Genomic DNA, 288358 nt, shown 5'->3' with positions numbered 1-288358 from the left:
ATGCCAATGGTTAGGTCAAAGCGGTGCGAGTGGAATGTCAGAGCTCCATCTGTCTGCAGAAATACTATTCCAGTGCTGTTGGGTAGTCCGGTACTTGGCAGATCTATCTTGTTTGGGATGGGGAGAGTTGGCAGGGGATCTGGGGTAGAGACCGAGAAAAGTGGCACATGGGGCATGAGAAGGCGCCTTCAGTCAGGATGGGAGAGGGATCTGGTGCAGTGCTCGGATGGGCATCTAAGGTTGAGTGACCACAGCGTGTGGGCAAAAAAATAACATCTTTAGGAGGAGTCATTCGCGCAACGACCAGGGGTCTGGGCACTGGGAGCACAGATGGGTGCAGATGGGCTTGCCATTGGTACTCCTTTGGTACACCAGCTGCATGCTTGCTGCATCCGTCCTCTGCATGCCAACACTGTGACTGCCATTAAGGAGCCCTGGAGGAGTGGAGGTGTTGATCCAGAGGGCGATGGGCAGGAGGAGCAAGCAGTTGAGAAACCGGGTGACCTCAGTACAAGGCTGCTGGCTGTGGACATGGGAAACTATGCAAAAAAAAACAGAGCAAATCAAAGCAAACAGCAAATAAAAGAAATACACTGACAAGTAACGATCAAATAACAAGCATTTGCAATGCAATGGGTCTCGCATTTGCTCGAGTTAGAGCTATTAGCATTGTAAATTCCTAACTGGACTTTTCTTGCCACACAAATTGAAAATTAAAAGTAAAACAGTTGACATAAGCAAGCTAATTCAAAGCGCCATGCCCGCCATTAGTGTGAGAGTGAAGTAGAGACACAAAAGGACAAAGAAGTTTGCTCGTAGTCAAACGTATCGGCAATAGTGCAATTATCCATGTAACATGGTCGATGGCCAAGGTGGCAACAAAACTGCCTCAAGGAGGGACAAACATAAAGCATTTACCAATGATAACAAGGGATTTTTGAAAGGCACGCCCATGAACGAGTGATAGTGATGGGCATGTGGTGGGCGTGGTTAAAAGCCCACATATTGATTACAACATGTCAGAGCGCTTGTGCACTCAACCTAAAAAGTAGGAAGAGACCCCAAGTCCCCATATTGGAAAAAATCCAAACCACTAAAAGGGCTGCCTAATGAAGCCAAAACGGATTCACATCCGATTGCAACCAGTTACCTCCAGCTTGAAAAACATTAAAGCCACTCTGACACAAAATACATGGAAAAAAGTATGGAGGAAAACATACACAAATAATTAAAAAAGGTAAAGGCGTGGGGGGAATGAGAACAAAAAAAACAGATTCACACTGGGACTTTCTGTTACGTAGTGTGTGCAACAGTGACTTCTTGTGTATGGTGATGTGTGAAGTGAGGAAGTGTCAGCTCACACTTGGCTTCTGTATTGCTACAGAGGACAGTGAACAATATTTCTGTTGAGAAGTACATAGGAGCCTGCTGTTACAATACCTTGTGCCTGTCCGTCAACACTTGAACCTCCTTGGTCATATCTCCTCGTTGCCAAATTTCAGCTGCTCTGGTTATGAAAGAACTTAACACCAATTGAGCGGCTTTTGTTAGAAAATAAGCAGGCTTGTTTTCTAGGCCTTATATTTCCATCACACACACTGCAGTGCATTCAAAGTGTGTACAATGAACATGTTAACACACTGGAAGGCCAAGGAGGAGTGTGAGGAAAGACAATAGAAATGGAGAGCCCCGTTTGAGAGCTATGACCAGCAGATGACATCACAGGAGGCACTAGCTGTACCAACAGCTTCTGGATTCCAAGGCGTAATGGACGCATCCTCAGGAAAACGTCATGATAATGTGTAGTGCTGGTGCAGTAGCGTGCTCTGATGTTTACACAGCCACTTTAACCGCCAGGGCAAATTCAACAGGCACCATGGCGGTAACCACCTACAGCCAGGCGGAAGACACTGTTCCACCCACTGTATTATGAGACACCAATCCGCCACCTTTGCCGGGTCGGTACCAACGACATCAAAAGCCTGGCGTAAATACTGCACAGAAGGGAAACAACTCACCTCTGAAGACTCAAGGAAGAACCACGCCATCATGGAGTCCAAGTTGCATGTCTTCCCCATGCTCTTCTACGTTCTGCTCCACTACGAACACCAACACCGGTGAAGACGACCGCGGTGAGTACTGCCGCCTAGCATACGGGGGGAGGGGAATCGAATGACACACACACACGCAACACGCAACACCCCCAACACCATACACACAAGCAGATGCAGTAACATTACATATTCACCCCATACCCCAGAGGAATAATGCAAGGACAAAATTAATTGAATAAAGTGAGTGTAATGAGTTAAAATAGTATAAATACGTGCATCCAAATTAACAAGTATATACATATTTACAACTGTAGGGACACTGCCCAGTCCTCAATGTCCGTGGTGGGCCACAGGGCCACATCACATAGTCCAAGGCCCCACCTCACTCCTGCAACAACACAGAGAGAACTCTGCAGGGGCACCAGGTTGAAAATAGGCAGGCACCTCAAGGGGATGGGAAATGGGGGGCACCTCAGCGAGAAGATGGTACAATGCCACTGGTCCTGGATGGGGCAACATGCCCATTACTCTGTCCTGGGGAGTGCAAGGCCACAGTCTCTCAATTGGGTGACTTGCCCACATGCTCTGGAGGGGGCAACATGTCCTGTGCTTTGTCCTGGGGAGTGCAAGGCCACAGTCTCTCAAGTGGGTGTCTTGCCCACTGGCTCTGGAGGGTGCAACATACTATATGCTTGGTCCTGGGGAGTGCAAGGCCACAGTCTCTCAAGTGGATGGCTTCTCCACTGGTTCTGGACGGAGCATTGTGCCCAGTGAGCTTCATCCTGTGGAGGATGGGGGGAATGGATGACTTCTTCCACTAGTTCTGGAAGGGGCACTGAGCCCAGTGAGCTTCATCTTGTGGAGGATGGGTTGAGTGGATGGCTTCTTCCACTGGTTCTGGAGTGGACATTCTGCCCAGTGAGCTTCATCCTGTGGAGGTTGTGGTGAGTGGATGCCCCTCCTTCCTGCAGCTGGGGCTGCCTCCTTGCCCTTCCGTCCTGCAGCTGGGGCTGCCTCCTTGCCCTTCCATCCGGCATTGTGCCCAGTGAGCTTCATCCTTTGGAGGATGGGGTGAGTGGATGGCTTCTCCACTGGTTCTGGACAGGGCATTGTGCCCAGTTAGCTTCATCCTGTGGAGGATGGGGCGAATGGATGGCGTCTTCCACTGGTTCTGGAGGGGGCATTGTGCCCAGTGAGCTTCATCCTGTGGAGAATGGGGTGAGTGGATGGCTTCTCCACTGGTTCTGGAGGGGGCATTGTGCCCAGTTAGCTTCATCCTGTGGAGGATGGGGTGAGTGGATGGCTTCTTCCACTGGTTCTGGAGGGGACATTGTGCCCAGTGAGCTTCATCCTGTAGAGGATGGGATGAGTGGATGGTTTCTCCACTGGTTCTGGAGGGGGCAGTGTGCCCTGTGATGCAGATATTGGGGAGTGCAAGGTCACAGTCTCTCACCTGGGTGTCAGACCCACAGGATTTGCAGGGGCCAGGCCTTACAACAGTCCATCGATGCAGGGCTACAGTGACGGCTGCTCAATGGTGGCAGTGGTGGTGCTGCTAGTGGAGCTGGCAGTGGTGGGGGGAGGCTGCCTCAGATGGCTGGCCACTGGGGCTGCTGGCAATGGTGCTGGTGGCGGTACTGGCAGTGGTGGGGGGAAGCTCAAACCCATCCCCTGCAGCCCTGAGTGGCTGCCTACTGGGGCTGCTGCTGGTGGCGCTGCTGGCAGTGGTGGGGGGAGGCTCAAGCCCATCCCCTGCAGCCTCGGACGGCTGCACCACCATGGTTGGTGGTGGGGGCTCCGACTGAGTCCCTGCACCAGGCCCCTTGTCTCTACTGCCTTCTGTTGCAGACCCCTTCCCCTCCTTCCCACACCTGGGGCTGCCTCCTTGCCCTTCCGTCCTGCAGCTGGCAGCCCTGTCCTGCAGCTGGGGCTGCCTCCTTGCCCTTCCATCCTGCAGCTGGGGCTGCCTCCTTGCCCTTCCGTCCTGCAGCTGGGGCTGCCTCCTTGCCCTTCCGTCCTGCAGCTGGTTCTGCCTCCTTGCCCTTGCTTCCTGCAGCTGGGTCTGCCTCCGTGCCCTTCCTTGATGCACTTGGGCCTGGCACCCTGTCCGTCTGGCTGGCTGGTGGTCGGGAGCCTTTCCCACCTGGGGTAGTTGGGGACACTACTGTGCCCGTAGACTGGGTGGCTGAGGTGCTTGCCTGGGTTTTGACCGCCCTGGCCTGATGTGAGGATGGGGGTAGGGGTAGGGGTAGGGAAGAGGTCAATGGTGGAGAATAAAAGCTTCTTAGGGACATTGGGGCGAGAAGAGGGAGATGGTTTGGGAATGGAGGAAGAGGGAGTGGTTGTAGGAGGTGTCTGTCTGATGTGTTTGGGTGCAGGTACATGGGCTGGATGCTGTTGTGAGGTGGATTACTGTTGTGTGTCTGAGTGCTTGCGCTTGTGTACTTTGGGAGGAGAGGGCACAGACACAGTGGGAGAGGACACAGGGAACGTGTGCATGGATGTGGGGGTGGAGTCTGCCAGTGAGGGGCGTGTACTGTTAGGTGTGCTGGTGATGGTGGTAGTGGATGAGGATGTAGTGCATGCAGGTGTGAGTGGAGACGCAACTGGGAGGGAGGTGAACGATGAGGAGGAGGGGGCCAAAGTGGAGGCAGTGGATGTTGGTAGGTCTGCTTCTGGATGATGTTTGTGTGAGTGCCTGCGGGATGAATTGTGGTGCTTGTGTTTGCTATGTCCACTCTTGTGTATTGTCCTGGGTGCATGCTCATCTGACTGTGTGCTTGGTATAGTTTGGGGTTGAGTGGAATGGGATTGGGAAGATGAAGTTGGAGGGGAGAGGCTGGAAACAGGGACAATGGCTGCCATCAGAGAGGAGGCCAGAGCCTGGATTGATCTATGTTGGGTCTCCAAGCCAGTGTGAATGCCCTCCAGGAATGCATTTGTCTGTTGCATTTGAGCAGCCAGCCCCTTGATGGCATTCACAATGGTTGATTGCCCAACAGAGATGGATCGCAGGAGGTCAATAGCCTCCTCACTCAGGTCAGCAGGGCTAACTGGGGCAGGGCCTGAGGTGCCTGGGGTGAAGGAGATTTCCACCCTTCTGGGTGAGCGGGCACGGGAAACTCGTTGAGGGGCTTCTGGGAGGGCGGTGCTGGTACGGGGGTGGCAGCTGTACCTGTAGATGGGGTGGGCATAGAGGTGTCTGCCACCACCAGGGAGCTCCCATCGGAGGAGGTATTCCTGTCCGAACTGTCCCCTCCTGTCCCCGCCGTGGTGCTCCCCTCACCCTCCGTCCCACTGGTGCCCTCACCGCCGGTGGATTTGGCCTCCTGAGTCCTGTGTGGTTGCAGCTCCCTCCGTTGCCAGTGCCTCTGCTCCTCCACCAGATAATGCTAATGCACACAAGGGCAGGGTGACACAACAAAAAGGAGGGGAGAGACAAAGGATACACTTGGTCAATGGCACCAACAACACCACTGTTGGCGTACACGACACACTCACACACAGGGAACAGTCCTACGCACTAGGCAATGCACTACCAGTTACAATGCTAGTCACCAGCCCATGGATAGGGACACCTAACGCCAATTGCAGCATACCTGAGACCCACAGACCCCTGCCCAGTAGTAGATGCCCACTACCTTGGTTGGAGTACTTTCACATCAGAACCCTGCCCAACATGGGACCTACCCTGCAATGCCAGGCCTGGGCTAGGGGCACCCACAGGGCCCACACGCCCCACCCGGATACCACCCCACCAGTCGCAAGTTGTATATTAGGGCACTGTACTCACCCCCTTGTGGCTGCTGTAATGCCCCCAAGCACCCATCTAGCTCTGGATAGGCCACCACCACTTTGAAGGCCATCAGGGGGCTAAGAGTTCGAGGGGCACACCTTCCTCAATGGGAGGCCATCCCCAGCTGGGCCTCCGCTGTCTTCCATGCCCAGCGTCTCAGGTCCTCCCGCCCTTTGCGACAGTGGGTGCTCCACCCGCCATAGACGCCCAGGGTCCGCACGTCCTTGGCGATGGCACGCCATATACCCTTTTTTTGATGGGCGCTGATCTGCAGGGAAATAGACACAGGGAAAGGTATTAGTCCGACCGTCCTACCTGTTACACTCATGGCCCACCATGCCGCTTCCCATCCCCATTAGCACAGACATGGCTCACCATACATGCTGCATGCTGCCCAGGGCCCATCCACCCCCCCAACATGAGGCCTTCACACATAGCACTCCATGCATTCATGCCCCATGCATCGTGCTCACGGTGTACTCACCTGTTGGTCTGGAGGCCCATACAGCAGTCGGTACTGGGGTAGGACCCCATCCACCAGTCGCTCCAACTCTGCCAAGGTGAAGGCAGGGGCCCTTTCCCCAGTCACACGAGCCATGGTCAGTTCCAGACACAGGTCACAGCAGCACATGCAGTGTAGGTCCTCTCCTGTTGAAGGTCAGGAGGCAAGTGAGAAATCAGATAGAAAATGGCAGTGACGTCCGCGGTGGTGCATACCGTCACCGCCCGCTGACATCACCATTGGCCACTGTACCCCATAGGGCCCAATGTTAACCAATGAGGAGTTGCACAGCGGTTCTAGACTGCCTCCCGCAACGGCGCACAACATCAGCGGAAGTACCTCATTTCCACCTGTCTCTCCATACAGGACAGGTGGACGCCATTTCAGGAGGGGTACAGACCATGGATCCTAACTGCGTCACAGTACACAAATACGCCATTTGGACATCTCCAACAAAATACTGTTACAATCACAACATGCATTGAACTTTAGTGGTAGGAAAGTTGAGATAATGACCAGCTGCTCACTATTTTACCGGATTGTTTGCAACCGCTGCAGATGAATAGGAGATGGAGACATCCCCCTGTGTACAGACACCTGGTGGACTTGGCAACAATGGAGGACAGTCACATTATCCTCACCTATAGACTTGATAGGGCCACAGTCATGGAGCTGGGTGACCAATTGGAGCCTGACCTAATCTCTGCTATCCGTCACCCCACCGGGATCCCCCCTCTTGTGCAAGTGCTGTCAGTGCTCCATTTCCTGGCAACTGGCTCCTTCCAAGTGACAGTGGGCTTGGCAGCAGGAATGTCTCAGCCAATGTTCTCAATAGTGCTGACCAGAGTGCCCTGATTAAACACATGTGGAGCTACATCGTTTTCCCCCAGTTGGAGGATTTGGCCACAGTGAAAGCTGATTTCTATGCAATTGGACATATCCCCAACATTACTGGGGCTATTGATGGAACACATATTGCATTTGTCCCCCCCCCCCCGGCGAAATGAACAGGTGTTCAGAAATCGAAAGAGCTTTCACTACATGAATGTGCAGATGGTGTGCCTGTGTAGTACATCTCCCACGTCAATGCAAAGTATCCTGGATCTGTGCATGATGCCTTTTTCCTGAGGAATAGCAGCATCCCAAATGTGATGGCTCAATTCCAGAGGCACAGACTGTGGCTAATAGGTGAGGCCTGGTTCCCACCCAGTATATGTTGGTGTATGGGTACGGTGTGGGCCATATGGGATAGTGTGTGGCTAAATGTTGTCCCTCGATATTTGCAGGTGACTCTGGTTACTCCAACCTCTCATGGCTATTGACCCCTGTGAGGAATCCCAGGACAAGGGCAGAGGAATGTTACAATGAGGCACATGGGGAACAAGAAGAATTATAGAGGGGACCTTTGGCCTCCTGAAGGCCAGGTTTGCCTCCATCTAACAGGTCGATCCCTGTGCTACTCACCCAAGAAGGTCTGCCAGATCATCGTGGCATGCTGTATGTTGCACAACCTTGCCTTGCGTCGCCAGGTGCCTTTTCTGCAGTAGGAGGAGGCTAGAGATGGCCGTGTGGCAGCAGTGGACCCTGTGGACAATGAAGATGAGGAGGCAGAGGATGAAGATGAGGACATCAGAAGTGAAATTATTCATCAATACTTCCAATGACACACAGGTAAGACAGTGTAACTTCACATTTAATTGACAGTTTTGTGTTTGACATTGTCAATGGCAGCCTGTGATTTCCCACTTCTATTGCCACTCACTGTACTCATTGGCAACTCTTTTTGCAGATGTTGGTGCCCCACTATCGCTCCTGGTGTGTTCACTGCCGCCAACTAAAGGTCTTTCCTATGTATACATTACTGTACAGTTGAATTGCAATGTTTGAACCTGGTAAAACAAATACATATTTAAATCATTTGGCATATTCCATACTTGCATTTTGTATTAGGGTGTTTATTTCAGTGCTAAGAAGTAAAGGGGGAAGTGGAATGGGCTGGGGTGATGATGGAGGAAAGTCCAGGATAGAGTCCAGTCTATTTGTATCACAGGTGCATTGTCCAAGGGGGCCTAAGAAGGGGAGCAATGGCAGTTCAAGGTGGACAGGGTGACAGAGTGGTACACAAGGGTGACAATCAGGAGAGTATTATTTCCTTGCGGGGTCTTGGCAATAGTGTCTGGCTTCTGCCTGGATCGCAGTGTAAGTTTGCGGGGTGGTTCTCCTTCTGCCGGGGGAGGGGTGCTGGTGGCCTGTTGGTCCTGTGGCGGGGCCTCCTGTCCACTAGCGGCAGCAGAGGTGGGGGGCTGTTCATCAGTTTGGCTGGTGTCAGGGGCCCGGTGGTGTGCCACTGCCTCCCTCATAGTGTTGGTTGTGTCTGCCAGCACCCCTGCAATGGAGACCAGGGTGGTGTTGATGTCCTTCAAGTCCTCCCTGATCCCCAGGTACTGTCCCTCCTGCAGCCGCATGTTCTCCTTCAACTTGTCCGGTATCTGGCCCAGCATATCCTGGGAATGTTGGTATGCTCCCAGGATCACGGTGAGTGCCTTCTGGAGAGTCGGTTCCCTGGGCCTGTCCTCCCCCTGTAGCACAGCAGTCCTCCCAGATTCCCTGTTGTCCTGTGCCTCTGTCTCCTGAACCGTGTGCCCACTGCCACTGGCACCAGGCCCCTGATCGTCCAGTGTTTGTGGGGTGGCCTGGGGTCCCTGTACTGGTGGACACACTGCTGACTTATGTGTCCTGGGGTCAGAGGTATGGGCCCACTGGGTGGGTGCTGTGGTGGTGTTTCCTGAGGGGGGAGGCTCTGTGGTGGTGTGAGACTGTGCCTGGGTAACCGACTGTCTGGAGATCCCTGATGGGCCAGGTTGGTCATCCAGATCCAGGCGAGCAGAGCTGCTGTCATCACTGTGGGCCTCGTCTGTGGGGGGACTGGGTGTTGCTGGCACCTCTTCGCCGGTTAATATTAATACAGTACACTGTTCCACACAAAATCAAAAAATGTGAAGAAACACAACTAATCTACAGGGAAGCAGAGAAAATCTGGAGCAAAGCAGCCTCACACATCCTATAGGATGTCTGGCTTCATCAGTGGGCCAGCTCCTCATCAGACAGGCACTGCAATGTCTGATGAGCCACCCTTTCAAAAGAGAGGAGGTGGCACTTAACCGGGGAACATATTTCCAATGGTGAATGCGCCTACAAGAGACACACACTATAGATGTGTGCAGGAGAAAAGTGAAAGTGAATAAAATTGACTCTGAACCGTAACCATCACATTTATTAATTCAGAAAAGAAAGGTCCAGGCCAAGATTTAAAACAAAGACGGGGAGTGCTGGTGGAAATAATGCTCGGCCGCACTCACGCTCAACTAGGAAGATGAAAACCTCTTCAAGTTCCTATAGTATTAGGTCAACATGTTTTGCGTCTAGGTGGCCACAAAGGGTCCAGTGATGCTTCTTCAGGACCAACAAAATATAATTTATCCTGTAGAAAGTGCCTAGACTCGATTAAGGTAAATGAAATAAATGGTGACAGGTCACTTACTTATATCAACAGCTTGTCGAGGTCAGTCTTAGTCAACAAGTCGCCCTGTAGAATGAAAATCAATAATATATATGCTAATAAACAAGTTGTGCTTCAAACAATTGGTGAACAATAGTGACATTTAACTCATATCAAGTGGTCACTGTGCTCGTGAAAATTCTTTGTCAGTGACATTGGCTGGGATACCTGTGGGGATGTAATTGCAGTGTTATTGTTTCTGCGTGTGACATATTGTGCATGGGTGTGTTGCCCTATATGGTTGTTATTGCCCTGGCAGCTTTTCCGTGTGTGAGTTGTTATTTGGTGGGCTAGGTGATTCTCTCCAGTGTGCATGCAGTGGTGATAGGTGTCCATGCGGGTCTGTGAGGGGTGTCCATGGATTGGTGTTGTATGCAGGGCTTTATATTGGGATGAGTCGGTTGTGACTGTGGGGTATGTGGGAGGTGGTGGACTAATGGGAGTGAGGGTGAGGGTGGGGGTATGTGATGGCATGTATGTAGGGGGTGATAGTAATAGAGAGTTGACTTACTAGAGTCCAGTCCTCCTCCTACTCCTGCCTGGCCCTCAGGATGCATGATTGCCAAGACTTGCTCCTCCCATGTTGTAAGTTGTGGGGGAGGAGGTGGGGGTCCACTGCCAGTCCTCTGTATTGTGAGCTGGTGTCTAGCTGCAATGGAACATACCTTCCCCCTTAGGACACACAAAAGGAGGAAAAAAGAAAGAAAAGACTCCCATAGAAGACTGCAAACCAGTGGTGGATTCCTGAAGAAAGGAGGCCTGTGGAGAGAGGGGACCAAGTCCAAAAGTCACAGTGGAGTCCAGGAGGAATAGGGGCTACTAGCTACCCAGCTGTAGTTGCAGGAGTTGGTCGACGGTGATGAAGAACAGATCAGCACTGCAGCCCTGGAGCTTGAGAAGAGTTCCTGATGGATGCAGATGATGTTCCACGCTAGAAGGAAGATGCAGATGGGTGTCGGTGCAGGAATTCCACCAACAAGCCTTGGCAAAGGCAAACTCGCGATTAGTGGAAAAGAGTTGCTAATCCCAGGTGAAGCTAAAGACAGCTATGTCATCGAGATAGGCTGCACTATAGGCTTCCAAACCTTGGAGGACTGTATTCACCAGCCTCTGAAAAGTGACCAGTGCATTCTTCAAACCAAAGGGCATAGCAGTAAATTGATAATGCCCTCTAATGTTTGATAATGCAGTTTTTGGTTTGGTATCTTCTGACAATTTGATCTGCCAATATCCTGCATTCAAGTCAAAGGTGCTTCGAGACTTGGCAGAGACCAGTGTATCTATGAGCTCATCTGCCCTAGGAATAGGGTGATCATCAGTCTTTGTGACTGTGTGGAGCCCGCTGTGGTCCACACAGAACCTTGTTGCGTAGGCTCTCATTATTGTAATGAGACTATTGGATTTTGAGCAGCAGAATCGCCTGCGGTGCGGGAGACTGAGTCTGACCCACTACAGGTTACACCTGTCGCTTCAATCCGGGTTTTGCTCCGGCTAACTAGCAGTGCCTCATCTCTACCCAAGGGCAGGAATGATTGGGCAGCCGAGCGCATGACATAACTGGTTTCTCAGGGAAGCCGTGGTCACTCAGGTCTCATCCGTTTCTCTAAGTTACATTAGTCTCATATATACAATGACAAACAGAGGCAGTATATGTTTCAATAATGATTTTATTGAAGCGACTGCATCTTAGATAGCAAAGCATGGGCTTCAATAACCAGGACGATACAGCATGACAAAATTAAAATTGTGACAAGGAGAGTGAAGCATAGAAATAACACTACCATATTGTCACTACAGTCAATAGACTAATTCCTACCTATGCTATGATAGAGCACAGCATGTTAAGTTCTAATTCTGCCCTTCAGGTTCCCCTGGGAAGACATCATCCCTCATACCTGAACAAAGGCCTGAGGTCTGCATAAGCAGCTGTAGCGAAGCATTCAGCAATCAGGATACAGTCATGGTTCTCTGGCTGGAATCTCCCTCTAACGTGTAAGAGTTTTTCAGAGAGTCCCATAATCATGCCTTTGAGAGTTTTATTAAATCTTTCAACCAAACCTCTTTTGGGAAGGCCCACCCTGGAGAAGATTCCCAGGAGGGCCTTTGCCACTGCAGAAGCTGTAGTGGTCCTTAGAGGTATAGCCTCTGGATACCTGGTGGCATGGTCCACCACCACCAGTATAAATCTGTTTCCAGAAGCAGTGGGCTGGTCTAGGAGGCCAACAATATCTACCCCAACCCTCTCAAAGGGAACCCCAACCACTGGTAGTGGAATTAGGGGGGCCTTTGGGGTACCACCTGTTTTGCCACTGGCTTGACAAGTGACACAGGAGTGACAAAGCTCCTTTGCATCTTAAGACATATGGGGCCAGTAAAAGTTTGGGACAAGTCTGTCCCAAGTCTTGCTTTGTCCCAGGTGACCTGCCAGGGGTATGTCATGTTCCAGGGTCAACAACAATTCTCTATAATGCAGAGGTACTACCAACCTCCTGGTGGTACCAGGTTTGGGTTCCCTTACTTCTGAGTATAAGAGTTTGTCTTCTGAATACACCTTGTGGGTGACACTGACATCCCCTGCTGCCTGAAGGACAGCTTGCTGTCGTAACCCTTCCAGTGTGGAACAGGTTTGTTGTGCCCTACTGAACTCCTCCCTGGAAGGCCCCCTGCACCTTCAAGTTCAGCTGTGTTAGCTTTCAACTCTTCAGGTGCAGGTTCTACTAAGGGAGTGGATTCCTCCTCCTCAAAGGGGGAATCCTCACTGGAGGGGGTAGAGGGCAACTTTTTGCCCTTTCTACCCTTGGCTTTAGGAGCCTCTTGGGCCATTGTTCCAGGCTCCAAGATTCCTTTTTCTTTTTGCTTTTTGGCCTGAGCCCTGGTCAAATCAAAAATACCCTGGGATGCCCAGCATTGCTGCATGGGCCTCCAACTCCACTTAAGCCCAAGCTGAAGTCTCCAAGTCATTCCCCAAGAGACACTCTACATGTAGGTTTGTGGACACTACAACCTTCTTTGGGCCAGTAACCAACCGTCCCCCAGCTGAAATCAACAACTGCCATGGGGTGGCATACAGTGTTGTTGTGGGCATCAGTCACGTGGTACTGATGACCAAGTAGGTGTTGCTCAGGGGACATGAGTTTTTCAGTCACCATAATGACACTGGCACCTGTGTCCCTGTGTGCCTGAACACCATTTATCAAGTTCCTGGAAGTCGGAGAGAGTCGTTTTAATTGGTCGGGAGGATTACTGGCTGGAGAAAGGCAAGAAAATTAAAGTGGATGGAGTGATTTATGGAAGACTTTGGGCGTGTTTCCAAATAAAGAAGAAAATTGGGAGAATCCATCATATGGATTTGGGATTGGTGGATTGCACAGGAAAATGGTGGAGATGGATATTTTGATATAAAGTAATGTAGATGTCCCCTATCCTGTAGTCCTGATGAAGACCCGTTTTGGAGACGGGAGTTGGCCCGAGAGTGACATGGGTCGAAACATTAACGATAATGCTTTAGCCTGGATTTGGTTTACTTTGATGGAGGACGCAATTGTGGATTTAATCCTGTTTAAAATGATACTGTGATTCAACATAGTAGAAGGAATAACCAATAGGCTGCTATAGAGATTTTTAAATATTTTCTGGATTGGTGTAAAGGGAGATTATTATTCTTTTCCTTTTCTTTCTTGAATCACAAACTCTTGCTTCATTTGCACTTTGTTCTGTCCTTTTTTCTTTTTGCTATGATGGGGGATTGTATATAATGTGTATATATATGAGGAAAGTATATATTTTGTTTAAATAATAAAGAATGTTCTCCTAAGTGCTGCATATGTTGTTATGAGTGATGGGATTGTTCCTGGTTATAAATGGTCCCTAGGGGGTCCTTGTTGTTTTGTAATAAATTCTACCCAGATCCCTTGGGTTTTTCTGGGGTCTCCTCTGTGGCTAGTAAGAAACACCATTTATCAAGTGCAGCTGCCTGGTACTTACCCATCTTAAGGGGATGGGCAGCAAGGGTGGTACAATCAATGCCCCCATCTGAGACTAAAACAGCCTCAGTAGTTTCCCTAACTAAGCCAGCTCCCACCACACTTCCTAAAGTGAGCCCTTCTACACCTTGGAATGGCTATTGCTGTCTGACCCACCACTACTGCTGTTACTAGGGGCACCAGTGGTAGAGGTTGTGGTTGAAGTGGTGGGTGGTTTGGTGCTTTTCTTAGGGCAGGTGCTGTCTCCTGGCCTATGCCCTTTGTTCCTACAGACATAGCACCAAGGTTTTTTTGTTATGAGAAGAGGATTTGAACCCACCCCCAGAGGGATTTTGTGGGCCTGATGAAGACTCTTTTGTTTTGTTGTTGTCCACACCCTAGTCGTGAGACTTACCTGCTTCCTTTTTCTTGTCTTCGTCATCCCCATGTGAGTTGTTCTGCTCACTCTTGTTCTGACCCATTTGTCCGCCTTCTTTCTCAATTCCTGAGGAGAAGTCAGATCTGAGTCTACCAAGTACTGGTGCAACAAATCAGACACACAGTTATTGAGAATATGCTCTCTCAGAATTAGATTATACAAGCCCTCAAAGTCACTGACGTTGCTACCGTGAAACCAGCCTTCCAAAGCTTTTACAAAGCAGTCCACAAAATCAATCCAGTCTTGGGAGGACCCTTTCTTTCTCTCTCCGAACTTGATTCTATACTGTTCAGTAGTGAGACCAAAGCCTTCTAGCAGAGCAGACTTCAAAACTGTGTAATTATCAGCAACCTCCTCTCTGACAGTAAGGAGTCCATCTCTCCCATTGTCAGAGTAGGAGAGACAAAAAATAGCAACCCACTGTCTCTGGGGGATCTTCTGAACTTTACAGGCCCTCTCCAGAGCAGCAAACCATTTCTGGATGTCATCCCCCACCTTGTATGCGGGAACAACCTTGCTAAGATTTCTAGACTCAAAAGAGTCCTCCCTGACCCTAGGTTCCCTGAAAGCGAAGCTGCTACCACCATGGGGTGCTAACTCCAATCCCTGCCTCTCTATCTTTATTGACAGGGTGTCCCTATCTAGAGCTAGCTGTTGCTTTTGCAGCCTCAGTTTCCTGAGCTCCCTGTCTAGAGTTGAGCAGTTTGTCCCCTCAGATACTGAGGTGACATTAGAGTGTTAGCATGAGGATCTTCCCTAGGCTTACTAACCCTCTGAACTAGCCCTCTAGGTACAAAGGGGGGCATACTAACATGGCCATATTGGCACTACCTGTACAGATACCAGCTACACTAGGGGGTTTACTAGAGACCCTGTGTTCCTCTGAGGGACCTTCCTGACCCTCCTCAGCATCCAGATCCTCCCTTTCTAACCTCAGAGCTAGAGTCTACCTCCTCCTCCCACTCCTCCTGGCTACCAGCTTGAGCCTGGTCATCCTGGAGGAGAAGTCCTAGGAGCAGACTTATTAGGGTTCCTCTCTGTCTTCAGTTTCATACTCTTACACACTTCCCTCTGTTCCTGAACGGTGAGGTCCTCATAGTGAGAACCCATGGGCTGAGATGTGCTAGGTACTGAAGACATATTAGAGTGGTGTAGGGTGTGCCTAACCTCCCTAACTTCTAGTCTCTTTCAGAGAAGTTTGGAGTAAGGGCTATGCCTAGACCCCTCTCTTACCCAAACCCTAAAGACTATGGGGGGGTCATTATGACCCTGGCGGTCCGCCCTGCCACGCCGGTGGTGGCGGCCAGACCGCTGACAGCATGGCGGTGCAGGACCGCCAAATTATGACATCGCAAGTGAACTGGCTGCATTGCAGACAGTTCAACACCTGTACCGCCAGGGAGGTGGGACCACCTTCGACCCAGCACCTCACCCAGAACCGTCTGCGGTATTTTGAGTATACTTACCGCCAGGGATTCCATGGCGGCAGCCCCGCCATGAAATCCCTGGCGGTAGAGATGCTGGAGACAGGAATACTCATTCCTGTCACCACTACAAGACTCCGCAACCCCCCACCATGTAGGATCCCCTCCCCACCTCTGACCACATCAGAAGCCCCCACCCACCCAAGTAGCGGCACCTCCCCCCGATCCCTGTTCTGTACCTCCCCCCGATCCCCGTTCTGTACCTCCTTCACGATCTCCATTCTGAACCACCACCCCATCCACGCTTGCACACACCACACTTGCATAAATGCACACACACACATCCACGCTCACACATTCACACACACATGCACACATGACCACGACACCCCGCATACAGGCATCTACACAAGCACATAGACACTTGCACACACACGCACACAAACACACACAACACCCCCTCACTCGCCCCCATTCACACACACACCCCTCATTCACGCACTCAACACCACCCAACTCCCCTGTCAGTCGATCACCTTATCTGGTGGTCACGGTGGTTGTCCGGGAGGGAACAGGGTCCATGGCGCTTGCTCCGCCACCAGCACCCAGCCAAACAGAACATCGCCAGGCCATCTACAATGCAATGTAGTAATACAGTGGGCGGTGTTGTGGTGATGTGGTGGTTGCGACAGAGCAAGCTCCACTATACCGCCGACCGCCAGTAAGGCTGCTGGCGGCTTGCCCACCAAATAGTGGCAGAGAGCAGCCAGCAGCCATATTATGGTGGTCCGAAGACCGCCAACACTGGCGGTCTTGATGGACGTTACTTCGGCGGTCTAAGAAATAGACCACAGAAGTCATAATGATGACCTATGTCCTGCAACTAGGTGTTTGTGTATATCCCTAGCTAGTAAGTGGTCTTTTGTGTGGAAAGTACCAAGTAACACAGTGGTAAGGCAATTGCAAGTGCTTATCCCACTGCTGCATCACCAATGTAGGAAGCTGGCCTGGTGTGTGGTGATACCCAAGGTACTTACCCCTCATACCAGGTCCAGGTATCCCCTCTAAGTGAAGTGTAGGCAGTGTCTAGAAGCCAGGCTCTCTAGAGGTACCTGTGGATGAGCATGTCATGGCTTATCTAGGAGACATGCAAAGCTCATGCAATACCACTGCAGTCACACAGCACTAACACACATGAAAGAAAACACTCAGTTGTACAAAAATAAAGGTACTTTATTTTCTGAACAAATCACCACAAAATACTAGAAGAGCAACCCACCAATAGGAGGTAAGTAATACACTAAATATATACCTTAGTAATCAGAAACAGACATAGAAAAGGTTAGAAAAGAGTGAAAATAGCAACCGAATAGTGACCCTAGGGAGAGCACAAACCATATACTAAAAAAATGGAATGTGAATAAGGCACCCCCACCTAGGTATGTAAAATGTGTAGAGGGGAGCTGGGGGTATCAGAAAACCACAAAGGTAAGTAACATAGTACCCCCAGCGACTAGGAATGCAGGAGTAAAACACTGGATTTTCTCCAAACCACCCAAAAGGAGGAAAATAAGAAAAAGAAGACACCCAGAGAAGACTGCAAGAAAACCAGTGGTGGATTCCTGAAGAAAGAAGACCTGTGGAGAAAGGGGACCAAGTCCAAGAATTACAGTGGAGTCCAGGAAGAGTAGGAGCTATTACCCACACAGCTGTAGTTGCAGGAGTTGATCGACAGTGACGAAGAACAGGTCAGCACTGAAGCCCTGGAGCTGGAGAAGAGTTCCTGATGGATGCAGATGATGTCCCACGCTGGAAGGAAGATTGCAGATGGAATGCAGGAATTCCACCAATAAGTCTTGGCAAAGGCAAACTCGCAGTTAGTGGAAAAGAGGTGCTGCTAGGGACCAGCAAGGCCCAGGAGGACTCAACCCAGGAGGGAGAGTCACAGGGGACCCTCAGTATTGTAGAGAGTCCACAGGAGCAGAGGCAGCACCCCCAGGAGTCCCACATGACGGGGACACAGGAGTCGCAGATGAAGCCCATGCAGCACTACAAAAGAGGATCCCACGCTGCAGGAGAACCAAGCAGAAGGCTGTGCCTTGCAAGATGGAATGCTGGGGGCTAGAGCTACATGTCGCCTGAAGATCCCTTGGAGGAGATACAAACAGGCCTTGTCAGCTGCAAGAGACACGGTGCATGGGGGTACTGGCCTGCATGGGAAGGCAAAGTTTTACCTCCACCAAAGATGGACAGCTGGCACAGAGGACCAAGAGGACTACTCCAAACCCCCACCCGTGATGCAGGATCCATGCAGCTCAAGATGACACGAGATGCACGCAGTCGGTTGTTGCCTGTTGTAGGTGCCTGCGGTTTCAAGAGTGTGACTCCTTCACTCCAATAGAGATTCTATCTTCTTCTTGTGCAGGCTGAAGAGTTGCAGTCTTCTGAGAATGCACGGCTGGGGAAATGTGGCACAGCTGGCAGGAGACATGGAAACAAAGTTGGAGAAGAGTCTTCTTTGTTGTAGCAGTGCTTGTCGGTACCTGGAGGGTCCAGTCGCGGTTCCAGTGGCCAGAAGTTGAAGTGGAGGTTGCAGAGGAGTCCTGCTAGAATCTTGCAAGCTGAATCTGAGGACCCACCCAAGAGAGAGAGACCCTAAATAGCCCTGAAAGGGGGATTGGTCACCTAACCAGGTAAGAATCTATCAGGAGGGGACTCTGACACCACCTGCCTCGCTGGCCACTCAGATTCTCCCAGAGTTCCCTGCCAACCTTGGAAACAATTATTGAACATCTGCCTATAAAAAAACAATTGTTACAGTCAAATAAGTCATTGTATAAAATGCACAGATATATAAGGGAATACAATAAGAAATCAGTAGCGTAAAGAGCTGGGTGTATATTTCATAAGTGCTTGTTATCATTGCTAATAAATATTCACAATCATAACTTATGCATCATATCTATATATACGTTTACACATTCATAAATACATACTCTAATACAAATACAAAAATGCAAACAGTTTTAAAAATACATAGCAATTTCTATCAAATTTCAATCCAAAGTGATTGCAAATCTCAGATGTTCAAACTTTGTAAATTCTCAGCCAATAGATGTGAACTTCAGCCGACACGTGTTTCATCCTATTTCAGGACTTTGTCAAGGCTTCCACCCTTCCAGCCCAGGAAGACCCATTCAGTATGCAGATGAATGCAGATGTGTGAGTGTCCTGTGTTTGTGGTTGTTTGGGTGGAATGCACAAGGGAGCTGTCAACCAGCCCAGATGTGGATTGGAGGCAGGCTGTAAGGCACAGATGGATTTTAAGTGCAGAGAAATGCTTACTTTCTAAAAGTGGCATTTCTAAACTAGTAATATAAAATCCAGCTTCACCAATAAGCAGAGTTTTGTATTACCATTCTGGCCATACTAAATTTGACTTTGTTACTCCTTTCTGATCAGAATCTACCACTCAAACAGTATATGAGGGTAGCCCTAATGCTATCCTATGAAAGGAGCAGGCCTCACAGTAGTGGAGGATCAATTTAGGAGTTTTCCACTACCAGGACATATAAACCACACATGTACAAGTCCTGCCTTTCAACTACAGTGCACCCTGCCCTATGGGTTACCTAGGGCCTACCTTAGGGGTGACTAATATGTAGAAAAAAGGGGAGTTTAGGGCTTGGCAAGTACTTTTAAATACCAAGTTGACGTGGCAGTGAAACTGCACACACAGGCCTTGCAATGGCAGGCCTGAAGCATGGTTAAGGGGCTACTTATGTGGGTGGCACAGCCAGTGCTGCAGGCCCACTAGTAGCATTCAATTTACAGGCCCTGGGCACATGTAGTGCACTTTACTAGGGACTTACAAGTAAATCAAATATGCCAATAGGGTATGAACCAATGTTACCATGTTTGTAGGGAGGGAGCATATGCACTTTAGCACTGGTTAGCAGTGGTAAAGTGCACAGAGTACTAAAACCAGTAAAAACAGTGTCGGAAAAGTGGAGGGAGGCAGGCAAAATGTTGGGAGATGACTACCCTAAGGCTGTCAAGTCTAAAAGAGAGGGTGTTACCTTCCTCTCCCAAAGGAAATTCTTTGTTCTGCCTTCCTGGGATTGATCAGATCAAGCAGCAGAAGGGCAGAAACCTATCTGGGGGTAACAGCAGCAGCTGGACTGCCCAGAAAACCCCGTAAGATTGGTGGTAGCAATGCTGGAGGTCCTTTAAGGGCACTTGCAACAGTATTCAGTATTGACACTTGCAACAGTATTCAGTATTGGGGTATGATTCTGACATGCTTGATACCAAACATGCCCAGGTTCAGAGTTACCAGTATGTAGCTGGACATAGGTAGTGACCTATGTCCAGTACACTTGTAAAATGGTGTCTCCGCACTCACAAAGTCCAGGAAAATGGGTCACACAGGTACCTGCACCCTGCTGTCTGGGCTGAGAGGGCCTACCATAAGGGTGACTTATTGTGACCTAGTGTAGTGACCTGTAGTGAAAACGGGTGCATGCACCCGTTTCACACAGGCTGCAATGGCAGGCCTGCAGAACCCTTTGCATGGGCTCCCTATGGGTGTTAGAATAACTGTTGTAGCCCATAGGGATCCCCTGGAACAGCAATTCCCTTTGTACCTAGGTACCATATACTAGGGACTTACATGGGGGGACCAGTATGCCAATTGTGGGAAGAAAAAGGTACAATTTAGAGGAGAGAGCAAAACGACTGGGGTCCTGGTTAGCAGGATCCCAGTAGACACAGAAAATCATACTGACAACAGGCAGAAAATGGGGGTAACCATGCCAAGAAAGAGGGTACTTTCGTACAATTTAAACAAGTCAGTTTGAAGCTCCACAGCTGCCATGAGCGTGAGCGTGAAGGACTGACACAAAAGGAAAAAGAAGTTCACTCACAGTAAAACATGTAGGCAAATGTGCAATTATCCATGTAACAGGGTCGCTCCTCAAGGCAGTAACAAAACTGCCCAAAGGCGGGACAAGCGTAAAGCATTTACCAATGTCATCAAAGGATTTTTGAAATGCAAGCCCCTGAACGAGTGAAAATGGGTGTGCGGGAGGCGTGGGTAAAAGCCCACATAGATAACAATATGTCGGAAAGGCAGCACTTGTGTGCTGCTATGCTCAACCTACAAATGAAGCCAAAATAGATCAAAACTAAATAAAATAAAATAATAACAAGGCCAGACAAACTCCTATGTGGGTATAGATGAATCAGTGAGACACATGATGATGCACAGTCCCTTAGACCCGGAAGGGTCTGGTAACTTGGTCAAAGGACTAATGCGCTCAGAATTGCTACCACTCAAATAGGTTGTACTTGGTCTAGTTTGAACAGGCACAGTAGGGAAAACTCAAGGACTTCATTGGTAAATTATCCCAGGCCCCACAGTTGAGGCCCAGTATCACCAGCTTGACCCATGACCATCCTCCAAATGAAGAGTGGCAATTCATGACATTTGCCTTGTTAGTTAATGGCCTCCAAATTTCCACAATGTTACATGGACAATCATGTTAGGAACTGAAGATTGTTACCTCACCTAACATAAGCACATGGGAGCATTGCCATTGTTTAATTCTCATTTCTAGACTATGTTTTGCAAATGAGGTGGTACTTTCTGAAGCATATCCCCCTACATATAAACGACTGCTTCATTCAACTACTATAAAGTGTCACACTGAGGGCCTCATTATGAGGCTAGCTGTTCCAGGACTGCCAGGCTTGTGGTGATGGTCCGACTGCCAAAACTGTTGTGGTCTGAGTGCCAAATTCCAACTCTGGTGGGAAGACACACCAGGGGTTCTCGACGTGGTGTTGGCGGCTGGAGTTGTAACCAGCAACGGTGGCGCTGAGCTCAGTGCCGTTTGGCTGACTAAAACCCTACTTTCTGCCAGGCAGTGCCAGGGCCCCCCTGCCCAGCACCGTCAGAATGCGCCATGCCTGCAAAGCAAACAGTGCGCGTTCCAATCGTGCTGGAGTGCTACAATATTCGCCTTGGTTCCATAAGGGAGCCAAGACCAATGTCGTAGTGCTGTTCCCGCCGGTCAGCCCACCATGAACGCGTATTACATTGTTTTCGCCGGTGAGCCCTGGAGGAACATTGTAATACGCTCGAGGGGAATGCCACTGCCATGGTAGCGTCCTCCCCGTTGCTTTGGCAATCCTGTGGTGGGACTGCCAAACTCATAATCAGGCCCTAAGTGTCACACAAAAGGCATTTAAATGCCACACATAGGAAAACTGAAATCATGGCAATGGAACACAGGCCAACTGAATACCTGGTAACTATGCTTAAGGTAGTTTCTAGATAATTGTATTCCACAAAAGAGGTAATTTCTCATATTTATTTTGTATATTGACATAACTACTTAATCTACTAATGATAAAGTGTAATACTCAAAATGTCACACCTGGCACCTAAATATCACTCATAGCCACACTGTAAAAGGAAACTTCACAAATATGCAAACTGAAAACTTGGCAACTAGGTATCTGCCAATGAAAATGCAGGGCAGCAAGTATCTCAATGCAAAGAGAAAATGATGACTGCATCTGATTATTGGCATAGGATAACTTGCAAACATACAGATTATAAAGACACTTAGGAGCACAAAAAATACCAACATTTTGGCTAAATAAAAATCTGAATACGGGCTTGTTAAATATTGACTGGTACAGTATGAGTACATTATTGTTTTATAGTGTGGTTTACATGTATTAATGATCCCTTTCGCCCTCCTTATCTTTCACAGTCCCTTGTTCCCTGTTTCACCCTCTCTTCTTCCCATTTTGGACTATGCCTTTGGGACATGTTCAGAATATTCTATTTATGACAACTATGGCAGTTGTGCAACATTCATTATGATGATGTCTTCTGTAATTTATGAGCTCCGGAATAAAAAAATTATTTACTTCATCTGAGTGTTCCAGACTGTAATTCTTACAAGGCTGAAACATTCCTTTATCACTTTTTGAGGCCTCTTGGTGACTTCTAAAACCCAAACTCCAAGTCGACCAATATGAATAGGGTAGTAAAGAGTGAAAGCCTTTATATTCTAAGCTTTGAGACCGTTGTTGGCAATTTTAGGCTGCTAAAATAAAGCACTTGTGGCTTAATAAATGGGAGTCTCTGGTCTAAATGTTGCCTGTTGGCATGTGTGGGCATAACATGATGTGATTTTTAGCAGACTAGCTTTTATGTGCAGCATTGTTGCTTTGTTAGTTAGATTCAGAGGTGGGGTGAATCTCATATTTTCAAAATAAATAAGCAGTGGGCTGCAGGATGGATTGGTTAGATGACCAAGGTTTGGGTTGGACTGTTTACATGAGGAACACGATGATTTCCATTAGGTAGGCCTTTGTCTAAAGTGGCACAGTGGGTGAAAAACAATGGGATGGAATGGCACCCTGAGTGTTTGCCACTGGTTAAACTGTTTACAGGAAGTAATTCCATCACCTCTTGGGTGTTTGATTGTCAGCAGTATGCTTTGAAAGTTGAGACTAAGGTATGAATAATAAGGGAGCATGAGTCTCATCAAAGACCTTGGGTAAGCTAATGTGTCACAGAATTGAAACAAAGGACAGCAGCAGATGCCATCCTCTGTTTCAGTTCTCTGAGCGGGCTATTCATTATCCGCTCCTTGGCGTTCACTGTTACTGTTGTACTACAGTGTTTCAAACGTCCAGTTGAGGTACTCCCCTGGAGACCTGGATCACTTCAGGCTTATTGTACCCAACTTGAACCACTTGCTGGCATACCACATTGTGAAACATTTATTTCAGTACCTGAACACTATCAGCCCTGGGACCATTGGGAGCACCTTCACAATGATTCCACTATCCAATTGTAGGAATGGCTCAATTACCTCTTTCGGAGAGTTGTGACTATGGCTCAGGGATCAATTATTGTAAGAATCCTGATGATGATGATACCCACATCTTTCACGAGGATTGAAAAGTCGACTACATATATGGGCCCATTACAACTGTATATGAAAGAAAATGTGCCATGTTGATACACACTCCTGATCACGTATTGCCACATGTGTGTATCAAGTTTACAAGAGCACCAAGCACGTTTCTCACTATACACTTTCTGCGCCATCACGAAGGTGTTTTTGACTATTTAATTTGTATATATAACAGAGTTAAGTATTCTTTTGGTACATATAGATATTGGTTGTGATATCATTTTGGTCTAGAGACCACTGTTCCTGATACATTGAAAGTTGAGACTGGTGCAACTTTCCAAGCCTACTACTGCTAATGTTTGTGAAGTCCAAAAAGTTGTAAATTTGCACCCATTGAAGAAGTTCTTTCATGGGTGCAGATTTACTACTATTTTGTTAAACCAGTCACTATATAGTTAAGACCCAATCCAAAAAAAAGTTAAAACCTCTTAGTGAAATGTGAATGACGAGAAAAACCAACAAAGACACGGGAGACCTGACTCAGGGCCCACAGACCCAGCTATCAAACCAAGAATACATTTGAAGGGTGTCACATCCCAACACATCTGCTGTCCCACCTGCACTTGGTAGTTCTTCCTGCCAACTCCTGTCTATGGTAGTGTACAACACTGTGGCCTGGAGTCCCTTCCCTGGTATTACTTATTTCAAATGTATTTTAACTGCATGCACTATACTCGTCTCTGCTGCAGAAGGACTTGATGGTAGAGTTGTCAGATTGGAGCATTTGGGCAGGGCTCTATTTTTCTAGTCCTCGCCTATTGCAAACAAGTAAATGACAGCCCATGTACTAAACCTGAGTCACAAATAGAGGAGCGATATGCAGGCAAATTAAATGGGTAGGCCAAGCCTGAGATAAGCCATGGGTCTGACTTGGCTCCAAGAGTTTGTGCACTAGTCGAGCCATGAAAATGCGTGGCTTATATATTGTGCAGCAAACAATTAAAAAATATCATACAATCCTTTCGAAATTTAAAATGTGGAAGCATTTCACCTTAGTACATCAGATAATATCACCGTAAAGACATACATTTATTAAAAGTAATAGTTTTTAGAAACATTTATGCCTTGGTCCCACCCCCCATCCGCCCAAGTCCCCAACGGCCAAGTCCCCAACTACAATGCCATTAGTGAACTAAAAGCAATACAGTAGTCATGTAAACACTAAACATTGCCTAGATTCTTATTATAGATGGAGCAACCTTATAGTCTATTAAATTAAATATAAGAGGTGCTGTACAGTGCACATCCTGATCTCAAGAATTTACAAGTGTGCTCACATGTGGTAAAAAAAGAAAAAGGGAGCTCAGTAAAATAAAATATGTACCTTGGGTCACACAATTTGGACAAGCAGGGAACCAATTTTGAAATTCAGCCACCAGATGTGTATCTCCTCTTTCTCTCTCTCTCTCTCTGTCTCTCTCTCTCCCTCCCTCCCCACCTCCCCCCCCTTACAAAAGGTCATTCTTCACTCACAATGAGAAAAACCGACGCTGAGAATGCAGACCCGACTTAGGGCCCCCAGCACTAACTGCCATGCCAAGAATGCATTTATCAGGGGGATGTCACAACCCAAATGCCTCTACACCCAAAGCTATGTCCTTGTTTATATGAACTCCTTTGAAATGCCTACTTCCCACAAAAGAAATAAAGGATAGGCTTGGCAAGTTGAAAGACTCTGCTGCTGCAAATGAGTAGGGTTGCCACCTGACATGTTTTACTAGCTGGGACTGTATTTCCAAGTCCAGGCTAGTACAAATATTGGGAAAATCACTAAAATCTAGCATTTTTTGCCCCCTCTGAAACATAAACCTACATATCTGCCAACATTTCCAAACAGGAAAGAAGTGGACAATGAAAGGAAACAGGGAAATACATTTCCCCCATTGACTAACATTGAAATAGAGGCAATTTAGGTGGAAGACAGATAAAATGAGGCATCTTTGATATTAAAAATCAAGTCTCCTGCCTGAGTTGGGTATGTTTGCTTGTAGGAAACTGCAGGAGCGCTCATGAAAGTGGAAGGTATTCTACATCTGATGGGCCTTGTAGCTGACTGGGAAGCAAGAGAGTCAGCAACAGATTTACAATTTAAATTTCGTGAAGCCCATTTGATGACACAATGAGGTCCAGGAATCAATATGAAAAGTTTAGTAGGTTTGTTACAAATTACTAATCAATCCAATATAGGTGCATTTTAAAATCAAATTATAAAGGTGCAAAATCAGAACTGGCAGGCTGAAATGCCAGAATAAATTCAGTCTCAATAGCATAAGGCATACAGGGAATACAGTCACTGAGATACAGATGCTAACAAACAGGAAATGGCATTCCTTAAAGGAATTCAGATTATTCCTCCTAAACATGAACAAATCTAAGGTCACCTTATTCCGTTTCTAACCTAAATGGGAAATTACAACACAAAAGTCTCAGAGAATTCCGAATGAAGGAATGTCAGTGTCAGCATCATGATGACTCCAATAGAAGTATTCTAAAAAGGAGATTCTGTGTTAGCATAAAGCTACACACTTTAAGGGCAAGGGAATGTGAAGAGTTCTGCACCTCTCCAAGTCAATGTGAACACTAATTTAAAGTGGAAAGTTCCAGGATCATCCATATCTCTAAATGTGTCACCAAAAACTCATTTATTTCTCTTTCTCACAGGGGGCATCTCCACATCCATTGATTTTCCCATCCCTCAGAGTTCGAACAACCAAGTTAACCTTGGGCACCTTTGTTCCTTGATACACAATGAATAGGCGGCTTCTTTAAGTCGCCTGTTCTTGCTAAGATTTCCTTTCTCAGGCCTATCTATCTCTGATACACAATACTCCTTTCTCTAAGAATTCACAAATGTGTACCTGAAAAAGTAGAACATGCAGAACATGGAAAAATACATCTTATGTTAAAATAAAGACCTAGTCGAGCTAGCTTTAGTTAATTATTGTCAATGTGCACTTCTAATGCACAATTAGAGGTGCATGCATAATGTAAGGATAATTACAAAATGTGATTAGATGGATTCATGATTACATATGCAATGTGCTTTCAATAAATGCAACATATCGAAATACAAGTGTAAATGTTAACGAGAACTACAAATCTTCATGTTAAAGCTAAACATTAGAACACAATTGTTAGAAATGGGGACTCCAATTGGCAGTGGTTTGCACCCTGTCCAAGAAGGGACCCTCACTCTCGTCAGGGTAAGGGAGCCACACAGCTAAGATAACCCCTGCTCATCTCCTTGGTAGCTTGGCACATTGCTTATCTTAGAGGCAATGTGTAAAATATTTGTATACACACAAAGCGATACAGTGAAAACACTACAAAAGGACTCCACACCGGTTTGGAAAAATAGCCAATATTTATCCATATACAACAAGACCAAAACGACAAAAATCCAACATACACAATCAAAGATTTCAATTTTAAAAAGTTGCAAAGAGTCTTAATCCAGAGGATCAATTGTTGTCTCTTTTTAACACACAGTACCTGGGATGTGTCAAAAACAAAGACGATGCGGGCCGTAGAGGAGGTTAGGCGTTGTTTCTAACCTTGCAGGAGAGTCAATGCTTTGTTTCCTTACTGGCAGGAGAGGTGATGCATCGGTTCCTTGCTGGCAGGGGAGGTGATGCGTTGTTCTCTCCCTGCAGGAGAGGGGATGATTCGGTTTCCGGTCATGCAGCCTTGGTTCTTTGCTGGAGTGCGGGGTCAATGTGAAAATTATGCTCAGGGACGATGCATGGGAAAATCCAGATGCACTGTGATGTTAGAGCTGCAGTGGAACAGGCACTGCGTCGGTCCTACAGGCGCTGCATTGGTCCATCCACTGCAAGGCAAGTGCTGCGTCGATTCCTCAACCACAAGGCAGGCGAGGCATTGATTGTTCTGCCGCAAGCCAGGTGATGCATCGATTTTCAACCATGCTGATCCAATGCATGGATTTTCTTACTCAGGACACAAGTTTCTACTTCCAAGGGCTCAGGGACTGGATTTGGCACCACTTGGCAAGTCGGGACTCAGCATAAGAGTTCAGGCACTGACAGGTGAAGTCTTTGATGTCCCTGAGACTTCTGAACAGGAGGCAAGCTCAGTTCAGGCCCTTGGAGAACCTTGAAAAGCAGGATGTAGAAAGCAAATCCCAGTCATTTCACTTCCAAGACAGAAGCAGCAAGCAGCAGGCTAGCACAACAAAGCAACAGAAAGAGAGGCAGTTCCTCTTACAGCATCCAGCTCCTCTTCCTGGCAGAATGTCCTTAGTCCAAAAGTGTTCTGAAGTTGTGGTCACAGAGGACCAATACTTATACGCATTTCTGCCTTTAAAGTAGGCAAACTTCAAAGGCAAATCTTTGTAGTGCACAAGACCCTGCTTTCCTGCCCTCGCCCGAGAGACACCCCAAGGGGTTGGAGACTGCTTTGTGTAAGGGCAGGCACAGCCCTATTCAGGTGTAAGTGTCACCTCCTCCCTCCACTCCAGCATAAGAAGACCCATCAGGATATGCAGGGCACACCTCAGCTCCCTTTGTGTGACTGTCTAGAGTGAATTCACAAACAGCCCAACTGTCATCCTGACCCTGACGTGTATTCCACAGCCAGGCAGAGGCACAGAATGGTTAAGCAAGAAAATGCCCACTTTCTAAAAGTGGCATTTTCAAACTTACAATTTAAAAACCATCTTCACCAAAAGTTGTTTTTTTTAAATAGTGAGTTCAGAGATCCCAAACTCCTACCTCTATTTGCTCCCAAGGGGAAATTACACTAAAAAGTTATTACGAGACAAACTCCATGTTAACCTCTTAGAGAGATGGGCCTTACAATAGTGAAAAACAAATTTAGCAGTATTTCACTATTAGGACATGTAAAACACACCAGTACATGTCCTACCTTTTAAATACACTGCACCCTGCCCATGAGGCTGCCTTGGGCCTACCTTAGTGGTGACTACATGTAGTAAAAGGGAAGGTTGGGTGCTCTTGCCAGGTCAAACTGACAGTAAAAACAGCCCACACAAACACTGACACTGCAGTGGCAGGTCTGAGACATGTTTACAGGGCTAAATGTGTTGGTGGCACAATCAGTGCTGCAGGCCCACTAGTAGCATTTGATTTACAGGCCCTGGACACACATAGTGCACTTTCCTAGAACTTACTGGTAAATCAAATATGCCAACTATGGGTAAACCAATTACAATATAGTTTAGACAGAGAGAGCACTTGCACTTTAGCACTGGTCAGCAGTGGTAAAGTACCCAGAGTTCTACATCCAACAAAACTCAGCACAGGATCAAAAACAGGAGGGTTGAGGCTGAAAAGACAGGGGAAACTCTGCAGAAAGGGTCATTTCCAACAACAAGCATATATGAATCTGTTTTTTCAATAGTGAATACATCTCCAGTAATACATGTTGATGCGTTACTGTTAGAAATTGGGTCTTTCATTATCAGAGGTATGCACCCTGTCGAAGTAGGGACCACAGTCCTATTCAGGGTAAGTCAGATACACACGCTAAATTAATCTGTGCTCACCCTCTGGTAGCTTGGATCAGAGCAGTCCATCTTAATTTAAGAGGCAATGTGCAAAGTACTTGTGCAACACTTAATCCAGTAACAGAATGAAAATACCACAAAATGACACCACATCACTTTAAAAAAATAGAAAATATTTGTATAAATAAAACAAAAGGAAAATGACACAAATACAATAACTAGATCGTGAGATATGAAATTTTAAAGATTTAGGTGAAAATAGCGCTTAGAAGCTCAAAGCGCCAACTGGTTTATCTGGTTGTGCCGGATCGGGACAAAGTCAAGAGTTCAGGCCGACTGTGTTAGACAGCGTGCTGGATACAGGAACCCACTTAGGCCTGCTTAATATAGTACCTTAACACCTGGCGAGCGGATCGCACAGTGCTGCTTTGCAAGGTTTCGCAGCAGTTCCGGTGAGGACCACAGGGGGCAGAGCACCTTAGCCATACTTCCAAGGGTCCAGGACGCGGGTGGTACTACTTGACAGGTCAGACTCCCAGGTGACAGAGTTAAAGTACAGGAGCAGGTTAGTTGGAAGCCTTTTGTGTCCCTGAGACTTCAGAAAACAGGAGGCCAGTCAACTGGCCCTTGGAGTTACTCTCGGTTCTGGGTTGTAGAGTGTCAGGATACTTCAATTCGATTTCCTCAGAAGCAGAAGATAACTCCTCAGTCCCGACCCGAGCTACTCACAACAAATATTAATCCTTCGTGCTGAGTACCCCGGAGGGGGAAAGGGGAATGGGATGGTAGAGAGACTGCCACAGAGATGATGAACGCCAGTACTCAGTCTGCCTCTTCACATCTAAGATTGGATACAGCACCTGCAAGAGTCACATTCGCAATTACTAGGGACATACAACATCAGTTTTTCACTTTCTACTCTCAACACTTAATTCTCTTTAATTCTATTATTTCTTCACTCACCCTGAGTTCTCTGTAGCCTTGCTTCTCTCTATAAATGATAGCTCTTCTTAAAAAAATGCTTATTACTGATTCTGGAAGAACTTCTCAACCTTTGTTAGAGATTGGTTTTATGTTGCTATATATATATATATATAGTTGGTGATAATGCGTTCTTCAAATCAGCTGATGTTATTTAATTTCTCCTGTCTTATTGTGACTTCTGTCAATACTTGTATTTGTAAATGCTTGTTTATTAAAGTTTGTTTCTCCTTTCTTACTTCGACATTTGTTGATACTTGTATTTGTAAATGCTTGTTTATTACAGTTAGTTTCTCCTTCCTTACTTCGATATCTGTTGATAACTTGTAGTTGTAAATGCTTGTTTATTTAAGTTCGTTTCTCTTTTAAACTCTATTTTAGTTTATTACCATTGAATTTGTAAATGCTTATTTGTTAACAGTTCGTTTCTCCTTTAAACTTGGCCTTTGTTTATAACCTTGACATTTGCAGATACTTGCTCTTTTAAAGTTCGTTTTTTCTTTGACTTTAATATCTTAAACAAGAACCTTGTAAACATAAGGTTAATTCATACATTAACTCTGTAGCCTTGCCGACTTCCACGGGAACGGTCGACTATCAAACTCTTCGAATAAACCTTGACAATATTTATCCGTTTTCTGTAATATAATCTTCAAATGTAATTTTACCTCACAGGAGTTTCTGTTCTGAAGCGCGCTCTCTCTCCACACAGCTGATTCCTGTCAGACCTCAGTTGAAGTGCAAGGCTTCCAGCTGGAGAGCTCGTAACCTAGCAACCAACCGATTGCAAGACTAGAACTGTAATTAACCTTCAGGACTCACAGCGGCCATCTTGGATCTTCTCTTCTTGATTCTTCCTTTGAAATAAGCGCAAGATTACTCTGCAAACCTTCTTCCAGTTTGGGCTTTGCTGTCTCCACTGAGGATATCTCTTTGCTTTTCTCATGCACTTCTTTGATTTGACTTGGCAAGTTTGTGTGGTCATGACAGTACTCCCCCTCAAAGAACAGTTCTCCAATTTAGGTTTGCTTGGGTAGGTTCTCTGAAAGTTTCTCACTAATCTTGAAGCATGTACATACTCGTGCAGCTCCCAGGATCGTTCCTCTGGACCATAACCTTTCCAATCAATTAGATAATAAAGCTGGCCATTACGGATTTTGGAATCTAAGATTTGATTGACCTCATACTCTTCTGCAGAGCTAATCTGGATAGGAATTGGAGGGGAGTTTTGACGTAAATTTGGAGGACTGTTCTTTAACAAGGAGACATGGAAAACAGGATGTATCTTTAGATGAGCTGGCAACTGCAATTTAACTGCCACTAGATTGATCATCTTGTCAACTTTGAATGGGCCTATAAATCGTGGCTGAAATTTGCGATTTCCTTTGAGACGTAAATGACGAGCGGATAACCAAACTTTGTCTCCTTTCGAATAAATGGGGCTCTCTCTTCTTTTTCTATCAGCCTGAGTCTTATATGAGTCTTTTGCTTGAATGATGTTTTTTCTAGCCCTAACTAACGTGGTCTGCAAATCCCTCACCATCTCTTCTACTGCAGGCACTGAATCATCTTCTTTACCCAACATTACATTAGGATGTCTACCATGGTTCAGATAAAAGGGGGTGAACCCAGTGGTGGAATGAACAGCATTATTGTAAGCAAATTCAGCTGCCCACATCAACTCGGGCCATTCCTTCTCTTTATCGAATAAATTGAGTCTTAAATACTGTTCTAACTCTTGATTCACTCTCTCTGTTTGCCCATCGGTTTCAGGATGGTAACTGGTAGAGTAACGAGAATCAATTCCTAATCTTTTACTAAAGGCCTTCCAAAAGCGAGAAACAAATTGGGACCCCCTGTCTGAAACTAGAATTTTTGGGATACCATGGGCGCGTACTATGTGTTGTGTAAACAACTGTGCAACCTGTGGGGCTCGAGGGATTTCTTTCAAAGGAATGAAATGCGCCATTTTAGTGAAAGTGTCTACAAAAACTAGGATAGTGTTAAAACCTTGGCTACTAGGGAGGTCCACTATAAGATCCATAGTAACAGTATACCAGGCATGGGGTGCAGTGGGCAAAGGTCTTAACAGACCTTGTGAAGCTGTTCTATTTGATTTCCCTCTTTGACATTTGTCACAAGTTGACACATATTGTCTTATCTGAGTTTTCATTTTTGGCCACCAAAATTCTCGTTGTATTAGATTTTGAGTCTTTTGAATTCCTTTGTGTCCAGCCAATTGATCGTCATGATAAGCCTGAAGAATTGTTTCTTGCAGCTCCACAGTCAGAACATACAGTGCACCTTTAAAGTATGGCAAACCTTTTTTGATTTCTCTTCCTTGGCCTTCTTTGGACCACTTCAGCATTCCTTCGAATGTTAAGTTTTCTTGAATTTCTTTGGTTAAATTTTCATACAATATGGCAGATATGAACTTCTCTTGTGGAATAATCAATTCTTTTTCTGGAGGCTCTTTAACTGCACCGGTATCAATTCGAGATAGAGCATCTGCCTTCCCATTTACTTTTCCTGGTCTGAAAGTGATAACAAAATCAAAGTCTGCAAAATATAGGGACCAACGCAGAAGTCTAGCTGTTAGAGTTCGAGCTGATTTTAAAAACTGTAAATTTCGGTGGTCCGTGTAAACGGTCACTTTATGCTTAGCTCCCAAAATGTAATGCCTCCACTCACGAAAAGTTTCTTTGACTGCCAATAGCTCCTTATCCGCAATTGAATAATTTATCTCTGGTGGTGTTAATTTTCGAGAGAAATAGGCCACTGGATGTAATTGACCTGTATCTTTATGACGCTGGGAAAGGATACCTCCTATGGCAACATCTGAAGCATCTGCCGCCACATAATATGGCTCATCTGGATTGGGGTGGAGCAAGATTGGAGCTGAGACGAAGGAATTCTTCAAAAAATTAAAAGCATTTTCAGCTTCTTTTGTCCACTCAAACTTCACTCCTTTCTTCAACAATCGAGTAATGGGTGTAACTATTTGAGAAAAAGTGGATATGAATCTTCGATAAAAATTAGCGAACCCCAAGAAACTCTGGATCTCTTTGACATTGCAAGGAGAAGGCCAATGTTGCACTGTCTTTATCTTGGCAGGATCCATACTAACTCCTTCTGGTGACAAAATGAATTCTAAGAACTCAACTCGTTCCACATGAAATGCACACTTCTCCAATTTTACATAGAGATGGTTTTCTTGCAACTTTGTGAGGATGGATCGAACATGGGAAATGTGCTCCTGTAGATTGTCGGAAAAGATTAAAATGTCATCTATATAAACCACGGCAATCCGGTCGAGGAATTCTCGTAATATATCATTAACGAAATGCTGGAAGGCAGCGGGAGCATTGCATAACCCATAAGGCATCACTTGATATTCAAATAATCTGTATCGAGTCCGAAAAGCGGTTTTCCATTCATCCCCTGAAGCCACTCGAATCAAATGATATGCTCCTCGCAGGTCCAATTTGGTGTAGATTCTAGCATTCTTTACTTGATCTAATAAAACTGACACTAAAGGCAGTGGGTATCGATTCTTGATGGTAACCTGATTGAGGGCTCGATAATCAATGCAAGTTCGAAGCCTCCCATCCTTCTTTGGTATGAAAAATAGTGGGGATGACACTGGAGATTCAGAAGGACGAATAAAACCATGAGCAAGATATTGATCCAAATACTCCTTTAAATGTTGATTCTCTGCTTCGGTCAATGCGTATATTCTGCTACATGGCAATATCGCACCTGGCTCCAGTTCAATTTTGCAGTCGTAGGGTCGATGTGGTGGCAATTTCTCAGCCTCCTTTTCATCAAAAACGGCGACTAAATCCTCATATTCTTTTGGGATTTCTGCTGTCTTTAGTGCACAGATCATTGAAGAGTGTGATGATAAACAGGCCGCTTGGGACTTGGTGGACACTTCCACTCCATCATGAAAGCAATTCTCTTTGCAGTGAGAGGAATTCATCTTGATCGTTCTTTTGCTCCAATCAATTTGTGGATTATGTTCTGTAAGCCAGGGCAGACCCAAAATGAGTTGAAATTGTGGAGCATCTATCAAATTAAAGATTATCTGCTCCTGATGTCCACCAAAACCTTGCATCTGAATTGGTTTGGTCTCATGGGAAATGGGTCCTGAAGAAAGATTGGTTCCATCCACAGCTCTTACTACTTCCAAAGTAGATTTCTTGATAAATCGAATACCCATTTTACGAGCGTATTTGATATCACAGAAGTTGCCCGTAGCTCCAGAGTCTATCATAACTGAGATCCCTTGAATTTCCTTCTCAAGGGTCTTAACTGATACTGTTTATACCAAACGTGGCGCTGCGGTTTGTAAGGTATTCGCCACTCGTTGATCTAAAGGAGTTGTCTTGGGTTCTGCTTTCATCAGGGCAACTCCCTCTACTGATGAAGCTCGCCTTTTCCCGACTGAAGAGCTTTGGGTTTCTTGGGACAGTTTTTAACAAAATGCCCAGATGCACTGCAATATAAACATAGTTGATTCACTCTTCTTTTCTCTTTTTCTTCCTTAGATAAAGGATCTCGGATGGAACCAATTTGCATTGGTTCTTCTATCGTTATCCCTTCTCCGGCTCTCGTATGATCATTTCTTACACGATCAATTCTCAGGGGAAATGGTCGATACTCTCTTCTCTTTTCTGCTCTTCGTTCAGTTAACCGGTGGTCAATCTGTAACACAAGATCAATTAACTCCGATATTTCGGTGGGTCTATTTGGAACTTGTGCTAAGGGATCTTTCAATTCATCTCTCAGTCCACGATAAAACATGGCGGCTCTTTTTGACTCCGGCCAGGCAGTCTCTACAATGAGTTTATTGAAATGAGCCAGATAGGCTACTAGATCTTTATTACCTTGCCTGATTTCCAGTAGTTCATTGTCAGTGGCTTGAGCTGCAGTTCGCCGATCAAATATTCTTAAGAACTCTTCCTTGAAATTTTTGAAATTATATAAAACAGGATCATTTCTGGAAATTATTGGCATGGACCATGCGGCCGCATCTCCTGTCAGATAAGACAATATAAATGCCACTTTGGACTGGTCTTCGGAAAAAATGACTGGTCTACATAAAAAATGCAATGAGCATTGGGTCAGAAAAATCTGCGCCTTATTTGGATCCCCACCGAAGCGCTCGGGTTGAGCCAAAGGAATAATAGGGGAAACCGCATGAATTACTTGAGTGGATATACCTGCAGAGTCTGAAGGGCTAGGGATTTGTGAAAACACAGATTCATTTGATTTAGCGGTGTTCCCTAACTCATTTATTCGCTGTTTTATTTGGACTGTTTCTTCTATGGTGTTATTTAATTGTTTCTGTAACCCTTCCAAAACGGTGGCTAATGCTTTTATATCAATTCCTTCTGCCATTCTGCTCAGGAGGAAATCAGTTTTTTCCCTAAATTTAGGAGGATGGCACTTCAATCTGTCAGGATACTTCAATTCGATTTCCTCAGAAGCAGAAGATAACTCCTCAGTCCTGACCCGAGCTACTCACAACGAATATTAATCCTTCGTGCTGAGTACCCCAGAGGGGTAAAGGGGAATGGGATGGTAGAGAGACTGCCACAGAGATGATGAACGCCAGTACTCAGTCTGCCTCTTCACATCTAAGATTGGATTCAGCACCTGCAAGAGTCACAGTCGCAATTACTAGGGACATACAACATCAGTTTTTCACTTTCTACTCTCAACACTTAATTCTCTTTAACTCTATTATTTCTTCACTCACCCTGAGTTCTCTGTAGCCTTGCTTCTCTCTATAAATGATAGCTCTTCTTAAAAAAATGCTTATTACTGATTCTGGAAGAACTTCTCAACTTTTGTTAGAGATTGGTTTTATGTTGCTATATATATATATACATATATATATATATAGTTGGTGATAATGCGTTCTTCAAATCAGCTGATGTTATTTAATTTCTCCTGTCTTATTGTGACTTCTGTCAATACTTATATTTGTAAATGCTTGTTTATTAAAGTTCGTTTCTCCTTTCTTACTTCGACATTTGTTGATACTTGTATTTGTAAATGCTTGTTTATTACAGTTAGTTTCTCCTTCCTTACTTCGACATCTGTCGATAACTTGTAGTTGTAAATGCTTGTTTATTTAAGTTCGTTTCTCTTTTAAACTCTATTTTGGTTTATTACCATTGAATTTGTAAATGCTTATTTGTTAACAGTTCGTTTCTCCTTTAAACTTGGCCTTTGTTTATAACCTTGACATTTGCAGATACTTGCTCTTTTAAAGTTCGTTTTTTCTTTGACTTTAATATCTTAAACAAGAACCTTGTAAACATAAGGTTAATTCATACATTAACTCTGTAGCCTTGCCGACTTCCACGGGAACGGTCTACTATCAAACTCTTCGAATAAACCTTGACAATATTTATCCGTTTTCTGTAATATAATCTTCAAATGTAATTTTACCTCACAGGAGTTTCTGTTCTGAAGCGCGCTCTCTCTCCACACAGCTGATTCCTGTCAGACCTCAGTTGAAGTGCAAGGCTTCCAGCTGGAGAGTTCGTAACCTAGCAACCAACCGATTGCAAGACTAGAACTGTAACTAACCTTCAGGACTCACAGCGGCCATCTTGGATCTTCTCTTCTTTATTCTTCCTTTGAAATAAGCGCAAGATTACTCTGCAAACCTTCTTCCAGTTTGGGCTTTGCTGTCTCCACTGAGGATATCTCTTTGCTTTTCTCATGCACTTCTTTGATTTGACTTGGCAAGTTTGTGTGGTCATGACATAGAGATGCAGTCCTTCTCATTCCCAGGCAACAGGGCAGCAGGCACAGATCAGCAAAGCAGGAGTCCAGCAAAGTAGCAGTCCATCAGAGTGGCAGTCCTTTCAGCAGCACAGCAGTCCTTCTTCCTGGCAGAGTATTTGCAGGCCCCAAAGTGTACTGAAGTGGTGGTGTCTGAGGTCCAATATTTATACTTTGGTGACCTGGTTCTAGAAGGTGGGAGAAGCTTCTAGAAGAATGCCTTTGAAGTGCACAGATGCCCTTCCTCTCCTGTCCTATCTCCAAGCCGGCTGGAGTGACAATGTAGGGTCATTAAGACCTATTGTGGGTGGACAGGACAAACCTAATTAGGTGTAAGTGAAGCTGTGCTAAGCTCCGCCTCCATGAAGTCAATGGCCCATTGAGGCCCATTAAGTCACACCTAATCTCCCATTGTGTGTGGCTGTCTCGAGGGAACGCACAAGGCCCAGCTGTCACCCATCCCAGATATGTATTGGAGACAGCCAGCAGGCACACAGGGCTAAGAGGGAACTTTCTAAAAGTGGCAGTTTTAAAATTGTAATGATAAATTTGACTTTACCATTAAAGAGGATTTATCATTACAATTCTATAGCTACTGAAAATGAGAGCTCTACCTGCTTCCAAACAGGGATTACACTTAATGTATTAAGGAATCCCCAATGTTATTGTATGAGTGGTGTAGGCCTCACAGTAGTGAAAAACGAATGTGGGAGCCTTTAACTACCTTATGGATGTCTTATCTTTAAATAAAAGGGGAGTTCAAGGCTTGGCAAGGGGTTTTAAATGCTAAGTCACAAGGCGGTGAAACTGCACAAACGGACTCTGCAGTGACAGACCTGAGACATGTTTAAAGTACTACTTAAATGGGTGATACAATCAGTGCTGCAGGCCCATTAGTAGCATTTAATGTACAGGCCCAGGTCACATGTTGTGCACTTTACTAGGGACTTATAAGTAAATTAAATATGCCAATTGTGGATAAGCCAATGTTACCATGTTTTAGGGGAGTGAGCACATGCACTTTAGTACTGGTTAGCAGTGGTAAAGTTCCCAGAGTCCTAAAACCAACAAAAACAAATTCAGTAAAAAGGGGGGACGGAAGGCAAACAGTTTGGGAGTCCCTGCATAAAGGGCAATTCCCACCATTCACTTTACACCTGTGGTACAAAAAGTACTGCCCGGGGGCCACATGCGGCCCTCCTGACCTTCATATGTGGCCCCCAGCTGAATGCCTGCTGTTTACTTCAGAAAGAACTAACTTTCAAAAATACATTAAACAGACAGGAAAGTGTTTATTTACAGCCCAACTGAAGTAAAAGAAAAGAAGCAGATAAGGTGCCCTGCAAAGCTTAAGCTTAGGAACACATTAATTTTTCAATACATCCTGTGACAAACATAAAACTTAGGTGAAGTCTCTTCAAAATTCAAAAAGTGTATGTTATTAACATGCAAACGCGTTACACCTTACTACATCAGATAAGTTTACTCAGAAGTATTGTATCTAAAACTGATCCTTTAAAAAAGTAAGTGTGGAAATATTCATGTCTCCTTATACTCTAAAAACAATGCCACTAGTGAACTAAGGGGCAAGTCAGTTGCCATGTGCAACCCCCTGGGTGGTCAGAGTTGTTATTATACATGGACATCATAATAGTTTATTAAATCAAATACCAGAGGTTTGTGTAGTATATATACTTAACTCAGGTATTCAAGGTGCTTTTATAGGTCATAATGAAGAAAAAGGAGGGAAAGTGAAATTAGGCATTTGCCTAGATTAAAATAATTGGGTCAAGTGGGGAAGCTGGGAATTACCCTAGATTTTCTGACTTCACATTGTGCATTTCTGTTTCTTTTCAATTCAATAATCAAGTCACTTCCTTTTAACACTTGCCCCTCCCAAGGTAGCAGTACTAAGCAGAAAGGGGCGGTATACGGATAGCAATTTAGATATAGAATACCTATAAATAAAATCTATGACACGTCTAGAGAATAAGGGCTTAATTTAGAGGCAGTGTGGAACGAAACCCTCAAAATAACTCCATGGCTCATTGACCACATCACGTATGCGATTTGCTTCCCTTATGCTCACCTCAACCCTCACAAAGCCCAAATCCCATTGTGCTGCTATTAATATGGCCCTCAGGCACACCACAAGCCATAGCTCGTGGCCCCTCAGGAAATGTTTGCGAGTATCCATGCTTTACACTAATGTTAAGGCACACAGAATATATAATATTGGTTACACATTTATATGACTGCTGTAATGTGTAGGGGTGAAGCCAAAAATTATGCTGCTCCAAACCTAAAAGAACAAATATCAGGGAGCGTTGCTCCCCCGCCAGTAGCAGCCACTGCAAAACATTTCAAAGAAAAGGATAATAAACTATGTTTATTATCCTTTTCTTTGAAAGGGGTGGGGCCACGCGGGTGACGTGCACTGAGGGGGAGTGGGCTGGCCAAACACACATACGCACAGGGCTCTCTGCATCCCAGCAACGCAGTTGGGCTGGAGAGAGCCTACACAGGACCCCAGTCTGCCTGGGCTAATCCTGATGCTGCTTTGAGCTCGGAGCCTGTTCCTGCATGCAAGGACGACGCAGGAGAGAGGAGCGACACGCTGCGGAGGAGGTACGTTTTTTTACATTTTATTTTACAATTTAAATGTATTAATTCCCCCCTTCCCTGCGCCTCCCTGCCCCGCCCCGCTCCCAGCAATCCCAGCGAGCTGCGACTGGCAAACGTACAAAAAACCCAGTTAAAAGGTATTTAAGACCTGCCTAAACCATTTCAAAATGATTATTAGAGTGAGAGAGCGTAGCTTATATAATCTATATTAACCTCTTCGGTGCCTTGGACGAGATGATCTCGTCCAAGGCTACAGTTCCCCTGTGCCTTGGACGAGATCATCTCGTCCATGGCACAGGGGAAATTGGGGGCGCGCTAGCGCGCCCCCCGTGCACCCCCCTTCCCCCCCCAAGTCGGGGATGGAAGGGGAAGACCTTCCCCTTCCACCCCCGAGCCCCCCCTGTGACGTCAGCGCGCGCGCGCGCGCTGATGTGTCACAGGGGCCTCCCTCGTCGCGCTGGAAGCTCTGCTTCCAGCGCGATTGAAAAAGAAATGCAAAAGCATTTCTTTTTCAATCACTTGGGAGGCCCGGAGGGGCTTCAAAGGGAAGGAAAAGTATTTCCTTCCCTTTGAAGTCCCTCCGAGGGTTTCAAAAGCCGGATTGCTTGCAATCCGGCTTTTGAAACCCCACTAGACACCAGGGATTTTTTTTTTTTCTTAGAAATTGACAAAAGGGAGCGACCCCTTGGGCAAGGGTCGCTCCCAGGGGGGGCATTTTTTTGAAAAGGCCTTTTCTGCCCCCCCTGGGGGCAGAAACCTCTAGGCACCAGGGACCATTTTTTTTCTTTTTTTTTTATTGAGGTGGGGAGCGACCCCTTAGGCAAGGGTCGTTCCCCTTGGGGAAAAATTATATTTTGGCCATTTCTGCCCCCCTTGGGGGCAGATTGGCCTATTTTGATGAGGCCAATCTGCCCCCAAGGGGGGTAGAAACCACTAGACACCAGGGTTTTTTTTTTTTTTTTATTGTTATTGACAAAAGGGAGCGACCCCTTGGGCAAGGGTCGCTCCCAGGGGGGCATATTTTCGGGAAGGCCTTTTCTGCCCCCCCTGGGGGCAGATCGGCCTACTATTAGGCCGATCTGCCCCCAGGGACCATTTTTTTTTTTTTTTTTTTCATTTTTTTTTTTTTGGTGGGGAGCGACCCCTTAGGCAAGGGTCGCTCCCCTTGGGGGAAAATTATATTTTGCCCATTTCTGCCCCCCTTGGGGGCAGATTGGCCTATTTTGATGAGGCCAATCTGCCCCCAAGGGGGGTAGAAACCACTAGACACCAGGGAGTTTTTTCTTTGCGTGAATTTCACGCAAAGGGAGCGACCACTTAGGCAAGGGTCGCTCCCTGGGGGGGAGGGCAATTTATTTTAGGCCATTTCTGCCCCCTATTATTAGGCCGAACTGCCCCCGGGGGGGGGGGCAGAACACTCTAGGCGCCAGGGCAATTTTTTTTTTGTGTTTTTTTTTTTTGTTGTTTCTTTTTTTAGAGATGGGGAGCGACCCATCAGGCAAGGGTCGCTCCCCTGGGGGGGCAAATTGTATTTAGACCATTTCTGCCCCCCTGGGGGCAGATTGGCCAATTTTAGGTCAATCTGCCCCCAAGGGGGCAGAAACCACTAGGCATCGGGGATTTGTTTTTTGGCGCCAATGTCACGCAGGGGTAGGCAAGGGTCGCTCCCGGGGGGGGGGCGTGGGGGTTGGGGGGGCAAATTTATTTTAGGCCATTTCTGCCCCCCCGGGGGACAGATCGGCCTATTATTAGGCCGAACTGCCCCCGGGGGGGGGGGCAGAACACTCTAGGCGCCAGGGCAATTTTTTTTTGTGGTTTTTTTTGTTGTTGTTTCTTTTTTTAGAGATGGGGAGCGACCCATCAGGCAAGGGTCGCTCCCCTGGGGGGGGCAAATTGTATTTAGACCATTTCTGCCCCCCTGGGGGCAGATTGGCCAATTTTAGGTCAATCTGCCCCCAAGGGGGCAGAAATCACTAGGCACCGGGGATTTGTTTTTTGGCGCCAATGTCACGCAGGGGGAGCGACCCCGTAGGCAAGGGTCGCTCCCGGGGGGGGGGGGGGGTTGGAGGGGCAAATTTATTTTAGGCCATTTCTGCCCCCCCGGGGGACAGATCGGCCTATTATTAGGCCGAACTGCCCCCGGGGGGGTGGGCAGAACACTCTAGGCGCCAGGGCAATTTTTTGTTTGTGTTTTTTTTTTTTTTTTTTTCTTTTTTTAGAGATGGGGAGCGACCCATCAGGCAAGGGTCGCTCCCCTGGGGGGGCAAATTGTATTTAGACCATTTCTGCCCCCCTGGGGGCAGATTGGCCAATTTTAGGTCAATCTGCCCCCAAGGGGGCAGAAACCACTAGGCACCGGGGATTTGTTTTTTGGCGCCAATGTCACGCAGGGGGAGCGACCCCGTAGGCAAGGGTCGCTCCCGGGGGGGGGTGGGGGTTGGGGGGCAAATTTATTTTAGGCCATTTCTGCCCCCCCGGGGGACAGATCGGCCTATTATTAGGCCGAACTGCCCCCGGGGGGGTGGGCAGAACACTCTAGGCGCCAGGGCAATTTTTTTTTTTGTGTTTTTTTTCTTTTTTTTTTTTCTTTTTTTAGAGATGGGGAGCGACCCATCAGGCAAGGGTCGCTCCCCTGGGGGGGCAAATTGTATTTAGACCATTTCTGCCCCCCTGGGGGCAGATTGGCCAATTTTAGGTCAATCTGCCCCCAAGGGGGCAGAAACCACTAGGCACCGGGGATTTGTTTTTTGGCGCCAATGTCACGCAGGGGGAGCGACCCCGTAGGCAAGGGTCGCTCCCGGGGGGGGGGTGGGTGTTGGGGGGGCAAATTTATTTTAGGCCATTTCTGCCCCCCCGGGGGGCAGATCGGCCTATTATTAGGCCGATCTGCCCCCGGGGGGGGGCAGAAACCTCTAGGCGCCAGGGGAATTTTTCTTTTTTTTCTTTGTTTTTTTTTTTAGAGATGGGGAGCGACCCATCAGGCAAAAGTCGCTCCCCTGGGAGACAAATTGTATTTAGGCCATTTCTGCCCCCCTTGGGGGCAGATTGGCTGAGTTTAGGTCAACCTGCCCCCAAGGGGGCAGAAACCACTAGGCACCAGGGATTTGTTTTTTGGTGCCAATGTCACGCAGGGGGAGCGACCCCGTAGGCAAGGGTCGCTCCCGGCGGGGGAGGGTTGGGGTTGGGGGGGCAAATTTATTTTAGGGCATTTCTGCCCCCCCCCCTGGGGCCGGCTGAGCTACAGGCCAAACACCACAGGTAGGCACCTTGCAAAAAACACCTCTGTTTTCTGTGAAAAAATATGTTGTGTCCACGTTGTGTTTTGGGCCATTTCCTTTTGTGGGCGCTAGGCCTACCCACAGAAGTGATGTACCATTTTTATCGAGAGACTTAGGGGAACGCTGGATGGAAGGAAATTTGTGGCTCCTCTCAGATTCCAGAACTTTCTGTCACCGAAATGAGAGGAAAAAGTGTTTTTTGGGCCAAATTTTGATGTTTGCAAAGGATTCTGGGTAACATAACCTGGTCAGAGCCCCGCAAGTCACCCCATCTTGGATTCCCCTGGGTTTCTAGTTTTCAAAAATGCACTGGTTTGCTAGGTTTCCTCAGGTGTCGGCTGAGCTACAGGCCAAAATCCACAGGTAGGCACTGCTTTTTATAAAAAAATGTGATGTGTCCACGTTGTGTTTTGGGCCCTTTCCTTTCGTGGGCGCTAGTCCTACCCACACAAGTGAGGTATCATTTTTATCGGGAGACTTGGGGGAACGCTGGGTAGAAGGAAATTTGTGGCTCCTCTCAGATTCCAGAACTTTCTGCCACAGAAATGTGAGTAACATGTGTATTTTTAGCCAAATTTTGAGGTTTGCAAAGGATTCTGGGTAACAGAACCTGGTCCGAGCCCCGCAAGTCACCCCTCCTTGGATTCCCCTAGGTCTCTAGTTTTCAGAAATGCACAGGTTTGGTAGGTTTCCCTAGGTGCCGGCTGAGCTAGAGGCCAAAATCTACAGGTAGGCACTTCGCAAAAAACACCTCTGTTTTTTTCCAAAATTTAGGATGTGTCCACGTTGCGCTTTGGGGTGTTTCCTGTCACCGGCGCTAGGCCTACCCACGCAAGTGAGGTATCATTTTTATCGGGAGACTTGGGGGAACGCTGGGTGGAAGGAAATTTGTAGCTCCTCTCAGATTCCAGAACTTTCTGCCACAGAAATGTGAGGGACATGTGTTTTTTTAGCCAAATGTTGAGGTTTGCAAAGGATTCTGGGTAACAGAACCTGGTCCGAGCCCCGCAAGTCACCCCTCCTTGGATTCCCCTAGGTCTCTAGTTTTCAGAAATGCACAGGTTTGGTAGGTTTCCCTAGGTGGCGGCTGAGCTAGAGGCCAAAATCTACAGGTAGTCACTTTGCTAAAAACAGCTCTGTTTTCTGTGATGTGTCCACGTTGTGTTTTGGGGCATATCCTGTCGCAGGCGCTAGGCCTACCCACACAAGTGAGGTATCATTTTTATCGGGAGATGTGGGGGAACGCTGGGTGGAAGGAAATTTGTGGCTCCTCTCAGATTCCAGAACTTTCTGCCACAGAAATGTGAGGAACATGTGTTTTTTTAGCCAAATTTTGAGGTTTGCAAAGGATTCTGGGTAACAGAACCTGGTCCGAGCCACGCAAGTCACCCCTCCTTGGATTCCCCTAGGTCTCTAGTTTTCAGAAATGCACAGGTTTGGTAGGTTTCCCTAGGTGGCGGCTGAGCTAGAGGCCAAAATCTACAGGTAGTCACTTTGCTAAAAACAGCTCTGTTTTCTGTGATGTGTCCACGTTGTGTTTTGGGGCATATCCTGTCGCGGGCGCTAGGCCTACCCACACAAGTGAGGTATCATTTTTATCGGGAGACGTGGGGGAACGCTGGGTGGAAGGAAATTTGTGGCTCCTCTCAGATTCCAGAACTTTCTGCCACAGAAATGTGAGGAACATGTGTTTTTTTAGCCAAATTTTGAGGTTTGCAAAGGATTCTGGGTAACAGAACCTGGTCCGAGCCACACAAGTCACCCCTCCTTGGATTCCCCTAGGTCTCTAGTTTTCAGAAATGCACAGGTTTGGTAGGTTTCCCTAGGTGGCGGCTGAGCTAGAGGCCAAAATCTACAGGTAGTCACTTTGCTAAAAACAGCTCTGTTTTCTGTGATATGTCCACGTTGTGTTTCGGGGCATATCCTGTCGCGGGCGCTAGGCCTACCCACACAAGTGAGGTATCATTTTTATCGGGAGACGTGGGGGAACGCTGGGTGGAAGGAAATTTGTGTCTCCTCTCAGATTCCAGAACTTTCTGCCACAGAAATGTGAGGAACATGTGTTTTTTAGCCAAATTTTGAGGTTTGCAAAGGATTCTGGGTAACAGAACCTGGTCCGAGCCACACAAGTCACCCCTCCTTGGATTCCCCTAGGTCTCTAGTTTTCAGAAATGCACAGGTTTGGTAGGTTTCCCTAGGTGGCAGCTGAGCTAGAGGCCAAAATCTACAGGTAGTCACTTTGCTAAAAACAGCTCTGTTTTCTGTGATATGTCCACGTTGTGTTTTGGGGCATATCCTGTCGCGGGCGCTAGGCCTACCCACACAAGTGAGGTATCATTTTTATCGGGAGACATGGGGGAACGCTGGGTGGAAGGAAATTTGTGGCTCCTCTCAGATTCCAGAACTTTCTGCCACAGAAATGTGAGGAACATGTGTTTTTTTAGCCAAATTTTGAGGTTTGCAAAGGATTCTGGGTAACAGAACCTGGTCCGAGCCACACAAGTCACCCCTCCTTGGATTCCCCTAGGTCTCTAGTTTTCAGAAATGCACAGGTTTGGTAGGTTTCCCTAGGTGGTGGCTGAGCTAGAGGCCAAAATCTACAGGTAGTCACTTTGCTAAAAACAGCTCTGTTTTCTGTGATGTGTCCAGGTTGTGTTTTGGGCCCTTTCCTTTCGTGGGCGCTAGTCCTACCCACACAAGTGAGGTATCATTTTTATCGGGAGACTTGGGGGAACGCTGGGTAGAAGGAAATTTGTGGCTCCTCTCAGATTCCAGAACTTTCTGCCACAGAAATGTGAGTAACATGTGTATTTTTAGCCAAATTTTGAGGTTTGCAAAGGATTCTGGGTAACAGAACCTGGTCCGAGCCCCGCAAGTCACCCCTCCTTGGATTCCCCTAGGTCTCTAGTTTTCAGAAATGCACAGGTTTGGTAGGTTTCCCTAGGTGGCGGCTGAGCTAGAGGCCAAAATCTACAGGTAGTCACTTTGCTAAAAACAGCTCTGTTTTCTGTGATGTGTCCACGTTGTGTTTTGGGGCATATCCTGTCGCAGGCGCTAGGCCTACCCACACAAGTGAGGTATCATTTTTATCGGGAGACGTGGGGGAACGCTGGGTGGAAGGAAATTTGTGGCTCCTCTCAGATTCCAGAACTTTCTGCCACAGAAATGTGAGGAACATGTGTTTTTTTAGCCAAATTTTGAGGTTTGCAAAGGATTCTGGGTAACAGAACCTGGTCCGAGCCCCGCAAGTCACCCCTCCTTGGATTCCCCTAGGTCTCTAGTTTTCAGAAATGCACAGGTTTGGTAGGTTTCCCTAGGTGGCGGCTGAGCTAGAGGCCAAAATCTACAGGTAGTCACTTTGCTAAAAACAGCTCTGTTTTCTGTGATGTGTCCACGTTGTGTTTTGGGGCATATCCTGTCGCGGGCGCTAGGCCTACCCACACAAGTGAGGTATCATTTTTATCGGGAGACGTGGGGGAACGCTGGGTGGAAGGAAATTGGTGGCTCCTCTCAGATTCCAGAACTTTCTGCCACAGAAATGTGAGGAACATGTGTTTTTTTAGCCAAATTTTGAGGTTTGCAAAGGATTCTGGGTAACAGAACCTGGTCCGAGCCACACAAGTCACCCCTCCTTGGATTCCCCTAGGTCTCTAGTTTTCAGAAATGCACAGGTTTGGTAGGTTTCCCTAGGTGGCGGCTGAGCTAGAGGCCAAAATCTACAGGTAGTCACTTTGCTAAAAACAGCTCTGTTTTCTGTGATATGTCCACGTTGTGTTTTGGGGCATATCCTGTCGCGGGCGCTAGGTCTACCCACACAAGTGAGGTATCATTTTTATCGGGAGACGTGGGGGAACGCTGGGTGGAAGGAAATTTGTGGCTCCTCTCAGATTCCAGAACTTTCTGCCACAGAAATGTGAGGAACATGTGTTTTTTTAGCCAAATTTTGAGGTTTGCAAAGGATTCTGGGTAACAGAACCTGGTCCGAGCCACGCAAGTCACCCCTCCTTGGATTCCCCTAGGTCTCTAGTTTTCAGAAATGCACAGGTTTGGTAGGTTTCCCTAGGTGGCGGCTGAGCTAGAGGCCAAAATCTACAGGTAGTCACTTTGCTAAAAACAGCTCTGTTTTCTGTGATGTGTCCACGTTGTGTTTTGGGGCATATCCTGTCGCGGGCGCTAGGCCTACCCACACAAGTGAGGTATCATTTTTATCGGGAGACGTGGGGGAACGCTGGGTGGAAGGAAATTTGTGGCTCCTCTCAGATTCCAGAACTTTCTGCCACAGAAATGTGAGGAACATGTGTTTTTTTAGCCAAATTTTGAGGTTTGCAAAGGATTCTGGGTAACAGAACCTGGTCCGAGCCACACAAGTCACCCCTCCTTGGATTCCCCTAGGTCTCTAGTTTTCAGAAATGCACAGGTTTGGTAGGTTTCCCTAGGTGGCGGCTGAGCTAGAGGCCAAAATCTACAGGTAGTCACTTTGCTAAAAACAGCTCTGTTTTCTGTGATATGTCCACGTTGTGTTTCGGGGCATATCCTGTCGCGGGCGCTAGGCCTACCCACACAAGTGAGGTATCATTTTTATCGGGAGACGTGGGGGAACGCTGGGTGGAAGGAAATTTGTGTCTCCTCTCAGATTCCAGAACTTTCTGCCACAGAAATGTGAGGAACATGTGTTTTTTAGCCAAATTTGGAGGTTTGCAAAGGATTCTGGGTAACAGAACCTGGTCCGAGCCACACAAGTCACCCCTCCTTGGATTCCCCTAGGTCTCTAGTTTTCAGAAATGCACAGGTTTGGTAGGTTTCCCTAGGTGGCAGCTGAGCTAGAGGCCAAAATCTACAGGTAGTCACTTTGCTAAAAACAGCTCTGTTTTCTGTGATATGTCCACGTTGTGTTTTGGGGCATATCCTGTCGCGGGCGCTAGGCCTACCCACACAAGTGAGGTATCATTTTTATCGGGAGACATGGGGGAACGCTGGGTGGAAGGAAATTTGTGGCTCCTCTCAGATTCCAGAACTTTCTGCCACAGAAATGTGAGGAACATGTGTTTTTTTAGCCAAATTTTGAGGTTTGCAAAGGATTCTGGGTAACAGAACCTGGTCCGAGCCACACAAGTCACCCCTCCTTGGATTCCCCTAGGTCTCTAGTTTTCAGAAATGCACAGGTTTGGTAGGTTTCCCTAGGTGGTGGCTGAGCTAGAGGCCAAAATCTACAGGTAGTCACTTTGCTAAAAACAGCTCTGTTTTCTGTGATGTGTCCAGGTTGTGTTTTGGGCCCTTTCCTTTCGTGGGCGCTAGTCCTACCCACACAAGTGAGGTATCATTTTTATCGGGAGACTTGGGGGAACGCTGGGTAGAAGGAAATTTGTGGCTCCTCTCAGATTCCAGAACTTTCTGCCACAGAAATGTGAGTAACATGTGTATTTTTAGCCAAATTTTGAGGTTTGCAAAGGATTCTGGGTAACAGAACCTGGTCCGAGCCCCGCAAGTCACCCCTCCTTGGATTCCCCTAGGTCTCTAGTTTTCAGAAATGCACAGGTTTGGTAGGTTTCCCTAGGTGGCGGCTGAGCTAGAGGCCAAAATCTACAGGTAGTCACTTTGCTAAAAACAGCTCTGTTTTCTGTGATGTGTCCACGTTGTGTTTTGGGGCATATCCTGTCGCGGGCGCTAGGCCTACCCACACAAGTGAGGTATCATTTTTATCGGGAGACGTGGGGGAACGCTGGGTGGAAGGAAATTGGTGGCTCCTCTCAGATTCCAGAACTTTCTGCCACAGAAATGTGAGGAACATGTGTTTTTTTAGCCAAATTTTGAGGTTTGCAAAGGATTCTGGGTAACAGAACCTGGTCCGAGCCACACAAGTCACCCCTCCTTGGATTCCCCTAGGTCTCTAGTTTTCAGAAATGCACAGGTTTGGTAGGTTTCCCTAGGTGGCGGCTGAGCTAGAGGCCAAAATCTACAGGTAGTCACTTTGCTAAAAACAGCTCTGTTTTCTGTGATATGTCCACGTTGTGTTTTGGGGCATATCCTGTCGCGGGCGCTAGGTCTACCCACACAAGTGAGGTATCATTTTTATCGGGAGACGTGGGGGAACGCTGGGTGGAAGGAAATTTGTGGCTCCTCTCAGATTCCAGAACTTTCTGCCACAGAAATGTGAGGAACATGTGTTTTTTTAGCCAAATTTTGAGGTTTGCAAAGGATTCTGGGTAACAGAACCTGGTCCGAGCCACGCAAGTCACCCCTCCTTGGATTCCCCTAGGTCTCTAGTTTTCAGAAATGCACAGGTTTGGTAGGTTTCCCTAGGTGGCGGCTGAGCTAGAGGCCAAAATCTACAGGTAGTCACTTTGCTAAAAACAGCTCTGTTTTCTGTGATGTGTCCACGTTGTGTTTTGGGGCATATCCTGTCGCGGGCGCTAGGCCTACCCACACAAGTGAGGTATCATTTTTATCGGGAGACGTGGGGGAACGCTGGGTGGAAGGAAATTTGTGGCTCCTCTCAGATTCCAGAACTTTCTGCCACAGAAATGTGAGGAACATGTGTTTTTTTAGCCAAATTTTGAGGTTTGCAAAGGATTCTGGGTAACAGAACCTGGTCCGAGCCACACAAGTCACCCCTCCTTGGATTCCCCTAGGTCTCTAGTTTTCAGAAATGCACAGGTTTGGTAGGTTTCCCTAGGTGGCGGCTGAGCTAGAGGCCAAAATCTACAGGTAGTCACTTTGCTAAAAACAGCTCTGTTTTCTGTGATATGTCCACGTTGTGTTTCGGGGCATATCCTGTCGCGGGCGCTAGGCCTACCCACACAAGTGAGGTATCATTTTTATCGGGAGACGTGGGGGAACGCTGGGTGGAAGGAAATTTGTGTCTCCTCTCAGATTCCAGAACTTTCTGCCACAGAAATGTGAGGAACATGTGTTTTTTAGCCAAATTTGGAGGTTTGCAAAGGATTCTGGGTAACAGAACCTGGTCCGAGCCACACAAGTCACCCCTCCTTGGATTCCCCTAGGTCTCTAGTTTTCAGAAATGCACAGGTTTGGTAGGTTTCCCTAGGTGGCAGCTGAGCTAGAGGCCAAAATCTACAGGTAGTCACTTTGCTAAAAACAGCTCTGTTTTCTGTGATATGTCCACGTTGTGTTTTGGGGCATATCCTGTCGCGGGCGCTAGGCCTACCCACACAAGTGAGGTATCATTTTTATCGGGAGACATGGGGGAACGCTGGGTGGAAGGAAATTTGTGGCTCCTCTCAGATTCCAGAACTTTCTGCCACAGAAATGTGAGGAACATGTGTTTTTTTAGCCAAATTTTGAGGTTTGCAAAGGATTCTGGGTAACAGAACCTGGTCCGAGCCACACAAGTCACCCCTCCTTGGATTCCCCTAGGTCTCTAGTTTTCAGAAATGCACAGGTTTGGTAGGTTTCCCTAGGTGGTGGCTGAGCTAGAGGCCAAAATCTACAGGTAGTCACTTTGCTAAAAACAGCTCTGTTTTCTGTGATGTGTCCAGGTTGTGTTTTGGGCCCTTTCCTTTCGTGGGCGCTAGTCCTACCCACACAAGTGAGGTATCATTTTTATCGGGAGACTTGGGGGAACGCTGGGTAGAAGGAAATTTGTGGCTCCTCTCAGATTCCAGAACTTTCTGCCACAGAAATGTGAGTAACATGTGTATTTTTAGCCAAATTTTGAGGTTTGCAAAGGATTCTGGGTAACAGAACCTGGTCCGAGCCCCGCAAGTCACCCCTCCTTGGATTCCCCTAGGTCTCTAGTTTTCAGAAATGCACAGGTTTGGTAGGTTTCCCTAGGTGCCGGCTGAGCTAGAGGCCAAAATCTACAGGTAGGCACTTCGCAAAAAACACCTCTGTTTTTTTCCAAAATTTAGGATGTGTTCACGTTGCGCTTTGGGGTGTTTCCTGTCGCCGGCGCTAGGCCTACCCACGCAAGTGAGGTATCATTTTTATCGGGAGACTTGGGGGAACGCTGGGTGGAAGGAAATTTGTAGCTCCTCTCAGATTCCAGAACTTTCTGCCACAGAAATGTGAGGGACATGTGTTTTTTTAGCCAAATGTTGAGGTTTGCAAAGGATTCTGGGTAACAGAACCTGGTCCGAGCCCCGCAAGTCACCCCTCCTTGGATTCCCCTAGGTCTCTAGTTTTCAGAAATGCACAGGTTTGGTAGGTTTCCCTAGGTGGCGGCTGAGCTAGAGGCCAAAATCTACAGGTAGTCACTTTGCTAAAAACAGCTCTGTTTTCTGTGATGTGTCCACGTTGTGTTTTGGGGCATATCCTGTCGCAGGCGCTAGGCCTACCCACACAAGTGAGGTATCATTTTTATCGGGAGACGTGGGGGAACGCTGGGTGGAAGGAAATTTGTGGCTCCTCTCAGATTCCAGAACTTTCTGCCACAGAAATGTGAGGAACATGTGTTTTTTTAGCCAAATTTTGAGGTTTGCAAAGGATTCTGGGTAACAGAACCTGGTCCGAGCCCCGCAAGTCACCCCTCCTTGGATTCCCCTAGGTCTCTAGTTTTCAGAAATGCACAGGTTTGGTAGGTTTCCCTAGGTGGCGGCTGAGCTAGAGGCCAAAATCTACAGGTAGTCACTTTGCTAAAAACAGCTCTGTTTTCTGTGATGTGTCCACGTTGTGTTTTGGGGCATATCCTGTCGCGGGCGCTAGGCCTACCCACACAAGTGAGGTATCATTTTTATCGGGAGACGTGGGGGAACGCTGGGTGGAAGGAAATTTGTGGCTCCTCTCAGATTCCAGAACTTTCTGCCACAGAAATGTGAGGAACATGTGTTTTTTTAGCCAAATTTTGAGGTTTGCAAAGGATTCTGGGTAACAGAACCTGGTCCGAGCCACACAAGTCACCCCTCCTTGGATTCCCCTAGGTCTCTAGTTTTCAGAAATGCACAGGTTTGGTAGGTTTCCCTAGGTGGCGGCTGAGCTAGAGGCCAAAATCTACAGGTAGTCACTTTGCTAAAAACAGCTCTGTTTTCTGTGATATGTCCACGTTGTGTTTTGGGGCATATCCTGTCGCGGGCGCTAGGTCTACCCACACAAGTGAGGTATCATTTTTATCGGGAGACGTGGGGGAACGCTGGGTGGAAGGAAATTTGTGTCTCCTCTCAGATTCCAGAACTTTCTGCCACAGAAATGTGAGGAACATGTGTTTTTTAGCCAAATTTTGAGGTTTGCAAAGGATTCTGGGTAACAGAACCTGGTCCGAGCCACACAAGTCACCCCTCCTTGGATTCCCCTAGGTCTCTAGTTTTCAGAAATGCACAGGTTTGGTAGGTTTCCCTAGGTGGCAGCTGAGCTAGAGGCCAAAATCTACAGGTAGTCACTTTGTTAAAAACAGCTCTGTTTTCTGTGATATGTCCACGTTGTGTTTTGGGGCATATCCTGTCACGGGCGCTAGGCCTACCCACACAAGTGAGGTATCATTTTTATCGGGAGACATGGGGGAACGCTGGGTGGAAGGAAATTTGTGGCTCCTCTCAGATTCCAGAACTTTCTGCCACAGAAATGTGAGGAACATGTGTTTTTTTAGCCAAATTTTGAGGTTTGCAAAGGATTCTGGGTAACAGAACCTGGTCCGAGCCACACAAGTCACCCCTCCTTGGATTCCCCTAGGTCTCTAGTTTTCAGAAATGCACAGGTTTGGTAGGTTTCCCTAGGTGGCGGCTGAGCTAGAGGCCAAAATCTACAGGTAGTCACTTTGCTAAAAACAGCTCTGTTTTCTGTGATGTGTCCAGGTTGTGTTTTGGGGCATATCCTGTCGCGGGCGCTAGGCCTACCCACACAAGTGAGGTATCATTTTTATCGGGAGACGTGGGGGAATGCTGGGTGGAAGGAAATTTGTCGCTCCTCTCAGATTCCAGAACTTTCTGCCACAGAAATGTGAGGAACATGTGTTTTTTTAGCCAAATTTTGAGGTTTGCAAAGGATTCTGGGTAACAGAACCTGGTCCGAGCCACACAAGTCACCCCTCCTTGGATTCCCCTAGGTCTCTAGTTTTCAGAAATGCACAGGTTTGGTAGGTTTCCCTAGGTGGCGGCTGAGCTAGAGGCCAAAATCTACAGGTAGTCACTTTGCTAAAAACAGCTCTGTTTTCTGTGATGTGTCCAGGTTGTGTTTTGGGGCATATCCTGTCGCGGGCGCTAGGCCTACCCACACAAGTGAGGTATCATTTTTATCGGGAGACGTGGGGGAATGCTGGGTGGAAGGAAATTTGTCGCTCCTCTCAGATTCCAGAACTTTCTGCCACAGAAATGTGAGGAACATGTGTTTTTTTAGCCAAATTTTGAGGTTTGCAAAGGATTCTGGGTAACAGAACCTGGTCCGAGCCACACAAGTCACCCCTCCTTGGATTCCCCTAGGTCTCTAGTTTTCAGAAATGCACAGGTTTGGTAGGTTTCCCTAGGTGGCGGCTGAGCTAGAGGCCAAAATCTACAGGTAGTCACTTTGCTAAAAACAGCTCTGTTTTCTGTGATGTGTCCAGGTTGTGTTTTGGGGCATATCCTGTCGCGGGCGCTAGGCCTACCCACACAAGTGAGGTATCATTTTTATCGGGAGACGTGGGGGAATGCTGGGTGGAAGGAAATTTGTCGCTCCTCTCAGATTCCAGAACTTTCTGCCACAGAAATGTGAGGAACATGTGTTTTTTTAGCCAAATTTTGAGGTTTGCAAAGGATTCTGGGTAACAGAACCTGGTCCGAGCCACACAAGTCACCCCTCCTTGGATTCCCCTAGGTCTCTAGTTTTCAGAAATGCACAGGTTTGGTAGGTTTCCCTAGGTGGCGGCTGAGCTAGAGGCCAAAATCTACAGGTAGTCACTTTGCTAAAAACAGCTCTGTTTTCTGTGATGTGTCCAGGTTGTGTTTTGGGGCATATCCTGTCGCGGGCGCTAGGCCTACCCACACAAGTGAGGTATCATTTTTATCGGGAGACGTGGGGGAATGCTGGGTGGAAGGAAATTTGTCGCTCCTCTCAGATTCCAGAACTTTCTGCCACAGAAATGTGAGGAACATGTGTTTTTTTAGCCAAATTTTGAGGTTTGCAAAGGATTCTGGGTAACAGAACCTGGTCCGAGCCACACAAGTCACCCCTCCTTGGATTCCCCTAGGTCTCTAGTTTTCAGAAATGCACAGGTTTGGTAGGTTTCCCTAGGTGGCGGCTGAGCTAGAGGCCAAAATCTACAGGTAGTCACTTTGCTAAAAACAGCTCTGTTTTCTGTGATGTGTCCACGTTGTGTTTTGGGGCATATCCTGTCGCGGGCGCTAGGCCTACCCAAACAAGTGAGGTATCATTTTTATCGGGAGACTTGGGGGAACATAGAATAGCAAAACAAGTGTTATTGCCCCTTGTCTTTCTCTACATTTATTCCTTCCAAATATAGGGGGGTGTGTAAAAAAGACATCTATTTGAGAAATTCCATGTAATTCACGTGCTACTATGGTCACCCCGGAATTCAGAGATGTGCAAATAACCACTGCTCCTCAACACCTTATCTTGTGCCCTTTTTGGAAATGCAAAGGTTTCCTTGATAGCTATTTTTTACTCCTTACATTTCAGCAAATGAATTACTGTATACCCGGTATAGTATGAAAACGCACTGCAGGGTGCAACTCATTTATTGGCTCTGGGTTCCTCGGGTGCTTGATGAACCTACAAACCCTATATATCCCCGCAACCAGAGGAGTCCAGCAGACGTAACGGTCTATTGCTTTCGATAATCTGATATTGCAGGGAAAAGTTACAGAGTAAAAAGTAGAGAAAAATTGATGTTTTTTTCACCTCAATTTCAATATTTTTCTTTTTCAGCTGTTATTTTCTGTAGGAAACCCTTGTAGGATCTACACAAATGACCCCTTGCTGAATTCAGAATTTTGTCTACTTTTCAGAAATGTTTAGGTTTCTGGGATCCAGCATTGGTTTCATGACCATTCCTGTCACTGACTGGAAGGAGGCTGAAAGCACAAAAAAATGCACAAATGGGGTATGCCCCAGTAAAATGCCAAAATTGTGTTGAAAAATTGGGTTTTCGGATTCAAGTCTGCCTGTTCCTGAAAGCTGGGAAGCAGCTGAGTTTAGCACTGCAAACCCTTTGTTGATGCCATTTTCAGGGGAAAAACCACAAGCCTTCTTCTGCAGCCCCTTTTTCCAATTTTTTTGAAAAAAACGAAATTTTCACTGTATTTTGGCCAATTACTTGGCCTCCTTCAGGGGAACCCACAAAGTCTGGGTACCTTTAGAATCCCTAGGATGTTGGAAAAAAAGGACGCAAATTTGGCTTGGTTAGCTTATGTGGACAAAAAGTTATGAGGGCCTAAGCGCGAACTGACCCAAATAGGCAAAAAAAGGCCTGGCACAGGAGGGGGAAAAGGCCTGGCAGCGAAGGGGTTAACGTGAAATGTTTATGAATTAATGTGTGATAATGCCGCATAGAAACTGTAATAGTCAAATTTTGCTTAAACGTGCACTTGAAATGTAACCACTGGGAGTGGCCACCAATGTATACGTAGACTAATAATGATGACTAAAATGTTTATAAAATGTTATATTGAATAGGTTCTATACTAATTATTAATCATTGTGTTATTGAATTTGTGCTGAAATCCTTGTAGGCCTTAAGTTAGCATGAGCCGAAGCTTAGCTGCTTGGCTCTCATATTAAATGTATTTTTCCTATCTTGCATTGTGCTGACTCGCAAAAGGACATGACCTCTTGTTTTCTTCAAACTAGAAGCCGAATGTAACCATGCTAGATACGTTCTCACGAATTCTTCATTGCTTGTAGGGTGATATTAAACAAAATGAAACAGTGTAGATTAATGTAATGTACAAGGTCATTTAAACTGGTGAAGACAATGGAGCTACTGACCAAAAGATGTGCAAAGAATTACAGAAAGATGAAATCATTCCAGAGGTGCCACCTCTGAAGACATCGAACAGGAGAACCAATGAGAGACTTGTAAAATAATATGGGGTGAAAGATCAATGACCTAATGTATTTTCTGATAGGTTAAAGATAGTGGGGTATTACCACAGACCAATCAAATATTAAGGGAATGTACAACGGAAAAGGGATAAAAACCCATGACACGGGGAGCCATTTAGGTGGGTTAGGGAATGCTATTGATTTTATCCAGAAACTTTGTCACTCTCTTTGGTGACTTATTGGTTCGCTTAGAACCATCCTCGTCATTAGATTGCCCATTTACACTTTGCCTCCTTATGAGGGAAGTGCCCCCATTATTGCCCCGGAGCTGAGTTCTGATGATGGCGAGTTGACTGATGTCCTGAAGACGAAGACTGAGCCTGAGTGCTGACCTAAACCTTGGAGGGTAACTATGACAATACAATTGTGATTTGTCTGTCTGCTTTTTCTTTGTAGGTACCAACTGCTTACTTTTGACAGAAACCATAGCTAGATGTTTTCCAAATTGGTGTTCTAAATTGTTTTGCATGAATCCCAACATGCTAATGCTAATCAGTGGTTAGGACAGGTGTTCACTAAACTGACGCAAATAGACAAACAACAGAATCTATGCTTTGTTGAACTGACGCGTTATTGACACTCTGCTAAATTGATCTATGTTTACGCCGTGTAATGTTCTGATGTTTGTGATTCTCGCCTTAATGAAATCTTATCAAAGTTGCCATATTGTGACTATGCTATTATGTTTCTTGGTTTTGAGATTAACACATCTGCTTTTACAATTGTAAACAATAGGGAATAAAACTCATACAAATTCTACTAAACTGGTGTGGTTATTCATGACTGCAAGGTCATGGTAGTGCTTTGAATTGATTAATGACTTTGACTAAAGTGAAATGTATTGTTATGATAAATATTGATGACATTATTGACATATTGATTGACATATTGATTAGCTATCTCGTCCTAAGGTGTCTCTCAACTGGGTCAAAAGATTCATTGGCCTAAAACGAGTTCTGATGTGTAATAAATTATCATAAAGGGACGCGTTAACAAGAGCAAACAAAGAAATAATTGCTGTGTTACAAAATAATCCTGACAATTTTAAATACATTGTTTTTTCACCTAGAAGGCAGCTCTTAGGTGTCCCAGAAGAGCAAAAGGTACAATAATATGGCAGCCCTACCTGAGGAATAGCATACCAGCGAGACTGGAATTATTTTTTTCCCCTTTACTTTGTCACCGAAAATACGTAAATTAATGCATTCATAAAAATGTCATTTTTTTCCTCTATCAATGCCAATATTGACTTAAAAACTAATACAAACGTGTTTCCACATATATTCGAAATAGTAAGGAAGATGTATTCCTTAGAGCAGAAAACGTGTTTTTCTACTTATAAAAGAAAAACTGCGGTATATAATATTTTGTTTCCTAAATTTGTCTCCTACGAATGGTCGGCCGTACATGTTCAAAGATGGCCGCCGCATACTCTGAACAACTCCTTTATCTGTTGCGGACGTCTTTTATGTAGGCGGCTCCGGAAGTTCAATAGGTACTGGAAGAGAAAGGACAACCTACCACCCCCTCCCTTCTGAAAAAAAAAATAGCGTTGCCCCCGTTCTAACATGGCTACCCCTCTGATCCAGGCCACGCCTACGTCCACGCCTGAACAGCGTGTGGTCTGGAGGGTGTACGTTAAAGTAACTCCATTAAAACTTTGGGTGAAGCTGTTCGTTCACGTAGTGGGTGACTAGTGGTGGTTGGCTGTAGTAGTTGCATACGTACCCCGGGTGAGTAAATAAATTGTAGTTTGATCACGTCAAGTTTAACAGCTGCAGGCGTGCGGAGGACCATCATGTCCGTAACATCAGCAGTACTTTAAGAGCGGTTTGAAAACACGGGACATGAAATTGAACGGGGGATAAACCGTTAGGGAATAGTAACATGTAAATAAAGGTTCCTTAAGTCTATATTTTTTTTAGACCAAATCCCTAAACTTTCTAACGTGCTTGTTTACGCCATTGGTCGGTTCGCATCTACTCATAATATCCATTTAAGGATAGCCTTTCAAGTTGAAGCTACAACTGACGTGACAGAAAAAATGATAGCGGTGGTGTGTTAGAATAAACAATGAAAGTAACTCGACAATGACCAGTATCGCAGTTGCATGGTACTGTACAAAGCTGTTAATATTTTGCGTTGTATGAAAAAAGTTGGAATACGAATATTCGGTATACGTGTTAAAAAGATTTCTTTCTCTTTTCAGCCTAGCACGACACCTGTTAGCCTGTTTCCGCTATTGTGCTTTACAATCGTTCCACAATCTCATAGCTGCCAAGTTTGCAGATCGCATATGTGTGACATTTTTATGGTTTCCGTGCGTGAGTCATTGGCATTTTAGTGTGAAATGTTCGACACTTACGGACCAGTAAATCAAAGCAGTGGCCTGTAATTGGGTGTCTCTCAGTGTGGCTGATGTTTCAGCCAGACGTATCGCTCAACAATGAACATATCCCAAGTATAAGCCAGACCTTTAGGCATTGCCAGTGCTTGCTAGCAGTATTAGCAAAATGAGTAACTACAATCATTTTGTTGCGATTGATTGAAAATATTGGACTGCAAATTAAACATTATTTGGGTATTAGGAGAGGATATTTATTTTCACAGTGTCTGAATCACTCATGGTCTCCGCTTCTCACCACTTTCCTCTGCAGTCTTACACGGTTACCCACTTACATCCTTTTTTTTTTTGTACATCCTTCTGAAATCTTCCATCTTTGGCACTGCCAATATTTCAACACCTGCATACCTCCTTGACACACTTTCATGTGAAATAATTATACTTAATCAAAAATGCGACCACAGCCACCTGCAGAGATGCCACGGATTGGATGAGTATGTAGCCTGACCTAGCAAAAGGTACTTTGAGAAACTCACAGCCATCAGCCTCAAGTCCGGGGCTATCAATTGTGCCCCGTTTTGTACACACATGCATAACTTACCTAGAAGCCCAGGAGTGATTGAGGTCACAGTACATAAGTCATGTGTTGCATGGGGAAAAACACAAACATATGGATGATGCATATACTCTCAGAGAATGCAAAATAAAGTGTGAAATGTGAACATGAACAGCATCACTGACATGGATTACATTCTGAGTTTCTTTTCGCTCTGTACACTGAGAGGCTGACTGAGGACTGTATGAACATATATTCCGAACACCTTACTGACCCACGGACATGCTGTGTGAGTTTTACACTGCCATAAGTGTCGAGTCATCCATTCCCAGTCATGCTCACCTATCCCTTATCTCAAGCAACCCCGGACATAGCTTCCAAAATTCCCAGATCCACATGTGACAAGTTAGGTCAGTCCTGTGTTTTTTCTTTAGAATTCTGGGAAGTGTCTTGGTTTTATAATGGGTCAAACACAACTACATGTCCCTGAATTCTAAAGTAAACAAAAAAAAAACCAGACTGGCGTAACTAGTTAAACATGGACTTGGGCAACTTAACTGCTATATTAGAGACATTTAGACCACTTGCTTCATAGTACCCATTACACAAGAGTCAAGTATTGCACAGAAAGCTACACAAAACTCGGAAACGCAACATTAAAACCTGAAATGTAAATATGGATTCAGACTGCAAAAGAAGGTGGCTGTTCCGCAGTGCTATACTGACGACGAGCTTCCAGTGCACTGAAGCTCACTTGCTGCTCAGGTTCATCATCAGGGTCTGGGGTTCACTGATGTTTATACATAGCCATTGAGTCACTCTGCCTGGCAGGCACACATCAGCTGAGTACCAACAATCCGGTGCACAAGAGAGCTCCATTACACTAGTCAGAGTGCTAACGAGTTAAGTCACATGTGTTAGCGCGTCGGACCTTAAGAAGCAAACTTACAAGGGGATGCGTATAGGTCGATGAACCTTTTGACTCGTTTAGGATGTTCTTACCATAGCTCCAAAACAGAAACAATAATCAATTCACAATAACCAATAGTCATATCAATAATCAATGGTGTCAGTAATTGTTACGCCTCATAGCCTTCCAGCCAAGAATAACCACACCTTTAGGATAAGTTTAGTAATGTTATTTTCCCTTATATTAACAATGCTAAAGTCATGTAGATTAATCTCAAGATCAAATGAAATACATATAAGAACAATACTGGTTGACAAAAGCAATGGAAGAAACGCAATCTAACCAAACCTAAACAGTACAGATCAATAGCAAAGTCAGCTGCGATGAAGTAATCACGTACTTAGAATTCAGCGAGATAGCTCGTCAGACATTTGTCCCTGCAGTTTGTCAGTCATGTGAATAGCCTCAACTATCCCAGAATAGTATCAGCATGTGGGGCTTCATGCAAAACAATTTAGAACACAAATTTAGAAAACATCTAGCTAGGAAAACTATTAAACAGTGCAGTTGGTACCTAGAAAGAAAAGGCATAAAAATGCAATTCAGTCATATTGTCATATCTTCCTATCCACGGTATGGATCAGCAAGCAGAATCAGTCTTCGTCCTCAGGTCATCAATCAATCAGCAAATATCAGGCTCTCAGTCAGAGTATGAGCCCAATGACAGAATCTCAAATCTCTTCTTAAGTCAATATCGCATCACAAAATCAGAATAAGGTCTCCTCTCTCTTCCCTCTGTCATGTTGTTATATCAAAGTCACCCAGACTATCCCCTAATTCTCTATTGGTCAATTAATCGTACGTTATTACTCTGTCCAATAATTTTCATATACCAAATCTATGAATTCTAATATTTCATGCTGCACATGTCGTTGATTGGTCTGCTTTACGATGTTCTCATTATCCGGCTCGTCAGGTATCAAATTTGTTGCATCTTCCTCTCCAGTCAGTGTCTGCATTGTTCGCGTCCTGTGAAAGAACTTCTTACACACTAGTAGATGCATTTTAGAGACATCGTCTCCTGTTAGTCAGTTCTCAGGAAAAGCTTCTGTTAAGCATTTTATTAAACAATGAGCATTTCACAGTTAATTCACTCTGTCAGCATTTTTTATTAAACGCTAAGAAATACAGCTTCTGCATAAGGCCTGGAAAAACTAGGCCAAGACACTCGCTAAATTAAGGCCTACAATTAATAAGCTAGAATATGACATATTACTACATTAATCTAATACATTTTCAATATTTCTTAAATATTAATCATAAATTAGCACAATTCGTGAACACTGGTGGCCATTCTTCGAGGTAACATTTTTAAACATGCACATTATTTTTCTCTACGTTTTCCGTATAAGATAGTATTCAAAATACGTAAACACTCACTAATAATTTCTAATTAAGACATCTGCTTCAGCACATGCATATGGCTCAATGCGAGCAGAGAAGAATAAGGGTTGAAAGATGTCTCTTGGGAGGGTTGCCCAGTAAAGTGTATGAAACTATATAGAAGATGACAGGGAGCAGATGGGGACGAAATTGTAAATTATGGCACAGATATTCCACTAAGGCGGTGCAGGATCATCACTGCAGATGGTGCTGTTTGTTGTTTTCATCAGCCCAGTATCAGCCCCCAAACCACTGGACCCCATGCTTTGATATGCCACATAGACCACCCCCATCACACCCGCTTTCTTATTGGTTATATGTAGCCAGGGGACAGACCACAGTGCTGTCAGCTCACAGCTGCTTTGTGTGAAGAATGATTGGCCATGAGGTAATGTGTAAAATGGTTTGAAATTCGTTATCACCCAAGATGCGTGGTGTAGGAAGCTGGCCTGGTGTGTGGTGAGCACCTATGGTGTTATCACCTTATACCAGGTACAGGTATCCCCTATTAGTGAGGTGTTGGTAATGTCTAGGAAGCCAGGGCTCTCTAGAGGTAGCTGAGATGAGCAGTCAAGACTTATCTAGGAGATATACAAAGCTTACGCAATACCACTTCAGTCACACAGCACTTACACACATGAAAGAACCACACAGTGTTACAAAAATAAAGGTACTTTATTATAGTAACAAAAATACTAAAATACTGAATAGGCAGTACTCCAATAGAAGGTAAGTAAACACAATATTATATACACATTAGACGTCAGTGATTAGTGTAGAAAGCAATGGCAAATAGTAAAAACAATAGTAAATAGTGAGGGCCCTAGAGGGAGACCAAACCATATACTCAGTAAGTGGAATGTGAAAAGCAGTCTCCCACCCAAGGAAGTGGAGTCAGTGGAGGGGAGCTGGAGGAACTAGGAACCCCAAAAGGTAAGTACCAGGGTGTCCCCCAGCGACCAGGAGAGAAGAGTTGAGTACCTGGTTTTCCCCAAAGCCACAGGAGAACTTTTGAAAGGTTCTGTGCAAGACCCAGACAAGACTGGAGGAAACCAAAGGTGGATCCTGGTGGAAGAGGACCTGCAAAAGAAGGGGACCAAGTCCAGTTCGAGTTGGAGTGTCCGGCTGTGGCAGGGGCCACTGCCTACTCTTCTGTGGATGCAAGACCAGGTCGATGGTAGTTGAAGGAAGTGAGCAGTGCAGCACAGGAGCAGAAGAGGAGTTCTAGAGGTGATGCATGTGATATCCCGCGTCAGCAGTCTTGATGCAGTCAGTCAGTGGTGCTGAAAAACCACCAAAAAGCCTTGGCAAATGCAAGAGTCAGAGAAGAAGGTTTTGCAGGGCTGAAGAGGACCAGCAAGGCCCAGGGGAGTCCGAGGTGACCCTGAGCATCTGGGAGAGTTACAGGAAGAAGAGGCAACTCCCCACACTCGACCCACAAGCAGCAGGCACAGGAGTCACAGTGAGGCCCACTCACACCTGGAGAGGCGTCCTACGTCGCTGGAGCAGCAGGCAGGAGACTGTGCTTTGCAGGGAAGAGTGCTGGAGGCCGGGCTACATAGAGCCTGAAGATCCCTTGGAGGAGGAACAAACAAGCCTTGGTAACTGCAAGAGTGGCGGTGCACCGGGGAACTGTCCTGCAAGGAGAGGCAAGGGCTTACTGTCTCCTAAGTTGGAATGCTGGTAGAGAGGACCAAGGCACCACCTGTGATGCTGGATCCATGTAGGTCCGGAGGACAGAGGATCCACACAGCCGGTCGTCGTGTCAGTTGGTGCCTGCGAAGCAGGGGAGTGACTCCTTCACTCCAAGGTAGATTTCTTCTTACTTCTTGTGCATGCTAAAGACTTGCTGCCCTCAGAGGATGCACAGCCAGGGAAATGTTGTAGAGCAGAGTCGTTGCTGCATTTGCAGATTGTTGGTTCGTGGAGGGTCCAGTTGCAGTCTTGGTGGCCAGAAGATGAAGTAAACGATGCAGAGGAGTCCTGCTGGAATCCTGCATGTCAAATCTGAAGACCCACCCAAGAGGGATACCCTAATTAGCACAGGAAGGGGGATTGGTCACCTAGCAGGGTGACTATCTATCAGGAGGAGGCTGTGACGTCACCTGACTGACCTGGCCACTCAGATGCTCACAGGGGCCTCTGCCCACCTTGGATCCAAGATGGAAGAATCAAGTGGCCACCTGGAGGAGCTCTGAGCACCAATCATGGAGTGGTGATGGACAGGGGAGTGGTCACTCCCCCTTCCATTGACAGTGTCGAGCCAGAGCAGGGACCAGGGGTCCCTGGACTGGTACAAACCGGTTTATGGAAGGAGGGCACCAAATGTGCCCTTCAAAGCATACCAGTGGTGTGGGGAGGCTACCTGCCCCAAGGCATGTAACACCTATTTCCAAAGGGAGAGGGTGTTGCCTCCCTCAAAGGAAATCCTTTGTTCTGCTTTCCTCTGCTTGAGCTGGTCAAGCAGCAGGGGGGCAGACACCTGTCTGAGGGGTGGTAGCAGCACAGGCTGCCCGGATAACTCCAGAAGACTGATAGGAGCAATGCTGGTGGTCCTCAAAAGAGCCCCAGAGTGCATGGAATCATGCAGCTAATACTGGCAACAGTATTAGAGTATGATTCCAACATGTTTGATACCAAACATGCCCAGGTTCGAAGTTACCATTATGTAGGTGGACATCTGTTTCCAGAACACGGGTAAAATGGCTTCCCCGCACTTACGAAGTCCAGAGTAATGGAGTCGGAGTTCATAGGGGCACCTCTGCTCATGCAGGGGTACCCTTACACACAGGTACCTGCACCCTACCCTCTGGGCTAGGAGGGCCTGCCATAGGGGTGACTTACAGTGACCTGGTGCCATGACCTGTAGTGAAAGGGTGCAAGCACCTTTTCACGCAGGCTGCAATAGCAGGCCTGCAGACACATTTTGCATGGGCTCCCACGGGTGGCAAAATATATGCTGCAGCCCATGGGGAACCCCTAATGGCCCAATGCCCTGGGTACCTAAGTACCATATACTAGGGACTTATAGGGGAGTCTCAGTAGGCCAATTATGGGGTGTGCTAAGTCCTAAGCAACCAAATTTAGAGGGAGAAAGCACAGTCCCTGGGTTCCTGGTTAGCAGGATCCCAGTCAAAACAGTCAAAACACAATGACAGCAGGCAAAACGTGTGCGTAACAGTGCCAAAAAGGGGGTACTTTCCTACATGTGGCACTTGGCAGAGCTGCAATCTAAGTAGATTGGGTACAAGGCATCAGTTGAAGTGCTTAGAATAAATTATGGGAACTGTGATTCTGAGTGCATTGGGGGTGGGATCATTGAGTGTGGAAACGGGTTCAGAAATATGGGTTAAAAGTACAAAACAATCTTCATTTATTTTGTTGGGATTTCACTTTCAGATAAATAGCATTACACATCTTAAATGAAAAATCTGGGCAAGTCAAAATAATTAAAAGGAAATGCATCCTTTTACATTAGTAAATACTAACTAGCTAGTACAATCACTGTACATATCGGTGTGATTAACCAAATAGTCATAGAACGATGGTTGATGCATCGAAGACCAGTAACATATTTATATTACTATGAACATGGCGTTAGAGGAACAATATTGTTGCTTAGGTTAGTTGTTTTCTCTTAATGCCTGCAAAACCCGCTGATACTGTGGGATTTGTGTCAGGGCGGAAACCAGGACTTCAGACATATAATTTATATTTGCCCTGCAGTCTCAACAGTGCACCATTGTTTTATATCTGTTTTAAGTTCAGGATAACAAGTACAGATGAAATGTTATATTTTATATGGTCCCCCAAATGAATTTGTGTTATAATGTATTCACTTTTTTAAAATCATTTCTGAAATTGATTCAAATGTTTTATATATTTATACACTTGGTTTTACAGTTTAGTTCTGGAAATTGTATTTCATTTTACATTGTTGATCCCCGTCGGAGTCTTAACCAATAAAAACTTTTGACTTTGACTTTTGATATTGCTATGAGGTCTGACCTTGCGACAGAAAGGACAGTGAATATGCAAATCATTATTTGAAAATTATGTGATGCAGTATAAGGTAGTGTAATTAATGAATAAGTAAAGAGTTCGGGTGCAGGACCGAGGCTTACTAAGTCTTAGGCAATTCGGTATAAACCATCACCAGACATGAGTAAAGTCAAAACCAAAATTGTTTTTTCAAAATTAAGATTGTTTCAGAAAACAAATAGTTATTCAAATCAGCAACAACAATTAATCATATAATGCAAAAGTGAGAGGATAAACATAAAGTCTATGTCCAAAGTAATTAAATAGCCGGGTCCGAAGTATGAAGCGGACCATTGTCGAGTCTGCCTCAGTGGAAAGTATAAATCAAATAACAGACTAACACAGAGAATGGTCAGATAGAATGTGCAAAATAATCTCATTTTAAAACAATAGACTAGCAGACAGTCTAGTCAGTAAAGTGAGCAAGTGCAAAAAGGTCTGGCACATCTTCCAAAAACATGACATTTTATAGAGTCTTGGCAAAAGAAGCCACTTGAAATGGAGTTTTGACATCACAGGACTAGATGAATTAAGATACATGTAAAAGCACTAATCTGTATTCATATTCACATAAAATAAGAGGCATTTAGCAACACTTACTGTGCTGCATATTAATACACAAAATAAGAATTAAAAAGAGTAGCTGGCTGTGCATTTCATAATAAATTAATACAGTAACACATTAAAGCAATGACTGGCCTTTACAAGAGTCTGTAGCAAAATACCTTGAATTGTTTCAGAGATAAGAAAATCCCGGGCATATCTTCTTCATGAGGAAAGCAAATGAATACATCATTGATTACTTTATAAGCAGAGATCGTAACCGAAGTTGTATTTAAAATGATTTTCTGAAATGGAAAAGAAAAGTGTGGCACATGCATGTGGAAAAGCTTTTTTAAGTAAACTAAAGAGCACATTTTCATTCTGCAAATTATGAATGAAGGAGAATGCAAGTTGGCGGCGGCCTAGTCATGCCTACTAAAGCTTGGTCATGGTAACTTGCACACAACTGAATCAAGCATTATCTTCTAAATATTGAAAACTCAGTTGGCTGCTATAAAATTTGGAAAACAATGTAATGCTTCAGATAAAACAAGTGATTTCAAAAAGTACATTTTAAATAATCCACAATCAAACTACACCTAGTGCAATATTATGTTATAAGTTTCCATTAAAAGGATGCACTATAGAAATCAGCTGGTTACACCTTTTCGTTGCCGCTCAAAAAGGATAAATGTTTGTCACTTAAGCCTCAAACAGCTCCATCGATTAAAGCCATATAACAGCTCCCAAGCAGCCGTTACATTTGCTGACTAACCAGTTACACAGATTTACAGTTATTTCAGGTAGCAGGCTCCCCAGAGGGAAGGCTTGTTCCTGTTTTTGGTGTCTGCTTCTTTCTTGGCTTCACTTTACAGAAGACCCCCGACCTACCCCTGAAGCCCAGTGGTACCTCGAGGTCAACATTAACCTTTCAGAAATGGTTGTCTTTCAGCAGAAAGTAGAAGAACTGTTTTTTTTTGTAATTAAAAAAGATTAGGAGCATCATTAGCAACAGACCTCACCCAATTCAACCACTGGTACAGGGACATGCATGCAGTCCCATGGGAAAACCACTTTGCTGCTGAGGCCTATACTTTCCAAGACCCTTAAGACTGCACTGTAGGTGCTCACAAAAAGGAGCTTTCATTTTCACAGTGGGCCACAGAAATAAACAGGTTTCACATACTATATTTTGAGCAGCCTGAGGTCCTTGTCATGAGCTCCCCAGTTAATTTTGATGTACGAAGTAACTCATTATACTGACCAAATCACGATTGTGAGTTTTGTGATCAATATCGGCAGGTCAAATCTGCTGAAAATGATCTGGGGAAAAATGTCTCGTGCTTACTGAAAACATTTGCTTTTGATGCAGTAAGCACCTAAATCTGCATGCGGTGCCCTCAAATCTCATAATTGGATGGTATTTATCACACCCAATTAATTCTGACTCGACAGAGGTTGATTTTATCAGCCGCTATATAAATAACACAGCAATTATAGGGCCACTCATAATGAGAGCTTTAGTAGCCTACTGTATTGTGTGGTGCATAGTGAGGGGGTTTGTATGATAGGCTGACATCTGGTACATTATGTGACCTAGTTAGTAATATGATTCTCCCCTGTGACTGTCCCTTCCTATGGACAATGGCCCTAGGGAGGGCTGTGAGCATCCAGGAAGACTGCTGGTGCTGTGTAATGGGTAATCACATCCTTCTAGGAGAGTTTGAATGACTAGTGATCCCCACCCTAGGGTATAAAATCACAGAGAAGGGAACAGAAGGAAAATTTGGTGTTAGAAATAGGGTTTCTGAACCTAAACATTGGACAGTAGAATATATGAGATACAGCGTCTGGACGTTTTAAAGAACCCTCAAAATGTGATATTTGATCATCTGTGTAAGGGGATTGGCACTGATTTTTTTTGTTGCGGACAAACGGAGATGGGAAGCTGACTATTACATTTATACTAGTGATCCGAAGTGTAATGCTACATTGTGCATTTTAAATTGTTCTTTCTTGCGTATCTATTAAACAAATATATAAGAAAAAAAGAAATGGGGTTTCTGGTTGGCCAGAGTATGCACCTAAGTCAGGCAGAATCCACCACTGTAGTCAAGGGCAAGTAAGTTACACACCACAGATAACCTGTGCTCACCCTCTGGTGGCTTGGCACAGAGCAGGAATGCTTATCATCAGAGTCACCATGTAAAGCATTTGCGCAACACACTCACACAGTAACACAATGCATACACCACAAAAGGGATTCCACACAAGGTTATACAGTATAAAAATGTAGTATATTGTACATAACCTAGACCAAAAAGACAAGAAACACACCAGTAGTGCAAATCGATGCAGATTGTACTTGTTCTGATCACAAGACCAAAGCAACATACAACAGAATTACTTTTTAGAAAAATGCAAATTCTCTTTGGAAGCAATCATATGGATTGCAGACAACTTGTACCCGATGGTATGCAGTGGATACATATGGCCCAGGAACACCTGTGCTCCTACTAGACTTTATACAGTAATTTATTGTGCACACTGAAACAATTGCACTTATGAGAAAATTGTAGGTCGCAGGATCACCCATGCGCCTACTAAATGGGATACTGTGATCTGGTATGTAAAGATACCCCTTGTTATCCTAAACACAGCACAGGTAAAATGATACCATTTGGTTTGGTACTTGTCATGTCATCATCATAAATGCCCGTAAAGCACACAAAACTACCCTTGCATCTCTTAGATGCTTTATGGTGACCTGAAACCGGAATGCAGCACAGCATTATGGTTGCAGTTGATCCCTTTATAGATTTTACTGTAGCACAAGTCTGTTCTCTGAGTAGGAACTCTCATGGAATACTCCCGGTTCACTACGCTTCCGCCACCCTCTGGATCAGGTAGGTGAGGGAGGCCAACAAATGTGTTGAAGGCAGGCAGTGAGGGAACAGAGATTCCATGGGTCCTTCTTTAGCACGGTGCTGCCTCCCAGTGTTTGCTTCGTGGGTGTGCCGACCCAGAAGACAATCCTGGCACTCAGCAGCCGCAGTTGGGGGTCCATGCTGAGAGGGTTTCTCTCCTGGCTGCGGTGCTCCCCAGGTACTGCATTGCCAAGTCGGAGTGCGGCCCTCGCCTGTCTCAAGGAAGGGGGAAAGACACGGAACGCTCAGTGACTTGCCGCGCACCAATTATCCAGCGTGACTCACAGAGAGAACACGCCAGACCCAAGCAATCACTTAAGCCCTCAGTACTTCTCTGAAGTGCCCAGGGGGATCATGGCAGGGTTAGTCTTCGGACCTGCAGTGCACAATGTACAAAGTGTAGCAGTCACCCAGGTCAGACGTGGTTTAGAAACAGGCTGCAAAGCACAAAGAAATGCCCACTTTTTAAAAGTGGCAGTTCCAAAATAGTAATGCGAAATCCAACATCACCTGTAAGGAGGATATATAATTTTCTTTTTAACCATACCAAACATGACAAAGCTACTTCTTTCTGATCAGGAATTACGACCTAAAAGGGTATAAGGAAATTCACAATGCTAACCTGTTAGAGGAGCAGACCTCACAGTAGTGAAAAATGAACTAGGCTGTTTGTCACTACTAGGACATGCAAAACATAAAAGTACATATTGTACCTTCTACTTACATAGCAACCTGCCCTTATGGCTACCTTAGGGGTGCCCTTTCTGTAATAATAGTGAAGTTTAAGGCTTGGCAAGTAGTTTTAAGTGCCAAGTCCAAGTGCCAGTGAACTGCACGCACAGGCACTGCAGTGCCAGGTCTGAGGCAGGTTTGCAAGGCTACTTCTGTGGGTGGCACAATCAGTGCTAAGGCCCACTAGTAGCATTTAATTTACAAGACCTGGGAATATGGTGTACCACTTTACAAGGGGCTTACAAGTAAATCAGACATGTCAAACAGGTGTAAACTAATTGTACCATGTTTAGAAGAGAGAGCATGTGCACTTTACCACAGATTAGCAGCGGTAAAGTGCCCAGAGTCCTAAAGCCAACAAAAAAGAAGGTCAGAAAAATAGGAGGAGGAAGGCAAAAAGTATGGCCTAATACTGCAAAAAGGGCCAGGTTCAACAGTGGGACACTCTAAAAAGTAAACACACCTGTCCCTAATAGAAAAAAAAGAATCTGCTGTGCAGCAGATTAAACGAGCTCCAGTAACCCATAAAAAGAACCACACAACGTGCCTCTGTGTTCCAGCATATCTGTGCTGGGGTCTGCACCTATCCTGTTCAGAAAAACGTTGTCTCCCAAACTGTGATGTGTTAGTCCAAGCTTCTTGAAGTCCGGGGCTCAAGAGAGGTAAAACAGTGGGAATGAGCCAAAACTCACTAACCAGAACTGCATTGGGAATGCAAAATCACTCTGAGGGGCATTACTGGTAGTGAAGAAAACAAACATAATGTATAATTACAATGTTGCCCAGTTATCTAGGGCTCTTAGTGTAGGTGTGGGTAATTTGTCAGAGACAAGTGGTGAGAGAACACCTTTCAGTCCAAGTGCAGGATGCCAATGTATACAGAGAATTGGAATTGCACTTCATGACTGGAACTATGAGTGTTTCAGAACATTTGGGACCCATATCCTAGACCACCTGATTGTAGTAAACCCATGGAGAAAGTGTGCCACAGAGACCAGGGCACACTAGTTTATCTTAATGTCCTTTGTAATTGCAATTACTCAAGAATGATAAGCTGTAAAATGATTGGTCTGGCCCACCAGTATAAGATCTCTCATTGTACAAAAGGATTTAAATCCATTGTTCTCCTTAAACTGGGTGGAGAATTAAGGGGTAGCCCACAAAGTCAGATACGGAAGAGGTAATCAGAGTGGCCTTCTTTTCTGGGTAAAGATTTAATGAGTATTTTACTAACTCAAGGAGGTTTTAGTACCTCATTGAGGTGACACTGACTGTTCACCATTGGGTCACAGACCATGGTTTCCCACTACCGTATTGTATGCGGATGTTCATGGGACAGGATTTGGGGACAGTGCAGGCTCAGTAGCAGGTGCAGTTCTTTAGTGTTTCCACTATGTCTTCAACTTCTCATGATGCAACTGACTAACTTGGTTCTTTTGTTTGGTCAGGGCCGGCAGATCTGTGTTCTTCCTGGACAATTAGTGTCTCCGTGAGTACAGTCTGCCTTCCATGTCCCTGTCAGCTGAAATTGTGAGTGTCCTTGAGCTCTGGACTACTTCACAGTTCTCTGGACAGTGAAGCTGTTCTTACAGCAGAATACATCAGCAAGGCTTCTCCTTTTTCAAAAGCTTCTTTGCAGCTGCAGGGAAGAGTGGGGTACTGGGATTTTCAAAAATCCCAGTGGGTGGTGCAGAGCTTTAGGATGAAGTCTAGGTGAATCTAGGGAACTGGCTACAGCAGGGTCATTCTTTTCAAAGATGGGGGCCCCCAGAAGATGGCAGATTCTACTAACTAGGTAAGGTAACTTAGGTTTAAAGCCCTCTAGTTGAGAGTACTAGGAGCATTTTCGCAGGCATCAACTACTGCATTGGTGAGAGGGGCAACATGGTCAATAGGATATGGAGTGGAGTCAAGATTTTCCCAGGCAGACCGGTGACCTAAGCTATACTTTCAGCCATCCCGGTTTTTGTCAGGGGCTGATTTCTTCCGAAATTAGAATGGTTTAAAACCACTATAGGGGGGTCTCTAAAATGCAGGACCAGGGACTGTTTCAAAGCCAGGCAAGATGGAATAGTGTCAATCCTAATATCAGGGACCTTGCATCACACACATAGCTAGTGCAATGTGTGATTGAGTGAGGACAAAATTCACGCAGAACATGTACGTGTTCGTACTATTACAGCCACACAACTCTCACTCTGGGCAAAATAATTCCCTATTTTGAAGACTGAACAGATTTCGTCAAAAAGGTCAGTAACGTCAGAGTTACAGGTAAATAGCATATAGCCCTGCTGGCCAATTCATCTGGCAGCAGTGGTCAATCTTTTCACAGGCTCGTGGTTTTGCAGTAGACACTATGTGCTATGCCTAGGAATATACTTTGGGCATACCACTGGCCCAGCAATGTTTAGTATTCTGCTGTGGGACCAAGATAAAATATGTAGAATATCCAGGCCTCGAAATATCATAACAAAAAGATATCCGACCTGCATGTCTAGTTATTCTACTCAACCTAACTGTAATGTACTTGACCTGTCTCAAACTATGTTAACCTCAGCAGATATTTTATTTTACAGTCCATTTTTCTTCATTATCACATATGAGGGCACCTTCAAATATGCACAGTCAGAATTTCTGCTGTACAGAAGAATATTTTTTCTTTTTAATAGACCTAACCTTTGCTCCAAGCATTATATGAACCTAGCCTACATATTGGGTACCAATGACCCCTAACTTTCCCCTTAGTTCACCAATAACAATGTCATCAGGTTGGGGCAAGAATGTTTCTTAGTTCACGTTTAATAAATATATTTCCTAAGCATGATATGGTACGACACTGTCATTCACAATAAGCTAATTTTCCATTGAAACTGCCACTTATCTTCCCACTAGCATGACATTTTGTTGATAAGCCTATGGAACATATGATCAATAATGTGTGGAAATTAGATTTCAGCAAAAATATTTATCATTTGTACATCACCAATTAAAATGTTCAGATTTGTTTTCATCCTCTAAAAATCAGTTTCAGTCACACAGGATTGCACAAAATGTGCATTCCTAACTACTGAAATGTATTTTTAAATATTTGTACTGTTTGTTTATAAGCTCTTAAAATGTTGTTTGTTAGAAAAAAAAACTGACATCCTACAGCTTTTCATTTCACAGTAACTGCACAGCATAACTGTCAGCCAGTTCACTTTATTTTTTCTTTCTCTGAATAAGCAGCAAATTGTAAGAAGGCGTAAGCTGACATGTGACCTCTGTCTTAGAACGCAGAACACGTGACATGATAAAAACAAGATTAAAGGCCGTCTTTTTTGCTCACAAACTTTCTGAGTGAACAGAACACATGTTCTTTGCCAGCTCACCAGAAGTGGCTAGTAGGCCCTAAAAATAGCTTGCACTGATAAAATCTGATTCACTATAAAGAGTGGGCGAGTAGATATCTTGAAGCATATCTCCAGTGGCCTTGAAATGTTAAGCCCCTAGGCATTAAAACCGAAAGACAGTCTAGAATGCAAAAACCTGAGGCAGCATGTCAGGTTCATTATCCATGAAAGACTTTAGACGCGAAAACGAATTTTTGGTTTACTAGTAGATCCCCATATGCAATGTCTCTACAGAGCTCACGGTCAAAGTGACATGAGTTTTCCCAAACAGTACCTTCATGACTTTCCAAGAACAATATGAAACCTTACTCTGGAGCCACTGTGCTTGTTTTCTGAACTAATGTATAATGGTTGAATCTGGTGTTACCACTGACATGAATCCCAAGAGAAATATTCTGATATATGTACAGAAGGCAGGATGTTATTAGACCTGGATGTTCACTGTAGTGGGTCAACTGCAAACAGGCCATATGTTAATTCTGCATTCACCAGTACCCATCCATCTTACAGTCTTGGTGATGAGACACAGTGGCAACAGTCAATAGCGATGGGTTATTAACCTTTTCAAAATTTTGTAAAAGCCTCAATGAGAAATCACAAGTCTTTCTCTTATTTCCTGCACAATTTGAAGAGGTTAACCTGTCACTCATTCATTGTTGTGTGTGTCCATTACATTTGGGGTGAAGGTAGTGTTCATTGTCTGAACACTGCACTGCAATTCCTACTAAAGAACAGCTGAAGACAGTACTAGTAAATAAACATTTATTCAGCTTTTTACGTTTAACCACCATTGATCAGCAAGTGGATTTTGTGGCAAATTAGAGTATTAAGGCTGAGTAAGCTTGCCTTAAACAAAGAGAGTAAATCACAACTTCAAAAAAGAAAGAGGATTGCTATTTTACCCTCTAGTTCATCTCGTCTTGATGAATTACTTAGTGGTGCACATGCACCACTTAGACACAGACACACCTCATAGAACATAAAACTACCCCACTATGGAGAACAAGCGGCAGATAGAATTCAAACAGCAGGGTAAGAACGGAATCAATTTTATTAATGCGCAGCAGAGCTATGTGTTTCATAATATTAGCGCTGATTTGTTCTCTCAGTGGGTATGAACTATACACTGGAGCACTTTTGTGGCAGTGTTTTTATTAGACAGCTATTTTGGGCATCTTTGCATTGTGTGCTTTGGTGGAGGGGAAAAAGTCTGAGAAGAGAAGGCTTTCCCACTCTCCTTCCTCTGAGGGTGAACATGGAGGTGAACTTGAAGGGCACAAGTAAAGACGCTCAGGGTCTTGATCTTCTGCTACACTAGTCAGACTGTCAGTTGAGCAGGTTCAAGCCATGATTGATGAAGCAGTTGCAAAGGCATTAGCTGCCAAAAAAAAAAAAACAAGGGCAAGAAATCTGGGAACCACAAAAATAAGTCTCTCTATACAGATTTCTCCAGCGATTTAGTTTTGAATAAAAACTCAGTACTTCTGGAAATAAGTACATATCCAGAGAGGAATTTTCTTCTATTCTACTTCACATCCAGGACAATTTGGGGTTTATCCTCCTCTGAATTAACCAGCTCACACACACATACCCCGAACACCTTCTCACCCTGTGGGAACTCCTCATCATGCAAGACACCATCTCCATCATGAACTCTGTGCACTCAGGAATACCCACAGACCCTTGCCCCCACCACATCTTCAACCTCGGAAGCAAGACAATCGGCGATAAGCTCAGGAAGGTCCTAAATATCTCTTATCATCATGACCTCTTTCCCACGGGCCTGGAAACATGCTGAAGTGAGACCACTTATGAAAAAAACATCCTCAGACCCAGCTGAATTGAAGAACTACCGGCCCATCTCTCTGCTCCCCTATCCAGAAAAAGTCCTTGAGAAAGCAATCAACCAGCAACTCACTCAACACCAACACCTAGAAGAACAAAACCTCTTGGACCCCTCCCAAACTTCAGAGCCCAAGAAAATCATATGTGGAGTCCACCAAGGATCTCACCCCAGCCCAACCCTCTGCAGCACCTACATGACCCCCGCTTGCCGTCACCGTCAGATCATACTGACTTAACATCATCTCCTACACTGATGACGCACAATTCAACGTCTTAACGTCTGAAGATCCCTCCACCACAAAAGGTAAGCTAACATCCACAGATGCATGATGACCATAGCAAACTGGATGAAGGACAACTTTCGCAAACTCAACACTGATAAAACGGAAGTACTCAACTTTGGGAACAACACCTTGCCATGGACAGGCACATGGTGGCCCGCAGAGCTCGGCACACCCCTGCCCCAACAGACCATGTCCTCAACCTCGGCATCATCCTGGTTAGCAAGCTATCTTTGAAGAAACAAGTCGACGCAGCCTTATCCTCCTGCTTCTGCACCCTTCGCATGCTCTGCAAGATATTCAGGTGGCTCCCAGCAAACACCAGAAGGGCTGTCATGCTAGCCTTCATCACCAGCAGACTGGACTACGGAAACATGCTCTACTCAAGAATCACTTCATGCCTCCCGAAAAGACTCCAGACTGTTCCGAACTCAGCAGTAAGACTCATACTCGACCTCCCCTGAAGTACCCACAACATACCCCATCTCAAGAAAATACAGTGGCTCCAGATTCAGAAGAGATGTCAGTTCAAGATGCTGACCCCCACGTACATGCCCCTGCACAATGAAGGACCAGCATACATCAGTAAACGCCTGCTCTTCCACCAACCGAACTCTGATCAGCTCACAGATAGTCGAGCCAACAGTGGAAGATGCTTTTTCTTGCACCTCATAGCCAAGGCTTGGAACAAACTGCCCCAGCACCTCAAGATCGCACCATCACTCCAGCGATTCAGAAGAGAACTAAAGACCTGGATGTTTGAAGGATCATACCTCCACGAAGGACCACACAGCTCCAGCGCTTCTAGACCCGGACGGGTTATTTGCTACACTCTATAAAATACTTGATTAGTTGATTGAGCTCAAGAAGGTGGCTTAATTCAAACTGCCTTCTCTATTAATCAGTTATGGTCCATGTTAGAAATGGGGTCTTTGGTTGACAGTCAGGTTACCCCCTGTTTAAGCAAGGACCTTCACTCTAGTCATGGTAAAAGAGAATCACCCTCAGCTAACCCCTGCTTACCCCCTTGGTAGCTTGGCAGAGCAGTAGGCTTAACTTCAGAGTGCTAGGTGTAAAGTATTTGTACCAACACACACAGTACCTTAATGAAAACACTACAAAATGACACAACACAGGTTTAGAAAAACAGGAATTATTTATCTAAACAAAACAAAACCAAAACGACAAAAATCCACCATACACAAGTCAAGTTATCAATTAAAAATCAAAAAGAGTCTTTAAGTAGCTTTAAAAACACACTAGCGCTGCTAGAGTGAAAATGTACCTGGTGCACGTCAAAAATAACCCCGCACGGGCTGGTGTGCGTCAAAAATAACTCCGCACGGCGGTACGCGAGTCGAAAATCCAGCCGCACGATGATCCGAAATTTCCCAGCCTCCGTCAGCGATGCTGCGCGTCGTTTCTCCTGCTCTGTGCATCGATTCTTCGGTCGCGTTTTCTGCGAGCGCCGTTTCTCAGCTGCGGAGCCGGCGGCGCGTCGTTTTTCTCAGCCGCAGATCGGATTCGCGTCAATCTTTTCTCCGCACGGAGCTCTGTGTGTGGATTTTCTTGTCTTTAGGCTGCCAGCTTCTCCTTTCAGGGTCCCAGGAACTGGATGGGCACCACAGGGCAGAGTAGGTGTCTCTCCAGAGACTCCAGGTGCTGGCAGAGAGAAGTCTTTGCTGTCCCTGAGGCTTCAAACAACAGGAGGCAAGCTCTAGATCAAGCCCTTGGAGATTTCTTCTCAAGATGGAAGGCACACAAAGTCCAGTCTTTGCCCTCTTACTCTGGCAGAAGCAGCAACTGCAGGATAGCTCCACAAAGCACAGTCACAGGCAGGGCAGCTCTTCTTCCTCAGCTATTCAGCTCTTCTCCAGGCAGAGGTTCCTCTTGGTTCCAGAAGTGTTTCTAAAGTCTGTGGTTTTGGGTGCCCTTCTTATACCCAATTTCTCCTTTGAAGTAGGCCTACTTCAGAGTAAAGTCTCTTTGGAATGTGAAATCCTGCCTTGCCCAGGCCAGGCCCCAGACACTCACCAGGGGGTTGGAGACTGCATTGTGTGAGGGCAGGCACAGCCCTTTCAGGTGTGAATGACCACTCCTCCCATCCCTCCTAGCACAGATGGCTCATGAGGATATGCAGGCTACACCCCAGCTCCCTTTGTGTCACTGTCTAGTGTGAGGTGTAACCAGCCCAACTGTCAAACTGACCCTGACAGGGAATCCACAAACAGGCAGAGTCACATAAATGGTATAAGCAAGAAAAATGCTCACTTTCTAAAAGTGGTATTTTCAAACACACAATCTTAAAATCAACTTTACTAAAAGATGTATTTTTAAATTGTGAGCTCAGAGACCCCAAACTCCACATGTCCATCCGCTCCCAAAGGGAATCTATACTTTAATCAGATTTAAAAGTAGCCCCCATGTTAACCTCTGAGAGGGACAGGCCTTGCAACAGTGAAAAACGAATTTAGCAATATTTCCCTGTCAGGACATATAGTAATGTGTTTTATGTGTCCTACCTTAGCCATACACTGCACCCTGCCCTTGGGACTACCTAGGGCCTACCGTAGGGGTGTCTTACATGTAAGAAAAGGGAAGGTTTAGGCCTGGCAAGTGGGTACACTTGCCAAGTCGAATTTACAGTTAAAATTGCACACACAGACACTGCAGTGGCAGGTCTGAGACATGATTACAGAGCTACTTATGTGGGTGGCACAACCAGTGCTGCAGGCCCACTAGTAGCATTTGATTTACAGGCCCTGGGCACCTCTAGTGCACTGTACTAGGGGCTTACTAATAAATCAAATATACCAATCATGGATAAACCAATCACATACACATTTTGTAAAGGAGCACTTGAACTTTAGCACTGGTTAGCAGTGGTAAAGTGCCCAGAGTAACAAAAACAGTAAAGTCAGAGTCCAGCACATATCAACAACCTGGGGAACAGAGGCAAAAAGTTAAGGGAGACCACACCAAGGATGAAAAGTCTAACAGTCCAGCTAACAGGTTTAAAGTCATCCACCTAAACCTTAGGGCATATGGGTCAGATCTTCAATTTCTTTAGCTTACAAGGAGTACGGGTGCCCTCACCCTTGGGTGCTCAAAGAAGGCCAACTAGTGGAATTTTTACCTCTTTGATAGTATTTCTGGGGGCATCATTAAAGGAAATCCGTAGAGCAGCCACCCGGGCAACTCCTTCTACATTATGCACTACAGGGTAGTACAAGGCTCTGAGGTTGAGGAGGTTTTGGGTGCAAAAACTATTTCTTCTATAAAGTAACAGTGGCATAGGCTTAACAGAATAAAATGTATTTATCTTTGAGCATAAATGTACAGTTGTCCTGGCTTTTATTAGCTTGGTTATATCTCACTAAGTAATTAACGTAGGCAAGCGGGATGAGGGGATAATGCCTCGATTATTTACCAGTAGTTGTGTTATACAGAGTCCGTATCTCATCTTGATTAATTAGTCTGTTCCTCCTGCCCTGTTGATCTTGTCCACCTGTAATGGTGTGGGCTTGGTAAATAAACAGGAAGTAAGGAAGAGGGAGGGATTTTTATATTCCAGGGGATGTGTGAGAGATGCAGGGGCCTCACTAAGTGATTAATCCAGATGAGAGATGGACTCTGAGTAATCCAATAAGCGATAGGTAATCAAAGCATTACCTACCTCAAACTGTTGAAGAATATAATTTCCAACATCCTGCTACTAAAAATGTAGAAGGTATAAATTTAGGATATACTGACTATTAGCTGAGAACACTCATAAGAAAAGGCTCTTAGACCCCAACTGGGCTGATAACTAACATTAACCTGATTATACCCACAGCTTGCTTTTCCTATTTCCAATAAACACATCCCTGTGAACAATGCCAACATGAAGTCCAATGTGAGACAGACTCTTATGAGTGAAAAGAGAACCTAAAAACATCACAACAGTCCCCGAAATGATTTCTGGCCACCCTATCCAGTTGAGCCACCCTTGAGCATGCTCCTTTTGGGCAACCTAAATATCCTATATCTCCATTGACTTTGAGGACCCATCATGCTGCATTCTCTCATCTGTTTTCATGGCTTATTTTCTTCAAGAATGCCTTGCTGGTTCCCCTGCTACTCTCTGCTGAAGTTTGAAGAGGTATTGAACCACTACTGTTAACTTGGCCTACCATACCTTGGGAGCTGTTTTGACAAGGGACTCTCAGGGTCTCACTATAGGCTACCCTTATTCATGTTGTACAGTACCTCCATTCCTTCCTCCAGTTTTACCATTGCATCAACGGCAACTCTGTTGAATTTCGGAACCTGTCCCATATCTGTGGTGAACCATTTAGCACTGTTACTGTGCTTTCTGTAGAGTTAAATGTTTGTTCATTTGTCAGCACTCTGCATGACTGTGCTTCCAACTTCCTTCTATTCCCTTCACAGCTGAGCAGATGGAATAGCTATTTACCCCCAAATCATCATGGAGGGCAGTAATAGAATGTCATAGCACTTGTTTGACCCACTTAATGGATGTTGATCGGCGGCCCCCAGTAAGGTTTTTTTGACACCTCTTAGTTGACACCTTCAAGTCGGGGAAGTCATCACTGTTCTTCTTTTTCCATGCCATACTGTCCAAAGTGGAACAGTGCAGTGAACTCACTGGCTTCCTTAGCAAGGTTTTGTCTTTCCCTTTTAGACCTGAAAAATATTTAGTATGGCCCAGGGTCATCGTGCAGGGTTTTCCAAATGGAGTACATCACCCTGATGGCTGTTTACAGCAATCTTCACCTTCCAGCTGGTCGAAGGAACTACTCTTTTCGGCTCAATGGAATCACGGTGTTCCCCCATCCAGCTATGCCTCCCAAACAACCATTCCAACAGCCCGCAGTTGGGCTTGCCATCCTAACCAGCTACAGTCTCTCATATGTCAAATGCTCTTCCCTTAATCCCTTGGCCTGCATGCAGTGATGGACATTTAGTGATTCAGGGAGCAAGAATAAGGTCAGCAACGAGAGCCCTGTTGGGAGCTCATCAGATCTGAGGTCATGTTGACTCCCCCCAGTCACCCCTTGTAAATGCAAATTTGGAGATGTGAAAATGACTAAGTAGTCATGACACAACAAATTTCATTCGTTATGCTATGTTTAGAGTTTTATGGAATCACAAATTGATCAGGTACTTGTAACAAAGCCCACATTTTGCATAATTGTAAAATTATTGGCCTGATTTAGAATTAAGTGTGGAGGTTTGCACTATTCAGTTTTCAAATAACATTTTTCAAATAACTAAACATTAAAATTAGTCACAGTAGAGGGAAAGAACCTTTTAAGTATGTTATTACATCAATCATGTATTCATTTCATGTATCTGTTTCTATCCTGTTGCGTTTCAAAGTATGAATATTAGTTAAATCAGATTATTAGAGAAAATCATAAACATTTACAATAAAACTAGACTGAAGGAACTGAATCATTTAATTCCTTACGAAAATCAGTTTTTAATATGTATTTATCAGTTGTTAGGTTTCTGAGAGGTCAACTTCATTTATTTTATAAAACTGCCTAAAAAAGGCCTAATAATACAGTTACAACAAGTATAAATAGCTTGTGTGCAAGTGTGAATCTCAAGCCTACGCAGGAACAGAGGTGATGTTAACCTCAAGACTGTATGAGGCAGTTTGTCCCAAGAGGTAAGAGTTTAGAAGCAAATGAATCAGCATAGCCAATTAAATAAGCCTCAGTCAAAATGAGGATTGCACCTTTTAAAGGTTTTAAAAATAATAGGCAAAATGCATGGTAAACCAATATAGGGACTTAGCATAAGGCTCAATTCGATGCCATGAAGTGAAGCCTCATTGCAAAAATATTTAAAGTCCAAATCAATAAACATATTGACGAAGGTCTTCTCTTGAGGCCGGTGCAAACCAGGCTCTGGCTCACCTCCATGTTTAGGTCCTTGTATTACAAAATACTCAATAAAATCACATTGTCAGCATAAGGTAACTTGTGTCATAGCACAAATTAACAAATAGGAATAGGAAATGTAAAAAAGCCAGGGCCTTTTGAATTATTCAGCATGTTAGGGCCAAATTATGCAGTAGAGTTCAGTACATTATGCTGCAAAAACCCTCAAATTATATAGCTTAATGTGGCGCATTTATGATAGCAGTATATCACTGTTTTGCCATTTTATGTCTGGGCATTGGTGGCACCTCATTTGATCCAAATTATCACTCAACTTTAGCAATAAGCAACAAAAAGGTGACTAGTCAATCTTTGCAGAGGGCCTTCCACAGTGCTGCAGCACATCTTGCTGTGCTTTTAGTAACATTTGGACTGTTTGAGCTAGAAATGTTATTTTTTGGGTAAAATCTTCAGATTATGCAGCGGATGGCGGATTGTATGGCAGATGCTGCAGATCAATAATTATGTGAAAAACACCACAACCTCATAGTTGCATTATTCCAGTGGCCCTAAATATAGCATCATCCATCTCCTAAATGAATATTAATTCAATCCCTTCTGACCTTAGGACATTGGCTATGACAGTACAGATCTATTAAGTGTCAAGCAGTGATGTTTTCACAACGTTAATAGACCTAAAAATGTAACAAAATGCTTCCTCCAAAGTACTTTGAGAACATCATGTCAACAGAGAGCATTTCATAGTGCACATTTTTCTGTGTGCAGCATGAGGAGAAATGAAAACACATCATAGCCGCGTTAGGATTCAAGATCGAGGCTAGGCCTAGTTCATGCGAAGTTTACCCAAACACAGAAAATACAGTTTTACAAAGTGCATTGTTTTTGGTTTAGTGCAAAAATGTCCATAGCAAATAGACACTTCCCTGAATGATTAATCATCAAGATCCCACTAGTCTACCTATGAAACAGTTTCTGTCATCGTTGGCTTCTGGTGTCTCGATTCCTCCAAAAGCCTTTATGTTTTCCTTTTTATTGTAGGCCATGCTGGTACCTTCTTCGAGCACCTACAGTTTGAACTGCGTTTAAGGCAGATGACCCCAAGAAATTTAAAGAGAAGAATGGAACCAATTATGTATCAAGAAATGCTAATAAACTGAGTTAGTAGTTTCCTGAGAACACCCCCAACAGTACTCCCAAACCATTCACCATCCTTTGCAAAACCCTTTCCTGTCTTGCTAATCCACACACCAAATGATTCCCTACAATCTGTTGTTCAAGAACCTTTCCCTCATGCAAAATATTAGATTAGCAAAGTAACTGTAACTGTAAACTGTTGAGGATGAAAGTAGAACGATTTTGAACCCTCAACACATGGCAGACTACACCCTCTACATCTAAAGCTAAGCGTTTTTTGTTTTTGTGTAATCATCGCTCGCATAGCTTTAAGTGCCTCATTTATTTAAGTTGATCCGTTATCAGTGGTAGGAGCTAGTCTGTCCACCAAGGTAGACACCTTCTTAAATTTTGCATCATTCAAGGCCACACCAATAGGACGGATCAAAACATCAAATATATCCATTAACTCTTGTACAAAGACACATTTTGATCTTTTAAGCTCCTTGCCGCTCATTTTATTCATGTGATACACACGCTGAAAATCAGACGCAAGTTAGCAGCTTTCTTCCCAATTACATGGGAGGTTAAAATAATAAGTCTTACCACAAATATAATAAAGTCCTTTCCCAAGCGGTTGTTTACCAGTTAACATCATATTCAGTAGCTATATAACTTACTTTGCACTCACTCATACCAACATTATCAACTGTTTCAGTAATTTGAGATTTCTCATGAAACACGCATTACTTTCTTTTCCTGTTGCACTCTGTTTAGGATGCAATTTTGAATATTTGAATTTCTCTTCAGCTTCTTCTTCCAATACAGTTTCTCATTTCATCCCAATTTCTGTTCTCACCTTTCCCTCTTATACTGTTTTCTAAATGGATTTATCACATTGACCAATTTACTCACAAACGTCTTATTATTCTTGTCAATTTCCAGATTAGTATGCATGATGGATTTCAAATGACTATCTATAGATGTCAAATCCTATGTTTCAGGCAGAGCTTTCAAGGAGATATTGTAGTGAGGTGTTGTGTTAAAAAGTATTGTGTCCAGAAAACATTAACAGAAACATTACAGGATAGAGAATATGTTAGGGGTAATTTCAAATAGATTACAGTTTCTGACACTGAAGTTGGAAGGAATGTACAAGAAACAAAATTTTAACTCCCTATAGTAGTGTATTCTGGCAACAAATTTAAATAAACCTTCACCCTAAAATTGCATAAGAACCTATCACTATGTATTAACTTTGTCTGTTATATCATTATGTGCAGTAGTCAGTTCTTTACTCTTATTTGTAGAATAATCTTATCCAAATTGTGAGACTGAACACAACAGCAAGCCATCTAAAAATATTATCACATTTATTAGAACTATACGAAATTTTGAACAACATTTTTGTTAGTTACCATACTCCTTCTAAAAAAAAGTACAAAAAAATGTAATCACTAAATTACAGGTTTAAAAAATATATAAAATAATAAACTCCAGGACACTGAAGCATTTTTTAAGTTCAGTTAATTGACTCAATCAGTTTTTTTAAAATGAACTGAAACCATTTAATATTCGACTGAATCCCTCGGGTATAAAACAATGATTCATAGTTTCATTGTGGTTCTTTTTCAAAAAATTAATTGCCAACCTGTTATATCGTAGCTTTCCACGTGTTTACAAAATAAGATAATTGAAGAACGGAATACTTTCTGTTAGGCACTCTCACTCTTGTTGATCTGTTAACTGCTAGCTGTTCACACTCACTATATTCGGATTCTTGATCTGGTTCTTATCTCATTGTCTTTGGCCTCTGGATTTTCTTGTACGCTTTCTTTTTTTTCACAGGTTCACCTATCTCCGTGGTGCATGTTTTCGCCCTGAGGTTCACTTGTGACTACTACTGTATCTTAATCTTCACTTTCCACTTGGTCCTCGATTCTGTCTGGAACAGTTTCATGGTCATTTTCCACAACAAACTGTTTTCTTCTGGGTGTTATGGAAACTCACATTTTCACCTTAATTCTTTGAATCTGAGTTTCTTTATTTTCAATTTTATCTTCTCTCTGATCTTGTTCTTCGTCTTGATTTTGATGTTGGTCAGACCCCTGTCTGTATCCACAGAGTGAACCCAAGCTGGACACTGTGACTGAGTAGTTGTTGTCACTAACAACCTTTTCTTGTGAGATGCGTGGCTCCACTATGGCAAGCCTCTGCATATAACAGCAGTGTTAGTTGCAAAGATACCCTGGCAGGGGCCCTTCCACCTTGGCTCCAAACAGGACTTGTGAACATGCTTTTTAATCGGCAGGATGTGGCACGATTTTCCTTTTGGTGAAGGTATTGCCAAATCCACCTTATGATAGATAGAGCTCACAACATCAGTTAGACCTCTGCAGTAATATAGTACAATGTCATCATTTTAGACACAAGTGCAGCTGACGGGATTCAAGGGAATTTTATTGCCCTGCTCATTAAAACCTCTAGGGGATGTAGACCTGTCCTTCTTTGTGGGATGCAGTTGAGGCTAATAAGCCCAAGTGGAAGTGCTTCTGGCCATTTAAAAAAAACGAGGCACATACCCTTCCAAGATTGGATTTTAGAGTGCTACCTAACCCCTCGATGACTCTTGATGCTTCCAGTCGGTTACTGTAATGGAACATCTGCTGATTTTGCAGGGCTGCGCGCAGTAACATTCTAATCTCACTTTTGAAATGAGTATCTTTATGCGATTCCAAGGAAGGTGGGTAAACGGAATTTAGGGATTAGTTCTCTCATTAGTATTTTGGGTAATGTTATGCTGTCAGCTGTCCTATTTGGGTAGGCTTCACTTACATAGAGAACAGACATACAGCCACAATGATGTACATTAGCCCATCTCAACGAAGTCCAGGTGTGTTGGGTTAAATGGACCTTCGGACTTACCAGTGTGACTAATTGTCACCACAGTTCTTTTTCCAGGAGTATTCTATTTGATAGGTAGCACAGTGCTGACATAACTTGTCTGCAACAAATCTAAAGTAGGGATTTTACCAATACTTATTAAAAATCCTAGCCATAGAATTTCGACCAAGATGAGTCAGACCAAGATTTTACCTATTTATAGAGAACACTGGGTCGGGCAGAATGCACTGTTTTTCAGCTGTTACCCACAAATCAGTATTGTATTGTGTACAACCTGCAATTTCCCATTTTGTTTTCTCAACTTCTGGTGCCTCATTTTGGCACTCTCTTAACTCATTTAACGTCTGAACTATAGCCAAATGAACACAATAAACATTTTCTCTTTACATTGCTCTTGTTCATTTGAACTGTTTGTAGCAGATTAGAGTGCACAGTATTTTGCTACCTCATCAGCACAGCGATTTCCCAATGATACTGTGTCAGTTCCTGATCTGTAGGCTGCCATTTCACCTCAGAAATCTATTTAAGTTGCTGCATTGCTCTTAACAATTCCGAAATATACGTCCCTTCTTGAATAGAAGTACCAGAGGATGCCATCATTTCCTTCTGTGACCACAACTGTCCGTAATCTTGGACCACCTAAAAGCATACCGGCTGTCAGAGTAGTTTGTGCCACTAAATCCATTGGATAAGCAGATGGCTCTCATAAGAGCAGTTAATTCTTCTACTTGTATTGAAGATACATAAAACAAGTATGATGCTTCTACAATGTTCGATATTGTACAGACTGCATATGCTGCTGTCAATGTTCTATGATGGACTCTCAGACAAGAACTATACACTAGTAGATTCTGATCAACTTGTTCAAGTGTTACATCTAGTATGTCTGGTCTTGGTTTGGTTCTCAATTTGGTCACATCAATAGAATTGTGATCACTGTCCTTATCATCACTATCTACTGTTGGCAAACATGTTGCAGGATTCAGGGTATTGCATCTTCTAATTGAAACGTTATTGTTCAAAATCGTTTGCTCATATTTAGTTGGACAACTACTTGTCACATTCTGAGTTTGTGTACGAATCAGCAAAATCTCAACTGAATGAGTGACTAACACAGTAAGTGTATAACCTATCACAGTCCCTTCATTTTATTGAATTGAGAGACAAACTGCTGCTACTGATTTTAGGCAACCTGGGAGTGCTGCAGGGATTGGATCTAATTTGCTGTCACCATGTTTTTTAGTATGGACACACAACGGCACAGGACAGAACTAGTAAATATCTTTATAGTAATTTGGCATTCCTAGAGCTGGTGCGCCTCAGAGTTGGTCTCTGAGCTCAGGGAAGATACTCATGCATCTATCATCAAATGGCACGGGTCAGAATCATCATGAGAGTAAACCTAAGTAAAGGCTTTGCAATGCAGTAAAAGTTTGGAATCCCGGATCTACAGCAGGCAATCATTCTCAAAAACATTCTCACTTCTATGTTTGTATTGGGAGCATACATTTTCAGGATTGCAGAAACACGTTCTTTCAACACTTTTCTCACTCCTTTTTCAATTTAGTGACTCAAATAGATAATTTATTTAATACAATACTGAACTTTTGTTGGTGACACCTTAAATAAATAAATCATAAATCCACGATTTGTAATGCTCAGCAAATCACCCGTGAGGGTCTCAAGGCACCTTATGACTAATGTCAGCAAGATGGTTCAAGAGTGCAGTTGTATCCAAATTGCAATCTTTTGATTTGTAGGAGACCATCAGGTGATATACTGCACCAGCACGAAGGTACACAGATGCTGCAGACTTTCAAAGTCTTTATTTTGATGAATCTGAACGCAAAAAGCTATTGACTATCTTCATGAAGAAGAATAAACAAGAATGCTTGGCAAAGGCAGATGACTATGTACCATTCTGCATTCTCACAAATCTCAGACAAAATCACAGCAGGATTCAGTACCACTGGACAATATGGGACTACAGTATTTTTGATTTTTCCCAGGTCTTATACCATGCTCTATTTTCTGCTTGGGTTTTTAAGCCGCATCACAGGAGAATTACAGGAACTACATAACACTTCTCTTAGAATGCCCTGTTGCATCATTTTCTCATTTATGGGTTTCATGCCCTCCTCTGCTTCCTGTGTACGTATGTGCTGAGGAGTTCGAGGATAAACTGCCTTTGGTGTCACTGTCAGTTTCAGTGGTTTGCACTTTTAATCAAACCTATTTCTTTACTTGTAAAATTCCATAACTCCTCTCTTACTGTATGTATTTAAAGGATTTTTGACTCTTGCAATTTTATTTTAGATTCAGAATCTTTATCCTGCCTCTGAATTGCTACAGCATGTAATGCACAATAAATTATGCACTTCATTTTGCAGAGACATCCCCCATCTAATAGAGTTAGCGATCTCCTATCACAAATCATGAATTCCTTGTCATTCTCAAGCGGCCCCGTTTTTACAAGAATATTTGCTGAGATTGGATTTGTTTTTTGCTCATTGCTTATACCAACTACTTGGACTTGTTTTCAAAAGAGGGTTTGGTTTCGAACATCCCTGGAACTAATTGTGGAGCCTGATAGCACCTGAATCAATCAAAAGTGATGCTGGGAAGCCATTCACCTCACTATCTCCTTAAGAACCACTCTAGTCTACCTCTAGGACTTTGCCAAGCATGAAATCATTCCCCCCACTCTGGCACCTTCATTGCAAATTAATCACAGTGCCTACAGGAGCCACCGTCGCATTTGTATTGATTTACTTCCGATTAAGCAGCTTTTGCACAGAAGGCAGTGGGACTGTCTGAACTATCCCAGTTAGCTGCTTCTGGTTTGAATTTTGCTGCATCCGGGGAACAAAATCATTTTGAATTTGTCCTGTATTCTGCCTACATTCTTGTTTGAAGCACTTGCAGAAGTGACAAAGCGTAGTCTTCATCAGCATGTTAATGCTTGCATTCATCCCATCAGGTTTTATTAAAAGAAAACTTCACTACCTTGAGGTATAGCAGTTGAAACACCAAGACACCATTTCCTTGCACACTTCTCTCTGCATGTTCCCATTGGCACCTTCAACAGAGTCACAATCAAAACCTGAATCTAACGCCTGGTTCTTTTCACCTGCTTAGACTACACAATCATCAGTTTCTCCTTCAACTTCCTCTGCTTTGTGTCAAAGTAATCACTGCAGTACTTTGTATACTATAGTATCTTGACTGTGCTCTTTTTCTGCCCACACATTACACTCTGCTGCATAAGGGAACTAAGCTCCAGGTGTAAACCCACTACGAGCACTGATAGGAATCTGCTAATGGCCCCTTTGTCGCTTCTTTGACACCACAGTACTTTCTATAAATCTGATTTAGCCTTTCCTAACACTGATTCTTTTGGCTCCTGAGTAGCCTTCATAATTTGCAACCAATTCACTTCTTTCTCAGACACCTTCTGTTTCAAATGCACAATCACTTCTTTCTACTTTTCTATGACAGCAACAGCTGGACCATTGTTACAAACCATTAATTGAGGCTCTTCTGTAGGCCATGTTACAGCCACTTTGCGCTTGGCCCACAAACCTTCAGGGCAAATAGTCTCAAACAACACAATTCAGATCTACCTAAAGTAACTTTAAATTGTCACTGGTGCCTCTGCTTCCATATAACACTTATCTGGATCTTCTCTAAGCTTTGGTGAATTTGTCATACATGCATTGAGATTAAATCTCTGCCATGGGACATGTACATAATCACCTCAATGCACTTCTCGCAAAGGAAATAAATTCACAACCATTTCAGGCTCACTTGCACACGCTTTCTCTTCATTTTTTGCTTTGTTCATTATAGTCTTTGCTTTGCCACCGACTTTCTTACTCCATTTCTCTCTAGAGCTTTTGAAGTCTGACCCATTTTTAATACTGTTTATTAACTCTCCAATATGCGCATGCATAGTTGTCAAACCCATTTCTTTTATTTCTTTGTCATAAAGATGCATTCTATAATTTTAGAGCCACTCTTTTAGTATATAGATAAATATCAAATTCCTCTACCAATTCTTCAAACCTGGAATATGCATCACATGCACTCCTAGCTGACGCTTTGCTTACAAATTACAATTATATGTATCAATCTATATCAATGCTACCCTTTAGAATTTCTTCAAATACAGTCTTTAATGTGAGAACATCAGTTTCTCTTCTTTCTGTTTCAGGTTTAACTGTAGCCTCTTTAGTAACTGTGCCAGAAACAGTTGTATCATTTGAACTAACACAAGCAGTGATGGTTGTACTAGGACCTACTTCATTTTCAGGCGACGCAGTAGGCACTCTAAAGCTCATGTCTTCTGCTTCCATATCTTGTGGTGGTCTGGGGGACAGCAAAACCTAAGGAGGCAGTCTTGATTCTAATAAAATATCTAAAACATCTGCTTCCTTTGAGTTATTCACTGTTCCTTTTTTTTTTATTCTTTTGAATTACTTCCTTTTGTCAACAATTTTCCTATTATCTGATTCATTGACAATTGCAGGAACCACAGTCAGCATCATATCTTCTCTCTTCGGTCTTCTCTGAGCTCCTCATCCAGAGTCCATCCATTGGCTCACAGCACTTTCAACTGGTCTCTCCATTTCTTTTTCTTTTCACAGCACTCAATGCTTCGAACTGCACAGGTCTAGGTTGTGGTTTTCTTGCATAAATCAGAAGCCTCAAGGGCTCAAGATCTCTGCATGTTCCCTTCATCAAATGTTATCTTGTTCCATTCTTCTAACCACATACATGTATGAAGACTCAAATTCAACATCACTTTGCATACAGGAGAATTCTCTGGGGGAATCTTCTCTCCATCCATTTTCATTCAATCCGGTTGAACTTAAAACCATATAATATTAACAAAGATAATCAACCACTCCTAGCACGATTTCAGCAAGGACACACAGATTGCATTGCAACACTACTGTGTGAGGCCACTGTAGGATGCAACAACTAACCTATCACAGTGCGGCCAGCATCAGTCAGCCACTCACAACACTCACAGCATTGCTCACTGTGACGATCAACCAATTTCAGCACAGATTGCTATGATCCAATCCTGCAGACACTGCAGAGCCCAAGGGATTCAAAACAGTTTCTTGTCTGCTTAACCTAAGTACAGAAAAGGGAAACAAAAAAGTAAATTAGTTTCACTCAAGAACGGAATAGTACCTCTTGGCACTAACAACCACTCTAAGGCACGTTTCTGACTGCGATAACTTACCCTTTCAATCAGTGGGTTTACATCCTTGCCTCAAAGAGTAAACAAATGTGAAATTAGGTTAGGACACATTCAACTAAAAGTTTAATAATTTCAGGAAAAAGTCTCCATTTTGGTGTGTATGTGGCACCTCACATTACACAACCCACCTTGCAGGCAAGTTCAACCAAATTAATATACCTCTAGATTGTGGATTTTGACAAATCTGTTTACCAAAACCGCATAAAGAATTTTGACACATTTAAAAATAACACCTGCACCATCAAAATAATGAAAGCTAGCAATCTAGTTCATAAAGATGACAAAATCATCTAAGTCATGTTAATCAACCCCCTTCATGACCCACAGATCAAAATCGTATTGAGTTCACACGCAGTTTAGTTCATGACTCCTCAAAAATCTGCACACATCAAAAATTTTAACTACAAATACCAGATAAAGTCACAACATGTCATAATGCATTAGTACTATTGATACTCTCCTCTGGTCAGGAACACTGGAACACTGCAAGTAATCCAATGTGCATGGACCATCGGAACCAAGAATGTAGGTAGAAGGGAAAACATTTTCTCTACTCTCTTATCTGTCTTGCCTGCATTCTCCACCAAAGCTGTTGATGCAATCTTAGCTGATAATTACAGATGAAGCACCTAATCAGGACCAGAGACAGTTTAAACCCCAAGACCATATAAGGCATTGTGTCCCAACAGATTACAGTTTAGCAGCAAATGAGTCACAGTTAGTTTAATAAGCCTCAAACTAAAAGAGACTTGAGCCTTCTAAAAGTTTTACCACCATGAAGATTTATTAAAGTTAAAGTGCAATACAGAAGGCAGATATAATAGCTTGGTAAATTAATATAGGGAATTAACATAAGACTCAGTGAGATCTAGCAGAGTCTGACATGAAGTAAAGTCTTGAAGCAAAAAATATTCTAATTCCAAATTAAGAGAGACAGGCTAATAAAGGTCTGCTCTGTAAATCGTCGCAAAAGAAGAATCTTGCTCACCTCCAGATTTAGGTCCTCATATTCACAGCAAAAATCACATTGTCAGCATAAGGTGATTCATGTAATAGCACAAATTAACAGATTGTAATGCAGCGTCATCTAAACCATCCCCTAGAAAAATAAAGTCTCAACACCTTTTGACCTATTGTCATTGTATATGACAGTGCCAGTCTAGTTACATACAGACAGTCTCACAAAATGAACAAGCCTACAGTAACACAAGCAGAAAGAACCTTGAGTGTAGCAAAAGGCTTTCTCAGGAGCTCTTTGAAAGCCGCATGCCAACAGAATACATTCCATAGTGCTCCTTTGCTATGTGCGGTTTTGAGTAAGAATGAAAACACACATTATGACTGCACTAGGATTCAAGATGGAGTTTAGGCCTAGTTTGGGCCTTCTTTAGCCAAGCACAGAAAAATACAGTGTGACAAAATACAGTGTTTTTATTTTAGTGCAAAAAATGTTCAAAACACATAGGCACATTTTTGATAAATGAGAATCATGTCTTGTGTACATAGCCCTACTACTAAATATCGACACCTTTCTACTGTTAACTCTGTTACTATCCAGGAGGAAGGATTCCATAGGGTGTCACAGTGTCTGGAATATCAAGGTTAAACAGTCGAGGTGCAAACATGCACCCCTGTATCAAAACAGCGTTGGTTTAGAATCCCTTTGACAGGCAGGTGTAATATTTTATTTTAATCTGCATCCACATGTCTTGTATAGATGCTGTGTAGCTTTTAATAAAGTTGTGAGTTCTCTGCAATTCACTAATTTTGCCCATAACCTGTTCCTGTTGAAAAGAGAAAAATCCTTGTTAGAACTGGCATCCTTGGCGTGGTTCCCCCTAACCTTTTGCCTTCTGACCTCCTGTTTTTCTGACTTCATTTTTGCTGACTTTAGGATTCTGTGCACTTTACCACTGCTAATTAGTGCTAAAGTGCAGATCCTCTGCACTCTAAACATGGTGACATTGGCTTATCCCCAATTGGCATATTTAATTAACTTGTAAGCCTCTAGTAAATTGCACTACATGTGCCCAGGGCTGATAAATTAAACCCTACTGGCAGCCCTTCAGCACTCATTGAGCCACCCACTACAGCAAACCATGAAACGTATCAGGCAGGCCTGCCACTGCAGAACCTCTGTGTGCAGTTTCCAGTTAAAATCTATTAGTCTAAACAAGAAGTAATGCATGTACCTGCTGAGACCCATCAGCGCAATAGTACGGGCACTCACAATTTTTGATTCAGTGGTGGTACAGATACAAGTGCTTAGTCATTATTATCTACATAGGTATAGTCAGATTTACTCTAAGAATCATAGGGGCATTGTATACAGCTGCCCGCATCTCTAAATTGAATATATAAAAGAAATTGGGGGGAGGAAATAGGGTAGAAGGAGAGATGAGGTAAGAGCGGCAATAAAGAATGCACAACTTTTACAATCGGCAAGCGAGGTCCAAAGCTAGTGGCATGGAGAGTCCAGAACTTGGGTTGAAAATCCGGGTAGGATGCACGCGTGAGCACCTTTCGTGACAGGGCAGCGACCATGGGAGGGTGTCATATGAACACCATTGCTGTATTAAAGGAAGAGCTGTAATGCTCGCAGCTGCGGTGGATTGAAGCAAGTGTATTCAAAGCATGTTAGATACTGAAGGAGGGGTTGGCAAATAAGTCTAAATTTAGTGCCCATGTAATTCAGGTCATGAGGTATACGCGCCATTGCCAGCACATGCCAGAGGCGGGTGTGCCACGGTGGGGGGAGCGGACTTCTGTTTCCAAAAAGAAGATGCTATTAACTGTCTAGCCGCCTGTAGCATATAGCTAATCAGAGTCCAATCAGCAATGGACAGTGCCTTCAATTGTGTGGGGTGTATCCCCAGGATCACCAAATGATATGTTGCAGGGAGCGGGAAACCCACTGTAGATTTGATGTGACTTTGGAAAGAAATCCTAAATGTTGTGATGAGTGTGCACAACCATCAAATGTGTTGAAAGTCCCCACGTTCCAAGCCGCAATGCCAGCACTCAGCAGACGCCCAAGGGAACATAAAGGCTAGTCGGGAAGGGGTGTAATAGAGTTTGGATGAAATTGTCAATGCAGATGCGTTTTCCCTTCTAAGCTGATAGACATGGGTGTGTGGGGGAGTGCATGTTGGAGAACATGGTATGTGTTAGATATCACCCCACAGGAGCCGTCATAAGTCCTAACTAGTGTTTTGAATGGTGTGTGAGGGCGGGTCGCGTCACAGTATACTGATGGGTGCAACGCCCAGTGGTGCAATTGGATGTATTGGAGGCGTGCCGCATCTGGCAAGTGATAGTATTTTTTGCACTGGTCAAACGTCTTCATACCATCCCCAACGAAAAGATCACGAAGAGTTCGCAAGTCCCTGGACGTTCAATCATTGAAAACGTGTGAAGACTGTACCGGTGGAAATTTTGGATTACGGGCGATCGGCGAATGCAGTGATAGGAAGGTTGTCAACCCCCTAGTCGTGGCCAGTTTGTCCCAGATATCCAGAACCGTCTTAGTTGGAGTAGTGATATAGGTATTGAGAGGTCTAGCGTGGGGGGAAGCCAGGCGAGATCCCACAGAGGCCGACATGCCACAGCCCGATCCATATGGAACCAGTGACACTAGCTCTCCATTACGGTCCAAGCTGATACGTAACATAAATGGGCTGCCCTATAATATTCTAAAAGATTAGGGCAACCCAACCCGATCCGTGGGCTGCATCAGAACTGTATTAGGTATACGTGGTTGTTTACCATTCCAGATGAATGTATATCCCACTGCAGCCGCATAATCGTGTCCAGCTGGATCGGAATGGGGAGTGTTTGGAACAGGTAAAAGACCCGTGGAAGGACGTTAATTTTGATAACATTTAGGCTCCCTAACCATGAGACAAGTAGGGAATTCTTTGCAGGTCTTCCAGGAGTGATTTCCGAAGACCTGGTAAATTAGCCATAAACCAGCCTACCCTGAGTAGGTGTGGGGTTAAGACCTAGATATGTGTTAACCTTTGGACCCCAGCGGAAAGGGGTGAGGGCCTGAAGTGCAGAGACCCCTGCCTGTGGAATGGATATGTTAAGGAGGCTAGATTTGGATAAATTCACCTTGAAGCCTGAGACAGCCTCGAAGGTGGCCAGGCAGGACACCACCGCTGGCAGTGAGATGGAAGGTCTAGTAAGGGTCAGAAGCAAGTCATCCGCAAATAGATTGATTTTGTGTGTGCGACCACTGACAACCATGCCTTTAATCAGTTTGGAATGGCAGATAGAAATAGCCACCAGCTCCACCGCTAGAGCGAATAATACAGGTGATAGGGGCAACCCTGGGGGGTGCCCCAGCCTATAGTGATAGTGTCTATGAGTCTCCCATTCACTTGAATCAGTGCCATTGGGGAGACATAGGAGCCTGCCAACCTTGTTTCCCCGTTCATAGTAGTGTTGCTTTAGCATTGACAGGGGCCGTTCGGCTCTGTTTGTTCTATGTGCCGGCAGTTACCTCCTTAGCAGTGCCAGTTGCCGTTATAACCGGCGGGTAGGGTTTGCTTTGTCTTGTCGCTCCAAGGCTTTAATGTCTGATGTCAGGGTATGATCTACTAGCCTGCCCTCTCGTCAACGGGCATAGTGGAAATGACCTCGCAAATCGTGGCCTTGAAACCGTCCCACATGATGTGTAGTGGAAGGGCCTGCCCTAAATTATGGGTAACATAGTCAGAGATCCCCTTACAAATATCCGCTATATCCACTGGATCCCGGAGGAGCCGGGGAGGAAGTCGCCATCAGGTCATCTCGTCGGTCACCAGGTTCATAGGACACAATGTGGCTTCAACATGGGCGTGGTCCGAAATAGAGATATCTTATATCTCTATTGCATCAAGGGCATGTAGGAGTGTGTGTGACGCGAAGAGATAATCTATTAGGGAATATGCAGAATGGACATGGGAGTCGAAGGAATATTCACGGGCGTCTGGATGCTGAAACCGCCTTATGTCTATGAAGCCCAAGTTTAGGATATCCTGTTCCCTGTTAGGTTGTCATATGCCTGTCCAATGCAGGGTCCCATACCAGATTCAGGGCCCCACCCACCAATATGTCACCCTCAATCCCCCCAAACTGATCTCGCAATAGGCAGCGGTGGAAAGCATCTTCTGAGGTATTGGTGGCATAGATGTTGAGCAATGTAAGTTGCCGGTGACCGCTTGAGGTGTAGCCTAAGGTATCTCCCCCTCTCCGTCTCGTACTACCTTAGTGATAGCCGAACCACAGTGATGTTTGCAAAAGACACCCACCCCTAGAGTCTTGGAGTCGGTATACGTCCAGTGGCTTATAGGATAGCGCGGATGTGTCATCCTATGTCTATCAATCCTGCCAAGATGTGTCTCCAAGAGAAAGATATTATCAGGGTTGTGTTGTAAGAGATAGCACCACACTTGTTTCCGTTTATTCGGGGAGTTAAGACGCCGAAGATTGAAGGAAGGAAGTTTTAGTCCGTCCAAAGAGCACTTTGAGTAAGGTTTAAAGCTATAAATAAAACTTAGGCACACTGTAGTGTCAGAGAGGACAGTTGTCCCATGCCCCCAGCATCTGGCAACTGGCGACTGCATCAATATATAATGCTTACCATTGCTAGAGTCCCTCCAGGACCTGAGGAAGAAAAACAAAAACAAAACATGTACAATAACCTTCATGGGCCAACAGGGCCAACCAGGTGTGTCTGTCGTCTTCAGAGAGCGGCATCGAAGCACCCACCTCTCTTTGGAGTTGTCACCCTCCCAGGGCGCAGGACACGGGTGGGTGGATCAGTGGCATCAGGAGGTAGTGGCATCGCAGACGATAACAAGTCCAGGGGAGCTCCAGGTAATCCACCGCACCAGCGCCCTTTGCTGGACATGCAACCCCTGAAGTACTCAGAAGTTAAAGTATCTGCTGCTGGCCTGACTTTACTTACTGCAGTCAGAGGCAGTCTTGGACTGAGGCTGCGAGGAAAGTTTGTCCATATTGCATAGCTGTCGGATAATGTCCTCCTTCGACTCTTGAAAGGCTGTGTATGCCAAATCCCTACCAGGATGGGATCGTCCGACTGGTCAAGATGGGTTTTAGAGCGCCCCCAGCTGGGGGCGTCATGCTACGAGTGAGCCTCGGGGTCATCAGCCGAGGAGAGACCCAGCAATCTCTTTTCTTCAGTCAGGGAGCAAAGGGCTCACCTCCTACCTTCCCAGTCGAACATCAGTGCAAAGGGGTGCCCCTACTTGTATCGGATTCCTAGGGTGTGCAGTTTATCAGTGATGATCTTAAACTCCTGCCTTTGCTTCAAGTTTGTGGCAGACAGATCATGGAACAACTGTATCTTATGGCTCTGAAAAACTATGTCAGTTTTATAGTGGGCCGCACAGAAGATGGCCTCATTATCCCGTAAAAAAGTATTCTCTGGTCAGGATGTCTGGGGCAGCACCCAGATGGCCTGGAGTTCCTCCTGACAGATTGCAAGAGAGTGGCAGTGAGAGTCATAATATCCTCGCCCCCACTCCCTTGGGGACCCCGTATGCGGGCATTGTTGCAGCGACTGCGATTTTTGAGATCCTCCTGCTTAAGTTAGAGATCTATGTGATGCTCTTCTAAGGTCATCATCCACTGCCACAGCATTTCTTGGTCCTCAGATCGTGCATCAACTGTACGCTCAAAGTTGTCTACTATTTCTCCTATATCAGATACTTCCTTTTGGACCTCTCTAATGTATGATTTCAGGTCTGTCTTAAGGGAGGTTATTTCAGTACATCTCTCCTGCAGGAAGTGGTCTAGATAGTCTTGTGTAGTGGAGTTCCGAGTTGCTGCAGCTGGCGCCTCTGTACGATGTTGGTACGTGTGGTCTGAGGTCTGTCCAGTGGGCGGGTTTGGCCCATAGCGATGTCACTGAGGGCTCCTTAGTTGTTTGGTTGTGAGGCATACTGGAATCCAAGTGGTGCAAGAGCACTGAGTTTTCTCTCAGATGTCTAGGAGGATTTTCCACAGGTAAGGGCAATGGCCCGCGCCATGCTCCAGCCGTCACAGCGGCCCTCGAGGTAGGAAAGGCAAATTTGGAAGGGCCTGAACAGACCAAAGAAGGCGGGCTTGGGGCAGCCTGCCATTTTCCACAGGTCAGCGACTCCCGGGGCCTCCGTGAGGAAGCCAATGGCGCGGACCCATGGGCACGCCTCAGTCGCAGCAGGCCCCTGCTCTGTGAAGGTACTGCAGTAGCAGCAGCATAGTCAAGATGGTGCCATCTGCTGCCCCGTGCCTCAGCATCGTCCTCCCTCCAGTTCGGCAGCCCCTTTTGCTCAATCGCGGTCCAGCAGCATTCAAGCAAGCTCGGGCTGCCTTTACTGAGCCGTCGCCGCAATTGTCTTGTCTCTGGTGCTGCGGATGGGGCCACGTCGTTCTCTCTGGCTGGAGCTCCCCTGATTTGCGGCTCATGCCATGTGCATGTTGGCCACGCCCCACACCCCAGTGGGTGCAGTTTTGAACAACAATTTCAACTTGGCAAGTGAATCCACTTGCCTAGCCCAAACCTTCCTTTTAATTACATGTAAGTCATCCCTATGGTAGGCCCTAGCTAGCGCCAAGGGCAGAGTGCAGTGTATTTAGAAAGTTGGACATGTACTATTAAGTTTAACATGTCCTGGTTGTGAAAAACTATTACATTTGTGTGTTTTTACTGCTGCAAGGTCTATGTCTCCCATTGTTTAATATTGGAGTTACCCTTTAAATGGTCTTCAAGTGTAATTTCCAGGTGGGAAAAGATAGAAATATGGGGTTTGGAGACTCTGGACCCAGAATTTAAAATCACAAGTAATGGTGAAGTCAGACTTTGAATTGTAAGTCTGAAAATGCCACTTTTTAGAAAGTTGGCAGTTTCTTTCTTTAACCTTTCTGTTCTTCTGCCTACCTCTGAATACACGTCTGGGCTGGGTGACAGTTCAGTTTTGTGCATTCCCTTTAGATAGTCACACACAGAAGAGCTGGAATGTGACATTTACATCCTGATGGCCCAGCTCCAGGTTGATGGGCCTTCCTGGGCCAGATGGGAGGAAGGAGCTGACACTTGCACCTGAGAAGGTCTGTGCTGGTCCCTACACATGCATAACCCTTTGTATAGTGTCTGGAGACAAGGAAGGAAGGACAGGCATATTGTGTACTTCATAGGCCTCTCTTTGAAGTCTCCCCCACTTCAAAGGACCCTAAACCCCACCAAATCAGTACACTTCTGTATCTGAGGACATTCTGCCAGGAAGGACGACTGCTGTGCTGCCAGGAGGGACTGGCACTCTGCTGAACTGCTTTGCTTCCTCTCGCCTTGAAGTGGGAAGGACTGAACGTGCCTCTCAACATCCTTTAAAGCAATGGTTCCCAACCTTTTGACTTCTGTGGACCCCCACTTTATCATTATTGGAACCCGGGGACCCCCACTGAATCATTACTGGAAGCTGTGGACCCCCTCTTAAACATTGTCGATGATTTGAACTGCAGAACAATACACAAAAAATACAGAAACAAGCATTCATCAAACACATACCCAAATGATAACACATTTTATTTAATTTGCAATCAAATATAGATAAAAAAATTATAATTTTAATAGGAAGGTTGGAGCTTTTCTAAATTTAATTGGAGCCACACATCGTCAGTACTACATTCTATTTGATGTACCTGCACTGATCCACAAATCAGTCTGAGGATACTACATTAATTTTTAGCCTCCAATTTAAAATTCCAATTACAGTAGGTTTTAAAAATTGCAGTTGTACGTTTAGCCACTTTATATACACTTTATTAATCTGTTAATGTTATTTGTTTTTCTAAGCAGTCACGGACCACCTGAGGAGGCTTTGCTGGCGCTTAGGGGTCCTAGGACCACAGGTGGGGAACCACTGCGCTAAAGAACTTGAGTGACTCCAAGAGCTTCTTGGCTTGCCTCCTGTCCTGATGTCTCTGGGCTATCAAAAACTTCCTACAACCCTCCTCAACTCTGCCAACTGTGAGTCCTGTCATGTGTATCTTAATTCATTTTCTGGAGACTCCTCAACTGGAAAAAGTTGACACATTTCGGCCGTGACAGTTTATGGCCTCCTTAGGACAGAAGTGGAAAACAAGAAGACACTTGCCAAAATGGCACTCATGAGACAGGAGTGAACTATTGTTATTCCTTTTTAAACAACATGCTGCACAAAATGCAGCATCTTGTAACAGATAAACATCCCGCTACAATACTCAGAGTTCCTTGAGCCAATGCTCTGATTGGCTGGGACAGGGGCCTGTCAAAGTGCTCTGATTCTTGGACTAGTTGGACTAGCCCAGCTGCTCCTATTGCTCAAGATAACTCAACAGTCCATCCAGCTTGAATGTTAATAATATCTAGGCTTACTCCTTATATCCCTCAGACTATATCAGTTCTTTAAGATGTACAGACTTACTAAAGCTTGTTCACAATACTCAGTCACTTGGTAACTCAGGATCACGAAAGGTACTGGATGATGCCTAGACTCGCTCAGAAACTTGATAAGTTATTTCAAGTTGAAGCTGATGGTATCTGATTAAGCTGTAATGACTTGGCCATCTTAATCAACTTTGACTTTCAGATTCTGACCTAGGAATAACTAATCTAGCACTGGGCACTTGCTGACAAACACAGAATGCTATTTTGCATCATAAAGCATGTGGTGTAATTCTTGGACCAATTGTATGGAAAATAATTTGTTGCCATTTTTGGAGCAGGCCCCTGTGATTCCGGCTGAAATCAAGGAGGCTGTTAAGGGTCTGTCCGTCAGGAAGGCACCTCATTTGAAGGTACCTACTACAGAATTCTATATGGTGTCCTAAATGTATTGACCGTATATAAAGAAGCTTTGGTTTATGGTAAGATCGTGCCTACGACCATGGACATGGCTATTCTAACTGTAATGAAACCTGGGAAAATGGCTAAACTCATATCAATGCCATGGGCAAAATTTGCACTTTTCTGACTTCTTTGTACACCACGGTAAGTCCAGCAAAATCATTGATCTTGACATCTTAGTTGGCAGGGGGCATTGACACTTAATGCTATTTGGGTATTACAATACCTAAAGATCTTACTTGGAGATAATTATTATTTTATGCTGGACAAATTTAACAGATTGATCAATTAATTAAAGTGGGAACGTCAGTGATCGGTAGGATTGTGCTGATAGAAATGGTAGTGCTGCTTAAATTCTTGTATCTATTCTCAGTATGCCGGCTTATGTTAAGTAGGACATTCTGCTTGCTTCTCTGCAATTCTTGACCGATTTTAGTGGGCAGACAGCTCCAGGTAAGGCAGGAAGTCTTAATACAATCGTACCCTGGTATACCCTGATTGTTCATCATTTAGATTAATATTATTTTACTCTGCAGTTCACAAGACAGTGTTCAGGTATCAACCTCTTCCTCATCTGCCTCTTTTACCAATGGATAGGGATATATTTACTGCATGCACCTTGAAAACTGTGCTGGTGTTTACAGGGTCTGGATGGACAGATTAATTTTGTGACTTGTTCACCTGGCATGGTGTTCCTTGACTGGAATAGCTGCATGGTCTTGCCTATACTTCTCCGTGATTATATTGGATGATAATCCATTAATTCCACTGATGGAAGAGGCAAAAGTATAAGGTGCATTAAATGATTTGAGGGTGACCTGAGTGGTCACTTACATAGGATCTCACATTTGCTCACACTGGACCTACTAAAGAATAGAAGAGATGGATCACCATTAGATACCTTCCTGTTATTTGGGCCACATTATACTTTACGTGAAATCGTAGAACATTTTCATAGAGAGCCACTCTAATACCATATCCTTGTAGCTTCCGACACACAGCAATGGGTGTTGCGCACATATATTTATTCTGTGAAAAAAACAAAGGTTACAGGAATGTTATAGTTAGGTTCTGAATCTACTCACACAAAAGCATAAAAATTCAGCAGTTATTTCAAGTAACTATAACTTGCGGCCCAAGGCCTCAAGTTAGGACTAAAACTTGTACCCTTGCCATGCACAGTTTTTTCTTCAATAATTTGACTGCTAATGTTTCATTTATATTTTTAATGATGTTATAGAAGTTGTCATGAGTGATGTAATATCTGTGGTAATTAGCGGTGCATGGTGAGGGCGCACGTTATGGTTAGCTTAGGCCGGGTGTTATAGTTACTTGAAATAACTCCAACTATAACTGCTGAATTTCTCTGGTTTTGCGCGAGTAAATTCAGAACCTAACTATAATGTCCGTAAACCTTTGGTTTTTAAGTGAATTTCTATTGTTTTAAAATATAACTTCCAAGTATCCACCCCAAATGGTGTTGTTATATATATTGTACCATCCCTCAGTTCCAATTAATCAAATCTCTCTCCAAAGCTCATATCCAAAATATTCAAAACATCTTTAAAGATCTCAAGTCCCAAGTATCCATTGTCCTTATTCCATACTCAACATGAAATTCTATGGGGCCAGAAGGATATGCAGTACAGATGATGAATATGAGGAGAAAAAGATGATTTGCAGGTCTTGTGGCAGCTGCCACCGTGCACGGCTGAAGCCCATTCGCGGCGGTGGTTGGATTAACGTATTGTAATGAAAATTACTTTACGTTAAAAAACCATGGAAATTCACTGAAAAAACTCAAAGGTTACAGGGACGTTAAAGTTTGGAAATAGAATTTAGAATAGTTAGCGTTATCTCAAGTAACTATAACTTGTGCCCTAAGGTAACATAACTCATGTACTCACCGTGTACTGCTAATTACCCCACAAATTACGGCACTCATGACATCTTTGATAACATCACTGAAAATATCAATGTAATATTTTAAGCAAAGTTTTTGATGAAAAAACTGTAAATGGCGGGCGGGCGAGCAAGTTATAATGGGACGAATTAAAGTTACTTGAGAAAACTCAAAATAAGCTTTATTCGACAGGTATTGTCATAAAAGCATACACAAATAAAACAAGGGCAATACATTAACCACAAACAAAACATTAAAAAACATTGAAGACTCAAGAATACATGGTGATAGGACCATATGAAACAATAAAATACAAGGTTTGTAGTTAAAAACCGGAGAGAGAAAAGAGAGAGAAAAAAAGTATGAACCCTGTGAGGATATAGTCTGTTCAAAAGTAAAATCATAAAAGCAAAATAATCAAATCAAAACAGTAATAAAATGTTTAAAATCACCCACCAGATCTCATACAGCTATATAGAATCAACCTCTCAGTCATTAATGAAATGTATTGAATTCCTTTGTCTAGGAATAGCCCATAGAAATTTAGACATGATGGTGGAAATATATATGGTTGGCAAAGACTGTAGAAACACATAAACTGGTCGACATTCTGTCAAGTCCATGGATCTCAAAAATGGCAGCAAAAATATCTTTCTTGGTGAATTATACAATGTACAGAAAAGAACTGTATGGAAAGTGCTTTGTTGAATAGCCATATCGCATGGTCATTCAGCCATGGGCCTTAACTTGTCATTTGTGGTGGGAAAGCTCTCCAAAAAAGTGCTGGAAAAAATCTAGCCTAAACCTGGTTAGAACAAATCTGTGCTGTTCATTGCTCACCTCCTTAGGTATAGTTGCATTGCAGGTGAGGTTAAGATCAACTGATTTTTCAGAACACTTGTTCTTAACCCCTTAGCTGCTGGGCCTTTTCCCCTCCAGTGCTGAGCCCTTTTTTGGCTATTTGGGGTAGTTCGCGCTTAGGGCTTCATAACTTTTTGTCCACATAAGCTAACCACGCCAAATTTGCGTCCTTTTTTTCCAACATCCTAGGGATTCTAATGGTACCCAGAGTTTGTGGTTTACCCTGGAGGAGACCAAGAAAATAGCCAAAATACAGTGAAAATTTAGTTTTTTCCAAAAAAATGGGAAAAAAGGGCCGCCGAAGAAGGCTTGTGGTTTTTTCCCTGAAAATGCCATCAACAAAGGGTTTCTGGTGCTGAAATCACTATCTTCCCACCTTTTAGGAACGGGCAGACTTGAATCAGAAAACCACATTTTCCAACACAAATTTGGCATTTTACTGGGACATACCCCATTTTTACTATTTTTGGTGCTTTCAACCTCCTTCCAGTTAGTGACAGGAATGGGTGTGAAACCAATGCTGGATCCCGGAAAGCTAAACATTTCTGAAAACTAGACAAAATTCTGAATTCAGCAAGGGGTCATTTGTGTAGATCCTACAAGGTTTTCCTACAGAAAATAACAGCTGAAATAAAAAAATATTGAAATTGAGCTGAAAACAACAGCCATTTTTCTTTATGTTTTACTCTGTAACTTTTTCCTGCGATGTCAGATTTCTGAAAGCAATATACCGTTTTGTCTGCTGGACTCTTCTGGTTGCGGGGATATAAAGGGCTTATAGGTTCATCAAGAACCCTAGGTACCCAGAGCCAATAAATGAGGTGCACCCTGCAGTTGGTTTTCATTCTATACTGGGTATACAGCAATTCATTTGCTGAAATATGAGGAGTGAAAAAGAGGTATCAAGAAAACCTTTGCATTTCCAAAATGGGATCAAGATAAGGTTTTGAGGAACAGTGGTTATTTGCACATCTTTGAATTCCGAGGTGCCCATACTAGCATGTGAATTGCAGGGCATTTCTCAAATAGACGTCTTTTTTACACACTCTCTTATATTTGGAAGGAAAAAATGTAGAGAAAGATAAGGGGCAATAACACTTGTTTTGCTATTCTATGTTCCCTCAAGTCTCCCGATACAAATTATACCTCACTTGTGTGGGTAGGCCTAGCGCCCGCGACAGGAAATGCCCCAAAACACAACGTGGACACATCCCATTTTTTCACAAAATACAGAGCTGTTTTTTTGCAAAGTGCCTACCTGTAGATTATGGCCTCTAGCTCAGCCGGCACATAGGGAAACCTACCAAACCTGTACATTTTTGAAAACTAGAGACCTAGGGGAATCCAAGATGGGGTGACTCGCGGGGCTCTGACCAGGTTCTGTTACCCAGAATCCTTTGCAAACCTCAAAAAGTGGCTAAAAAAACAAGTTTTCCTCACATTTCGGTGACAGAAAGTTCTGGAATCTGAGAGGAGCCTCAAATTTCCTTCCAACCAGCGTCCCCCCAAGTCTCCCGATAAAAATTATACCTCACTTGTGTGGGTAGGCCTAGCGCCCGCGACAGGAAATGCCCCAAAACACAACGTGGACACATCACAGAAAACAGAGCTGTTTTTTGCAAAGTGCCTACCTGTAGATTTTGGCCTCTAGCTCAGCCGGCACCTAGGGAAACCTACCAAACCTGTACATTTTTGAAAACTAGAGACCTAGGGGAATCCAAGATGGGGTGACTCGCGGGGCTCTGACCAGGTTCTGTTACCCAGAATCCTTTGCAAACCTCAAAAAGTGGCTAAAAAAACAAGTTTTCCTCACATTTCGGTGACAGAAAGTTCTGGAATCTGAGAGGAGCCTCAAATTTCCTTCCACCCAGTGTCCCCCCAAGTCTCCCGATAAAAATGATACCTCACTTGTGTGGGTAGGCCTAGCGCCCGCGACAGGAAATGCCCCAAAACACAACGTGGACACATCACAGAAAACAGAGCTGTTTTTTGCAAGGTGCCTACCTGTAGATTTTGGCCTCTAGCTCAGCCGGCACCTAGGGAAACCTACCAAACCTGTACATTTTTGAAAACTAGAGACCTAGGGGAATCCAAGATGGGGTGACTCGCGGGGCTCTGACCAGGTTCTGTTAACCAGAATCCTTTGCAAACCTCAAAAAGTGGCTAAAAAAAAAAGTTTTCCTCACATTTCGGTGACAGAAAGTTCTGGAATCTGAGAGGAGCCTCAAATTTCCTTCCACCCCGCGTCCCCCCCAAGTCTCCCGATAAAAATGATACCTCACTTGTGTGGGTAGGCCTAGCGCCCGCGACAGGAAATGCCCCAAAACACAACGTGGACACATCACAGAAAACAGAGCTGTTTTTTGCAAAGTGCCTACCTGTAGATTTTGGCCTCTAGCTCAGCCGGCACCTAGGGAAACCTACCAAACCTGTGCATTTCTGAAAACTAGAGACCTAGGGGAATCCAAGGAGGGGTGACTTGTGGGGCTCGGACCAGGTTCTGTTACCCAGAATCCTTTGCAAACCTCAAAAAGTCGCTAAAAAAACAAGTTTTCCTCACATTTCGGTGACAGAAAGTTCTGGAATCTGAGAGGAGCCACAAACTTCCTTCCACCCAGCGTTCCCCCAAGCCTCCCGATAAAAATGATACCTCACTTGTGTGGTTAGGCCTGGTGCCTGCGACAGGAATAGATCACACAACGGTCAATGTTGGTCCTTACGTGAGGCAGCTGTTGACCCTGGGGTGATCCATTCCTGACACAGACACTAGGTGTAGGCACTCAAGTGGGGTAGTGTTTTTATCAGGACAGGTGAGGAGTCACTGGGTGGTAGGAATATTGTGGATCCCAGCATATTCCTGTAGTTTGTGTGACAGAAATGCGAGAAAAATTGAGTTTTTTTTCAACATTTCAGCTTTGCAGGGTATTCTGGGTAAGAAAACTTTGGGGAAGCCACACAAGTCACACCTCTGTGGACTCCCCCGAATGTCTAGTTTCCAGAAATGTTTGGGTTTAGTGTGTTTCTCTATATGGCCGCCGAATCCAGGACCAAAAACACAGGTGCCTGCCTTACAAAACCAGTTTGTTTTGCCATGGATAATTTTGATGTCTCCACAATATGATTTGGGTGGTGGAATTTGGGGCTGAACTAAATTGGGGAGCTCCCAAGAGAGCACTCTCTCTCTGCTTGCCGCCGCATTCACCTGCTCTCTGGGTTGGCCTAACCCACTATTACCCAGTTGCACAAACAGCTTGCGAAGGGACAGCAGGACTGTCCTCATCACCTCCCTCATAATGTACTGGAAGAGGAGTTATCGAATGGGACTCCTCTGACTGAAAAATCACTCCCAGAGTCTGCGCCATTGTCCTATCCCTCAGATGCTGTCTCAGTATCTGATGTCTCAGTCTCTGATCCTATGTCAGAGCGGTCCTCTATAACCCGAGTGCAGGCAGCAATCATCCATCAAGATGCCATCTCTGCTATTGGCTAAACTGTTGCTCTAAAACACTAGCCTACGTAGACAGTCACAAAATCGATGGTGTGTGAGATACGTGCAACAGTAGAGGCCACCTTACCTGCGCTTCTTCCCTCAATCAGCACGTACTTTCAAGACACTCAAAAAACACCTTGTCACATACCATTCGTCACAGTCTTTAGCACCTCCTGCGCCAGTCCAACAATCATTATTGGTGCTCCCACTCCCTCCTCCTCGGATTCCCTCATTACCACCCAGCAAAAGTGCCCTTCATCTCTCCATAGACTTTGCTAATGTACTCAGCTATTTACATAAAATACAGATTTGCTCTTTGCAGTAGGCATATAAACCTTCTGCGCTTCTTTATGGCACTAAAACTGCCACTAGACAAGTCGGACCCTTTTCCCCCCATGGAAACCACACACATATTGACAAAAGTGATATATATATGACAGCCAATCACCTGAAACTCAACTCAAGCAAAACCGAAATAATCCTCTTTGGCCCACACAAAAACACGTGGGACCCCTCATGGTGGCCCACCACGCTAGGCCCTGCATCCACCCCCGCCAACCACGCACGCAACCTCAGCATCATCCTAGACTCCTCCCTCTCGATGACCCAACAAATCAACGCTCTCACCTCCTCATGCTTCAACACACTCCGTATACTGAAAAACATTCAAATGGATCCCCACAGAGACCAGAAAAACTGTCACTCACGCACACATCAGCAGCAGGCTTGATTACGGAAACGCCCTCTACGCCGGCACCACTCTAAAACTCAAGCGCAAACTACACGCATCTAGAACTCAGCAGCACGACTCATCCTCGACCTCCGCCGACACGAACACATCTCTCCACACCTCAAATCCCTCCACTGGCTCCCCATTGACAAAAGGATCACCTACAAGATCCTCATCCTCGCACACAAATCACTCCACAACACAGGCCCTGCCTACCTCAACGAGAGTCACCTTCCACACCCCCACACGAAACGTCCGCTCAGCTGACCTCTCTCTCGCCTCTGTCCCCCGCATCAAACACACCACCACCGGGGGCAGATCCTTCTCCTACCTTGCACCCAAAACCTGGAACGCCCTCACAACCCACCTTCGCAAGACCCAAAACCTACTTCTTTTCAGGAAGGGCCTCAAAACCTGGCTTTTCGAACAGTGAACCTCCCAGCCCCTTTCCCTCCCCCCCCCCAAGCGCCTTGAGACCCTCACAGGTGAGTAGCACACTTTATAAATCTCTTTGGTATATATAGATCTACCTCTATATATATATATATATATATATATATATATATCTATGTACATAGATATATCTATAGATATATCCATGTACATAGATATATCTATCTACATAGATATATAAATATAGATCTATATATAGATCTATTTTTTTTAGTTGTTGTATGGTTTCCTTGGGGGCCAAAATGGCCCCCAGGGAAACCCTACAACATCTAAAAAAAAATTGCCCCCACAGGGGGTCACCCTGCCCACAGGCGACCCCCTGTCATTTTATTTATTTTTTTTTTTATTTTTTTTTTTAAACAATCCCCTGGGGGGGGGGGGCGATCGCGCCCCCTCCCCCCCCCCCAGGGGGCACCTACCTTTTTTTTTTTAATTAATTATGCCCCCAGGGGGGGGCGGCCCGTTTTCCGAGGGGGCCGCCCCCCCAAAGTGAAATCCCTGGCGTCTAGTGGTGTTTCCTGGCCCCCGATCGCAGCTGTGCTGCGATCGAGGGCCAGGCCTCGTAAGAAAGGGGAGACTCTCCCCTTTCTTACGAGGCCTTCTCAAACTGTTTCTGGCCCCCGATCGCAACACAGCTGCGATCGGGGGCCAGAAACAGTTTGAGAAGGCCTCGTAAGAAAGGAGAGAGTCTCCCCTTTCTTACGAGGCCTTTTCAAAGTGTTTCCTGGCCCCCCCGATCGCAGCTGTGCTGCGATCGGGGGGCCAGGAAACCTGAAAGTGTTTCCTGGCCCCCGATCGCAGCACAGCTGCGACCGGGGGCCAGGAAACACTTTCAGGAAGGCCTCGTAAGAAAGGGGAGACACTCCCCTTTCTTACGAGGCCTTCCCGAACGTGGGAAAGGCCGTTTTACCCATCAAAGCAGGAAGCGGCCACAAGGCTGCTTCCTGCTTTGATGGGGAAAACACCTTTGCAACATCAGCGCGCCGCGAGGCGCGCTGACGTCACAAAGGGGCGGGTGGGGGGGCGGGGGGAGACACGGAAGCTTCCGTGTCTCCCGGGGGGGGTTTAAAAAAAATAATAAATCCTCGGGTGCGACGCACCCGAGGATTTATTGATACCCTTCCTGGTGTCGGCCACTGGTCGTGACCCGCACCAGGGAGGGTGTGTGGGTGTCGGCCAGTGGCCGACGCCCACAACGAAGAGGTTAAGCAGTTCAGCAGATAGACTTAGTTCTTCTAATTGTGACAAAGTCTTTTTTCAGGTTTTTTCTTGTGACAGCTTATAGTGTTTCTGGTTTATAATAACAATCTGGATATCCCAGCTCACACATAAAGATTTATACGTATCCCAACCATTGTACTCTTCCTACATAAGAGGACCTAAGACTATCCCCTATGTTCTCTTGGTTCATCTTGGTGTACTCAGAATTCCATATCTTGTGCCATAACAAAATCGGTTGAATTTTAACTATGTTTGAAATGAGCGGGACCCCTAGTTCCGAGTGGCATACATATGATGGACTACTCTGTGGGAGAGAGAGAAGATACTTCAGGAAGGCATTCTCCAACAGCTGCAGGGAGTCATGATTTATGTGCCCCCAAAGGCCTGCCCCATACATGGCTGTAGACATACATTTGGCTTTGTACACTGTTAAAATCTCCCTAGGGGGTTTCTTTCCAACCTTGCAAGCATAGTTGCGCAAAGCTGCAACAGTTTTCTGAAACTGTAGCCCTCTGGTTCTAATTGCCATCCACCATGTCCCTTTTACGTCAAACATGATCTCCAAATAGGAAAAGGATGTAATGTACTAGTTCCTCCATATTGGACACAATAACTGTTGTTACTGTTGCAGTGCAAGGGGGATTTGCGCCATAAGAACAGCATTATCAGCATATAAGGGGCTGAAACTGTCCGGGCCCTATTTGGGGCAGGTTGATACAGTTGGCAGATAATACATTACCCAGGCTATTAAAGATAAGGAGAAGAGAAAGGGTGCCAAACACAACCCTGCCTTACACCCCTCTCTATACTAAAGGGGTGGGTACATTCGCCCATTAGACCATATCACACTCTGGTGCTGCACCCATGATATGTCTCCCTGAGAAATTGTATGATTGGATCCCCTCCATGTTCCCCATGATTGCCCACAATTTACTATGGATTATGCAGTCAAAAGCAGCAGTTAAATCAACAAAGACCAAGTACAATACCCATTGTTTGATGGTGGAGTATTTCTCGATCAGCATGCTTAGTTTCAGACCCTGTTCCATGGTTTCTACTCCCTCACGGAACCCATACTGTTAGTCCGATAAGACATTCTTCTCCTGGGCCCATTCTTGCAGTCTATTCAAGATAACGCGACCTGACACTTTCAGCATCAAATCTAGGAGAAAAATAGGACGATAACAGGTGGGACTGTGTCTGTCTCCCTTTTTAAAAATTGGGACAATAATTGATCCCTTCCAAGACCTCAGTAGGCCAGCTTGACAACACGTATTCAGGACTTGAGTGAGCAGTGGCCCCCAGAGGGTTGTGTTGACTTTAAACAGATCTACAGGGATGAAATCTGGACCCGACGTCTTGCCAGCTTTACTTGCGTTTAGGGCAGTTATGATCTCATCCAGGGTAAATGCAAGCTTGATTGGAAAGATAACGGGAGCAAAAGAGTTGTTGTCGGTCACATCATCTACTGTCAGCCTTAGCCTGTTGGTAGGATTAGAGTAAATAGTTGAAAAGTGAGTAATCCTGTCTCCCTCGGTGATGGCCATTTCGAAGCCTGGTCCAGTGTCTGACTAGAGACAGGGCGAATTAATTGCCTGCCAAAAGGCTGCAGGGTCCTTACTAGTGCTCGCTTCATAAAATTTGTCCCATAATTATGTTTTTAATACTGGTTTCCTCTGCATTAAGACATACTTATCGTTTTTCCTAGCAGCCCTGACTTCATTTACATAGCGTGGAAGTTTGTGTAGGGCTAATTTCAGCGTGCTATGGGCCTTGGTACAAGGTTCATCAAACCACCCTCACTTTCTGTTGTTGCCACTGTCCCTACCTGTAATCACTAGTACCTCCTTGATGTCCACAGCAATCTTTTGAAAACTCTCCTTGGCGTCAGAACCCAAGTCTAGACAACTTTCGAAAGCCTGCATGCCTCCACAGATAAACTTCTTCAAAAACGTTTGGGGATCAATCTTTGACCAGCACAAGGTATACCCGTTAAGCCTGTTAATGTCCATAACACCCACAGTGCAGTAGTTGGGGAGTGGTACCTGGTATAAAAAATCTCTTGATGCCACATCCAAATCTATACTGAAAGGGTAGTAATCACTGCATGCAATTGTGTGGGTGATACAATTTCTAACCCTTGTGGGCGTGTCTGTTTGTAACCAATATGTAATCTATCACTGAGTTTTTTCCTTGTCCATTGAATGTAGTTACAAATGGTACTAGAGGGCTGCAAATCCCATTACAGAATGCTAGGTCAGTGCTAAATGTAAGTTTGTTCAATTGCTCCCCAAAGGTGGAGTGTATAAAGTGTGAACAGCCAGCATTCCCCCTTCCGCTTAGACTGCACATTTTCTGTGAGCCCCTAGTGCAGATTTCAGTATTAAAAACTCCCCCCCCCCCCCATAGGATTACCAAATCCTGGTATTTCCTATTCCTGAGGGCTTCAACATCTTTTTTTAGTAAAGTCAAGGCTGTATTTACCTCAGCTTTCGTGATGTTATTATAGAAGTTGATTAATGCCAGCACGCATGTGGCTGAAGTTTCGACCACAACAATCTGATGGTAGGGTTGCAGTGCCAGCGTAGTTATACTAGATACCCTCTGGGTGTTTGATACGTACGTACAGATCCCCCCTTTGCTCTACCTGAGTTGGATGGTCCCTCTGGGGTATAGTAGCTTTCTAAAACCATTTAGATGGATTGGGTTTACTGCCCATGTTTCTTGTACACAGACTACAGTATAGTTACTAACAAAATCACACCACTCAGCTATTACCACCTTAGACCGTAAGCCTGCCACGTTCCAGAATGTTATCCTTGTCTTCCCCTCAGGAACGGTATTTTCATAATTGACCAATTGGTCCTGAGTAGGTGGGTGGGGTCTGTCCAAAGGGGTAGGGAGGATGTTTTTAAAGTCAGGAGTAGAAGAAGCGGTCAAGCCAGGGATAGTTATATCGTTTGGGAGAGATAGTAAACCAGCAGGGATTACAGATGGTACTCCGAGTCAGTCGTTCTCATCTAGGGTGGAAGGGTTGCCAGCTGAATGGTTGGAAAACCTGGCCCGTGACACGGGGGAGCCTGGGATACTTAAACTGAATGCAGGGGTATCCTGGTGCACTTGTCCTTGCGTCTAAGTCTACCAAATCATCGACCAAGCTCCTATCCCTAAGTGTCAGTTCAGTTGTGTGAAAACAGGTGTCCGGATCTGGTGTTCTAACTGCGTTGATTATGTCCTTGCGTGTTATGGAGAAGCAGCCCCTCACGTGGCGGATCCAATGGATTGCCGTGTTTCTAACAGATTCTCCCCCTTCCCTTTGGGCTGGTAGATGTAATTTAGGGACATTAACCATTAAAACAGTGTTGTTAGAATTGTACCGATTAGCAACAGACTGTCCAGCACGATTTGGAATATTATCTTTCATTGGTCTAGCAGATTGATGATAAAGTCTTGGTTTGTCGCCCATGTTTTGGCGAATGAGTGTAGGCGTGTTTTGCTTTCACTAATGACCGAGCTGACAAAAATCTCTGGAATACACTTCTTAGTTCAAAGAACACATTTATTATTACTTCACCATGAGGTTCCTAAAAAGAGATTAGTAGGTTGAAAGCCCACGTTTGAAAATAGTCACAGCAGTGAAAGGAAAATATATCAAAATGATTCTCAGCTGCAATGTACACAGCAAATACATGTGATTATATTATAGCATAATTGCAAAGCAAAGGATAAAGTCAAAATTCATCACCGTAGGGCCTGCCAAGCCCTTTATCTTTCTCATGCCAGCAAGTTGATTACCCCTGTTCAACTGCGAGACAGAGATATCTACCCTCACGGGAAAATGTCAGGAATTTGACATCCAATCCTGACCGAGGTCTCAGAAATCCCCTCGCTACTGAGCATGGCCGCCTTTTTATATCTTAAACAATCATGGAAAAAGCCTTCTGAAAGGCCCTTCCCTCTCAGGTGGAAATATTCAAACATGCTGGCTACTGTAGGTCAGAGTTGGAAGAAAAATGTTGAAAATTGGCCAATCTTTCAAGGCTCCCCTTCCAAGGCCAACCTGTTCCCTGCACTGGAGAAAACAAAAAAAATATGTGCTTTCTTATCATGCTATCGTGTTCGGTAAGAGAAAATAAGAAAAACAGAAGCTTAGTTTACCATGTGGAAAAACACAGCTCATCTGCAATGTCTCAACTGCAATGTGTAACGCCACGATAGAGGCAGCTAAACTGAATACAAAATGTAATCTGCTTTGCCCGGGCATGGCCCACACGTGTCCCGCACTGCAGTGTGCCCTCTCGCGCTTTATAGCGCTCGTTGATCTGGTCAAGTGGGAGCAGGTGCTGTAGAAAATGGCTGCCTCCTGGGAACACAAAGCAGTCTGGGATATGTAGTCCCCCTAGGAATGGTTAGTGCGTTGAGATAACTCTGTGACAGGTGCATTTCTATGGTTTGGTACATTTCAAGTGTGAGCCTAACTATGACGTCCCTGTAACCTTTGTTTTTTTTAAGTGAATTTCTATGTTTTTTAAAATTCTATTTCCTAACTGTCCCTGTAACCTTTAGTTTTTTCACTGAATATATATATTTATATAATATAGAGCAGTGTTGAAAATCAACGCATGTTCTGTAATGAGTGTTAGGAAGTTGTAATAGGCAGACATTGCTGAGCTGATCACAAATGAGCAATCAGTGTTCAATTGTGAGTGATAGAGCAATTTTCTGTAAATAGCAGATTCAAATTTGTGCATAGTGTGTACCGCTGTGAAAACGCATTAATCTGATCCATCTGAGTGCAGAATGCCTTAGGTGCAATTGGTCATTGTATAGCTTCTGCAGTATCGGTTGTTCCTGTTTAGATGCCCTAAATTACTGGATGCACGTGTTTTGAGGTTTTGTCGGACTTACCTGATGACAGATTGACACCTACTTGATTGCAGTTTTAAGGTATGTTTTAGAGCTCCCTAAAAATGTCAGGAGATTCCCTTCACTGGCCTTGGTGGTCAGGTGACAAGTGGCTTTTAGCTGGTCCCTTGGCATCTATTTGATTTCAGGATCTAGTCATCTGCAAAGTTAATACTGAAACATATGCTTTTCCTGTTGCCAGATATTTGATGACCCCTACTGGAGATATTTAGATATGAATGAACAGAGTAATTATTATTCAATATATATATTTCCCGTGTATTGTACTGCTTGGAGTAGGATGCACTCACACTCCGTACCTAGATTATGGTCAAATGTTATGCAATATTTTTACACTATTAGCAGTCACAGTACAGCTATGTAAATGCAGTTCCCTTGCATTGCAGTCTTTATCAGTATTACATCCCACTTCGGCAATGACATCAATATTTGTGCTATATCTTTGTAACCATTTTGCGTGGTTATCTTTTGTTGATGCACTTTTGAACCCCAAATAATGCCTAAAAAGATCTTCTAGTCTCAGGACTTCAAAGAGTGGCAGACAAGGTCTTCCACAGGTGAATCACAATTCGTGTTGGCTATTTCTCTTGCACTTGTGACGTCTAAGGACTTTCATCCACCTCTTCCTAAGTGAAGTTCTTTTAGGACTAAATTAGTAAAGTACAGCCCAGGACTTTAATGTATCTGCCTTGAGAGTTAAATAGCTCAGTGAACCCGTTTGGAAAATTAGTTATTTTCCTGTAATCGTCTAACCTTCACAAAGACTTTAGGGAAACTCGTTTTGTGCAGTGGAGGCTAAACTTCCAGAGAATTCCGTTAACACCCAGCAAGGTACAGCAAAGGAGCATTATAAAGCTTCAAATATAATTGGGACCTATCCATAATGTGCCCCACTTGAAGTCTTCCAATGGCAGAATGTATCGTGTTGTTCCTTTAAATTGCCACTTACCTCACAGTGGTGTGTTTTTCACCCTAGTCTCTGCCTACCCTTTTTGTGCTCATGATATTTAATGGCACATTCAGTCTGATAACTCAGGTGTGGTCACAAATGAAAGTGCTGGGGTGATTGACATCTTTAATGGGTCTTCTTTCAGCTGGCGCTGCCTTATTTTCCATCCATCCTTCGCTGTAAAGTAAATTCTAAATTTTCTGGATTGCAGGGTTCTAAAACGTTGTAAACAACCCACTTGTCCAAGGGACCGAATGTTTAGGAAATCAAAATGCCCTATAAAGAAATCCTCTTGTCTTGCCTAATTGTATTTCACAAATATTAATAGTTTTTTTTGTTTTTACTTTTACATTTTGTTTTACTTTTTTCAGTGTAATAAAATGGTTATTTAGAAACAATTATCTTTATAAAAAATCTTACAGCATAGGTGATGAAACAATTAACAAGCAATATGTGACCACCCAGTCCACAAGGTCCAAATCATACCCTTTTCTATGGCTCAGTATATGTAAAAATTGATATTTTGGGGCTGGGTCTCCCCCTAGGCAACACTGAGCTATGCCTCCTAACCAAATGTTAGAATACTCTTAATCTGCTGCCATTTATTTCTTCACCACATTAAGGTGCTACATCTTTGTTCAAAGTTACGAATGGTTTCACTCTGGACATTGATTTTTTTTTCGTCTACATTGGCTGCAGCTTAACCAAAGCCCAGCTACACGTGCTGTTTTTAAAAGGACAGCCATTTGAACTATAAAATTGCTATACAGGTCACGTTAGTAAGCAAGTGAACACAGTGGTTTTCATAGTTGTACAAGGTACATGTACCGGGTGTAGTAGTGAAGGAAAGAAGGAAATTAGTTTCCCACTTGAGTCGAAAAGTTTAGTGCATGCTCTATAAGTCACGTACATCTGTTTTGCAATCAGGCTGTAAATCATTTTGTAATTAGTAACGTGAATTAAAGCATTGATGCAAAAACTTTTGTAGTGAAGGGTCACAAATATTGAATTGTCTGCATATGCGTAATTTTGTAGGCTACTAGTGTGTTTAGATTTTTGAGTATAGTGTGTATTCTAGCTTGTAGCTTGTATTCTAGCCTGAGGTTGGCAGATATAATCGACTTAAGCTGAGTTAAAAGGCCTCCACATTTCTTGCTTGCATTGCTATCGTTGACACACAATTTACATTTTTGACAGCAAGAGATTTCAACTGGCAGAACGTGACCTACCCAAAGGATAGGATGGGGAGGAAGGATTAGCGCTAAAGCCTTCTACGTCACTTCTCCATGTGAAAAGCTCTTGTGTAATCTCTCTTGTTTGAGGTTGGGGGAACAGGGAATATCCTCTGGTGTAAAATTCTTAAGAAATAATAGAGCAGATGGGAATCTGAGACTGGAAGTTTCCTTTTTTTTTACCTGGAATCTTTTTATTTAAATTATTCAAAATAAAATGACAAGGAACACAGCCTATAAACGTATTGAGAAGCGCCAGCATCAATCATTCAGTGTATCAGATAGGAAAATGGGTCTTGTAAGAGGAGAAACCAAAGGTGCAAATAGCTGAACCCCAGAGAGGGCGCATAGATCATTGAAACAATATGGCATTACATAGGAAACATATACAATCAAACATACTGCAAAAATATCAAGTTAAATCATACAGGATAGTACAAACAAAATGAACAAGAAAGTAAATAAGTTTGTCATCAGGCCTACGAAAAACAAGAATGAGCCGGGGAGGAGCAAGACCAGAAATAAACCCTATGGATGTATGAATCAGGTGGCCTGAGCATCAGGATGTAGTTGATGGAGACCTATGTAAAAGGCTGGCTACCCTGTGAATAATCTTTTACCACAAGAATGGAAAGTGTCAGTCAAACAGTTAAAGGGTTTTGAGTGTGGGTGGGGGTATAGCGGAGATGTTCCAATCACTTAAAGTAATATACCAGGAGTTGCCAAATATATGTAAATTTGATGTCTGGAAAGACTACCTTATGAGATAGGTGTTCAATGCCCAATATGTGCCAAAGGTGTGTGAACCACCAGGCTATTGGCAGGGCTTCGGACTTCTTCCAGTGGAGTGCGATAAGTTGTTTAGCAGCACCTAACTTATGAGCTATCAGTCACCATTCACCAAGCGTCATGGCTTTAAGTGCCAGGGGCTATATGCCAAATATCATCGTGGTAGGAGTGTTAGAGAGCAGGAAAGACCCCTTTGATGTCGCTCAGGATTTCTTTCCAATAAGTGGCTATGAGTGGGCAGGACCACCAAATGGGAAGGGGGTTGCCAGGTGCTGAGTTGCGGCATCAACAGAGCAAAGAGGTAGAGGGATAGATAGTGCGTAAGTGCTTGGGATGCAATACCATTTTATCATAAACTAGTAAGTGGTCCCTCGTGGTGTGTGCCGATATAATTTGGGGATATACTGCCACAGTTGTTCCTATTGTTTTTGGGCGATTCCTTCCGTGGTGTCGGAAGCCCAATAGAGATTGGTAAGTGTTTGATCGCACAGGGGCCGAGTGCTGGATTACTTGGTAGGGGTGTGAAATCAACCCCTTTGTCCCATAGAGTGAGCGTACTAGAAGCTCGAAGGGAGTAAACTGCTGTGGTGTCCCTTGAGTGTTAGTGGGGAAAGGGTGCCCAATGTCTCAGTTGATGAAAATGTCATTTTGTTGATAATTAGGAGTAAATGGGCAAGCCATTTGTCAAGTTAGGAAGAAGTTGAAGCTTTATTTAAGGGTCAGGGCAGTTTCTGTGCTGAAAGGCACTATGGTATAGCTCTTTACATAATAACACAGCTCTAGAGTAGGAAATGGGCCAGTTTTCTGCAAAACACTGAAAAGGGTGTGGGATGCTATTAATTAAAGCGTTATCACTAACATCTAACTAGGTTTACTATTTAAAGTACACTGCTTGATCCACACTAGTAGACAACTACCTCAAACTAATGTAATAAAAGAAGACATCCCCTGATTACTTCTCTGAAAAATCCCTTCCTGCCTGAAAGATTCCTGTGGATAGAATTGCTTGAGCTGTGCCTTGAATCTCTGAGAACATAAGGTTACTCTAGTGACAAGTGCCACTGGTCTGTTCCTGAACATCACAACTTTACGAATGTAGGCCAAGCCAGTGAGGTGTAGGTTTACTTGTGGAATTCCACTTTTGGGGTTAAAAAATACACAGTATCCTGGGGCACACAAAGATGATTGAATGGCTGACTGGAAGAAAACTAATGTGCCAATTACAACAGGTCATTTCGTCTACTTGTCCCAGTGCAATTTATGGCCTGTGTCTAGGAGTGTAGAGGGCCTATGAAAAAGGAAGTGGATAGTGCTGCAGAGAAATTCAATAAACTTGATGGACCTGCACATGTTGTGGGCATTGGAACTTTGGTTGCGGGGATCACCCTGAAAGTCAACAATAACATTTTTGACCACGAGTACATGTTGCTGGACTCTTTAAAAAGTTGGATCCCAAAAAATGTCTTCAGTTTGCTAAGCTTACCTGTAAAAGATGCACACCTGAAGGCTTCCTAGCAGTGGTTTACACGTTGAGAGCTCTTTGGTGTGAAGTTTGAGACTTCAGTGGGGCTAAACTGAAATATCCAACCTTATGGAGCCCTTTGTCATGACACATTTTCACCTGCCCCGCATAATATCTTTAACGTCTAGAAAAGTTTTTTAGTCCAAAGGCAAATCTTTTAACAGGTAGAAACTTCCAGAATTACCCAGGGAGGATATTTGGTCTATTAGCCTGAATTGCCGACTTTAGAACCTGGAGAGTCAGGTTTGAATCATGGTTTTGTTGCTTTGTTCAGCAGTGTGTTATTCTGGGCAAATCACAATCTCCCCGTGCTTCAAAAAAGTGTGAAATGTATTGTGTGATTTACATGATGTACAGATTATCTGCCAACACCCCATTCAACATAAAGTGCTTGTTGCTTCCCAGCAAGATACATTTTCAGGTCACAGTTAGAGATTTAATAATAGCGTATATTTTGTTTTAGCCTCACAGCACGTTATATTCAACACAAGTAATGTGGACAGTTTAGAGCTTGCATGGGCACGCTACACATATTAGCAGTAGCTACGTGAGTTTGTTTCAGGCACCCTGGGGATGTACAACAGATGCAGTGTTTGGTCCGCAGAGAAATGTAAGAGTGCTCTATAGAGGCATTTTTTCATGTTTTCCTGCCTTTGTGATTAAATGCTCATTTGCACAATGGCTTCTTTCGCTGCTGCAATTACTGTAGCATACGTATTCATAGACCTCTATTGGGCAGTCACGAGAAAGTGGGCACGGGAGACCCCTATATTCTTACATCTCCCAGAAATTGTAAAGAGCAGCTGCAAACGTTTTTGCAACAAAGGCTGTCTGTAACTGGGAAATATAAGATAGTAAGCAAAATCAGTTAAAATCAATAGCAGCAAAATCAATACTAAATCAGTCTGTATTGGAAAGACAGCAGGAAAGTTCTTCCTCATCCCCAAAATTGACGGTTTATATAGCAAAACTTCTCATAGACCATAAATAAAACTGCAAGTTCATCATGGTGTGAGCAAATAGTTAGAATTTCAGCAAATCAGTGCATGGTTTTATTAAACGCCATATTGCCTTGCCATCTAAGCACTATCCCACTACATGAATATTGATTCAGCCCTTCTGAGCTAATGTCATCTGAAGATGGCAGGACAAAGTAATTACAAAACAGTGAACTAATATGAATGAAGACAGTGCTGTAAGCTAACGGAAGGGACCTTGAATTATTGCAGCATTACGGAGCCGTTGCTGGAAAGTTTTGCTCAAGAGCAGCAAGAATGTCAATGGAAATAAACATGACTTTGCCTGACTGTGTGCTACAGAAATAATAAACAGTGAATGTGCAGGGTGAGACATTCATTTTGAACAAGATGGTATTGAGGCCTAACTGAGACCTAGTTAGCATAAGCCAGGAAAAGGCACTTTGACAAGTCATAGTGAATTTGTGTCAAAGGCATGACCATAAAAAATGTGACTACTTGTGTATTTAAGTGTAAATGTGCATTTTGCACAATGTTACTAATGCACAATGTATAATCTCTGGCATTATCCAGTTCAGTCTTGTTTTCCACGTTCTGGTAGACAATCTATTTTTCTTTTTACACCTGAAATTTAGAAATATTAGTTCAGGAAATTAGAACAAGAAGAACGAATAAACACAATAATTTCTGTGGCTAGTCTAGTTCTAAGCACACCGGTTCCCAAGCTATAAATCCACTCACCAACCTGACTAAAACCCTCTCCTATCTCTTTAACCTGGTACCTATTGTTTCCTACAAGTCCTACTCTTCTAAAGCTTGGACTTCACATGAAATATTAGTTTTGTTAAGATGTAGACATTAATCATTAATAACCCTTCTATTATCTGGGATGAGGGTGCAACACTCTCTCACCTTCAATTCTCTGCAAACAATGCCTCCCTTCCTCAGAAGGATATCTAACACTAGGGGATTTTGCATAATCATTGCTCGCATAGTAATAAGTTCTGCATTAATCTGTGTTAGTGCGGCTACTGTATGAGAAGTGAGCCAATCAAGAAACATAGATAAGCTCTGATTTTTACATCATTCACGGCCGTTCCAGTAGGTTGAATCATAGTCCCTAACACATCAATTACTATCTGCCCAAAACTGCGTTTCACTCCCTTTGAACCAACAGCATCACTTGTCTCATTCAAAGGATAGACTCTAAGAAACACTAAAGCCAAATAACAAGAACACACCAATTACGTGGCCGGTTGAAATAAGTAGTCTTACCACATACATAATACATCCCTCTATAGGTTTTTCAGCAATTAAAAACTCTTCACTGACAACATAACTCCTTTCACACTCACTTTTGCCCACAAATGTACCTAATTTAGATTCATAAAGCACCATACACAGTTCACCCTTTATCCCATGCTCCATTATCTAACTTTGATGCAAATTTGAAAACGTACATTCATCTTCAGCGGGATTCTGTTCTATGATTTGCCTTTCATCCTTCCCCGCCCTTAAAATCTTCACACTTTTCTCATCATGTTCTTTAACAAATTCACATTCTTCTTTACACAAGCTACAACCATACTTCCTTTTAATCTATTTATTTTAAGGATAGTTTGTGTAACTGTATTCAGTTATTTACTATAGATTACCCAATCCCAGAATCTTCGTAAAAGGAAGATCTTCTAAACAAAGGTTCAAATCTGACAAGTAGGCGCAAGAAACTCCTACTTAATAAACTAACAAAGCAATTGAAGGATAAACTGTAGGCAATAGATGGCTGTATACATGTTGCTCCCTCAATTGCAGAAGGAAGAAAAGTGCATACCATACAATTCAGAAATCCCATAATATCAACATATCCACCTAACGTTTCTTCTAGAAATATTTTCATTTCATCTGCTAAGTAATCTTTCTCTGTATGGCTCAATTTAATTATGTACCGTAGTTCATCCCCTATGGAGACATATCCTCCTGGGGAAATAAGGCACAACAGTAGGCCAACTAAAACTATTAATATCAATACAGCAAAATTTACAGCATCTGCTGTATGCTATTTCTGTTGAGATTAAAAACAATAAAAGAATGTGAAACTTCAAAAATGTTTTCAAGATTTTTTTTTCAAAACAATACTACATCTTATCTTTTTTTAACCCCATCACAGCTAAGCCTCCTCCCTCCCCCCGTGCTAAGCCTTTTTTGGGCTATTTTGAAGTTTCCACTTAGGCTCCCATACCTTTTTGACCACATAAGCTATCCACGCCAAATTTGCTTCCTTTTTTTTCCCAAAATCATGGGGATTCTAAAGGTACCCAGGGTTTGTGGATTGGCCTGGTGAGGACTGAGAAGTAGACCAAAATACAGCTAAAATTTGGGATTTGAGGGGAAAATGAGAAAGAAGTGCTGCAGAAGACAGCATCTGTTTTTTCCCTGCACGTGGCATGAACAAAGGGTTTGCAGTGCTAAAATCACCAGAGCTTTCAGGAACAGGCAGACTGGAATCGGAAAACCAAATTTTCAGCTCAGCTTTGGCATTTCACTTGGACATTCCCCATGTTTCCTATTTTTATGCTTTCAACTTCCTTCAAGTTAGTGACAGAAATGGGTGTGAAACCAATGGTGGATCACAGATACATATCTGAAAAGTAGACAAAATTCTTAATTCAGCAAGGGGTCATTTGGGTAGATCCTTCAAGATTTTTCTATAGAAAGAAACAGTTGAAATAAAAAAAAAAATTAAATTGAGTTTCTGTCTATGTTTTCATTGGCAACTTTTTCCAGCTATGGCAGATTCCTAAAAGCAATATACAGTTATGTCCACTGTATCTTTTTGGTTTTGGAGATATATAGGGTTTGTAGGTTCACCAGGAACCCAGGGTACTCAAAGCCAATAAATGAGTAGCACCTTGCAATGATTTTTCATTGTGTACCAGGTATACAGCAATTTATTTGCTAAAATATAAAGGGTGAGAAATAGGCATAAAGGAAACCCATAAATGTCCGAAATGGGCACAACGTATGGAGTTTAGAAGCAGTGGTTATTTGCACATCTCTGAATTGGGGGGCACCCATACTAGCATGTGAATTACAGGGCATTTATCAAAATGACTTCTTTCTTACACACTGTCTTACATTTGGAAGGTGCACATGCAGAGAAAGATAATTGGTAATAACACTTGTTCTGCTATTCTGTGTTCTCTCAAGTCTCCTGATAAAAATGGTACCTCACTTGCAGGAAATGCCACAAAACGCAACGTGGACACATCAAATTTTTCCACTGAAAACTGATGCATTGTTTGGAAAGTGCATAGCTGTAGATTCTGGGCTGTAGCTCAGCCGGCACCTAGAGAAACCCAGCAAACCTGTATGTTTTTTAAAACTAGATGTGGAGGAATCCAGGATGAGGTGACTGGGGGCTTTCATCAGGCTCTAACACCCAGAATCCTTTGCAAACCTCACAGTTTGTCTAAAAAATATATATTTTCCTCACATTTCGGTGACACAAATTTCTAGAATCTGAGGGGAGCCACAAACTTTCTTCCACCCAGCATTCCCCCAGGTCTCTGATAAAAAATGGTACCTCACTTGTGTGGGTAGACCTAGTGCTCGCAATAGGAAGCGCCCCAAAACGCAACGTGGGCACGACATTTTTCCACTGAAAAGTGACGTGTGTTTTTCCAAAGTGTCGAGCAGTGGATTATGGGCTCTAGCTCAGCTGGCACCTAGCAAACCTGTAAATTTTTCAAACCTAGACCCTATTGGAATCCATCATGAGGTGACATGTGGGGCTCTCACCAGGTACTGTCACTCAATCCTTGGCAAACCTCAAAATTTGTCTAAAAAACAGGTTTCCTCACATTTTGGTGATGCAATGTTCTGGAATCTGAGGGAATCCACAAACTTCCTTCCACCCAGAACTCCCCCAAGTTTCCCGATAATAGTAGTACCTCACTTGTGTGGGTAGGCTTAGTGTCCGCGATAGGAAATGCCCCAAAACGCAATGTGGACACATCACATTTTCCCACTGAAAAAAAGTGCCTAGCTGTGGATTTTAAGCTCTAGCTCAGCAGCTAAGGAAATCTAGCAAAACTGTACGTTTTTGAAAACTAGACACCTGGGGGAATCCAGGATGGGTGACTTGTAGGGCTCTTACCATGTTTCTTGGCAAACCTCAAAATATGTCTAACAAAACATATTTTCCTCACATTTCAGTGATGCAAAATGTTCTGGAATCTGAGAGGAGCCACAAACTTCCTTCCACACAGCATTTCCCCAAGTTCCCCGATAAAAATTGTACCTCACTTGTGTGGGTAGGCCTAGTGCCTGCGACAGGAAATTGCCCAAAACATATTGTGGAGACATCAAAAGTATCTATCACAAAACAACCTGGTTTTACTATGGGGTAACCTGTGTTTTTGGTCCCGTGCTCAGCGGCCGTCTAGGAAAACCTACTAAACCCAGACATTTCTGAAAATTAGATAACCAGGGGAGTTCAGGGAGGTGTTGCTTATGTAGATCCTCCAATGTTTTCTTCCCTAGAAGCCCCCGGCAAACCTCACATTTAGCTAAAAAAAAATCCTCTAATTTCTTTGTGGGACCAATGCACCGGCACAAATTTCCTACCATCCAGCATTTCCCTCGGTCTTCTAATAAAAATGATAACTCACTTGTGGGAAGGGTAAAAAATTTAGAGATTGAGGGGGCACGAAAGCGCGTTGATAAGCACAGTTTTTAATAAATTTTTAGGCTGATTCTGCTTTGGGCACCCACGCAAGTGAGGTATGATTTTTATCTGGAGGCCGATGGGTGGTAGGAAATTTGGGCCGACACAGTGATCCCATACAGAAATGTGAGGAAAATGTTATTTTTGTTTTTTAGCTTAATTTGAGGTTTGCAGGGAATTCTGGGTAAGAAAACATTGGGAGACCCACGCAAACCACACCTCCCTGTACTCCTCAAGGTGTCTAATTTTCAGAAAGTTTGGTATGTTTCCCTACATGGCTGCCAAGCCCGGTACAAAAAATGCAGGTATCCCCACTCCTTGCAGAAACAGGCCGCTTGGTTATAGATTGGGGCCACCTACATTTTTAGTCCTGGGCTCTGCGACCATCTATAATTCTTTCTATGATGGGCTTCATTCCTTCTCCTGCCTCTTCTTTTACCACTTTTGAAAGTCAGTATCGCCTTATCCTAGGAAAAACTGCAGTGGGTTTGAGTTGAATCTTGACTGGTTTGGCACTTTTTTATCAATCCTGTTTCTTTACCTGAAACATCCCGTACTTCTTCTTTGACAGTATGTCTTAAATACAGAGACGGGTCCTTTTTTGTAACAACTAGGGGCAATTGAACTCTTGAGTCTTTGGGTTTGATTTTAAGCACTGAGTCTTATCTTGAGTTTCTGCCTGTAAGTTTTTTTAACAGGGCTCGAATCACACAATATGAACTGATGATTGTTTCCCATTGACCCTGTTTTAACTGGGACATCTTCAGTCACCTGGCTAACAATCTGTTTATTGACAATGCCTACATTGTGAACTACTCTCCTTGAGAGGGGAAGGTTTTGAACCTCCACAAACAAACTGTAGAGCAGGTAGCACCAGTATCCAATAAGAACGATACGGGTAGCCAGTCACCTCCCTATTTACATATGTACCACTCAGGTCCTCCTCTAGGACTGCACCAAGCATTCAATCCTCCTCCCTCCACAGGCACCATTATTGCAAATTAGTTGCTGGACACCCTGGAGAGGGATTGTAAGTCCCAGAGTTATTGCTGTGTATACAGGGGACAGAGGAGGAGGGCCCCTCCCTCTGGTCATCGCACTAAAAAAGAGCCAGGTGCTCCCCACCACGCAGGATGTCCAAGAGAGGCACTGCAAGTCCCAAAGTTCTTGCTCTGTGTAGAGTAGGCGGAAGGGTCAGAGGAGGAGGGCCCCCTCACCTCTGGTCATCACACTACTAAAGAGCCAACTGCAGTCCAATGCGTGGGGTGATTCTGGGTATGTCCCAGGCAAGGACTGGGCGAAGGGCTGGCCCGTCTGTTCTTGTCAGAGTCCGTAGGAGGCAGGGCTTGGCCGTCCCCTTTATATCCACATTTCTGGACCCTCTCATGACCTGCTTCACAGAGGGTAAGCGCAAGCCAGCTCCAGATATTATTCACCCATGCAGCATTGCCACCATTAATACCATTTTGGAGAGAGCTGTGGGGTGGTTGCCAAATAAACTGTCCTCACAGAACAGAGACTGTCACTAGATAATGGCACATTGCAGGAAATGGGAATACAGCTAACCATGCTGCCAATGTGACACTGGACTCCTGTCCTTCTGTCTCAACACAAGGCATGCCTGCACCTATTTCCCCAACCGTCACAGAGGCCAAGCGGAAAGATGGGGTGTTAATTCAATGGAGTATAATGACAATATGATTCAAACAGTGCCATATTTATGTGAGACATCACTGACTCTTTGTTGCTGGATTACTGTTGTGCCAGGCCCATCCAAAATGTAAAGGAACAACTGCTACAAATTATGGATAGATGTAATGATATTTGTGTTTTGACCACTGACTTGACTTTGCACTTAGCCGAGCAGCACTCTGTCCTATTAGTGACCGCCAACTTCATTCGCCTATTGACTTTTTTTTAGCATTATCCACTGCCACGTTAAAAGCTGCAGGTAATTTTCTATACTATACAATGTGCTCATGTTTTTACTCTGCTTGTTTTCGTGTTCTTTCCCACCAAGGGCTTAGGCTGATAAGAATGTACTAGGACGGCAGGGAACGGTTTTGTTTTGAAGGGGCACCTTGGGATTTTGGCCAAGTCCCAACGTGTTCTTTTCAAAGCTGACCTAAAGCAATCAGCATTTTTTTAATAATAAACTTCTGCAGTGAGAGAGAGAGTTTCTAGAATTTTCCTCTCTTATTTGTTCAAAGTATAAGAGTCCGAGACCAGATGGACCGGGTTGTTTCAGCTTGGTCATTAGTGAAGCAAAACAATAGATTAGAATGTATTTATTGTCCAAATTCAACTTATCACCACAGCACAATTTTGTACCATGTTATTTATCATGTTCAGCAGCACTTAGTAGTCAGGCCTATACACCCATGCCAGGTATTTCACCGTTATCACCCAGTGCTTCTAGCCACTGTCTAATAACACAGCTGGTCCCCTCTTTGCTACCATGGAAAATTCTCTCATTTTACTCAACTAGGACCCCTCACATCACAGTTCGGGAATTTAGCACACAGAGGGATGTTGATGGCACAGGTTAGGCCCTCTCAAGGGATATACCTCAAGAACTCCACAGCAGTGTAACATTCAATTTATCACCACCTACATGCCTCTATGTCTTGATCTTAGCCGGTGTCCATGAGTTGAGGAGAAATCAAGAGCAAACACAGGAACCAGTTATGCATAAAGTGCCACACTGGCTTTCCACAAACAGGGGCTTCAACACAAGTAATGGAAACCAGATTATCATGACTAGAATAGTGGGTTGGGTGTGAACCTGTAGAAAAAAGATACCTGGTAATTGTATTGTTATCATCTTTAAGAGCCCTATGTATGTGAGAAGTCAGTTACCCTTCTGCGTCGATAAAGCTGCTTCACAGAGTGCTATCTCCACACTGTTATTGGTCTATTTCTACAGACCTCCACCCTGAGTTGCTTGCAGTAGCTCTCCAACCCCTCTCTCCTGTCTCACCAAGATCCTAACATGAATATTGCAGAAGGGTAAACAAGAGAGTAATATTATTATACAATTGATATGATATCTTGTCCAATTTAGCGCTCAATGATTGACTTGTACCCAATTCTGAAAACAATGGTACTATAATTACTGGCAAAATCATAGGACCTGAGTATCAGAGTTAGTTACCCTGGAGACTGATGTATCTTCTATTACCATCATGAGCTGGAATATTGCTGGTATTAAGTCTAAAATGGAACACCTCGAATGGCAAGATTTGACAAACAATTATGATATACTCCACAGGGTACTTGGGCAACTTCTTTATTCTCTAATAGGTTTGCATGCTATTCTGTACCTGCTTCCCCCTTCTAGACCTGGCTTGCTAAGGGTGGTTTGTTGACATTAGTTAGTCTGTGTCTTAAGGTTTCAGTAACTGTTAGAAACTGGTAGTGAGGTAATTAGGTTGTATACATAAAGGGATGGCACAGTTTTCATTTATAAGTGTTGACTTTTTATAACAACGAGTATGAGTGTGCCACCAGTGTACATTTTTACTCACTGTTCAGCTTTGTGGAGGACATGAGTAAAAACAGCAAGGCCTTTCATCGCACCGATATTACTCTCTGCAGAGACTTTAAAGCCATAGTACTGGTTAAGACCTTCAGTCCTGGCTTACCAGACATTAATGATATGGGCAATTGTGGGGCGAGGAATTGGGATACCATATTGCTGCACGTGACTTAATATGTTTAAGATTGTGTAATGTAATGACAGAGGAATTCAAACTGTTAAAGGGCTGAGGCTGCGCCTCAGTAATTGGTTATAGCTTTCTGTCAAATGGTTTATTTGAATATTTTAAACCCGGGGAACTTTTGGATGTGAATTAGGGGCACCATAGACTCTTAGTGGCCTCATTTTCCTTCCCGACAATGACCGTGGACTGCCCAACACAAATCTTAGCCCAGGTCAAACCACAAAGAAACTGGCTTAGACTTGTTTGGAATCTGCCCAGCCCTAGCCTGTTTCTGCCTAGTATTTTCCAAAGTAATTTTGATTATTTTTTAGTATGCCTTACAGTGTGAGGCCACACGCTTCATGTGGCTAATAAATTTGCAAATATTTGTAATAACATTCATTTACGCTTACTAAAACCTTTGCCCAAAGCTTTTGCCAAGCCACATTGACTGCGGAAATTGCAACCTTAGAATCGTGGGATAAACAGGAGATAAAAAGAATAATAATAGAGCTTAACAATGTGAATTGGGAACATCTGCTATTTGCATGTTATTGAAGAGCTCAAAGGGTGTTTTGGTGTAAAGTAAATACCATTAATTCAAGCACATTTACTGGAAACCATTGAAGCTGTCACATTACACGCAATGAGTGGATGGCACACTGTAAGGGCATATATTGCACCCCCTCTGACTGCTGTTACCAAGTGCCCCTTGTAACGCTCTTAATACAAACATTAAGTTTATATTCGAGCTACTGGAAGTATCAGATGCCACACGTAAGTCGTACAAGCAAGGCCGCAGGTCCTGGTTGTATGATACCTCTCTCCAGAGGATCCCGGCTTACAAAACATTCTTGGGGAATCCATACTTTCGTACACAAATCACACAAATCTTTTGCCTGTCATACACCAATGCACATTTGAGCCCCACTTTGTAACGGTCTTAGCCTTACTGCTACCCCTGAAGCCTGCCACATGTCAGCAAGGTATATAAACCCTATGTAACACGGCACCTGAGCATATCTTGGAGTATTATCCCTAATAGTATGAGCCTGGCTTCTTCAGCCTGCGTGGTCTGCAGTATTATTATATTCAAACATGTGCCTTAAGTGTCCCAAACCCCTCTGTTGGGCAGAGCCAAATCATGTGAATAAAATAACCCAATCTGAAGCAGAGGTTGGCTTTTTCACTCACTCATGTTCTACAGTGGTCAGGGTCAGACTGGGTTATAGGACATCAGACAGTGGTCGATGGGCTGGTCTGACAGATTAGTGTGTGGGCAAGTTTTTTAACAGTGCGTGTCCTCATTTAATGTTCGTTTCTGTTGATTTACATGCTATTACAACAAACACAAATGGATGCAGTATTACATATCCTGCAGAATACCTGTACGGCTTGTCTTTAAAATTCAAAACTGGCCTGATTTGCATGTGTGGGCCACTTTTTTTTTTAGCTATCTGGCTCTCTAACGGGGGGCACTTTTAATTTGGTGCCTGAGCCTATTGTCCCCAGTCCGACCCTAAGTGTCCATGTATATATTGCTTATTTTGCTTTTGTTGCATTTTTGAAAACTTTAATTTTGAAAAGATATTGCTACACAAATTGTTAATAAGGGAATTAGAAATAGTTAATTTGAGCATAGGGGGCGGTATAAGAAATAGTTGTCATCCTTGCGTCCTTTACCTTAAAAATTACTTTGCTGTGGCTTGCCAGCAAAACAGCAACACTGTGGTAACTGGTGAGTTTAGAAATTAGCAGGGCATATGTGTCTTGATTTAGACCAAGTGAACACCAACTTCCTTTATCAATACTTCCGGGTTGTTCTTCCCCTAAGAATATAATGGATAAATATGGCCAAATGGCGCATTTTACATCACAGATTTTCATATAAACTGGATTGAAATATAGAGGCTCTGAAGTGTCAAAAATGAGATAATCCAGTAAATTTCAGGTATTCCAAAGGAGCCATACTGTTACCGAGGGTGTTGGGTGTCTTTCTCCAACATTCTTTGAAAAAACGTTTAAAAACAAGGATTCTTCAAAACAGTTTTCTCTACATACTGGCTAAAGAGCTATATTTAGTTATTCCACTTCAGAGGATGTCTGCTGCCCTTTAATAACAAGCAGAGTGTCAGTGGAAAATGAGGCTGTACCCACTAGTGCTTAATTTCAGCTGGTGATTTCCTTCACAAAGTGAGAAAGCAGGAAACTGTAGGAGAGAGATTAAGGGCACGCTGTGTCTGATAGTGGATTAAAGAAGCATGATGTGTATTTTGGCTGCTTTGATGTTCCAACATGTAACAGCATCAGCCTCTGGCTTCTGAGCAGAGCTTTGGGCCCCAGCACTCATTCTTAAGGAAATGAAGCAGTAACAAACTACTCACCACCCTATCTGCTTCTGCAGGTTTGAACGAGCAAGAGTGGTTCCATTTCATCTCCATGTTTGGACTGATGATTTTTTTCATTGCAGACTTTCTATCTATCCTATTTTGAAAGCATTTTTTCTAACTGTATTTCGGTGGAATTTAGCAATACCCCATTGATGTCATTTAGGGATTACCAGTGGTCACAGCTGCGACCCCTGGATTACCTCTTGCAGCCCCTGGCACTGCCTTTGCGCCCCTTAGTTTCAGAGGTGGCAACATTAGTGCCAGGAACACAGAGGCTACTCCTCTGTCCTTATTGTTACCCCAATTTTTAGGGTCAAGCCTGTGCTAGCATGCGCTTGCGCAACGATTTAGTAGTTAGAAAAAGGGCTCGGAGCCCCGTCCATGTCAGGTCAGTGTCTTTCATTGGTTCGTGGAATTGGCTTTTAACATCTGCTTGCTTTCATTAGTGGAAGGCATGCATACGTCATGCCTTTTCCGGTGGTTAGCCCTCCACCAGCATAGCGACCAAGTACTGAAAACATATGAGGCTCGCTGTTTTCCGTACGGTTTGTGGACTACTTTTTATCTTTTTTCGCAGCATGATCTCGCTTGGCAGAAGTCGAGCGCTTTGCATGACATCGACCCTGTTACATAGCTAATTTCTCTTTTGCCGGTTATGTAGATAATTAATTGCACTTTTGCCTATAGGTTTCAGTACGAGTGAACTGTGGCAGCGCGATTGCGCTCTTTTTTTCCATTTAATGTGGCAAGAAAAGTCCGGTTGGGAGTTTACAACTGCTAATAGCTCTAACTCGGAGAAATGCGAGACCCATTGCATTGCAAATGCTTGTTGTTTATGCAAATAGTGAATAATATACTGTTATTTACTATTAGTGTAATAAAAAATAGAGCACACTTAACTGGAACTGGACCTTTGGTGGCAGCTGTAGAAATGTATTTAAATGCTTGTTGTGTGCATTCTTACAGTTGAGAGTGTATTGTTATGAGAGAGACCGTGTGAGTGTGTCTGTATATGTAAGTATGTATATTTGATTGAAAGTGATTGAGAGCCAGTGACTGTAAATACGATTGTGTGAGATTGAGGCCCAGATTTACTATTCTTTGATGTAAGGCAATGCAGCAGCAAAGATGCTATGCTGCCTAGCCCCAAAGTGAGAGAGAAAAGATAATGTGTATTTTTCTCTTCTTGTTCGCTGGTGCACTTTTGGCACCCTCCTTGCACCAGCGCACGCACCCTCCTTGCGCCATAGTGCAAGGGTGTATGCATTCTCTGAAGCATAGGTTTTGTACTGAAAGGGGTCCCTTCCAGTATAAAAAAAATGTTTTAAGGCTGTTCCTACTTTGTATGTGGGTTGTACAATGCAACACACATGAAAAGTTGGAAGTATATTCTCTTCGTCATGCCTGCCTTGAGGAGTTATAAGATTTTGGTGTAAATTCCTCTCTACCAATGTTGGTAGATAGGTATTTGCTTCAAAACCCATGGGTGTCTGCTCTTAGCCCTGTGCCTGCAGCCTGTCTCCAATAAACATCTGAGCTGGGTGACAGCTGGACTGTCTGCACTCCCTCTAGACCGTTTCACACAAAGGGGACTTAGGTGTGACTGATGGACCATCAACATCCTGATGGGCTATCCTAGTCAGAATGGGAGGGAGGATCTGACACACCTGAATAGGCATTGTCCTGCTTCCACACAAAGGGCTGCAAAACCCCCTGTGCTTTGTCTTTGGAACCAACACATTGCCCTTGTTACGTGGAGAAAATCGACGCATCACCTTGACTGCAGGATCGACACATCATTCAGCTGCACTCCGCTTCTCACTGTTGCAACCAGGATTAAGGTACTTTAGTTCAGTGGGCCTTGTGTGGTCCCTGTAGCTGGCTCGTGCTCCATCGCAGTCAGCCTGAACTTTTGTCTTTGTCCGGGTCTGGCGTGACCAAATAGCCCCATTGGCTCTTTCTGCTTTTAAGCACTACAGTTTCATTTATTCTTTAAAATTCATATCACAACTTATACATATTGGATTTTTGTTGTTTTGGTCTTGTTTATAAAAATATTATCTATTTTGTTTAACTCGGTGTGGAGTCTTTTTTTGTGGTGTTACTGTTTGAAGTGTTGCACAAATACTTTACACATTGCCTCTTAAGTTAAGGCTGCTTGGTCTATGCTAAACTACCAGGAAGTGAGAAAAGGTTAATTTATGGTTTGTTTCTGACATACCCTAACTAGGATTGTGGTTCCTGCTTGGCCAGGATGCATACCTCTTCCAACAAGAAACCCAGTTTTTAACTAGGCTCATATGATGTCAGTTCATGTGATATCTTTAAGGAAAAAGGGTATGTGATGTCCTTGAAATACTCTTTGCAAAACTTCTTGTAATTTTCTGTTAAAAAAGTACATAATGTTTACTCAAAATTGGAGGCTACTGTTAAATTCTGCAGCCATTAGTTTAATGTGATGATTTGGGAGGAGGGGCACTGTAGTGCAAGTAGAGTGTGAATATAAAATCAATCTTTTTGAATTGATCTGAGCAAGCAACTCACTTTATCAGTGTAACTAATGTAAATGTAAAAAAATATATATTTATTGTTTTGTTCTTCTTTTAGAAACCACAGAGGAACCTTTCGAAGAAGAATGGAAGATAATATTGAGACACTTCTGCTATTCAAGAGAAAAACCTTCCTTGCTAAAAATGATCAAATACCAAACTTAAGTTGGATTGTTTCAGGAGCTGTGGCTAGTGTGTATGGATTATGGGCAATGTTTGTTTTGCCTGGATTTCGTAAGATTCCATTCAAATTAAAGGTATTTTGTCATTCCACATTGTCAGTAAATATTTTCACTGTATTTTATGAGGGGTGGGATCACCACAAAGCCACTGATTTTGTTTCTGACACAAAATGTAAAGTATATATATTCTTACGATATATACAATATATTATTTGCATAATAGTCTTTTTATACCTCACATAGGATTAGAAACCATGGAAGCATTGAAACACATGAGAAAAGATTTAAGAAAACACGAAGAACGGACATAAAGGAAGCAAATGTGACAGAGCAAAGACAGGTATTTGAGTCAGGAGTCCTTGGAGGCAATTGTCCAGAGGTTCTAAGGGTTATTGGGAGAGGATATGGCACTGAGGCTAGAGCTGATGACTTTGTAGCTGCGGAACCAGTTTCAAGTTTCAGCGTCAGCTCAACATCCCCTCATTCCAAGCAAATCACTTAGTGCCTGATTTAAATCCCAGAGGATGGAGTACAAATGTGACAAATGTCCCTTCTGCCATATTAGGATTCCCCCATAGGATATAATGGGATCGTAATACGGCGGATGGAATATATGTCACCTTAGTGACGGAGTATTCCCCTCTGTCAGGATCTAAATCAGACCCTTAATCTCCCTGTGACTACAAGAAAATGTCATTGTGTAATGCAACTGGTGCTCATATACAGTGCTCCCATCCCTTTGGGTCGAGTTCACAGTCTCTTAGTCAAGCTAGGGCCTCTTGTGCCATTGGAGGGCTAGCAGAGGGTAATTCATGATAGAAGGTCTGCAGATTAAGGGTATTTGTGGAAAGGCTGCATTTTAGGATGGGGGGTTAGGCAGATAGCACAGGAAGCATGGCCTGAAAGACAGGTTATGGACCAGATAAGGGTATTAAGGGACTGGCAGAGACTCTGCAGCCTAGGACTAGCTCATAGCTGGTTGTTGCCTAGCCGAGCATATTTTAGGTAGGTTGAGAGTCTTTAATGGCAGACTGGGGACCTGTGTGGGCCTGATGAGGGTGCATCTTCCTGATTACACCTTTGTGGTTATGAGGCCTGCACAGGAGATCTCTACTCTGTAGGGTGACTTTGTGCTGTACCTGTGCTGTGTGTGACGTATACGTGGATTACTCCTGTGCTTGCTTTATGTTATGTGTTAAGAAAGCTTGCACTGCTTCCTTTTGTGCTTGTTCACTGCGAAAACTACTTTGAGCCATACAAATTAAGCAATAACGTCCAAAACGAGTTTAGAATATCTCATTTTGGCTGTGGCAGAAATGCATACCTGTTAGAAATGGGGTTTCTGGTTGGCTAGGGTATGCACCTCAGCCAGGCAGAACTTACCCACTCTAGTCAGGGCAAGGGAGTTACACGTCCAAGATAACCCCTGCTCACCCCCTTGGTAGCTTGGCACGAGCAGTCAGGCTTAACCCGGAGGCAATGCGTAAAGCGTTTGCACAACACACACGTACATGTGACGCAATATCCCCACCACAAAGGAAACACAACACCAGATTATATGAAAATATACTGTATTGTACACAACGTAATTATCAGACCAACATCACATAATAGTACTATCCTGCTACCTTAGCAGTTGTCAGAACGTTACACATTAGTTACTCTGCAAACTAGCAGTAGTCACACATAACACACAGGTTACTCAGTATTCTGCAACATAAGCAGTAGTCAGGAAACACGTTATCACATTAGAACACTTGTCATAAGAATATCATAAAACGCCCATAGTAGGAACATTAGAAAAAAAACCTATGGCAAGTTAGGGAAACATATTAGCAAGTCATGTCCATAAAAGGAACATGTGCACACATATGTAAAAGCATCATGTAACAGGTAGGCAATATATCACAATTAGAAAAGTCTGTAACAAGAACTTCAATTATGATCCTATTGGTCCATTTAAAAGTACCTGGTAGATGGTAGAGGCACCTCCAGTGCCTAAGACAAAGAAGAAAGGGGCCCCCAGCGCTCCTCTGCGCAATGAGGGGGCCTCCTTAAAGTCCTGGGGAAGAGGGGGGCGGCACGCACCCCCTCTGTACTGCTGACGGGCCCCTCGGGGGGTCCGCGATCACTGGGGGCCCCCCCAGGCCTCCACCGGCCCTCCTGTGGGGGGCCAAGGTCACCCAAGACTTTAGGGAGAGGGGGGGCGCCTCGTGCTCCTCCCTTACTGAAACACGGGCCCCTCCGGGGACCCGTTAACTCCTGGGGTCTCCCTGCCACTATGGGAGACCCCGAAATCAAATACTCCTGGCCCGCGAGGGGGCCAACAAGAGAGCCGGGGGCCAGGGCGAGCCTCCGGTGAGGCTGCTGCCCGGCCCAGAAGAGCAGGAGAGTCCTCCGGGACTCCTGCAAGGGAGGGAGAGGCGTCCTCCTCTCCCTCTGCCTCCGGGACTCCTGTAAGGGAGGGAGAGGCATCCTCCTCTCCCTCTGATGACGTTGCGGCCCAAGGTGGGGCCTGTTGGTGCCCCGGGGGCGCTCTGAGAAGCGCGCGTCCCCCGGGAGCACGATAGGAGCGTGCCAGCTCATTCCTTTGTTTCTAGTAGTGCCCCGGGGGCACTACAGACAGCGCGAACCTCGCGCTCGGACACAAATGCTCCGCCCGGGCTGCGGCGGTGATTCCATCCAAGTAAAGGCGCTGTGGAGAGCGCGAGAGCACATTGAGGCTCCCGGGCTGCGGCGGTGTTCTTGGGGGCTAGGAATAAAGCGCTTCCCAAAGCGCTAAAGCCACCTAAAACTCGGGCTGCGGCGGTGATCTTTCCCAGCTCTTTTAAAAGATAGCACTTTTGCTAAGTGCTTCCGCAAAGCTGTGGAGATCGTGGCAGGGGCCAGGGGCCACAGCACCCTGCCCCTGGGAACGAAAATGCAAGGAAGAGGTACAGGGCTGGTGGGCCCAGCTACAGGCCAGCACAAGGGGTGCAGATGGTGGCAGTTCCTCCTAGTGACCATGCAGGTCACAGGTCAGCACAGCAGCAGCAGTCCATGGCGGTTTCCTGGTGAGTCCATTCATCAGCGTCCTGTGTCCAGTTTCAAGTTCCAAGAATGTTCAAATTGTGGGGAAAATTCCCCTGTACTTATAGTCCTTTTTTACAGTGTTTTACAATGACAGGGAGAGGAGGTTCCAGCCAGTTACAACTGGTTCTGGGAGTGCCCCCTCTCTCCTTTCAGCACAGGCTCCAAACATCAGTGGGGGGTTAACGACCCTATTGTGTGAGGCCAGGGCACAGCCTTTACAAATGTAGGTGTGCCCCGCCTCTCCCTTCTCTCAGCCCAGGAAGACTATTCAGTATGCAGATGCACCTCAGTGACACCTCCACCCTCCCTGTGTACAGGCTGTCTGAAAAGTATGCACAAAGCCCCAACTGTCACTCTGCCCAGACGTGGATTGGAGTCAAGCTGCAAAACACCAGAATTATAAGCACAGATAAATGCGCACTTTCTAGAAGTGGCATTTCTGTGATAGTAATAAAAAATACACCCACACCAGTAAGCAGTATTTATTATCACCATCACAACCATACCAAACACGCCTACGCTACCCCTCATAAATCAGACAATACCCCTTACACATAAGGCAGGGCATTTCTAATGCAATCCTATGAGAAGGCAGCACTCACAGCAGTGAGACACCAAGTTAGGCTGTTTGTCACTACCAGGACAGGCCATGCAATATGGCACATGTCCTGCCTTTCTACATACATGGCACCCTGCCCATAGGGCTAGCTAGGGCGTACTTTAGGGGTGACTTACATGTAGTAAAAGGGGAGTTCTGGGCCTGGCAAATAAATTTAGATGCCAGGTCCCTGTGGCAGAAAACTGCGCACACAGGCCCTGCGCTAGCAGGCCTGAGACAGGTTTGAAAGTCTACTTCAGTGGGTGGCGCAAGCAGCGCTGCAGGCCCACTAGTAGTATTTAATTTACAGGCCCTGGGTATAGAGATACCACTTGTACAAGGGACTTATAGGTAAATTAAATATGCCAATTAGGTATAAGCCAATCATACCAACTTTAGATGGGAGAGCACCTGCACTTTAGCACTGGTCAGCAGGGATAAAGTGCTCAGAGTCCTAGAGCCAACAGCGAGAGGTCAGAAAAACCAGGAGGAAGGAGGCAAAAAGACTAGGGATGACCATGCGTATGGCCAAAAGTCCAACAATACCTTAATTGTCAGTGGAGTCAAAAAACAAGATTAAGTAATGCAAAATATTTTGGGGCTCACGCAAGGCCAGAAGGTATTCTTACTTAGTCTTGTATTGCTACAGTGCTGTATAACTGTTCACCTAGAAAAACAAAATTAAACTGTCAATGTGACTCTATCTATGAGCACTGTCCTTTTTCAAGCACCTTTCTTAGAGCTCCTAATGCTTGCTGCGAGTTTTATGTGCAATGTAAATGAATACATTTCTAAAACATTATTGGTGTAGAGAGGATGTACAGTAAAATATCTTAAGGCTTTTCCTGACTGGAAGTTTGGTTTCGGTTTTAGGTCGGGCCTGTGAGAGCATGCGCTCTCGCTTCCAAGACTCTTGTGTTCGATAATGGTCTTGGAAGCTGCTGCCTTCTCATTGGGCAGCGCTTAACGCACATCACTTCCTTGTTGGTCCATGGCGCATGGACCCAGTAAAACTGAGCTGTGATTAGCAGATGGCAATCTGAAAGGCACTATTCACTGCTGTGATTCAGGTACTATTTGCCCTATGACATAGCAACACAGGAGGTGTCACAGCTCTTCTTTTTAAACGTGTTCCCACCCCGTCCCTGTTTCTTTTCCCCCTTCCCACCGTTTAAAATATTCAACCACTAGAGAGGATGCAGAAATCGATGTGCTGTTGATGCAGAATACTGCTCGGGTTGTTCTTATTGGCAGCAGTGTCCTCACCTACAGCGGTCTTCTATTTGCCTCAGCCTCAAATGCCCTCCCTGTATGGAGCAGGTAAGAGTCAGAACCCCCTCAGTGCAACTGTGGTGATGTGCTGAAATGTACTCCTGATGCACTCATATAGAGCTGAAAGCTGTTCTGTGCCAGGGCGCACTATGAAACAGTCGCCGGCATCTCCTGCTTTATAATATGGGGCCCAGGTCGAACATGGTGCCATTGAAACTGCAAGTATATGTCATGTGCGCTTCCACTGTGTGCAGGAACGGTATTTCAGGCTTGCTTACAATACATGTTTTTGTAGCATGCCACTTCCCCTGTTTTCACTAGTCTGCATCTACCCTCTGCAGGATCATGATTCAGTCTGCAAGCGTATACTGAGCCATTTACACTTCCACACCTTGCTACCTAGCTAACAAACTCAAATCATCAGGTGGCTCTAGACCTTCACGAAACGCTGAAAATCTGCAGCTCAGACCTCTAACCTTCAAAAGGGAAAGATTCATGGTGCAATCCTTTTCTGGCAACGTAACTAGAATTTGGAATTTGCTACCTCCAAATCTTCGCACCACCACCCCATTCCGGATCTTCAAAAATGACCTCAAAACTCTTCTCTTCCGAAGACATTTTTCTCAGTAGCACTCCTTGTCAATTGCCCCCACCAGGCATATGCCTTCACATTATATAACTTTCCCTTGTCTGTTCCATGACACCAGCTAGAGCTTTAATGACCTTCAGCTCCAGCTTTGTAAATATGAAAATCTGTAAATGGACCCTATTCGTTGTATCCTTTGCATTATCTAATTTGTTTTGATTTTGTAATATTGTAAATACTTAACTATCACAATGAGCAATTGTAGTATCTGTAACGTTCTCTCGTTCTGTTGTAAAGCACTCTGACTACTCTGGGTAATTTCTACGCTAAATAAAAATGCATAAATAAATAATGGGCTGGTTTAGGTATAGTGTGCTTGAGAGTCTTTGTGTTATCTTTACCACTTTCTCTCTCCCTTTGAATTGGTGGTGTAGTGTCTGCAACTTAATGCAAGAGAGACCCTGCTCAGACACCTTTGTCAACTACAGGCTGTACAGACCCACCCCGTTAATTCTTACTGTCCTGTCCCTGCTACTTTTTACCCTCCCACCCACCCTTCTGCCCCTGTTACGTCTGACACCCACCTGCCCTTGTTATTTCTTGAATCCTCCGTGTTACTTTTCAATCCCATCCACCTACCCTCCCATCCCACCTACCCTCCCATCCCTGTTACTTCTCGCCAAACCCAGTTTCTTCTCCCCACCCATCTTCGTTTCTTTTCATCCTGTTTCTTCTCATCCTGTTTCTTCTCCCCACCCACCCACCCTGCTGTCCCCGTTTCTTCTCCCCACCCACTCACCCTGCTGTCCCCGTTTCTTCTCCCCACACACCCACCGTGCTGTCCCCGTTTCTTCTAATGCTGTCCCCGTTTCTCCGACCCCCTCCACTGTCCCCGTTTCTCCTCCCCAAGTCCCTGTTCCTTCTCACCACCTATCATCCCGTCCCTGTTTCTTCTCATACTATCCCAGTTTCTTCCTAATCCTGTCCCCATTTCTCCTATTTCAAATATCTGCCCTCCCGTCCCCTTCTCTTCTCTTCACCCAACCGCCCACCTGTTTGTTCTCAGCACCCACCCACCCTCCTGTTCTCACCTCTCACCCATCTTCCTGTTTCTTATCACCATCCACCCACTCATCCCCATTTCCTCTCCCCACCCACCTGCCCTTCCGTCCCCGTTTCTTTTCACCACCCACCCACCTGTCCCCATTTCTTTTCACCACCCACCCGCTCTGTCCTGGTTTCTTCTCCCCACCTACCCACCCGTCCCAGTGTCTTCTCCCATGTCCCTGTTTCTAAACCCGCCCTCCCTTCCACGTTTCTTTCTCCCACCCACCGGCCCTCCCATCCTTGTTTCCCCCCACCCACCCGCCCTCCTGTCCATGTTTCTTCCTGCCCACTCATCGGCCTTCCCATCCCTGTATCGTCTCCCCACCCGCTCTTCCGTCCCTGTTTCTTCTCCCCACCTACCCACCATCCCGTCTCTGTTTCTTCTCAACCCCTCATCCCATCCCCATTTCTTCTATCATCCCACCCACCCCTCATCCCATTTCTTCTCGGTCCGTTTTTCTTCTATCCCACCACCTAGTCTTCTATAACACCCACCCTCCCGTATCTTCTATAACATCCACCCACGCTCCCATTTCTTCGAGCCCACCCACCCTCCCATTTCTTCTATCCCACCCACCCGCCCTCCTGTTATTCTGTCCCACCTACCTTCCTCTTACTTCTATCCTGCAGGCCCTTCCCCATATTGTTAAACACCACCAACCTGCCCTCCCCTCGCCATTTCTTTTATTGCACCCATCCGCCCTCCAGTTTCTTCTATGCCATCTATTGTCCTGTCGATGAGGGTGTCACGTCCCTCATGCACTCACCAGCCAACAGCGCGGAACGTCAGCTCGGCCCGTGTACTGAAGAGGCCTGCTGCTCCCAAAATGCTTGCTGGCGACTGCTGAATAAAAGATCCGCACCACCGTGTGGCTCTGCAAGACTGCTGATCGCCGTCTGGTTCAGAGGCCCACATTTCAGCCGGAGGTTGTGCTGCGTGCTGCTGCCTGCACGACCAAATATCGAACTTTGCACATCCATGTGGTGGGAGCCCTGGGGCTGCCCGCCAGAGGTCATTACCGATTGGCTACTCATGAGTATGCAGGCATGTCAGGGATGCCAGGCTCAGGCTTTGATTTGGCACTACAAACCACATGCACTGCTTACAAGACTTACCTCCACAACTGAAGAAGGCACTGAGTGGTGGGTAAGAGGTGCACGCAGTTGCTAGTCATATCCCACATATACTGGCTGCCGCCAGCGCGGAACCACGCTGGCGGATGCACATGCATGCGTCTAATGTGCAGATTCTCAACATAGCCCGCAGTGTGTGTTTAGCCCTAAAGACAAAACACAGTTGGCTCAGAAACTATGGCAGATGACCTGACTTCAATTACTAACCCACCTCCACAACACACTAGGGTAGGTGCGCTCCCGCCATTTAGCGAGCTAGTGTATCCTGCCACAGCGTTGCCCAGATGGAAAGTATGGGTTGGGCACCTGGAGAACTACTTTGTGGCCACCTGTGAGCAGAATGGAGCAGTCGAGAGGTCCTTACTTCTCCATTTTGCAGGGGATGAAGTGTATAAACTGTTTCAGCAGCTACCAAGCACAGGTGCCCATGACGACTACGAAGTGGCGGTGAGGGCCCTAAATGCGCATTTTGACCTTTCGCTAAACCCTGACTGAATGCTTTAAACTCAGCCATTGTCGCCAGAGAGAGGGAGAATCCATAGACCAATTTTATGCCCGGCTCTGTGAGCTTGCAAGTACCTGCATGGAAAATGATCAACAGAAGGAGATATGAGCCCAAATTGTACAGAGATGCAGGAACAAGACACTAAGAGACCTGATATTAAGCCAACCCAACATCAGCCTCGGCGAGATCCTAATCATGGCGCGATATCATGATCTCTCTGCAGCCAGAGCTGCCGAAATGGACCTTGCAATGTCACACGTGCCGGAAAAAGCCATGGTAGTCAAGACAGACTGCGCGGACCCAGTACAGTTGCAGCAGACCAGGAGAAAGATGAGACAGTATGTCCCTGCAAAACAAGGGGAACAATGTGACCATTGTGGGAGGGAAGAATTTAACCCAAAAGACTGTCCGGCCCAAGGAAGAGCGTTCTCAAATTGCGGGAAATTTAACCATTTCACTGCTGTCTGCAAGGGAGGTCTGAGAGTGAGAGGAGCGAGAGGGAGGCCTGCACCCACCAGGGTGGTCAATCAGCTATTGTTGGTAGAGCCAGAGGCACGAGGCACCTGCCACCCCACAATACGCCACGCCCCGGAGGATTCCTCTCCAGAAGAAGAAGAAGTAGAACTAATATCGTTCACAAATGAGTTAGAGAAACACCAGCGGCCACAGCCAACATGCGTGATTGAAATAGCAGGGTTTCCTGTCAAGACCTTCATAGACACAGGAGTGTCTGTGAATGTGATGGGCATGCCACAATATTGACGCCTTTAGCCTTGCCCGCTACTATCCCCATCAAATACTAAAATATTCACATACGGAATCTGCACACCTCTGCCTCTAAAGGGGCGCATGACAGTTAAAGTCCAGACGGAGGGCAAAGCAATTCACACACCTTCCATGTCATTAACTGGGAACCGGACACCCTCCTCGGCAGCCAATCAGCAGAGGAGCTAGGGTTGGTATTGTTTGCGAGGAGCATAAGGACATGCCATATAGATGAACTGCTGGGACAATTCCCGGAGTTATTCACAGGACTTGGTTGTCTCAAAGCACCTCCAATTCAGTTGCATGTCGACAAAGCAGTGACGCCGGTTGCTCTGCGACACCGGCACATCATGTTTCATCTCAGGCCACTAGTAGAACAGGAGCTCAACAATCTTGTAGACCAAGGGGTCATAGAAAAAAGTCAAGTCTCACCCCCTGGGTGTCACCAATGGTGATAGCTGAAAAAGCGAAACAGGCTGGAAAACGTAGGCTTTGCATTGATTTGCAGCTTGCCAACGAGGCCATCCGAAGGGAGAGGCATATCACTCCCATGATATATGATATTATCGCATAACTCAATGGCTCCAAGTGGTTCTCCAAATTAGATTTGAATGCAGGGTATCTCCTACTAAGCCTCGCAGAGGAGAGCAGATACATTACCACGTACTTGACGCACCTGGGTTGAGGAGGTACAAATGCCTGAGCTTTGGCGTATCATCAGCAGCCGGAATATTCCAAGACGCCATTCGCCAAACCTTGTCAGGACTGTCAGGTGTCATGAATGTCAGTGATGACATCCTGATATAATCAGCTACGGCTGAGGACCACCATTGACACCTAAAAGCCACCCTCAAGCGGCTATCAGAGTATGGGCTTACCCTCAACAAAGACAAGTGTTCATTTTTTCAAAAGTCTATTGATTTAGGCATTGAAGTAGACCCGCGGAAGTCCGATGCCATTAGAAAAGCCCCGGCCCTGCAAACCGTGACCGAAGTGCGGAGTTTTCTGGGGATAGTGACCTATTGGAGCAGATTCATCCCAAAGCTAGCCACACTGTTGGAGCCACTCTGAGCCCTTAAAAAGACTGATTTGCCATTGGTGTGGGGGAGCCAAGAAGAAATGGCATTCCAAGCACTCAAAGAGGCTCTTCTGTGCGAATCCACCATGGCATATTTCAACCCCACAAAAGAGACTGAGCTTGTGGTTGACGCAAGCCTGGTGGGCCTTGGTGCGGTCTTAACCCAGGGGAATGAGCCGGGCAGATGGGCCCCTCTAGCGTATGCCAGCAAGGCGTTGACCCAGACCGAACGCTACTCCCAAATTGAGAGGGGACGTGGGGTCACTTCTACCTGTACCTGCAAGGAAGAACATTCCGAGTGGTCACTGACCACCAGCTGCTTGTCCCTTTGTTCAAGGGGACTGCGTCACACCCACCTCCCCAAATAGAAAGGTGGGCCATATAGCTACAACACTATTGCATGGAAGTAGCGTATTGACCTGGGGCCAAGAACCCTGCTGACTTTTAGTGAAGACACCCATCGGAGCAGGTCAGCAGTGAGGACGAGGAGGCCACTGAAGCACACGTGTGGGCGCTAGCTCATGGGAGTTGTCCAAAAGCACTAAGTACCAAGGAAATTTCAGAAGCCATCCTGGAAGACGATGTGCTGCTGTGAGTGAAACGAGCATTGGCAGATGGTTCCTGGCACAACTTTCTCCAAAACACGAACAACTGGACAGTGGCTGAGAAAGAAAGACTAACAAAGCTATGGAGTGTCCAGAACGAACTGAGCTTGACCCCTGATGGGCTCCTCCGAGGACACCAGCTGTTGATTCCTCTGCAATTCCAAGACCACGTGATCATGTTGGTGCATGGAGGCCATCAAGGAATGGCAAAAATGAAAGCGCTCACGAAGAAAAAGGTGTGGTTCCCTGGCCTTGAAGAAGTAGTAGACAACTGTGTGTGACAATGTCCGGCCTACCAGCTGACAGCCATCCCCGATGTACCCGCCCCAATCATCACTGAAGAGTCATGCTCCGCCCCGTGGTCACCAGTCAGTTTGGACTTTGGAAGTTTTCCAGATGGCCGGATCACCATGGTTCTCATAGATGGATACTCCAAATACCCCATTTCAAGGAAGTGAGTTTCAGGAATTGCTGAAGCGTCTGGGCATCCGACACCGCAAGATCGCGCCACAATGGAGGTTGAGTGGTTCATGCGCATGCTCAGTAAAATTCTCAGAATTGCCCACCCTAGAAGCCAGTGATCTGAGCCTCAGCCTCTGTCAGTTCTTACGGGAATACAGAGGGACTCCCACTGGCCGATACTCCTTGGTCCCTAATGCTAGCCAAGACACATCCTCACTCCTCCCGGGTGGCAGCCAACCAGTTACTGTTCGGAGCAAACCCAAGCCAGAAGAAAGGAAATGAATTACAGGGCGAGTAAAGCGAGTAAGAAACAGCGTGCCATGTCACGTGACATTGGGATTGGTGACCAAGTGATTATCAAAGATCGGAAGCCTGGTTGGAAATTCCGCACGCCAGGGATATTGACAGCAACCGGAGTGGCCGGTACCATGGTGACGGCAGGGAAAAGGAGAGAGAGAGAATGACTTGTAATGTCTCATGGTTTCGGAGGGTCACGTTTGTGGAAACTTCAGATGATCTGGACAGTGATGAGTACTTCCCGGAATGGTCAATGTCTGAGGATCCAGAAAGTGGGTGTGAAGGTAATTTACCGTTGGCGACTGGACCAACCACACAGAGACAGCCTTTGACAAGCTTTCCGTTGGCTCAGGAGGGTGAGACCAGATCCCAGTCACAGAGGTACAACCTGAGGCCCAATCCCACACCCAGTCAAAGACTGAAGGACTTTGTGTGTCATTTAAGTGTATAAACGTTTGATCTGGGTGGAGAGGGATGTAATGTCTGTGTAGGTCTAGTCGTCCAACACTAGGCCCACTAGTGTTGTTGCCCCGGAAACCCGGAACCATTTCCGGGAGACCGGAGTTATATAAATAAAGGTGGAAGGGGAAGAGCAGAATTCTTCCCTTCTGGCACGTCTCAATAAAGTGTCTGTGAATTTATTCCTGTGCTCGTAGCGCATGCCTACCATTGCTGTTTGCCTGCCCAACACCTGTAACTCCTCCCCTCCCGGCCATCTTCTCCCTGTTACTTCTCCCCTGTTACTTCTCCCTTTCCATCCACTTGTCCCTTCCCTGTTTCTTCTGCCCCACCCACCCGTCCCTGTTTCTTCTCCCCGAACCCACCCACCCACCCGTCCCTGTTTCTTCTCCCCGACCCACCCGTCCCTGTGTCTTCTCCCTGACCCACCCGTCCCTGTTTCTTCTCCCCGACCCACCCACCCACCCGGCCCTGTTTCTTCTCCCCGACCCACCCACCCACCCGGCCCTGTTTCTTCTCCCCAACCCACCCACCCACCCGGCCCTGTTTCTTCTCCCCGACCCACCCACCCACCCGGCCCTGTTTCTTCTCAACCTGTCCCTGTTTCTTCTCCCCTCCCACCCACCCACCCATCCCTGTTTCTTCTCCCCTCCCAGCCACCCACCCATCCCTGTTTCTTCTCCCATCCCTGTTTCTTCTCCCCTCCCACCCACCCACCCATCCCTGTTTCTTCTCCCCTCCCAACCACCCACCCATCCCTGTTTCTTCTCCCCTCCCACCCACCCGTCCCTGTTTCTTCTCAACGATCCCTGTTTCTTCTCCCCTCCCACCCACCCGTCTCTGTTTCTTCTCCCCGATCCCTGTTTCTTCTCCCCTCCCACCCACCAGTCCCTGTTTCTTCTCCCCACCCACCCACCAGTCCCTGTTTCTTCTCCCCACCCACCCACCCACCCGTCCCTGTTTCTTCTCCCCACCCACCCACCCGTCCCTGTTTCTTCTCCCCACCCACCCACCCGTCCCTGTTTCTTCTCCCCACCCACCCACCCGTCCCTGTTTCTTCTCCCCACCCACCCACCCGTCCCTGTTTCGTCTCCCCACCCACCCACCCGTCCCTGTTTCGTCTCCCCACCCACCCACCCGTCCCTGTTTCGTCTCCCCACCCACCCACCTGTCCCTGTTTCTTCTCCCCTACCACCCACCCGTCCCTGTTTCTTCTCCCCTCCCACCCACCCCCGTCCCTGTTTCTTCTCCCCTCCCACCCACCCCCCCGTCCCTGTTTCTTCTCCCCTCCCACCCACCCCCCCGTCCCTGTTTCTTCTCCCCTCCCACCCACCCCCCCGTCCCTGTTTCTTCTCCCCTCCCACCCACCCCCCATCCCTGTTTCTTCTCCCCTCCCACCCACCCGTCCCTGTTTCTTCTCCCCTCCCACCCTTCCCACCCGTCCCTGTTTCTTCTCCCCTCCCTCCCACCCACCCACCCGTCCCTGTTTCTTCTACCCTCCCACCAACCCACCCGTCCCTGTTTCTTCTCCCCTCCCTCCCACCCACCCGTCCCTGTTTCTTCTACCCTCCCACCAACCCACCCGTCCCTGTTTCTTCTCCCCTCTCTCCCACCCACCCACCCGTCCCTGTTTCTTCTCCCCTAAGTCCCAACCCACCCGTCCCTGTTTCTTCTCCCCTGCCACCCACCCGTCCCTGTTTCTTCTCCCCTCCCACCCACACACCCGTCCCTGCTTCTTCTCCCCTCCCACCCACCCGTCCCTGTTTCTTCTACCTTCCCACACACCTGTCCCTGTTTCTTCTCCCGTCCCTGTTTCGTCTTCCTTCCAACTCTCCTGTCGCTGTTTCGTCTCTCCTGAAACCTGCCGTCCTGTCACTGTTTCTTTTCTCCTCATCACTATTTCTTCTCTCCTCTGATCCACCTTGTCTCTCTTCCCCTGTTCTCGGATACCCGATAGCCATCCCAAGCCAATTGCTAAAGCCGGTGCTTGTTCTTCGAGGTTTGGGGACAGATGTTTGTCACGTGAGATAGGAAGTTAACTGGCGTCCAAGACGTTTTCTCGTTTTGAGCCACAGCAGGTTTACGGGTTCTGGAAGTATTTTCTGAGAAACACAAGACTGGCTAAGGGTGTAATGCTATATATTGGAGGTATGTCTGTGGAGGCATTGAGGGTGAAGCGAGACATTTACGATAACTGTTGCTGAATTGTGAGTGTACAGCGGATGCTTACTTGAACCAGCATTTCCAATGCTGATGTTTAGTGTGAAGATAAATGACAGATTAATGTTGCACCCTGGCTGAATATTGGCTTTGTGATTATGGCCACGGACTACTTAAAAAAAAAAATCCCCCTCTCATTTTACCCAGCTAGAGAACTGTCATTCCAACATGGTCCAACAAAGAAGGCTACAACTGAGTAAGCTTCCCAAGTTAACAGACTTAAACTCAAACTTCAACTCCGCCACATCTATTTTAAAATAATCTTGAATAGTGAATAGTACAGGGAGACATTTAACTGTGCACACTTGCAACTCACAGGAGTAGTGTCTGAAGAGTACTAGATAAGGGTGATTCCAGTCTAGTTACTCTCAATCTGTCCTGCTCATACCTGCACTGCTCTGCTCTAGTCTGTAACTGCCAGCAGGACAGCTCAGTGAGTTAAACGCTTGTTGCTGACAATTGCAGGGTTTTGGAGGTCATGAGCTCGATCTCAGCAAACAGCAGAAATTTGGTTTGGTAAATTGAAGAGCGCCATCAATTGGGTAATAGTAACGTCTGTTACTGGCAGTGAAAGAAGCCGCAGAAGTGCAGTATAATGCCCTGGATAACAGCAAGTTCTTATATTTCTTTGCTAATTGGTTACTGAATCGCAAAACGGGTTGCGACTTGCAATTTGGAAGGGGTGTTCCCTTCCTAATTGCAGCTTGCAGTGCAATGTAGGATTGTTTTGTGACGGCGAACGTGGTCGCAAACCAATTGCATTTTGCACCAATTTCAAATGGGTGCTAACTCATTCGCAAAAGGGAAGGGGTCCCCATGGGACCACTTCCCCGTTGTGAATGTCACTGTTAACATTTTTTGTTTCTGTAATGCATCTCCTTTTCCTTTAAGGAAAACGGGCTGCATTACAACAACAAAAAAAAGTGTTTTATTGAAAAGCAGTCACAGACATGGTGGTCTGTTGTCCGCAGCAGGCCGCCCTCCCTGTGAGGGCTGCCATTTGCAAGGGGGTCACAAATTGCGACCCACCTCATGATTATTCATGAGGTGGGCATTTGCGACCCCCTTGTGAATCGCAGATGGTGTCAGGGACACCATCCTACATTCAGATTTGCGACTCACAAATTGCGAGTCACTTGACTCGCAATTTGCGGGTCGCAAATCCGAAATTTCGTACATGTGGCCCTAAAACACTATTATCAGCAAAAAGATATTTTGCATTAGGAATCACTGATTTGAGGACGCCTTTGATACTTTTGATGTTCCCCAATATTGAGGAGCCTTTTAATATAGTTATATTTGTTTAAGCATCCCATGTGGGCTGAGCAGGAAAGTGTAAGATCACAAGTGGCATTTAAGTAGAAATGCTTGCAGGCGAAACCTAAAAAGCAATGCTTAACAAAAGGTTGCAATTCACAAATGTGGCCCACTTCTTTTTGGGGCGCTCGTGCCTGTTTTTGGCCCCAATCTGACTCTGCTTTGAGGTCAGGAAGAACTTCATAATTGTATCTTTTGCTTCTATGTTCGGAGGTGTAGGTTTTTCATGTTTAGAGTGCTAAAACCGCCTAGAGCACGCTAAGTGCATTGATGCATCTAGAAGGTGCATGGTGGAAGGCAACATCTTAAAACCTCATGCCAAAGATTGCATATACCAAATGGAATGAGATATAATTGTCAAGAAGCACTGCATATTTGCTGCATCTATAGACAGCGTCTACTTTTATAAGTAGATGGTTTCCTTCCAGTGAAGTGAAGAATAGTATATGTTTCATTTATTGCCAGTTACTTCCTGATGAAGATAAATCTATGAACATATGAATGAACTAAAACGCAAATTTAGGAAGTGTACATGTTTTGGATTTAGGACTTTTTTTCAAGAATCCGTTTGTTTAAGAATCAATTCTTTTATGTCACACATTTTTTTATTTTCAATTAATGATTGCCTTTTTGATGAATCCGTTTGCTTTGTTAAAGACTTTATTCTTTTTCCCGTTTTCCCAGGGTGATTTTTGTGGTTAATTTGCTGCACAGCAAACTTTTAGTAATGTTTTATCTTAGTTTGCTATTGATTGAATTAAACGCATCTAACCTAGATGCAGCATTGATTAGTGAAGCAACTGGCACGTGACGCGGCGCCTCTCCGTTTGCCCCCTTTGCTGTGGAGAATTCTGCTGACACCTATTGAATCTTTCTGCCACACGTGACCTGCGCCGTCGGTAGCCAACCTCCGTTATAAGCATTTGTCTCGATTTCACTTAAGAAGACAAGACTTCACCATTTAAATGTTCTGTTGTGCATACAACGCTTAATAACCAGGAGATTCTTTTTCTAAGCACTTTCAACTGTGACATAAGAGAGCCATATTTTACTGATACACCAAAGGGTTTATAAGGTGCAGGGTTGTTCTGCGGATTTAGCACTTCCTACAGAAATCCATTACCTCTCAACCAGGCCCTAAATCCTTAAGTAACCCGGGTAGCTCAAACACTAATCCGATGTTCACACTTGGTAGCAACCTGTTGCCCAGAAGCGCCTAGAAAGGCACTTTACACGTAACTTTCAATAAATAAAGGATGTTGGAGAAAATATGCTTCACTCAGGATCACACAATATGATCGAGCAGATCAGAAATCGGGTCTTCTGAGTCTCCAACTAGAACACATCGCTTCCCTTGCTGATTTAATTCACAGGAAATGCCAGGGACAAAGCCGGGCCTTGGTGACAGGCCAGTTCCATGAAAAACCTGAGGGGCTGGGGTCAGAGTCGTTTGCATGTCATTCAGCCTGACTCACCTCCATTGGCATATCGTCTTGACTTGTTACTAACTCCATCCAGCCCCTCAAGTGTTTCATAGATGGCCGCTGATACGTAACTGACTCACAGTCTGTTCAGGCTGATCCCGGCTTTATGAACACAACAAACCACAGTAGTAAGCCACCCAGCACAATCATCACACGACTGCCTGTGGCACAACACTGCGGGCCGGAAGGTCCCACGTTCAAGTAGGGGGGCGCTCATGGAGGTGTCATATTTGGTATTTTGAAAGTGTACATTGTGCTGTTATTAGTGCAATCGCTTCTGTCTACTGATTTTTTTATGACATAATCTGTGTTGTGCTTTGATTCCCATTAGTAGCTTTATGACAGTTTCAGATAAATAACAAATGCCTGAAACCACCACTTGCATATTTTCAAGCAAGACATTTAACGTTGGTTCACTCACAAAATAACGAATCACAAACTAGCCGATGGGTTAAATGTGACACAAAATATTGAATACTGGATTCCACATGTAGCGCACCCAAAGATTAAGAGCTAAAGCAATGGGTTAAAACGAAAGGGGTAGTTTTATCCGACATTTCACTCGGATTCACGTTTCTTCTAGTGAGGTCTTCGATGCAGCTGGAAGTAAGACAGTAATGGACAGGGTCACGACATTGCCAGTTAGGAGTAGTGCTTGACTCCCATCTAGATTGCTTAAGCAGCTATCATCTTTGAGGATGGTGTTGTTTATTTACTGTGACTGATTTTAGCAGAGAGGCAGAATTAATTTTCAGACACCAGCGGGCCTTGTAAAGTTTTTCCCAGTCGTAGGCGGGCTGCGGGAGGCGTTGCACGTCCGTTACCTCAATAGAGCTGTGACGGATGACAGAATAAAAGACAGAAGGGAGGGAGGGGGTACGGGGATGGAGCACGGGAATTTAGTTTGCGATAAAACAGTGTGAGCTGGAAAGAAGAAATAATTCATGTTCCCTTTAATTTGTCGAAGCCAGCAAGCTGTTCCGGGGTGACATACATGCCGAAACATATTGCTGTTTGCCTGTGGTGCTTGTCCAAAGGGATCACGCTACACAAATAACATTACCTGCGCGGAGAGGATAAAAATCTGTGGGAGAAGCGGCACGAAAGGTCAAGTTCTCTGCCTGGGGAAGAGGTTGGGGGAGGAGGGGACAACCAGGGGTGCTGACACGCTTGCTCAGAAAGAAGTTCGACATGGTTGCAAAGGAGTACTTGGGCCGTGGGATACTGATAGGAAGAACCAGTGCTTAATTTGTAAATAAAAAGGTGCAGGTGCTCAAAGCCCTTCTCTTAAACACGAGGCTGTTGTAATTAAATCTGCCAGCACTGAATACTGAGGCAGCATAATCCTGAAGCCATCTCAGGCCTCTTCAATCCATTTAAACCCCTGCCCCTTCAGCTCATCCTACAACTTTCTACTTACTCCCTTTATGACGCTTTTTAGTTTTTCCTTCTTTCGTCTTTCCTATATGTGTCTTTTGCTCGCAGCAAATGCTTGAGGCATAAGAATAAATCCCGGCCCTCACAAAAAGTGCTGGTGCTCAGCACCGGAAACAACAAGCACAAATTAAGCACTGAGAAGAACACACGAAGAACAATAGGAAATTGCATGCTACAACCCATAGAATCGAAGGAAAAGTAAGTGGCAAGCACACCAACCAAATAAAAGCAAGGGCTGGATGTAAGCCCCTTTAAAGATTTATACTAAATACAATAGACTTTACAAGCACAGAGCAAAGGCTGTACAGGCGAAACCTATAAAGGCAGGCATAGATGCATCTACACATCTGTGCCCGTTTGGATGATAGGAAACAGTAGCATATATTAAAAACATTTTTGTATTGTGTCTCGTTTTAAATTGCCATTTACGTGTGCAGCTTATTTATTCACACATAAAACCCACAACCCTTGCATATTTGCAGAATCGGCATCACGTGTTTCTGCATTGTTATATAATTTCCATCCTATTTTGCACAGGTCCCATATTTACCTTCAGGAAGAGTTCAATGTGAAAATGTAATGAAACTTTTGAAAGGTCGCCAAGGACGTCTGGTTGACCTGGGGTCAGGAGATGGAAGACTGGTAAGAGTTTGTGCATGTGTTTCTTTTTTATTCTTCGGTTTAATATAGTACAATACACATGTAGGTTGTGCCTTCCCTGTCATCGTAGGCAGTCCTGGCAAGATCGGAAACCGTACCTTAAGCTGTAAAATACAGAAAGCGGCATGCAGCTTGTATCATGCAAGGCGACAGTCAGTCACCCTCCTGCGCTTCAAGCTCCTTCTACCAATCGATTTATCATTTAAATGGAAAATTGTTTTTACTTTTGTGCTGTCAGGTTTAATCTGTGAGTGGAGTGCTTCCCCTGTTTGCTTTTTGTTATCCTCAACTGTTTTTTATTCAGTTGGTCCCCCACCCCACTTCACTTGGGATCCAGGTGAGTATTTTCCCCAGCAGACGCTTTTGCTAAGATTGACACCAACCCTTGCCCAGATATTTAGTTTACTGCCATGCCATTCTGTGAGAATCTGATCACGCATGCCTGATTTACTCTCTAGGTCCTTGAGAATGTTGCCTGAAGCTGATGCAGGAAAAGAGTAGGAACACAGGCCGCAGGAGACTGCCGGAGTAGCGCTAGAAAGGTGGAACAGGCAAGCAGGACAAGATACTTGTTGCATTGCATTCCCCAGGCCATGCAGGACTGCTGACAAAGCTGGTCTCTGTGCAAATGCAGTAGCATTGTATTCTTGGGGCCATGCAGAACTGCTGAGCAAAGCTGGCCTCTGTGCAGATGCAGTTGCATCGCATTCAAAGGGCCATGCAAAACTAGTGAACAAATCTGGGCTCTGTGGAGAAACAGTAGCATCACATTCTCAGGGCCATGTAGGACTGGTGATCAAAGCTGGTGTCTTTGCAGTAACAGTAGTATTGCATTCCCGGGGCCATAGAGGACAACTGGATAGAGCTGGTTTCTGTGCATAAGCAGTAATAGTGTTTCTATGCAGAAACAGAGGTATCGCATTCCTGAGACAATGCAGGACTGGTGTACAAATCTGGTCTCTGTACAGAAACCAGTAGGATTCTGTTCCCAGGGCCATGCAGAACTGGTGATCAAAGCTGGTGTCTCTGTAGAAACAGTAGTATTGCATTCCTGGGGCCATGCAGGACAGCTGTATAAAGGTGGTTTCTGTGCATAATCCGTAATATTGTTCCTAGGGACATGCAGGACTGGTGAACAAAGGTGGCCTCTGTGCAGAAACAGTAACATCGCGTTCCCAGGGCTATGCAAGACTGGTGAGCAATGCTGGTCTCTGTGCAGAAACAGTATTATTGCATTCTGGTGCCCTGTAGGACTGGTGAACAATGCTGGTCTCTGTGCAGGAATAGTATTGAATTCCCGGGGCTATGCAAGACTGGTGAACAAAGCTGGTCTCTGTGCAGAAACAGTAGTATTGCATTCCTGGTGCCCTGCAGTACTGGTGAACAAAGTTGGTCTCTGTGCAGAAACAGTAGTATTGTGTTCCCAGGGCTATTTAGGATTGGCGATCAAAGCTGGTGTCTGTGCAGGAACAATAGTATGCCATTCCTGGGGCCATGCAGGTCAGCTGGATAAAGCTGGTCTCTGTGGAGAAGCAATAATAATGCATTCCTACTGCAGGACTGGTGAACAAAGCTGGTCTCTTCACAGAAACAGTAACATTGCATTCCCGGGGCCACACAAGACTGGTGAGCAATGCCGGTCTCTGTGCAGAAACAGTATTATTGCATTCCGGTGCCCTGGAGGACTGGTGAACAATGCTGGTCTCTGTGCAGGAATAGTATCGAATTCCCGGGGCTATGCAAGACCGGTGAACAAAGCTGGTCTCTGTGCTGAAACAGTAGTATTGCGTTCCTGGTGCCCTGCAATACTGGTGAACAAAGTTGGTCTCTGTGCAGAAACAGTAGTATTGTGTTCCCAGGGCTATTTAGGATTGGCGATCAAAGCTGGTGTCTGTGCAGAAACAATAGTATCGCATTCCCGGGGCCATGCAGGTCAGCTGGATAAAGCTGGTCTCTGTGGAGAAGCAATAATAATGCATTCCTACTGCTATGCAGGACTGGTGAACAAAGCTTGTCTCTTCACAGAAACAGTAACATCGCATTCCCGGGGCCACACATGACTGGTGAACAATGCCGGTCTCTGTGCAGAAATAGTAGTATCGAATTCCCAGTGCCACGCAAGATTGGCAAACAAAGTTACTCTCTTTGCAGAAACTGTAGCATTTTGTTCCTAAGGCCATACAGGACTGGTGAGCATATCTGGTCTGTTGGCAGAAACAGTAGTATCTCATTCCCGTGGCCATGCAGGACTGGTGAACAAAGCTGGTCACTGTGCAGAGAGGGTAGTATATCATTCCTAGGGCCATACAGAACTGATGGACAAAGCTGTTCTCTGTGCAGAAATAGTAGTATCGCGTTCCTGAGACCATGCAGGACTAGTGAACAAAGCTGGTCTCTGTGCAGAAGCAGTAGCATTGCACTCGCAGGGCCATGCAGCACTGGTGAACAAAGCGGTCCTCTGTGCATAAAAAATTAGTACCTCATTCCCAAGGACATGCAGGACTGGTGAGCAAAGCTGGTGTCTCTGCAGAAACAGTAGTTTTGCATTCCCGGGGCCATGCAAGACAACTGGATAAACGTGGTTTCTGTGCCTAAGCAGTAACATTGTTCCTAGGTTAATGCAGGACTGGTGAACAAAGCTGGCCTCTGCGCAGAAACAGTAACATTGTGGTCCTAGGGCCATGCAGGACTGCTGAGCAAAGCTGGTCTCTGTGCAGAAACAGTAGTATTGCATTCCCAGGGCCATGCAGGATTGGTGAACAAAGCTGGTGTCTCCGCAGAAACAGTAGTATTGCATTTCCCTCGCCATGCGGGACAGCTTGATAAAGGTGGTTTCTGTTCATAAGCAGTATTATTGTTCCTAGAGACATGTAGGACTGGTGAACAAATCTGGTCTCTGTGCAGAAACAGTAGTGTTGCGTTCCCAGAGCCCTGCAGGACTGGTGAACAAAGCTGGTTTCTGTGCAGAGAGGGTAGTATATCATTCCTAGGGCCATGCAGGAATGATGAACAAAGCTGTTCTCTGCAGAAACAGTAGTGTTGCATTCCTGGAGCCCTGCAGGACTGGTGAACAAAGCTGGTTTCTGTGCAGAGAGGGTAGTATATCATTCCTAGGGCCCTGCAGGCATGATGAACAAAGCTGTTCTCTGTGCAGAAACAGTAGTGTTGCGTTCCCGGATCCCTGCAGGACTGGTGAACCAAGCTGGTTTCTGTGCAGAGAGGGTAGTATATAATTCCTAGGACCATGCAGCAATGATGAACAAAGCTGTTGTCTGTGCAGAAACAGTATTATTGCGTTCCCAGGGCAGTGCAGGATTGGTGATCAAAGTTGATGTCTGTGCAGAAGCAATTGCATCGAGTTTGCAGGGCCATTCACCACTGGTGAACAAAGTGGGTCTCTGTGCAGAGATAGTAGTATAACATTCCTAGAGCCATGCAGGACTGGTGAGCAAAGCTGGTCTCTGTGCAGAAACAGTAGTATCGCATTCCCAGGGCCATGCAGGACCAGTGAGCAAAGCTGGTCTCTGGTCTGTGCAGATTTGCTACCCCAAAGGCATGAGAAAAAGTATGTCAGTTTCCTTCATCCGGAATGTCAGGTAAATTCAGATTCCTATCAGGACAGCAGTGGGATAGGAGTGTAGATAATACACTGGGATAATTAAATACCCCGTTGATACCTTTGTGAATACCATGTTTACTGGGGGGGTTGTTCACAGCCAAACCTTACTTCATGCAATAGAGTTATAATCAAAATCATAAAATAATAACTATTGGACAGCGTGACACTTTCCTCTGAGGTTTGGTAGCAGCTCAGTCTTGCTCAGTTCTTTGTGGATGACATGCTCGGAGTGTCACCTCTGGGATCCAGCATGGTCTTGGCTGGCTAAAGGGGGCACCTTGGAGTCTTTGATTTCTGTCAGATGGTGCAGTGCTATTGCTTTGGAGTCTGGCTTGGTAAGCTTCAATAGTTGATCACTGTATGGAAGTTTGATGGGATGGAGCTACGTACAACTCGGGAAATCTATTCTACAGAAAGGTATACATCTCTTGTGCTCCCCTAAATCTGCATGGGCTACTGCTATTAGTGCCTTTGTAAGATGTGTGCAGGAAATGTGGACCTGGTGCCCTTGCTGAAGAAGGCCTCCCGTGCAAAATTAGTTGAGGACTCTAATCATAAAGAATACAGTACTATTCATAGTGAAGATAGCCACTGGAAACTAAAGCTTACAAGCAACAATAAGTGAAAGACGTAGGGCATGTTCCTCTTTTTGCCATTGAGTAGAGCCTGTCATTAGTCAAAAGGATTATCTGTCACTTGTGTACAATGGGAGTGGTCACTGTATTGTATTGTATTGTAATCGTATTTATATAGCGCTTACTACCCCTGACGAGGCGTCGAAGCGCTTTTCGATGAGTAGCACGCTACTCCGGAACCCAACAAGAATTAGTGATGGATTAGTATCATTTAATAATGAGTACCGTTTTAGTATTATTATGAGTTAATTTGAGCTGCGGATATGAGAGTTTGTTAGTTAGATTGACCGGAGTAATGGAGGGGTGGAGGAGGAAAGAAATCTAAAAGTGTTAATTGGGAGTATATCCTTCATTTACTCAATCCAAAGGCTTGGGATGAATAAAGGGGGGTAGAGGGGGGAAGAGTATGTGGAAGGGTTAGGGAGAGCATAGTAGCAGGGTGAGATGAATGCAGGAGAATTTAGTAGTGTTGTGTGGGAGGTCACAGAGGTAGAGTGAGGTTTGGTGAGTTAGATGTGGAGGTGGAGGGAAGAGCTTAGGCAGAGATATTTAGGAGATGAAAGTGGTCGAAGGGATTTGGGATGAGTCAGAGTGAGAATGGAGGATAGTTTGATAGAGACATGACATAAGAGTGATAAAAAATGAGAGCAGAAATTCATAGATATCTAGTATAACAACCCAAAAAACCAGGAGCCATGCAATGATCCACAACATGCCAAGCACAGAAATAACATATACACATACATACACATATAAATATATATATATATATTTATATACACACACACACGAATACACACATATGCACATACAATACATAATTAGAATCATGGGTAAAAAATACTTAGTCAGACAGGTTTAAAAGAGTGTGTGTGTATTTTATTGTTATGACAGTAGCAATACATATTTTCCAAAGAAACTATAAATAAATAGAAATATACATATAATCTGAAAAAAATATTTATCCACATAGGCATATGCAGTTCATAGTTGTTTGAAAAAGGTGGTTATGAAGGAAAGAGCCAACTCTTGAGTAGTTTTCTGAAAACAAGAAAGTTATCTGTGGCTCTTATAGTTGGGGGTAATGAATTCCATAGTTTTGCTGCTTGGACGGAGAAGGATGTACCACCTACAGTCTTTTTCTTGTATGGTGGTGTTCTAAGGCGGGGTGCCAGTCTTGAGCGGAGGGTTCTTTGTTGGATGTATTTGGTAATTTTCTTTCTGATAAAAAGTGGTCCTGTTCCATGTATAGCTTTGTGGGTGATACAAAGCAGTTTGAAAGTGCATCTTCTGGCAACGGGTAACCAGTGTAGTGCTCTCAAGGCAGGGGAGATGTGGTCTTGCGGCTTTATATGTAGTAGTAGCCTGGCTGCGGAATTCTGGATACGTTGTAGTTTTTTCATAACAGATAGAGATGATCCATGGTAGAGGCTATTGGCATAATCCAGTTTGGATAATACAAGTGAGATAGTAGCTTGCACCTTGTGTGGAAATCCGAGGTGGGGGAAGATGCGTCGTAAAGTCTTTAAGGTGATGAAGCGTGTGCGTGCTAATTTGTCTACTTGGGTATTCATAGTTAGCTTGGAATCCATGGTGATTCCTAGGTTTTTCACTTCCTTGGATAATTGAGGAGGTGGTCCGAGATCTTCAGGCCAGATGCACAGAGGGTCATAATTTTTCCAGTCACCACATATGAGTATTTCTGTTTTGGAGGTATGCACATCCCGCCATCTGGTGCCGGGCCTGGAGTGCCACAAGCCGCCCCCCCCCGAAGAAGTCCCCTCTCGAGCCACGAGACCGAGGGACCCCTCCCACCCCGACTCCACTGCGCATGGGCGTCGACTCCATCCCAGACCGTTTTCCCCACAGAGGGTGAGGTAGGAGTTGTGTATGCTAGTAATAGTGCCCATGCAATGGAGTGAATACGTATGTACATAATGAAGTTTAAAGTAATATATTTACAAATTTACAAATGTTCAAGATCAACTTCTAAACGCATGTGAATCTGCAGCGACTAATGCCACGAACAGATGTACACTGGGTAAGTGACATTTTCCGTTCGATGGCATGTGTAGCTGCAGATACACATGCTGTGCATAGACTAGTAAGCAGTTATCTCCCCAAAAGCGGTGGTTCAGCCTGTAGGAGTTGAAGTTGTTTGAAATAATGTTCGTAGTACAGCTTGACCTACTGTGGCTTGTTGTGCCGTTAACACATCTACACAGTAGTGTTTGGTAAATGTATGAGGCGTAGACCATGTTGCTGCCTTACATATTTCGTTCATTGGAATATTTCCTAGAAAGGCCATGGTAGCACCTTTTTTTCTGGTTGAGTGTGCCTTTGGTGTAATAGGCAGCTCTCTCTTTGCTTTAAGATAGCAGGTTTGAATACACTTAACTATCCATCTAGCAATGCCTTGTTTAGAAATTGGATTCCCTGTATGAGGTTTTTGAAAGGCAATAAATAGTTGTTTTGTCTTTCGAATTAGTTTTGTTCTGTCAATGTAGTACATTAGTGCTCTTTTGATGTCTAATGTATGCAGTGCTCTTTCGGCTACAGAATCTGGCTGTGGGAAGAACACTGGTAATTCTACCGTTTGATTCAAGTGGAACGGTGAGATCACTTTTGGTAAAAATTTTGGATTTGTCCGTAGAACTACTTTATGCTTGTGTAGTTGAATAAATGGTTCTTGTATGGTAAATGCTTGAATTTCACTCACTCTTCTTAGAGATGTGATGGCAATTAAAAATGCAACTTTCCATGTTAAATATTCCATTTCACAAGAGTGCATGGGCTCAAAAGGTGGACCCATGAGTCGTGTTAAGACAATGTTGAGGTTCCATGAAGGAACTGGTGGTGTTCGTGGTGGTATAATTCTTTTTAGGCCTTCCATAAATGCTTTTATGACTGGTATCCTAAATAATGAAGTTGAGTGCGTAATTTGCAGGTAGGCTGAAATTGCGGTTAGATGTATCTTTATTGAAGAGAAAGCTAGCTTTGACTTTTGCAATTGTAGTAAGTATCCTACTATATCTTTGGCAGATGCGTGTAGGGGTTGAATTTGATTATTATGGCAGTAATAAACAAATCTTTTCCACTTATTTGCATAGCAGTGTCTAGTGGTAGGTTTCCTAGCTTGTCTTATGACCTCCATACATTCTTGTGTGAGGTCTAAGTGTCCGAATTCTAGGATTTCAGGAGCCAAATTGCTAGATTCAGCGATGCTGGATTTGGATGTCTGATCTGTTGTTTGTGTTGTGTTAACAGATCTGGTCTGTTTGGTAGTTTGATATGAGGTACTACTGAGAGGTCTAGTAGTGTTGTGTACCAAGGTTGTGTTGCCCATGTCGGTGCTATTAGTATGAGTTTGAGTTTGTTTTGACTCAATTTGTTTACTAGATATGGAAGGAGTGGGAGAGGGGGAAAAGCGTAAGCAAATATCCCTGACCAGCTCATCCATAACGCATTGCCCTGAGACTGATCTTGTGGGTACCTGGATGCGAAGTTTTGGCATTTTGAGTTTTCTTTTGTTGCAAATAGATCTATTTGTGGTGTTCCCCACATTTGGAAGTAAGTGTTTAGTATTTGGGGGTGAATCTCCCATTCGTGGATCTGTTGGTGATCCCGAGAGAGATTGTCTGCTAACTGGTTCTGAATTCCTGGAATAAATTGAGCTATTAGGCGAATGTGGTTGTGAATCGTCCAATGCCATATTTTCTGTGTTAGGAGACACAACTGTGTCGAGTGTGTGCCTCCCTGTTTGTTTAGGTAATACATTGTTGTCATGTTGTCTGTTTTGACAAGAATGTGTTTGTGTTTTATTATGGGTTGAAATGCTTTGAGCGCTAGAAATACCGCTAACAGTTCTAAGTGATTTATGTGAAACTGTTTTTGCTGTATGGCCCATTGTCCTTGGATGCTATGTTGATTGAGGTGTGCTCCCCACCCTATCATGGAAGCATCTGTTGTTATTACGTATTGTGGCACTGGGTCTTGGAAAGGCCGCCCTTGGTTTAAATTTATACTGTTCCACCATTGAAGCGAGATGTATGTTTGGCGGTCTATCAACACCAGATCTAGAAGCTGACCCTGTGCTTGTGACCATTGTGATGCTAGGCACTGTTGTAAGGGCCGCATGTGCAACCTTGCGTTTGGGACAATGGCTATGCATGAAGACATCATGCCTAGTAGTTTCATCACCAGTTTGACTTGTATCTTTTGATTTGGATACATGGTCTGTATCACATTGTGAAATGTGTGAACTCTTTGTGGACTTGGAGTGGCAATCCCTTTTGCTGTGTTGATTGTTGCTCCTAAGTATTGCTGTGTTTGACACAGCAGAAGGTGTGACTTTGTGTAATTGATTGAGAAACCTAGTTTGTGGAGGATTTGTATGACATATTTTGTGTGTTGTGAACACCGTCTTAGCGTTTTGGTTTTGATTAACCAATCATCTAGGTACGGGAACACATGTATTTGCTGCCTTCTGATATGTGCAGCTACTACTGCTAGGCATTTTGTAAAAACTCTTGGTGCAGTTGTTATTCCGAATGGCAACACTTTGAATTGGTAATGTATCCCTTGGAATACAAACCTTATGTACTTTCTGTGTGAAGGATGTATTGGTATATGGAAATATGCATCCTTTAGGTCTAGTGTTGTCATGTTGTCTTGTAGGTTGAGCAGTGGGATTACGTCTTGTAATGTAACCATGTAAAAGTGATCTGATTTGATGTAGGTATTTAATGTTCTGAGATCTAGTATAGGTCTCAGACTCTTGTCTTTTTTGGGTATCAGAAAGTACAGGAAGTAAACTCCTGTGTTTATTTGTTGTTTTGGTACTAACTCTATTGCTTCTTTTTGTAGCAATGCCTGAACTTCTAGTCCTAGAAGATCTATATGTTGTTTTGACATATTGTGTGTTTTCGGTGGGATGTTTGGAGGGAATTTGAGAAATTCTATGCAATAACCATGCTGGATAATTGCTAAGACCCAAGTGTCTGTTGTTATTTCCTCCCAATGTTTGTAAAACTTGGTTAGTCTCCCCCCCACAGGTGTTATGTGTTGGGGATTTGTGACCTTGAAGTCACTGCTTGTTTGGAGGAGTTTTGGGACTTTGGAACTTTCCTCTATTCTTTTGAAATTGTCCCCCTCTATATTGTCCCCGAAAACCTCCCCGCTGATACTGGCTCTAGTAAGTGGGCTTTGTTTGTGAGGTTGTGGCTTCTGTGGTTTGCCCTCGAAACCCCCCTCGAAATTGTGTCTTTCGAAATGTGCCTCTGTTCTGTGGGGAGTAGAGTGCGCCCATGGCTTTGGCCGTGTCAGTGTCTTTTTTAAGTTTTTCGATCGCAGTGTCCACCTCCGGCCCAAACAACTGCTGTCCGTTGAATGGCATATTCAGCACAGCTTGCTGTATCTCTGGTTTAAATCCTGATGTACGCAGCCATGCATGTCTCCTTATTGTTACAGCTGTGTTGACAGTTCTAGCAGCTGTGTCTGCAGCATCCATTGCTGACCGTATCTGATTATTGGAGATACCCTGTCCTTCTTCTACTACTTGCTGCGCTCTTTTTTGGAACTCCTTGGGTAAATGTTCAATAAGGTGTTGCATCTCATCCCAATGGGCCCTATCATATCTGGCTAGCAAAGCTTGCGAATTTGCAATACGCCACTGGTTTGCTGCCTGTGCCGCCACCCTTTTGCCTGCAGCGTCGCATTTTCGACTTTCTTTATCTGGAGGTGGTGCATCTCCTGAAGTATGAGAGTTGGCTCTTTTGCGCGCTGCTCCCACTACAACAGAGTCTGGTGTTAGCTGTTGTGTAATGTACACTGGGTCTGTTGGTGGCGGTTTATATTTTTGATCTACTCTTGGAGTAATGGCTCTCCCTTTAACAGGCTCCTCAAACACTTGTTTGGAGTGTTTTAGCATTCTGGGCAGCATAGGAAGACTCTGATATTGGCTGTGTGTGGACGACAGTGTATTAAAAAGAAAGTCGTCTTCAATGGGCTCTTATTTAAGGCTGACATTATGAAATGCAGCTGCTCTTGACACCACCTGTGCGTAGCCTGTACTATCCTCTGGTGGCGATGGTTTAGCTGGATAGCATTCTGGACTATTATCTGACACTGTTGCGTCATAAAGGTCCCATGCGTCAGGGTCATCTTGACTCATTCCTGTATGAGTTGGGGATTGCATCATTGGAGTGGCTACCGGTGATGGTTGCGGAGAGTGATGCGGGGATGGTGGTGGTGTTACTTGTTTAGCCACCTTTGCGTGTGGCTGTTTGTCTTTGTCTTGGAATGCAAGCTTGCGTTTCATTTTGACTGGAGGAAGAGTGCTGATCTTCCCTGTATCTTTTTGAATAAAGAGCCGTCTTTGTGTGTGATCTGGCTCTATTGCCTGTAATTCCTGTCCAAATCTATGTGTCTTCATTTGTGTGGACAGTCCTTGTTCCTCAGTGTAGGAACTTGTTTTCGGTTCCAAGGCTGGATATTTCGGTACCGAAACCTTTTCGGCTGCTTTTTTCGGCTCCGACGAAACCTTTTTAACTTTCGGTGTCGTGCTCTCTCGGTGCCGACCCGTTTTGGTGCCGCTGTCTCGGTGCCGAATCTTCTCTGAGCCACTATCTCGGGCTCAAGATTGCTGTGTGCCGGTATCTCGACCGGAGTCGGATGACTTCGACACTAGCTCGCCCTTTTTCGGTGCCGATGAACGGTCACCTACTTTTCGGGTTAAGCCATGGCCTGTTGGCGGTGGCGTCCCCTGGGCTTTAGCGCTTTTCTTGTGAGTTCTTGCTTTCGACGTCTTACTCACGGTTTTCGGCATTTCCTCGGGCTCGATCTCCTCAGAGTCCGACTCTTGGGTGGAGAATGTTTCTTCCTCCTCCTCAAAACGCTCTTGTCCTGTCGGCGCCGACGCCATTTGTAGTCTTCTTGCTCTTCGGTCCCGGAGTGTCTTCCTAGACCGAAACGCTCGACAGGCCTCACAAGTATCCTCCTTGTGTTCTGGTGACAAACACAAGTTACAGACCAGATGTTGATCTGTATATGGATACTTGTTATGGCATTTTGGACAGAAGCGGAATGGGGTCCGTTCCATCAGCCTTGAAGAGACACGTGGCCGGGCCGACCAGGCCCCGACGGGGATGGAAGAAAACCCCGAAGGGCCACCGGAGCTCTTCTTAATTCGGTGTCGATCTGTTGTAACTAACCCGATACCGAACGCAAACAATACCGACGATTTTTCCGAGATTCTAACTAACTTTCCGACCCGAAACACGGAGCGAAAAGGAACACGTCCGAACCCGATGGCGGAAAAAAACCAATCCAAGATGGAGTCGACGCCCATGCGCAACGAAGCCGAAACGGGAGGAGTCCCCCGGCCCCGCGACCCGAAAAGACCTCCTCGAAGAAAAACAACCTGCAACACCCCGAGCCCAACACCAGACGGCGGGACGTGCACAGCATGTGTATCTGCAGCTACACATGCCATCGAACATACATATATATATATATATATATATATATATATATATATATATGTGTGTGTGTATTACCTACTTGCAGTCACCAGTAGGTAGTTATAGATAGGACTACGTTTTCATAGAAAAAGGGATTTTTGACTTGCCTATATCCTTGGTACCGTCTGACGAATCTTCATGGAATTTCTCCCAGAAATGCCCTTGTGATTTCGGTTGTGCTTACAAAGTTTGGAGCTGATCCGTCAAGTGAGAAGGGGGGTTTGGATGGGGGTCAAAAAAGTTGTGCTTCCCCATGTTAATTTCCAGAGGACCTTTAGCCACAACTACAGCCCGAACCACTGGATCGAATTACACCAAATTTGGCAGAAAGCTAACTTTTGATATGTAGATTATGCTTTCACTCATTTGGTGAATGGTGGTGACTGGCGGTAGTTTTAGATATTAAAGGAAATCCAAATTTGTATATCTGGTCTCGCAAACAATTCTCGACTATTCCTGAATTTTTGTAAACGCACATGCAAAAAGAAGTGCTGTAATTGGCTGACCGCAACCTGACTAGAAAGTTGCACCCGCCATTTTATTTCACGGGCTACGGTCCTCAGGGGTGAAAATCCTAATTGAAACTGGCATAAGGGTCAGGGTACCCATATGGTAGGAGATAGTATCTCTCGATAGAAAAGAAGAAAAGCATTTGTAATGCAATGGGCCTCACATTTACTTGAGTTGGAGCTATTGGAATGGTTAATGCATAACTGGACTTTTTTGCCACATTAATTGGTCAACACTGCTGTATATTATTGTCCTTTGTGCCACATAATTCGAGTGGCCCTCTGATATAACTAAAGGGCTAGTAGGCCTACTGGAATATTTTTTAAACAATCAATCTTCACATAATAGGATGTTGTCAGATGGAGACAGTCTGCAAAACCTAAAAATTAAACACAGTAGCAATCAATTTCAGAGCGCAGTGACTGTACACTTCTGAATGGAGGGGCCTATTGCTTCCTGAAAAAGCAGCACTATAACAATAATAAACCATGACATGTTAATCACATTAAACACTTCACAAGAAATTACACAGATGTTTTAACTTATGTTTCTAGCGGCCAGAAACCAAAAGCAATTTAAATAAGTTACAAATAGATGAAGGCCACCTGCTCTGGCTGATTCAATTACAGCCCTACCACTAATTAAAACAATACTAATCGTAAGTGTGCACTCCATGTGAATATCCCTTGTCCTGCTCATTCGAAGAAAAGCAACACTGTCTGGGGGTTCGGATAAAGAGATGTCCGTGACAGACAAGACTGGACTGAAAAATTGTGCGCTCTAGTGTTGAAAGTGATGAATAAAAATGGTGCCGCATTTAACGTGATTATTGCTGGAAAAGGGGAATTTGAGCTCTGGGATCTCGGCTGTAGGTTTTCCAGCTTGGTTTCTCCTCATGAAGGGCTGAAACAATATTTCATTTAGGGAAAACTTCCTAGTGCATATTCCATTATTTAAGGGGCTCTATTAATCATTACTGCATTCCCCCGAGAAGGCTAAAACTGATCCGAGGGCTTAATTTTGAAAAAAGTCACTTTTTAGTGCTTCATCTTAGATAGTGTTATCACTGGCTGCACATAAAAGCAGGAGGCTGATTGGGAAACTCTACAGCAAATTTCTTGGGTTGGTATCGCAAGGTTATGTACAGTTCATTTGGGCAACAAAATTATATATTTTATAGGACCCTAACACTTTAAATCCTTTGGATAAATGAATCTCGTGTCCAGTCAGAAAATTCATACTGCTCAAAAGATGTTAGCGAAACATAAGGTGATGTAATGCCATTCAGATGGTGTTTGAAATATACTGCAACGCGTTACAGCCCAGGAACCCTCAAGGATTGCCCACAAGAGCGGGTTTGCATAAATATTTACAATGCATGCATCGCAACTGAACCGTGAACTGGACTTTACAGCCAAATTTACAGAGATAGAATCATTGCTCGATTTTAAAACTTTATTTATGTGCACTGTAACTGTCGAAAACACAGCTAATATTACAGCATGAAGCATTTCCTTACTCCTGCACAACTTAACCTTGGCTTGCTAGAAACCTGGTTAGAAGAGGGTGGTGTGGCGCAAGGACTAGAGCTGCTGACTTTGGAATGGAGGACCTGGGTTCGAATCATGGCGTCCGCTCAACATCACTTAATCTCCCCTGCCTCCAAAAAAAATAAACATCTTCAAAGCAGAAAATAGATTTAAAGCACAATGCAGGAACACAGGGCTGCTGCATAGAAATGTTAAAGCACTAAATACTGAGGCAAGTCATTTTAAAGCTATATTGGGCTGTGCTGCAACAATGAAAGGAACTGGAATGCCTCAGAAATCTGGTGAAAGAGGGAGGTGTGGCGCAATCCAAGCCAAGGAAGGGTGGGAGCCAGGCAGCTGAGAGAGGGCACAGGGATCCCACAAGACCAAATGTGACCAAGATAACTGCCTGATTTATAGCCTTGTTTACAGCTAAGTTAAATTGAGAGCAAGGATGCTCTAAGAAGCTTCCCTGAACATGAGCAGGAAAAAAAGTCCCCTAAAGACCAGATAAACAAGACAAAATTTAATTATACAGTAGTTGGTCCCTTCTCCCAAAGAGAACAAACATTTGCAATGAAGTGGATCTTGCGTTTGCTTGAGTTAGAGCTATTAGTGTTGTAAATTCCTAACTGAACTTTTCTTGCCATATATATTGAAAATGAAAAGTAAAACAGTTGACATAAACAAGCTGTTTCAAAGCACCACGGCCGCCATGAGCGTGAAGGAGAGACACGAAAGGAAAAAGAAGTCTGCTCGCAGTCAAACGTATCTCCAAACGTGCAATTATCCATGTAACAGGGTTGATGGCCAACACGGTAACAAAACTGCCTCAAGGAGGGACAAATGTAAAGCATTTACCAGTGATAGCAAAGGATTTTGAAGGGCAAGCCTATGAACGAGTGATAGGTGTGCAGTAGGGGTGGTTAAAAGCCCTCAGATAGATTACAACAGGCCAGAACGCTTGCGCGGTCGACCTAAAAAGGAGGGACTACTAGGCATGACTGACCACTAGCAAGGAAAGATTTTTAAATGACACTGAAACGAGCAAATGAAATCAGTTTAAGCCCACAGTCAGTATACTATAGGATACAAGAGGCTGTACGCTTACGCTCAACCTAAAAAAAGAATACACTTTTGACTGTCCATGTGAGCCTTTAAGAGATTTATGACTGACAGTGTTCAGAAGAAGGTTTGCACGCTGAATGGCAAACCTGACACTGGCCTCCCAAAATGCATCATGGTAAATGTAGTGCAGAACAGTTTACTCACATTTCTCATAATATGCACTGATCAGTTCAAGCACAGCCAGCACTTAGCATCCTTTTACACACATGGGTATTGTATTTTGATGTTAGTCAGAAGGGAGCAGTCTATGTGGGTGCACTTTAGTTCCAATGATCAAGTACCCAGCAGCACTCAAGTACAGACCACTGGCTCAAACAATCATTGCTTGTTCCCCCCATAGGGAGAGACTGTTGGGTATTTAACCTTATGCCTGTTTTTTTTTTTAACTGTAATGAAAAACAATTTCAAATATATTTTTTTTTAATGTATACACTGAATGTGTGTATTAGCTTCAGTATGTACAATTCATATATAGGGCAGTAAAACAGGGTTCAAAAACTAAAAAGTAAATAGGCATATTTTTGTGATATTTGTACATTATGCCTTTAGAAGTTGGATGCATTTGTAAGAAAAGCAAGCGTATGTAAAGGTAGTAACTTAAAAATCATGTAACTAACAGGTTTCAGCCAATCTGTATCCCAAAAAGACTGTCACTTCTGTTTGTTGCCAAAATCGTCAAATCTAAAACATTCTTATATGATCCCCTAACATCAGTCTTTATTGAAAGCTGCGATTTGAGAAGACACCATTAAGGCTAATAAAACTCATGGATTAGAAGCATTACTGATCTGTGACGTGGTGTTAGATAGATGCACTATGTGTGCATTGGGATGTCCTGGTGTACCTTTGTAGAGATCAGTCTTGCCGTCTCAAAATACTGTGCGCATACAAAATAATATCTGAAATAGTAGAAACAAACATTGGTGTAATGACACTGATGTGAATTGACAAGCCTCCTTAATCTGCATTCTTTGGCAGGTACTTACAGCCGCTTCGATGGGGCTTCAGTGTACAGGATATGAGCTGAATCCCATTCTGTTACTGTTTGCTAAAACCCAGGCCCGCTGGAGAGGCATTTCCCATGGTCAAGCGACATTTGTGAACAAAGACTTCTGGATGGTGAGAAATATTTATTTGATCAAGCTAATATATTTTATCTATACATTTTGGATGCAAGTGAGACTCAAGTACACATTGTTCCTGTTATATTAAGTGGTTGGTGCTTGGAATACTAAGCTTTAATCATTTGCTGTTTAAGAAACATATTTTATTATTTATTTTTTGATCGTAGGCACTATACTCCGCATAAACTAGATAAGTAAAGGAATTCTTCATTGTTGAAGCATAAATAAAATTAGTTTTTGTACTCAAGCATGTTTGAATTTCTAAAAAAAAATAAAAAAATCTTTGCTGCCACTCACATCCTGGTTATTTCAGCATAGTGATGGCTTATGAGATGCCAAACTACATCTAAACAAGCTCTTTAACAGTGCTGCCAACACGTGCTGCACTTCTGGCGCATTCTGTGTGTAAAATGTGGAATTGTTCGATTTCGCCTCAAACAACCTTGACTCATGCCAAAAGGTTATATCTCACTGTTCCCACTAGCATTGCCCAGTGTTTGAACCAATTACACATACTATTTAAAAAAAAAAAAACATATATGTCTGCTGTGGCACTGCCACTTACACATGCTGTTTAAAATATATATATGTGTGTGTGTGTGTGTGTGTATATATGTTCGATGGCATGTGTAGCTGCAGATACACATGCTGTGCATTAGTCCACCATCTAGTGTTAGGCTCAGAGTGTTACAAGTTGTTTTTCTTCAAAGAAGTCTTTTCGAGTCACGGGATCGAGTGACTCCTCCTCTTCGGTTCCATTGCACATGGGCATCAACTCCATTGTTAGATTGTTTTCTTTCCGTTGTCGGGTTTGGACGTGTTTCCTCTCGCTCTGAGATTTCGATTTGGAAAACTTTGTAAAACTCTTTTTTTGTCGGTATTGCATCGATCGGGTTCATATTCTTCCATCGACACAGCACTACCGTTGGGAAAAGAACTTTGTTCGGCCTTCTGGGCATGCGCGCCCAACTCGGGCCTTTTTGGACCGACCGCGTGGAAGCTGCATGGATCGGACTCCATTCCGATTCTGTCCTCGGTGCCATGCAAAGTACCCGTACACAGACCAGCATCTGGTTTGCAACGTCTGCCTTTCCCCAGACCATCGGGAATAAAACTGCGAGGCCTGTCGATCCTTCCGATCGAAAAAGACTGTTAGAGACCGAAGACCACGAAGGCTCGAAATGGATTCGAAGAGTGGGGAACATCTCGACGTAGAAGAGGAAGAATTGATGCAGACTGCAGTCTCAGTTCAAGATTCCGAGTCCGGGCAAGAATCAGACGAAGACAGACCAATCACAGCAGGGCAACATGTAAGTACGTCTGCCCCTGCACCCTCACAAAAGAAAAAACACAAGGCCATGGGTATGCCACTGCTGAAAGGCCATGGCTCGGCCCGAAAAAAACTGTCTGTTTTTCGGCACCGAAAAAGGCCATTCGTCCGAAAACATTGAAGACAACAAAAAGCTCTGTTTCCGACTCCAGTAAACACCAATTTTCGGAGTCGAAAATCAGAAAGCCAGAATCGGAGCCGAAACCTTCGTCCTCTTCATCTTTTTCGATCCCGAAAAAGCACGCTTCGGAGCCCGAAAAAGCTAACATACACAGAGGAGTATGGACTTTCAAAGAGACTTAAAGAAAGCCACAAAACCTCCGAAGAGGAGTTAGTGGTAGAACCAATTTTAGAAATTATGGATGAAAGGCAATCCAGGATCCACATCCATAAGGAAACAGGAAGAATTCTTACAACACCTCCTTTAAAAACAAAGAGGAAGCTAGCTTTTCAGGAGGAATTGGACACTATGCAGCCTCCAGCTAAAGTGCCAAAGCAGAAGGAGAAACCACCACCACCTCCTCAGTCTTCTCCTCTTCACTCTCCTCCTCATTCTCCCCACCTACCTACCTCACATCCTACCAGCCCTACACCAATGCAGTCACCCACTCATTCATATGATTCACAACAGGACAATGTTGATCCATCGGATCTTTATGACCCTGATCCCATTCCAAGTAATGATGCAGACAGCTATCCCTCTAAACCATCACCACCTGAGGATAGTACTGTCTATAATCAAGTCATAGCTAGGGCTGCAGCATATCATGGTGTTACCATGCATACAGAGCCACTAGAAGAGGATTTTTTATTTAACACTCTATCCTCAACACATTCTAGGTACCAATGCCTCCCGATGCTCCCAGGCATGGTAAAACATACAGATCAAATCTTTAATGAACCGGTAAAGGCACGCATCATAACACCTAGGATAGAGAAGAAATATAAACCTGCACCCTCTGACCCTGATTATATCACCCATTAGGTACCTCCTGATTCTTTTGTAGTTAGCGCTGCCAGGAAGAGGGCAAATAGTCATCAGGAGATGCAGCAGGAAATCTGATGCTGCAGGAAAAAGAGTTGCGTCCCAGGCAGCAAATCAGTGGAGGATAGCCAACTCGCAAGCACTATTAGCTCCCTATGACAGAGCCTATTGGGACAAGATGCAGGACATAATACAGCATCTCCCCAAAGAACACCAGAAAAGGGCGCAACAGGTAGTGGAGGAAGGGCAGGCCATTAAAAACAACCAGATAAGATCTGCCCTAGATGCAGCAGATACCGCTAGTAGGAGTGTCAACACTGGAGTCACTATACGCAGACATGCATGGCTCCGATCTTCTGGATTCAAGCCAGAAATACAGAAGGCAGTGTTGAACATGCTGTTCAACAAAAAACATATTTTGTTTTTGGCCAGAAGTAGACACAGCCATCGAAAAATTGCGAAAAGACTCTGACACAGCAAAGGCAATGGGTGCACTGTACTCTGCACCATATAGGGGGTCATTTAGTAAACCTTAGTTTCTTGGTGGTGTCAGACCACAGCCCTCAAAGGCATCAACCTCGCAGACAAATCCAACCTACCAACCGCAATACCAATGTGGTAGTTTTAGGGGCACATATAGAGGACAATACCCCAAAAATAGAGGGAAATTTCAGGCCTCTAAGCAGCCTCCACAGCACCCAAAACAGTGACTTCCCTCATTCCCTTCCACTCCACACTTCTCCTGTGGGGGGAAGACTACAACAGTTCCACACAAATTGGCAAAATATTACCACAGACAACTGGGTGCTGTCAATTATCCACAATGGCTATTGCCTAGAATTGATAAACACTCCTCCAAATATTCCACCAAGGTTACACAAACTATCCACAGAACACACAGTTCTGTTACAAGAAGAGGTCCAATCTCTACTACTCAAACAAGCAATAGAATTGGTTCCACAGTCTCAAATAGGAACAGGAGTTTATTCACTATACTTTCTAATTCCCAAAAAGATGGCACCCTCAGGTCAGTATTAGACCTCAGGCCCCTCAATCTATACATCCTGTCAGAACATTTTCACATGGTAACTTTACAGGATGTCATCCCACTACTACAAAAACAAGATTTCATGATTGGTTGGGGAGCTCACCTCAACAATCACAACATTCAAGGGCAATGGGATGTCAAACACAAATAGCTACACATAAACCACTTGGAGTTATTAGCTATTTTTCTACCACTCGAAGCTTTTCAACCTCTTCTCACACAGAAGAATGTTCTTATCAAAACAGACAACATGACAACTATTATTATCTCAACAAACAGGGAGGGACACATTCATCCCAACTGTCCCTTCTAGCCCAGAAAATTTGGAAATGGGCAATCCACAGCCAAATTCATCTATTAGCACAATACATTCCAGGGATAGACAATCAGTTGACAGATATCCTCAGCAGAAATCACCAACAAACTCACGAATGGGAGATTCATCCTAAAGTACTTCAAAAATACTTTCAAAAGTGGGGAACACCAAACAAACACCTGTTCGCAACAAACGAAAACACAAAATGCCAAAACTTCGCATCCAGACACCCACATCTCCTATCCAAGGGCAATGCTCTCTGGATCAATTGGTTAGGAATATTTGCATACGCTTTTCCTCCTCTCCCACTCCTTCCGTTTCTATTCAACAAGTTGCGTCAAACTTCACTCAACATGATACTCATAGCACCAACATGGGCTCGTCAACCGTGGTACACAACATTATTAGATCTGTCCGTAGTACCACACTCCAAACTCCCATGCAGACCAGATCTGTTGACACAAAACAGAGGTCAAATCAGGCATCCAAATCCCAAGACACTCAGGCCCTCATTCTGACCCTGGCGGTCGGTGATAATGTGGCGGCCAAGCCGCCAACAGGCCGGCGGTCCAAAATATGCAATTCTGACCCTGGCGGGAACCGCCAACACAGCCCGCTGCATTAACACTCCGCCCGCCACGGCGGAACAAACAAACAGCGCGGCGGTCCCCGCCAACAGCCAGGCGGCAGACAATGTACCGCCCACCCTATCACGACCCACCAATCCGCCACCTTTTCCGGGGCGGGAGCACCGCCGATAAAAACACGGCGGAAACAGACTACGAACGGGAAAACGCTCACCTCTACGCACTCCACGCGAGATTCCGGCAGTATGGAACCCGAGTTGCAGGTCATCCCCGCACTCCTATACCTGCTCCTGTACCAGGAGCACGCCCGGCGGCGCGGAAGACATCGGTGAGTACTGCACCTACGACACAGGGGAGGGAAAAGAGTACCGGCACACACCCACCCACCCACACCCACTACAACACACACATCAATGCATTCCCACAGATCACTGTCACAACCCACAAACCCCCCCCTCCGAAATAATGCAAAGACCAAAAGAAGAGATCATAAACGGGCAGATATATTGAAATATGGACACCAGTAATCCCAATAAATAAATAAACTATGTACAAAATATATACAGCTACTAAATGTAGTCCAACCACTGTCCGTGGACCACAGGGGTCCTGTGCAAAGGGGCAAAGCCCAATCCCACGACAAGAACTCCACGGAGAGAACACTGCAGGGGCATCAGAAAGAAAATAGGACAGGCACCTCAGGGGGAAGGGAAGGGGGGCACCTCAGCCACTTGAGTACACGACGCCAGATCCACGAGGGGACTCCATGACCACTGGCCCATCCTGGGGAGAGCAAAGCCACAGTCCATACAGTCCATACAGTGGGTGGCCTGCCCACTGGGCCATCCTGGGGAGAGCAAAGCCACAGTCCATACAGTCCATACAGTGGGTGGCCTGCCCACTGGGCCATCCTGGGGAGTGCAAAGCCACAGTCCATACAGTCCATACAGTGGGTGGCCTGCCCACTGGGCCATCCAGGGGAGAGCAAAGCCACAGTCCATACAGTCCATACAGTGGGTGGCCTGCCCACTGGGCCATCCTGGGGAGAGCAAAGCCACAGTCCATACAGTCCATACAGTGGGTGGCCTGCCCACTGGGCCATCCTGGGGAGTGCAAAGCCACAGTCCATACAGTCCATACAGTGGGTGGCCTGCCCACTGGTCCATCCTGGGGAGAGCAAAGCCACAGTCCATACAGTCCATACAGTGGGTGGCCTGCCCACTGGGCCATCCTGGGGAGAGCAAAGCCACAGTCCATACAGTCCATACAGTGGGTGGCCTGCCCACTGGGCCATCCTGGGGAGTGCAAAGCCACAGTCCATACAGTCCATACAGTGGGTGGCCTGCCCACTGGGCCATCCTGGGGAGAGCAAAGCCACAGTCCATACAGTCCATACAGTGGGTGGCCTGCCCACTGGGCCATCCTGGGGAGTGCAAAGCCACAGTCCATACAGTCCATACAGTGGGTGGCCTGCCCACTGGGCCATCCTGGGGAGAGCAAAGCCACAGTCCATACAGTCCATACAGTGGGTGGCCTGCCCACTGGGCCATCCTGGGGAGAGCAAAGCCTCAGTCCATACAGTCCATACAGTGGGTGGCCTGCCCACTGGGCCATCCTGGGGAGTGCAAAGCCACAGTCCATACAGTCCATACAGTGGGTGGCCTGCCCACTGGGCCATCCTGGGGAGAGCAAAGCCACAGTCCATACAGTCCATACAGTGGGTGGCCTGCCCACTTGGCCATCCTGGGGAGTGCAAAGCCACAGTCCATACAGTCCATAACAGACTCCACTGCCACTGGAGGAGGCATGTTGGCCAGAGGACATCCTGCAGCCCTGCCCGAGACAGATCCTGCCCTGCCACGTCTGCCAAAGGGCCAGCGGTTCTTGCCTTGAAGGGCCCAGTTCAGCGGGTCTTGCCTTGAAGGGCCCAGTTCAGCGGGTCTTGCCTTGAAGGGCCCAGTTCAGCGGTTCTTGAGACGGCGGTCCCCAGCGGAGCGGTGCTTGAGACGGCGGGGCCCAGTTCAGCGGTGCTTGAGACGGCGGGGCCCAGTTCAGCGGTTCTTGAGACGGCGGTCCCCAGCGGAGCGGTGCTTGAGACGGCGGGGCCCAGTTCAGCGGTTCTTGAGACGGCGGTCCCCAGCGGAGCGGTGCTTGAGACGGCGGGGCCCAGTTCAGCGGTGCTTGAGACGGCGGGGCCCAGTTCAGCGGTGCTTGAGACGGCGGGACCCAGTTCAGCGGTGCTTGAGACGGCGGGGCCCAGTTCAGCGGTGCTTGAGACGGCGGGGCCCAGTTCAGCGGTGCTTGAGACGGCGGGGCCCAGTTCAGCGGTGCTTGAGACGGCGGGGCCCAGTTCAGCGGTTCTTGAGACGGCGGGCGGTCTATGGCCAACTGCTCATTGCCTGGTGGTGCCCTCCTGGGCAGCGGGGATGGTGCTCCTTCAATGCCCACCTGGGCTGTGGGTGGTGGGGCCCTCCTGGCCAGCTGGGCTGGGTCCTCCCTGGCCAGCGGCTATGGGGGTGGTGGGCTCCTCCTGGGCAGCAGGCCTGCAGCCTGACCTCTCCGACTTGCTGCCCTTGCCCTCCTTAGTCGGGAGTCTGTGGCCCTTTCCTCCCTTTGGAGCTGTGGCTGGTGACTGTGTCTGGGTGGTGTCCGGGGGGGATGTAGAAGCCGGGCTCCTGCGGCGCCGCTTCCGCCTTCTGCTCCTCTTCCCAGGGGGTGGGCTGGCTGTCCCCTTGCTGCTGGGCGAAGATCCAGACATGCGGGCTGGTGGGCTCCAATACCCCTGCACCCTTGTCAAGGGGGCTGCAGGGCTGGTGGTGGCTGAGGTGCTCTTCTTACCCCGACGAGAAGGAGGGGGGGGCTCAGGGTCAGGAAAGAAGTTAGCAGTGGCGAGGAAGAGTTTCTTGGGACAATGGAGAGTGGTAGGTACAGTGGGAATGGGAGTGGAGGGAGAGGATGTGGTTTTTGGCTGAGTCACGTTTGCTGTCTTTGGGTGCAGGAGGGATAGGCTGTCGTGAGGTGGATGGCTGTTGGGTGGGTGGGTGGCTGCGTTTGTGTGGTGTGGAAGAGGGGGTGACAGACACAGTGGGAGAGGACACAGGGGACGTGTAAATGGCAGTGGGGGTGGTGACTGCACGTGTGCGGACTGGACTGGAGGGTGTGCTGGTGATGGAAACACTGGCTGATGGTGAGGTGAATGGAGGTGTGAGTGTAGACGTCACAGGGAGGGAGGAGGGATACGAGGAGGTGGGGGTCACAGAGGTGGTAGTGACTGTTGGCATGTCTGCATCGGAATGTTGCGTGTGTGAATGTCTGCGTGATCTGTGGTGCTTATGTTTGGATGAGCTTCTCTTGGGTGTTGAGGTGTGTGCAGGCTGGTCTGATGGTGTGGGTGGGACAGGCAGAGGAACAGGAGACTGGGAGGAGGGAGTTAGTAGAGGGAGGCAGGAGACAGGGACAATGGCTGCCGTCAGTGCTGGGGCCAGAGCCTGGAACGATCGCTGATGGGCAGCCTGACCCGAATGAATGCCCTCCAGGTACGCATTGCTGCGATGAACCTCCCTCTCCACCCCCTGGATGGCATTCAAAAGGGTAGTCTGCCCAACAATGAGCGTTCGGAGGAGGTCAATGACCTCCTCACTGAGGGCAGCGGGGGTAACAGGGGCAGGGCCTGAGGTGCCTGGGGCGAAGGAGATGCCCGGCTTCCTGGCAGAGCGTGCACGGGGCGAACGATGAGGGGCTGCTGGGAGGGCGGAGATGGTGCGCTGGGGGGCGGCTGTACCTGTAATGGCGGGGGGCACGGATGGTGCCACCCCCGCAAGGGAGCTCCCTTCCGAGGACGTGTCCGTGTCGCTGCAGGGTCCAGTCGTCCCCGTTGTGGAGCTCCCCTCGCCCTCCGTCTCACTGGTCCAGTCAGACTCTGTGGCATGGCCCTCCTGGGCCATGTGAGATGCAGCTCCCTCCTGCCCCGATGCCACTTCTCCTCCGCCTGATGATGCTGATGCACACAAGCACAGAAAGACAAACAAAAAGGGGGGGGGGAGAGAAATAAAGGGATATTGAGTACATGGATCTCCGGTACAGTTAGCGGACATGACAGACACAGATGCCCCCTGCACTAAGTTGCGCACTTGGGGTCCGCTACGCATTCCGTGGAACATGCCCTACACGCCTAGAGTTGACAACTGCACCCATGGATGACACGGCCCAGGGATGGCTGTACTGACACACTACTGAGGGTGGTGGCTGGGGACACAGGGGCTTACGGGGGTGCCCAGCCTACAGATATCGCCCTGGCCTAGGGGGACCCACAGCCCTCCTCCCCCACCCAGACACCTCCACTGCGCGACAACAGAGTAGATAATGCTTGTACTCACCCCCTTGTGTCTGCTGTGCTGCCCTCACGCGCCCATCCAAATCAGGGTAGGCCACCGCCAGGATCCGGAACATCAGGGGGGTCAGTTGACGGCAGGCACCCCGCCTACGTTGAGAGGCCATCCCCAGCAGAGACTCAGCGGTCTTCTTGGTCCCGCGGCGGATGTCCTCCCACCTCTTGCGGCAGTGGGTGCCCCGTCGATGGTGGACCCCCAGGGTCCGGACTTCCTTGGCGATGGCACGCCAAATCCCGATCTTCTCATGGGCGCGGACCTATGTGACACGTACAGGGAGGGAGAAATACCACGTTCAAGTTTGTCTGCATTTTCGTTGCCAGTGGCCCAACGCCCCCCATCCCCGCCAGGCCCCCCGCCAGGCCCAACATGCCCCCCATCCCCGCCAGGCCCCCCGCCATGCCCCCCGCCAGCCCCAACATGCCCCCCATCCCCGCCAGGCCCCCCGCCATGCCCCCCCCCATCCCCGCCAGGCCCCCCGCCATGCCCCCCGCCAGCCCCAACATGCCCCCCATCCCCGCCAGGCCCCCGCCATGCCCCCGCCAGCCCCAACATGCCCCCCATCCCCGCCAGGCCCCCCGCCATGCCCCCCGCCAGCCCCAACATGCCCCCCATCCCCGCCAGGCCCCCCGCCAGCCCCAACATGCCCCCCATCCCCGCCAGGCCCCCCTGCATGCCCCCCGCCAGCCCCAACATGCCCCCCATCCCCGCCAGGCCCCCCGCCATGCCCCCCGCCAGCCCCAACATGCCCCCCATCCCCGCCAGGCCCCCCGCCATGCCCCCCGCCAGGCCCAACATGCCCCCCCATCCCCGCCAGGCCCCCCGCCATGCCCCCCGCCAGCCCCAACATGCCCCCCATCCCCGCCAGGCCCCCCGCCATGCCCCCCGCCAGCCCCAACATGCCCCCCATCCCCGCCAGGCCCCCCGCCATGCCCCCCGCCAGGCCCAACATGCCCCCCCATCCCCGCCAGGCCCCCCGCCAGGCCCCCAAGCCAGCCAGTGGCCCCAAATCCATATTGAATTAAACTCACTTGTTGGTCTGGAGGACCGTAGAGTAGCGCATACTGGGGGAGGACCCCATCCACAAGTTTCTCCAACTCCTCTCCAGTGAAGGCAGGGGCCCTTTCCCCAGGCGCAGAAGCCATTGTCCCTTCCAGACCGAGGTCACAGCAACACTTGCAGTATAGGTCCTCTCCTGTGAAAGTTCAAGTCGCAAGTGGATAAGTAGATAGAAAATGGCGGTCACGTCCGCGGCGGTGCGTACCGCGGCGGTGCGTGCCGCCACCGCCGGCGCCCTTCGCCATTGGCTCCTGAAACCCATAGGCTTCAATGTTAACCAATGCGACTTCGCGCCGCGGTCTTCGACCGCTGACCGCCGCGGTGTGCCACGCCAGCGCATTGACCTCACATCCCATTGTCACACTTCACAGGTCAGGCAGCCGCCATTTCGAGGGTCCACATGGCTCAATTCCAACTGCGTCACACAGCCTAGGCCTTGCATAGCCACTCAGACACGCCATTCACTGCATAGAGAATCGTTTACTGTGCTAGCTGTGAGTACGTACCTGTGGGTTGCTTGACTGTGTGCTCCATGCTGTCCTTCCTAGGCACCGTCCGCTGGGTTTGGCGAGGAGACGGATGAATCCTCCCGTGTACCGACCGCTGGTGGACCTGTCGACAATGGAAGAACGCCACTTTATCCTGACCTACCGTCTTGACCGTGCCACTATACATGAACTGTGTGCCCAGCTGGAGCCCGACCTGATGTCCCCCATCCGCCAACCCACAGGGATTCCCCCTCTGGTGCAGGTCCTGTCAGTACTCCATTTCTTGGCAAGTGGGTCATTTCAGACAACAGTGGGAATTGCTTCTGGGATGTCTCAGCCCATGTTTTCGAAGGTGTTATCCAGAGTGTTGTCTGCCCTGATGAAATACGTGAGGAGCTACATCATTTTCCCTGAGGCGGGCGAATTGGCTACAGTGAAGGGTGATTTCTACACCCTTGGACATATTCCCAACGTCATTGGTGCCATTGATGGGACCCATGTGGCTTTGGTTCCCCCAAGAGACAGGGAGCAGGTGTACAGGAACAGAAAGAGTTACCATTCCATGAACATCCAGGTGGTGTGTTTGGCTGACCAGTACATCTCGCATGTAAATGCCAAATTCCCAGGGTCAGTGCATGACGCCTACATCCTGAGGAATAGCAGCATCCCTTACGTGATGGAACAGCTAGAGAGACACCGTGTATGGCTATTGGGGGACTCTGGGTACCCCAACCTGTCGTGGCTACTGACCCCAGTAAGGAATCCCCGGACCAGGGCAGAGGAACGGTACAATGAGGCCCATGGGCGTACTAGGAGGGTGATCGAACGCACCTTTGGCCTCCTAAAGGCCAGGTTTAGGTGCCTGCATATGACAGGTGGATCCCTAATGTACTCACCTAAGAAGGTGTGTCACATCATCGTGGCCTGCTGCATGCTTCACAACCTGGCTTTGCGCCGCCAGGTGCCTTTCCTGCAGGAGGATGGTCGAGACGGTGGTGTTGTGGCAGCGGTGGAACCTGTGGAGAGTGACGAGGAGGAAGACGACGGGGCTGAAACAGACAACAGGGACAGAATCATTGAACAGTACTTCCAATAGGACACAGGTAACAATTCAAAGATAATTTAGTAAATCTGAACTACTCTCCTGCATCTCTGCTGCCTGTCTATTTGCCCCAGTGTATGATGACTGAGTTGTGGCTTTTCCCTCCCTATTTCAGATCTGGGGTCCCCACTACGAGTCCTGTGCTTCGTTTCCCCATGGACTACAGCTTTGTGGCAGCTGTTTGTTGACTTCACTATGTACAAGGACATATTTGCACTGTCATGTCAATTACAATATTTTGAAATCACAGCCAGACTCCAGATAGTTTTGTGCAAAATAGGTGTTTATTTCAGTGCTCAAAATGGGATGGGTGGTTTCAAGTGGGTGGGGGCTATGGTGAAGGAATGTCCATGGCAGAGTCCAGAGTAACAGTCACACAGGTGCATTGTCCAGAGGCCTGTGGAGAGATGGAGCATGGGCAGTTCAAGGATGGACAGGGTGACAATGTGGGACAGTGGGATGACATCAGGTGGTATCCTTTGCTGGCGGGGGTCTTGACATCCTACTCTGTCTTCTTGCGAGATCTCAGGGCCCTCTTGCGGGGTGGTTCTTCTCCTGCAGGAGGTGGGGGTCTGGTGGGCTGCTGTTGTGCGGGGGCCTCCTGTCCACTAGCGCCGGCGGAGGTGGTTGGCTGTTCTTGGTCCAGGCTAGTGGCAGGGGCCCTTTGTTGTTGTTGAGTGTCCGTCCTGGTGTTGATGAGGTCCTGCAGCAGCCCTACCATGGTAACCAGGGTGGAGGTGAGAGCTCTGATGTCCTCCCTGTACCCCCGATAGTGTTCCTCCTGCAGTACCTGGATCTCCTGGAACCGGGCCAGTACCGTCGCCATCGTCTCCTGGGAGCGGTTGTATGCTCCCATGATGGTGGTGAGGGCCTCGTGGAGAGTGGGTTCCCTGGGCCCGTCCCCCCCCTGTCGCACAGCTGCCCTCCGAGTTGCCCTGTTTCCCTGGGCCTCTGCCCCCTGGCCGGTGTGCCCACTACCACTGCCCCCAGGTCCCTGTTGTTGTTGGGGTGGTGGGTTATCCTGGGTGCCCTGTAGTGGTAGACACACCGCAGATTGACGCGCCCTGGAGACAGAGGCATGGGCCCGCTGGGTGGGAGCTGTGCTGGTGTTCCCAGAGGGGTTTGGGTCTGTAGTGGCCTGTGCCTGTGTGAGGGGAACCGACTGTCCAGAGGTCCCCGATGGTCCGGGCTGGTCATCGGTGTCCAGGTCGACAGAGCTGCTGTCATCGCTGACGGCCTCTTGGGTGGGGGGTGTGGAGAATTCTGGGCCCTCCGCGGCGGTGTGTTGACGGTCGGGTCCTGCAGGGGTATAGAGGTATGGTTATAGTTTCAATGTGTGGCATATGGGTGTATCTGTGGGTTCCCGTGTCCCCAAGTGCTGGCATTCGTGTGTGGGGGCTTTGGTGAGGGTGGCTTGTGGGGGGGATGTGTATATGCATTGGGCATGCTTTGGTGATGGGTGTCCATGCTTAGTGGACGCATGCAGGCCTAGGTTTTGGGATGTGTGGGTTGTGATGGTGAGACATTGGCAGGGAATAGGTGTGCTGGGGGTGGGGGTGAGGATGGTGGTGGGGGTGAGGATGGTGGTGGGGGTGAGGGTGGGGGTGAGGATGGTGGTGGGGGTGAGGATGGTGGTGGGGGTGAGGGTGGGGGTGAGGATGGGGGTGGGGGTGAGGGTGGGGTTCGCGGATGGGGATGAGGGTTGGGGTATGATTTGGCATGCAGGTGGGGGGGAAGCAGTAGTGAAGCTTCAACTTACCAGTATCCATTCCTCCGCCGACTCCTGCGAGGCCGTCAGGATGCAGGATGTTCAAGACTTCCTCCTCCCATGTTGTAAATTGTGGGGGTTGAGGTGGGGGTCCTCCGCCAGTCTTCTGCACGGCGATGTTGTGCCTGGATACCATGGAACGCACCTTCCCCCGTAGGTCGTTCCATCGCTTCCTGATGTCTTCCCGATTTCTGGGGTGCTGTCCCACAGCGTTGACCCTGTCGACAATCCTCTGCCATAGCTCCGTCCTCCGGGCAATGCTGGTGTATTGGATCTGTGTGCCGAACAGCTGGGGCTCTACCCGAACGATTTCCTCCACCATGACCCTGAGTTCTTCGTCTGAGAAGCGGGGGTGTCTTTGGGGTGCCATGGGGTGGTGTGTATGATGTGTGGGGTGGAGTATGTGTAGTTAAGTGTGTTGAGTGTGGTGGTGTGTGTTGTTTTGTGTGTGGCTATTGTGTGGGTGATGGTGTTGAGTGGCTGTGGCTTCTAGTTTGTGGATGGTGGTGTCTCGCTCTGGCCTTCTTTCTGAATTTTTGGTCATAGGGGTTTGTGGGTGATGTGGGTGTGTGTTTTATATTGTATTGTGTGTGTGGGAGTGGTGTGTGTATGTGTATCAGGTGTGTGGAATTCAAATCGGCCAATGTGGCTGAGTTTTGTTCATTTGTGTGTATTCTGACCGCGGCGGTGTGTCCCGCCAATGGAAAACCGCGTTTGAAAGACCGCCGCGTGGATTCGTGGGTCGTAATGGCATGGGCGTATTTCTGTTGGCGTGACGGTGGAGGTTTTGTCACCTCCACTTTTCCGCCGACCGCTGGTCTGGCGGTCTGTTGTGGCTGTCGGATTTTCGGAGGTTTGGCTGCTGCGGGTCAGAATGACCGTGGCGGGTTTCCGCGACCGCGGCGGGATTATGGAGGATTTCTGACCGGCGGTAGGCGCCTTTTACCGCCGAGGTCAGAATGACCACCTCAATCTAGCAAATTTGGCTCCGGAGGTCATAGAGTTTGGATGTTTACAACTCCCATCAGAATGTATGTTAGTTACTAAGCAAGCAAGAAAACCCACTACTAGACAGTGCTATGCAGACAAATGGAAAGGATTTGTATATTACTGTCAATCCAAAAATATAGACCCTCTTACAGCATCAATACAAGACATTGTATGTTATTTACTTCATTTACAAAAATCAAATTTAGCATTCTCTTCAATAAAAATTAATCTTACTGCAATTTCAGCATATTTACAAAATATACAACATAACTCTTTATTTTAGAGTTCCTGTCATTAAAGCTTTCATGGAAGGTTTAAAACGTATCATTCCACCCAAGACACCACCACTTCCTTCTTGGAATCTAAATATAGTGCTTACAAGACTTATGGGACCACCATTTGAGCCTATGCACTCATGCCAAATTCAATTTGTAACATGGAAGGTTGCCTTTCTAGTGGCAATTACTTCTTTAAGAAGAGTAAGTGAAATCCAAGCCTTTACTCTTCAAGAACCTTTCTTCCAAGTGCACAAACATAAGGTTCTACTAAGAACAAATCCAACATTTCTACTAAACGTTGTATCACCATTTCATATAAATCAAACAGTGGAACTGCCAGTCTTCTTCCCACAGCCAGATTCTGTGGCAGAAAGAGCGCTACATACATTGGACATCAAAAGAGCTTTAATGTACTATATAGACAGAACTAAACCATTTAGAAAGACAAAACAACTATTTGTAGCTTTCCAAAAACCACATACAGGCAATCCTATATCAAAACAAGGTTTAGCACGATGGATCGTAAGGTGCATCCAAACATGCTATATCAAAGCAAAAAGACAGCTTTTAGTTACTTCCAAAGCACATTCTACAAGGAAAAAAAGGTGCAACAATGGCTTTTTTAGGGACTATACCAATGGCTGAAATATGTAAAGCAGCTATATGGTCAACACCACATACATTCACTAAATAACAGCAGAATGACCCCGGCACACAGAATCGGTGTAATCACAGTTCAAAATGTAGGACAAGTGTCCCTGGTTTTCAGGTTCCGGACGTGAGTAATAAATCCGAATAGTCCTCAGTTGGTGATGCAAGTGTCTTTATTTGTAGGCCCAATTTGCCATAGGTTTGCGTAGTCATCAGAGAACAGCCAACACGTGTTTCGTCACACAAGTGACTTTTTCAAGGCTGTAAAACAATAAATGGTGTACACGATATATGGGAGTGAAACAAGGGTAAGTAGGCTTAGTCTAAGTCCAAAGGGACAGGTGCCCGTGTAAAACTTAACCCATGTGAGTATGTATACACATTTATATTTGTGACGTCAAATTGGGTAGGCATGGCTAACAGTAGTGAAAATTGTGAACAGAAATCCCATGTTTAAAGGAAAGGGCAATTAAGAAGAGAAAAAGAGTTAGGAAGAGGAGAGCAACTCATAGAACGAAGCCGTGTGTTGGATTGTGATAATGACCACCAAATAATACCCCAAGAGAAGTGATTCCTAGGTGAAGCCAAGACGGTGAAGTAATAGGAGAAAGGGGGTAGGTGCATACGAGACTAGGTTACAAAGGTAAAAAATCATACCTGGGCCAGTTGGCCAGGAAGGTAAGTATTGGATGAAACCGTTATAAGGAGTTGAATGGTTGGTAGTGAGTATGACCGATCCAGTATATGTCGGTAAGCAAAAGAAGCCTTGATAAGCCTTAGTTGGAGACCCTGTGTGAGTAACATGGTAAATGTAAGGAGACATGATATAAAATAGTGACTCGCTGTGTCAATTAGATAATCCTATGGGGAACCAAGATAGATGAGGCAGAAAATGCTGGTGAGATAATAATGCGCATATATGATTGTGCAGACGCACCCATGGCAAGGCCCTCTGACAACGCTACCGTCTCTAATACCACTCTTTACTCGAGTTCTTTTTTAGAGGAGCTAGGTCGCTACAGAAAGGGGGTTCGACAAAATTACAACAGAACAGGCCCAAATCCAAACCCACCCGGTGGGGGGGGAGGAAACGCAGCAACGAACACAAGGGAGGGCGTGGCAACTCGCTCTACTACGAGAACCCAAAGACCTTGATGATTACCCCCCGCCAAGACCCACTTACTGTATCAGAGGACTCTGTACAGGTCATGAATCTTTCTAATGTTGACTTGTCCATTCATGAAATAAACATCCTTAAAAGAGGTTTGGGTTTCTGTCCTACTTCCACACCAAATTACACCAACATACATATTGATCTCTTCAAATTTGTACGCAATCTCAAGCTTAAAAAGTTCTTTCACAATAGACCACAGCCTTTTAGTGGCATCCGCAGTCCCACACCGGCTTGTAACCAGTCCATCAGGGATCTACAGGACATCCACACGATCCTTTCACTTGACAATACCTCTGCATCACCCCCCGATTTGGACACATTACGGGTCCAGCTAGACATTCCATCCAATTTAGACCTTAACAGTGGACTTAAACCCAAATCCACTTTTGTCCCGGTTCTACCTCCTGACAACTACATAGATGTTTTTCATAAAGCTGTAAGTACTGAACTTTTCCACCTTGAGGACAAACCCACCACTTACATACGTAGACAGAATAACAACCTTAACTACAATGAGGTTTTAGCCCTACAGAGACTTTCCAAACGGACTGACTTAGTGATCAAGGAGGCCGACAAAGGGGGCAACGTTGTAGTCATGAATAGATCTGACTATCTAATGGAAATCGACAGACAATTGGCTGATACACAAGCCTATGCTCCGATGCGATCCAACCCCCTTTCTGCCATTTCAACTCTCATTTCAGACAAATTGGCCTATTGGAAAAATATCTGTCTACTCTCTGACCTTGAATACAGATACCTGCTTGTCTTGGCACCCCGGGCTCCATGCATATACAGGGAGTGCAGAATTATTAGGCAAATGAGTATTTTGACCACATCATCCTCTTTATGCATGTTGTCTGACTCCAAGCTGTATAGGATCGAAAGCCTACTACCAATTAAGCATATTAGGTGATGTGCATCTCTGTAATGAGAAGGGGTGTGGTCTAATGACATCAACACCCTATATCAGGTGTGCATAATTATTAGGCAACTTCCTTTCCTTTGGCAAAATGGGTCAAAAGAAGGACTTGACAGGCTCAGAAAAGTCAAAAATAGTGAGATATCTTGCAGAGGGATGCAGCACTCTTAAAATTGCAAAGCTTCTGAAGCGTGATCATCGAACAATCAAGCGTTTCATTCAAAATAGTCAACAGGGTCGCAAGAAGCGTGTGGAAAAACCAAGGCGCAAAATAACTGCCCATGAACTGAGAAAAGTCAAGCGTGCAGCTGCCACGATGCCACTTGCCACCAGTTTGGCCATATTTCAGAGCTGCAACATCACTGGAGTGCCCAAAAGCACAAGGTGTGCAATACTCAGAGACATGGCCAAGGTAAGAAAGGCTGAAAGACGACCACCACTGAACAAGACACACAAGCTGAAACGTCAAGACTGGGCCAAGAAATATCTCAAGACTGATTTTTCTAAGGTTTTATGGACTGATGAAATGAGAGTGAGTCTTGATGGGCCAGATGGATGGGCCCGTGGCTGGATTGGTAAAGGGCAGAGAGCTCCAGTCCGACTCAGACGCCAGCAAGGTGGAGGTGGAGTACTGGTTTGGGCTGGTATCATCAAAGATGAGCTTGTGGGGCCTTTTCGGGTTGAGGATGGAGTCAAGCTCAACTCCCAGTCCTACTGCCAGTTCCTGGAAGACACCTTCTTCAAGCAGTGGTACAGGAAGAAGTCTGCATCCTTCAAGAAAAACATGATTTTCATGCAGGACAATGCTCCATCACACGCGTCCAAGTACTCCACAGCGTGGCTGGCAAGAAAGGGTATAAAAGAAGGAAATCTAATGACATGGCCTCCTTGTTCACCTGATCTGAACCCCATTGAGAACCTGTGGTCCATCATCAAATGTGAGATTTACAAGGAGGGAAAACAGTACACCTCTCTGAACAGTGTCTGGGAGGCTGTGGTTGCTGCTGCACGCAATGTTGATGGTGAACAGATCAAAACACTGACAGAATCCATGGATGGCAGGCTTTTGAGTGTCCTTGCAAAGAAAGGTGGCTATATTGGTCACTGATTTGTTTTTGTTTTGTTTTTGAATGTCAGAAATGTATATTTGTGAATGTTGAGATGTTATATTGGTTTCACTGGTAATAATAAATAATTGAAATGGGTATATATTTTTTTTTGTTAAGTTGCCTAATAATTATGCACAGTAATAGTCACCTGCACACACAGATATCCCCCTAACATAGCTAAAACTAAAAACAAACTAAAAACTACTTCCAAAAATATTCAGCTTTGATATTAATGAGTTTTTTGGGTTCATTGAGAACATGGTTGTTGTTCAATAATAAAATTAATCCTCAAAAATACAACTTGCCTAATAATTCTGCACTCCCTGTACATTCTACCCAAGGTACACAAAACGACCAGCTTTCCACCAGGCAGACCCATTATCTCGGGCACCGGCTCTCCAACGGAACCGATCTCGGAATACATAGATTCCTTTCTCCAGCCCTTGGTACGCAACCTTCCCTCCTATATCCAAGACACTAGGGACCTACTATGCAACTGGAAGATGTTGAATGGACGGAGGAGTGTCTGTTTGTTAGCCTTGACGTTAGTTCATTGTACACGTCGATTCCACTCGAAATGGGTCTCAGGATGCTCTCAGACACCCTCAACGTGCGAGATGCCACGCTATATGAACACACACTCATGCTCCTCGATCTCACACGCATGGTACTGGAAAACAATGTCTTCATACACAATGGGAACTGGTACCGACAATGCCAGGGAGTTGCCATGGGAGCCAAATTCTCACCCTCCTATGCGAATCTATACATGGGCCAATTTGAGAAGGTACATCTTTGGAACAACTGCCCGACACACATTACTCAACATGTTTTATACTGGGGGAGATACATCAACGACATTCTGGTAATCTGGACAGGTAGTATGTCAGACCTTAACTCACTTATATGCCACCTTAACAACAATGAGTTCAACCTTACTTTTACACATAAGGTTGACTGTGCCCAGATTGAATTCCTGGACCTTCTGCTATACATTAATGACAACAAAATAACATCCAGATTGTACAGAAAACCGACAGCCTGCAACTCCATTCTACACGCACAGAGTGCTCATCCCTTCACACAAATCAGAGCAATACCATATGGTGAAATGGTTAGGGTTAGACGTAACTGTACCAATACTGACATTTTCAACCAGGAACTCGAGAACCTGAAACAACGATTTCGGGCACGAGGTTACACAAACAAACTCATCTCTGCAGCCAGCAACCGCATCTCCTCTAAGGACCAACACTCCCTACTCATCAGAAGGGCTAGAAAGTCCCCTACAACTGACTCTACCAAACGTCCTGTTTCCTTCATCACACAATACAGCCCTGCCAGCAAAAAGGTACACCGTATTCTCAACAAACACTGGCACCTACTACTACTAGACTCATGTCTCAAGGACTATATCAACGGTTCACCCACAATGACACACAGCAGGGGACGCACACTTAGGAATATTTTGTGTCCCAGTTTCCTCGCCTCCCACACGCAAACATCCCCCCCCACCTGGATTCCAGACAAGCCTAAGGGCTTCTACAAATGTGGCTGTTGCATATTGTGCCCTCTGGCTCTTAATAAGATCAAATCCTTTGCCTACAACACAAGGACCACCTATCACATCAATGACTTCATCAACTGCAATACGAGATTCATAGTGTACTGTGTTATATGTGTATGTGGTCTCATTTACATAGGCAGCACAATACGCCCTCTCAAGGAACGCATACAGGAGCACGTGAGAGCCATTAGAAACCTTAACACCACGTACCCACTGGCTGTACACTTCAATACTTCACATGGTGAAAGTGATCTCACCAAGGTCAGATTTCATGGAGTGGCTCATGTTGCCAACTCACCCAGAGGTGGAGACAGAACCAAGGATCTACGTAAATGCGAGGCAAAATGGATTTTAAAACTCCGCGCAGTGGAACAAGGGCTTAACACTGATCGCGAACTGCATTTTTTCCTGTCTTAGAATGTGATCAGGCCGGGGGGCTCCTGGGTCACTGCATACTTATGTATACTTGTTCTTGTGTCTGTAAATTTATCAAATGTCTAACTATGCAGGAATATTCACTTGTTACAACGTAGCTGGTTGCATCTAGGGATGAGCAGTATTATGTCCCATTTGATTATGGTCACACATTGGGGCTATTTGGCCACCGTACCACTCACCTTGTCATTTCATCATTTTATCTTTTCTATTTATGTGAACTTATGCGTGCATTTTATCCACCATATTAATTTGGTGCTAAGACCTACTCTTCTAGTACCATACAATACTCGTTTACATTTTATTCTCCTAATGGATAGCATTGCAATAGACTATGCCAACATTATCTTGTACATATTAAAATTGACTGTTCAATATTTGTCTTAACCATACATGTCACCAGCATGTCCACTAATATGGGTTTCTCTTCTTTCTCTTTCCCTCAAACACAAAAAGAGATATCTTCTCCTTTTTCATCATTTATTATCCTCAGTCTACCAACATTCACCATACTTTACTATTGTACTTAGACATCTTAAGATGGCCGCCACAGTCCGCCCTTCTTACTTTCTTCTAATCGAGTTAGTCCTTTTGCCCTTTTTACTGCCCACCAAACGTACTTCAACACACGAGCGCGGCTACATCAATACACTGAGACGCGCTTCACCGCCAGTACACGACCGGCTAGTCAACCCACTAGGTAAGCTCCGACCCGCTCCCACGCGGTTGTCGCGCTGGACTCTTATGTTCATTTTTTGTTTTCATTACGTGCATTACGCATTGCTTAGCTGCAAGCCCCATCTCGACTCGTAAACGGGCGCGTATTCCGGGCTCCCATGTCCCCCTGCTACACGCTACCGGACTTTGTTATAGTCCTTCTTTGCATTAGGTTATGTTAACCTTTCTCTGCAGCCACATACTAGGGGCAGCCGGTTACTATGACTGACTTACCTCTTCGGTCACCGCGCCCGTTCAGCGTTCCTTTCACCCTACATATCCAGGGAACTTCCCCTTTCACATATCTTGGCCCCCTTTTTTGGTTTACCTTCGGCCTCTCTATGCGCTCATTACCTACGGGGTTACTACCTAATCCCTTAGCCCGAACGACCAGCAACTATTATTATAGTTATATTTTAATCTGCACTTTCTCACAGTTTTTGTCTGTAACCTACTTATATGCCTTTCATGACACTTCCTCTTACCAACTTTGACCTACTCATCTTGGTTTGCTCACATAGGCGCATACCTTGCCCTAAACTTTTTGCTTACTTTATCTCACAAACGCAATTGTTTAACTACTCTACATATATCCGCATTATTATCTCACCAGCATTTTCTGCCTCATCTATCTTGGTTCCCCATAGGATTATCTAATTGACACAGCGAGTCACTTTTTTATATCATGTCTCCTTACATTTACCATGTTACTCACACAGGGTCTCCAACTAAGGCTTATCAAGGCTTCTTTTGCTTACCGACATATACTGGATCGGTCATACTCACTACCAACCATTCAACTCCTTATAACGGTTTCATCCAATACTTACCTTCCTGGCCAACTGGCCCAGGTATGATTTTTTACCTTTGTAACCTACTCTCGTATGCACCTACCCCCTTTCTCCTATTACTTCACCGTCTTGGCTTCACCTAGGAATCACTTCTCTTGGGGTATTATTTGGTGGTCATTATCACAATCCAACACACGGCTTCGTTCTATGAGTTGCTCTCCTCTTCCTAACTCTTTTTCTCTTCTTAATTGCCCTTTCCTTTAAACATGGGATTTCTGTTCACAATTTTCACTACTGTTAGCCATGCCTACCCAATTTGACGTCACAAATATAAATGTGTATACATACTCACATGGGTTAAGTTTTACACGGGCACCTGTCCCTTTGGACTTAGACTAAGCCTACTTACCCTTGTTTCACTCCCATATATCGTGTACACCATTTATTGTTTTACAGCCTTGAAAAAGTCACTTGTGTGACGAAACACGTGTTGGCTGTTCTCTGATGACTACGCAAACCTATGGCAAATTGGGCCTACAAATAAAGACACTTGCATCACCAACTGAGGACTATTCGCATTTATTACTCACGTCCGGATCCTGAAAACCAGGGACACTTGTCCTACATTTTGAACTGTGATTACACCGATTCTGTGTGCCGGGGTCATTCTGCTGTTATTTCCATTGTGTACCTGTTACGCATTTCTGTGCCTACTAGGGGAGTTAGGCACCCGACCCATCGAGCACCAAATGTCTAATTCTCACTGATTCTCTTATTTACTTGTGTTGTCACTTAACGGAAGTGCGGCTGCTCTCACCCTAACTACCCTCATACATTCACTAAACACTACTGTGTAGACGTATTATCACGACAACAAGCCACAGTAGGTCAAGCTGTTCTGAGAACATTATTTCAAACATCAACTCCTACAGGCTGACCACCGCTAATTTATGGGAGGACAAACTGCTTTGTAGTCTATGCACAGCATGTTTATCTGCAGCTACACATGCCATTGAACGGAAAATGTCACTTACCCAGTGTACATCTGTTTGTGGCATGTTCTGCTGCAGATTCACATACACCCTCCCTCCTCCCCGGAAGCCTGTAGTTGTTTAAGTTACAAACATTTGTACATATGTAAATACATTTACATTTGCATGGACATCTCTTACTTTATACCTATATACTCTATCACTCCTTCCTTTACCCTCTGCGGGAAAACAATCTAACAATTGAGTCGATGCCCATGCGCAATGGAAACGAAGAGGAGTCACTCAATCCCTTGACTCGAAAAGACTTCTTCGAAGAAAAACAACTTGTAACACTCCAAGCCCAACACTAGATGGTAGACTAATGCACAGCATGTGAATCTGCAGCAGAACATGCCACAAACAGATGTACACTGGGTAAGTGACATTTTCCTATATATATATATATATATATAGATAGATATATATACACACACACACACATATATATAATAAACTTAAATCACCATAATCTCTCATGTGGCACAGTATCACCTCACAAGCCACACGGAGGTCACATATGATGGCGGCAAACTCTGGTTCATTTCCACATTTTTATTTACTTTTGTGCTCAACAGACTTTCATTTCCATGTCATATATATATATGTAAATCTCGAGCCTCACTGCTGTGTATCTCAGCTGCCTCCACCTTCACAATGGCAAATAAAAGGACCTCAGAAAACTGGTAAGGAAGTTGAAATGACTAAATATGGACTGGTATGGTAAGAGACAGAAGCTGTGTTAACAATATTGTATTAACAACATGAAACAAGACCACCGATTAAGCTGCCGAAAATGACGTGAAAGCTGTGGCTTGCAAGTACAAAGGTGGCAGCTAGATTAATGCTTGAAAGAACATCCCAGAAGTTTCTCGAATTACAATATGGTTTGTTTGCACAGTGTTTTCGAAAGAAGGTGGCTTACAAGTTGCACTGGGTTGGAAGGCTGTGAGGAATGTAGGAGTTATGCATTACACACTCTAGTGAACATGCAACGTATGTCACCGTAAGTGTTAAAACTGTCGGAGGCACAGGTGAATGCGGTTAGAACAGAGCAAGAATAGTCGTGGTGCACAATAAAGCATAAACTATTTATCAAGAACATCCATGTCTAGAAGTGATACCAACAGCACCGGTAGATGGGCTCCCCGTGAGCCCTCAATTCCTGAAGTATCCGTGATCCAGAATGTCCACTGACAGCGGTGAAATCTTCCCATGTCAGGAAGCTTTGAATAACGCTGTTTCCAAGGGTGTAACAGAGGTCCCTGCAGTAGAGCGTCCCCACCTCCAGGCCTTGAGCAAGACCCCCATCTAGCCCAAGGACAATGAATAGCAGTGAGACATGAGAGCCTCAGGGGGCCCTCTTCACATTCTGCAGGGGACTGCATTATTTTTTGGTATGTCACTGGCTATCTCAAGCTCACAGAACAGAGCACAGCGCGTGTATAACTAGCCCCCTCCCTAAATGTATCGCAGAAATAGAAGCTGCTTTCCCATATTGAATCATCAAAGCAAGTGCTTCAAACTATTGCAAACCCAGCAAGCACACTCCAAGCACACCATGATTTTTAATGACAGTATAGAGTCCGTCCGTTACAGTGAGATAAACATCTCCATGCTAATGTCGGTGACTTTTCTCCCAAATATGCTGCACTTCAAAGATGACCACCACTTTTGACTACATGCTCTTTGGTGCGTCCATAGTCCCCTAAGTGGAAAAAACAGCAATAAAGTACTCTTCCATCATCTAGAGGTGAAAAGTGATCTTATTTCGGGGCAGACTCTGCACTCTTTTGACTGGAGACTATTAACCCTCACATTTTTTCATTGTCTTCCGTGAAAATGTACAACTTTTCTTGTGTACATTGAACCACACAGGATAATTGTCTCTAGCAAATGGGGACATTTACGGGAGAGAGAGAGAGCAGCACGGGTGCGAATTGGCCCAGGGACAGAGGTACATGGGTGAGATAGTAAAGTTGAGCACAGATTGAGAGCAGTGGTGCACAGAAACAAACAGAGTTGGGGAGAAGAGAAGCTTATAAAGGAGACGGTAGAAACACATGGTTCACAAAAAAGAAAAAAAAGACTTCTCAAAAAGGGAGCACTCATATAAGAAACAAAGGAGCCTTTCACAGAGGTGATAGAAAGGCTATGCTCCACGGGAGGGACAAAGACATGCAGGACGGGCTAAAACAAAAGAAGCCACCCAATAGAAAGAAAACAAATGTGTTGAAAAGGTCTTCATACCGGTAAGTACGTGTAAGATCTTTAATTCATATATGGAGCGGAGCTAGCTGGCAGCAACACAGGATCAACCGCCTAGCTCCAAATGTCATCCCAACTCCTCTCCCACCCGACCCCCCTCTCGTTCTACCGCTCCATTCCACATTCCAATCCCAACATTCTACCTACCTCCCCTCCTATCTACCACAAAATGATAGTGACAAAACGCAAAGCCAATGGTAAGCAGTGGGTGGAATGTATTCTTAGGTAAGCCTTTAGCATATCACCAATATCTTTACAGCCAGACAGTGACACTCTCAGGTAGACTTCGACCTACACGGTGAATTATCTAACACCTGTGAAGACAGCAAGCTATTTGCTATTTTTATTGCCCGAACTAAGTCAGAGACCAGTTCACTGAGTAATAGGCCAATGTATTATCTACCACCACAGGACTAGTTAAGAGCTTTAAATGAACAGGAAATGGAATCCTAATACTTTGTTTGATATTCTCTAACTCTTGATCAGCTAGTTATCTAAAAAGTTCTCAGTTTATATATCAAAACATATTGTAAAAAAGGACTTTTGATATGAAGTTAACCCTTAAAAAATTCTACTCCTAATGTGACAGGCCAGACGTATAACCTATTATAAGAAATGAAAATAAAATAATCTCTCGTTCTTCATTTCAGGTAAAATAAATAATAAGAGCCCTAACCAGCTGAATATCTTTCTTGATGTTAGCTCGAGATACCATTAATCAACACAAGCTAGCCCCAATTAGGTTACGTTTCCGTTTATAATGTTCATCAGAATCTCATATATATTTTCTAGCCACACGCAGTTAGGCAAATTACAATCTTGGGCCTATTGTTGCTTTAAATACTTCTATGCTAAATTGTGTTTTCCCACTCTGAAGTTCCTATAAATCTGTTACAGGCGCACAAAATGTACTAATCCAGACTTTCTTACATGTTTATCACGAGAGAGTGTAGACCTGCTAGGTCACATTTATTCTTCCCCATTATATCCTCCCAAATGTGAGTTTGCGTACCAATATTCATCAGCGCATATGTGCAAAGTAGAGCATTAATGACAGTTACTTGCAATTATTGCAACTTACACCTTCATGTATGCTATCATTATTTATATTAATCAAAGGTTTTGTTAAATCATTGTTTACATAAGTTGCCTCTTCTGTAGGTCAAAAGACGAGTTAGATTCCATTCCTGTATACAAGGGCCATAAGTTTAATTAAGTAATAACCCATAACGTTTGTATTGTTTGTTATTTATAATAACATTTTTGTCCATTACCATAAGCAACTTGCCTCACAGAAACCTTACCTCGCTTCCCAATCCTGTTTTTTCATACCGTCACACATTTAATTGCATAGTCTAATAATACTTAGCCTACAGTACCAACTTCTTACTTTAACTACTACAGTAACCATTGCAATTGATAATATTGTAATACATATTGTAGATATAAAACTACATGATACATGTTTTTTTTAAATTTGTGTTTGTCTTTCTTTCTAACCAAAGATTCCCTCCAGTGTGTATTTTCCAAGTTCTGGTTTCTCACATCTTCTTATCACGCTTCATTCAATTGAGGACCGAGACCCGAATTGCTGCTAATTGTCTTGATAAACATTGCATTGATCAGCATGTGTTTCCTGTGAAGGGAAGAATGTCACCACTCATAGGGAGGTTAGCCAATGACTGACGTGGGCCCACTTCAGCCATTGGCTAACTTCCCTGTGAGCGGTTACATTCTTCTCTTTTACAGGGAACACATGCACACACAAAGTAGATCCACTTTGTGTCGGGTGCTCCTTTTGATATGAAAAACATTTTTAGTTTTAGCCCATATTTGCCACTGGCCTGCAGCTCCCCCAACAGTAATGTGTTACAAATCATCACTAAACGAAACCAGATTGACAAAGTCCAAAGGCTGGCAGTTTCTCTGACTGTAATGAGCTGCACCTTATTTGGAATGCCCTGCTGTCCAACTGCCATTTCTAAGAATTGGACTCAGTGCGGTGGGAGGGAAGGATCCTTTGGGGGTCTGCCCAAGGTGGTCATCTGTGTTTGAATAGACCACTGTAGCTTCTTTGCCATTCATTGGGGGGTCAGCAGACACAGTGGAGCACCGCTGTGCGCAATGCCTGCTCCTAGTGTTGGATCACAGGAGGAGATAGCAGAAGAACCGCTCAGCATGTCATCCCCAATGCACCTGAGGTTATGCTTGATGAAAAAGCAGACCTGAAAGTAGTAGGCTGCGCAGTCCATGCCCCACCCATGCCTGTGACCAGCATCCCGTAACAGTGTGGGGTGCTGTGGTGGTGTATAGCACTTGTAAGTTTGTTTGGCATTAGTGAAGTGTGGAGAACATTTAGGGACTGTGGAAACAATATGAATAAGGGCGACGGGCCAGTTTGAAGCCAGCTTAAGTCCCCGACAAAGCTTCAAAAGCTGTCACTGTCTGCCATATTTAATGCACTTGCCCAGCATGTCCTTATACTACTCGTCTATTACTCGTTGCATTTTCCCTGTTCAGTTCTAAATTTGTCAGAGAGGCAGCAGGTGATTAAGTACCTGGAGTACCTGAAATGATCTGTTTCTCACCAGTACAATAATAAAGGACTTCACCAGTGTTAAGAAGATCATATAGGGTATTGGGACTGTTCGTGATAGTGGGCTGCATGTTCAGTGGGGTAGCTTTAGGGGGAGCATTTGGGGTACCGCACTCCCCGGAAAATGCGTTCTTGGCGTGGTGGTTAGGTTTGGTGGCCCTGAGTCGGGTATGCTGTCTGTTTCAGTTTTTCTCCTATCGCACCAAGAACAAAATTGTGACTCTTGGTGTGTAACAGGAAAGAGAGAGATAGGGACAAATATACATCTGGTAGCTGAATTTCAAAATATAAAACCAGATAACCTAGAATGAATAGCAGTGTCTCTGCTTGTCCAAATTGTGTGATCCTAGGCAAGCATTTCATTTCACTGAGCCTCCTTTTCTATTATTATCTCATATGAGAGCACTTTTAAAAACTGAGTTCATGATGTGCGCTGTACAAACACGTCTTATGTTTGATTTAATAGATTATAATGATGCTCCATCTGTAATAAGAACCTAGGCCATGTTTTGCGTTTACATGACCACTGGCTTGCCTCCTAGTTCACAGTGGCATTGTCTTTGGGGTGGGAGAGCCATTTAATGTTTCTAAATTTATGAATAAAATTGTATACTTTTAATAAATGTCTGTTTATGCAGTTATATAATTTGATGTACTAAGGTGAAATGCTTATGCATGTTAAAGTAATATACTCTTTTGAATTTCAAAGAGACTGTAACATATTTTTGCATTGTTTGTTGCACCTTATACATGCAGAACCTCTTGTGCATGGACTCCTAGAGCCAAGACAGACCCTTGGCTCGCTTCTGGTTTGGCTCGCCCTACTAATTTGCTGGAGCGCCCACCTCTATTTGCAACATGGGCTTAGCACATGGGGCCATCAGTTACTGATTTGTAAAAGGCGAGTAATGGAAACATAGACTGTACCAACATGCACCGATTTGACAACTCTGCCATCAAGGCTTTTCATAGTAAATGAAAAAGCGCGCATGCGCTGAAAATACATTTAAAATAAGTGAACCTAGGGCAGAGATTCAAGGATGTTGTGCTAAACATGATTGTAGTCATGAGTTACCAGCGAGAACTACCAGGCCCAAGCAGGATGGGTGGAGGTGGCGGCGGGTAGCTTAGGGTGTGTGTCAGGGTGTTTGAGGTGTGACACCCTGTGAAATGCATTCTTGGCTTAGTCGTTGAGTCTGGGTGCCATGAGTCAGGTGTGCTGTGCGTTGTCGGTTTTTCTTGACTTTTCCATTTTGCTGATTGCTTTTAACTTGTTAATATTTTGGAGTAGAAACTGAGTTGTATGTAATGACTAGTTTACCAAAGAAAAAGTAAATCTGCACCCACAGAAGTACTCCTTGAATGGGTGCAAATGTCATGTTAAATAATCTTGTAAAGCACAAACAGGTACCCAACCCATGGGCATTCCGGCACTATAAAAGCACAGAAACCTACCATTATCTGAGGCGATGGTCCCCACCTATACAAACAGGTGTGTTTTTAGGTGCTTTCTAAAGGCCAGTAGATTACTGTTGGTCCGGAGCTTAACTGGAAGGACATTCTGCAACTTTGTGGCCCTGTAGGCAAATGACTGGCCTCCTCCCCTTTCTCTCTTAATTGTTGGGACCGCGAGGAGGGAGAGGTTGTTGAATTTTAGCGCTCTCTTGGCCACGTGTGGAGTGATTAGATGTTTCAGGGGATGAATGCCTGCGAAATATTTCAGTTTATGTACAGTGCACATGGCTATAAATTCAATTATTTTTCTAATTGGCAATCAGTGCAATTGAGGCAAGTAGGTCCCGCAGATTTCCTCTTCAGTAATCCTAATAGTGCGCGGGCTGGGGCATTTTGAATAACCTGCAACTTTTCTATCACATACAATGGACTGCCTAGGAACAAGGAATTACCATAATACAGGTGTGACAAAATCAGGCTTTGAACAACCACCCTTGCACTCCTGAGGAAGCCATCTGAGCGCTTTTCTGAGAGATCTCAGTAATCCAAGACACACAGCAGATACCTTCTGGGCCTGTGCCGCCGTAGACAGAACCTTATCTAAAATGACACCCAAGCTTTTTACTTCAGGTTTAGGGGAGGGTGGCTCCCCCAAACTGGGGGGGGCATAGATAGTGCTCCCATAACGAGGGGTTGTGTCCAACTACCAGCACCTCGGTCTTATCCCCATTAAGTTTTAGGTGGCTTTCTGTCATCCAGCTGGACACCTATTCCATGCATGTGGTTAGCTTTCTTTGTGGTGGATACAGTATTTGAGGATTGTGCATCGTCAGCATATGAAATCATTGTAAAATCTTTGGAGCAAATGATGTTAGAGAGTGGCCTCATATATACATTAAACAGCGTGGGGCTTAAGGAAGATCACTGAGGCCCCCCAACAACTGAGTTTGTAAGCTTCTGACATGAAAGGTTCCTCGCTTACTTGGAAGCTCCTATTAGTCACAAAGGAAATAAACCATTTAAGGACTGATCCTTAAATCCCAACTGCTTTCAGCCTTTCGACCAAGACTGGATGAGACACTGTATCAAAGGCCGCGCTTAAATCCATCCAATGAGATTAGTGTGCCAAACTTCCTTGGTCCGACGTCCTTCTTATAATCTCCGTAGCCCAAAGAAGGGCTGTCTCAGTGCAGTATTCCTGTCGAAAGCCAGTTTGGGTGTAATGCAGCAGCCAGGAAGTTAGAGACCACTCCATTAAGGATTTATTCCAGATGTTATCCTATCGCCAGAAGCAGGGAGGTGGGCCTATAGTTCTCAAATGTATCCTGGTCTAAAGAAGATTTTTTCAGTAGTGGCCGAATTACCGCATGTTTCCACTTATCCGTTACCTGACCCGAATCCAGTGAAGAACTATACAAAGTGGTAAATTCGGAGATTACATTGTCACTGCCTTGGAACAGATATTCATTGGAGCTTTGCAGTGTCTACTATGTCAGATCTATTCACTATCGGGAAAGATGAAAGAACTGCCCTGGAGTTTCTGTTTGGCTCCCATGATTCAGTCTTCGCCATGGAGGCTAATGTCCCTGCTAAAGAATCATAAATCTGTTTAACTTCACCCAGAAAGAATTTAGCCAACTGCTCAGTGTTCCTTTGAGAAGGGAGCACTTTTTCCATTACATTAGGTTTAAAAAAATGAATTAAAAATTGCATACTTCTCTTTAGCTGGGTACGCAGCTTGTTTAATCGTGTTTGCAAAATCAGACTGCTTGGCCCTTCGGATAGTGTAGTGGTAGTTTTTTCTGCTTTCTTGTCGAGTACTTGGCTTTCTTCCTCATACGAATGTCTCCATTTCTTCTCCAATTGTTTACACTACTTCTTTAGTTCTCTTAATTCAGACGAGAACCACCCTGCCCTATCTTTAGCACATCTCAATTTCCCTGATTTTAAAGGTACCAGCATCTCTGCTACCTCCTCTATCCATTCCTGAAGGTTGAATAGTCTACAGATGTGTCACCTTCAAGTTTTGGGATACGCTTACTTAGGCTTTGTTGCCAGCTAGGGGTATACAAATTCACCTACTGCCTGCAAGGTTTACTCATGGTTTTGTCGGATGTAGGGGCTACAGTTTTAGTTATAAAAAATTGTATAAACATGTGGTCAGACCATAGTATTATTGATGGAAAGGCAAGTTTTAAGGTCATGACATTTTAAAATATGGGATCCAAAAGATGTCCTTTAGAATGGGTACTGTGATTCACCAACTGTAGGAGCTGCAGTGCCGTTAGATCTTGTACTGCTTTTTAGAATTAAAAAACGTTGGCATTCATAGTTTTTGAAAGCTGTGCCAATCTCAGGTTTCCAGACTTACTATTGCCAATGAAACACTTAAAAGGTGACAGGATGAACGCTTGCAAATAATCTAACCAATGGCAATCACTCGGTAGCATTCTAAACCATAGTTATTCCCCCAGTATGTCACTCTAGAACGAGGCCCACATAATGCAGATCAGTACTGACCCAGTTCCTCATGGAAAAAGTCCATCCAGTATTTTTGTCATCTCACCTCACTGCTTTTTAGTTGGGAAATTTGAGATGCATACCCACCACCCCCCGAATCTCACTGACTAAGCTATGCCCCTCAGCATGTAAAGGGGAGAGGATCCATTAAATCATGATAAATATTTGTATTGCAGTCTAAACTTCCTCTGGCAGGGCACCCGTGTCCAGCCACTAAGGTCCAATAACACACACAGTGAAACAAGCTGAAATATATTAAATGTTCCAAAAAACATCATGATAGAAATCAGAGAAGAATGTGAGACAAAACATGAAAGAGTGATCTCTTAATAAATGAGGGGAGCCATCCTTGGTACAGGTATCTACTTCTGTGGCAAGAGTTGGTGCTTAGTTCATCTTGCCTCTACTGTTAATTATTGAGAGGATCCAATGAAAAAGGAGGTGGAAGCTTAAGAAAGACCCAAGAAGATTCAGTTGGGGGAAATTAAAGGTAGAATACTTTAATGACTACTTTTGCCACCTAGCTGTAATGATTTGTCTCAGTGCACGCACAAGGCGGGTTGCTACAAAAAAGGAGACTTCAGACTTCAAAAGATTTAGCGCGAGTGCAGGGTGCATATCAGCCACACTCTGATGAGGAAATGGCTGACCATTTAGCTGTAGGCTTTCATTCTGATAAGCAGCCAGAGAATGTTGAGCCAACTCCTTGTGAAATGGCCTCAACTCCACTGGTCTTCCCAGCAAACTCCTGTTGATTTCATACATTTTTATTCACAATTGTATATAAACTTGGCAAAACTCTATGCCTAGTTTGCAACCACTTTGAGTGACGTGTTTACGTACATCTGGCCCTCTAATAATGCTAGTGCCAGAAAGTAGATACATAAATCCTGTTTTATATCAATATTCTTGATACAGTTTGTAACCGTTTCGAAGCAGGGCAGCAAAACAGAAGTGAAATATGGGCAGAAGGTTACATTGAACAGGTTAGTTTGACAGAAATATAGCAACTTAGTCGTGGTGGCACACTGTTTTAGAACCATCCCAAAAGAGCAAAAACGTCCAGTACATTCTTGGAGTTCATGGCAACTCCATCACAGTCACAATATGTTGTATGTCAGTTCCCACTGTTTGTGATGGGTGGTGGGCTCCTCCTGTATAATGAACAAGGGTTTATCTCACTCCACAGCAAACATCTTCAGGGTGTAGTTTTTTGTTCATTCAGACTAGGTAAAGTTTACATGCAGTTTCCTGCACTTTGTGGTAGAAAGCTACAAATCCTCAGAGACCTGGAAAGCAGTAGCCAGACATCAGAACATCATCTAAGCACATCCCTACAATGTGGCTTTGCCCGCCTTTGTGGGATGAACATGAAGAAGGCCACAAGAACCAAAACCTGTAGTCAGTGGAACAACAGCATGCGACCAGCAAAACATTGTAATCCCAGAAAAAGTAGTGACTGTCAGCCCCAATTAGTTTGGTGGCCAGCCATAATTACTGCATTCTGATATGTAGTACCAAATGACACATACCATCTGCCCTGTGACACCACCCCACCTATACACAGTCACTATGCTAGGGTGGCACAGGCATTTTAGTCTGGGAGAAACAGCACAAGAAAAGTGAGCAAGCATGTCTTCTTGCAGGACGCTGTCCCTCTATGTAGCGTGCAAAGCTAGGCACACGGCGCAGGGGGTCCAGGCAACCACACAGTGGTTTATGGGATAAAAATTAGATCACCTAATGGTCTAATGTTTAAGGTAGCTTGGTTGAGCAGTTAGGCCTATCTTGAAGAAGTGCAAAGCATTTGCTGTACTCACAACATCAATCTTGCAACTCACACACTCAAAGGAATAGTTGGAGACCAATTTACTTCAAGTTTTTGTATACATTTTAAGACCAAGATCATTGGCATTGGGTCGTGAATAGGGTGAACTCCGTGGGACAATATCCATGCACAAGGGAAGGCATTTGAAAGAGGAGGAACGACCTATGGAGGAAGGTGCATTCCATTGCGTCAAGGCACTAGGTTGCCATCAGGAGGACTGGCAATGGACCCCCACCTCTTCCCCCACAGTTGACAGCATGGGAGGAGCAAGTTTTGCCAATCCTGCATCCTGAGGACCTCACTGGAGTCACTGGTGGGCTGGACACTGGTAAGCCACCATTACCATTACTAACCTACCGCCACCGATACCTGCATGGCATGTCACCCCCTCACCCTGACTCCCTACACCCCATACCATCCCATACAGTGCACCACCCCAATAAACACCCTTAAGTGTGTACCCCTGCATGCCCTACCCACTGCAAGCACACCCCTCCCAGCTCTGTATGCAAACACAACAGCAGTGCATGGCCAGCAGGTAGCACTACCAAATCCACAATCCATCACCATACACTACCCAAAGGTGGGAGGACAACACCAAACACATAGGGAAAGCCTGAAATGCTGAATATGTGACAGACAATGATCCTAACAAATCACTTACATCTCCACCGGTGCCCCAACCAATGTCAGCGACGAGCAGGTGCCATGGCAATCCAGTCCTCTACCAGACGATGCCCTCAGTGACGACAGCAACTGTGGATGTCCCGAGCTAGATGAACTTCCTGGCCCATCTGGGACCACAGGTCAGTCAGCTTCCACATCCCACAGCCAGTACACCACAGCCCCCCCGACCCTGTCCCCAGGACATGTCGAACATTAGTGTGCCCACCTGTACAGGGTCCTGAGTGGACACCACACTGGCAAGACGGTGAAGGTCCTGGTGTAAGTAGGAGTGGGCACACCGTTTAGGCGGCCAGGGACAGTGGGAGGTCAGCTATGCACCAGGGGGAGGCCAGGCTCGGGGAACCGACTGCCAACGAGGCACTCACACATGTCCTGGGGGCATACCATAAATCCCAGGACAGGATGAGCTAGGTGATCACCATCATGCAGGAAACCAGCGGCTGCAGGGGGTACACCACCAGGAGGTCATGCAGCAGTTGCAGTGCCTAAATGTCAACATGGCCTCCAATGTAGGGGTGCTGGGTGACATGGCCAACACCATGTGGGAGAACAGAACACACCTGAGACCGACTTCCACTAGCCAGTCCACTCAGCAACCATCAACATCTGCTGCAGCTAGTGGACAGGAGGACCTGCAGCACCACCCACAGGCCAACAGCACCCCTCCCCCCTGCAGAAGGCGAACCACCCCGCAAACGTTTCTTGCGACCCAGACAGACACCAGAGACTGTTGCCAAGACCAAGACCACCGCCAGGAAATGAGCCCCTCCAGAATGTCCCCCTTGTGTGCCACTGACTCACCTTGTTCACTTTGGACTGCCATTGCTCCTTTTCCTATGGCTCCATGGACACTGGACCTGTGCTACAAACCAACTTGGCCACTACACTGAAGTATTAGCCCACAGTCACCCCACTCTATTGCACTATCCCTTCCTTTTTGTCACTTAAATAAACACCCTTGAACACAACTGGAGTATTTGTGCTTTATCATACAGAAACTTGAAATGTATTGAACTGTATTATCCATTGCAGATGTCCTGTAATGTGAGAATCCATCCAAAAATGTGTTTAAATAAGTCTGTAGTCATCACATCAGTACACAGTTGTGACCACACCAACATCTGCAAAAAGGGAAGGCATAAGTGACAGTCAGTTGAATGTAAAGGTAGTGATTGGCACAACACACCTGCACACAGCACATAACTGAAATGGAGATATGAACTGAATTACAGTTCTTACCTGTGAGTCATTGGTAGTACTGCTGTATGATATTTGTCCTGTTGTCCACATCCTCCTCCTCATCATTACTATCTTTAGTGTCCTATGCTGTCACAGGTGCATTGTCTCCCCCCTCCTCCTGCAGGTAGGGCACATGGCGTCTGAGGGGCAAATTGTGCAGCCTGTAGCAAGCCACCACTATCTGGCCAACCTTCTTAGGGTTGTAGCATAGGGATCCAGCTGTTAAATGGAGCCACCAGAACCTGGCTTTCAGTAGACCAAATGTGCGTTCATCAACCCTCCTGGTACGGCTGTGTCCTTCATTTTACTGATTCCTCACAGGGGTCAAAAGCCAGGACAGGTTTGGGAATCCAGAGTCACTTGGAAGTAGTGAGGGACACACATTACTGATGTATAATGGCATGGAGTGATATACACTGTGTGAAGACTCAAGCTCACCTATGAGCCACACTCTGTGCCTCTGTAGTCGTGCCATCACCTGTGGGACGCTGCTATTCCTCAATACATAGGCATCATGCATGAATCCAGGAAACTTGGAAGTGACGTGGGAGATGTATTGATCAGCAAGGCACACCATCTGGACAATTAGAGAGTGGTAATTCTTCCTATTCCTCTAGACCTGCTCATTTGTCCTGGGAGGGACCAAGGCAATATGGGTCCTGTCATTGGCCCCAGTCACATGTGGTATGTGTCCCATGGCGTAGAATCCAGTCTTCACAGTGGGCAAATCTTCACTCTAAAGGAATGAGATGTAGCTGCTCATGTGTTTGAGCAAGGCAGTCAGAACCCTTCAGAGCGCAATCGAAAACATTGGCTGTGACATTCCTGCAGCCAAGCCCACTGTCACCTGGAATTAACCTCTTGCCAGGAAGTGGAGCACTGATAGTACCTCTACTACAGGAGGAATTGATGTAGTGCTACGGATAGCAGGAATTAGATCTGGTTCCAGTTGTTGACACAGCTCAGTAATTGTGGCTTTGTCCAGACGATAGGTGAGTATGGTGTGCCAGTCCTCCAGTGTAGACTAGGGGTCTGTACATGAGTGCTTGCCTTCGCCTTCTCCTCCTCCTCCTCCGCAGTGGTATGTATCTAAGTAAACCAAACATGAGATGTGTGTGACGACAGGAAGTATGGACACACACTATCACAGTACACAGAGCATGTATGTATGTAGAAGACTGGAATTGTCTTGGTGTTCATAATGGATACCTATGATGCACATAAATTTGTCCAACATAAGTACCAGCATAAGGAAATTACAACTGCCTGTCCTGTATGCCGGGACAGGTGGAAGTGACCGCACTCCGCCGGCATTTGGCATCATGGCGGAAGGCGGTCTGCACCGCCATTCAACTCTTCATTGGCTAACATGGAGCTCAATGGAGTACAGGAACCAATGATGATCGACGCCGGTGGTGATGTTGTTCACTGCCGTGGACATGACCGCCATTTTCTCTGTACCACTTCACTTGATTCCTGACTCTACGTTTCAACATCTCCATTGCGTGTGCTGCTGTGTCCTGTGTCTGGAACCTGCGATGGCCTATGCTACATGGGAAAGGGCCCCAGCCTTCACATCTGAGGAGTTGGAGAAGCTTTTGGATGGGGTCCTACCCCTGTATGGGCAGCTGTATGGGCCTCCAGACCAACAGGTGAGTACATCATGGGTAGGTTGGATGCGACATGGCTGCATTAAGGTATATGCGTGTGCTGGCAGAGTGTCATTTTGGGAGTGAGGGGGGTTCGCTACATGCAATGTGTATGCAGAGGTACGGGGCATGTGTGTGCTTAATGTGGGTTATATGTGGTATGTAAGCCATTTCTGTTACCGAATGGAGTGTTGAGTTCATGGTGTCCTTCTGTCTGTGTCTCCTCTGCAGGTCAGCGCCCATCAGAAGAAAGGCTTGTGGCGTGCCATTGGCAAGGACGTGCAGACCCTGGGGGTCTATAGCCAGCAGAGCACCCACTGCAGTAAACGGAGGGAGGACCTGAGACGCTGGACGTGGAAGACTGCGGAGGCCCAGCAGGGGACAGCCTCCCAACAAGGGAGGGGTGCCCGTCGGACCCTGACCCCCCTAATGGCCCACATACTGGCGGTGGCCAATCCTGAGTTGGATGGGCGCTTAAGGCCAGCACAGCAGCCACAAGGGGGTGAGTACAGACTGTGTGGTATTTTATTTTTGTTGCCTGCCATGGGGTTTGGGTTCAAGGTTCTGGTCAGTGGATGCCCCAATATGCTGATTTAGCTATTCTTGTGTGGACCTGCTTAGCAATGTAGGGAGGTATGTATATTTGGTGTTGGTAAGTAGCTAGCATGGCAGACATGGCTTAGTGAGTCCCAGTAGGTGTGCAGATGGTAGTGTTTTGGTTCTTTCCTGCTGTTGTACCCAGGTAATGGTTTGTCATTGTGGACCATACTGCACAGTGTTAGTCCCAGTGAGTGATTGTGATGTGCATGCCATGTGTGTTGCTCTGATTGACCCTGTGCTCCCTTTCTTTCTCCCCCACACTCTTGCCTTTTCTCATCCTGTCCTTGTGTGCATTAGCATCATCTGGCGAAGGAGCAGGGGCACCGGCGAGTTGGGAGCTGCAGCCCATGGGACCCAGGAGGCAGAGTCCACGGACGCCGAGGGGACCACTGGGTTGGAGGGTGAGGGGAGCACCACGGGGGAGACTAGTGCAATGACATCCCACTCAGATTTCTCCTCCTATGGAAGCTCCCTAGTGGTGGCGGACCCCTCTGGGACCACCCCAGCTACAAGATCTTCCGCCTCCCCCTGTACCACCACCGCCCTCCCAGTGGCCCCCCACCCAGTTGCCTGCTCACCCAGGAGGGTGGGCATCTCCTTCGCCCCAGGCATCTCAGGCCCTGCCCCAGTCAGCCCTGAAAAGGCTATTGACCTCCTGAAATCCATCTCTGTAGGGCAGTCAACCACAGTGAATACCATCTAGGGGCTGGCATCCCAGATGCAGCAATGCAGTGCCTACCTGGAGGGCATTCACAGTGGCTTGGGTGCCCTACAGAGATCGGTTTAGGCTCTGGCCTCCTCTTTGACGTCAGCCAGTGTCCCTGATTCTTCTGTCCCCCCCTCCAACTACCTGTTCCCAGTCCCAAAGCCCTCTCCCCAACCCATCCCATGCACACAATCAGACAAGCGTGCACCCAAGACAACAGGCAGGACTCGCACAGACAAGCAGACACCACACTTCACTCCACACGCATACACACAGCCAACACACAGAAGCACATACACCAACAGCCACTGCATCCACTGTCTCCCCTCCTCCTCCCTCACAGTTACATCAACACTCACACATGCATGCACTGTATTACCAGTCCCAAATCCTACCACCTATACAGCCTTGCCCTCAGTCACCACAACAGCAGACACGCAGACTAGCACCCCATACACCACATGCGCAGTCACCGCCACCATCACAACGTCATGCAGCACACCCACCTCACTTGCAGACACCACAACAACATACATACACATGTCCTGTTTGTCTTCTCCCACCCTGTCTGCTACCTCTCCAATAACACAGATTCTTCCACTCAGACACTCAACAGCCATCCACCTCACACACGCACACTGTTCATGCACCAGCGCCCAAGTCCAGCACACCTACTCCTTCATCTACCTCTGCTCTCAAACCTCCTCTCACAACCCGTCCCACTGTACCTAAGAAACTTTTCATTTCCCTCCTTGACCTCTTCCCTCCTCCCCCCTACTGCCCGTAAGAGAAAGATCCCTCCAACCCAGCACAGTACCTCCAGCTCCCAGTCCTCTCGTGTCCCTCCCCCTGCAGCAAAACCTAGCAGTAAGGAACACAAGACTACCACTCCGCTCCCTGCTCCAAGCCCACTCCTCGCTCCCTAAACAAAAAAGTAAAAACCCGCCCCCTCCCAAGTCCAAGGACCTCCCTCCCAAGAAAAAAAAACACACCCTGCTATACCCCCTGTCCCCTGGGGTGCCTGCCTACCATCACCATGATGCCCCTGCCCAGTGGAGTGAATTTGGCTGTCAGGAGTCAAGTTGGGACTTGGACGTTGCCCTGTGGCTATTCATTGACTATGGACTGGCCAATGGCCCTTTCTGTATATATGTATATATATTATTTTAATTGAGGTCGCTGTTACCACATTATTACAGTGGTTGGACCTGAGGTATATGTCCTGGTTTTCTTTGCTCCTGGGCTATGTTGATGTTGATTAACTCTGCAGATGGTTCTCGGTATGGTATGTGTGTATGGTGTTGGTTGTGTGTGTGTCACTCTCCCCTCCCTCCCTTGTGTGCTAGGCGGCTGTACTCACCGTCGTCGTCTTCATTAGCGTTTCTGTTCCTGGACTGCCATCGCGTGGTACAGCATCAGCAGGACTTCCAGTTCAGGTTCTATGGCGGCCACGGACTCCTCTGTGTCCCTGGAGGTGAGTGTCTCCTTTTATATGATGTGTTTCTGCCAGGCTTTTGGTGGCGGTGGTCCTGCCCCAGAAATCCTGGAGGTTGGCTGTGTCCTGATATGGTGGGCGAGTCGTTGTCTTTCCCCAGCCTGAAGATGCCTACCGCGTGGTCAGTGGACGGACCGCACTGGCATTTCGGGTGGTAAATTGGCTCTCTATGGGAGGGAGCACTGCCATGGTCATAATTTGGCAGTCTTCACCGCCAGCCTGGCGACTGTTCTACCGCCATCGCTGGTGTGGCGATCAGCTGACCGACAATGTTATAATGAGGGCCATAGTCTTTTTATGCGTAATTACGCACCATAGGAATCACTGGAGGATCACCTTCAAAAATGCATATAAAATCGCACAGTTGGTTGACCAAGTTCTTCTTTTGCATCTGGTCTAGGTCGTCGGTGGGAAAACTGTTCCAGCTGGACAAGTTTGGACGGCTACCGGTTCCGGCGAGAGCAGCAGGAAAAGGTCTCTGGAGCTGGTGCAGGCCCTCTGCGGGGGACCACTTGGAAAATTACTGCACAGGTAAGTTTAAAGATGGATCCTTGGAGTGTCAAGGGAGCAGGGACTGGGGGACCCTTAGGACACAGCAAGTTCTTCAGTACAGGACGGGCGGGTGCAGAGCGAATCGATGTGCGCGAGGATGCCCTTAGGAGCAGGAGGTGAGTTGGTTTGAGGGTCATTTGCAGGACAACTGGGACACTCTGGCAGGATGTCTGTGGTGTTCCTGAAGTCCCTCGACTGGGGCTTCCGCCTGGTCTTTTGGCAGCCCAGGGAGGCTGATTTTCTTGATGTCTGACGTGGGCTGACTAATACCAATAGTATTGGCACGGTTTGGCCACTGGAGGTCGTAGTCCCACCAAACTTAGGACACTCACAGGGTTTGTCCACGCAGTCATCAGGTCGCAATTTGGTTCAGCTGTGGAGTCCGGTTTGGGAGTTAGCGGCTGGTCAGTGAGGTGACCATCACTAGCTTGATGGTTTCTTTGGGATGTAGAGTGGTATCTCCACTCTGTAGAACGTACTCTGACAATTTGTGAAGACTGAAGGTCCTCTAGGGTTTTTGTAGAGTTGGCCAGGTGTCCAGCAGCTCCTCAGTGGCGATTGTCGGGACCTGGGTGCAGCAGGCAGGGTTTGGCGCTTTTTCTTTGGTGCAGCAGGTCCACAGTTCTCGGTCTTCAGAATTCTTGGAGCGGGTCTTCTTTTGTCTGTCGAATCAGGTTTCCTGGTCTAAGGATGCCCACTAAAAGTTGGAGTTTGCAACGGGGTTTTCATCTGCTGCTGGCAGCAGGCATGGGAGTTGAGTTTCAAAGGTGGTAAGCCCTTTGACGCTCGCCGCCAGGGCAGTGCACATTCCTGAGGGAGGGGGCATTAGCACCTCCACCCAGGAAGGGCTTTGTCCTCAACCCAGAGAGAAGAATCTCTCACACCAAGGTTGTAGATTGGTTGTCTGGTGGTGGCAGGCTGGTTAGAACCAGTCACCAACCATGCCAGGGTAGTTAACTTTGCAGGGGGCATCTCTAACGTGATTTTATAATAAATCCAATACTGGTACCAGTTTGGATTTATAATTCTCAGTTCTTTGATACCAAACAACCCAGGGTTCAGAGTGGCCATCATGTAGCTGTGAAACTCATGTTGACCAGTGTTCAGCTCTTGTATTAAAATGGCTGCTCTGAATACTCACTATGCCCACGGTTTTGCAAGGACACAGTGGGGGCATAGTGTTCATGCATCTATGCCCTCACGTACAGTAGGGTGCACCCTGCCTTAGGGCTGGAAGGCCTGCCAGAGGGGTGACTTATTGTATACAGTATGTAGTGGTAAGGCACACAGGCAGTGTTCCATGTCAAGTTTGCATTTTAGGTTTGCATCAGGGCACTCAGGCTGCAATGGCAGTGTTGGGTGCACTTAAATGCATGGCCCTGGAGGGTGGCACAATCAGTACTGCTGCCCTCGGGGGCCTACCCTTAGTAACATCTTCCCAGACACTTAAGGGCCAGTTACTAGGGACTTACGGGGGCAGCTAAAGGTGTCTCCAATTGTGGCAATGCAGCACAACAGTTTTGGGGGAAGAGCTCTGGCCCCGGGAACCTGGTTAGCAAGGGCCCTGGGCACTACAATTTCTGGGCTACATCATACATCAGGCAAAAAGTGGGGATAACCATGTCAAAAAGAAGCCTTTTCTCACAGTTCTTGAAACTGCCCTTGGTGAACCTGACAATGGCACCTCCAGTGCAAACGTCCACAATCCCTGTCTACATATGCCCCTGGAGCAAATAGGTTTTCTGACGTCCTCAGCCAGTTCCATTATTGATTTATAGAAATAGTTTCCAGGAAGTTTCTGAAATATTTTCTGCTGAGTCTGACTGCTTGTGAAAGATAAACACTGAGACCGGTCCGACCCGAACCAACACCGCGCTGGGAGATTTCACCTCATCAGTTGCATTGTAAATCCTTGAACAAAGTAATGATTTTTTTTTTATCGACTCAGTGAATGGCTTGAACTGAATAAATCTTTGTGCATGGTCCTGAGAAGGTCCAAAGTTGGAGGGCCGAAACACGTCGACTTTTTTGAAATACGTGTTGTCTCCTAACATGCAAATTGTTGATGACTGTGGACACGGACTGAGCACCCGAATGAAACATAGACTCCCATTGAATGATAATAGGGGGCTTTCCTTTATCCCCATGGGAGGTGATCATTAGGGGGACTCAATTTGGAAAAATATTTTGAGACACACCCACATTGAATCAACACACAGGAAATACAAGATGTTAACATAACTTGACGAGGACTTAAGCACTTCTTTGTTAGGTGTTGTTAGTTGTGATTTTACGTTCTTGTCCAGTGTTTGATTTACATCTGATAAAGGCTTGACAATTCTACTGTGAATAAAGATAAATTAAATGTGCATGATTTAGTAAAACATTTACGTTCTCCAATAGTGAAACAATCTCTGTTGTTGAGCAGTATCATCAGCACAGATCAATCCCTATATACAACCCCTGTTGAGAATACGAACAAGAATACGGCTGCTGGTGCAGGCACTGGGCAGAGAGGACACTGTCTCCTCCAGATCCCACTTCAACTAATCATCCATCCCCTTCAAAAAGCCCTATAACATTAAATTCCCACTAACAGAACAAAGAACTACAAAAATGGGAGGAAACAATCAGGCGAACTAAATTAGTTCGCCGTACTTTTCATTACAAAAAAGCCTCTAAAAGTGTAGATACCAAACAAAAAATGTAGAATGAACATTACATTTCTAAAACTAAAATGAAAACTGAGTATACATGATGTAACTGTCGAATATTCTAATTCAAAACAATGTTAATATTTGTCTTTGTATGGGTGTAGTGAAGCGCAAAACTTAATTTCATGCATTATCATATCACCCACTGTGATTCTGTTCCTGTGTTTCTCTCCGGCAGTTCAGTACCCACAAGTGTAGAGCCCCTTATATAATCCTGAACCCCCTACCCCACTACCTCAAACGTTTCCCGAAAACTTGAGACTACTGATTGCTGTCAAAAATTCATGCGAATCTTGCTGTACAGTCCTCAGGGCCAACATATCCATAGAATCCCATTAAAAGTAAAATTTGGTGGAAAATGCGTTTTAAAAAAACTTAACCCAGGTCTACTTCCGATTCATCCGTTTCAGTGTGTATTTGTACTTTATAATGACACCCGTCTCCCTCACTCAGAGCTACTAAATTCTTAAACCTGTAAGCAGGCCCTATTGTGTGAAAAGCCAGCCACCTCCTGGCCTTTTAATAAAAGTGAACTAGATGGGATAGTCCATTGACAGTTGTGCACATGACGAATTCAAATCACTTTGTCCAGACTCATGACTCTGCAAACCAACCATGCTACGTAGCTTTCCTCCCCGCATTAAGCTGCATGCTTTGTATGAGGACCAAGGCAGGGAATAGATGGGCAGAATTTGTTATGAATTAATGTATTAATTTATTTTACGTATTTTTGAAGTATCAATCAATCATTTCAGAATACATGGGTTAAGTATAATAGGTTCCTAGAAGTGGGCATCCACCCCACTTTTTTATATTGCAGTGTGGTGCCCTTAGCTGTCTGTTATGTGCCACCATTTATTGCGGGAGCAAATTACAATGATGGGCTTGTTGGGATCTGGCACCTGCTAATTGGTATGGCCGTGGCAAGACACAGGCCCTAAACCATTTTTTTTTAGAAAAGTGCTTATTGTTGACAATTTCTTCCTTATGTCTGTGGTGGGTTTCGGAAGTGACAGGAAATGGACAACAGCTTCTTTCATTCATTTATAAGGTGACCCTTTTAGAGAGTGTACGGCCAGCATTTTACACTGTTTCAATAATGAGAGTTTTCTGGCTGTGGCACTCAAAATTATCCTTTCAGTCCAATGTATTTACATAGACTGTGAGAAATTCGGGTAGTTGTTGACTAGGGTGTGAGCCCTGCTCATGCAGTAACCACAATCGTTGTCAAGGTAAGGCACAAGCAAACCCCAGATTATCCTCTGCTCAGCCCCCTGGCACAAAGCAGTCAGATTTATAGGCAATTTGTAAAGTATTTGTGCAACACTTCAAACAGTAATAAAGTGAGAACGCCGCACAAAAAAGCTCTCACACCAGGTTTGAAAAATATTGCTTAATTTGATAAATAGAACAAGGACAAAACAAAAAACGATCAGTAAAACTGTAGATATGCAGTTGTAAAGATTTTAGGCAAAATAGCACCAAAAAGTACAAAGTTCCAACAGTTGGTATCTGGTGTAGGAGGCTGGCCTGGCTTGTAGGGGGTACCAGAGGTACTTACACCTTGTGCCAGGTCCAGTTATCCCTTATTAGTGTAGAAGAGGTGTTTCTAGCAACTTTGGGTCCCAGTGACACATAGACTAAAACAACATAAATACAGTGAAATATGGGGGTAACATGCCAGGCAAGATGGTACTTTCCTACATCTGGTCACGCCAGATCCGGCCATAGTCACAAAGTTAGGCTGACAGCGATGGAGCACAGGCCGGCTACAGGGACCCAGCTAAGCCTGCTGAACACAGTACTTTACCTCATTTGCAGAGCGTTGTGAGGATTCGCACTGAAGCTGCGTTGCGCAGGTGAAGCAATGCATCGGTTCCAAGATGCGGCAAGGCTGCAATACGAGGGCCTGCGTAGTTGTCGAGTATCCTGTCGATGGGGTTTGTGATGCGAAGTCTACTGTCAAGGATGCAGTGCGCAGGTCAGGGCGATGCGTCAGTTCTGAGGAGCTGCGATGCAGTGTCCGGCGTCATTGTCGAGGCTGCAGTTGACGAGGGATGTGTGGACCTGCGTCGAGGATGTGTTGCACATTGTCGGTTCTGAAGGTGTTGCGGGGGCGATGCATTGGATCTGCTGGGCCACAAAGACTGACAGAGCTCCTTAAGCCACTTCCAGGGGTCCAAGCCTGGGGTGGCACCACTAGGCAGGTTAGACTCATGGATGGCAGAGTACAGGTGTGGAAGCACGGTTGTTGGAGTACTGTTGTGTCTTTGAAACTTCTAATCAGCAGGCCAGCCAACTAGCCATTGGAGTTACTCTGATAAAGATCACTCTGGTCAAGAGATGCTTGTCCAGTCCTTCTCACCCAGGCATAATTTTAAAGTGTAATTCAACAGACACCAAACGAACTGGTTGGTTCTTCCCATTTAAAAGTTACACTTATAAAATGTAATAAGGCAACTCCAATGTTGCCCTAGGGGAGAGAAACGCCTTGTGATAGTGAAAAACTAATATAAGCATTTTTCACTACCAGGACATGTAAAACTTTAAAGTACATGTCCTACTTTTTAAATGCATTGCACCCTGTCCTCTAGGCTACCCAGGGCCTAACCTAGGGGTGACTTATATGTACTAAAAAGGAAGGCTTTGGGCCTGGCAAAAGGTTTATTTTGCCAGGTAGACATGGAAGTTAAAAACTGCATATACAGGCTGCAATGGCAGGCCTGAGACATATTTGACAGTGCTACTAACGTGGTTGGCTCAATCAGTGCTGCAGGCCTGCAAGTAGCATTTATTTAGAAGCCCTGGGAACACGTACTGCCACTTTAGTAGGGTCTTACAAGTAAATTAAATATGCCAATTGAAGGTAAGCCAATGTTACAATGTTTTAGGCGTGAGCACTTGCTCTTTAGCACTTGTTAGCAGTGTTAAAGTGTGCACAGTCCTACGGCCAGCAAAAATGAGCTCAGAAAAACATACTTAGAGGAGGAAGGCAAAAGGTTTGCGGGCAGAGCACACTAAGGCTCACAGGTCTAACATGTTCCCCCCCAGCTGAAGGTGGTTGGAAATACCCAACCACTTGAGAGTTCTCATCACTAAGGCAGAAGTATCTGGTTAGACCATCAGCGTTGGTGTGGTTTGACCCAGGATGGTGTCCCACCTTAAAGTTCATTCCCTGCAGGGAGATGGGCCACCTCACCAGTTTGGGATTTTCTACCCTCATTTGCATGAGCCATCTGAGGGGCCTTGTGGTCTGTCTGAACCCGCAAGTGACCCCCAAACAGGTATGGTCTTAGCTTCTTCAGTGCCCAGACCACAGCAAAAGCCTCCCTTTCAATCTCACTTCACCTCTGTTCTTGTGGAAGTAACCTCCTGCTAATGAAGGTTACCCTTTCATCTAGGCCCTTCTCATTTAACTGTGGTAATACAGCCCTTATGCCATGCTCTGAAGTGTTTGCCTACAATATAAACTCCTTAGAGAATTAAGAAGCCTTGAGTAATGGTGCTGTGCACATGGCCTCTTTGAGGCTGTCAAAGGCTTTCTATCAGGCCTCTGTCCAGATCACCTGCAAGGATAGCTTCTATCAAGCTCTGTTAAGTGTGCACCACTGGCGCTATATACCTTAACAGACCTCCTATAGTACCTGGTGAGGCCCAGGAAGACCCTCATCTCAGTCTGTGTTTAAGAGGGTTGCAAGGCAGGGACAGTTTTAGTCCTGGCTTGGAGAGGCTGCAGCTTGCCCCCGCTCACCATGTGGCCAAGAAATACCACAGAATCCTGCCCTATTTGGCTCTCACTGTCCTTTATAGTCACTCTCACCTGCTGCGTGGCCTGGAGCACCTCCTGGAGGTGGTACAGGTGTTCCTCCCACCTTGAGCTGTAGACAGCTATGTCGCGAAGGTAGTCGCACACAATGCCTCTTTGCCAGTTAGGGCCCTGTTGACCAACCTCTGAAAGGTGAAAGGGCCTATCTTCAAATGAAAAGGCATCACCCTGAACTGGAAGTGGCCCTTTGGAGTTGAGAATGCAGACCTCTCCTTTGCCTCCTCGGTCAGCGCGACCTGCCAGTACTCTGATGTCAAATCAAAAGTACTGAGAAATTTGGCAGTGCCTAGCCTGTCAATGAGCTCATTAGCTTGGGGATGTGGTGTGCGTCAGTCTCATGAAGGAATTGGGACTCTGAGAGTCTGCACAGAACCTAAGTTCTGAAATGGTGCTAGGTGGGGTAGCTGTGGGTACCAGCATGAGGGGGCTAGACCAGGTACTTTTGGAGGGCTGATTTAACATTACTTTGGCACATTTTTCCTGCACCATAATTGTGTTTAGTTGTGTTTTTACTTTTGGGCTGTGGGGGAATTGAAGTGAATACAATATGATTTGTGGTAGGTTCTTTCAAGAGCTTTGCAGATTTGTTTACTCTCTCACCAATCATCATTGAACCAAGGGACTGGTGGAAGGGTTCTATATCGATTTTTATCCGTGACAAGGATAATAGAGTTAAGTGCAGAATTCAAAGGCTGTTGGGGGAAAACTTTTAATTTGAGCCACCATTTTGGCTGGGACATTACGCTAGAGCGGTTAGCGCACTAGTTTCCTGAGCCTCACTTTCGCTCCCGCCCTGCAGATTTATTTGTGACCATGGTGTGGACATGCCACTGGCGCACTTAAGGCAAGTCCGTCTGTGCCTGTTCACGCCTGACCAGGGGCCAGGAATCCTGGCCAACTGCTCCCAGGGAGTATGCCCTATACCTCAGCACAGTTGCTGGCCCTCTACAGTTGCTATTTTATTAATGGAAACTTGGCTAAATGATGCCTCAATGCCAGACATTGTAGCAGCCTTGGCCTCTGACTGTTGTATTCTTAGAATGGATTGTATAGAGAAAAAATAGGCATTGCAATTGTCTTTAAATCATAGTATGTCTGTAAACTTGACAAGCTTTCCATTCCAGACTTCGAAGCACTACTGTTCTCCTTATCCCTCTTCAAAAAAAATTCTTTGTTAGGGTCCTTGATTTATCATCCACTAGGCAAAGAGACAATTGGATCTCTAGTATAAAGGAGGCTCTATCCCTTCGTATTGTAAAATACGCCAACTTTGCTGTCCTTGCTGTCTGTAATATTCACTTTGATGATAGGTTGCACAATACTACATCTACCCTTATTGAGTATTTTATGGCTCTTGAACTTCTGCTTAACAAGGGCCACATGCATGAGGCTGGTCACTTATCTTCTCCAAATTTAAATCCCCGTTGGCCAGCGAGGCATTTCCATTATCTTGGTCAGACCATTTTGCAGTTTCCTTTTTCCTTGCTGTTCCGGGTGCAGTCCATGCTAGAGCAGTACAGCTCCTCCCCCATAGTAGAACCTGGTCAAAACTTAATGTATTTTCATTTAATTCTATGCTAGAGAATAATTGCCCATCATTAAATAATTCAGTAATTTCTGGTGCACCCATCATTGAGAGCTGGATTAGGTCTCATCTCTGTCTGAAAAGCAATATAGAGTAAACAGATCTGCAAAGCTCCTGAAAGAACCAGGCGCAAATCATATTGTATTCAGGATAAAGCAAAATATAAGTTGGCTTGTAAAGAGTACCACAAAAAGTGCTGAGCAACTAGAGCCACTTTTTTCTTGGCTAAAGTCAGTGTGGCTCAAAACTGTCCAAAAACTCTGGTCCAAGTGGTAAAGTAATTATCCGGTCCTGGGACTGTAACCCCAGGTGTCCTCTTTTTCAAACTCAGTGTGAGAAGTTAGCCACTTTCTTCTCAAAGAAAGTGGCTGATATCCAGGCCTCCTTTACCCCCACACTGGAACCTATCTCTCAATTGGGACTCATTACTGGGTCCGGTTCTTTGAGATCATTCCAGCTTTTGGTTTGTCCAACTTTTTTTTATCCCTTCTTGCCACCATCAAGTCAGGTTCACCGCTCAGCCCTTGCCTCCGTCGATACTGGGTAAACTGGAAGCCAAGTCAATAGACTTGCTTACCCAACTCTTAAATGTGTCACTTCTGGAAGGGACTGGTCCAAATGCCTGGAAACATGCAATGGTCAGGCTTTTACTAAAATAAAATGTCAATCTTGACCTATTCACTTGGTCAATTATAGGCTAATATCTCTCCTGCACATTCTATCTAAAGTGCTGGAGATGCACGTAAATAAACAGCTCACAAGGAATATAGAACTTAATGACCTGCTCCACCATTCTCAATCCCTTTTTAGGGTAGGCCATAGCATGGAATCAGCCCACCTTGTTGTGACAGGTTATTTTAGGCAACAGCATCATATTGGAGGCATGGCAGCACTGATAATTTTGGATCTCAGTGCTGCCTTTAATGCGGTCATCCACAAAACCTTACTTCAAAGATTAGAGGCCATAAAGGTACAAGATACGGCCTTCTCATAGTTTGGTACTATCCTGCATGATCGGGTCTTTCAAGTCCACTTGAAACAATATCAAGAGCCCCACCCTTTACCTTTGGGGGTCCCTCAAAGTTCCACTCTCAGTCCAGCTCTGTTTAACCTATATGCGAGGCCACTAGTATACACTGTGGAGAATTGTGGTTATACTCTTTTTTTCATATGTCGACAACACTTAAATTATTGTATCCCTGTCATCTTAGGAGAGCCACAGTGGGGAGGCCCTTAATAGCTGCCTCATGCACATTTTGAGCTGCATGAATACAAATTCTCTCAAGCTAAACGGAGAGAAGACTGTGGTGTTACTGGTGGGCAAAAATCCTCACATATGGGGCCCTCATCTGCGGCCTGTGGCGATTGGTGCGGTTCCTACCCCTGTGACCATAGTCAAGGATATGGGAGTGTGTCTGTTGATCACAGCATATTCCTGAGTCATCAAATTACTAAGGTTGAGGCCACATGTTTTGGCATTTTACGGTGGCTTAAGAAAATGTTGGGATGTCTCCCTTAATTATGCACAAAGAATTGTAGTCGAAGCTCTAGTTATTAGAAGGCTGAACTATGAAAATATTATTTATCTGGGAGCCAAAAAATGTTTGCTTAGACAACTCCAGATTGTGTAAAACATGGCAGCAAGACTATTACAATCCCACCCCCCCAAATTCCATCTATTTAGTTTGCTTTCAGAACTTCATTGGCTTCCAATTGAAAGTTGTGTTTAATTTAATGTACCGTATTTTCCGGCGTATAAGACGACTGGGGGTATAAGACGACCCCCTGCTTTTCCTATTAAAATATAGGGTTTGGGCTATACTCGCCGTATAAGACTACCCCTCTTCCAACGCACACCAAATAAAAATTAAAAAACATCAGATTTGATTTTAATATGTTCATTTTAATTCAAATGCTTATGACATGCAGGTACTTAGTAGGAAAACTGTCACTTATAAACATAAGGCTGTTTGTCATCAAACATGTAAACATAAAAGTGGAATAGCCTGGGGCACGCGCAGGAACACGCGCCTGTCCAGACAACTGCCAGCGAGGATTGCGGCACACGGTAAGAACAGCTCAACTCACGCGCGACCAATCAGCTCCGTGTCCACAATTAACTGAATCTTGTGGGATGCGGAACCCATTGTACGCTTGGAATCGATTTCCAAATGCAGCGCACTGTGGCTCAGCTACAGGGCGCCTGTCCCTGAAGTTTCAGCAAGCCATATACTGGCGTATAAGACGACCCCCAACTTTTGAGGAGATTTTCAGGGGTTAAAAAGTCGTCTTATACGCCGGAAAATACGGTACTTTGTTATGTTCATATGTGTCTTTCCAATTCAGGCACCAGCTATCTTAATTTTCTGGTGTCAACATATGCACTCAACCGGGCATTGCGGTCCAGTAACTTGGACCTTGCTACAATTCCTCAAATCAGGAAATCTCAGCAAAGAGGCATGCCTTCTTTTACTTAGGCCCACAGATTTGGAACTCCTTACCTCCTGAATTGAGAGTGTGTCGCTTTCTAATGCTTTTCTGTAGGAAGCTGAAAACCTGGCTGTTCTGATCCTGGTGTTTTGTGTCTATAGGTTCCGTAGCCATGCGCCCTACAAATCTACTTTAAAATTAATAATAATAATTTCCCCTGATACCAATGTCTTGGAGACCTCCTGCTTGATGCTGGCCCTCACTTTTTCTGACAACTTGTAAATATAATTTTTAACAGGCGAATTGTCCCCAGTATCGGTGTCATGGACCTACAGGTTTGTGAGTCCATAGGTGAGGGAGAAAAGAAAGGCAAACTGTCCCAGTAACAGGCAACAATCACTCTGCTGTTCTGGGGTCAGGGTAGAGAAGTGGTTGACAACCTCCACTCACCCATCGTGCTCTTGGGCAGACAGGGTGTCAGGGAGAGGCCTGCTCTCCTCTTCCACTCTATCTGCCACCAGGCGTATGCTCACCTTGACCCTCTCAAAGTGCAGTTTGAGGCACATGGAGCACCCTAAAGGGGTTATCTGATAGAGACTTCTAGTCCCAGTTTCCTTACCTTAGAATTTCCCCAGGTGTCAGACTGGATACGGAAATAAGCAGTACCCCTGCGCGACGATAGGTGGCATCGTTCAGCTCCGTGTGCATCGTTGGCGTCATCTGCACTGGAAGTGAAGTCCATGGGACCTATTAGGTGTCACCTAGGCATGCGGATGTCAGTTTTATTTTCCACCCCAGCCAGCCCTGATCCAGAGAACAGCTACCTCGTCAGTCACTTTTTGAGTGAACTCTTTTCTGCGTTTTGTCAACTCATTTTTGAGGTTTTCTCTTGGTGTGGCAGGGATGTCATCATAGAAGGCCGACTTCAAACCCTGTGGCGCCTGTCATTAAAGATGTCAGTGACAGACCTGCATCTTGTATGCCTTTGGTTCCTTGAGCATGACCGTGACCCCAAGTCGTGCTCCGACTGCTGCACCTTGAACCCGAAGGCCTTGAGGGAGCGGTCCCTTAAGCTCCTGGTGGCTTGCCATGCAACACCACAATGCTCAAGGTCCTGGGAGCGGTTGCAGAGTCCGAGATCCACGTCGCGCTCCAAGTCGTCGGGCCAGTCCCGTAAGTCCTGTCACAAGAAGAAGTCGTTGAAGAGGTCTTTGACTTCACCTCATCCATTTGCCTACATGGGAACATCGTGCATCAAGGCCTGACTCTGTGGGAGAGCCTACGCCTCCCTGACTTTCCAGGAGCTGGAGCAACCCCTGCCCAACTGAAGAGAGTTCTGTGAGGTCATACGCCTCAAATTTGGGTGGGCTAACTCCCTCCGGCACACCTTCGGGCCCTGAGGGATCGGCAGGGGCCACCTTCTGGTTCTGTGTTGGTGGCTCTGGTTCCAGTCAGGCTCTGAGGATCCTTTCCTGGATCCGGACCGGGACCGGGCCTACCACCTCGACCTTCCCCGATGCCGGTCCTGATGCCGATGCTGAAAGTGCCGTTCCCATTGTGATCCCCGACACGGAGCCATTGGAGAGTCTATCGACTTAGTTTCCTCCTTCTGGAGCCTTGCCTTCCAGGTCGGAGCCTGAGCCCTGTTCCTATGGGCTAGGACTCTCGGAAAAATGGGTGGGGTCACTGGACCATGAATAATACCAGCCCTATGAAAGACCATAATATGGACTGGTGTGAGGAACTGGGTGAAGACAGTGGACTGCATACTTCTTCAGATACTGGTATATTTTTTCCCCCTACTATGGCTACGGAGGAGGGAGCGTCATTCTAAATGGTAGTGCGGAGGACGGCCAAGGTCCTTGACCTTCAGTCAAAAGTAATATCTTGACAGAGGCGCTACAACCAGGAGTCTCCCACTCAGAACTGCTACTCCTGTTCAATGAAGCACTCACTGACATCCTTCTGTGGACATGGTCCAAACCCATCATAGGGGTTTGCCTTCCGCTCCTTCCCACTCCAGGGGACCCAGACTTCCTCACCCAACACCCCACCCCAGAGAGCCTCTACCTCCTATGTAAATCTTGGCGAATTCCTTACCGCAGCCCCGACAGAGAATCCAAGAGGCTGGACACTTTGAGGAAGAAGATGTTTTGTTCCACCTTCCTGGCATTGTGGTACGTGAACACTGCATGCCAGGAAGGCATGCCTTTTGGGCTGCTACTTCCATGCGCTGCGGGACATGGTTGCGCAGGTGCTGCCAACCATCCTGGAGGAGGCCAGGGCTGTGCTTTCTCAGGCTGTCACTGACGGAAGCTATGCAGCAAAGTTCACTATCCGTTGTGGACTTGACACGACTGACTCACAGGGCAGAGCAGTGTTGACGGTGGCGTTAAGGCGACACGCCTGGTTGTGGATCACTGGCTTTTTGGGGGATGTACAATCATCTCTGATGGGCATGCCCTTTGATGGCTTGTTTCTCTTCGGAGACAAAGTGGACTTTTGCTGGAGGTCTTTAAGGACAGTCAGGCTACGGCCAGGTCCTTGGGCCTTCCTATGACCCCACATCACCCACAGTCTGCTATGGAAGTGGCTTCCAGACTTGTAAATAACCTCCCAGTCACCATGCCTTGCATGCTGTCCAGCTGCTGCGTGGCCAAGGGCGCAGTATTCACATACCTGGTGAGTCGGGCAGCCAGTTGTCTTATTAAACAACCCCCTTTTGCCCCCACAGCAGCCACAGCCTCCAAACCCTCCTAATCAGCCCTCATACCATTATGGGCATCCAGTTGGCAGCAGGATTTGCCATCACCTGCCCCACTGGCAGTCTATAACATCGGCAGATGGGTTTTGCAGATCGCCGAAGTGGCTTCTCTCTCCTCTCATGTCCACCTCCCCTCCACTTGCTGCCATCCTATGATCTTATGACAGACTTATGGAGGATCATCTGTCTCTTCTCTGCCAGGAAGTCATAGCTCTCTTGGCCAAGAAACCATGGAGAGGGTGTCGACGCCAGAAGTGGGTTGGCAAGGCCTCCATTTCAGGGGCTAAGTCATCCTGCTCGGTTGAAGGCTGTATCTCAGGGAAGACGCCTCCTTGTCCTTCCATCAACTCATCTCCTTCTGTGGCTTCTGCCAGTGATTGATGGGCTTCTACACAGGCCCTAGGCGCCTTTTGCAACTCCACCTTCCTGGTGGTGCTCTTGGCAGGAGGTCCCCACTCCTTGCAGAACTCCTTGAGTTGGGCCACAGTGTAGATAACCATGTTGGCCAGCTATAATTCCATCCTTGCAGGTATGGTTTTAGACACAAGAGGAAGAACTTGGAAAAACAGAAAGAAGCCAATCTTATCTAATCTTAGGCTGGTAGTGTAATCCATATCACTATATGGCACTGCACAAACACAAGTCCTAAACCTCACCCCTGTTCTCCAGTGTGAGAATTTTGGTTACTGGTTGACTGTGGAATGAGCCCTGGTCAAACAGTAGCCACAATCCTTGTCAGGGTAAGGCACAAGCAAATCTCAAATTAGCCTGGGTTCATCCCCCTGGTATCTTGGCACAGAGCAGTTAGGCTTCGCTTAGAAAAAATGTGTAAAGTGTTTGTGGAACACTTCAAACAGTAAAACTGTGAGAACGCCACACAAGAAGGATCCAACTGCAGATTAGAAAAATAGAGCTTAATTTAGTATATAAAACAGGACCGAAATTGACAGAAAATCCAATCAGTTGAACCAGAGAGTTGGAATTGTAAAGATTTTAGGCAAAATAGTGCTGTAAACGCCAGCTGTAAATATCTGGTTGCATTTGACTGGGGAAAACTCAAAAGTTCAGGTCAACCCCGATGGAGTGCGGACCGACTACTGAGCCCCTGTTAGGCCCACTGAACACAGTACCTTAATCGTGGTTTGTGGAGCGTTGCGAAGTGATGTTTCAGTTCAGAAATGCAGTGAAGCTTTGGTGCGAGGGCCTGTGTCGAGACAGGCAGGCATATGGGCTTTTGGCACCATATCTTTACCCCCCAAGGAAATTAGAGTCACCTCTGTCTTCTTCCCGAAACTAACTGGCACTACCTCCTCTCTAAGTGCTACGCTCGCCAACCCAGGTGTCTGCCCACTGGTGGGGGGCTGTGCCCTCTTGGGGCATTTGTACTCACCTTTGGACTTTAGATACAAAGTCCGGCATCGAGGATACAGCTCACAGTCAGGGTGATGCGTCACTTCAAGGAAATGTGAGGGTGCGATGTGGAGTCCAACGTCTTCGTTGAAGAGGGATGCAAGGGTCTGTGCCGAGGATGCGTTGCACAGTGGCAGTTCCAAAGGTATTGTGGGTTGTGGCGGTGATGCGGCTCTTTGCATCATGTCCAGTCCAAACAGCAGCGGAGATATCGGTCTGCTGGGGTTGCGCCGCTCAGCAGAGGAGATGCATCAGTTTCGTTTGATTGACAGAGGCTGGCAGAGGACCTTAAGCCCACTTCTAAGAATTCAAGACTGGGATGGCTTCACCTTGTAGGGTAGAATCACAGAGGAAAGAGTCCAGATGCTGATGCAAGGTTGTTGGAAGCCTGTTATGTCCCTGAGGCTTCAGATCTGGAGGCCAGGCAACTAGTCCTTGGAGTCACTCTGGGTTCAAGAGATGCCGGTCCAGTCCTTCACACCCAGGCAAGAGGGCAGCAGGTTAGCACAGCAAGGAAGCAGTTCCTTCAGAGCAGCAATCCAGCAGAGCAGCAGTCCTTGTAGCAGCATAGTAGTCCCTCTTCTTGGCAGAGTATCCACAGGTCCGGAAGTGTATTGTAGGGTTGGTGCCTGAGATCCAGTATTTGTACCCAGTTGTGCCTTTGAAGTGAATGAAAAGCTTCTAGAGATTTCCCTTTGAAGTCCCCAGGCATCCTGCCTCCCAGACTAACTACAGGGTGTATGCAGCTCTTTGTGTGGAGGCAGGACACCGCCTATTCAGGTGTAAGTGGGGCTGTGCCCAGTTCCTCCTGCCCATCCTGCCAGCGATGGCCCATCTAGGCACACCAACCCTCCCTGTTGTGGGTAGCTGTGTATGAGTAATACACAAAGTCCATGTGACCAGAGACGGTTTACATGTACTAAATGGCTAAGGCAGGAAAATGTCAACTTTCTAAAAGTGACATTTTCAGAATTGCAATTTAATATCCGGCTTCACCATAAGTTAGGATTTTAAATTGTGATTACAGAGACACCAAACATGAACTGGTTAACTCTTTCTGTTTGGAAATGAAAGCTCTAAAATAAATTAAGGCAATTCCAATGTTGTCCTGGGGAGCTTACTCTAGGGGTTATTTATATGTATTAAAAAGGACGGTTGTGGGCCTGGGAAAAGGTTTATTTTGCCAGGTACGAATGGCAGTTAAAAACTGCACACACATGCTACAGTGGCAGGCCTGAAACATGTTTTAAAGAGCTATTTAAATGGGTAGCACAATCAGTGCAGCAGGTCCACTAGTAGCATTTAATCTACAATCCCTGGGCACATGTAGTGCCACTTTACTAAGGTCTTACAAATAAATTTAATATGCTAATTGGAGATAAGCCAATTTTACCATGTTTTAAGGCGTGAGCTCATACACGTTAGCACTGGTTAGCAGTGGTAGAGAGTGCAAAGTCCTAAGGGCAACAAAAAATGCAAAATGTCTGGGGGAAGATCATCCTTAGGTAGAGAAGTTTAACATTGTTATACTAGATCAGAATCTTAATGTCTGAGTACGTAATAATCATATGTACAACTTTAAAACTTTCAGGGCTGAGCAAGGTATTCAGCTGCCCCAATTTATTACAGATGTATAATTGTTCCACAGCCCTGACCAAGTTGGGTCTGGACGCCAGTTGTCCTGCTGCTTGCTTATCTCTTTTGGAAGATGAGCAGGTTGAGGCACTGAAGTTCTGAGGCAGCTTATTCTGCTGAGGAAAGTTCATCAGCTGGCTGGGAAGACCTGAGTGCCCATCCAGACGTCCCAGCCATTACACCAGACCTGCCTACCTTCAACAAAATCTCACATTATGAGAGAAAGGGACAAAAGGGGTAGAACATGGGGAGGTGGTGGAACCTTGAGCCCATTGCCTCTACAGCCATGAAAGTGCTTCAGAGGAAGCATGGCCTTTAAGAAAGGGCTGGGCTTTGTTCATGTCACTGCCATGACCTACTGTAACCTCACCACCAAAAAGACCACAAACCAGGCTTCAAAGGTTGCTGCTTATGCCCCGGGGAGATTGCAAAACCTCAATAGACATCGGCTGTACTCATCCTCTAGACAATGGGAGTTGAAAACACTCTCTGCAGGTATTTCCAACTCTCATTGTCTGCCACTGTGTGATACCAGCTCCTTACCGGGTGATTGTGTGAAAGTAGCAGATATTGTGTGACACACGGTGGCGCCATGTGAGTCGGCAGGTCTGTTAACATGTGAGGAAGAGGTGTGCGAGGGGTCATGCACACAACGTGGGAGAGAGAAGCTGATAGAAGGTGTCCTGCACAGGCCCTTCAAGCACATGTTTAACCGTAGAGCTACTAATCAGAGGTGCTAGCAGCTGCAGTGAAGAGTTTCTGACCAGCATGGAAGCTGGTCTATATCCACAGGCTGCCACCCTATTTACTAATCATACCCCATTTAGCCACACCAATTTGAGAAAATCACATAAATGCAACAAGATAAAACAATTTGGCCCGGTAGGAGAACCAATATGGTAAGAATGACTTCTCGTTTCAGGGAGCAGACGTTCATACTAGCACTTTCTCCCCTGGGGTAATATCCAGATCTGGCCCAGACCAGTTTTCTTCTTGTCTCACACCTGCTGCCAGTGTTTAGCTTGATTCAAGAACTTCCAAGCTTTGAAAAACTGGACCACAAGAATATACTGAAGTGTTTGCCCGAGAGCACACCATTTGGTACCTTCTGGAGGCCAAGATTAAAACACATATCTCATATTCCACAGTTTTCACCTTGCTCACTGCCCGGCAACTAGTATAGGGGTTGTTCTGATGGCGAGGCTCGGGCAGCGCCGTCCATGAGAAATGCCACACTCTTGGGAGCTCTGTCTAGAATTACAAATAATATTTTGATAAACGGGTAACACAAGTATTAGATGCCAAGTTAATTAGTTGCATGGCTTCGTGACTTCTGGTGGTTTTGGTGCTGTCTACCCACTCTTTGATTTGCCTGGATTGTTGAGGGCTCTGTCCTGTTGATCTTTTTTTTATTGTTCCATTCTGTCTCTCATTTCCGCCTATTTCTAAGAGATCGCAGTGTGATCACAGTGTTTTCAGATAAGAGAGTAAAAGCGAATGAGATTATGCATTCTTTTCCCTTAGTCATGGGGCAGTTGGTCGTTACTTGATAAACTCAATGCAGTGTCCTGTTTATTTTTTATAAAAAGACTAGAAACATGTTTTGCAGGAAGGTGTTGTGAAATGAAACCCCCAAAATCTGCTCTCCTCCATGGCTCCACCCAAGTTAAATACCATCTGATACCTCTACGCTCGCAGCCTCCGCTTTTTCCTAGTGGTAATTTAAAGTTGGTCACCTAGAGCTGGAACGCGTGTCAGTGACACGCGAGGAGAATGCAGGGGCGCGTGGAAGGACGTGACTATGTACTGGCTTGCTTACTGTACTGTCGGGGGGTGGGGGGTGGGGCTTGAGTGATGACTGCCTAAGAGTAGTGGGTGGGTAGCCGTATCTGCGGAAATATGTGTACAAGTGAAAAGATAAACTTTGTGCATGTATCCTGCCAAATATACTACTGCTTAAGGCTCTAGTTTAGGAACAATATATACTTGAACTAAATTATTACTTTTCCGATATATGGTGTCCATTTCAAGCATTATTAAGGTATTCATGTATTAACGTGAAAAGTATTAATATTAAAATAGCTGTAGTTGACCAAAAACACAAGATATTGTTTCTCCACGTCTTTTAAGAAAGTTTCTTGTCTACACGTGTTACAAAGGTTCCTTGATAATTCGCAACTTTTATTGAGGACATTCCCCTATTTGAATATTAGATTGTGACCTACACCCACCACCCATCTTTTTTTCATTGCCCTACTTTTTTCATTCTACATAAAGCACTGTCTGTGGCGGCCATCATCCTCAAAATATCTTTATTCGGTCTAGATTTAGACCATAAATGTAGAATAAAAACATAATTACATAGAAAATGTGCAAAATAGCAGATAATATGAGCTATTACAGCTGTTTCCTCAATATAATTGTGCAAAATAGCTAAAAGCCTCCCTAATATATTCCCTCAAGACCAATATAATCATGATTGAACATCATTTAAAAAACACAATTTTAGCGAAATCAGCTCACAATAAATACATTCCAATTCCATCTACATAAAGTGCAGTGTGCATTTAGTTGGACAATAGCTCATACATGTAAAAATGAAAACAAAATTAGATAACATTAAAAACACAGTTTTGGCAAAATTCACTCATAGTAAAATACATTCCAGTTCCGTCTACATAAAGTGCAATATGCAATTATTTGGGCAATAGCACATACATGTAGAAATGAAACAATCTTAAAAAATCAATTCTCATTACCTTAGGCCCTCTGTAATTGTATGGCCGATCTAATAAAGCTCACAACAGGTTTCCGGTAAAGCAGCTGATTGCAAATACCTCAAACTGTCTTTATATGTTGAAAAATGCATCTGTTTAAAAATAGGGCAAAGAAAACAAGCTCGACATACAGAATATAATTTGCAAAAAAGCATAAAATGTACAGTAGATTGGATTGAGGTTTTATCGAATGGGCAACAAAAACAACTGGTTATTCTGGCCCCAACCACTGGAAAGGCTACCAAATGATGGATTAAATTAAGCCTTAGCCTTGTTGTATAAAATCTGTGCTGGGGATTCGTTAACCATAATAAATATGTGTTCTCCCCTGAAATGTTGTCCAGCTGCATAAAATTCATCACAGAAACCATGTTAAGGTCCCTTACTGTACACCCTTCCTCCCTATGAGATAGAAAACGTTTTTAACACGTTCTTTAGTTTGAATGCAAATCCCTCCAGGGCGATCAAAACAGGGTATTTAATCCAAGATCATGTAAATTATTTTTAAGATATGCCAACCAGGGGATGGCTTGCCAGTTGTCCAATTTTAAGCAGTCTGCTAAAACTAAACGGCAAAATGCAGCCTTTGGTGTGGCCCAAGTTTTAATCCATTATAACAAAGGGGACAAACTCACCTCACAAGGTCCTCAATATAGTCTACTCCTGATTCAAGTTGGAGAATCAGACTAGCTGTACTTTGAGGTAAAGCCAGCAGGCGGGATAAAAAAGTACTTTCTACGACTTGGAGTCGCCCAGGAGAACAGCAACCCCACACGCCAGCCCCATAGGTCCCAAGAGAGATACATTTGCTTTTATACACCTGGATCAATTCCCTAAAGGGTTTACGACCAAGCTTGTTAGCAAGTCTGAAAAGAGCATCAGATGCTGCCCCCATTTTAAGTGCTCTTTGGCCAATCATCCTCTCCCAAGACCCGGAGGCATCAACAGGATACCCAAATAATTAAAGGAAGGTACTTTCATTAACTAGGTTCCTCGTATCTGAAAAGCCTTTGTTTTTGTGGATTTAAGGCCACTGGTCAATATAAATGATTTTTGGAAGTTGACCCTAAGCCTTAATTTGGTCATGGTCATGAAATTATAAAATCCATTCAACTAATTTTGTAAACCATTAGCAGTTAATGTCAAAAGGACAGCATAATTTGCGTAAAGGAGGACCAGGACTGTTTGTGGGCCAAGATTTGGAATGTCCCAACTATATGAATCTAAGTAAGTGCCTAGTGAGTTGATATACAATAAAAATTAGAATGGGGAGAGGATACGACCTTGTCTTACCCCTTTAGACACCCTAGTTGGGCTTGAGCATTCCCCAGAAAGTGTATAACGCACCTTGGTAGTTGTGTCTCTATGCAATCTTTGCATCAGATCCCCCAGTGGGGTATCAATACCGGTCTGATCCATTAGGTCCCATAAAATCACACGGTCCGCTAAGTCAAAAGCACAGGAGAGGTCCATGAATGCCATGCGAAGGGCACCTCTCCTGGCTTTCACAAAGTTGCCCAAAAGAAGATGTAAATTTAGTGCCTGCTCTACTATCCCTAGACTGGGTCTGAAGCCCTAATGTAACGGAGAAAAAAAGAGGTGGCTTCTGCCTAGATTTTTAGTTTATCAAGGATTACCTGGCCAAGAATATTTACTGTGGAGTCTAATAGGGAGATCAGACGATAACAGGTAGGCGAACTCCGATTTCCTTATTTAAAAATTGGGAGAATAATGGCCTCTTTCCAAGAATCCTTCAGGTTGCCTTCAATGGCTTCCCTTAGGACGTTAGTCAATAACGGGGCCCATAGCTCAATGTTATGTTTAAATAAATCATTTGGGATCCCATCTGGGCCTGGAGCATTGCCACTAGAAGCAGTCTGAATTGCATTAATTACAGAGGCTAGATTAATAATATAGGCTAACTGTTGGACCTGGCCCTTTTATAGGGTCATTCCCCAGACTTTTTGCTCTTTGCCTCCTTATTTTTCTGACCTTTGTTGTCTGATGTTTTGACTCTGAGCAGTTTTTCACTGCTAACCAGTGCAAAAGTGCATGTGCTCTCCCTTATAAAATTGGCATATTTAATTTACCTATATGTCCCTTGTAAAGTGGTATCCCTATACCCAGGGCCTGTAAATTAAATGCTACTAGTGGGCCTGCAGCGCTGCGCCACCCACTGAAGTAGCGCAGAGCCTGTGTGCGCAGTTTCCTGCCACAGGGACCTGGCATCTAAAATTACTTGCCGGGCCCAGAACTCCCCTTTTACTACATGTAAGTCTTCTCTAAGGTACGCCCTAGCTAGCCCTTTGGGAGGGTGCCATTTATGTAGAAGGAAGGACGTGCCATGTTGCGTGGCCTGTCCTGGTAGTGACAAACAGACTAACTTGGTGTCTCACTGTGAGTGCTGCCTCCTCATAGGATTGCATTGGAAATGCCCTGCCTTATGTGTAAGGGGTATTGTCTGATTTATGAGGGGTAGCGTAGGCATGTTTGGTATGGTTGTGATAGTGGTGAGAAATGCTGCTTACTGGTGTAGGTGCTTTTTTTATTACTATCACAGAAATTCCACTTCTAGAAAGTGCGCATTTATCTGTGCTTATGACTGGTGTTTTGCAGCTTGACTCCAATCCACGTCTGGGCAGACTGACAGTTCGGGCTTTGCGCATACTTCTCAGACAGCCTGAACACAGGGAGGGTGGAGGTGTCACAGAGGCGCATCTATATATTGTAAAGCCTTCCTGGGCTGAGAGAAGGGAGAGGCGGGGCACACCTGCATTTGTAAAGACTGTGCCCTGGCCTCACACAATAGGGTCGTTTACCCCCCACTGATGTTTGGAGCCTGTGCTGGAAGAGAGAAAGGGCACTCCCAGAACCAGTTGTAACTGGTTGGAACCCCCTCTCCTGGCCATTGTAAGACACACTGTAAACCCAGGATAAGTACAGGGGAATTTTCCCCACAATTTGAACATTCTTGGGACTTGAAACTGGACACAGAACGCTGATGAATGGACACCTTGGACTGCTGCTGCTGTGCTGACCTGTGACCTGCCTGGTCACTAGAAGGAACTGCCACCATCTGCACCCCTTGTGCTGGTCTGTAGCTGGGCCCACCAGCCCTGTGCTTCTTCTTGTTGTTTTGCTTGTTCCCAGGGGCAGGGTGCTGTGGCCCCTGACCCCTGCAACGATCCCTGCAGATTTGACTGAAGCGCTGCAAAAAGCGCTCTGTTTGGTGCCCCTGTGCGCTTCAAGGCACCTTTTCCTGCTGGAATCACTGCCACAGCCCGGGCTTACAAAAGTGCCCTTGTGCTTTGATAAGGTCTTCTATGCTGCTTAAATCACCGCCGCGACCCGGGAGCTGCCTGTGCATCTAGCGCGAGGATCGCGCTGTTTCTAGTGCCCCCGGGGCACTTTCTGAAGCAAAGAAAGGAGCTAGCACGCTCCTATTGTGTCCCCGGGTGAAGCCGCTTTACGGAGCGCCCCTGGGGCACACGTGGGCACCAGATACCTGAGCTGCCTCCCTCGCGGACGAGGGAAGGCAGCAGAGAGGCTCGCACACCGGACCAGGTGCGGGCGCATTAGGAAGCAGGTGAGGAGCCTCAACGGAGGCCCTGCTTCCTTTTGGCAGCCGCACCGTGGACAAGGACGGCTGCTCCTTCTACGCAGGACACGGGGAGGAAAGGGAGTTCCCTTTCCCCCGGTCACTGCCCTAGGGGCGCGATCGCCCCCGCTGCTTGAATCTTTGTGGCGCTTTGGGCCCCCCCTTTCGGAAGGGCCATTAGAGGCCAGGGAGGCCCCACAAGGATCACAGGTCCCCAGAGGGGCCCGTCCCTCATTCCACCAAGATCGCGGGACCCTGGAGGGGCCCGTTTTTCACAGTAGAGAGGGTGAAGACCGCCCCTCTCCCTCAGGAGACCTGCGAGGCCTCCGTTTTCGTGCATAGGAGCGCCGGGGACCCCCATACTCCTCCTTCTAGGCACTGGGAGTGCCTCTACTACAGAGACCAGGTACTTTTTAGAGAATATGGGCTCCAGGAGCCTAGTATAGACCTCTTGATGTTTACATGTTCCTACCTGCTTTATGTCACTACATATAAGTGCTAATGTTCCTTTTATGGGCATGTCTAGCTGATATGTATTTGTATGACTTGTGAGATGTTCTCCAATGTTGCTTTTATGGGTATTTAGGAATTATTCATGACAAGTGCATATAACTCTTACTGTAATTCCTGACTACTGCTTATGTTGCAGAATCCTGAGTACTTACGTGTTCTAATGTGACAACTGCGTATTCTTGCAGAGTATTACTAACTTGTGTAACGATCTGACAACTGCTAAGGTAGCAGGGTATTACTTACGTGTAATGTTGGTCTAATTATGTTTTGTGCAATACAGATTATTTTTACATAGCTCATTGTTGTGTTTACTTTGTGGAATATATATTGCATCACGAGTGTTGTGTGTGTTGTGCAAACGCTTTACACATTGCCTCCAGGTTAAGCCTGACTGCTCGTGCCAAGCTACCAAGGGGGTGAGCAGGGGTTATCTTAGACGTGTAACTCCCATGCCCTGACTAGAGTGGGTAGGTTCTGCCTGGCTGAGGTGCATACCCTAGCCAACCAGAAACCTCATTTCTAACACTAACCATTCCTCCCCAGCTGAAGAAGAGGGAAATACTGCAGCTTCCCTTTGAGTAGAAAAAACTTCCCCAGATTTAAAAATATTGCAGAAGTGGTCAGTCCAGTCCAGATCTCACAGTGCTTATAGATAAGAGAGTAAAAGCGAATGAGATTATGAATTATTTTCCCTTAGTCGTTGGGCAGTTGGTTGTTACTTGATAAATTTCAATGCAGAGTCCCGTTTATTTTTATAAAAAGACTAGAAACTTGTTTTGCAGGAGTGTGTTGTGAAATGAAACCTCAAAAATCTGCTCTCCTCCATGGCTCCACCCCAGTTAAATACCATCTGATACCTCTACGCTCGCAGCCTCCGCCTTTTCCTAGTGGTAATTTAAAGTTGGTCACCTAGAGCTGGAACACGTGTCAGTGACACACGCGAGGAGAATGCAGGGGCGCGTGGAAGGACGTGACTATGTACTGGCTTGCTTACTGTACTGTCGGGGGGTGGGGGGTGGGGCTTGAGTGATGACTGCCTAAGAGTAGTGGGTGGGTGGCCGTATCTGCGGAAATATGTGTACTAGTGAAAAGATAAACTCTGTGCATGTATCGTGCCAAATATACTACTGCTTAAGGCCCTAGTTTAGGAACAATACATACTTGAACTAAATTATTACTTTTCCGATATATGGTGTCCATTTCCAGCATTATTAAGGTATTAATGTATTAACGTGAAAAGTATTAATATTAAAATAGCTGTAGTTGACCAAAAACACAAGATATTGTTTCTCCACCTTTGAACGCACGTGTTACAAAGGTTTCTTGATAACTTGCAAGTTTTATTGAGGACATTCCCCTATTTGAATATTAGAGTGTGACCTACACCCACCACCCAGATTTTTTCATTGCCGTAATATTTTTCATTTCACATAAAGCAGTGTCAAGGGCGGCGTTTAACATCCCGTTCCGTGGCTCAGCAGAACGTAGCATAATATATTTATTAACAAAGACATGAGATACCCTTAAATATAGTTGGAAATACATGCGTCTTGGTAGATTTCTTACGGCCTTCCGACTCTACAGAATATATGCATTGTGTGCTTAGTAGGGCGGCCGGAGAGCACACGACTTCTGCTTCTTCCTGAGCCCCCTGGACCGCCAGACCCCCCGTCCCCCAGCCCTGGGTGATCTTTGTGAATGTCCACATGCTGGCCATGATGCTGGAGGCAGGCAGTGCATCTGTGCAGTGTAACCATCACAGACTGAATGAATCTTTCAGCAACAGATCCTATTGTTTTCCAGGTTTGTTTATTTACTGTGCTCCATTAATAAGTCATAAATGTTTCATTAAGTGAAATAATGATTTACAACAAGTGTTGCGTTTGCCTCGTACCTGAAGTGTAGAAAGAACATTTTTGCAGACCAGCCAGTATATAAATGTGATTGTGGCGTTTAATAATTATCTTCACCTTATAAAAAAGACAAGTAATAATTTCATTAGAATTGTAGTACTGTGTGTCTTGTTAACCACTTGAGAAAATAAAAATAGTGTTTAAAAAAGAATTGCAGCTTCAATTAGAAACCTGCAAAGCTGCTAGTGTATGAACAATGTTTTCACGACGTATTATTTTATGTTCCAGGCCGATATGTCTTCTTTCAACAACGTGACAATATTTTTGGCTCCCAATGTGGTAAGTGCCGACCGTAGCGTGCGTCATTAGCGGTGTTAATTGGCAGCAGTGTGAACCGCAAACATCCTGCATTTCAATGAAGTGGGTCCCGTTTTTAGGTAAAATTAGAAAGGTCATTTGTTTTCACAGTTTATCCTGTTTACTGAAAGCGCAGCTGTCAACTGCTTTGTAATCATGGAGCTAAATTAAAGAAATGAAACCGATTCCTTTTTATTCATAATGCGGTTTGACATTCTAATTGTGCAATGAAATCATTACCACGGGCGGCGACTCGCACCCAGAGAACGGCTGATGGCAGTTTCCTGCTCCTAGTAGATACTATAGCTGTGAAGACTTAACGTCTCGGATGGCCAAAGACCATGGTTGGACCCACACTTGTTGCTCATGGCCAAAGGCCGCTCTAAGCTGGCTCAGGGGCAGTGGGGACAGCGAATGGTCGATTGCCACTCATCGCCTGTTGCACTCTGCTGTCGTACATCCTGAAGCAGTCTTTAGTCGCAGGATACTTGGACATATCATGTGGCCAAAGGCAGTTCCATTCCCACAAGCCCTCTGCCCTTGGTCTTAGACTACACTGTGTCTGCCCTTGGTCTTAGATTGTACAACATGGCTTCCAAGAGCAGATGCTGTAAGATCAGACTGTGGCAAAAGGCCACACCTTGAGGCATGGGTAGGTTGAACAGACTACAGGGATATATTGACAAAACCAAAAAAATCCACTGAAAAAACTTTAAGGAGAACTTATGGTTCTTTATTGACATCAAACATCTATTTGTAATAAAAATCTATAGACTTTTCCCCCAAAAAAATTCAGTTGATGGATAGTATTATTAGTAATCAAAGCACAACAGAGTGTAACGTTCACCATTTATGGTGTAGTATTCAATTACCACCCTGTTAATAACTTCACACATGATGTCACAGATGTCATCAGGAATGATACCCTCTCTCACACCATTGTAAACATCACACCTTATGTTGCCATTGACATCTGAGATATAAGGGATGAAGTTATAAGCTGTTCATTGGGCAGTTATTGTTGTGTAGCTGTAGGAAGCCGGGCCTTTATGTGGTATGTAAATACCGTGTAAAGGGTCTAGGGTTCCCCAGTCAGTGGACATGGGTTGCCATGCAATCCCAAAGTGCTCTATTTAGGTGTAGTGTGTTTGAGCAGACTTAGGCTTAACACAGAGGAGTTGGAGACATCTACAAATGCACACAATAGTCAATATATGAGACACACAACTTAAAAAGGCGATCTTCATCAATTTGTAAAAATATCAAGTATGTTTATATATGTTTAGGCATCAGAGAAAAATCGTTCAGGTAGGTACGTTTTTAAACAGGAATTCTTTTCACTTTAAAAAGTGGAAACAGCGCAATTTCTGAGTTCTGCAATGTTATCCTATGGGATGAAAAACAAGTTCTGCAAACAGGTAGAGTACAGCGACTTTCAAGACCAATCTCCTGAGGTGAAAGTGAGTGTTAGGCAAGGTCCAAGGCAGCACCAGCAGTACACTACCAGCGGGAGCGGCCAGGTACAGGGTGCAAAACAGCATTGGGTGTCCAGTGTGTTACTGTGGAGATTGGTAACTGTGAAAAGATGCTTCAGGCTCAGGCCAGGCGGCAAATCAGGCTGGAGCAACAGCAGGATTCAGAGTCTCTTCCTTTGGAGTTTGCTGAAAAACAGGTCCGCTGTTCACAGGACGACGTGAGCCTTTTTCGAAGGCGGGCAGTCCTCCTGGGTTTCTGGAGTCACAGTTGCAGGATGAGTCGACTTTGGTGCAGATTTCGACGAGGGATGCAGACAGGCTGGTGGGGTTGGTACCAGGTCAGCTGCTTCTTTTTTTCCTCTTCTGCTGTTGCTGTTCTTCTGTGTCCTTGGTCGTCTTAAGCTGGCAGGATCTGCTTCCCTGGTGCCAGGGACTCGCCTAAATGCTAAATTTAGGGGCAATAGGGATGTGTAGTGTAGCCTATGTGCTACTCACCCTTGGGGTCACTACGCCTGCTATATGACCACTTCCTGTGAGAAGTGGGCATAACCCTGTCTCATAATTCCTAGGTATGCCACCTGAAAGATGGCTACCTCTGCAAAATTGTGTCCACCTCGCAGTAGCCCACCTTAGGGGTGGTGGTAGCCTGGAGGTGGCATGTGTACTTGACTAGTTATTTTCCTGCATGTCCAGGTGCCAAATGGGCTTCTGGACAGGGAGGTGGCTTCCTTTCCTGTGGGGGGAGCCAGATCCTCACTTCAAAGGCGGCAGCTCTTTGACGCTTGCCACCTTAGGAAGGCTAATCAGCAGGTCATCCTCTGGGAGGGGGTGTTACACTTTCTTCCAAGACAGGCTTTTGTTCTGGGCCTCCTGAGAGCAGAAGGCTCTCTCCTTAGGGGGCCAGAACCGTGTCCTGGGTGGCAGGCTGGCAGAAACTGGTCAGCAAGCACACCAGAGGCTGGCAGGGTTTCAAGGGGTACCTCTAAGGTGCCCTTTGGTGGCATGCATTGGTAAATCCAACACTGGCATCAGTGTGGGTTCATCAATATCAGTTGTTTGACACCAACCATCCTTATCTTCAATCAAGCTATCATGTAGCTGGGGTACTCGTATTGACCATTGTCCAGCACATGCATTTAAAATTGCTTCCCTGGTCACCTACTATGTCTGAGAATTAACAAAGACAGCCTGTCATGTGCCTGGTGAGGGGTCTCTTAAGGTGGCACAATTCATACTACAGTCCCTAGGGACCTTCTTTAGTACCTCAGCCCCTGGGTACCATGGGTACCCTTTACTAGGGACTTACAGAGGGTGCTAAAGGATTTGCCAATTGAGGAAACAATTGTCCAGTTTAGGGAAAGAGATCTGGCAACGGGGACCTGGCTAGCAAGAACCCATTGCACTTTCAGTTGAATTCACTTCCGAGATCAGGCAAAAAGTGAGTGATAACCCTGTCTAAAAAAAAGCACTTCATTACAGTAGCTAACTAGTACTGATTTTGGATGTAAATTTTTGTTGATGGTGAATACATAGTGGTTCCAATCACTACTACGGTGCATACAGTCCAAATAACCTATGTGGTTCACAAACAGTGACTGATCCCAACCACTTGGATAGTGTACGTGGTCCTTAATAAATGGTTTAAAGGTGCTGTTTTTATAATTAGCCGCAATTCATGGCCCTTATACCGATTCCCCTGCATATTTTTTAGGGGATTGATGGGATTTTCCTCTTGTTAGTAGTGCACCTCATACTAATAGGTTTGTTGTACAAGGTCCCAGAAAAATATAATAATTCATGTCAAGTGTAGATGTTTTTTTTTTTTTCAAGATGGGTTGCCTCCATTTGTAAAGGAGCATGCAAAGTAGGCTTCGGTAGATAAGAGATGCAAGTTGCCAGGGCTGTTTCTAACCAAACTGCTAATCTACTGCAAAAAATGCCCCAAATCATAAGATTGGGACAAACTTGAAAGTATTGAAAAGGATTTAAACTTGGGTTTCTTCAAGCGGGCCTTTCAGTTTCCTCTGTTGTACCTACGTAATAGGATTACACTTTATTCAGTTTCTTTGAGTCGAGGTACAAGGTAATTTAGATTTATTTTTCCCACTTGCAAGAATTTGAGTTTTTATTCTATTTACAAGTAATTGGTTTTGAGTTTTAAATTGAACGCAATTAACAAACGTTGCTGGCCCACTGGTGTTCTGTCCATAACAATCTTTCGATCTCTGTATTGTAGATAATGTGGGTTTCTTGCTAGTTTTGGGGGACTGATCTTTTATTATTGACAGATTTCCCAATTCGGATATACAGAGACTGAACAGCAGGGATTCTAATGTGCGCCCCTGTGCCCCCCCCTGCAGATTTCTTTTGTTTACTTGTGCACCATCCCCCTATTTCAACCATCAGCCAAGCACCAGAGTTACCGATGTGAAGGGATTCAGTAGTCATTAGCAATGTTTCTAAAGTTCCTACAACTGTAGGTTCTCCAAAGCCGTATCCTTTTAATGTGGGCAGTGACTTGCATATAATACAATTAACAGGCATGCAGTGCTCTACCAGGGTCTTGAGTGGAGGACTGCTGTGACATTTTAAAGCCTATAATTATCCATTTCACAGGGCGAGCTAAAGCTTGTTTGCTCATTCTGACAATAGGAATAAGCCATAACGTGTGCCCTTCACGTCTAGGAGGGTTATGTTTCTGTAACCATAAGCTTCACCTTCATCTCCCTTTTTATGTAAAGCGTAGACTACAGACCTCCACCCTGAATCTGGAATGGAAGAGTTTTTGTCAGTTGCATTGTACAGCTTAACTTAATTGTGCCTCTCAAAACTGTAGGAGGTTTACTGGCTTTAATTAGTATCCCCCCCACCAAGACCACTTGGCATCTATCGACCAGCTTTGTTTTGCGACGCATAGGTTGGATGCATAACATACGTATGTGGCCAGACAATTGCTTGTTCAATACATTGTCATGCCCAGTTTCTGATTTAAGCCATCTATCTTAAATAGACACCAAAACATTTAAATATCTTTTGCTTTTAGTACTTCGTACCACTTTACCCATATCCTTCAGCCAGGCGCTCACCTTGCCTTCCAGATGTTTAATTTTTATGCATTTTGTATTGTCTTAAATTACCCCAAACCTCTCCTACGATTCTGGATGTTTTGACAGTGCTCTTAGTATGGATACTGATTTTAATTCATTAGGGTTTGGTAATCCTTAAGGTGGTCCTATTTGTTGGCCCCCACTTCAGTGTAAAGAGATCATGTTTATGAGCATCTCTGTCCACATTTCTTCCTCTCTTACTTTCCTTCAGGTCAATATTTCAATTGACGTTCTTCACAATTTCCACTTCTTAAAATGTTTTGTAGTTGATATGTTCCAATGTAGTCTTTTTGGATTAGAGATCCATTCTACTGAACCTAGAGGTAAGCAGCCTGTTCTACCAAGCCGTTCTGTAGCCTGAGTGTTCTGATCACTTTCCGTGTTCTGTAGAATCACAAAGTAGTAAAGTAGCCGTATTGGACCAAGGGTGTAAACTAGAACAGACTCTAGGGCATGCAAGTGAATGCTGTATATAATCGCTGAGGGCATCCAGTTGGTATATTCCATTCAGTGCCCTTACATTTATTTCGTCCAGTTTTGAGAGCTAGGCTATCCCCAGATAGTCCACTCAAATTTAGACGGTCAGTCCAACTGATGCTTATAATCTTCCTTGGACTCCTGTGCCACTTGAGCACGTTGTTAGAGGACATCATATTTAAATGTTAAGTCTTCAGTGAGGACTATATATTCTCCTTTTGAAAAATATAAAGTGCCTTTGTATTATGTCAAGAAAACTATTCACGTATTTCCTCTTAACCCATGGTCAAAAGGAGAACAGAAAACGGCACATCATTTTCCAAGTTATAAATGTGTAGCACTTGAATGTTAGTAGGTCCTCATTCTGCTGTCGCTCGTAAACTCAAATGTTCCTTGATCAGATTTCATATCCTACCACTATCGAAGGTGTGCGAATGCTCTGCTTTCCCTGTGAAACTCAGGTAAGGAAAAGCTGCTGGCTTAAAAAATGTAATCCCTCATTTTCCTCTTTAACATTCTTCCTAAAAGCGAGTGAATTGTGTCATGGCTAGTTTTGTTTGTTTTTCTGAACTAGGTGGGGCTTTTATCCTCCAAATTTACAATTTCTACTAGTACCAGCCCCCTGAAGGCAAATTAAAAGCGTCGACATACTTCTTTTAAAGAGTTTTACAAAATACTCCCATTTTTTAATGTGCCACGCCACATCTCTGATTCATGGAGAGGCTGAAAAAATGAGCACAGGTTCATCATTTCTGACAACTGATGTTGCATCTATCTGACTTAGGATTTCTGAAGTTGCTTCCTTACTTCTGACTTCTTTACATCTGAGTTTGCTTCCCTTAATTGTCTGGTAGGCGGGTCAGAGCCATTGTCTTCTCATTATTAATGTAATTGGAGACTGTGGTACGCCTTTCAATACGTTTTGATAATGTGGCATAAAACCCAGGCTTTGCTTCTTAATGAAACCCTGTTTTGTGCATTAGAGTGAATGCGAAGGCCTGTACTAATGTGAGCGTGCTAGAAATGTTAACTTTGAAAAATCAAATGAGATTGATTTCCACGTATTTTTGGTTGCTCATAATTACATAACCAAAAGGGATTTTCCCCCTTCTTTACAGCATTCAGCATTATACGGTAGCTATAGATGTGCATCAATCTAAAATGATCACTGATGTGCAACTAAGGAAGACACAATGGATAGCAACTTCCTTGTGCGTTCGAAACTAAAATAGAGGCATTATTTAACCACTTGTGTAATAAATACAGAAACAGAGCATAAACTACCATCTTGCCTCATAGGCCACCATATAGTAAAAGGCTATAAAAGATACCAATGTTTGGGGGTGGGGAAAAACACATGGAGCAGTTGCTAGAGGAATGCTGACCAGTGATTCCCCCTTAAACCCTGGATGGCATAAGAGATACTATAGATAACTTGCAGCATACCTTCAGAAATATAATAGCCTTAGCCAGCTATTAATAACTTAGGTATGGTTTTAGATTAATTGTGATGTAAGCTGAAATTTAATAAGGTAGTTTTTACATCATTTGTAGAAGAATAGTATATCATGAATAGTATGCTTTTTGGAAAACGTGTGTGTGTGTGATCATTTCCGTGTTCTGGGTAGGTCTGCAACTGAGAGGTCTCCGACGGGACTCCTAACACTTTTATCCAAATGAGCATACCTCGTTTGGAGAAGTGAGAAAAATCTGCCTTTTTTTTAGGGTCAAGCCTGTGAGAGCATGTTCTAGTGCATGTTTCTTGCTTGCGAGGCACTATTGTTAACAAAAAGGGCTTGGAAGCCTGCCTGTTGCCTACCATTTGTTGGCTTGCGTGGCACACTTCTTTACAGCCTCGTAATTGGTCACTGCAGGCTAAGCATCATTTTTGTTCCTTTCTGTGGAGCAGGGACCAAGCGCTGATTAATTCAACTTAATCAGTGCACGTCCGCTGCTATTGAAGTGACTGAGGTATTGTTTTCTTCTTTTCAACTTCTAGTGCCCTACGAACTAAAGGCGTGTGACTGGCAAAAACATCCCTGGCAGTATAAACAAAATTGCTGTGTTTTATTTTCTATAGGTACCTTTCTTTTATTTTGCTAAGTCTTCTCTTCTAACTTTGCACTCATGTTTTGTTTTATTTTTGCTCTTTGGTGCTGTTCTCAAAAGATGACTATTATCTTGTTCTAAATATTGCAAAGTGATATTGTTTCTTTTTGTGTAATTTCTGAAATTATGCTTTAACACATAATTGTGCAGTACACCCCACTACAATCCAATCTGCCCCACTCCAGTCCACACCAATCCACCGCACCTCACTCCACACCAGTCCACCCCACTTCAGTCCAAGCCACCCACCACACTCCAGTCCTCCCAAACCATCTGCCCCACTCTAATCTTCCCCAGTCCAATACAAAATGATCTGTCCCACTCCAATCCAAATTAATCTCCCTCACTCCAATCTCCCCCACTCCAATCTGCCCCACTCCAGGCAGAACAGTCTGCCCCACTCCAATCCAGAACAATCTGCCCCACTCCAGTCTGTTCCAATTCAAAACAGTCTGCCCCACTCCAATCCAAAAGAGTTTACCCCACTCCAGTCTGCCCCACTCCAATCCAAAACAATCTTCTCCACTCTAATCTGCCTCACTCCAATTCAAAACAATCTGCTTCACTACAATCCAAAACAATCTGTCTCACTCTAATCTGCTCCAATGCAATTCAAAACAATCTGCATGACTGCAAACTGCCCCGCTCAATCCAAAACATTCTGTCCCACTCCAGTCCAAAACAATCTGCCTCACTCCAATCCAAAACATTCTGCCCCACTCCACTGTACCCCACTTCAATCTGCTCTATTTCAATCGCCAACAATCTGTCTCACTCCACTCTATCTCACTCCACTCTACCGCACTCCAATCCAAAACAATCTACCCCACGTCAATCCAAAACAATCCATCTCACTCCATTCTGCCCCACTCCAATATGGCCCACTCAAATCCAAAACAGTATACCACATTCCAGTCTGCCCCACCCCAATCCATCACAATTTGCCCCACTCCAATCTAGCCCACTCCAGTCTGTTCCAATTCAAAACAGTCTGCCCCACTCCAATCCAAAAGAGTTTACCCAACTCCAGTCTGCCCCACTCCAATCCAAAACAATCTGCTCCACTCTAATCTGCCTCACTCTAGTTCAAAAAAATCTGCTCCACTACAATCCAAAACAATCTGCCTCACTCCAATCTGCTCCACTGCAATTCAAAACAATCTGCATGACTCCAAACTGCCCCACTCAATCCAAAACAATCTGTCCCACTCCAGTCCAAAACAATCTGCCTCACTCCAATCCAAAACATTCCGCCTCACTCCCCTGTAACCCACTTCAATCTGCTCTATTTCAATCCACAAAAATCTGTCTCACTCCACTCTACCCCACTCCAATCCAAACAATCTACCTCACGCCAATCCAAAACAATCTATTTCACTCTATACTGCCCCACTCCAATATGGCCCACTCAAATCCAAAACAGTATACCACATTCCAGTCTGCCCCACCCCAAACCATCACAATTTGCTCCACTCCAATCTGGCCCACTCCAGTCTGTCTGACTGTAATCCAAAATAATCTGCCGCCACTCCAGTGAAAAACAATCTACCCTAATCCAATCAGCTCCACTCCAGTCCAAAACAAACTGCTCCACTCCAATCCAGGATAGTCTGCCCCACTCCAATCCAAAACAATCTGCCACACTCCAACCTGTCTCACACCTATCCTACACAATCTGCCCCACTCTAATCAAAAACAATTTGCCCCACTCCAGTCTGCCCAACTCCAACCTGCCCCACTAGATCCAAAACAATCTGCCACACTCCAGTCTGCCCCACTCCAATCCAGAGCAATCTGCCCGACTCCAAACTGCCCACTGCAATCCAAAACAATCTGCCCTACTCCAATCTACCCTACTTCAATCTGCTCCACTCCAATCCAAAACAGTCTGCTTCACTGCAATTCAAAACAATCTGCCCCACTCCTATTCAAAGCAATCTGCCCCACTCTAAAACTGCCCCACTCTAATCCAGAACAATCTGCTCCACTCCAATCTACCCTACTTCAGTCTGCACCACTCCAGTCCAAAACAATCTGCTCCAATCCAAAACAATCTGTTACGGTTCCGTGTGGTTCTGTCAGGACTCTGGGCGGGGCACCCCTTGAGGTCACATAATATCTCCCTATGGATGTAGTGTACCGAAGCAGAAGAGCCGCTAAAGGCATACAGTGGGAATGAACAGCTATAGTAAAGCACTGAAACAGGATAGTGGAGGCAGAGCAACCTTAGTGTGAAGAAATAGGGAACAGACCAGTAATGGACAACCACACTGGGGTTACCACTAATGTTGTACACAGGTAAGACTCAGAACTTCCAACAGCAACAGGAAACGTCAGTGCCTCTGTGCAGATTACTGTTACAGATATTCACCCCTCAAGCCCCATAGAAAGGAGGCAGCAGAAGTGATTCTGTCTCTGGACCCTTAGGGCACAAACAAAGATTGTATTTACATACACGAGGCAAGCCCTTATGGGTCCAGCTGGAGACAGTGGCAGGTCCTGCTAAACAACAATGCCACACTGTCACAGTTAGGCACTTAAGACTACATACAGCACTGGACAAAGGATGGGGCAGGAATTGCCTCCTGGCAACCAGGAGCCAACCTCAGTACAAAGCAAAACACTTGTACACAGGTGAGGGCTGATAATACACTTACTAGACACAAGGTCCCAAAAGGAAATTACAGAGAAAGAGCTAGAAAGGAGCCTAAGAAATGAAGCTCAAAAGATACACATGGATTCTAGGAAAATTGTAACAAGTAAGAGACTAACTAAAAGAGAACTAGAGGCTGCAGGAATCACAGAGAAAGAGGACAGAAACCAGGGGGCAAGTCTGAGACACAGAAGAGAGGTTACAGGCACTAAGGAAGAAGCAAAGGAATAAGTAAAGGGAAAATAATACCAGGAACGGAAGGAACAAACAAGGAAGCAAAGCAGGAACAGAACTGGAAAACAGGGAGCAGGCTCTGGCTGAAGCAAGCAGGAACAGGGCTGAGAAACCGGGAGCAGGCTCTGGCTGAAGCAAGCAGGAACAGGGCTGAAAAACAGGGAGCAGGCTCTGGCTGAAACATGCAGGAACACGACTGGAACACAAGCCAGCAGGAAGTCCGGTACACAAAGGAAACACACTTCAATGCACAACAGGGAGCTTCAGGAAATGGCAGCTTATAAGTATTCCAGGCAGCTGCAAGCCCAGGGCAGGGTCACATGGCTGGGCTGCACAAGAGTGATCACAGGTTTGTGCAGTTCCAGTCTCTCAAGTCCTGGAGGAGAGTATCCAGTACAAAGGAACAGCAGGACTATTCCCATAGGAAACAATGGACAGCAGATTCCAGGTCTCACTGACTACTAGGCAATGCAATATGGGACATGAAGTCCATGGAAGCAAATGTAGGTCTTGAATAGCATACCATGTCAAAAAGAGAAGGAAACAGGAGTCAGAAAGGGACTCTGGATGAGTGTTACCGGTGATTCCCAGGCTGCAGATAGTCCGTTTACAGCACCTCCCAGAGATGGGACAACTGAGTCATAACACAATCTGCCACACTCCAATCGAAAACAATCTGCACCACTCCAATCTACCCCACTACATTCGAAAACAATCTGCCACACTCCAGTCTGCCCCACTCTTATCCAACACAATCTGCCCCACTCCAATCCAAAACAATCTGCCCCAGTCCTATCAGCCCCACTAAGTCCAAAACAATCTGCCTCACTCCAATCTGCCCCACTCCATCCAAGAGCAATCTGCCCACTCCAAGCTGCTCCACTACAATCCAAAACAATCTGCCTGCTCCAATCTAACCTACTTCAATCTGTTCCACTTCAATCTGCCCCACTCCAATCCAACACAATCTTCCCCACTCCAGTCTGCCCCACTACACTCCAAAACAATCTCCCCACTCCAAACTGCCCCACTGTAATCCTAAACAATCTACCCTACTTCAATCTGCTCCACTCCAATCTAAGACATTCTCTTCTACTCCAATCTGCCCCACCCCAATTCAAAACAATATTCCCTACTCCAAAACAGTCTGCCCCATTCCAATCTACCCTACTTCAATCTGCTCTGTTCCAATCCAAATCAATCTGCTCTACTCCAATCCAAAACAATCTACGCCACTCCAATCTGCTCCACTCCAATCCAAAACAATCTGCTCCACTCCAATCCAAAACAGTCTGCTCCACTCCAAACTGGCCCAATCCAAAACAATCTGCCCCAATCCAATGTACCCTACTTCAGTATGCTCTAAACTAATCCAAAACAATCTGCTCCACTCTAATCTGCCCCACTCCAATTCAAAACAGTATGCCGCAATCTAATCCAAAACAACCTGCCTCACTCCAATCCAATACAAACTTCCCCACTCCAGTCTGCCCTATTAACTCCAAAACAATGCATCCCACTACAGACTGTCCCACTAAAATCTGCCCCACTACAATCCAAAACTATCTGCCCTCACTGAATCCAAAACAATTTGCCCCACTCCCATCCACCCCACTCAAGCCAAAACAATCTGCCCACTCCAGTCTGCCCCACTCAATCCAAAACAATCTAACACAATCCAGTCTGCTGCATTCCAATCTGCCCCACTCCAGTCCAAAACAATCTGCTCCAATCCAAAACAATCCAACCCACTCCAATCTGCCCCACTCTAAACCATTCCACTTCACCCCAGTCTAATTCACCCACTCATCACAATTCACCCCACACCAATCCAGTCCATCTCACACAATCCAATCCAATCTATGCCAATCCATTCCACCCTAATCCATTCCACCCAATCCACCCCATTCAACCCCAATCCACCCTACTCCAAACCACCACAATACTCCCCACTCCAATCCAAAACAATTTGCCCCGCTCCAGTCTTCCCCACTCCAATCCAAAACAATCTCTCCCACTCTAATCCAATCCACCTCACCCCAGTCCAGCCCACCGCACCTCACCACAATCCAGTCCACTCACTCCAGTCTAATCCACCCACTCCATCCCAGTTCACCCCACTTCAATCCACCACAATCCACTGCACTTCAGTCAAATCCATCTCTGCAAGCCAAATCCAATCTAGCCCACTCCAATCCTATCCACCTCTCCTCACCCCAAACCAACCCATTCAAACCTGCCCCAATCCAATCCACTCCACTACACTCCAGTCCAATCCACCCACCCCACTCCAATCCATCACACTCCAATCCAATCTACTTTAATCCATCCAACTCCAGTCCAGTCCACCTTAATCCACCTACCCCTCTCCAATCCAATCCACACCACTCTAAACCACTTTAATCCACCCCACTTCCATCCATTCAATCCCATACCAATCCAATTCACTCCAGTTCAGCCAACCCCACTCCAGTCCACCCCACTCAACTCCAGTCTATTTAAACCCAGTTCACTACACTCAAATCCAGTCCACCCAATCAAATCCACCCCACTCCAATTCAGTCCACCCCCTCCAACCCACCCCACTCAATCCACCCCACTCCACCCCACTGCATCCTGTATCACACCATCCCTCCCCAATCCATTTCACCTCAGTCCAATCCACACCACTCCAATCCACCCTACCCCAGTCCTATCCACCCCATCCGATCCAGTCCACCCAATCCAAACCAACCCATTCCAATCCACCCCACTAATCCATGCCAGCTCAATCTCCAATTCACGCCATTCCAATCCACGCCACTCCAATCCACACCACCTCAGCCCAATCCACCTCAATCTAGTCCCCACCACCCCAGTCCAGCCCACCCCACCCCAATCCACTCTACCCCACCTCAATCCAACCCAATCCACCCTAACCCAATCCACTCCACTCAATCCAATCCACCCTACCCCACTCCACTCTAATCCACCCACCAACCCCACTCCACTCTAAACCACACACCCTACCCCAATCTAATCCACCCTACTCCACTCCACCACAATCCTCTCACTCCTCCAGTCGAGTCCACCTCACTCCACCCCCTCTATCTCAGTCCTGTCACTCCCATCCACCCACCAAAATCCAATCTAATCCACCCCAGTCCAATCCACCTCACCCCATTTCAATCCACCCCATTCTACACCAGTCCAATCCACCCAACTCTACCTCAGTCCAATCCACCCCACTCTACTTCAGTACAATCCACCTCACTCCACCTTATTTCACGATACTCGACTCGTTGACAGTGCACTCTGCGACACTCTGCCATTGGAACACTGAACTCTACTCCTCTCCACAAAAACTCTAGTCTGCCAAGGCACTCCAACACTCTACTCCAACAAATCCACTCTACTCCCCCAGTACACGCTACAGCACTCCACACCACAAATTTTTAGCCATGCTGAAAGAAGCCACACCTGTGTACAACATGGCAAAAAGACATTGCCAAAGCCAATCGCTGTTGGATAGGTGAGACCTATTGGCTTTTCCAATGCTTGTAGTTTCTATGTTTGCTATTCGGAAAATACACGGGTGCAACGCCAATCACTTAGGGGCAAACCACTGTGGGACCTACAGATTCCTTGATGGTATCCCTCTGCTCCCTACTGTCTGAGATTTTAATTAAGCATGACTTTGTAGACAGGAAGAGAATAAGACGGGGCTTTTTACAACAATTGGAGCTCCAATATTAAGTGCAGTCAAATGATTTTATCTGCCACAGCACTGTATGGTATTATTTATGTTCCAGATTTGATAGCGATTGTAACTGGTTCTTGAAAATCCGAACCACGAGGTTCAAATTCGACAATGATAATTTTACTTTCAGTGTTTTGGTTTAATCGTAACATTGTTGTCTTGCTTGCTTTCCTTCAGTGCTTCTTCACACATCACAACAAAGGTTAGGCGAGATTATATGTTAGTGCCCTGCTTCTTTCCCTGCCTATAGTCTAACAGGACCTTGAAAAATGTTAATCCTCCACTTTTAATGAACTTCTGAAACAGTGTATACACATCGTTTTGCCTCCTTCCTGTTTTAATTATTTTTTTAGTTTCTGTCGATTTTTCTTCGAGATGCGAGCTGAAATTAATCTCGGCGCTTCTCTTTACATTGTTACCTGACTCCGGCTGTAATTTAGGATTAGTGCATGGCTTTTCATTTTCAAGTTCTGTCATGTATTTACAGTTTAATATGGAGCGTGCCAGACCCAGGAGTGTCTGACCACATTACAATAATAACTAGGAAAGTTACAGTAGTAACAGTATGACATAAGTAATGTAGTAGAAAGTACTCCGTAGGTTTATAAAGGAATAGAGGGGAGCAAAGTGGATTCTGTTTACAGGGTGATCAAGAGTAAGAGGGTATAATTCCGCAGGAGTAGCAGTTTTAAGTCCATCTTGGAAGCTTCAAGTGAGAGGTATGTGCGCATCTCTTTAGGGATTGACTTCCATATTCTGGTTGGATCATCAACGTCCCATCTGCCCTGGAAATGCAAAGTTTTTAATTGCGCAAGTACTTCAGAACAAGGAGCTGTTTTAGGTTTTGGTTGAAGGTTTTGAATGAGGGGTTCATGCTCATCTCTGGAAGGATCTTCTTCCATTTCTGGTGCACTTCCATAGAAGTCTCGTAAGCTGATTCTCTCTTTTTGAGCCGGGGGGGCAAAGGAGGGGGGTGAGGGTCGAGGAGTCATGATTCAGCTCTGGAAAGAGAGCGACTGTGCCCTGATAGTGTGAGTTATTTAGCCAGGTATTTCGAGGTGGCACCGTGCAGAGCTTTGTGTGTAATGTAGTCTACTTTGAATATGTATCTAACTTCAGTTGGGAGCCAGTTGCGAGATATGAGCTCTGGAGTGATGTGATCAAAGTATCTCACTCCCAAGATCAGCCTCTCTGCTGTGTTAAGTGGTGCCTTTATAGTAGAAGGGCGTAAGTTTGGGATTCCAATGAATAACACATTACTATAGTCAAGTCTAGCTATGACAATAGATTGAACCACATTTCTGACGTCTGATTTCGGAATGAAAGGTTTGATGTTTCTTGGAAGCCTGAGAAGCTGTTGGGCACTTATAGTTGTGGCATATTTGTGTTCTTGAAGGTTGAGGCACTTGTCAAGGGTTATCCAAAGAGTTGTGGTAGGTTATTGATTTGGGGTCTCCACTTCAGAACATTTAGTAACGCCAACCAGTCTTGCACCGAGGTTCAAAAGTGAGGGGGGAAGATGAGGAGGAGACTGGTTTCCATATGGTTCTTCTTGAGGTGGTTGGAAGACAGCCAATTTTTAAAATATGTTTTGTCTTCTTGCAAAAGGACTGTCTAGTCACTTGTGGTACTTCATGTCTTGACTGAATTGAGTTGGGATGGAACTTTACAAAATTTTAGCTAGAAACAGGAAATTAGTCACTCGTCGGAAGCTGTTCAGGTTGCCTGGTTTAGCTCCTTGTCTTTTCAAGAGTGAGGCAACCTGTCCAATTTTCTGGGCCTGAGGAAAGTTGGTCAACCGCATCCAATAAAGGAAGATGACTGGTGATTTCTTTGTGAATAGTGGAGGAAATATTATAGACGAACTGTGTGGCTGGTTTGTGCTAACTCTTTTCTTGATAGGTTTGCTTCAGTCAGCTTCTTTGAACTTGCTCCGAAATGCTTTGGCTTTAGGGTAGGATAGAAGCTTTGGCGTCAGTTGAAGCAAAAAGTACTGATCGTTTGTCCTTTTAATCTTATCTATAAAGAAGCTTGATAACTCTTTGCATAGTTCCTTTAAGGTGTTGAAGTCACTTTTAGTTGTAGGGGTGATTTGTTGCTTGATAACTTCAAATAGTCTTCTGGGATGGTTTGATGCTTTTGTTGCGAAGTATTGCTAGATTCTGATTGCGGGATTTTGCCTCCACATTTTTAACTGATCTAGACTGGCTTCTCCATTCATTTAGCTCCTTATTATTTTATTTTTTGTCTCTTCAAGTTTCATGTGTCCATTTCATCTATTATAATGGCCATAGTTTTGTTGCAATGATTTTTCAAGAAGGATATTGATTGCACCTCTTACAGGGTTTCGAGTAGTGATCTGTTATTTGAGGCTCATATATTGGTATTGATATGTTTAGTGTCTCTAATCCACAGTTTAGATATGTAGATTTGGCCCTTAACCAAAGGCCCTGGGGAAGTGAGATATAAGAGGATGTGGTAGCAGTCAGACCTGGTGCTATGGAGTCAAGCGACGGGACACCTTCTTAAGCACTATGAGAAGGTTAAGAAATTATTGAGAGATGTACTAAATTGTTACTTACAAAGGAACTCGGTTGAGTTGCCTGGGAGTCCATAAGGTCCCTCCAGTGGTGGTTGAAATCTCCCATAAAGATGTTATTGATGGGTGAGAGGGAGATTGTTTGGTTAAGAGCGCCATTAATTGGTTGCCTCCCTATGGGTGGCTTATAATATGTATCTTTAATAAATTTGTATCTGCAGTACAGTGTTTCATTCAAGCCTGAAATAATTCTAGATTCTGAAATATCTGCACTGGGTTGAGTAGCTGCAACCCCTCCTCCAGAAAGACTTTCTAAATCGAGGAGTTTGAGCACGTAGTTGGGATGAACTAGTAAATCGATTACTGGATTGGAGGAGTCATGTATTAATGATGTTTGTGGAAGTTTCCTGTTTTTGAATCAGTGCTTCAGCTTTCTAGTTTGTTATTCCATTGTTCTTCTTCAGTCTTAAGTAGTAGTTTTTAAAGTCCTGGGAACAGCAGCAAACGTGTCAGCCAGTGGGCTACAAGTGCATTAATGTAGTTTAAATTGAGGGAAACCTCTATATTTCCTACTATTTTAAATTACGTGCATCACTGTTGCCTGAAGTATTTCAACTCAGTTTTGTCTTATTGATGGGGCAGGCCTGTAACTGCAGTATTTAATGACCTGCACATGTTCTTATAAAAGTTGTTCCCAGGGCTGGTGAGATTGGTGGATTCTGAGAATCATCGTCTTGCCTTTCTCTTTCATTCTGTTTTACTTGGGAGAATTTTATTCGTGAAGCGGAAGACGGAAAGTGAGTTTGTTGTTCAAAAGGGCCGGTTCTGGTCCTGCTGGCAATGGAGACAAACTGCTGTGTCCCTCATTATTGTCACTTACCCTTGATGTTTCGTAGATGTGTCCCTCGGTTTACTTTTGTGATGTGTTTTGGTACTTTATGAGAGTAGGGGGTCTTGATGTACTAGAAAAGAGACTCTTGTTTTCCCTAACTCCCCAGATGTATACCGGTAAACATTGTTATACGTGCTTGATTGGTTCTGGATCAGAAGATTCAATTGGAGAAACTGCAGGGGCTATGTGTTAATTGCTATTAGAGCTTCAGCGTGTTCTTTAGTCAGCAGTAACATTTTGACAATTTCCTCAATTATTGGCTCGATTCACTGTATTGCCCCTTTGATAAAATTAGTGGTCTTCGAACTTGTGCTCGGTCTTTTGGTTTGCCCGCTTGCAGGTCCAGTGGCTAAGTAGATGCACTTTGTGCACACAGTTTGTTGTGTGGCTCTAATTTTGTGATTTCCCTGTTGGTGTGCAAGGACCAATCTGAAGGCTGCACCTGATTCACTCACTACTGCATCCATCAGGCAACAGATGCAGTTACAAATGTTTTAAATACTCTTACAGGTGGGAGTACATATTACATTACCTGTAACACTTTGAAAGAGTTCACTATAATATATTATTTACTGGTCTAAATAGTGTGAAATCATGAGCAGTGCCTTTGGTGTGCAAGTTGTGGTTTGCACGACGTGTAATGCAACTTAAGGAGTGCGGTCCTTAACTTAATTTGTGAATTTCAGGGCTTTTTTTAAATTCATAATCATGACTGCACTTTGGCTGTTAGTGAAACTCTGTGTCTTTAAAAACATATGTTGAGCTGTTACAACCAAATCTAACCATACCGTCAATTTACCTTTTGGCTTTCTAAGTCAATATTTGGTTTTTTTGCTTATATACTACATCCACCAGTTTCCTATAACAATCTCCCGACGACGACCAACCCCCGCTGTGCAATACTGTAAGACTATAACATTTCTATACTTATGTTCAACTACACAACTATAACTTCTCATTACCTCACAGATGACATAATCAATGAAACTGTACATGAACTAACAAAATCACGAATTACGTGTCACACAAATTATATTTACAGTAAAGACTATAATTCCACCAGGCTCACGCTTATATACCTGGTAAAACAACTGGGCCCGAAAGGTGCTGGCAAGCAGAATCTGTTAGTCTTCAACATTCACTGGCGCATAGAGCCCCTCTGTAAGACACATTTTGATCCCCATAGGCATCCCCTAGCAGAAAGTGCAATTTGGATATAAAAGATTAATACAAAACATGTATTACATTATTTTATATAAGAGAAATGTGAGACGAATATGAAGACTTTCACATCCATCTATCCAACCAAAATGCATCAATCGACCAAGGCATAATATTTACACATCCACTCCTCAGTAGAGTATCAGAATAATTTTTGTTTTCAACACCCAGCTCTTTGGTTAGAAAAAAAAAACATTGTCATTACTGTACTTAGCGAAACGTCTTGCGTTCAGGTGTTACTACCGTTTTCCAGCAATCTTTACCCACGATTTGATAGCACACGAACAGCAATTCCTCCTTGCAAGGTTGGGCTACCCTCATTACATGTATATGGCCACGCCCCCTCTTCCCTAGTAAATAAACACCATGGCACAACAGGATTTTACGTTGCATCACAAGTGACATCATATACAAACCCTCTGAAACATTCTTCACTAACTTTCCTATGCATGCACTTACTATTGGGTATTCAAGGCGGGGAAGGATTTAAACATGGATTTCTCCCACGTGACAACACATTTGATTGTTCAGCGGTGGAATGTAGCATACATAGCCTTGCAACTCCATAACAAAGCCTTCACTTCTGACTTACAGTCCAAACAGTCTCCAGTAGTCAATGGAACACAATGTTTTAAGGCTGTATTAGTCCTTTCAATTCAGCTACTTAATTGAAAGAAATCCTCTCGTTCGTCTGAACCAACTTGGGCCCATTATTTATCACCGGCGGGGCAGGGCAGTGTGTCCTTATGAAGAGCTCCTTCAATAACCAATTACATTAATAGCAGTTCTCACTTCATGAACAAACATAACCTCACAGACTACTTGGAAATCATTGTAAAGTACCTAGTTAGATGAGCAACCCAACTTGATACACAGAACAACCATGTTAAAACCCACCAGTTTTCCAGGTCTTTGAAGGGTCTTCATTAGTTATTCTCACTAAAAGGTTATTCTTGGCTGTATATGCATAATATTCAATATCAAAACTATTACTACCTCTGTCGGCAAGCAAAAATATGACCTTGTTTTCTATATCATACCAGAAACAATGCATTAACCTACATGCAAAATCTCAACCAACCTTCCACGTAAAGCCTAGGCAACTGCACTTTTACCTGGTCTCCTTACAATGCCATACTTAACCAGCATCTCACATCATGCAATATAAGCATGATAGTCTCTCACCTTCCACAGCAGACTCATCCTTCAGCTGACCCTTCATAACACATGCTGAGAAACCTCGGTATCTCTTCTCCCAACCAGACTGTCTCGCTGCTGTCCCTATTGACTTAGTTGCAATAGTTACATTCTTCTTCCTTTCCATTCTCATATTCTTGATGCTGAAGGTAGCCTCTTCATGCAAACCACATGATGACTGCCTAGAACATACCTCAGCGAAAAGAAGGTTCTTGCAATCTGTACAGCCACTTAGCCAAACAAAACCATGTCCACTGAGTCAACCTTAGGGGCTTCCAGTAGGTAGGTCGCTCCTTGCGCCGCCACGCGCCGCCTTCACTTCACTGGTGGTATCCTTCCCAGCCTCCATCCGTTCTTCTCTCGAAAACTCCAGCCGCTGGGCCCCAGCGGCCCCTCCCCCACCTCCTCTCCGTCCGTTTCGACCCCTCCCCCACCTCCTCTCCATCCGTTTCGGCCCCTCCCCCACCTCCTCTCCGTCCGTTTCCTTCTCTTTGCAAATCCCCTGCCGCTGCGTCCCGCGGCCCCTTCCCCCACCTCCTCTCCGTCCGTTTCCTTCTCTATGCAAATCCCCTGCCGCTGCGTCCCCGCGGCCCCTCCCCAAACCTCCTCTCCATCCGTTTCCTTCTCTTTGCAAAACCCCTGCCGCTGCGTCCCTGCAGCCCCTCCCCCCACCTCCTCTCCATCCGTTTTTTCCCACCACTACTAATCCCTGCGGCCCTACCCCCCTGCATTCCCATTCGCCCAGCCCTCCCTCCTCCCAGCTGCCACTCCCTCCTCCCAGCTGCCACTCCCTCCCTCCTCCCCATTTATAGCAGCCGCGGCACGGTCAGAAGGAGCAACCCTGCTTCCAGCAGGTAGGTCGCTCCTCGCGCCGCCGCCCCACGCCGCCTCCACTTCACCGGTGGTATCCTTCCCAACCTCCGTCCGTTCTCCTCTCTAAAACTCCTGCCTCTGCGTCCCCGCGGCCCCACTGTCATTTCTCCTGCTCCTCATCCCTCACACCACACCAACCATAGCGACCCCCCCAACAACAAACACAACACCCTAACGCAATACTCACCTGCTCTGCCCGCACCCCCACCAACCAGCCCTGCCGCACACCACCCCACAGCCAGAACACACCCCGCAACAACACCCTCATGCACAACTCCAAAACCACCCACCACAACCACCTCAACTGCGTGCTCCTCAACACCCGCTCTCTTCACAAACATGCCATAGAACTCTTGGAGCTCATCACATCACACTCACCTGACATCGCCTTCCTCACGGAAACCTGGACCAACCCCTCCTCGGAACCCAACATAGCCATCGCCACCCCCAAGGGATACAGACTCCAACGCAAAGACCGCCTCAACAGGCCCGGTGGTGGCATCGCCATCCTACACAGGGACACCATCAAACTCACCACCAGCTCCCAAGACACTATCGACAACACAGAACACATGCACTTCCTAATCCACATTAACAACAACTCCACCCTCACAGGTACACTAATCTACAGACCACCAGGACCACGCCCCGCCTTCTGCGACACCATCGCCGACACCATCAGCTCGCACGCCCTCACCTCCACAGACTACATCCTCCTCGGTGATTTCAACTTTCACTTGGAGAACCTTCAAGACCACAACTCAACCTCCCTCATAGACAACCTCACCAACCTCGGACTCAAACAACTGGTCAATGCACCCACCCACCCACTCAGCAGGACACACGCTCTACGCAATTTTCACCTCAAGCCAACACATAGCCTACACCCACACCACCAAACTCCACTGGACTGACCACCACTGTGTCCACTTCTCCTTCACCAACCCCCCCCACACACCACCATCAACACTCCACACCCTAACGCATGTGGTACAAGATCCCCACAGAAAGCCTGAACTCCCAGCTGGCGCACAACCTCCTCCCCTACACCAACGACCCCAACGCAAGAGCACACAACCTCTCTAAATGGAACACTACCTGCACAGACACACTAGCCCCCCTCAGAAAACACATCGCCACCCGCAACATCAAGAACGCCCCATAGTTCACCCACAAACTCCAAGCGCAAATGCCACCAAGCGGAGAAAATATGGCAACAAGAACTCTCTACAACCAACTTCTCCACCCTCAACACTACCATTCGCACCCATCACCAACTCATACGCACCACCAAAAGAGATCACTACAAGATACGCCTAGGCAACAACTCCAAAAACAGCAAAGAACTCTTCACCATCATTAAAGAGCTAGCCAAACCCCAAGCCAGCAACATAGACCCCACACACAACCCCTATGTGACGCCCTCTCCAACCACTTCCACCACAAAATCCTGGACATCCACAACAGCTTCATACCACACACAGCCACCACACACACCCCTCACTCACCCAACTCAACCCCCACTCTTGCCTCCCCCACCACACTCACCACCTGGGCCCCCACCACACACAAAGAAACCGAAAAAAACATGAACTCCATCCACTCTGGATCCCCCTCTGACCCCTGTCCTCATCGCATCTACAACAAAGCCAGCCCAACCATCGCCCCCATACTCCACGACATAATCAACTCCTCTTTCGACTCCGCCACCTACCCAGACCCCAGAAAGCACGCAGAAATCACCACTCTCCTAAAAAAAAAAACAAAGCCGACCCGGAGGTCCTCTTCAACTATCGCCCCATCTCCCTCCTCCCTTTCTCCGCCAAGGTTCCTGATGAACTAGTCAACGCCCGCCTGTTGGAAAATGGGTTATTGGTAAGGGCAGGTAGGTACCTACACCTAGCAACAAGCCACTAACCTCCACTTAGGTCCAGTTAGGTCTCAGTAAATTAACCCCAGCTCAACCCTTGGTAGCTTGGCAACGAGCGTCAAGGCTTAACTTAGGAGACAGTGTGTAAAGCATTCAAATATCACAAAACAGTAATTAAATAAAACACAGGAAACAGTTTAAAAATCCAAAACCAATTTATAAAAATAGTTTATATTTTTATCTTTAAAATGACACCAAAACGAATAAAATCGGATAAAGGGAACCAGAGATATGAATTTTTAAAGAATTATTATTTTTCTAGCACTTAGAAACAAAAAGCGCCAATCGGGTCATCTGGTTGCACCTCGACCGGGGCAAAGTCAGAGTTTCAGGCCGACCGCGATGGAGCCCTGCTCGGCTACAGGTCGCGGGAGGCCTCGGTTAAAAAGTTACCTTCTGACTTAGTCTTTATTTTGAAGATTTTCTTCAGCGGGACGAACCTGCCAGTCCTATCCGACCTCCTGGAGCCCTTCTCCGGATACGCGATGCTGGATTCCTTGGTGGAGATTTTTACCTTCGGACTTAGTCGTTTTTTCGAGGTGAAAATCCTTCGACCGGGGTAAACCTGGATCTTGATCCGACATCCATGGAGCCCTTCTCGGATACGATGGCTGGGAGGTCCCGGTCAACTTTTTACCTTCGGACTTAGTCTCTTTTTCGGAGATTTTTCTTTACCGGGACGAACCACCAAATCAGGCCGGGTCGCGGTTGAGGCAAGCCGGCTAGAATTTCCGCGGCGGGTCGGTCCCTCTATGGAGCTTTTTTACAAAAATTCTCAAATCTTCTCCAAACTTCTGGGGCTTCACCCAGATGTTCTTTTAAGGTTCTTTTGGGGTCCACAGCTCACCCCAAGGGTCCAGAAGTTCTGAGATGGTCCTTGGGGGGTGCGGACTACCACTCCCAGAATGCACCTGGCGCAAACTCCTTTTTGGCCACTGGACAGTGGTCAGCTGGTCACTTTCTTCAGGAGTTGGTGCAGGGGACTCTGGATAGCAATTTTTCACCTGTAGCAAACAGGGAGTCCCTCCTTGAACCAGTTGAAGCCAGGCAAAGTCCTTCTTGTGGTGAAGCCCAAGTGTGCAGCTGGTGCAGTCCTTCTGAGTGCAGGTTCCAGGTGCAGGCCAGGGGTCCAGCAGGGCAGTCCTTCTTCTCCTTTAGTTCTTTTCTTGTTGAATTCTGGTGGGGATCTGAGGTGTGGGTGCAGGTCTGCCAGTTTTATCCTTGCTCCTGGGTGAAAAGCAGGGGGGTCCTGGTTCTCCAACCAGGTACAGGGTCGTCCCCCTGTGATGACCACTTCCTGGGAAGTGTGGCAAAAATCCATCCCAGAAGGCAACATTCTCTAAAAATCCAACATGGCTGAATCTGATTTTTGGAGGTTACATCTGGCTGAGCCCACCCACTGGTGTGGCTAAAAATCATAAACACACCCCTCTCCTATTCTAATCAAGGGGGCACCTAGTTGTCTGGGGTTGCAGGATGTGGGGGTGTTGCTGGTTGCTCCAAATGTCTTTCTCTGCCTTTGAAGACCAGTTTGGCAGCCCTCCCCCTTCCTGCCTCACCATCTGCTGAGGGGAGATTCTCTCCCACAAGCACATTCCTTTGTGTGAAGCCAGGCCACTTCACACCTCATCAAGGCAGCTTGGCTAAGCTGCTGCAGGCTGGCCAATCAGAGCACAGCAGCAAAAACAATGCAGGGCTGAAATTGGCAACTTTTTAGGTAAAGTCTAAAACTTTTTACCTGAACAAGTTATATTAAATCCCACAACTGGAAGTTGTGGGATTTATTACAACAATTAATTTGATACCAAATTCTTGGTATGCAACATTTAAGGAGACTTTAAAATTTAAAATAAAGTCTCCCCATTCTAGCCTATGAAGGCCATTTACTTCAATGAGGGAAAAACGAATTTGGCTGTTTTTACCTCACCAGGGTTTATAAATCTATTTTTATAAAGTCCCTGCTTATAGTTACATGGCACCCAGCCCTAGGGGCACGTAGGGCACACCTTAGGGGTGACTTATATGTAAAAATAAGGTAGTTTAAGACTTTGGAACTACTTTTAATTCCAAAGTTGAATTTGCATATAACTTTAATTTAAAAGCAGCCAGCAAGGCAGGCCTGCCTTTAAAATGACACTGGGCACCTCAGCAGTGCACCTAAGGGTGCACTACCTATGCTTTGGTACCTAAACCTACATGCCCTACCATATACTAGGGACTTATAGGTAGGTTAACTTAGCCAATTATAATTAGCCTAATTTGAATATTGATTTTACACAGAGCACAGGCCCTGGGACTGGTTAGCAGTACCCAGGGCACCATCAGAGTCTGGAAAACACCAGCATAAAGTGGAAAATGGGGGCAAAAAGTTAGGGGGCCTCTGCAATCAGCCCTGTTTTCTCACACCGCCTATCCCACTTTCTCAAAGAAAACAACACTCTTGACCCCTCACAATCTGGGTTCCGCAAGAACCACAGCACAGAAACCGCCGTCATCACATGCACTGATGACATCAGGACCAAAGTCGACAAAGGCGAGACCGTCGCACTCATCCTCCTAGACCTCTCCGCAGCCTTTGACACTCTCTGCCACCACACAGTCTGCACACGCCTCCACAACACAGGAATTCGCCACAAAGCCCTAGACTGGCTCACCTCCTTCGTCACCGACCGGACCCAAAGAGTCTGCCTTCCACCGTTCCACTCCACCGCTACCAAGATCATCTGCGGAGTCCCCCAAGGGTCCTCCCTCAGCCCCACACTCTTCAACATTTACATGATCCCCCTAGCCAACATCCTCTGACCACACGGAATCACTATCCTCTCCTACGCAGACGACACCCAACTCATCCTCTCCCTCACCCGCAACCCCACCACCGCCAAAACCAACCTACACGCTACTCTCCTCGACACCGCCAACTGGATGACAACTAACCACCTCAAGATTAACTTCAACAAAACCGAGATCATCATCTTCGGCTCCAACAAAATTATACGGGACGACTCCTGGTGGCCCACCGCCCTAGGCCCCCGCAAACCACGCACACAACCTCGGCATCATCCTGGATCCCTCCCTCTCCATGACACAGCAAATCAATGCACTAACCTCCTCCTGCTTCCACACACTCCGCACTCTAAAAAAATCCTTCAAATGGATTCCCCCAGAGACCAGGAAGACAGTCACCCATGCACTCATCAGCAGCAGACTAGACTACGATAACGTCCTCTACGCCGGCACCACACTAAAACTCAAACGCAAACTCCAGAGAATCCAGAACACAGCCGCACGGCTCGTCCTTGGCCTCCCCCGCCACAAACGAATCTTACCACACCTCAAATCCCCTCACCGGCTCCCCATAGACAAGAGAATCACTTTCAAGATCCTCATCCACGCACACAAATCCCTCCACAACACCGGCCCGACCTACCTCAACGAAAGAGTGAACTTCCACACTCCCACCCGCAACCTCCGATCAGCCGACCTCGCACTAGCTACAGTCCCCCGCATCCCACAAACCACCAAAGGAGGCAGGGCCTTCTCTTACCTCGCCCCCAGAACCTGGAACTCCCTCCCCACCAACCTCCGCAAAACCAAAGACCTCTTACTCTTCAGAAAAAACCTCAAGACATAGTTGTTCGAACAGTAAACCCCTCCTCACCCCCCTCCCCCCACACACAAGCGCCTTTAGACCCTCACGGGTCAGTAGCGCGCTCTATAAATTATTTTGATTGATTGATTGACATCCTCTTACAGAGTCTTACAGTTAGGCTGTTTCTTGAAGTTTGTTCCCACTTATGATTTGAAGTGCTGCATCCACGACCATCGGGCTGATTCCTCCTTCTCTATAACGCAGTGTGTTCCACAGTCTGAATTTCAGAGATGTGAAACAGTTGTCCGTATTGGTTCTTCCTTCCCTTTCCCCTGTAATAATACAGTCTATGGCTCATAAACGCTAGTGTGAATTACTAGCACTGATTTGCCTTTCAGATCACTACGTTTTAGGACTAATAAATGAAAAAAACATTTTCAGGATCGATTAACGTTAGATTACAGTTGTTTATGTTTCCTGCTGGTTTATCATCCCTGACATAGGTTATTAGTGAAATAACAATGTTTTTACTCTGGTCATTCCAAACTACAACTACATGGGGAAGACGCACTGGGCCCGTTTCACAAAGAAATTCGAAAAATTGCAGACCAAGGTCTCTGCCTCTATAGCTGGTTGTACATTTCTGATTTTCTGGTATTCACAAACGTTCACAGAATTATGCATAGAAAGCTGCACCAGGCGCAGGTTACCAAGTGTACTTATGGGAAGGTCATGTGACGTTCCTAGCGGAAACTTATTTTTTTCTTCTGAGGGAAACTACTTTTCTCCACGGAGAAAGCCCTTGCCCTACATTCCGCTAAGATCGGGAGGTGATCAATCCTCGTCCCACCAGGAAATGGATTCACACTAGCCTGTGGGTAGGCGAAAATCATTCTATTTTCAGGATATAAAGAGGAATGAAATGAGTTTGTAATGCCCACATACTTACGTGTATGTGGCCGTTCACAAACTTCCAAGGCCAATCACTCCGTACAGCACCCATTTTCCCGCCCTCTGATTGGGATTCTGGACGCAGAGTACTCTACACTTGAGGCTGAGAACGCAGGACATGGAAATGGTTTTTCACATACCAGGAATTCCTTTGTGAAATCGTGACAGGTGTAAAACAGATATTTTCATTTACAACCACATTTAACTTTGTGAATAGGTCCATTTTGTGCAATTGTATTTTTCCTCTTCGTTTAATCGTATTGACAGTGGTACTTCAGGCTTTAATCTCCGTGAAATCTCTCACGACATCTGTTAAGAGGAATTACAGCCGTTTCTCCATTTATACGCGTTTTAATGACTTTGTTTTAATATTGTGATGTAACCAATGTACTTTGTAGTATTATGAGTGTTGGCATATGTGAAATAATGAGAATTGCATAGGAGAGCATTATTTTGTCAGAGCTAACCATAACTAGAGAATTTCTATTGCTTTTAGGCATTGTGTTTTACCATTATTGCACCTTCCCCTTATGTTTTTTAGTTAATTTATATTTTTTATTTTGCGTAGTTACGAATCTTACTACAGTTTTTTTTTTAAATTAATTTGTTTGGTTATTTCTCATTCGTTGACATTTGTCCCTCAGAGAACAGAGATTGGGTAGAGAGCAAAATAGATTTTAGTTAAGCACATGGAAAGACTTCAAGGAACATTAAGGTTAGCAAATCGAATGTCAATCTGAGGTACGATGCAAAACATTCACAACTACCTATGCACTGAAGGTGGGTGACAGAATGAGAGTGAAATTTCACTCATGTATAGAAGGGATTGTACAAGTGTCAGTCTTCAAGTGGAATTGTAGAAATTCTTGACAATGTGATCAACATTTATGACAAATAGTGGGGTGCTAGCAAAGTAGTTGAAGATCATTTTCATTTGTTTGGTAATGGCTTCAAATTAAAATTATGTCACTTTTGGACTAGGCCCTTTCTACAGGATCATCCCCAAACTTTTTGCCTTCAACCTCCTGTTTTCTGAACCCTTTTGCAGGCTTTTAGGACTCTGTGCACGTTACCACTGCTGACCAGTGCTAAAGTGCTTTTGCTGTCTCCTTAAGTCATAATAGAATTGGCCTTTTGTTATTTTATGGGGTGCTCCCTCTGGAACGTGCATAACAGATGGTGGAAAATGCTATGGCTGTTCCCTTTGATCTTTTTTTTTGGGGGGGGGGGGGGGGGATCCGGTCCCACCCAGACACCCCCCGCCTTCAACAGCGTTGGAGAGCAGCTCAGGGAGCCCACTCCTGTCTGCTTTCGCCAGCTCCCCACCCAGCCAGCACCCTCACGTACTGCAGCGGAGCCAGCTCTTCAATGAAATCTGCCCGTTCCAGGCTGGTCTCCTGGTTGGAGTGTGGCGGCACTCCCCCCCCCTCCTTTTCCAGCTATCGGGGGCACCGAGATGGGGTCCAGGGCCCCTCTCTTCACCTTCACAGAGGGCGTGACGGCATACTCCCGACTTTGCTTTGTTGTGGGACCCTGGTATAGGGTCCGGCGACTCTCTCCTCGCCTTCATAGGGGGGTGATGGTGCTCGCCCAACTTTGCTTTGTTTTGGGGCCCTAGATGGGGTTTTGGACCCCTCTCTTCTGGAACCGAGGGAATGGGACTCCGCTCCCTCACATTTGATCAATTCTTCTCGGGGTCCAGAGATGGAGTCCTGGGCCCCCTCCTCAGGATCCAGGGAGCACAACAGCGCTCCCTCGCATTTGATCAATTCGCTGGGAGATGCGCAATGGCACTCCCCAGCAGATTTCTCTTCTCAGAGGCAGCCCCCGGACCATAGCCTACCCCAGGGGCATGGCTGAGATAGGCGGCAGAGCCCCACGTGCTTTGTTGGCGGTCCTCCCCATGGGTCAAAGGTCACTAACCTTTACATGAGGATAGCTTAGGGCCTCTTGGCACAATCAGGACTATTTTTGTGTCTTTTTGCTCCTGATGTCAAGCTCTTGCCACCTGGAGCACTTTCTTCAGGCCTCCTGGCATCGAAAATCCCCAGTTTGGTAGGGAGCCAGTCTCACTGACTCTCTGCGCCAGCTCTTCATTTGGGCTCTCATTTTCTCTTCTGAGCAGCGCGCCTTCCTTGTGCCTGAGCCCAGTCTTTCCCCCAACTGGTCCTCAGGGGGAGTGAAGGGACCAGCAGACCTGGTCCTGGAGTGTCCCTCACTGGTTCTGGGGTCATTTGGGGCAGAGTTCTGCCTCAGTGCGCAGTCATGGGGTTCTTATTTCCAGTTGTCCATGACGCAGGTCTCCAGTCACAGTGTTCTGTAGAGAAGCACAGCCAAGAGAGAGCTCTCTCTCCTGGCCTCCCGTCCCAGTGTTCTGCAGAGAAGCACAGCCAAGAGAGAGCTCTCTTTCCTGTGCAAGACCTTTAAAGTGGGGGCGGAAGTGTCCACCAGGGCTGCGCCTCTGGCCTATCCTGATGTGCCACAGCACTTCTCCGCCCTGTCTCAACCTTCCTATATAGTCTTCTGGGATAGCTCAAAATGACATTGTCCAGGAGTCAGTTGACACATGCGCTCTGAGAGACTCGGCACCTCCTCCCTGACATTCCTGCCAGGGCTTCTCCCAGCAATTCCTCCAAGGAGCCGCTCCTCGTGAGGGGCTAGGGGCAGGCCCAGTTCCTGGCACAGAATGACAGCTGGCTGATTGATGCAAAGCCCTGCTCCTGCACCTGGCAGAGCAGTAATTGGCCCTAATCCTCAGCTGAGACAGAGAAAGATGACATTTCCTGGATGACCCATAGGCTGTACAAATATGTGTTTGTAGCCTACTGAGTTATGCTTTTCATACAGTTTACAGTGTACATTGGTGCTACTCTGGAGCCTGTGGACCCTAGGGAACAGGAGTTGCGCCCTAGGCCAGCCTTTCCCATTGACATATAATGGAGGGTCACTACAATGAGGACAGTAAGCACACCAACTATGCATACCCATCTCTGAAGGCCTACTCCAGGTCACCAGCCACTCTTAATGGTCCCTTCTGCACCAGGCTCCCTAGGAGCAGTTCTTGGTCTGCGCACACCATGAATCCTTCCCTCGCAGCCCTCACACGGACGCAGTAGTGATTAAATGTAACCAGCCCTGAGCCTCCTAACCTTACTGCATCACAGCAGCTTAGCAAGGCGGCACCAGAGATTAACATGTGCAGTCCATTGTACCATGAGTTTACTGTGGATGAGTCCAAAACTCTGAGGCTCCCTCACAGTAAAAGGTCAAAAACCGGGTGATCCAAAAGCAAAAAAAAAAAAATTAGGCCGTACTCACAAAGTGGTACTGCATATGCCCAGTTGCCCAGTGCCTGAAAATTAAATGCTACTAGTGGGCCTGCAGCACCTGTCTCAGGCATGCAGATTTTTAAACTACCCTTTTGACCTGGCAAAATAAATCCAGAGGTCAGGGTGCAGTGTGCTTAAAAATTAGAATGTGTACTTTTACGTTTTACATGTCCTGGTAATGAAACACTTTGCACATTTAATAAGCTGTAACTTCCAAGTGGGAACAGATAACTTGACCATGTTTGGTGTCTTTGGAATTGTAATGAGAAATCATCCCTTATGTTAAAGTCAGATTTTAAATTACAATTTTGAAAAGGCATTTTCGCCCTTTAACCATTTAGTGCCTTCAGCCGGTCATTGGGACAAATGGCTGGGTAAAGCTGACAGTTGGGATTTATGTATTCCTCCTGGACAGCCACACACAGTAGAGGCCTAGGTGTGTCTAGATGGGTCATTACGGGCAGGATGGAAAGGCGGAGCTGGACTCTGCCCTACTTACACTTGAATAGGCTATATTCTGCCTCCACACAAAGGGCTGAATACCCCTGTATATAGTCTAGAGCCAGGGGAGGCAGGAAACCTGTGACCTCAAAGGGAAAACGTAAAAGCTTCTCCCACTTCAAATGAGGCACCTGTTATAAACCTGTTATAAGGACTCAACCTCAGACACCGATTCTTCAGTACACTCTTGGACCTGTGGAGAATTTTCTAGGAACAAGGTCTGCTTTGCTGCTGAAACGACTGCTGCTCTGCTAGATTGCTACCTTGCTAGAATACAGCCTTGCTAGACAGCTGCCTTTCCAGATTACTACCCTGCTATCCTCTGGCCTGAATCAGATGGATTTGGACCTTCACCTGAGACCAGGACTCCCAGAGTGACTCCAAGGGCTAGTTTGCTAGCCTCCTGTTCAGGGCCACAGGGACATAACGGGCTTGTCCCAGCCACCTGTACCAGCACCTACATCAACTAGAGTCAACCTCTAATTGGTGCGCCTCAGTTCCTAGGCCCTTGGTGTGGCCTCTGTGGAGTTTAATTGAAGTTTTTAGGCCTTTCCTGACCACAAACCGGTCAATTGACACCAAAACCTTGTCGTTCAGACAGACTGCCAACACAAAGTTCCAATTAACCGGATCCTTCTCTCTGCACTGTCGACTGCTTATGGGGAGCACCACTGAAAAGCTCTGGCCTGACCATTTGCGACGGAAATAGAAAACTGTCTATAGTAGGGTGTTAGTTATGTAACGGGGGAACTTTGTTTTCACTAGACAGTTGTGTACAGGTTGAACTGCGTGTGAAGGATAGGTTCTTCTTTCATCTGTAGTTCATAGTCAGTATGAACTCAGCTACCCATCAAGTGTATGATATAGGGTCAAAGTTACACATACCACAAGCTTGCATTACCTATGGCCCTATGGGTGTTGTATGCATGATAGCAGTGATGATGCTTAATATTATTCTGATTTTTTTTCCGCTTACTTTCATAGCTCGAATGCCATTTGAAATTGAGTTTCTAGTTGGCAGAGGTATGCACTCTATCCAAGCAGGAATCACAATCCTAGTCAGGGTAAGTCAGATACACACCCTAAATTATTCTGTTCTCACTCTGGTAGCTTGGCACAGAACAGTCAGGCTTAACTTGAGAGGCAATGTGTAAAGTATTTGTGCAACACTTCAAAGAGTAAAACAGTGGAAACAGTACACAAAGAATACCACACCGAGCTAGCAAAATAGAGCTTAATTTAATGAACAAAATATGACCAAAATGACAAAAATTCAATAAGTATAATTGGAGTTATGAATGTTTAAAGTTTAAACTGATATGTAGTGCTTAAAACCAAAAAGCGCCAACAGGGGCACCCTATCCTGAATCTGATCCAAAGGTCCACGTCAACATCAATGGAGCACGGGTTGGATACAGGGACCAACCTTGGCCCGCTGAAACAGTACTTTGGTTTGCGGTTGCGTGGACAAGATATGGGGAGCAAAGGAGGTGATGTGTCAGCATCTATCCCGAGATGTAAGCGATGGATCAGCTCCAAGCAGTGCAAAGTTAGGGATGTGTCTGGAATGGAGAAGATGCACCATCGGCAATGTTTTGTCCTTGATCCTCGTAGCAGCAGCAATGCATCGACAGTAATACGGTTTCCTCGATCCCTGTAGCAGGTCGATGCATCGGCATCAATGGAGATATGCCAGTTCCGAGCGGCGCAATAACATTGATGCATGAATTTTGGCAGTTGCAGCACTTTATAGCCACTTCCAAGGGCCCAGGACTGGGTTGGCACCACTTGCTAGGGCAAGACTCTTAGATGTCAGAGTCCAGGTTCTGTAGGTAGATAGGGTGGGTGTCTTTGATGTCCCCGAGACTTCAAACAGGAGGCAACCTTCAAGCCTGTGGAGTTACTTTGATTCTGGGTTGGAGAGATGCAGGTCCATTCCTTCCCACTCACAGGCAAAGAGGGCGGCTGGCAGCAGGTCAGCACAACAGAGCAGGAGTCCAGCACAGTGACAGTCCTTTCAGCAGCAAAGCAGTCCTTCTTCCTGGCACATTCACAGATCCAGAGGTGTACTGAGTTTGTGGTGTCTGAGGTCCAATCTTTATAACAGATGCCTTCTTTGAAGTGGGAGAAGCTTTAAAGGTTTCCCTGTTGAAGTGCACAGGTTATACCAGGGGTCTCCAACCTTTTCTGTAGTAGGAGCTAATTTTGCTCAAGCAAAGTCCTTGCGATCTACTAAAAGCGTTTAGCACTGTAAAATAGTAATCACATATTTTAACATTATACTACGTACACCATAAGTCATAAAACCTCCTGGTTTTTAGGGTTGAGGTTATGATTGGTATTAGGGTTGAGATTCCTATTGGTTCCTGGTTGTGGGTTGTGACTGGTACTAGGGTTTGAGATTACTATTGGTTCCTGGTTTTAGGGTTGGGGTTGTGATTGGTACTAGGGTTTGAGATTCATTTTGGTTCCTGGTTTTAGGGTTGGGGTTGCGATTGGTACTAGGGTTGAGATTCCTATTGGTTCCTGGTTTTAGGGTTGGGATTTTGATTGGTTGTCAGTATTAGGGGTATGATTGGTGAATAGGGTTGGGTCTCCCATTGGTTGTGAGATTTAGGGTCAAATCTGATTGGATAGTGTTAGGAATAAGTTTCCATTGGCCAGTAGGGCTATTTAAACCTAGAACTGAGGGCGTCTCAGCCTGGGCTTCGTGGCTAAGGGCAGAGAGGACAAGGACAGTTGCCTGTTTGGGCCTGTTCGGGACTGGTAGGGCCTAGGGGCAGAAATGCTGCCCAATTTTCCATTTAGCAGAAAGGAACTTACTCTCTACGCATCCATCAACATGCAAACACATTATCAGCAAAGACATCCAACTCCTGCATCACAAATTGACCTCCTACAGATTGCAATGTCTCATCAACAGACACAAAACCACATATTCCACATCTATACAGATATCCACCACAACTACAACAGTAAAACACCTTCATTCTCACAGCAAACACAACTCTGTTCATTCCTACAAACACATCCTGCCATCGCTCACACAATACAAAACCACATAGTGCATTGCATTCAGCCATCCTGATACACACTCCCTGTTCATACAAACCAACAACACTATCCTCTATTTGCTTCTGCCAGACCCCCTTTGATCATGACAGTACCTAAAGCCAGCCTTCCAACACACCATCTACAAACACACTTCCCCCCTCTTCACCAATTACACATAGCCATACAATCTTCACTCTCCACTCCACTGCACATATTACCTCTTCCAGTCATCACAAGTAACACAAACTCCCCTGACACACATCCATCCTCTCTTACACACATCATACACTCATCTCCTAAACATATCAACACCCCCTGTAATACTCTAATACCACTCACCAGCACTAACTCACATACAACTCAACTACATCAATATCCCCTCCCACTATTACCCAAAAACAATTTAGGCCACACACATCAGCACATCAAAATAACACAAACTTTCATCATACTTTCCGTCACATCCACCCCCACTCTCATGACTACACAAAGAATACAAATCCTGACCAGTCTTTACCCCTACATTCTCACTCTTCACAAACATCTACCACAAGCACCCCAACACAGCAACATTCATTCACCCACCTCTCATCCATTGCATAGTTTAGAGCCTTACATTATGATCCACATGCTCCTCCGCCAGCCCTAACCCATACTCCTACCACACTAGACAGACGCAAACAAAATAAACAACATGCCACTCTTAACAACTTTGCATCCCCTTGTCTATTACATAATAAGGCTACTCTTAAAAAAAATACACTCTTCATGTGTCTCGCAGCCACCAAATCCGCCACCGACACACACAGACCCAACAAAATGCCTTCTCAGCCTGCTGGAAGAGGAACACTATATTGAACAGGACTGTTGTGGCCCGCACACAGTTATCACAACTAACAACACACCTGCTACAAGCTCAAAATATACTGCTCACCCGTCTCCTAAACAAAACAACACCGCTACTAAGACACTATTTCTAAACTGCCAGCTCAAAAATGCTCGACCACTCTCAAAGAACAAGCACCACATCTACGACCTGCTCACGGACACACAACCTGACTTACTATTCATAACAGAATCATGGTTGGGAGATGACATGGCCCCAGAGTTGCATGAAGCCGTTCCTCCAGGCTATCAAACCATCACACAAAACCGTATAGGCAAGAGAGGAGGTGGACTAGCTGTTATATTCAAACAAGCAATAAATCTCAGTAAAACAGACAATATTCTTATATGAGGTTGTGAAGCCCTCCTCACCAGATGCCACCCTACTCCAACTTACTACTGTAACTTTCTCCTCCTTTACAGACCTCCACCTAACAACTGAACATTCCCAGATGCTTTTCTATATACAGTCTCAAACCTTAATGCATTGTACTCAAACCTAAGCATTCTTGGAGACCTAAATATTTGGTTTGACAAACCCAATATGCCCCATCCAAAACCTATCACCACTGGCCTAGTCGCATTGAACCTACATCAGATTGTACACAATCCCACACACATCGCTGTACACAATCCCGCACACTTCACGCCAATCACATGGTCAGGCCACCACTTTCCAACACAAAACACTACAAATCAACACACCCCACAACTACTTACATACATGCACCTATCGACCATGGCGCAACTCAATTTTAATGACTTAGAAACACAACTAACAGCCAACACAGTACTAAATACAATTAATTATGTTCCAAACCTTTGAGTGGCTACAGGAAGCTTTTGATATCCTAATACCACTCAGAAAAACTAAACAGGACAAAAGTAAAACAACACCTTAGAGAAACACAGAACTTAAAAAGATAAAGCAACAAATCAGAAGGGTGCAGCGGACCTGGCTGAAAACAAACAACATTCAAGACAAACTGCAGCTACACAAACTTAACAGAATATACAAATCATAAATCAAAAAAGATTTAAAAAAAAAAAAAAAAAAAAAAAAAGTACTACTCAGACAGAATCCAAAATGCTAAATCTGCAACCAAAGAATTTTATAAAATTCTCAATGAATTTTGAAAACCTAAATGCATGGGAGGAAGTCATCCCCCTACTCAAGATTTCACAAACAAATTGGCAACTCATTACACAACTAAGGCAGATCTGACTTCTTTTTAAAACAGAAGAAAACCATCAACACCATCCCCTTTCCTAAAATCCCCTCTAAGAATAAACCAACCCAGTCTCTACACTCCTTCAAACAAATACCACAAGGTGAATTTATGGATTTGGTCAAAGCAAGCAGGCCATCCGGTTGCACTTCTGACCCTTGTCCACCACACATCTTCAAGAACAAATTTTATCTGCTTCTGCTGCCACACCTGTAAGAAGAATCATCAACAACTCTTTAACTACAGGAACCTTTCCTGAAGACCTGAAAAAGGCATACATACCTCCATTATTAAAGAAAACAAACCTAGACCTGCAGGACCCCAACACCTATAGACCAATCACAAATGGACCTTTCCTGGGCAAACTGATAGAAAGAGCAGCATTCGCACAGTTGTCACAATTAATTGAAGACAATTCCATACTTTCAGACTACCAAACTAGATTCTGTCCAGGAAGAGGCACTGAATCGGCACTCATAGCAATCTGGGATGATCTTAAAAACACTGTCGACCGCAATGGAGTTGCTGCACTACTTCTCTTGGACCTCTTGGCTGCCTTTGATACAGTTGACCATGACACCCTAATCCAAAGACCTCCATGAAGCAGGCATAGGGGGGACTGCTCTCGACTGGATTACACCCTACCTTCAAAACAGAACTAATATTATCTATTCTCCCCCCTTCTCATCCAAACCGTGCCTCACAAAAGCAGGGGTCCCCCAAGGATCAATCATCACACCTTTGTTTTTCAACATCTACATGATATTATTACCAGAACTGATCAATGTTTTTCAACGCACATGCTACAACTATGTTGATGACACACAAATACTACATAAATTGGAATGCCCCAAAGACATTATAAACTCACAAACTTCAGTTGTCTCAGAGCCATTGATCAGTGGATGACTTGGAGCCATTTCAAACTAAATGCCTCCAAAACAGAAATACTCGTATGTGGTGAGTGGAAAAATTATGACCCATTCTGCGCCTGGCCTGACTATCTTGGACCATCTCCTCAATTATCTGAGGAAGTTAAAATCCTTGGAATTACCATGGACTCCTAGTTACCAATGAGTGACCAAGTGGACAGATTAGCAGAAACAAGCTTCATCACCTTGAAGACTCTGCAGTGCATCTTCTCCCACCTGGGATTTCCACACCAGGTGCATTCTACTCTCTCTCTTGTACTATCCAAACTGGATTATGCCATGGATTATCTCTATTATGAAAAAACTACAATTTATTCAGAACTCCCCTGCCAGGCTACCATTACATGTAAAGCCACAAGCCCACACCTTCCCTGCCTTGAGAGCACTACACTGGTTACCCATGGCCAGAAGATCCACCTTCAAGCTGCTTTGTATCACCCACAATGATATACACGGAACAGGGCTGCTTTTTATCAGAAACAAAATACCCAAATACATTCAACAAAGAAACCTCTGCTCGAGGTTGGCACCTCGCCTTAGAACACCATCATACAAGAAAGACTATAGGTGGTACATCCTTCTCCGTTCAAGCAGCAAAACAGTGGAATTCATTACCCACAAATATAGGATCCACGGATAACTATCTTGTCTTCAGAAGACTACTCACGAGTTGGCTCTTTCCTTCATAACCACCATATTCAAACAGCAATGGACTGCATATGCCTGTTTTAATAAATATTTTTAATCTGATTATGGTATTTTGTAGATGTGTATAGTTATTTAGGAAGTATATATCACTACGTCATAACAATAAATCACACACATACTCTTTAAACATGTTTAACAAATGTACATTTACTAATGCTTAAATATGTATGTGGATGTGTGTGTGTGTGTGTGTATATATATATTTATATGTGTGTGTGTATGTGTATATGTATGTATGCATGTGTGTATATACACATATATACGTGTGCTATTCTATTCTTAACATGTTCATAGGTCATTGCACAGCTCCTAGATAAGTTGTTATATTAGATACTTATGAATCCCTGCTTTTGTTTTTATATCACACTGATCAAATATTTTATTATCATAACAATTTCACTATTCAAAAAGTTAGGAAAGAAATAAATGTTAGAAAAGTACACTCATTAATTAACTTCACATATTTCAAATCTTGAAAATCTGTGTTTATACAATACTACTTTTCCTGTCATATTTTTATACCCATTATTATATTCCTTGAACATATATTCCCTTATTATGTATTTACATATCTATTTATTACTCTAGTCCTACTATGTTTTAAATAAAAATAAATAAAATAAAATCTATAACTACAATTCAAATGATAAAATAAGTTAATAATAATGAATAAAGAAAAACAAAAACAATAAAAAAGTATATGTATATATAAATAAAAATGTAAGGAAATACAAATAATATAAATGTACTCACTTGTAACTTTACTTTGTCTACCTATCACCATATGTCATGTCTCTATCAATCTTCCAGCCCCAATCTGACCCATCCCAAACCCATTCTACTACTTTCATCTCCAAAAGAGATCCACATTTAGCTCACCCAAACCTCAGTTTACTACCATGATCTCCCAAACAACCCTACTAAATTCTCCCCCATTTATCTCACCTTTGACTCATCCAAAACCTTTCCTGCTACTTTGATCTCCCTAACCCTTTCCACAGGTTCTTCCCTCCTCCAGCTCTCCTTTACTCCTCCCAAGCTTCACCCTATTACTATAAACTCCCAATTAACACTTCTGGATTCTTCACTCCTCTATTCCTCTAGTCAATCCAACTAACAAACTCACATACCCTCTGCTCAAATTAACTCATAATAATACAAAACTGTACTCATATTTCCCTATACTAATCCATCACTAATTCCTCTTGGGTTCCGGAGTAGCATGCTACTCGCTGAAAAGCGCTTTGACGCCTCGTCATGGGTACTAAGCGCTATATAAATACTATTACAATACAATAAGCAGGTGTTGGACCTGGCTTTTTGACAGGGTCATCCCCAAACTTTTTGCCTCCTTCCTCCTATTTTTTCTGAATTGTTGTTGTTGGCTTTTGACCTCTGGGCACTTTACCACTGCTATCCAGTGCTAAAGTGCACATGCTCTCTGTGTAAATTGTACCATTGATTGATTTATCCATGATTGATTAATATTAATATTAATATTAGGATTAATATTTAATTTACGTATAAGTCCCTAGTAGAGTGCACTATATGTGCCTAGGGCCTGTAGATTAAATGCTACTAGTAGGCCTGCAGCACTGGTTGTGCCACCCACTTCAGTAGCCCCTTAACCTTGTCTCAGGCCTGCCATTGCAAGGCCTGTGTGTGCAGTTTCACTGCCACTTCGACTTGGCATTTAAAAGTACTTGCCAAGCCTACAACTCCCCTTTTTCTACATATAAGTCACCCCTAATGTTTGCCCTAGGTAACCCCTAGAGCAGGATGCTGTGTGGGTAAAAAGCAGGACATGTACCTGTGTAGTTTATATGTCCTGGTAGAGTAAACCTCCTAAATTCGTTTTTACACTACTGTGAGGCCTTCTCCCTTCATAGGCTAACATTGGGGCTGCCCTCATACATTGTTGAAGTGGCAGCTGCTGATCTGAAAGGAGCAGGAAGGTCATATTTAGTTTGGCCGGAATGGTAATACAAAATCCTGCTGACTGGTGAAGTCAGATTTAACATTACTATTCTAGAAATGCCACTTTTAGAAAGGGAGCATTTCTTTGCACTTAAATCTTTCTGTGCCTTTCAATCCACGTCTGGCTAGGTTTAGTTGACAGCTCCTTTTGCATTCACTCAGACCCACCCCAAACACAGGGTACTCAGCCTCACTTGCATACATCTGCATTTTGAATGGGTCTTCCTGGGCTGGGAGGGTGGAGGGCCTGCCCTCACACACAGGACTGCCACACCCCCTACTAGGACCCTGGCAGACAGGAGTGAACTGAAAGGGGACCTGGTGCATTTCTTAGCCACTCTTTGAAGTCACCCCCACTTCAAAGGCACAATTTAGTATAAAACAGGGCAGACACTTGCTGGAGAAGAAACCTGAACCAGAACTTGCATCCTGCCAAGAAGAACTGCCTGGCTGCCTAGAGGACTCACCTGACTGCTTTCTAGAAAGGACTGCTGCCTTGCTGTTGCCCTGCTGCCTTGCTGAACTCTTGTCTGGCTGTAAAAGTGCTCTCCAAGGGCTTGGATAGAGCTTGCCTCCTGTTCCCTGAAGTCTCCGGACCAAAAAGACTTCCCTTTTTCATTTGGGCTCTTTGTGTGCCGAAAATTTCGATGCACAGCTTGCTCCGCGGCGAGAAAATCACAGCACACCGACGCTGATCAACGCGACGTCTTCGGGGCGACCGGAACTTCGACGCACGGCCTCGCAAGGACAACGCTGCCCAACTTCCAGAGGGGAAATCGTCGCGACGCCTGCCGTGAGACCGAAACTTCGACGCACAGCCTCGCGGAAGGACGCGCAGCCGGAAAACAAGCAGAAGAATCCACGCACAGACCCCGGGACATCTGGTAATCCCGCGACCCACATAAAGAGACTGTCCGCGCACTGGAAAACGATGCACGACTTCCCAGCGTGAAAAATATTGACGCAAGTCCGTGTGTGCTGGAGAGAAATTGACGCACACACCATTTTTCCACGTATCTCTTCTTCTGCGGCCCTTTGCGGAAATTTTCCACTCCAAACCAGGTACTTTGTGCTTGAAAGAGGCTTTGTTTGCTTTTTAAAGACTTAAGACACTTTATATAACATTTTTATGTGATATCTTTACAAATTCATATTGCATCTTTGATCGTTTTGACCTGCAAATACCCAGATAAATATTACATATTTTTCCTAAACACTGTGTGGTGTATTTTAGTGGTGCTATATTATGGTATTGTATGATTTGTTGCACAAATACTTTACACATTGCCTTCTAAGTTAAGCCTGACTGCTCGTGCCAAGCTACCAGATGGTGGGCACAGGCTAATTTTGGATTGTGTGTGACTTACCCTGACTAGAGTGAGAGTTCTTGCTTTGACAGAGGGAAACCTGACTGCCAACCAAAAACCCCATTTCTAACAGCAGGATTATAAATAGCTACCACAACCACACAACAATTTCAGGCATGATTACCAGCAGAAATACCAAGAAAAAGCCCATCGGTATTAAGTGCCTTCACCTACTAATGGTATGTCAGCCAAAGCTTGAGGTGTGCCCTAGCACAAAAAACTACCACAGTATGTCTCTCATTCAGTTATCAACTTTAAATGTTTTTCTAACTGTGAATGAAGATAGATGCCCACGAGGCAGATCCCATAGGCCGACACAGTATATGTTTGAGTCTTATTATGATGCCTGGTTGGTTTCCTAGCCTACTACTCTTAGCGTCTTTAGGTGAGCAGTGCCACCTTCTTTAATATGCCCAAACCCTCTGAAAGTGGTACTGGGCTCTATTTCAGCTCTGAGAGCTACTTCAAGGGTTCTGGTAAGCTACCAGTAGCTCCCAGACTACTCATTGGAGGTCCCTGGGTTATACACTGCTAATTACCCCACAAATTACAGCAATCATGACATCTTTCATAACATCATTGATAATATCAGTGTAATATCCGCAGTTCAATTTGTGATGAAAAATGGTGGATGGCGGGGGCGCAAAATATAGTTACCTTAAGTCACAAGTTATAGTTATTGAGATAATTCTAACTATAATAGGGGAATTGCTATGGGTTTGTACGTAACCTTTGTTTTTTTTAAAGTAAATATATAGATGTGTGTGTGTGACGTTATAGTTACGTGAAACTATCCATGTAATGGAAGATTTTAAACTTTAAAATCTAATGAAATTCACCAGTTATGCTTAACTGAAGAAACTATAACTCACGCCCCACGCATGCATAGTGGTGTCATCCATTAGTAATTTCAGAAGTCATCAGTAATATTCTTATGTTATTAATGATGTCATAGTATTCATGAGTGATGTAATAGTTAAGGTATGCATGTGAGGGCACAAGTTATAGTTATTTCAATTAGCTGTATCTGGTGAATTCCTGTGTTTTTTAGAGTTTAAAATGTTCCGTTTTACCTGACATTTTCACCTAAATATAGTCACTTTAAAGTTCGTTTTTTTCAGTTAATTTATGAGTTTTTTTCCAAAACAAAAATTAAGATATTTTCACTTTTCTTTACTACAGCATGATTTTAACCTTTGGTTATTTTGGGGAATTTCTGTTTTTCTTAATATGAAGTTAAATGTTATTACCATTCCCAACACCTCTCCTGGAGCCTGACACCTGCTGCACACGCAGGTGGGGCTGGCCTGTGGCCAGGCTCTTCCTTCCTTCCTCTCCCCTGAAGGCTCACCTGTGGGTGTAGTTGTGTGTCTGGGTGTTGGGTGTTCTGTGTTTGTATGTGATCAACAGACAGCCCCTCAATCATCCTTGCCTCAGTTTTTTTTTTTTTTTTTTTTTTTGGGCAGAGCTGCGAAAATATATGGCTCCATGCCAAGTGCCTCAACAGCACCGCAACATCACAAAAAAAATATTTTGAATTAAACTTCTGCGATTTCCCGCCCCCTTTCAACACCCTGCTTTTTTTGTTTAGGACACGGGGACCAAGACCCTGTGCCCTAACTGACACGGCGAACGAAAAGAGGGCATGCATTGTGTCACGTGTGCCTATGTCATGACACTGGTTGCCATTTATAATTTACATATATGACTTTGCAGATGCACGTTAGATCAGAAAATTCAAATATTAGAAAAAGCTAAAATTACAGCAACAGGATGTTCATAAAAGAGTGGGAATAGTGTGGTGTGGGTGTAATAAAAAGAGGATTGATCAAGGGAGGGTCAAAAAAGCAACTGGCTTGGGGGAATTGGACCGGGAGCCGTCACAAGGGGATGAGAGCACAAAAACACGTGCTCCCATTGAATGCTTGCAAACAAAGAAAAGAAGTAGTTCCCTGAATGAAAAAAGGGGCCTCAGAATAAGGATACAAGTCAACCAATCACTGTGATATTAAAATGCTCATGGGCGGGACATACACATGAATATGGAGGAAAGCCATTTAATCAGGATTATGAAAGGGAGATAGACAACAAAGTGATCCAGTCATTATCAAAGGGCTGACCCAAAACCCACTATGTGTACATTGGAAACAACGCGTCTGGCCAGTCTGTAGCCGAGACCTTACGACTTCTAAATAGAAATAGTTTAAAACTCAGTCATACGGAATAGCGTAAAAAAATCTAATCAACATTAAATATAAAATAAGAAAGATGAAGTATGTAATGCAGTTGCTGTAATCTTAAGGATATTTTTCTGGAAACTCTTCGCAGCTCATATGCTACATTTTTTAGCTACGTAGTTGTGGCTTTATAGCAGGACATGCCAATGTTCCCACTGAATTCTCCACTGAATTCTTCTCTTTATAATTTGAATACATTATAGACCGTATTTTAATTTGAATGATACAATATGAACTGTTGAATAAAAATACTTTTCAAATGTATCTGCAGAATGATTTAAAATGTATTTTTTAGATGGGACCACTCGAACAGAAGTTGTCAACTGAGCTACCTGAGGATGCCCGTGTGATTGCTTGCCGCTTCCCTTTTCCTAATTGGCCACCAACCTGCTCAGAGGGATCCGGCTTGGACCAGGTGTGGGCATACGACATGAAGTCAATGAAGAAAAAGGCACTTCTCCATAAAAACACATTTTCTGTATTCTCTTGCCAAAGTGAGGGCTTTTGATGAGAGCTATTGTTTTAAATATATCATTGTTCAATCACCGGCTGGGAAAAATGATTGTTTTCAAGTCCACCTTTTAACTAAACTATAACAGTTAATGTGAAGTAAAATTTCTCACCTTGATCAGGCATTAGGTGGAGCAGTAAGGACATAATAAAATGTATGTTTTCTTAATTACAATATTGTCTTCTGTGTACTCACCCTCTAGTGCTTAAAATTGTGCTGTGAATGTAGCAACGTTTTGAATCGTTAATGCACATGCCCCTTGTGCTGTCCTTTTGTTTGTGCCAAATGTACTGCCAGTTACTTCACCTTTTTGAAGGCTTATGGCAAAATGAACAAATTGAGGCCGAACGTGAAGGCGGCTTGTAGTCGATTGACAGAATTGCCACAGGAACATGACAGATGTTTGCTCTAACTTCGGGACAGTTTTGTAGGAGAAGCGTATCACCGCTGTTTTTCTGCCCCCATTTTGTAACGGGCATTTTGCGAGTGTGATGTAAAGAGGGTCTTCGATCATTTGCATCAGAGCATGGCAACATGATTATGTAAGAACCCTTTTGCCCTATGCATGCTCTACATACTTTAACCACAGTGAAAGTGGTGCACGTATGGCTGTATCCTGTACTTTTCTAGAGGGTGAAAGTATTAGCTCAAGGAGAACCCACCCCTCACTCAAAAGGGAATGGCTTCCATGTGAAAGCAGGCTCTGTACCCCTGTGCAGACACTTGCAGTGCAGGTGGGGCTGTGCTATCAGTATCTGCTTTGGGTCGTCCAGTAACATGGCCCATGAGAACATGTGCAGCCTGCACTGTCCTCAGTGAGGACTTCATGATCTCACAAGGGCCAGGGCTACCTGAAAACACACATGGTGGTTCTGTGCTGCATTTTCACTAGTGCATAAGCTGTCTTTCTAAGGTCATACCTCTACTGAAGGTTTTACCTGAGGGTACAAAGGATTGTATGGATACACTGAACCATGTAACCCTGAAAAGCATCCATGAGTGAATGAAAGCCAATAAATTGTTTTAAGCTGAAAGCGATTGTTTGATGGCATGTGAGGCTGTAGATACATATGCTTTGCATACTCCTGCCATGTAGTGTTGGGTCCGGAAGTATGCAAATTGTTTTTCTTTGGAAAAAGTCTTTTGAGTCGCGAGGTGGAGTGACGTCTCCTTTTAGTGGTAATGCATATGGGCATCGACTCCATTGTTAGATTGTTTTCTTTCACTATTGGGTATGTTCGTGTATCACTGAACTCTGGGTCTAGACCGTTTTCGGACTCCTTCCGTTCATGATCTACCCCCTGCTTTGTCTTTATAATTTTCAAATGTGTTCCATTTTTCTGTTTCGAGATTGGAAAACCGTCGCCTGTCGGATCAATGTGTTCGAACAAAGGCCATTTGAGCTTTGCTCTTTAGAGCCTATCTTTCTTTTCTCTTCAGTGTAGAATGCCCTGCTGATGGTACTGACCCCTTTCTAATTCTACCCGAGGTGCCACGCTAAGTACCCTCGGACCGACCTTTATCAGGTCTGCAACCTCTGTTAGTATTTCAACCACAGAGAAGAGGACTGCAACACTTCCAGTCCAAGAAAACCCTTTGAGATCAGAGGGCACATCTCAGGGAGATGCAGTGTAGAGGAGTCGACGACACACCGACATCTTCGGACACCAGGATGTAGAAGAAGAGGAGGAGGCCCTCCATGAGGCCTCTGCGGCCGAAGAAGAGGCTTTCCAGTCAAGGAATCTGACTTCAAATTGGAAATAGACCTTAACATGCAGGTTCTTCCACCGGGTTAGCGTATTGTGAGTACTGATGTTTCCACCCTGCCACAACTAAAAACATTCTGCTCCTATTGAATATAAGGCTTCTGGGCCACCCCTGCCAACAAGCCATGGTTGGCAATGGAAATCCGACTTGGAAGCCCTGCCGTCGGGCTCGGCATCAAGACGAAAGCCAAAGCCCGCCACTTCCGTGCCTAGTTGACCAGCTCCACCTTTAGCAACGACCACTTTGGTGCTGACCATTTCGGCACTGAAACAGAAAGTCATCTCTGCTCCAAAGATTTCCAAACCAGCACTGAAATCTGACTTGGGTACTGCAGTGGGACCAATTCTCCACAAGATGCAGGAGAAACTCAATGCCCAACAGAAGCAAATTCATATACAGCCTCACACTGGGTGTATTTTGACTAAGATTGTGGTTTTCTATACTACCCCCATCCAAGTGCCAACTATCTTTTGAGGAGACCATTGATCTACCTGTGCCAAGCAAAAAGAAAAAGACTGACGAGGCCACCAGCCCGTTGCACCCTCCTCTCCTCCACCACCCCCCACCACCACTACATCCTCTACCTCCACCACCTTTGCCCTCTCCTCCTCAATCTCCGAGTGATCCATTAGATATTACTTCTCAGGGGTCCCCACATTCTGTTGGGCATGGGACTGGGGATGATAAGTTTGATGCGCCACAGCCTCCTGATCCTTGGTCAGCCTGTGATGTTGACCCACAAGGGCACAATGATCCAGACCTGTACCCTGCTAGGCCCTCTCGTCCTGATGACACCACCTCCTATCAGGAGCTTATTTGAAGGGCTACAACATACCACCAGCTACCCCTGCATAAAGAACCCCTCAAGGACGATTTTCTGTTTGAAACTGTTTTCACATCACATAGGGCATGCTTATGTTATGTTATGTTATGCTTAAGGATATGTTAAGACATGCAGATGATATTTTTAAAGATCCTGCGCATGCCCGCCTTATCACACCCAGGGTAGGTAAAAAATATGAGGCCTCACCATCTGATCCTTTCATAGCAGAGGGCAAATTCCACCTGACTTCCTTGGTTGTCTCCAATGCCTGTAAACGGGCCGATTCCCAGGCTGCCGGTGATGCTCCACCTCCGGATAAGGAGAGCAAGCTTATTGATGCTTCTGACAAGTGAGTTCCTGAGCAGTCCACCAATCACTGGTGTTTTGCTAACACAGTGGGTTTATTAGCCTGATATGATCGTGCCCACTGGGACGAAATGGAGGAACTCCTCCAGTACCTCCCAAAGGAGAATTGAAAGAGAGGGCAGAAGATTTCATCTGAAAGACAGCTCATTTCAAATACTTCCATCAGATGTGCACTAGACTTGACAGATGCTACTGTCAGGGGAATTAATACTAGTGTTTTGCTGTGCCACTATGCCTGGCTCTGTATATCTGGCATTAGGCCAGAAGTACAACAGAGTCTTTTAAATGTCTCTTTTGATAAGGAACACCTCTTTTGCCCTCAAGTTGATTAGACTCTGGAGAAAATGAAGAAAAACAATGAGGTTGCAAAATCCATGGGTGCATTACAAACACCAAATCCCTGTGGCTTCTTTCGCCATTCTTCCTACAAGGCAGGCTCCAGAACAACCCCTTGTAAAGCAGAGGTGCTTATACAAGTGGTGCTGCATCTGCCACAAAGCAGTGACGCCCTTCTCCTTCCCTAATCGTTCCACACCTGTCGGGGGACGATTGTAACAGTTCCTCCTCACTTGGTGATCTATAACATTGGATCAGTGGGTGTTGGACATTTTCCATAATGGTTACTTTCAGGAGCTTATCACTACATCTCCAACATTCCACCGTGCACTCACAGACTCAGGAACATCAGGCAGGAAGTTTGGGCTCGTTTACTCATAAGAACTATAGAATCCAGAGCTATAGGGACAGGGCTATACTCCCTATACTTCCTAATCCCCAAAACAGACAGATCCTTATGACCAATCTTGGATCTACGGCCATTAAATCATTATATCCTGCCAGAGCATTTTCATCTGGTCACCCTTCAAGACGTGATTCCCCTTCTCCAACAAGATGAATTTTCTTCAGCACCAGACCTAAAAGACACCTTTTCCCATACACCCAGCACATTGCAAATAGCTCAGATTTGTGATAGCAGTCAACCATTACCAGTTCAAGTCCTTTTGTTCAGGGTCAGTACTGCACCTCGAGTGTTCACAAAATGCTGGGCAGTGTAAGCAGCACATTTGCAAAGACAAAACGTCCAGGTTTTCCTATACCCAGCTGACTGGCTTATCAACACCAGCACTCTCCAACTGTGTCTCCAACACACTCAAACTACCATAGACGTACTACCTCAACTAAGCTTCACCATCAGTTTCCAAAAATCCCACCTGCAGCCTCTTCAAACACAATGGTATCTACGGGCTATTTGAACACAAAGATGGGATTAGCCTATCCCAGTACAGCTTGGATACACAAATTTCAGACACTAATACTGTGCTTTCAAGCCAATCACCAAGTCACAGCTAGAAGTGTAATGTGACTTCTAGGTATGACGGCCTCGTGCATTGCCATAGTGCAGAATGCACAACTACACATGCATCCGTTGCAGGAATGTCTGGCACAGCAATGATCTCAGTCACAGGGTCAGTTGAAAGATCTAGTGTTGGTATACAGATGCACTTGTCACTTTCTGCAGTGGTGGAACAAGAACAACCTGTTTAAAGAGCTGCCTTTCCTCGACCTGGTCTGCCAAATCATACTGACGATGGGTGCTTCACAGACTGGTTGGAGTGCTCATCTGCACAGTCTCTCAGTCCAGGGTCTCTAGAATACCAAACACCGGGGTCTCCACATCAAGTACCTACAGCTGCTAGGTATTCACCTATTCCTGAAAGCATTCACTCATCATCTGATCGGCAGGGTTGTCTTGATCCTAATGGACAACATGACAACCATGTATTATTTACAAAAAAAGAGGGGACACATTGTCTACAGTTATCCCGCCTATCGCAGACAATCTGGCATTGGCCTCACCGTCACAACATCCATCTGTTAGCGGAACATCTTCTGGGAACATGCAACAATTTTGCTGACCTCCTCAGCAGGATACAGCAACAAGTCCATAAGTGGGAACTACACCAACGAGTCTTACTTCCAAAAGTGGGGGTTTCCGGACATAGATCTTTTCGTAACAGCACACAACGCAAATTGTCCAAACTTCTGTGCGGATGAACTGGACAGGGATATTTGTCTATGATTTTCCGCCTCCTGCTTCTTTTATTTCTGGTCCAGAAGCTCAGGCAAACATCACTTACACTAATGCTTCTGGCTCCCACAAGGGTTTGACAGTCCTGATTCACAAACCTTCTCAAACAATCAGTAGTTCCTTGTGAGAAGCTTCCCCTCAACCCGGGACTTCTCACTCAGAACCATGGAGAAATCAGGTACCCAAATCCCAAGGTACTCAATCTAGCAATTTGACTCCTGAGGTCATAGAGAGTGTTGGTTATCTCAGTCTTCCACCTGAATATATGGCCATCCTTAAAGAAGCATACAAACCCATTACTACAGCATGTTAGGCAGCTAAGTGGAAGAGATTTGTTTGTTATTGTGATAGCAACAATCTCAATTCATTGAATGCAATAAAGCAAAACATTGTTTGTTACCTACTACATCTACAACACTCTGTCCTTGCATTCACATTCATATGCTTACATTTAGCAGCAGTTGTTGCCTATCTTCAAAACAGACATCTGTCTTTGTTTAAAATACCAGTTATTAAAGAATTAATGGAAGGTCTTAAAAGAGTAATCCCACAGTGGGTTCCCCCAGCACTTGCATGGAATCTTAACATTATCATTACAAGTCTTATTGGTCCTCTATTTGAACCACTACATAATTGCCCCCTCCAATTTCTATCTTGGAAGGTAGCCTTTCTCATTGCCGTCACCTCACTCAGGCGTGTCAGTGAGCTTCAGGCACTAACCTTGGAAGAACCAATGGCCTCCTTAGGCAATATACCTATAGCTGATACATGTGAATCTGCTATGTGGTCTACACCACACACCTTTACTAAACACTATTGTGTGGGTGTGTAATTAAGCCATCAAGCTAATACTGGTCAGACAGTGCTATGCACACTTTTCCAGACAACTGCAACACCCACTGGTTAGCCACTGCTTTTGGAGGGCACTGCTTTGCAGTCTATGGTCAGCATGTGCATCTACACCCACACATGCCATCAAACAGAAAATGTTATTTACCCAGTTTCTGGCATGTAGTGCTGTAGATTCACATGCACCTGCCCTCCTCCCCGGACACCTGTAGCTATTGCAGTTCATTTACATTCTCATTTGTATTGGCATCTCATTACTTACACTTCCTCTACACTTCATTTACACCTGTCTGCGGGAAAACACTTTAATAATGGAGTTGATGCCCATGCGCATTACCAGTAAGAGGAGGAGTCACTCTACATCGTGACTTGAAAGACATTTTTAGAAGGAAAACAGCTTGCACACTTCTGGACCCAACACTAGATGGCAGGAGTATGCAAAGCATGTGAAACTACAGTATTATGTGCCACAAACAGATGCTTACTGTATAAGTAACATTTTCATGTCGTGACAGTTTTTACCTCTGTTAGTCGTACTGTAAATCTCATACTATCCCATCCATGTTAGGTATGTTAAAAGTAAAAAGCCAGGAGTTGTTCTCAGCTTCAATCCACATGGAGTGTGCCAATTCTATCGGTCGTGCATATTCTAAAATGCTTTAAAAATGAGATGTAGATTTCGAGAATTAGATTTCCAAACAGTAGTCTGGCTGTCTTCCCTCCTATGTCTTGGGGCTACATCCATGGGGAGGCGGGGGGTCAGTAGAAGTTTAAGGATTCCTCTTGCTGAGAACCTCCTTCAGAGAAATCACAGCAGCAAACCGAAATCTGACCTCCAACTGCTAAGCGGACAAATAATTTGCAACTGTAGTGCCATATAAATAACATGTTACATAAAATGGTTATTGTAATTTGGTGTATATAGTAGGTTTAGGTTTTTTGCTCCCAACAAATATTTCTATACAGAACCTCCAGAGAAGATGACTTATGCAATGGAAGAAGCCAGTATAAAACAACTATATTTGATTCTAATTTGGAGAAAAAAACAATTAATCATTCTGGACTCAAATTAATAGAAAATTGTCCTCACAATTTCTTTTGATTTAGTAAACGAATTCCAAGTTTGGTCAAACAAAAGATATTCTTCAATAAGGCAGAATTGAAACAGGTGTATAGAGCTACATTCGTTAGTTGCAATTGCTTACGTGTAATATTTATTTTGGGGAGAACGCTTTTCAATTTTGGGAGTATTCCACCTTGCCAGCCTAGAAGCACAATTCACATGGTACACGTATTTCGAGAGGGAGAATTTGAATTACAAATAAACTGGTGATGATTTTCAAACTCACACTTGTACCTTTTGGGTGAGTGACCGGCCTAGGAAGTCCAACAAACCTTCCCATAATCCTGGATTTACGAACGCAAATAGTCTACCATGCCTACTGAATTTCCATATGAGGGAAAGTAACATTCCGACATTCTTTATTCGGGAATTGGACTTTACTTTTACAAATGATGTGTGAGTCTAGCACACAGGTGTTCATAATCCTTGTATTTTGGGGGGAAATGAATTTGACATTGAACTGTAATGGCCGTTGGATCAACCACCAAGAAGCAATTAATTCTCAGCAGATGAAATGCTGAAGACTTAAACCCTAATCGATCTAGAGTAATAAACTTATTCGGAAGGTTTCAGTTCCCCACACTTAAAGAGAGACAAGACATAGGTGCGCTCCTTTATCAACGGTTGAAATTCTGGCTCTTTTGTATTAAAACTTGTAATTACAATGGATATCTCATTTCCTTTTCAACTAGTCCATTGCTATAAATTTGTGGCTGAGTGTTTTTTAGCTCCTGTGATCCACCTTGCTACATATACCAGTATATAATTCAAATAAATTATCTACACCAAAAATATTAACACAAAGCGCATATAAACACACCCTCATAAATGTGTTCAATTTCCGCACATACAGTGATATTCTCACGTGTACATTTTCAAAAGCACACCCCGTCACACAAAAGATACACAAAATGATTAGGATGGATAACAAGTGTTTACACTTGACTTCTAACCGAAGGTCTGAAAACACCCCCCATGTCCTTATACTGCAACTTTCATACAAAGCTCTTCGTTTAAATAGACAAATCTCTCTTACTCGCCCCCCCTCTCACACACAACCCCGTCCAGTTAAAACACATACTAACAAACAAAATATTCAGAATTTTAGACAAATAGCACACTACCCAGATGCCAAGGTATTTACATAAAATGATGTACATGCATAGTTCACACAAATGCACAAACACACTAATGATCAGTCTACATTATTGCCTAGGCGTATTGGTACGTTTACAATTGCATTAAAATGTTTTGATGTCATTTTCATGAAAGGGATCCTCAGGTCAAGAAACCCATTGACTCAGCTTCCTCACTTTTACAAAACTAGTCTGCATATCAGACATAAGATTGAATCCGAGTTATAGGAACAAATACTGGTCGATCATTAGTCCTCTACAGAGAACCAGAGGTCAGAGCTTTGTACAACTAACTTTAGAGGACACTACATTCGGTTACATTTAGCTGAATTTAGAGTTCTTTGAAAGATATGTGTCACCCATCCCTGGTGAAAATCTGGCTGTTTATAGAATCAATTCCTAAATATCTCACGTATTTTCCAGTGTTGACAGGTTAAGTGCCAGGGGAGCTAGAAATTACAGTAGTAATTCTACTAAAAAGGCCCACACTGAACTGACTGATTTTACAAACTTTCTCGGCGTATCTATTTTACTGTTGATTGAACATTTGAAGGAGTGGTGGATTCCGAACTCATATAAGCATTTGGGAAGAGCAACAACATTAGGAGTGTCCCACAGTTCTCCTCGTTGTCACCCCTATTTATGTAAACCAACGTCAAGCCACCAGGAATTCCTACTCAGTAGTTAAGTTTCAGATCTCATAGTTGTGTTGACAACACACAAATCCTGACCAGGTTTCCTTTAACTGTGTAAGTTTCTTTGCTGGATTTACTAGTTTAATACAGCACAACCGATTACATCTAACTGAAAGTAAATCAGAGATCCATGTCTTTGGAAAAAAACATGAAGCTATGGCTATCTGAAGATTGGGGCCATCGGAGGATTGGCCTGAAGTCCTAGCAGTTGCCCCTGTGCCAGCTTTCCAGTTAGGAAAAAAACACCCATTATTGCTAGGGGCTTCTGCCTCTATCATATGTTGATGTAGTGACCAAGACTTGATTTCTCTTCATAAAAAATAAGAAGAGGGCACTTCCTCTTCTGATAACAACCAGAGAATAGAGATTAGCGTTCCAGTGCTTACGGCACGTGCAGAATGTGTTTGCTCACCTGATCACAAGCACCATAATATATAGCGGGATAGATAGGTTGCTGTTAATGAGGTTTTTTCCACCAAGGGGCTCCAAATGGCTGCATAAAGGCGAATTTGAGCTGAAATTGCCTATGTTACTTGAAATCCTGGAGGTTGAAAACCCCACATTGTTGACAGCTACCCAAGTACAGTTTTCTTAAGCATGTCCCTGCAGTCCTCCTCATTCTGTTCTGCTGATACCAAGGTGGAGCTATGGTGGAGCCATTGTGAACCTCCTTCACGTGCCTTTTCCCTAGTTGTACTTTAAAATTAACATGTATGTGGTGTTCTGCCACCCCCCCATCCACCCTCTGGCCTCATCATCCAAGTCAAATGTTGAAAAATAAATGTTGTCCTGCCACTCTTCACCACCCTTATCATAATTCTGTCCTTTGCCAGGTACAAGGATAAATATACCTGGTGCCCTGTTGCCCACTCTTACCACCTTGTTCGCTGTACCTTCATCATTATTTTAAAAAGCCCTTCCTGTCCTGACATCCTCTTGCACCACCTTCCGCAGCTCCTTCCCTCAACTTATCCCGGTATTAATGAAGAAAGCTATACCTAGCGTTGTGCCACTGTAGTGAGTAATTTGTTATCTGTCACGAGTTTAAACTATATTATGTCAGCTCACAGTTATTATGTCATTCACGTTTTGTTGTTGTTTAAAACTCTACCCTTTGATTTTCCTCGTGCTGGGCATTCCAATCCAGACGACCGTGGCGGTTTGGATCGGTGAGCACAGGACGATGAATTTCTCCGAGGGCTCCTTTTATTTGAAGGAATAAACTAATACTTTGACTTACTCACCTGCGTCCTTTCATCGTTTATGCTACCATTACATTTGACTACGAGGATGGTGTTTCAGCAGGAGCCCATCGGATCAGAATGCACAGTAATTGTTGTTCGGATTTGAAGCACTTTCGCTTCTGGGATTCTTCCTGAAGTGCTTTCAAGCCTCTTTTTCATGCTGCTTTGTGATAACTGTGTCTAAAAAAAAAAAAGCGCACCAGGGAATACAACTCCTCCAGGTATGCCTGTCATGTTTGTTTAGCCCCCTATTGGAGGAAGTCCCATCATGCTGATTCTTCTCATGTGATCTGTGATGTCACGAAGTCAAGCTTGGCGGCCATCTTGAATTGGGATATATATATATATATTACTCTTCGTTTGAAATCATTTCAATTTTGGATTTCACCTCTGCCTTGTATGTTTTGGCAATCTACTCACAACATTTATTTTTAAGATTTTTCTTCTTATGACATGGCTACTGCACATCAGTTTGTACAATTACCTACTTTTCTGCCATTACCTGGTAAACCTAAAATACCTTGGAAGATTTTGTATCGTTCTTTTGAGAATTTTGTGACAGCAATTGATGCAGAGAATTACAACCCAAAAAGAAAATTGGCATTACTATTCAGCTATCTTGACACTGAGGGACAACAAATATTTGACAATCTTCCTGTACTCAATCCTACTTCTGGTGATGGTGATAATTGGACTGTTTACACTGAGGCAATTCAGAGACTCAATAAGAAATTTTTAGAATAACCCAATGTGATGCTAGAACGTTTTAATTTAATGAAAAGAAAACAGGAAGCAGATGAAACTGTGGAAGAGTACATATCTGCTCTCAGAAATTTGGCATCAAACTGTCATTTTGGACCAGGGTTGGACACCTATATTAGAGATCAGTTTGTTTATAGCTGTTACTCTAAAAAAATACAAGAAATAATTTTGAGTTGTAGGGATCCCTCTCTTGCTGAAGTTATTGATATAGCAAAAGGGATTGAACGGGCCATGATTTCTTCCAAATACATTTCCAATGACACTTCTTGTAGTTCTTTTGTGAATTCAATGC

General features: G+C 45.2%; 1 protein-coding gene across 2 annotated transcripts; it reads left to right on the top strand.

Annotated features, from left to right (window-relative positions):
* The first annotated feature begins 57508 nt into the window (after window positions 1–57508).
* On the top strand, window positions 57509–277413 carry LOC138252981 (ATP synthase subunit C lysine N-methyltransferase-like). 2 transcript variants are annotated; one of them, XM_069205791.1, is made up of 6 exons: window positions 57509–57626; window positions 132460–132658; window positions 151519–151623; window positions 167561–167701; window positions 233428–233478; window positions 276997–277409. In XM_069205791.1, the coding sequence occupies exons 2-6, from the start codon at window positions 132488–132490 to the stop codon at window positions 277207–277209; spliced, it is 681 nt and encodes a 226-aa protein (XP_069061892.1). In that variant the 5' UTR covers window positions 57509–57626; window positions 132460–132487; the 3' UTR covers window positions 277210–277409. The 2 variants fall into 2 exon arrangements, with proteins under 2 accessions (XP_069061892.1, XP_069061917.1); XM_069205816.1 differs by lacking the exon at window positions 57509–57626 and adding an exon at window positions 132827–132923 and having other exon boundaries at window positions 132560–132658; window positions 276997–277413.
* Window positions 277414–288358: the final 10945 nt, after the last annotated feature.

The sequence above is a fragment of the Pleurodeles waltl genome, chromosome 1_1 (genome assembly GCF_031143425.1).
Source record: "Pleurodeles waltl isolate 20211129_DDA chromosome 1_1, aPleWal1.hap1.20221129, whole genome shotgun sequence".
Taxonomy (NCBI): domain Eukaryota; kingdom Metazoa; phylum Chordata; class Amphibia; order Caudata; family Salamandridae; genus Pleurodeles; species Pleurodeles waltl.
This window is presented reverse-complemented; position numbering and strand designations above follow the sequence as displayed.

What these genes read in the sequence shown, in the direction of transcription:
- LOC138252981 (XM_069205791.1), top strand. Translation starts at nt 132,488, where the DNA reads ATGGAAGATAATATTGAGACACTTCTGCTATTCAAGAGAAAAACCTTC. An exon ending in TGAACAAAGACTTCTGGATG is followed by an intron (nt 167,702 to 233,427) that starts GTGAGAAATATT and finishes TTTATGTTCCAG; the next exon opens with GCCGATATGTCTTCTTTCAA. An exon ending in TATTTTTGGCTCCCAATGTG is followed by an intron (nt 233,479 to 276,996) that starts GTAAGTGCCGAC and finishes TGTATTTTTTAG; the next exon opens with ATGGGACCACTCGAACAGAA.